The 288,358-nt window shown below is 35.8% G+C and overlaps 3 protein-coding genes and 1 long non-coding RNA gene across 4 annotated transcripts in view; 3 read left to right on the top strand and 1 right to left on the bottom strand.

The window, feature by feature from the left end:
• Positions 1–64,520: 64,520 nt before the first annotated feature.
• On the top strand, positions 64,521–193,273 carry LOC137401157 (potassium channel subfamily T member 2-like). The gene is made up of 31 exons (XM_068087537.1): positions 64,521–64,590; positions 83,096–83,266; positions 123,118–123,197; positions 127,245–127,341; positions 128,643–128,723; positions 130,656–130,839; positions 133,442–133,528; positions 134,846–134,940; positions 136,626–136,809; positions 138,175–138,339; positions 140,748–140,847; positions 142,420–142,520; positions 146,080–146,188; positions 148,317–148,425; positions 149,279–149,428; positions 152,511–152,661; positions 155,098–155,146; positions 157,639–157,662; positions 163,392–163,503; positions 166,878–167,075; positions 168,882–169,017; positions 169,656–169,804; positions 170,579–170,650; positions 176,152–176,286; positions 177,816–177,927; positions 179,113–179,298; positions 180,466–180,594; positions 181,988–182,108; positions 184,632–184,722; positions 187,600–187,681; positions 192,577–193,273. Exons 2-31 carry the CDS (start codon positions 83,157–83,159, stop codon positions 192,715–192,717), a joined length of 3,540 nt encoding a protein of 1,179 aa, XP_067943638.1. The 5' UTR covers positions 64,521–64,590; positions 83,096–83,156; the 3' UTR covers positions 192,718–193,273.
• A 2,960-nt stretch (positions 193,274–196,233) lies between these two features.
• Positions 196,234–197,316, top strand: LOC137400396 (uncharacterized). The gene has a single exon (XM_068086724.1). It carries the CDS (start codon positions 196,234–196,236, stop codon positions 197,314–197,316), a length of 1,083 nt encoding a protein of 360 aa, XP_067942825.1.
• A 44,801-nt stretch (positions 197,317–242,117) lies between these two features.
• On the top strand, positions 242,118–242,687 carry LOC137399447 (uncharacterized). The gene is made up of 3 exons (XR_010979162.1): positions 242,118–242,152; positions 242,303–242,371; positions 242,636–242,687. It is a non-coding gene; the product is annotated as an uncharacterized lncRNA (long non-coding RNA).
• A 30,053-nt stretch (positions 242,688–272,740) lies between these two features.
• Positions 272,741–288,358, bottom strand: part of LOC137400086 (uncharacterized) — a 23,548-nt gene continuing 7,930 nt past the window's right edge. The window contains exons 4-17 of the mRNA XM_068086394.1: positions 283,154–283,347; positions 282,524–282,621; positions 282,204–282,408; positions 281,675–281,781; positions 281,172–281,343; positions 280,892–280,989; positions 280,599–280,794; positions 279,104–279,207; positions 277,241–277,430; positions 276,382–276,490; positions 275,995–276,211; positions 275,495–275,543; positions 274,089–274,295; positions 272,741–273,193 (exon numbers count right to left, since the gene is read on the bottom strand). Coding sequence (XP_067942495.1) covers positions 272,907–273,193; positions 274,089–274,295; positions 275,495–275,543; positions 275,995–276,211; positions 276,382–276,490; positions 277,241–277,430; positions 279,104–279,207; positions 280,599–280,794; positions 280,892–280,989; positions 281,172–281,343; positions 281,675–281,781; positions 282,204–282,408; positions 282,524–282,621; positions 283,154–283,347 — 2,233 coding nt within the window. The 3' untranslated portion in view covers positions 272,741–272,906. The remainder of the gene's footprint in view (positions 273,194–274,088; positions 274,296–275,494; positions 275,544–275,994; positions 276,212–276,381; positions 276,491–277,240; positions 277,431–279,103; positions 279,208–280,598; positions 280,795–280,891; positions 280,990–281,171; positions 281,344–281,674; positions 281,782–282,203; positions 282,409–282,523; positions 282,622–283,153; positions 283,348–288,358) is intronic.

The following is a 288,358-nucleotide window of genomic DNA, read 5'->3' as shown; positions in this document are numbered from 1 at the left end:
TCAGCTGACTAGCGGTTTGACCCTGGATTACTGCAGACCATCCTTCGGAGACTTCCTTCAAAGTTTGATCACCCTCTGCTAAATGGCCTTCAGGCCTTTCCTTTTAAAGAGTTATATCCCATTTTGGACGTTCTTTTTTTAGTGTGGCTTTTAGCAGTGCAGTAGACGCTTCTCTAAGCTGGCTCTGTTTACAAAGCTGCAAAACGGTTCGTTAGACATTTCTACACTGTAGGCTGCAAGCAAATTCTTTTATGCCCTCCAGACTGAAAAATTTATGTGACATGTGTTCCCTGATTAGTTCTGGCTGTGACTCGCTTAAAAATATTCAGTTTACACCAAGTTTCTTTGAAACAAAAACCAACACTTGTTTGAAGACCATCAAATATGGTTTTTACGCAGTCAGCCTGTCAGCAAATATCTGCCTGTTCTTGCTGAGAATCTTGAAGGTATAGCAAACTGGCACTGTCAGTACAGCCGTTTGTCTTTGACACTTCTTGAAATCTGTGGTTAAAGTACTCAAAGTCCGTTGAACTCGAATACTGGAGTGATTTAAACTGGTTACTTGGGCCAGAGCCCGGGGTACTAGTATCCTTATTTCTAGCTTTTTTGCAAAACAGTCAGTGCCTCGGTCGAAGCTCCTAGCGTGTCTAGCGTTCATCCTAATTGTTCTTGTGCTCAGCAATTGTTAAGGGGAGGCATTGTCTTAGGCATTACAACCTGCCGAGATCAGAGATGACACTCTTTTTAGCTACTCGCAAGAATGCTTGTTGGTTGTCAGGAAGTGGAGTTGCCAAAAGGCAATGAAGCTGCCGAGATCAGGCGACTCTCTCCCAGGCTACCTGTGTGAGCGCTTGCCGATCATCAAGTGCAGTGTTGCTCAAAAGCAAAACAGCCCACTGAGATCAAGGATGACTCTGGTTTTTTGGGTTTTTTAGTTTTTGTCGTTGTATTTTTACCATTAATAGGATAGCTTCTACTCGAGCATCAAGAATTCGACCACTTTTCGTAGAATCGGGATCCACAATTCTATTGCTGATACTAGTGTAAAGAAAACTGTCGGTCCCCTTTACTCTCTACAATGATATGTTTGCTGCAAAAATCACGACTGCAAAAATATGTTTGAGTAATACATGCATATAAGTGCTGTAACAGGCAGTCAATGCATGTGCATCCAAGTAGCCACTTGCAAAATGACCACCTCAAAATTGGCTCAATTTTTCTTTTTTGGACTCCTTATGTAGCCGGTTGATATTAGCTTAGCCCTCTTTGTCAGGCTTGGTTTGTTGGTCCATTTTTAAACAAGCTCAACATACCATACTGGCTCATCAATGACCGAATCTTTTATTGTATTGAGATATGGTGCATTAGTGCCTTAGATTGTAAGGTGAACTTAGTAGCCAGCCCTGATTTCGGTACTCTGCCGTTACAAAAGCAAAAACTATTATGAATTAGGTGCATTGAAACAGATCATGTGATAGAAGCTAGACAAGCAATACAATATTGGTAAGCAGGTATGGTTTATTGCTCCGAGGAGATTGTAAATTAAAAGACAAAGAACAGAAAAGTGTGAAGAACTATCAGAAGTAGAAAAATAGTTGTGAAAAGGTCTTGAAGACATATGTGAAGATCGTTTCCTTTTGGATTAGGATGGTATGTACAGTACCTGATCTGAAAGAAGAGCTGATCAAACTGAATGTTTGAAAAGAAATGAAATTTTAAAATTGCAATTTGCTGCACTGCTTGAATAGGCTAAAATAGTCAGGAAAGTTTTGGATCTCTCCGGTTAGTTGTGCTTGCCCAAATTTCCAAAATACCGGTTTGACATTATGTTGTGCTATTTACCAACAATAATACTACTGAGTGGAATGCTGAGTTTGTTTCTGACAATGCTTAGATTACCATTTTGCAATAACCCAACTGTATTTTCTGCTGAAAATAATACCCATTGTGCAAAAGTAATGAAGATGAAGCTTAAAAAATTATTTTGCAGGGATGGATACTTTAGGTCTATGCGAAAAGCAATGGCTCACAAAAAAACTAGCTTTGATTTGCATAAAAACTAACATAATAGCAATACAATAAAATAAATAATACTGACTCTATAGAATGCTTTACACAGTGTTAGACATTTTTTAAATGAGTAAGACTTACAAGAATGTCAATCAACCTCTCAATGACTCATCATTTTATGAGTAGATGTTGGCTTTATTAGAACAAAAAGCTTCTAGAGCATATAAAAAACTAGTAGGAGTTACAATAACCTATTATACAAAACACAGTACTGCCGACCACTTTCAGTATGAGCAAACTATATTTGGCTTTTATACTTATCCTAAATCTAATATTGCAAAAACAAAAATCTTATGATTTAGTTTTCCAAAAAGACTTCAATGCCACTCTTCTTTTGATATACATCTTACAGTAGTACAATTATATTTACATGCACCTTTTAATAGCCTATTGAGACAATGAAAACCAATAAAAGTGGATCTGCAACTAAATTTGGTGAAAGCATCTTTTATAAATTAAATCAAAAATAAATTTGTCTTCTCTTGGTTGTGTTAAAAGACATGTGCGGACAACTTCTGTTCATAGTTTGAACCAAGCTAAAAATATTTCAATTCATTTTGGTAATGAAAAATTTGTTAAAAAATTTCAAGTTGATAATACCTTCAAATAAAAAGGGATGCCTATGAAATTCAACTGCCATTTTAATGTTAAATACTTGTTGAAGATTGAGATGCTTCAATGTTAATTAATACAATTACAAAATTATCTTTTTGTGGCAAACTAATTTTTGTATCCTATTAGTATACAGCGTTTAAGTATATTTAAAGCTGCTTGTAATGCTAAAAAATCTTTTTTATCCTGTTAGCTTAAATAAAATTCTTTGGCAGTCTTTGCTACAAACCGTAGCAGTTGAACATTCTACAGCATTTGAATTTAAATAAAAACCAAACTCCCAATAAAAAATAAAACTGATTGAATGAAAATCAGTGATATAAACTTTAATCAAGTAATTAATACTGGTTGAAAATAATGGAAAAATTGTCATCAAGAGTTTGCATATGCCGATGACTGTGAAGCATCATTTATCAAATTAATTTGAGTGTCAATATGCAGAGCAACACTTACAGTTATAGTAACTCTGATCACCACTGAACTATTACAAGTGAGTTGAGTACCACTTCCTGAGATAGACACTGTTGGCTCAAAACCTGTTAATAAAACAAGGAGAAGCAAAACGCTTGTAGAAACAAAAGTATCCAAAACTAGTTACTCATCAAGAAAAATGAAGTATTTTCATCTTTTTCTTCAAATGTGAGTAACTCTGAGTTAAGACATTTAATATTTTGATTGTCAAAATAAAGGTTTTATTCAATCTGCATGTATCTTGTGACAAAATTAAATCTAACCCATTGTTCATGCATCTAGCAAAAGCAACATTAATTAAAATAGCCTTAACTTACACAGCTCTGCAAGGAACATCTCAATTGCTAACACCAACGCATACAATGTGAGGTTAATTAAAATTCCAGAGACTCTAGTTACAAAAATGATATTGAAAACAGATCTTACCTTTACCCAACTTTGAATACAACTGACTTTAAATGTTTTGTAGTCACAAGAAAGTAGCACGATCGTTGTGCAAGAACTGATAGCCATGAAGACTGGGCTGATTGAGCCAACTAAATATTTGAATATCAAATGTGTACTACTAACATGTACACTACTAGTACACGTGCTAGTAGTGTACATGCTAATAGTACACATGCTAGTATAATATATATGTTAGTAGTATACATGCTAGCAGTATACATGCTAGTAGTATGCGTGCAAGTAGTATACATGCTAGTAATATACATGCTAGTAGTATACATGCTAGTAGTATACATGCTAGTAGTATACATGCCAGTAGTATACATGCCAGTAGTCTACATGCTAGTAGTACACATGCTAATAATATACATGTTAGTAATAAAATGCTAGTAGTACACATGCTAGTAGTATACATGCAAGTAGTATTAATGCTAGCAGTACATATGCTAGTAGTACACATGCTCGTAGTATACAAGCTACTTTTATTGAATACTATATGGATATAATTTCATAACGTTACGCTATCTTCAATTGTTTTTTTACAGCTAGTTTATGATTATAGTTATAGTAGATTATGGTTATATTAGGTACCTTATCGTTGTAGTTTTGGTAGTTTATAACTATAGTTATAGTAGTTTTTGGTTATACTTAGGATAGTTTAGTTATAATACTAACTATAGTAGTTTTAATAACCGCTGGTTTACCTGCACATCCTGTAAAAGCTGAGGCTTGAACAGACTCATCTCCAGGTTGTTTAGCATCATTGATAGCCCAGACTGTACAGTTCACATTTGTATATGCAAGTTTATTGCATACAATTGCGTTTAGTAAGTTCACCTCAAATATATCTTCCCAGTTTGCATCATTACACTTGTACTACAATCCCCAGGATATGTAAATATAAAGTTTAAGGTCACTCTCTGACAAATGTGAGGGTCACTCTTTTTCAAAATAATTTTGTACTCACGCACTCTGTCACTTCAACTAGTTGGTGTAATTTGTATTGACCACAAAGATTTCTTTCCATCTCTCTACTTTTTCTGTTCAATCCTTATCACAACTAGCAATCAACCAGAGAGTTGCTTATGTAAATATACCATTGGATTTAGTTAAAATAGCATCATTTTGCATTTTCAACTACTTTACCTGATACTTAGTAATATTTCCATTACTATATCGCGGCTTCTCCCAGGTCAGAGAGACACAACTCCTGTTAACAGTCTGCATCATTAAATTGAGAGGAGGTCCTGGTGCTAGTGAATACATTATAACATGAGTGAGGGATAAGTTTATGTTAATAAACTGGACAAACAGGATTCTAGCACAAAGGTGCACCTTAATTTAAACCATAATCAATATCCAACACAATTTGCACACAATTCCACATTTCTTGTAAAATGAAACAAATAATAATTTATCATTCAAGATAAAGCAAGAACTATATCATTACAAATTGTAATTGCATCTGTAAATCTGTATAATAGCTAATATGATTATTCTTACCAGCTGAAGAGCTGTTTATCTTTATGACAGTAGCCTTAGAAATAAGGTTGACTGCATTCTGTGCTTGGATTTCAAATGTTGTCTCTGTTCCAGCAGCCACAGGAATAGAAACTTGAGTTATGTTAGTGTACATCTCAGGTTCATTGTTGATCTTGTAAATGTATGGTTGTGTAGAGTGAAGAGAATCACAATTAGTCTCAGGTTTCTGAAAACAATATAATTCTTTTTTCATATTCACTTATTCAGAAATAATGGCATTGCATCTATAACAACTTTTTGCTATAAAGTTAAGCTTAGAAAGTTCTTTTATGAGTGCAAATCCTTCACTATCATTATTAAAATAAGCTAAAAAGTTAATAAGTTTTGGAAACAGTCAAAAATATATTATTCATTATTTGCTATTACAGCTCAGTTTATGTTATGAAAAAGGATTTGACCTAAAGAGGTGAGCTTTCATAGCTATACCACATTTTTATTCACACAAAAATAGTAAAACATACAATTCTAAAGTATGCCAAAAGCTGAAATTGGTAACTAAATATTCTATTAAATATTTTACGATGTTACCATGAGTCAATTTATTGTTAACTCAATGCATTTACCTTCCAACTAATAGTATAGTAGTACACTTTTCTTCCACTCCCTGCATCTTTAGGGCCTGATGTTGTAGTATTAGGTAGTAATTCAATTTTTTCCGGAGCTAAAATTTATAGAACATGAACAGACGCATTCATTAAAACATCAAAGATGAATGCTCGTAAATATATTCCAAATTCTGTTTAACCATACAACTCAAAGTGGTAATTTTATAATAAAGCTACCTGAATGCTTAGTGCTGCCCAGGTACTCTTTTTGCGCATAAAATTTACTTTTAAGCAACATATATACACATTTACCATTGTAACTTTTAAATAAAGATGTTTTTATTACTGTGTTTGGTACAAGCTTTATTAAATTAATGCTAAATATATACATGCATATACATTTGTAGCATTTCGGAAAAGTCTGGGCACACATATTTTAGTGAATTGCAAACTAATTTAATCATGATTGAAGATGCTAATTCCTATTGACAGATGTAATAGGCATGTGCACAATTATCCAAGTGTGCACATGACTATGACATGTGCATTTATCATTCCGTTGTACGAAATAATAGATAGATGTCTGCCTGCGTACTTGGAGGTTCTGTGTTCAAAGTCACTGCAATGCAGATTGTTTGTACTTAAAACATTATCACTTTACCTGGACACGCTAGACCCACTAAGATATATATATATATATATATATATATATATATATATATATATATATATATATATATATATATATATACTAGCTAAACCACCAAACCTAGCTTCCAAGTAGTTGGATTACAAGAGTGCACCACCACTCTTGTAATCTTGTAATCTTCACCAGACATATATGTGGCTGAACAAAGGAAACCTAACGGCCAATACAGAGTCGCTAATCATGGCAGCCCAGGAGCAAGTGCTCCCAACAAGGCAACTCCAAACAAAAATCTATCACACTAGAGACGATCCTAGATGCAGACTGTGCAAAGATGCCCCTGAGACCATCCAACACATCATCAGTGGATGCAGGCAGCTAGCAGGGAACGCATACACTGAGCGGCATAATCATGTCGCAGGTATTGTGTATAGAAGTCTATGTGATGAGTATGGCCTTAATAAACCACAACACTGGTGGGAAGCTCCTGGTAAGGTTAACGAAAATGACCGCGCTAAGATCCTCTGGGACTTCTACATCCAAACTGACAAGCATGTCCTAGCAAACCAACCAGGTATAGTGGTGGTAGACAAGGAGAACAAGAGGGCTACTATAATAGATATAGCAGTACCCAATGACTACAATATAGCCATCAAAGAAAAAGAAAAGGTAGAGAAATATCTCGCTCTTGGAGAAGAAATTGAAAAATGCTGGAATGTAAGAACAACTGTAATTCCAGTAGTCATTGGGGCACTGGGCGCAATAACACCGGCGCATAAAATGTGGTTATCCCAAATACCAACAACAATCAACTCAGGTGAGTTGCAGAAAAGCGCGCTATTGGGAACAGCTAAGATCTTGAGGCGAGTGCTCAAACTCCCAGGTCTCTGGTAGGAGACCCGAGTTAGAGCAGAGTTTACCACCCATACGGGGTATCCGGGGTGAGGAAACAATTTTTTTAATTTTATATTTATATTTATATATGCATATATATAACTAGTCACAATAGATACACCTAATTTGTATATATAATTATATATATAGATACACTAGTAACTGACTAGTAATTGCTAAGGAATAGTTATTAAAAGCATTTCTTTTTTGAACTAAAAGTATGTTGAATTAAACTGAATCAGTGTTTTGATATTAATCGGTTGCTCACAAACCAAATGACTTATCCTACATGTTTAGTAACTATTAGTTGAGCAAGCAACTACATGGTAAGTTAAGTTAATCAGTTAATGCAGTATTTCGTTGTATAAAAAGATTCAAGTAAGACAATTTGGGGAAAAACTGAAAAATATTACATTTTCAACAATCTACTTTATACTAACTTGAGTATTAAACTTTTAAATAACACATATAATGGAATTGTTGCAGGTGCTGCAGATATCACTTTTATGGTAGTATATGGGTATAGTTATATTAGTTTATGGTTATAGCTGTGGTAGTTAATGGCTATAGTTATGGGAATTTATTGCTATAGTTATACTAGTTCATGGTTATAATTATGGTTGTTTAATTATGGTAGTAACTATGGTAGTTCTGATTAACTGCTGATTTACCTCCACATCCTGTAAAGGCTGAGGCTTGAACAGACTCATCTCCAGGTTGTTTAGCATCATTGACAGCTCTGACTGTACACCTCACATTAGTATATGCCGGTTTATCGCATATAGTTGCTTTTAATATGTTCACTTCAAATGTATCCTCCCAATTTGCATCATTACACTTGTACTGTAACCACACAGCACTTGATGCAAATTATTTATTAAAACTCATTTATTTTAAAACCAACAAGAAATGCAAATACATCAATGCTGATTTTTCCTAACAAAGGTCACTATTTTTCTTAAAACTATTTTGTACTCACTCCCTCTATTGCTCCACCGAGATGATGTAAATCGTATTGATTACAAAGATTTGTTCCTATTTCTCTCATTTATATCTCCACTTTCTATAACAGCTATGCAATCACCCAGATAGTTACTTATGCAAATCTGTGATTGAATTTGATTACAATAGTATTACAATAGCCTAACTTTGAATCTTCTACTACTGTACCTGATACTTAGTAATTTCCCCATTACTATGTACTGGCTCTTCCCAGGTTAGAGAGACACAACTCCTGTTAACAGTCCGCATCTTTAGGTTGAGGGGAGGACCTGGTGCTAGTAAATAAATTATAACATGAGGGAGCAATAGGTTTATGTTAATAAACTTGACAAACAGTGGTCTAGCCTAAATGAGCACCCTATCTAAAAGCAATTTAGTTACTAATAAAGCCAGGGTTTGCATACAATTTATCATTTATGTAAAACAAAAAGAATATTCATTTTTGATTGAACAAAAAGGAAGCATTTATATCATTGCACACAAGCAATTTTGGATAATAACAAATATGATAATACTTGCCTGCCGAAAGACTTTTTATTTTTATGACAGTAGCCTCAGAGATCAAGTTGACTATATTCTGTGCTTTGATTTCAAATGTTGTCTCTGTTCCAGCAGCTACTTGAATAGAAACTTGAGTTTTGTTAGTGTATATCTCAGGTCCATTGTTGATCTTGTAAATGTATGGTTGTGTGGAGTGGAGAGAATCACAATTACTCACAGGTTCCTGAAAATATTATAATGCTTTTTTAGAGCCACTCATTTAGATATAATGGCAATGCACCCATAAAAGCCTTTTAGTAAAAACCTTAAAGGTATGCCTTTATTGCCATACTACATTCTAGTTTGCTAAAAATAGTAAAACATACAACTTTATAAAATGCCGAAATTCCTAGAATTGGTAAGTAACTCAATATTCCTTCATAACCTTTCATCATGGTGTTGCCATGAATAAACTTATATTTAAGTAAATGAATTTACCTTCCAACTAATAGTATAATAGTACACTTTCTTTCCATTCTCTGAATTTTCAGGGCCAGAGGTTTTAGTATTGGCTAGTATTTCAACCTTTTCCGGAGCTAAAATATAACATAGCTACATATATATAATGTACGGCATAAAGTGTTGGTAGAATAAATGTGTTGTACCTGTAAAGAGAGCAGTAGAAATGAAAGAAATGAAACTGTCTAAGTATTATTTGTTGTTGTATATAACTAAGCATCAATTTATAACCAGTAACATATAAACATGATTATGTATTTTACGCTCATCATCAGTCATGCTTGACTAGAAGTTTACCAGTGTTTATCAAGGAGTTAGTAAATGTGATGTATGTTGTTTGTATTTCCCCATAGAGATAATATGGGAATACTTGGCAGAGCAAGCAAAGTTTAGTGCAGACAATATTAGTACTAAGAGTTTTGGGCAGACACACAATTATTACACATTCAAAAAAGGAGATTGTTAGTTTCAATGAAATACTTGCATCTCTACACTTCTGATGAATATACATATACAAATTCTTACCTGTGCATGGTTCACCTTTATCAACTCTCCCAAATGTAACAGGCCCTGGACACACACCCGCATCTGTCCAACATGATACTTCAAACTTGCCAAATCTACCAGCTATCTGTTTTTTTGGCAATTTAAAAGTAACAAGGTCACTAGTATCTGATGAAGAGTTGATAGGGCTATGTCCATCTATGCTGAGAGTATATCTATAATAAAGGTATTATAAGTGTTTGAATTTTAAGGATACAGGTTTGTAGCTTTCTGATGTGCAGAGAGGTCGGAACAACATTTAACTTCCGTCCTTGCAGATCTGCGTACATGTATTAGTTAGAAATAGCCAAGTAAATTTACATTATATACCTCATCAGACCAATGAAATCAACTATTTTAGAATTCATCAACTTGAGCAAATAAAATGTTCTTTACCTCAATCTGTTCAAAGAGTGTGGAAGAGTATTATATATCCAAGGCTTTCTCTCCTTGATGTAGGTCCACTTTGGAAACTGAATCTTAACATATCGGGAGCGAGAGTTATCAATGTGGACACCTTCTTGTTTCACCAAAGGATGATCTATAAACATATTGTAAAGTAGCAGCTACTAATACATTGAAAAAGAACTTACACAAAACTGTTGTTAGATTTTACCAGAAAGTATTGATAACTTTTCTATCATTTGCAATTGTTTTTGACTTTTGAGGTGATGTGACGGCAAGAATGTTTCTAGATTAAAATGGATAAAGCTTGATTAACATTAAAACGTTCAAAAGGAAATAGGTATAAAATGACATCATTAGTTAGTATCGGTGCGATAGTTGATACCAGCTTTTGTGTTAATGTTTAAATAATGCGCATTTCTATTCTACTGTTCTCTTTATAATTATAAATGTTATTACCACACTTTTGATTGATCTAAGTGTTTTAATCACCATCAAGATTTATCTATTTAAATTTTTAAATATCCTGACAATTAGTTTTCCACAAATATCAAACACAATCACAAGTTATGGAAAATACAGTACACTAATCTTTAATTGCAAGAAGTCTCGCAGAATCGTCTTTTTGAATAGCTAGTGAGAGGTGTAATCACCTACACAAATTCAGGTGTAAAGTCCAAAATGTTTTAATCATTCAGTGATTAAATTTAATGGGACTGTGTTGAACAAGTTTCCAAAAAAACTACTATCTACTTAATGAAAAAATTTGTTTTGCAACAATAGCCACATCTGTCTTTCTGTTATAGTAAAAAAACCATAAGGAATCTATCTCAGACACTCATGCTTGACATCTTATTTCTAGCAGGCTCCCACAACACGACTCCACCATCTATTCACATTTATGAATAATGTGAAAAGGTCATAAAAAAGGTGAATAATGTGCATCTATGATGACATACACATATGCAACTTACTACCCATGACAAACTCTCACACTGGCTGCCAACTTACCTGTTGATATTATTTTTCTTTGGATACTCTTTATTCTATTTATAAATATAACTAACAAATACATGTACTCAGTGTGAATAAGATGTATATCACATTAATGGTAGGCTATGAGTTCAACAATAAACTGTTTAACACTCAAACTGTCAAAGAAGTAAATGAGCCCACAGTTATTTTTTAAGGTAAGTTGCAATATTATACCATTATTATACTAATTGCTATAAATATGATAGTACCCTATTCAGGAATCACAAGAGCAACTAAAACAGTCTAATAAATAGACTCACTGTATCCATAGACTTGAACCTCTCTGAGTGCCACTCCTTTATCATGTCCAACATAAATAGCAAACTGTCTAGTGTAAGGAGTTCTACCATTTTTACATGTGATGGTAAATTCAGCGCCTAGTGATTCATCAAAGTGCATGCATTCTTTCCATCCAGCTGAACCATCACTTGGTGGCTGACCAGTCTTTTTGTGGTTGGTGAGGTATGTCACATCTGACAATCTATCCTCTGAATAAAGCAGAAGAATATTAGCAATAAAAGAGAGCCAGATACTAAACCGATCTGTTTCAGTCAAATTTATATCATTCATTTATCAGCAAGTTCTAAATAGTTATACTTATCTATGGTATTTGGTAGCTATGAATTCCCTAATAAAAATTCATAACATGTTTTAGATATCTCCTAAAACAATAGGCTGTTTTTTTCACATGCACTAGTAACTGCTGAATAATTGCTCAGGAATATTTATGAGCAGTTTTTCTTTGTTGAACTAAGAGTAATCTAATTTAAAATACCTATGTTTTTCAATAATAACCAGATGCATGAAAAACAAATATTTTATATTAACATCTATTTGAGCAAAAATATTTGCATGTAAAAGTAAGTGAATTATCTATTGCAACATTTGGTGAATTATAAATATTCCAGCAAGTCTATTTTGTGAAAAACTGATAAATTTTACATTTTCAACCAACCTACTTTATATTAGGTTGGGTATTTAGCATTTAAATGTTTTATGTGATTGATATTTCATAGGTTCTGCAGTTGTCCCTGGTTATATTTATCTGTTCAATGTGTATTATTGTGTTAAACATCACAACACATTATCTTAGCTGCCAACGTTATTACTTGGCAGATTCAGCTGACAATTTTAGCCCATTTATTTTAAAAACAAAGGCTCTTACCAAGATGTTACTTTGAGAAATAATATATGTATTTATATAAAAACAAAGGAATAAACATGCCAACACTACTTTAATGCCTGGCACTTTTTATTGGCTAGTAATGTAAGCTGTTCTAGCAAAAACCTATTGCTTGATAAAGAAGTTAAAATGTAAAGCATAACAAGATAAAAGTTTATATTTTGTGTCAAAATAAGTATTCCAGTTGATCAGAACTTTTCAATGTAATGCAAAAACAGGATAAAAAACTATAAAATAATTAAACCTAATAAATAGCAACAAATAAAAACCATTGCCAAGAGTTTGACAAACTTTTAAATTTAGTAGATTAGCAGAAAACTGCATGTTGCGCTACTGCTTAAGCAAATCTTTATATAGAGTCAACACTCCTATTTATGTGCCAATAAAATATCAATTCTATCAATAATGCAATTTACTTGAGTTATATAAGGAACTGTAAAATCTAACAGAATTAAATGCATGAAACAGAATTTATTTTTATAAATCATATACTAATCAAAAGAGGCCATGATCTTCTCTAACTGATAGACTGAGAGCAAGTGTAACTATTTCACATAGATATAGTCTTATACTTGACATTAACTAATGGAATAATAGATAGAATGTGTGACAGCAGCTAACCTCTGTCACAGGTGGACATGAAAAATTATATATTTTCCCTCACCAACAAAGATTGAGCAACATTAAGTGCCATACATACAAAAACTGCAAACTGGCATAAAATATTTGTTAAATTTAAAATTGAAATATTTCTTTTCAAACTTGATTAAATACTTTGTAAAAAAACTAGCTTAATGCAGCATTTTAATATTCAAGATGAGACTTGAAATTATACTATACTCACCACATTTTTCATTTGCATCACAACTCCCAGTTCGTGAATATATCTTTGCATATTGGAAAATGATGTTTTTAGCCAAGTCTACCTTCCACCATCTGTTGCTGGACAATTGTGTATGAGAAAATGCAGCATTGCCGAGATTCCCATCAACAGCAAGGGCAGATCCGTACAGACTTTCATTGTTTTCATATGTACTATCTTGATCTGTTTCCTTTACTAGTGCATAGTTATGTCCTACAAATGATTTATACGTAAATAGAACCTAGCAAGTCAAATATGAAAACCAAATTTATTCATATTGTAAGTTTACAGTACAAAATAAGTTTTAGCTCTTTACACTAAAATATGCTGCATTTTTTCACAGAACTAATGTTGAAAATAAAATATATTATTATGACTTTGAAAAAATGCAGAAGCATGATGAAAAGTTAAACAATATTATTATTATTTATGTTAGTGTACATATTTTTGAAAATAAAGCAACAAACGGCCCTCTAAGTTTTGCATTTTACCGATTGTCAATTGCTTGACTTATAAAGAGGGAGTTTACTCACTTGGGTACGCAAAGACTTGAACTTCTTTTAAAGTTATGATGTTCTTGTTTTGCCCTGTAGTCACTCCAAAGTGTCTGATGGAAATGCTTGGGTTCATGTTAAACACTGCTACAGGATTATATTTACCAGTTCCAGAAAAAGTCAAAATGGTGTCCCACTTCTCAGGTGTGGTTTTGGCGTCTTCTGATTTGGGAGTCAAAATATTCATCTGCTTGAACCTATCAACTACAAATAATACGTGATTTACAGTATTTAACAAATAACATGGTAGTATTTTTGCAGGCAAGTTTTATGTAATACCTGCAGGAATGGGAAAGCCATGACCTATGATTAGTTTATATATTTTATATACTTTATATAAGACGAAAACTAAAGAACACAATAATTTGTATCACATAGCACCAACAACTTAACATTGTCTCTACAATAACACGTAGCATGAATATTACTCACACTCTGAATCTGTCCTGCTGTAGAGTTCCACAACTGTCACCGCTTTTTCCTTTCCCAAATCCACTTTCCACCAATTCTTAGCTATAATGTTTTCTTTAGTGTAAGAAAAAGCATACATTCCAAAGAGAATTCCGTCTACAGCTCGAGAAGCATTGTAGCTTTGTTCAGTCGTAGATTGGTCAGCTTGGCACTTGTAAGCAATGTTATCTATTAAATAAAGAGACAGGTATCTATAATTTGTAATGAGACAGATATACCTACTTTTAATTACCTCTAGAGCATACTACATAAACATAAACTTTATAGTAAACATATGATGAAAGTACTTTGGCTAAAAGCATGATAGCCCTTTGGCCTGATTAATTTACTTAGTGTAAATATTGTTTTGATATATATTTGGAAGTTTTCCTTTTAAACTTTAAATATTTCATAATTGTTTTACATGCAGTCTTTTGACCAAATCTTACAAATTGTTTTGGTGAAACAAGATGTGAACAGACTGCCTTCATTTATAAAGGTTGTCTAACAGCTTTGATCAATGTAAGCTTTTGTTTTAAAGCAGTGATTTAGGGACCAAAGTGTTACCTGCTGACACTTGAAAAGGGCAATATAAAAAATTAAAAACCACAATGTGAAACAACAATATTCTCAGCTTGTAATAACCGGTTTAAACAGCAGTCTATCTATGATAGGCCTCCACTTTTACTAAATATTTAATACTTTTGTGTGCACATCAAATTTGACATTTACGTGCCAACTGCTAAAAATAAGTAAGTATTTTGCGAGTAATTTACTACGGCTGTGTGTGTCCCTTCGATATTTCAGGATGCAAAAAAAACTGTTTTCAACTCGGTTTATAGTTTTTGGATATCAGTAAAGGCTGCAGTACAGTGGAGTACTCTAGTAAGTCAAGGGAATCCCTATCTGCGAGTATGAAATATTTGTTATAGAAACTATGAAGAAAAAAGTCTGAAAAAGCTACGAAAAGTTCACGCATGACTTTACAGTAATATAACACCGCTGTAAAAAAGAAGTAAAACATAATTATGAGAACCTATCAAAATATAATATAACTAGCAACTTACGGTATGAGTAGACCTTGACCTCAGCTAATGTGACTCCTTTATCATGAGTACTGAACACTGCCACATGCCTTACAAAGACTCCTTCTTCTAATATGATGTTACCAATAGCTCCATATGGTGGATCATGGTAGTACCTAACTGTCCATTTATCTGAGTTCAGATCAGGATCGGAAGGTGAGGAATCGTTTGATGTAAGGATGTAGATTTTTTGTAGACGATCCCTATCTGAAGAGATAGCGTAGATTCAAGTAGCCATAGCCTATCATATAACTATAAAAAGTTGTATAATGAGTTCAGAAATGTTAAACCTTAAAAACTTTGATAACAAATATATTAATGAGGATCACACGCTCACATGTATTTCTGTTGTAGAGTTCGATGTTGGTGATTTCATACTGCTCGCCTAAATCTACCATCCACCATTGGTTGGCCTTTACTTCAGTGATAGAAAAGTCAGATCCAATTGTGTTTCCATCAACAGCTTTTTGGGCATGGTAGCTACTGTCAGAATAGTTGCTACTTTGTCGTGCAGACTTTTTTAATGCTAAGTTTCCTGCAGACAAAATAAAAGTTATAACACATGAATATAATCGTTAGATCATGGAATTGTATAGTGTGAATTTTTTAACAAAATATTTAGTCTGTTAAGCTAATAGTTTGGCAGAATACCAAGTGTAAGTATAAATCAAATATTTTTAGCTGCTGAGTCACTTAACATTTATAGTTAAGTAATAGTTTGAGAATGTATCTTGATTACTTTTAGCCATTTGAGTTGTAAAATATGTTTCGTTTTCAACACAATAAAACATATAGAAAAAAAGATAATAGCGCAAAAACTACGAATACCTCTTTATGATGACATAACCATGCAATGTATGTGCATACACTAAGTTTAGTACAATGTTGTCTACTGTATGTAGACTGCCATCCAAAGGGAGAGATGTAGTATAACTTCCAATTACAGAAAAGGCAACTGATGATGGTAGGATAGATATGAGACATTGAAGTACTTCTACTTAGCCAACAATGCAAGCAAGCTCACTGTGACAGCACAAAATAAAAATTTGTCCAAAAAGATTAAACTTTACTTTTTCCAAAATAAAACTTGATTAGATTTTGTTACATATTTTAGTCACTTCACTTGCACATAATAATTGATAAAATAACTTTAATGAAAGCTTTGGTAGAAAATTTGCAAGCTTTATTATTTATACTACTAAAGGTTGAGTGCTTACCATCAGTCATAGGCTGGGCTCCAACAAATATAAGTAAAGCAACTAGAAAAAACAATTTTAACTCAGCCATCACTTCAACTACATATTCTATTACGAGGCATAAAATGAGCAGCAGTTGAGCAAGAAGGAAACTATTTTTATATCTAGTATTATCTACAAGTAAAAGTGATAAGGTTTCTATGCTCTCTACTACTCAGCCTAAACAAACAGTAGATAACACTAGCTATGAGTGGTAGTCTACTGCTAAGCTGCTAGTTTTTGTCCCAATGGCTACAGAAGGAATAACTCTATGATTGAATTTACTCAAGAAACAATGAAGGTTGTTCAAAATTCAGAGCTTTATTAGGTTAAGAATATATATATTTGAGCTGCAACAGATTGACTGAAGTCTTGACCTATTGTCAGAAGTGGAAATTTAAGAATTATAGAAGCAGCCAAGTACATGAGCAGCTAAATGAGATCAAACAAAGCAGACAGTACAATAATATTGATGAGCATAAAAAGCTTTGACAAATTGGTACTAACCAGTGTTGAATAACTGTTTTAAAATTAAAATCTTGTCAGCGCAATTAAAATTTAGCAACATGTTGACAGTGGCCACAGAAGTTATGCTGATTACATAATGTGTTTATTTATTAACATTGACCTGCTTCATTTACTTGAAGGTGTTCCATGAGGGTTGAAGAGAGACCAATAATATTTACAGCTGTGATGTTGATGTTTACTGTACTGCCTGCATCCAATGTTAATATAATTGAACTATTAGAAACAGTCTGTTGGCTGTTTGGAGTTGCAGTGAAATGTAGTGATCTATATATTTACAGTTTATATGAATAGGTGGCTAGAAAAGTCAGATCACAATCCAAATCAAGAGAGGACATCCAGTGGAAACCAGTTTAAATTATTTATGTATATTACTTTAGTCACAATAATAATTACATAAACAAGTTAATGTGAAAATAGCATATTATATTAAAAATAAAGAAAAATGTTTCAATGTCAGTTACCCTTTTATATAGAAAAACTAGCACAAACTTTCCTTGAGATAGTATATTTCCATATCTTAAGTCTATTGGCTTCCTTGATAGCAGCACCAATTTTTGTGGCTGTAAAATCAACTGTTGAAGAAGGCTCTGAAAAGTTCAACTAATAACTTGAAGTTTTTTTTTCAATTTGGGTATGGTTGTGGATGTTTAGGGTTGTAGTTATGGTAGTTTATGATTATAGTTATGGTAGTTTATAGTTATAGTTATGGTAGTTTATGGTTATAGTTATGGTAGTTTATGGTTATAATTATGGTAGTTTATGGTTATAGTTATGGTAGTTTATGGTTATAGTTATAGTAGTTTATGGTTATAGTTATGGTAGTTTATGGTTATAGTTATGGTAGTTTATGGTTATAGTTATGATAGTTGATGGTTATAGTTATAGTAGTTTATAGTAATAGTTATGGTAGTTTATGGTTATAGTTATGGTAGTTTATGGTTATAGTTATGATAGTTGATGGTTATAGTTGTGATAGTTTATGGTTATAGTTATGATAGTTGATGGTTATAGTTATGGTAGCTTATGGTTAGAGTTATGGTAGTTTATGGTTATAATTATGGTAGTTTATGGTTATAGTTATGGTAGTTTATGGTTATAATTATGGTAGTTTATGGTTATAGTTATGGTAGCTTATGGTTATAGTTATGGTATTTTATGGTTATAATTATGGTAGTTTATGGTTATATTTATGGTAGTTTATGGTTATAATTATGGTAGTTTATGGTTATAGTTATGGTAGTTTATGGTTATAGTTATGATAGTTTATGGTTATAGTTATAGTAATTTATGGTTATAGTTATGATAGTTTATGGTTATAGTTATGGTAGTTTATGGTTATAATTATGGTAGTTTATGGTTATAGTTATAGTAGTTTATGGTTATAGTTAAGGTAGTTTATGGTTATAATTATGGTAGTTTATGGTTATAGTTATGATAGTTTATGGTTATAGTTATAGTAATTTATGGTTATAGTTATGATAGTTTATGGTTATAGTTGTGGTAGTTTATGGTTATAGTTATAGTAGTTTATGGTTATAGTTATGGTAGTTAATAGTTATAGTTATGGTAGTTTATGGTTATAGTTATAGTAGTTTATGGTTATAGTTATGGTAGTTTATGGTTATAGTTATGGTAGTTTATGGTTATAGTAGTTTATGGTTATAGTTATGGTGGTTTATAGTTATAGTTATGGTAGTTTATGGTTATAGTTATGGTAGCTTATGGTTATAGTTATGGTAGTTTATGGTTATAATTATGGTAGTTTATGGTTATAGTTATGGTAGTTTATGGTTATAATTATGGTAGTTTATAGTTATAGTTATGGTAGTTTATGTTTATAGTTATGATAGTTTATAGTTATAGTTATGGTAGTTTATGGTTATAGTTATGGTAGTTTATGGTTATAGTTGGAATAGTTTATGGTTATAGGGTTGTTAGTTTATGTTTACAGTTATGGTAGTTTAGTTATGGTTATGTTATAGTTATAGTCATGATAGTAACTACGATAGTTCTGATTAACTGCTAGTTTACCTGTGCATTCTGTAAAGGCTGAGACTTGAACAGACTCATATCCCACCTGTTTAAAGTGATTGACAGCTCTGACTGCACAAATCACACCAGTATATGCAGACTTATTGCCTACCGTTACTTTTAATTTGTCCGCCTCAAAAATGTCTGTCTAGCTTGCATCATTACATTTGTACTGCAACCATAAGGAAATAAAATACAAAAAAACAAAGTTTTGTTACAGAATGAAGGTCACACTTTTTTTTCTCAAAACCATGTTGAACTTGCTCACTATCGCTGCAACTACATAGTTTTAATTTTATTGACTGCAAACCTTTTTCTCCATCTCGCTCATTTCTATGTTTAATCCTTTTCACAGCTAGCAATCCTTCAGAGAGTCGCTTACGCAAATATATGATTGAATTTGATTCAAATAGCATCATTTTGCACTTTTTGCAACTGTACCTGATACTTAGTATTCTCTCAATTACTATACTGTGGCTTCTCCCTGATTAAAGAGACACGACTCCTGTTAATAGTCTGCATCCTTAAGTTGAGAGGAAGACCTGGTGCTGGTAGATACAATATAACATGGGCGAGCAATAAGTTTATGCTGATATATTTGAGAAACATGGGTCTAGCACAAATGATCACCCTATCTAAAAGTAATTTAAATATCCATAGAGCAAGGGTTTGCATAATATTCAATGTTTATTAAAAACAAAACAAAAATTTTTTGTATTAAACGAAAAGCTATCACATGATCATTGCGAGTAGGTAATTTTGTATAATAGCAAATAAGATTATTCTTACTAGCTGAAGGACTTATTATCATTATGAAAGTAGCCTCAGAAGTTAGGTTGGCAAAATTCTGTGCTTTAATTTCAAATGTGTTTCCTTTCCAGCAGTCACTTGAATAGAAACTTGATTTTTTTAGCGTACATCTCAGGATCATTGTTGATCTTGTAAATGTATGGATGTGTGGAGTGGAGAGAATCACAATTAGTCATAGGTTTCTGAAAATATTATAATGCTGCTGGCATGGATACTCATTTATAAATAATGCATTTACATTTATGAAAACCTTTTGAAGAAAGCTTAAATCAAGCAAGTGCTTTAATGGTACAAATCCTTTACTAGCATTACTAAAATACTAGCATCACTAAAATAAACTAAACGGCTGACAAGTCCTTGAAACAATCAAAAGTACATTATTTACTCTTTGTTATTGTAGCAGTTATAACAGTAAGCAGTAGCTATGAAAATTGATTTTGCCAAAATTGGTGTTTCTTTATAACTATAACACACATTTATTTACGCAGGTAAAAAATATGTAATTAAATGAAATGTCAGAAAAACTTGACTTGGTAAATGACTAAACAGTGTATCACACCTCCAACAGATTTTGTCACAAATCCACGACTTTTAAGCAAACGCACTCACCTTCCAACTGATAGCGTAGTTGTACACTTTCTTTCTGTTTCCTACATTTTTAGAGCTGGATACTCTTTTTTTGGCTAGTATTTCAACCTTTCCTGGAGCTAAAATATTTTATTCTAATATATAAACTATGACTAAAAAATTAATAGACTAAGATTTTTGCGGATTTAAACAAAGTAGAAAAAATAGAGCCCATAAACCTGTTTTAATGAACTATTGTTGTATATAACTAGACTTCATTCTATGAACAGTTTTAGACAAACATATCTATGTATTTCAGGCTCATCAGAAAACATGAAATACTAAAGTTTACCAATATTTATTAAGAAGTTGCTACAAGTGGCGCGTGTTACTTATTGTTGCTCAATAGGACAATACAGAACATTTTGGCAGAGCAAGCAAAAACTAATGTTGCCAATATTAGTATTAAAATCTGTAGGTATAGGCGAGCACAAAATTATCACAAATTTGAAAAATGATATTTTTAGTTTAAATATAGTACTTGCATTTTTACATCTCTGATAGTGATATACATGTACATATAGAAATTCCCACCTGCGCATGTTTCTCCTTTTTCAACTCTCCCAAAGGTGACAGGCTCTAGACACATGCCTGCATCTGTCTATCATGGTATCTCAAACCTGCCAAATATACCTGCTGTCTGTTTTTTTGGCCAGAGAAAAGTAACTTAACTGTAGTATTTTCTGATGAAGAGTTGATAGGATTATGTCCATCTATTCTGAGGGTATATCTACAAAAGAACGATGGTCACTGGTAAACGGTCACAAGTGTTTGCTGTTTAGAGAGACTAGTTTATGGTTTGCTTACATGCAGAAAGGTTGAAACAAACTCATTCTGCGCAAAACTGCATACAAGTGTCAGTAAATAAACTGCATACAAGTGTCACTAAAGAATAGGCAAATAGAATTATATTATATATGATGGAGGGCCATTGAAACTAATTATCTTAAAACCTACCAGGTTGAGCTGGTAAAATCTTCTTCACCTCAATATTTTCAAAGAGTTTGGAAGATTGTTGTATATCCAAAGGTTTTCTTCCTTGATTTTAAAAATAGCAGAGTTGAATTAAGTTATTGTTCTAATTGGACCAGAAAAACTAATTATCTTAACATTTGTTACCTTGAGCTAATAAAATGTTTTTACCTCCAGCTGTCCAAAGAGTCTGGGAGACTGTTGTATATCCAAGGCTTTTCTTTTTTGATGTTTGTCCACTTTGGAAACTGAATCTTAACATATCTGGAGCACGCGTTATCAATGCTAACACCTTCTTGTTTTACCAAAGGATGATCTAGAAGTAGAGTATGGTTATGAGTTACTATAGCACCGAGTGCTACAAGTCTTATAGATTTTTATGCATATATAGTGAGTGACAACCATGAGCGTCCCAAAACTATTAGACATTAAGTCAACAATGTTTTAATTATTCAATGGTTTACTTGAGATGGATTGTGTTACACAATTTTTCAAAAAAACTACAAGCTATTTAACAAATAGATATGCAGGACAAGAAGAACTGTGTCTGCCCTCTTATTTTATTAAAAAAGGACAAAAGATTTCATAATAAACCGTCCAACTCTTAAATTTTTGGCAAAATATTGCAATAACTTATATGAGATGCCGCAGAACTTTGGAAATCACATTTTTTTAGAGTTGACTAAAGTTTAAAAATAATGTGAAAAAAACCAGAAGAATGTTACTACAAAATTATATGAGGCCACAGTAATTATCTGAGTTCAACTTGATGATTATATTGTGATGATTCTAATTCCTATGATTATGATTGTACTAAATTCTGGAACCATGAGAATAACTAAGACATCGTAATAAATATACTCACTGTATTCATAGACTTGAATCTCTCTGAATGTGACCTAGTTTTATCGATTTTAATCCTGAAACATCTTGGCAGTCAGATGACTTAAACCAACAAACTCAAATAATAGAGAAATATTTACGTTTGGATCTATACATAACTACACAAAGTTTGACGCGAGCAACCTTTAAAAAAAACTGTTTGTACAAAATGCATTATCATTGGAGTTGTCTGTTTTCTATAGATCCACAGGCGCTACAGAGTTTGCAGAGCAGACTCAAGTTTGTTAATGGAAAACTTATAGAGAGGAACTATGAGTTGAACAGTCCCCGAGACCACTTGCAGCAAGCTCAAACTGAGAACGAACAGGAAAAGCATGTGTGAATATACTCTGTGCTCTCCTTGTTGACGAAGAGGTCAATTAATTGCTTGCCAACTCAATTAATTGCTAATATGTGTTGGAACACTTTGGGAATCTGATAGGTGTCAGAAAGAGTAGTAGTAGAATCACTAGTAGGCCACCTAATCACTACGCGTCTATTATGTGGATGATTTGGACTTGTGCGCACTTGGGGTTACCATGTGACAAATGTTACAACAGATAAGGATATCTGCAGCAAAAGTCGTAAGTCATAACTAAGCAGTGGCGCATTCAGAACTGCTCAAATTGAAACAAGACCGAGTGAAGTGTGGAAAATGTATAAAATGGAATAGCTTGCGCGGCATTCACTTGCGCATCACTCGTAAGTACCGTTTCCACCTTTCAACAAGCATGAACCATTCGATGACAGTTTGAGCGTAACAAAACCCGCTTGAATTGCGGGTTTTGCAGCTTCCATTTTATGGATGATTTAAACTTGTTGATTGACCGTGGGATGGAAACATGGAGTATAAGAGAAAGATTAAATAGTTTAGGCTTTTGGTCATTACAAAGCTGTTTCGTCGCTATCGAACTGTTCGATGTTGATAGCCAATCACAATTGATGAGCATCATTTCAGTAGCTGACACTTCTCGCGCAGTACTCAACGTGCGCACAACTACAAAGTCGCTGCTATAGTTATTAGTTTAATTAATTAAATTAATCAGTTCAATTTGAATAATTAAATATAAGTTGAGTATTGTAATGTCTGACTACATGCTCTGGTGAAATGCATAACTTACCCAAAGTGCAGATATTTGCTGTGACTACACGCCATACGCTAATAAATGATACACTCCATTGACAAATACATTAACCAATGAGAATTGGCATCAGTCCTTGAAGGCTATGACATAATTTCCATACTGCTATTGGAGAATAGACAACATACCGCTGATGAGTGGTCAATAGTAACCTTTCTAACATTTGGGCTTTTGGTTGCGATCATATATTTTTGCCTATAAAAGTCTCGTTCTTATTAATGATGAAATTCAGCCAAATATAAAAATTATTCGGCTTCCTGAAATCAATAAAACTAGAGAAACAATGGAGGTCTGAATTCATATAAATATCTACTAAATTTTTTACGCAGTTCCAATTTTTACCAGTGGCTATGAAGTGGCTAGGAGTATATCTTTGTTCCCATATAAATAGTTGTCAAAGTAAGGGCTTGTCATCCTATATAAATAGTTGTCTAAGTGAGGGCGTGTCTAAGTGAGAGCGTGTCTAAGTGAGGGCCTGTCTAGGTGAGGGCCTGTATAAGTGAGGGCCTGTCTAAGTGAGGGCCTGTGTAAGTGAGGGCCTGTGTAAGTGAGGGCTGGTCTAAGTGAGGGCCTGTCTAAGTGAGGCCCTGTCTAAGTAAGGGCGTGCCTAACTGAGGGTGTGTCTAAGTGAGGGCCAAAGCGATTTCCAAATGAAATCAGCTCATGCTGGCAGCTGATGAAACTTACTTGAGAAATATATATATTGGCAGTTGTCTGTTTTTGGTGACATTGGTTGCGTTGGAAAAGCGAATTGGGTATTTCAGGCGTGTAATTTGTGTGCACAGTCATTCCTTTACGACCTGCCAATCATGTCTGACACCTGTTAAGCATGTATCATGCATGATAGGTGTCAGGCTGCATGCTAAAGTGTCAGGTATTTCTATAGATTCTTCGTCATTTTTCCAGTGGACAACAAATAGAAAAATAGAAAAGATGCCTGAAAGTAATTGTCAAGAGTAAACAATATATAGTAATATAATACAAAATAATACAATGTAGCACTCCCAAAGTTTGTTTTAATTGTGCGTGTTCCTGAGTCTTGTTGTTTCATAGTTAGAAGTACAAGTTCCTGGAAGCGCTACCAGCATCCAATTGTTGATTTATATGTAATTTCATTTGATTTCCTTCTGTTTTTCATTTAAAGAGTTTTCCGGAAGGCTCCAATACATACTACTGTTACAGTAGACGTAATACTTAGGAGAGAGGACATGACCCTGTCTCATTCCACTAGTAACTAACCTTGTCAGTGCCTCTGCTTACAGACATGAGAGTGATCCCATACATAACATTAACTCTTCTCAAGCAATAGACTTAGTTCCTAACCTCTTCACACTGATGCCCCATCTACAAAAGGATCATCGGGCTCTGATGCCTCACAGAAGCCTAGGCCATTTTTAAGCACAATGGTTTTTAACCTTTTTACTCTTTAGGACAAATGATGGTAAACTCTATTTCCTCTGTGGGATGGTCTACTACACCGCTTATTTGCATTTTGCAAATTCTACCGCACTTGGGTGACTCGTGATATCTTGTTGGGTAGGGGGTAGGATATAAGCCTGTCATCTTACTTTGTTGAGTTCAAGGTCAGTTGGCTAATCAGTCAGTTTAGCCAATGGCAACTAACCACTGTTTCTAAGCCATTTTTATGTCCCATGCAATGCCGGGAATTCACCTAGTTATCCTTTATATAACAACTAAATACAAATTAATCTTCATCCAGCCTAGGAATAAACATCTAAACATAGAATATTACATGGGAATAACATGTTTCAACTGTTTTATAAACAATTAGAATGTAGTGTAGGATAGCCGCCTATCCTCACAAAGTAACAAATATCCATCTAGCGGTTATGATCTGCAATGTAGCATTATTATGTACTGTACAGTCTGAAGGTCTTACCTTTGAGACTGACGGTAGTGGCTAACGGCGGTGTGAGTGAGACTTGACAGCAATGCGTACGGTGCGCTACTCTGTTGCCACACTATATAACATGATAAACTTTAAATTTAATTTAAATGAACTTAGCTTAGTATATACACACTTGAAATAAATTTTAATCTTACGTTTCACTACATTTAATTATTATTATTACATTATAAGTTTCATTCTCATGTTTGTTACTTTTCTTCCTGCTTTTTGACTCACATTCACTTTCACTTCCAGCTGACTGCAGCTCTTTTTAACTCACTTTCACTTCTAGCTGACTGCAGCTCTTTTTAACTCACTTTCACTTCCAGCTGACTGCAGCTCTTTTTAACTCACTTTCACTTCCAGCTGACTGCAGCTCTTTTTAACTCACTTTCACTTCCAGCTGACTGCAGCTCTTTTTAACTCACTTTCACTTCTAGCTGACTGCAGCTCTTTTTAACTCACTTTCACTTCCAGCTGACTGCAGCTCTTTTTAACTCACTTTCACTTCTAGCTGACTGCAGCTCTTTTTAACTCACTTTCACTTCCAGCTGACTGCAGCTCTTTTTAACTCACTTTCACTTCCAGCTGACTGCAGCTCTTTTTAACTCACTTTCACTTCTAGCTGACTGCAGCTCTTTTTAACTCACTTTCACTTCCAGCTGACTGCAGCTCTTTTTAACTCACTTTCACTTCTAGCTGACTGCAGCTCTTTTTAACTCACTTTCACTTCCAGCTGACTGCAGCTCTTTTTAACTCACTTTCACTTCTAGCTGACTGCAGCTCTTTTTAACTCACTTTCACTTCTAGCTGACTGCAGCTCTTTTTAACTCACTTTCACTTCCAGCTGACTGCAGCTCTTTTTAACTCACTTTCACTTCTAGCTGACTGCAGCTCTTTTTAACTCACTTTCACTTCCAGCTGACTGCAGCTCTTTTTAACTCACTTTCACTTCTAGCTGACTGCAGCTCTTTTTAACTCACTTTCACTTCCAGCTGACTGCAGCTCTTTTTAACTCACTTTCACTTCCAGCTGACTGCAGCTCTTTTTAACTCACTTTCACTTCTAGCTGACTGCAGCTCTTTTTAACTCACTTTCACTTCCAGCTGACTGCAGCTCTTTTTAACTCACTTTCACTTCTAGCTGACTGCAGCTCTTTTTAACTCACTTTCACTTCCAGCTGACTGCAGCTCTTTTTAACTCACTTTCACTTCTAGCTGACTGCAGCTCTTTTTAACTCACTTTCACTTCTAGCTGACTGCAGCTCTTTTTAACTCACTTTCACTTCCAGCTGACTGCAGCTCTTTTTAACTCACTTTCACTTCTAGCTCACTGCAGCTCTTTTTAACTCACTTTCACTTCTAGCTCACTGCAGCTCTTTGGAATAAATGGAATAAATGATGCAATCAGTTCACAATTATAGAATAGACAGTCATAGTCGCCTGACTCACTGCCTGAGAAATAAACATGTGAACAAATATACAGTCTTTCTCTATTACTATCTCTATCTTCGTCAGTTTAGTCCGTGTTACAGCCAGTTAGAGCTTTACAATATGGCGAATTAATTGATTCGTGAGGATTTTTAAGATAGAAGGTTGGAAAAGCGCATAATTTAAAGAGATATCACCAATCGTATGAACGATATAATCATGTAATGGCTTTATGTGCTTTCACGTAATGATTTATCTCATACCTGACGATTTTCAGAGTAATCTGAAACTAAAACACATGGGCTTTCTAGTCTTATAATAAACTCATCCAATGACCTTCCACACACACAAACATTCATTATATAAATGTTTTTAATTATCAAGCAAACAAAACAAAACAGTTACTCTATAAATTAAAACGTACAAAAAGTATTATTAAAAATTTACAAGTTTTTTTTTACAAAATCATAGCATTATCGCATTGTATCACGAACCATCTACTTGCACTATTGAATCGTCCGGTTACTTTTGGAAATTGTGAAGCTCTAGTTATATACCGGCTATAAACCCGGTATGTAAAAGTATAGTGTGTATGGCTGTCCAGGAAATAATACAGTAAAGTGAACTGCAGTGAACTTGATAGAGGCAATACGCCAATACCTTATCATATGTTGCAGCTGACACAGTGTTAGCAGTACCTTATCATGTGTTGCAGCTGACATGGTGTTAGCAGTACCTTATCATGTGTTGCAGCTGACATGGTGTTAACAGTACCTTATCATGTGTTGCAGCTGACATGTTGTTAGCAGTACTTTATCATGGGTTGCGGCTGACATGGTGTTAGCAGTACCTTATCATGTGTTGCAGCTGACATGATGTTAGCAGTTCCCCATGTGTTGCAGCTGACATGATGTTAGCAGTACCCCATGTGTTGCAGCTGATATGATGTTAGCAGTACCTTGTCATATGTTGCAGCTGACACGGTGTTAGCAGTACCTTATCATGTGTTGCAGTTGACATGGTGTTAGCAGTACCTTATCATGTGTTGCAGCTGACACGGTGTTAGCAGTACCTTATCATGTGTTGCAGCTGACATGGTGTTAGCAGTACCTTATTATGTGTTGCAGCTGACATGGTGTTAGCAGTACATTATCACGTGTTGCAGCTGACATGGTGTTAGCAGTACCTTATCATATATTGCGGCTGACATGGTGTTAGCAGTACCTTATCATGTGTTGCAGCTAACATGGTGTTAGCAGTACCTTATCATGTGTTGCAGCTGACATGGTGTTAGCAGTACATTATCATGTGTTGCAGCTGAGATGGTGTTAGCAGTACCTTATCATATGTTGCAGCTGACATGGTGTTAGCAGTACCTTATCATGTGTTGCAGCTGACATGGTGTTAGCAGTACCTTATCATGTATTGCAACTGACATGGTGTTAGCAGTACCTTATCATGTGTTGCAGCTGACATGGTGTTAGCAGTAACTTATCATATGTTGCAGCTGACATGGTGTTAACAGTACCTTATCATATATTGCAGCTGACATGGTGTTAGCATTACCTTATCATGTGTTGCAGCTGACATGGTGTTAGCAGTACCTTATCATGTGTTGCAGCTGACATGGTGTTAGCAGTAACTTATCATATGTTGCAGCTGACATGGTGTTAACAGTACCTTATCATATGTTGCAGCTGACATGGTGTTAGCAGTACCTTATCATGTGTTGCAGCTGACATGGTGTTAGCAGTAACTTATCATATGTTGCAGCTGACATGGTGTTAACAGTACCTTATCATATGTTGCAGCTGACATGGTGTTAGCAGTACCTTAACATGTGTTGCAGCTGACATGATGTTAGCAGTTCCCCAGGTGTTGCAGCTGACATGATGTTAGCAGTACCCCATGCGTTGCAGCTGATATGATGTAAGCAGTACCTTGTCATATGTTGCAGCTGACACGGTGTTAGCAGTACCTTATCATGTGTTGCAGCTGACACGGTGTTAGCAGTACCTTATCATGTGTTGCAGCTGACATGGTGTTAGCAGTACCTTATTATGTGTTGCAGCTGACATGGTGTTAGCAGTACATTATCACGTGTTGCAGCTGACATGGTGTTAGCAGTACCTTATCATATATTGCGGCTGACATGGTGTTAGCAGTACCTTATCATGTGTTGCAGCTGACATGATGTTAGCAGTTCTCCGTGTGTTGAAGCTGACATGATGTTAGCAGTACCCCATGCGTTGCAGCTGATATGATGTTAGCAGTACCTTGTCATATGTTGCAGCTGACACGGTGTTAGCAGTACCTTATCATGTGTTGCAGCTGACAGGGTGTTAGCAGTACCTTATCATGTGTTGCAGCTGACACGGTGTTAGCAGTACCTTATCATGTGTTGCAGCTGACATGGTGTTAGCAGTACCTTATTATGTGTTGCAGCTGACATGGTGTTAGCAGTACATTATCACGTGTTGCAGCTGACATGGTGTTAGCAGTACCTTATCATATATTGCGGCTGACATGGTTTTAGCAGTACCTTATCATGTGTTGCAGCTGACATGGTGTTAGCAGTACCTTATCATGTGTTGCAGCTGACATGGTGTTAGCAGTACATTATCATGTGTTGCAGCTGACATGGTGTTAGCAGTACCTTATCATATGTTGCAGCTGACATGGTGTTAGCAGTACCTTATCATGTGTTGCAGCTGACATGGTGTTAGCAGTACCTTATCATGTGTTGCAACTGACATGGTGTTAGCAGTACTTTATCATGTGTTGCAGCTGACATGGTGTTAGCAGTAACTTATCATATGTTGCAGCTGACATGGTGTTAACAGTACCTTATCATATGTTGCAGCTGACATGGTGTTAGCAGTACCTTATCATGTGTTGCAGCTGAGATGGTGTTAGCAGTAACTTATCATATGTTGCAGCTGACATGGTGTTAACAGTACCTTATCATATGTTGCAGCTGACATGGTGTTAGCAGTACCTTATCATGTGTTGCAGCTGACATGGTGTTAGCAGTAACTTATCATATGTTGCAGCTGACATGGTGTTAACAGTACCTTATCATATGTTGCAGCTGACATGGTGTTAGCAGTAACTTATCATATGTTGCACCTGACATGGTGTTAACAGTACCTTATCATATGTTGCAGCTGACATGGTGTTAGCAGTACCTTATCATGTGTTGCAGCTGACATGGTGCTAGTAGTACCTTATCATGTGTTTCAGCTGACATGGTGTTAGCAGTACCTTATCATGTGTTGCAGCTGACATGGTGTTAGCAGTACCTTAACATGTGTTGCAGCTGACATGATGTTAGCAGTTCCCCATGTGTTGCAGCTGACATGATGTGAGCAGTACCCCATGCGTTGCAGCTGATATGATGTTAGCAGTACCTTGTCATATGTTGCAGCTGACATGGTGTTAACAGTACCTTATCATATGTTGCAGCTGACATGGTGTTAGCAGTACCTTATCATGTGTTGCAGCTGACATGGTGTTAACAGTACCTTATCATGTGTTGCAGCTGACATGTTGTTAGCAGTACTTTATCGTGGGTTGTGGCTGACATGGTGTTAGCAGTACCTTATCATTTGTTGCAGCTGACATGATGTTAGCAGTTCCCCATGCGTTGCAGCTGATATGATGTTAGCAGTATCTTGTCATATGTTGCAGCTGAGACGGTGTTAGCAGTACCTTATCATGTGTTGCAGCTGACATGGTGTTATCAGTACCTAATCATGTGTTGCAGCTGACATGGTGTTAGCAGTACCTTATCATGTGTTGCAGCTGACATGATGTTAGCAGTTCCCCATGTGTTGCAGCTGACATGATGTGAGCAGTACCCCATGCGTTGCAGCTGATATGATGTTAGCAGTACCTTGTCATATGTTGCAGCTGACATGGTGTTAACAGTACCTTATCATATGTTGCAGCTGACATGGTGTTAGCAGTACCTTATCATGTGTTGCAGCTGACATGGTGTTAACAGTACCTTATCATGTGTTGCAGCTGACATGTTGTTAGCAGTACTTTATCGTGGGTTGTGGCTGACATGGTGTTAGCAGTACCTTATCATTTGTTGCAGCTGACATGATGTTAGCAGTACCCCATGCATTGCAGCTGATATGATGTTAGCAGTATCTTGTCATATGTTGCAGCTGAGACGGTGTTAGCAGTACCTTATCATGTGTTGCAGCTGACATGGTGTTATCAGTACCTAATCATGTGTTGCAGCTGACATGGTGTTAGCAGTACCTTATCATGTGTTGCAGCTGACATGGTGTTAGCAGTAACTTATCATATGTTGCAGCTAACATGATGTTAGCAGTACCCCATGTGTTGCAGCTGACATGATGTTAGCAGTACCCAATGCGTTGCAGCTGACATGATGTTAGCAGTACCTTATCATATGTTGCAGTTGACATGGTGTTAGCAGTACCTTATCATGTGTTGCAGCTGACATGGTGTTAGCAGTACCTTATCATGTGTTGCAGCTGACATGGTGTTAGCAGTACCTTATCATGTGTTGCAGCTGACATGGTGTTAGCAGTACCTTATCATGTGTTGCAGCTGACATGGTGTTATCAGTACCTAATCATGTGTTGCAGCTGACATGGTGTTAGCAGTACCTTATCATGTGTTTCAGCTGACATGGTGTTAGCAGTATCTTATCATGTTTTGCAGCTGACATGATGTTAGCAGTACCTAATCATGTGTTGCAGCTGACATGGTGTTAGCAGTACCTTATCATGTGTTGCAGCTGACATGTTGTTAGCAGTACCCCATGCGTTGCAGCTGATATGATGTTAGCAGTACCTTGTCATATGTTGCAGCTGAAACGGTGTTAGCAGTACCTTATCATGTGTTGCAGCTGACATGGTGTTAGCAGTACCTTATCATGTGTTGCAGCTGACACAGTGTTAGCAGTACATTATCATGTGTTGCAGCTGATATGGTGTTAGCAGTACCTTATCATATATTGCGGCTGACATGGTGTTAGCGTTACCTTATCATGTGTTGCAGCTGACATGGTGTTAGCAGTACCTTATCATGTGTTGCAGCTGACATGGTGTTAGCAGTACCTTATCATGTGTTGCAGCTGACATGGTGTTAGCAGTACCTTATCATGTGTTGCAGCTGACATGGTGTTAGCAGTAACTTATCATATGTTGCAGCTGACATGGTGGTAACAGTACCTTATCATATGTTGCAGCTGACATGGTGTTAGCAGTACCCCATGCGTTGCAGCTGATATGATGTTAGCAGTACCTTGTCATATGTTGCAGCTGACACGGTGTTAGCAGTACCTTATCATGTGTTGCAGCTGACACGGTGTTAGCAGTACCTTATCATGTGTTGCAGCTGACATGGTGTTAGCAGTACCTTATTATGTGTTGCAGCTGACATGGTGTTAGCAGTACATTATCACGCGTTGCAGCTGACATGGTGTTAGCAGTACCTTATCATGTGTTGCAGCTGACATGGTGTTAGCAGTACCTTATCATGTGTTGCAGCTGACATGGTGTTAGCAGTACCTTATCATGTGTTGCAGCTGAGATGGTATTAGCAGTACCTTATCATATGTTGCAGTTGACATGGTATTAGCAGTACCTTATCATGTGGTGCAGCTGACATGGTGTTAGCAGTACCTTATCATGTGTTGCAGCTGACATGGTGTTAGCAGTACCCCATGCGTTGCAGCTGATATGATGTTAGCAGTACCCCATGCGTTGCAGCTGATATGATGTTAGCAGTACCTTGTCATATGTTGCAGCTGACACGGTGTTAGCAGTACCTTATCATGTGTTGCAGCTGACACGGTGTTAGCAGTACCTTATCATGTGTTGCAGCTGACATGGTGTTCGCAGTACCTTATTATGTGCTGCAGCTGACATGGTGTTAGCAGTACATTATCACGCGTTGCAGCTGACATGGTGTTAGCAGTACCTTATCATATATTGCGGCTGACATGGTGTTAGCAGTACCTTATCATGTGTTGCAGCTGACATGGTGTTAGCAGTACCTTATCATGTGTTGCAGCTGACATGGTGTTAGCAGTACCTTATCATGTGTTGCAGCTGAGATGGTATTAGCAGTACCTTATCATATGTTGCAGTTGACATGGTATTAGCAGTACCTTATCATGTGGTGCAGCTGACATGGTGTTAGCAGTACCTTATCATGTGTTGCAGCTGACATGGTGTTAGCAGTACCTTATCATGTGTTGCAGCTGACATGGTGTTAGCAGTAACTTATCATATGTTGCAGCTGACATGGTGTTAACAGTACCTTATCATATGTTGCAGCTGACATGGTGTTAGCAGTTCCCCATGTGTTGCAGCTGACAAAATGTTAGCAATACCCCATGTGTTGCAGCTGATATGATGTTAGCAGTACCTTATCATATGTTGCAGCTGACACGGTGTTAGCAGTACCTTATCATGTGTTGCAGCTGACATGGTGTTAGCAGTACCTTATCATGTGTTGCAGCTGACATGGTGTTAACAGTACCTTATCATGTGTTGCAGCTGACATGTTGTTAGCAGTACTTTATCATGGGTTGTGGCTGACATGGTGTTAGCAGTACCTTATCATGTGTTGCAGCTGACATGATGTTAGCAGTTCCCCATGTGTTGCAGCTGACATGATGTTAGCAGTACCCCATGCGTTGCAGCTGATATGATGTTAGCAGTACCTTGTCATATGTTGCAGCTGAGACGGTGTTAGCAGTACCTTATCATGTGTTGCAGCTGACATGGTGTTAGCAGTACCTTATCATGTGTTGCAGCTGACACGGTGTTAGCAGTACCTTATCATGTGTTGCAGCTGACATGATGTTAGCAGTACCTTGTCATATGTTGCAGCTGAGACGGTGTTAGCAGTACCTTATCATGTGTTGCAGCTGACATGGTGTTAGCAGTACCTTATCATGTGTTGCAGCTGACATGGTGTTAGCAGTACCTTATCATGTGTTGCAGCTGACATGTTGTTAGCAGTACCTTATCATATGTTGCAGCTGACATGGTTTTAGCAGTACCTTATCATTTTTTGCAGCTGACATGGTGTTAGCAGTACCTTATCATGTGTTGCAGCTGACATGGCGTTAGCAGTACCTTATCAAGTTTTGCAGCTGACATGGTGTTAGCAGTACCTTATCATGTGTTGCAGCTGACATGATGTTAGCAGTACCCCATGCGTTGCAGCTGATATGATGTTAGCAGTACCTTGTCATATGTTGCAGCTGAGACGGTGTTAGCAGTACCTTATCATGTGTTGCAGCTGACATGGTGTTAGCAGTACCTTATCATGTGTTGCAGCTGACATGGTGTTAGCAGTACCTTATCATGTGTTGCAGCTGACATGTTGTTAGCAGTACCTTATCATGTGTTGTGGCTGACATGGTGTTAGCAGTACTTTATCATGTGTTGCAGCTGACATGGTGTTAGCAGTACCCCATGTGTTGCACCTGACATCATGTTAGCAGTACCCCATGCGTTGCAGCTGACATGATGTTAGCAGTACCTTATCATATGTTGCAGCTGACATGGTTTTAGCAGTACCTTATCATTTTTTGCAGCTGACATGGTGTTAGCAGTACCTTATCATGTGTTGCAGCTGACATGGCGTTAGCAGTACCTTATCAAGTTTTGCAGCTGACATGGTGTTAGCAGTACCTTATCATGTGTTGCAGCTGACATGTTGTTAGCAGTACCCCATGTGTTGCAGCTGACATGATGTTAGCAGTACCCCATGTGTTGCAGCTGACATGATGTTAGCAGTACCCCATGTGTTGCAGCTGACATGATGTTAGCAGTACCCCATGCGTTGCAGCTGACATGATGTTAGCAGTACCTTATCATATGTTGCAGCTAACATGGTGTTAGCAGTACCTTATCATTTTTTGCAGCTGACATGGTGTTAGCAGTACAATATCATGTGTTACAGCTGACATGGCGTTAGCAGTACCTTATCATGTGTTGCAGCTGACATGGTGTTAGCAGTACCTTATCATGTGTTGCAGCTGACATGTTGTTAGCAGTACCCCATGTGTTGCAGCTGACATGATGTTAGCAGTACCCCATGTGTTGCAGCTGGTATGATGTTAGCAGTACCCCATGTGTTGCAGCTGACATGATGTTAGCAGTACCCCATGCGTTGCAGCTGACATGATGTTAGCAGTACCTTATCATATGTTGCAGCTGACATGGTGTTAGCAGTACCTTATCATGTGTTGCAGCTGACATGGTGTTTGTTGATTTGCGGGATTTGTCAGGCTCAGGCTATATTGGTGTCTGAGCTCAAGGCAGTACAGGTGGTCTTGGTAATTACGGTGAGTGCATAAAGCTGGATAAAGCTAGTGGGTAAAGCTAGTAGATAAGCTAGTGTAAGGCAGTATAGGGGAGGATATAAGGAAGTGTAACGAAAGACCGAGGCTCTTCTTCATCTTCACATCAGTACAGGTGAGTACATCGATTTATACAACATGGCGCAGTTGACAGGATTCTAATTTCTTTCTTTCTGTGTTAACGTTAGCGATAATTTTTCTGGTTGCGGGGTAAGATTAGACGGTTGATTAGACCCTTTCACGGGCGTGCAGGCGAGGTGACGTGAGGTAGGGTAGTGTTGTGAGGCGTTGTAGCGGTGAAGTAGCGGTGTTGTTGAGGTGTAAATGTTTTTTACGTATTCGGAGGTGGGAATTACACTAATTTCATACGAGTGGGGTAGAGTGAATTTGTGGCGGGAGAGATATTGTGTTGGGTAGATATGGAGAGTGGGTTTCCGAAGCTGGTGTTTGGAGAGCACGGTGATGGGTCGTGGGAGAGATTCATAGAGGAGATGAATTTATGTATTGAGAGTGCTGTTGAGAGAAGAGGTTACGACGGTGAAGGTGGCGATAGACGCCTTATTATGAGAGGTAGAGGTAGGTTAGTGCCACTATTGAGAGCTATTGGGCACAGTGGACGAGAAGTATTGAGGGGTGCAGGGTTTGACGTAGATGGCGTAAATTCTACTTATGAAGGGGCAGTGGAGGTTTTACAGGATTATTATGGTAGACAGGAGAGTATGTTCGTAAAGGGGCATAAGTTCCTTACAGCTAGGCAGACACTTGGGGAAAGTGATAGAGAATATTTACAATGGGTAGAGAGCTTGAGCAGATATGCAGAGGTGACTAACGATAATGATAGGGTAAGGTTTGCCCTTATTGTGGTGGTTAACGGGTTGAGAGATAGAGAAGTAAGCAGAGAGTTAATGAAGAATGCCAATCTTACTTGGGCCTTATTGCAGGAGGCATTGAGGGCTCGTGAAATGGCCAACAACTCTGATAGATTTTTGAGAAATGAGGGTAGAAGTGCCGAGTTAAAGAGTGAGGTTAAGAGAGAAGTAGCAAAGGTATCAGAGTTTGATAGCCGAGCGCAGTACAAGATTAATGATAGAGATAGAAGTTATGATTCAGCAGGTAGATCTTCCCCTAGGGGTAGCCCTAGGAGTAGTAGAGAGTATTATGGTAGTGAAGAGCAAGATACTAGTAGATATGGGACAAGAGGCAGGGAGTATAACAAGGACAGTGACAGTAGAAAATATAGAGATAATAGCAGGGAGAGGCATGTCTCTAGATATAGAGCAGGCAGTAGAGAAGGCAGTGAAGGTAGAGTATGCTACAATTGCAAACGTAGTGGACATGAGATGAGGAGTTGTCCCTCCATTAAATGTTTTTGTTGTGGACAGCGAGGACATGTATCCCGTTATTGTAGGGATAGGAGAGAAGTAGGTTATGACAAGAGAGATAGTAGCAGGAGGTCAGGAGGTAGCCAAGATAATAGCTATAAGCGATATGGTAGCAGGGACAGTAGTAGGGAGAGCTACAGGGGCCGAGAAAGCCCCCGGGAGATGAGAGACAAGTCTAGTAGGTACAGGGACAAAAGTATGGATAGGTTTGAGGGGGAGAAGTATAAGGAGAGGCGCGAAACGAGCCGGTAGGATGAAGGGTACCGGGATAATAGTAAGGGCAGAAGTGTTAGATTCTCTGGTTATAGAGATAAATATGGTGAAGATCAATGACTAAGCCAGGGAATTGTGCAGTATTTAGAAGTTAATGGAGTAAATGTAGAGTTTACATTTGATACTGGGGCTGAGGTGTCTATGGTAACCGAGGCAACAGCCAATAAGTTGGACCTATGGTTAAAGAAACCGTCGACAGTTTTAGAAACTGATGATGGTAGTGAGTTAAAAGTGGTTGGAAGTGTAATAGTTCATTTGGAAAGTAAAGACAGGCATATGGATGCTGAAGTTCATGTGGTGAAAGGATTAAGAACGAACTTCTTGGGCATAACTGAGTTGAGGCAGCTTAAATTATTTGCTGTTGTAAATGCGTTATGCGAAAGTAAGTTTGAGGTTGTTAAGGAGTGTAAAAGTATTAAGCCAGTTAAGCCATTTTTGTCGAGAACCATTATTGCTGGGTCAAGTTATGTTTCAGATGATGTCGAGTTGCAAAACCTGACAAATAAGTCTGACAAAGAGAGCGAAGTTAAGAAAGGTCACACAGGTCAAGATTGGTGGACTTGCAAAACCAAGAGAGTGAAGAGTAGCGAATACGTGGAAATTGGTATTCAACGGGGGACAGCCCAAGGCACCAGAGATGTGCAAGTGTCTGTGGGGTGTGATAGAGAACAGAGTCACGATGAGGTAAGGGAAGGTGCTGAGAAAGTAGCTGAACCAGTGTCTGTAATGGAAAAAGTTTGCTCTTTTTTAGCAGAGGTATCCAGCAATAGAATGTTAGACAGAGAAGGTCATGAGAAAAAGGTAGCAGAGATTGAAAGAGAGGAAAGGGAGGTGCGGAGGAAGCCGAAGGAGAAATTGGCTAAGCTGAAAGCCAAACGGGAGGCAACAGTCATGGAGTTGAAAAATGTCAAGGCATTCAGGGTAGTGGTGCAGGAGTTAGCCGAGGTGCAGAGGAGAATTGCTGGTAGCAGACCTGCACTGGTTGCAGGTGAGGTCGAGCTAGATAGGTCTGGGCCTATACCAACTCCCAGCTCTGTGGTGCCATTCCCTGTGCAGCCGATTACGGCCCAGGTGGAGACCTCCCACAGGAAGCCTGTCGAGCCTGCCTCTTAATGGGGAGAGCGAGGTAAAGACGGAAGAGACGGAGATGAGGTTGAGGAGTCATTACTGACCCAACTAAAAGACTCCGGGCTAGTCAGGGTTGGTGGAAGTAGTGTTGGAGATGTTGATTGAAGGAGTGTTGGTAGTGACAGTGGTCACAGTGAAAGTATTGGTAGCGGCGGAGTTAAGGGTGATGGAAAAGCCGGTGCAGACTGGCAATGGAGCTGGCAGTAGCGAGAAGAGTACTTTAGATGGTGGCACAGGGTCAGAGAAGCCAGAGGCATAGCCTATGGAGACTGCCCTAATGGAGTCAGGTAACGAGCAACACAAGTAAGGTAAGTTACTACGTCTGCTTGTTGGTAGTGATGGAGTGGCCCAAAACAAAAAGAAAAAAAGAAAGGGCATGTTGTATTATGAAATTTGTTAGGCTCAGGCTATATTGGTGTCTGAGCTCAAGGCAGTACAGGTGGTCTTGGTAATTACGGTGAGTGCATAAAGCTGGTAAAAGCTAGTGGGTAAAGCTAGGAGATAAGCTAGTGTAAGGCAGTATAGGGGAGGATATAAGGAAGTGTAACGAAAGACCGAGGCTCTTCTTCATTTTCACATCAGTACATGTGAGTACATCGATTTATACAACAGTGTTAACAGTACCTTATCATGTGTTGCAGCTGACATGGTGTTAGCAGTACCTTATCATATGTTGCGGCTGACATGGTGTTAGCAGTACCTGATCATATGTTGCAGCTGCCATGGTGTTAGGAGTACCTTATCATGTGTTGCAGCTGACATTGTGTTAGCAGTACCTTATCATGTGTTGCGGCTGACTTGGTGTTAGCAGTACCTTCTCATGTGTTGCGGCTGACGTGGTGTTAGCAGTACCTTATCATGTGTTGCGGCTGACATGGTGTTAGGAGTACCTTATCATGTGTTGCAGCTGACATTGTGTTAGCAGTACCTTATCATGTGTTGCAGCTGACATGGTGTTAGCAGTACCTTATCATGTGTTGCAGCTGACATGGTGTTAGCAGTACCTTATCATGTGTTGCAGCTGACATGGTGTTTGCAGTACCTTATCACATGTTGCAGCTGACATGGTATTAGCAGTACCTTATCATGTGTTGCAAAAGACATGTTCTTAGCAGTACCTTATCATGTGTTGCGGCTGACATGGTGTTAGCAGTACCTTATCCTGGGTTGCAGCTGACATTGTGTTAGCAGTACCTTATCATGTGTTGCAGCTGACATGGTGTTAGCAGTACCTTATCATATGTTGCAGCTGACATGGTGTTAGCAGTACCTTATCATGCGTTGCGGCTGACATGGTGTTAGCAGTACCTTATCCTGGGTTGCAGCTGACATTGTGTTAGCAGTACATTATCATGTGATGCAGCTGAAATGGTGTTAGCAGTACCTTATCATATGTTGCAGCTGACATGGTGTTAGCAGTACCTTATCATGCGTTGCGGCTGACATGGTGTTAGCAGTACCTTATCATGTGTTGCGGCTTACATGGTGTTAGCAGTACCTTATCATGTGTTGTGGCTGACATGGTGTTAGCAGTACCTTATCATGTGTTGCAGCTGACATGGTCTTAGCAGTACCTTATCATGTGTTGCAGCTGACATGGTGTTAGCAGTACCTTATCATGTGTTGCAGCTGACATGGTGTTAGCAGTACCTTATCATGTGTTGCAGCTGACATGGTGTTAGTAGTACCTTATCATGTGTTGCAGCTGACATGGTGTTAGCAGTACCCCATGTGTTGCAGCTGACATGGTGTTAGCAGTACCTTATCATGTGTTGCAGCTGACATGATGTCAGCAGTACCCCATGTGTTGTAGCTGACATGGTGTTAGCAGTACCTTATCAAGTGTTGCGGCTGACATGGTATTAGCAGTACCTTATCATGTGTTGCGGCTGACATGGTGTTAGCAGTACCTTATCATGTGTTGCAGCTGACATGGGGTTAGCAGTACCTTATCATATGTTGCAGCTGACATGGTGTTAGCAGTACCTTATCACATGTTGCAGCTGACATGGTGTTAGCAGTACCTTATCATATGTTGCAGCTTACATGGTGTTAGCAGTACCTCATCATGTGTTGCAGCTTACATGGTGTTAGCAGTACCTTATCATGTGTTGCAGCTGACATGGTGTTAGCAGTACCCCATGCATTGCAGCTGACATGATGTTAGCAGTACCCCATGCGTTGCAGCTGACATGATGTTAGCAGTACCCCATGCATTGCAGCTGACATGATGTTAGCAGTACCCCATGTGTTGCAGCTGTCATGATGTTAGCAGTACCTTATCATGTGTTGCAGCTGACATGATGTTAGCAGTACCTTATCATATGTTGCAGCTGACATGATGTTAGCAGTACCCCATGCGTTGCAGCTGACATGATATTAGCAGTACCCCATGCATTGCAGCTGACATGATGTTAGCAGTACCCCATGTGTTGCAGCTGACATGATGTTAGCAGTACCTTATCATGTGTTGCAGCTGACATGATGTTAGCAGTACCTTATCATGTGTTGCAGCTGACATGGTGTTAGAAGTACATTATCATGTGTTGCGGCTGACATGGTGTTAGCAGTACCCCATGTGTTGCAGCTGACATGATGTTAGCAGTACCCCATGCGTTGCAGCTGACATGATGTTAGCAGTACCCCATGCATTGCAGCTGACATGATGTTAGCAGTACCCCATGTGTTGCAGCTGACATGATGTTAGCAGTACCTTATCATGTGTTTCAGCTGACATGATGTTAGCAGTACCTTATCATGTGTCGCAGCTGACATTGTGCTAGCAGTACCTTATCATGTGTTGCAGCTGACATGGCGTTAGCAGTACCTTATCATGTGTTACGGGTGACATGGTGTTAGCAGTACCTTATCATGTGTTGCAGCTGACATGGTGTTAGCAGTACCTTATCATGTGTTGCAGCTGACATGGTGTTAGCAGTACCTTATCATGTGTTGCAGCTGACATGGTGTTAGCAGTACCTTATCATGTGTTGCAGCTGACATGGTGTTAGCAGTACATTATCATGTGTTGCAGCTGGCATGGTGTTAGCAGTACCTTATCATGTGTTTCAGCTGACATGGTGTTAGCAGTACCTTATCATGTGTTGTGGATGTTTGGATGTTTGGTCTCTGCAGGACTGTAGCTGATCCAGTCCTGCAGAGAGTCCCACAGCTGCCAACCCATCAGCAGCTAGGAGAAGAGCCAACACTAGTCGAGACAAAATCCGCCATTCGAGCAATGAAGAGTGGGAAGGCTGCTGGCGCTGATGGAATACCTGCAGAAGTTTTTAAGCATGGTGGAACTAAACTTACCAAGAAACTGCACTGCCTTTTTACACTTGTGTGGACAACTGAGAAAATACCTGATGAATTATGTGATGCACTGATTGTTACCATCTTCAAAAAAGGAGATAGGACGATGTGTGGGAACTACAGGGGGATATCCCTCTTGTCAATAACGGGGAAGATTCTAGCTAGAATTCTGTCCTATAGACTCTCCAGTGTTGCGGAAAAAATTCTTCCAGAGACGCAGTGTGGTTTTAGGCCTGGCAGGGGTACAGTAGATATGATATTTGCTGCTAGACAGATCCAGGAAAAATGCCGAGAACAGAACAAGGACCTTTACATGGCCTTCATAGACCTTACCAAGGCTTTCGACACTGTTGACAGACAATCTCTCTACAAAGTACTTGAGAAAATCGGCTGCCCTCCCAAATTTGTGGCTATTGTGCAGCTTCTGCATGATGAGATGAACGCATCAGTTTTGGTGGATGGCCAACAAACGGATCCTTTTGGAGTAAAAACTGGGGTGAAACAAGGCTGCGTGATTGCGCCAACGCTGTTTTCTATCTACTTATATGCTGTACTACAACTTGTGAAACAAGAACTCTTTGAAGGTATCACATTGAACTACCGAATAGGCGATCTGTTCAACCTGCAGAGACTTCGGGCTAAAACTCTAACTTCGAAACAAAGTGTTCTTGAGCTCCAATATGCTGATGACATTGCTCTCGTGGCTCATACAGAAGAACATCTTCAAGAAGTCATGACAGCTTTTGAAAATGCTTACAGGGCTCTTGGACTCCAGCTGAATGCAAAGAAAACTCAAGTTTTGTACCAACCGAAACCTGGAAAAAACATAGTCACTCCACGCATAGTTGCCGGAGGCGAACCACTTTGCCCTGTAGATGACTTTGTATACCTAGGTAGTAATCTCTCCTCCAAAGCCGACCTAGGGAAGGAGATAGAGAGAAGACTGCAGGGAGCTAGCATAGCATACAGCAAACTGAGACAAAGAGTGTTTGAAAATCCAGTCTTGCAAGTCAACACCAAGCTAAAAGTGTACAAGGCAGTAATTGTCCCCACACTACTGTATGCCTCAGAAACATGGGCTACTTACAGCACTGACGTCAAGGTTCTGGAGAACTATCACATGAGGAAAATGAGAGAACTGCTAATGATCCAATGGTCTGACAAACGCACTAACAATAGTGTGTATCAACAAGCTAAGATGTCCAGCCTCGAAAGTATGATCGTTAAGAACAGACTTCGTTGGGCTGGACACTTGGTTAGAATGCCAAACTACAGACTACCAAAACAGATTCTGTATGCCGAACTAGAAAATGGGAAGAGGTCACAGGGGGGACAGAGAAAGCGCTATAAAGACTGTCTCAAAGATAGCTTGCAGCGTTGTCACATCAGATGTGAAACCTGGGAATGGAATGCCACGAGAAGAACTGGATGGAGAACTCTAACTCATAAAGGGGTGAAGATACTTGAAAATGAAAAAATGCGTCACAGAGAGGAGCTCAAAGCAGCACGAAAAGTGCAGCGTAGCTCATCTGATACTTTGATGAATGATGACTACCAATGTCCACATTGCAATCGTCAATGCAGAGCAATGATCGGACTACGGAGCCATCTTAAAACACACCTAACACATCAATAAAGCAAGCAGACATCTTACTCTAAAGAGAGGGATTGCATAGAGAGAGAGAGAGATCATGTGTTGCAGCTGACATGGTGTTAGCAGTACCTTATCATGTGTTGCAGCTGGCATGGTGTTAGCAGTACCTTATCATGTGTTGCAGCTGACATGGTGTTAGCAGTACCTTATCATGTGTTGCAGCTGACATGGTGTTAGCAGTACCCCATGTGTTGCAGCTGACATGGTGTTAGCAGTACCTTATCATGTGTTGCGGCTGACATGGCGTTAGCAGTACCTTATCATGTGTTGCGGCTGACATGGTGTTAGCAGTACCTTATCATGTGTTGCAGCTGACATGGTGTTAACAGTACCTTATCATATGTTGCAGCTGACATGATGTTAGCAGTACCCCATGCATTGCAGCTGACATGATGTTAGCAGCACCCCATGTGTTGCAGCTGACATGATGTTAGCAGTACCTTATCATGTGTTGCAGCTGACATGGTGTTAGCAGTACCTTATCATGTGTTGCAGCTGACATGGTGTTAGCAGTACCTTATCATGTGTTGCAGCTGGCATGGTGTTAGCAGTACCTTATCATGTGTTTCAGCTGACATGGTGTTAGCAGTACCTTATCATGTGTTGCAGCTGACATGGTGTTAGCAGTACCTTATCATGTGTTGCGGCTGACATGGTGTTAGCAGTATCTTATCATGTGTTGCGGCTGACATGGTGTTAGCAGTACCTTATCATATGTTGCAGCTGACATGGTGTTAGCAGTACCTTATCATGTGTTGCAGCTGACATGGTGTTAGCAGTACCTTATCATGTGTTGCGGCTGACATGGTGTTAGCAGTACCATCTCATGTGTTGCGGCTGACATGGTGTTAGCAGTACCTTATCATATGTTGCAGCTGACATGGTGTTAGCAGTACCATATCATGTGTTGCAGCTGACATGGTGTTAGCAGTACCTTATCATGTGTTGCAGCTGGCATGGTCTTAGCAGTACCTTATCATGTGTTGCAGCTGACATGGTGTTAGCAGTACCTTTTCATGTGTTGCAGCTGACATGGTGTTAGCAGTACCTTATCATGTGTTGCAGCTGACATGATGTTAGCAGTACCTTATCATGTGTTGCAGCTGACATGGTGTTAGCAGTACCTTATCATGTGTTGCAACTGACATGGTATTAGCAGTACCTTATCATGTGTTGAAGCTGACATGATGTTGGCAGTACCTTATCATGTGTTGCGGCTGACATGGTGTTAGCAGTACCTTATCATGTGTTGCAGCTGACATGATGTTAGCAGTACCTCATGTGTTGTAGCTGACATGATGTTAGCAGTACCTCATGCGTTGCAGCTGACATGATGTTTGCAGTACCCCATGCGTTGCAGCTGACATGATGTTAGCAGTACCTTATCATGTGTTGCAGCTGACATGGTGTTAGCAGTACCTTATCATGTGTTGCAACTGACATGGTATTAGCAGTACCTTATCATGTGTTGAAGCTGACATGATGTTGGCAGTACCTTATCATGTGTTGCGGCTGACATGGTGTTAGCAGTACCTTATCATGTGTTGCAGCTGACATGATGTTAGCAGTACCCCATGTGTTGTAGCTGACATGATGTTAGCAGTACCTCATGCGTTGCAGCTGACATGATGTTTGCAGTACCCCATGCGTTGCAGCTGACATGATGTTAGCAGTACCCCATGCGTTGCAGCTGACATGATGTTAGCAGTACCCCATGTGTTTCAGCTGACATGATGTTAGCAGTACCCCATGTGCATAGGGAGAAGGAAGACTACCTTATCAGCACACTCACTTCTCTTTTCACTCAGAAGTCCAAGGATGGTCCAAGGAGGTTAGCATGAGAACTACATGTACATGTAAGTGTGTAATTTTGAGATGCATCGTCAGACAGAACCTCTTGTAGGGTTTAAGTAGATGTATAGATTGATACAATTGGATTTGATAGGTAGTTGACAATATCATCTTCAACAAGCCATATTCAGAGCCTATTTAACAATAGGAATTCTCAAGGGGTGCTAAACATTAATAGCATCACTGTATGTATAAGTGGTCGATTCATGATAATAATGTTAAATTAAGTATTATGATAAAATGTCCATGAGTTTGCCAGTAATTCATTATTGAACCAACTCAATACCAAAGAGCAGATAAATATCTTGGAGCCGCTAGTTAATATCTTTATATCGAAAAGGGTCATGAGGTGAAGTTGATAACGGGGCGTTCTTTCATCCTTAAGAACAGTTGTATCCTACCATTAGCCAATCAATGTGGCTTAATGCGCTGATGTAGGAGTTATGGTTCCTTTAGAGCTTTGCTGGTAGCTAATTTCCTTAAAGTAACTGAAGACCTTATACATCTAAAATCATTGTTGGATCACAGGCTAATGTACTGGCAAGTACATTATACACATTTGTTTACCTGTTCTAGTTGTCTATTGTGCAAGTTGAGCGTTCAGCAAACTTGATTTATTATATATCAATATTTATTCATATTATATATAATTAATATACCATATATACAAAAAATGACTAACGTATTTCCGTTTTATTATTCTTTATTTATCTCCAAGTAATTTTACATTAGATTCTCATCACAAATAAAAGAGGGAGACTTGGAAGTTATCCTCCCACCCGCCAAGTGGTACCCCAATCTTGACCATTTGCCTGAGAAATGGGGAGATGATGCTACCCATGCAAAGTAGGTTTTTGACTGCTTGTTGGCTGCATATGTTTTTGTTAATATATATCATTACCATGGGCAATGCTGTCAGGCAGCATTAGATTTCCATGCACACCAAGCATTATTTAGCTTTGTTCTTTAACAAGAACACCGGAATCATCCGATACATAAACTATTATGATGCCTTTGATGTTACATAGCAACTCGAACAGAACTCGATATCAAATGGTGGTCTATTTTTTAGTTCAAGTAATCTGTCAAAAAGCCGTTACCAAGTTCCATTCCAGATATTTGCATTCAGGAGTCATTATTCACTTATCTGATTGTTGCAGTATTTTTCGGAGCTGTTCTCTTTTTTTGTTCTGATTGAGTTTAGTTGGCAATTCCGGTTATTCCACTGAGTAACAATGTCAGGATTTTTTTCAATTCAATTCAAGTAGAAGCCTGCCATTTTGTATAGTGCCATTATAATGTATTATGTATTATTATATTCTATTTTACTAGAGAATATGTCAACCTTTCAAATTAAACTAAATTAGTATTGCAAATGATCTTCAAAGCCTCAACTATTAATTTTTAAAATTGAGGTACAAATTAAAGACATGTCACCAATGAACAGATCACATTTAGTCTCACTGAATAACATTTGGGATCCTAACGTTTACCTGTCAGCTGCTAGTTCAACTACTTGGTTACGGAAATTTTTTATAATGGCCTTAGTACTTACATAAGAACATTGTTAATAGAGTTAACAATGAAATAACAAGAGTTAGTAACAAGTGAATGAACAATTGTTAACTCTCTTAACAATGAACAATGTTAACAGAGTTAACAATTGAGTTATCATTTTGCCAAACAAAAACTAATCAGTTTGCTTTTTGCTCAGAATATACTCGGAATAAAATCCCAGATTCCAATTTTCTTTGCTTCCAGTTCAGAATTGATGAAAAGGAAAGTTGTAAAACAGTGATCTAATCACATTTCTGCTAGTAAAACTTTTCAACATTTGGACTCAAAGGTTTTTAATAACTATATTGTTACATTACATTACTCTATATCCTTTTCACTATACTGTATATACGTATACTCTATATCCTTTTCACCCTACTGTACATGTATATACGTACAATCTATATCCTTTTCACCGTACTGTATATACGTACAATCTATATCCTTTTCACCATACTCTATATACGTACACTCTATATCCTTTTCACCATACTATATATCTTTACACTCTATATCCTTTTCACCCTACTGTATATACGTATACTCTATATCCTTTTCACCATCTACTATATAAACGGCAATCGTTGTCTGTCTGTCTATCTATCTATCTGTGTATCTGTCTGTCCGCTTTATAGAGTACCGTACTTTTCGGACTATTAGCCGCTACTTTTATATAAGGCCGTGTCTATTCTGTGGTTTTTTTCACCGCTAGGGCGCATTAACGGGAATCTCCGGTTAGTACACGCCTCCATTATAATACGTAACCTGCTATTCATCGTAGGGATGGACGATATATACTGATATGCTAATAGTATGAGTTGTCTTCTCGATATATTGAGTCACCGATAACTCCCAAATATGAACAGTATAAATAAATTATATGGCGGTCTTTTTTTTTATTCGATCGTACGAAGCAAACTTAAATAATATGAGTAAATAGTAAAATTAAATTAGTAGTAAATATTAGTAGTGAATTAAATAAATTTTACTACTCTTTAAATAAATTAATGAGTAGTAAATTACATCTAATTAATATTTACTGTTGAAGTAAACGCTCATAGCCAGATGAACAACACTCTTGTACAAGGTGGTGGCCCTGAAAAGGGCCCTTTGGGAGAAAATCAGCTCGGAACTATAGGCTATAGTCCGAGTCAATCACGAGGGTCAGGTCAGATCGCGAAGACTACTCGCTTTGGAGGAGCATTAGAATTAGCATGTTAGAACTAGCTTACGGTATTTATGGGTAATAAGCGGGCGTATCGGAGAGAGGACTTGTAAAGCGGAGGTAATAGACACTCGTTTTGTTTGTTTTGCGCTAACTTTTGTGGTAAGATTTGACTGGATCTTATCGTTTTGCTGTCTTATCCATGCGTGTAACCAATTACAGTCAGTAAAATTGACCTATATTATTTTAACCAATTATCTTAGTTTTTGCCATTTTTGTGTGTATATAAGAACATGCAATCGTGTTGTTAGAGCGTTCTGCTCGTGTTGTGCTTTGTGCTGATATTTGTGAATAAACTTCGACGCATTTCTCAAGGTGTTATTGATTGATTTATAGCAGACTATCTAGTAGGGAGCACTAGCTTTATTTGTTTTGTCTTCTCCTCATAAGCCGTGGCTTAAGACTGCGTTTCATAGCTGCAGCCACACAAGGCTTCGAGGGACGACAGACAGATTTGGCGAGTCTGTAATGCTGTGCGTAGGCACGTGGTATTAGACAGCGAACCACAGCTGCATCCACGCTAGTGCACCACCTCAGCCAGACAAGTGTTCTGCTAACTAATAGAAACTAGACATTTAATGATAGTTGGATAATTTCATGCCTGAAGCCGAGTAACTCTAACTTCCAAGAGTTTTGTTCAGGAGTTACAGTGTTGGGGTATACCGGCAACCAGGTTACGAGGCCAGTATTCGGTCTGATCCTGCGAGGCCAGTATTCGGTCTGATCCTACGAGGCCAGTATTCGGTCTGATCCTACGAGGCCAGTATTCGGTCTGATCCTACGAGGCCAGTATTCGGTCTGATCCTATGAGGCCAGTATTCGGTCTGATCCTACGAGGCCAGTATTCGGTCTGATCCTACGAGGCCAGTATTTGGTCTGATCCTACGAGGCCAGTATTCGGTCTGATCCTACGAGGCCAGTATTCGGTCTGATCCTACGAGGCCAGTATTCGGTCTGATTCTACGGGCCTGTGTTCGGTCCAAATTCGTCAGGGCCAGTCTTCGGTCCAGCTTAGTCAGACTTAGGGTAGCTCCCGTATAATCTTGACGGTCGGGTGTGGCATCATTAGCGAGTATTACTTTATTGGTGGCAGCAGTGGGATCTTGCTGAAGAAAGATCAGAGAACCCACATAAAACAGGAGGATGTCGACACCCCAAGCCTCACCAATATCATCGCGAACCAGGGCAGCTATTGGAAATAGCTCGATTACAAGACAGATGGGAGCCATAGCAGCTGATGTGAATCATATGGCGGAAGAAACTGTACACCTAATGAAGGCATCAAAAAGGGCAAATCTACCTACACCTACGTTTGATGGGACCTCCGATGTCGATACATTTATACACCAGTTCACGCGAGTTGCACAGTTAATGCAGTGGGAGGAGCCAGAAGCTGCTATTAGATTTCAGATGGCGATATCGGGGCCTGCTAAAAGGGACTAACAGCAACATCCTTCGAGGGGATGTGTACTCAGTTAACCTCCCGCTACCGTTTGAGTGAAGATAGCGCAGTGAAGCTATTGAAATCATTGAAGTGGAAGGCGAATGACAATGTTCATGAATTTGCTGCTTATGTGCGCAAATTGGTAGAAAAAGCTTTTCCGGAGCTGGATGATACACAGCAAGAGAAAAGAGCCATTAAGGAACTTACCAATGCGTTGCCATCGGGATGTCAGCCGCTTTCATGGGAGCTGCGCCATCGTACTCCTGATAGTTATGAAGAGGTGGTTGAGCTTGTACAGCCGTTTGGGGAGCTAAATTTTGGAGGACCCAATCGCATAAACCAGGTCGAGACAGATGAAGTGAGTTGCCTGCGGAAGGAAGTTGCAGCTCAGGCCGCCTTAATTGAGCAAGTGGTAGCTTCGCAGGCGCAAATGCAAAAGCAGCTGAGCGCTGCCTTAACACAGATACAGCCCAGGCGTACACCAATTACATGCTACCGTTGCCAAAAGACTGGGCATATGGCCAGGAGTTGTCCGACCATGCCTAGACCGGCCCCAAAGCTGCAAGCGGAAAATGGCAATGTTCAGCAGGGTCAAGCCTGAGCCCTGCTGAACAGGACCCTATCCGGCAAACCATTGTATTTAACATTGGAGGGCACACATCTGCTCTATTTGTTCCTACCAGGTTTGAGAACAAAACTATGCCCATGCTACTCGACAGTGGTTGTACACAATTCGTCATTCCAACCGCGGTGCTGGAGACCTTGCCACGAAGTTGTTACACACCGGTATCGCCCACCCGAGGTCGCGGGGTGCTCGCTAATGGGGAGGAGATCCGGTTAGATGGGGTCACAACACTAACCTTTAAGCTGGGTCGTCTACAAGTAAGTGCACCATTCTGGGTGGCGGACATCAACAACCACGCCTTATTGGGGCTCAACTTTTTCCAGGAGCATGACAGCTCAATCGACTTTAAAACTTGCCAGTTCCAATGCGATGGTATCAAAGTCAGCTGTTGCTCAAAAGAGGGAGAACCCTTACAGGTCGGGGTGCAAGCCAGACACGCAAGCAGGATTCCTCCGCAAACAGAATTGGTCATACAGGCCCGACTAAATCGTGTCTGGGTACATGGGGCTGGGTGTATTGAAACCACTCAAGCAGCCCCAGAAGTGGTAGTGGCTAGCTCGTTGCACCGCCCTAATGGGCAGCTCTTACCCATACGGGTGATGAACTATAGCGATCATCCAGTGACCATTCCTGCGGGCAAACGGATTGCGGTTTGTACAGCAGTACAAGCAATAGAAAGCCTAGACATGGCCACCCCAGCCATACCAGACAAAAACTGGGAGGATATCGTCTGCAGATGGTGTGAAGGTCTGGATCAAGAAGGATCCGTAAAAGCAAGGAATCTGCTCAGCAAACATCACGCAGTATTTAGCAGAGAGAAATTTGATCTGGGTCGAACAGATGTTGTACAACATGACATAAATCTCAACACTGGAGCTAGGCCTATCAAACAAAGACCTTATAGACATGGGCCTGTGCAAGAGGAAGAGATTGAAAAGCAAGTCGAAGAACTAAAAGCACATGGCCTGGTCAAGGAAGGTCATGGTGCATGGAGCTCTCCAGTGGTGCTGGTAAAAAAAAGAGATGGCAGTTGGCGTTTTTGCGTCGACTATCGTAAGCTAAATGAGGTCACACAAAAAGATGCTTACCCCCTCCCGCGCATAGACGACAGTCTGGATGCTCTTGGCGGGAGCCGCTTGTTTAGCACCTTGGACTTGACATCCGGATATTGGCAGGTGGGGCTAGCTAAGGGAGCTCGAGAGAAGGCAGCCTTCGCCACACGTTCTGGTTTGTGGGAATGGCAAGTCCTCCCCTTTGGTCTAACCTCAGCTCCATCGACATTTGAAAGACTAATGGAACGAGTACTGCGAGGGCTACACTGGCGAACTCTGCTTATATATCTGGATGATATAATCGTGTTTTCCAAAGATTTGGACAGCCATCTCAGTAGGTTGGAAGAAGTATTCACCCGACTGAAGGCTGCGGGGCTGAAATTGAAGCCGAGCAAATGTACGCTTTTTGCAAAACAAGTAAACTGCCTGGGACATGTTGTCAGTGCAGATGGGGTGGCAACAGACCAAGAGAAGGTTGCAGCTGTTAGAAATTGGCCAGTACCGCAGCACAAGACTGATGTGCGGGCTTTTCTGGGAACTTGCGGGTACTATCGTCGGTTTATTGCCGGGTTCTCCGAACTCCAAAGGCCACTCAGTCAACTTTGTAAATGGGAGGCAAAGTTCCGTTGGGATGAAAATTGTCAAAGAGCATTTGATATACTCAAAGAGAAGCTGACATCAGCTCCTATTTTAGCTTACCCAGATTACACTTTACCCTTCATTTTGGACACAGATGCCAGTCAGGTGGGAACTGGAGCTGTTCTCTCCCAAAAACAAAAGGAAGGTGAGAAGGTTGTCGCCTACTACTCCAAAATGTTTTCCCCGGAAGAAATGAACTATTGTGTCACCCGCAAGGAGCTTCTGGCCATAGTCAAGGCAGTAAACCATTTCCGGCCACAACTATATGGCAGGAAGTTTGAGATACGGACGGACCATGCCTCACTTCTCTGGCTTTTACGAACCTCTGTTCCAACTGGTCAACTTGCACGTTGGATGGAAACACTGTCAGAATTCGACTTTTCCTTGGCTCATCGTTCCGGTCGCAAGCACAACAACGCTGATGGATTGAGTCGCCAAGAGTGTCAGGACTGCAAGCAATGTGCTAGGTTGACAGGGGAGATTAAGTTGAGTGCCTTAGACAACCCAGAGATTCAAGAGTCAAAAATAACCTCCGAACAATTGGCTGACCCACACATTGGACCAGTCCTACAGGCCGTGAAATCAGCAGGTGCTATTGATGAAAAACATGCATCGGCAGAAACTCTCAAATTGTGGTCAAGAAAAGAATTTTTGGAGATAGGCCCAAACGGGGCTCTCCGGATCCAATTGCCAGATGGGCGCCATAGAAGTTACCAAACTGTGTGCCCTCAGGAACGGCGGTTGCCAATCATGACTGAAAATCATAACCAGGCACACCTGGGAGTCAACAAAACCCTACTAGCTATTCGCCGACAATGGTACTGGCCTGGTATGACTGGAGACATCCGAAGATTCGTGCCGTCATGTACAGCGTGTCAACAAGCCAAGGTAGCTCGCCATCGCCACTTCCACCCCAAGAATCATCTAACGGCAGGCCGGCCTTGGCAAGTGGTTGCTGTAGATTTGTGCGGACCGCTCCCTGAGACAGAAGCGGGAAATACGCAAATATTAGTGCTGGCAGACCATTTTACCAGATGGTATGATGCCATTCCGATTAAAGATGGCAAAGCTTCCACCGTGGCTAAAATACTGGATGAACGGGTGTTCTCATATTTCGGCATTCCTGAAACATTACACAGCGACCAGGGGGCGCAATTTCAGTCCCAGCTGCTAGCGGAATGCTGCAAGCTCTGGAACTGTAAGAAGACCAAGACGGCACCTTATCACCCACAAGGGAACTCGGTGGTAGAAAGATTAAACCGAACGGTAGGGAATTCCCTGCGTGCCCTATTGCGTGATTCAGAGCATCGAGAATGGGATGAGCTTTTGCCACAAATTATGAGAACCCTACGTGCCACGCCCCACCGGATGACAGAAGAAACACCGAATTATTTGATGCTCGGAAGAGAAACGCGACTACCACCTGATCTACTCCATGAAGGACGGGAGGAATCCGTGCTGCAAGAAGATTATGCCCAGCAAATCCAGGAGCGTTTACAAATAGCTTGAGAAAAACTTCGAAGGGAACAGCTAATGCCTCGAGTCTCAGATAGTGAAGAACCATCAAAATATATGGTTGGGGATAAGGTGTGGTTGAAATCCTTCTATAAACCTACTGGGAGGGGCCAAAAACTTCAGCCCAAATACATTGGTCCATACCACATTACGGCAGTGCTTCCATATCAGAGTTACGAGATGAGCCGAAATGGCAAGCTATCCGTTCAACATGAAGGACGTATCCGGCTATGGCAGGGAGGGGAACAATCGCAAATGGAGGAAACTCCAGCTCAATCAGATACAAATGAAGACACCCAAGAAAGCCATGACATAGGCCGCCAGGTCGCAAGTGCCGTTCAGAAACAGCAGGTGTGGAAGTCACCCCGAGGAAAGAGGAAGTCTCGTCGACCCAGATACCTAGATGAGTTCCACTTGGACCTGTGTAAGGCTCAGGAGATGTTTCCAGTTGACAAAGAAGTAGCTATTCTGGGACAGAATTCAGTTCTTGTCGGGGGTAGTGAAGTAAACGCTCATAGCCAGATGAACAACACTCTTGTACAAGGTGGTGGCCCTGAAAAGGCCCTTTGGGAGAAAATCAGCTCGGAACTATAGGCTATAGTCCGAGTCAATCACGAGGGTCAGGTCAGATCGCGAAGACTACTCGCTTTGGAGGAGCATTAGAATTAGCATGTTAGAACTAGCTTACGGTATTTATGGGTAATAAGCGGGCGTATCGGAGAGAGGACTTGTAAAGCGGAGGTAATAGACACTCGTTTTGTTTGTTTTGCGCTAACTTTTGTGGTAAGATTTGATTGGATCTTATCGTTTTGCTGTCTTATCCATGCGTGTAACCAATTACAGTCAGTAAAATTGACCTATATTATTTTAACCAATTATCTTAGTTTTTGCCATTTTTGTGTGTATATAAGAACATGCAATCGTGTTGTTAGAGCGTTCTGCTCGTGTTGTGCTTTGTGCTGATATTTGTGAATAAACTTCGACGCATTTCTCAAGGTGTTATTAATTGATTTATAGCAGACTATCTAGTAGGGAGCACTAGCTTTATTTGTTTTGTCTTCTCCTCATAAGCCGTGGCTTAAGACTGCGTTTCATAGCTGCAGCCACACAAGGCTTCGAGGGACGACAGACAGATTTGGCGAGTCTGTAATGCTGTGCGTAGGCACGTGGTATTAGACAGCGAACCACAGCTGCATCCACGCTAGTGCACCACCTCAGCCAGACAAGTGTTCTGCCAACTAATAGGAACTAGACATTAAATGATAGTCGGTCTGATCCTACGAGGCCAGTATTCGGTCTGATCCTACGAGGCCAGTATTCGGTCTGATCCTACGAGGCCAGTATTCGGTCTGATCCTACGAGGCCAGTATTCGGTCTGATCCTACGAGGCCAGTATTCGGTCTGATTCTACGAGACCAGTATTCGGTCTGATCCTACGAGGCCAGTGTTCGGTCTGATTCTACGGGCCTGTGTTCGGTCCAAATTCGTCAGGGCCAGTCTTCGGTCCAGCTTAGTCAGACTTAGGGTAGCTCCCGTATAATCTTGACGGTCGGGTGTGGCATCATTAGCGAGTATTACTTTACTGTCAACGTGTACCGAGAAGGTCATGTGAACATTTGTTTCTTGCAACCACTAGAAAAACGCTGTTCTCTATCTACTATACAAACGGCAATCGTTGTCTGTCTGTTTGATTGAGTGTCCGCCTTATAGAGCGGTCTTTCCTTTTATCGTCGTACGAATTTCGGTCGTACGAAGCGAACTGAATTAATATGTGTAGTAACAGTAAATAAATTATAGAGCGGTCTTTCTTTTTCCATTCGGTCAAATGAAGCCAACCGAACTAATATGAATACTAAATATCGTAATTTCGTAATAAGGACTATTAGCCGCTACTTTTCTCTGACGATTTGAGCCAAGCGGCTTATATAAAGGTGTGGCGATTCTGTTGTTTTTCTTTCACCGCTCGGGCGCATTAACCGAAATCCCCGGTTAGCACGCTTTTTAAACAGCAAATTTTCTGCCGTGTTAAAAAGCGCCTTCCTGAGTTCTGCGGCCTATACAAAGGTGTCTATACAGCTATACAAATGTACTATTTATTAAATAAAATAGATTAACGAGTAGTTATTTACATGCAATTAATATTTACTGCCAACGTGTACCGAGAAGGTCACGTTAACGTATGTTTCTTGGAGCCACTGGAAAAACGCATTTCTCACCTACTAAATTTCCACATCAAAAAGGTAAGTGTTTCTTATACGATGTTGTATTGTATATGAATTGCCACATCTCCACTACTTAATAACGTTGGATTTGCCGCTGTTCGTGATAGTGGGTCATGTTCATTTCCTTCAGCAGCCGAGTTACTAATTTTTTTTCAGCTACGAGTAGGCCTACTGTAACTTACTATTACAGAACTTTCACGAGTACTCCGAGGGTTGCGATACGCTATTGTGAAAAGAAAGAGAGCAGCTGCTATCGACTTACTGTCACCCTGCATCAGCCATGACCAGCTATACGTCGCCTGCTCAAAAGTAGGCACACGCCGAAAACTGTTTATTCATACGCCCGACAGAAAAACCAAAAATGTTGTCTATCCGCAAGTGTTGCGTTGAACTAAGGGAGAGAGAGGGAGAGAGAGGGAGAGAAAGGGAGAGAGAGGGGGGAGAAAGGGAGAGAGAGGGAGAGAGAGGGAGAGGGAGAGAGAGGGAGAGAAGGGAAGAGAGAGGGAGAGCGAGGAGGAGAGGGGGGAGAGAGAGAGGGAGAGAAAGGGAGAGAGAGTGAGAGGGGGGAGAGAGGGAGAGAGAGGGGGTGAGGGAGAGAGAGAGAGGGAGGGAGAGAAGGGGAGAGAGAGGGAGAGCAAGGAGGAGAGAGAGAGGGAGAGAAAGAGGGAGAAAAAGAGGGAGAGAGAAGGGGAGAGAGGGGGAGAGGGAGAGAGAGAGGGAGAGGGGGAAGAGGGAGGGGGAGAGAGGAGAGAGAGGAGAGAGAGGGAGAGGGGAGAGAGAAAGAGAGAGGAGAGACAGAGAGAGGGGAAGAGGGAGAGATGGAGAGAGGGAGATGTAACTGCATATTTGGAGTTGTTTTACAGTATGAAAGCCAACTCTCAATAAACCTTATGCTGCCCGTGAATCTGTTACTGTAGGCGGGTAATGCAGCTAGTACTGTATATATGTACACTCTATATCCTTTTCACCCTAAATGTGCACTTTTTATTTATTAATATTACCTTTTGTGCTTGACATTTTTTAAAGCTAATTTTTTACGTATTTGTAATTTTCAAATGTGCCATTTCAATTTCAAATGTGTTGTTACACTGCTATTTTTGGTTATTCCTAAGGTTCGATCGCTAAATTTGTAAAGGCCAATACTTTTCACATGGACAATTGTATTTTCTTCAGTAGGAATTGCTTCTGTGTTTTTTCTCTACATATTCGTTGTTTTTGTTAATTCAACATTTTTACGATTTTATTTTGTTTTCTCAGTTTGTATTAATTGTGTCAGTATCAAATCATTGTAACCATTGCGGTAGAATAGACCATCTAGCCTTCGTATTAATTGTATCGGTATCAAATCATTGTAACCATTGTGGTAGAATAGACCATCTAGTCGTTGCTTGCTGATATTTCACATTTATACACCTCTGCAGTTGTTACATTTATACACCTCTACAGTTGTTACATTTATACACCTCTACAGTTGTCCCATTTATACACCTCTACAGTTGTCACATGTATACACCTCTACAGTTGTCCCATTTATACACCTCTACAATTGTTACATTTATACACCTCTACAGTTATTACATTTATACACATCTACAGTTGTCACATTTATACACCTCTACAGTTGTTACATTTTTACACCTCTACAGTTGTTACATTTATACAACTCTACAGTTGTTTCATTTTTTATTAATTTATTTGAACTGCACAAAAACCTTTTTCTCATGGTATGAAGTTTAAAAGTTAGAATAGTAAATGTTGCATATGTTATATAAAAATAAGCTGTCTTCACAAAGACTTTTTTATTGCCCAAATAACGCCAGACAATCAGCCAGTATATATAATATGTATGTGTAACTAATAATAATATTAATGGTTTATAATTTATGGCATTGAAAATAGAAGTTTGCTGTGAAGTGGGGAAAACGTCACTTCCTCCTAGCTGACCAATCACAAAGCTCCAAGTAAAATTCATTAAATGTTATTTGTGGACAGTATTTGCTTTATTTTGTGTTGCTTACAAAGCATTCCAAAACTGAAATTTGATTGGTTTCGAATTGATGCTTTGGGAAAAATAAAAAAGATGCCTCCCCAGACTTTTCCAAAAATATACGTTAGTAGTCATGCATATTATTTATAAGTGATAAATATTCAATCTGATCGGCATTGGATATATGTTTGTACAGCATTTAGAGGAAAACAGTGGAACAATTTCTAATTAACCTCTCTTTATTTATCTGAGATTTTTATGATGGGCTATATTATTAGTTTGATTCCAACAATAATGAATAACAATAACAATAATTAACTGATAATGTATTCTAGAAGTGATGAGAAAATACAAAGTAAAGTATATGTAAATAGAGACGTTTAATATTGCAACTTGAATGCATTAGCCTTTAGAGAAGTACAAACAGGAAGTGCCACTAGTGACATCATTTTTAGAAAAGTCCATTTCTTCTGAACATTTTTATCACGATGAAGTTTTATCAATTTTAATTTTGAAACATCCTGGTATTCAGTCATGTGAAAACAACAAAAAACCTCAAATGATAGAAAAATGCTTATACTTTCTGAAAAAATCTTAAATTTTAACACAAATGACTCTTTAAGGTCAGCGGTAAGTTAGATTGGTCTGAAATAATTTTAAACAAGCTAACAAACGCAAAATATGTGATACGTTTTACTGTACAATTCAGTCAAACACCTGAGCAACATGATATCTCTTAAACACCTTCTGTAGATGTCATAAGTTATTACCTCCTTTAACCGAGAGTAACCACTCATAGATAGAACTTAAACATCATATGTTGAGACAGTTGTTTGTTATTTGATAGAATACTTCAAAACGAATGGGAAGAGGGAAGCCGATGATGATGTCATCAGTGCTGCACAATAACACGATATAATTCGATAAGACGATATATAGCGGATAATGTCTGTGGATGATTTTATATTTGGTCAGTTTTAAAGTCGATATGAATATCGAAGCCGATATTTTATGGAAATAGTGGCTTATTTCATTTAGCAAAAATGGAGTTGTCTATTACTTTTATTGTAACGAGGTGACAACTCCTGTTTTTCAACAGATATTAACCAATATCCTCTCATATCGTTCATATTAAAGCCTAACACTATATACCATGAGAAGACAACTCTAATGTTCGATATTTTTCGATATTCGATATATTTTGAGACCAAATAATCGAATTTACATGCAAAGATGTCGTGCAGCACTAGATGTCATATATACTATAATAATAGCAGAGGGAGGGATTCCCTCTAACTTTGGGCTCATCACAGCAGCTCGCATAATGAACCATGTAGAGAGCCAGAACTGGCATATAATAGGTGGGGTGAGTGGCTATTGATGCCAAGCAAAGTAATTACGGTATCTTCTTGTCAATCTTCCATAGCGTAGTGGTGAATTTTAACAGAACATGGTAAGGATGTATACATATCCAAAAGATGTAATGGCTCTCCTCAAATCTCTAACTTAAGAACTCAAGCTAATTGTTCAAAACCATAAGATTGATTTACAATCCTATGATTGACCTACAAGTAGGTTCACATGTGTAATTCAATAGAAGAGTATTTCGTCAGTGTAAGACCTTTGGTCAAATCTCGGACGTAATGTACTACGTCGTTATGAGCATGGTTTTTATGGAGTAGAAAATATTCCAACAATCGTTTTGTTTCACTGCCTGATAGTGTTGGTCCAAGGGATGCTGGCCATTGGAAACTTACGGCCTCATTAACTGAGTTCAGTCAAATCTCAGTTCTTAATCATGTTTGACCTCGAATAAGTCACAGTTTGAACAAATGATTGTAGACCTTTTTGTTTCAGATGCTGAACAACAGTTTGAATCTATAAACTCCGAGATTAGAGGAGGAAATCTGACAATGCCGCCAGTTACCAACCTTAGTTTTCTACTGTTGGTTGTGTGAAATACTAAATATATTTTTTGGCACAGTGCATTAAGTAAGCTACTTTTGTATTTTTATATTCTGCTGTAATAAAACACGCAAAATATTTCTATACCAGAAATCTAAAGAAACAAGGCTTAGGTGCGAATTGCTACAGAAGCAGTACATTCGCCAGCCTAGCCTCTCCTAGATTGTTTACAAAATCATCAATGTACTTTATATATTATCTGCTCCTCAATATACACTTTGTAATATATATCTTTGTAAAAATGCTAGAAGTTATGGAACAAATCATGATTATTTTATTATTTATACTGAAATCGTAACAATCAAAATCGTAACAATCAGAATTGTAACAATCAGAATCGTAACAATCAGAATCGTATCAATTTATCTTTTGAACTTTAGCTTCTAGAGGTAGTGGTTTCTGGTACAGAGGTTGAACTGCTTGTAACTAGCTACCTTCAGGCTCCGCTGCCTTCAGGCTCCGCTGTTTTCAGGCTAAGCTGCCTTCAGGCTCCGCTGCCTTCAGGCTCCGCTGCCTTCAGGCTCCGCTGCCTTCAGGCTCCGCTGCCTTCAGGCTCCGCTGCCTTCAGGCTCCGCTGCCTTCAGGCTCCGCTGCCTTCAGGCTCCGCTGCCTTCAGGCTCCGCTGCCTTCAGGCTCCGCTGCCTTTAGGCTGCGCTGTTTCCAGGATGCTCTCTCATGTAATAAAACTGCTTCTCTTTTTCAAACCTAAACAGCATCAGTAGAAATTGTCTGTTCGCTGCTGTGCGCATCGAGTTCTTCAGTCCAACTGCCCGTAGCGATCAGCTTTTGTCTCAAATTTACTCATGACTTATTGGTTGTAGCTGTGGTTCGCCAAGTGACATGGCAGCTGGGTCTCTGCCCATTCATCTCATCTATTCAAGAAAGGATTTCTATTCTCTCCCAACCTCTTTCTCCTCTGCATTACCTTCTCTACGCTTCAGTTCTCTGATTACACCTACATACGACGTGGGCAGCTCTTTTAACTGTTATATTTCTATATATCGGAGTTCACAGCCGAAATACTTGGGAGTTACGATCACTTGCCGATGCATTTTGTTGAGAGTTGAAAGTTAATATTAGTTTTCATATGTTGTTGTTACACATGAATGGCCCTGAGGGGACTGTTATCCGCGAGAGTCAATATTTATATTTTTATGTTAGGTGGGAATGACTCCAATTCATTCCAGTCATTTGCCAGGTAATTTGGCCCATTCAAAGTGAGTGAGGTGTCGCAGGTAATGCAATTCACTGTATATTCCTGACACATAAAGTATTGAATACTAGCAATACATATTTTTATTAGGGCTTCGCTATGCCGTATATCATCTGATTTCAATAGTCATATTGCATTTTTCGTATCAATTGATAATCATTGATGACCATAACCAGTGATAAAAGAAAAGAATAGCCAAACACAACCAAAATGATGTAACGGTAAAACTATGTGACTCAATCTTCCTAACTTAGCGCCACCACACAGCTTATTCATCCGCTGTGTACTATCAACTAGTTTGCAATTGGTTACGTTTCTCACGATGCTAGACAGTGCAAGACGGAAATGCGTTTCAATTTATTTTATATATTTTCATGAGGTGCGTGGTAACCATGGAAAGTCGTAAATTGCAACCGTCGTAAAATCAAGGATCTACTGTACATGTACCAAGGATCTACTGTACATATACCGATGATCTACTGTAAATGTACCGAAGATCTACTGTACATGTACCGAGGATCTACTGTACATGTACCAAGGATCTACTGTACATGTACCGAGGATCTACTGTACATGTACTAATGATCTACTGTACATGTACCAAGGAAGTACTGTACATAATTACATATACTGAGGATCTACTGTACATGTACCGAGGATCTACTGTATATGTACCAAAGATCTACTGTACATATACCGATTATCTACTGTACATGTACCAAAGATCTACTGAACATGTACCAAGGATCTACTGTACATGTACCAAGGATCTACTGTACATGTACTAAGGATCTACTGTACATGTACCAAGGATCTACTGTACATGTACCAATGATCTACTGTACATGTACTGAGGATCTACTGTACATACCGAGGACCTACTGTACATGTACCAAGGATCTACAGTATATGTACCGAAGATCTACTGTACATGTACCAAGGATCTACTGTATATGTACCGAAGATCTACTGTACATGTACCAAGGATCTACTGTGTCTTCCTTAGTTTACATTTCTGAAGTATGGTACAATCAAAGCTCTGTATGCAGAGTTACAGTCAAACCTCTACGTGCAGAGTTACAGTTAACCTCTGCGTGCAGAGTTACAGTCAAACCTCTGCGTGCAGAGTTACAGTCAAACCTCTGTATGCAGAGTTACAGTCAAACCTTTGCATGCAGAGTCACAGTCAAACCTCTAAATGCAGAGTTACAGTCAAACCTCTGTATGCAGAGTTACAGTGAAACCTCTGCATGCGGAGTTACAGTCAAACCTCTGCATGCAGAGTTACAGTCAAACCTCTGAATGCAGAGTTACAGTCAAACCTCTGCATGCAGAGTTACAGTCAAACCTCTGTATGCAGAGTTACAGTCAAACATCTGCATGCAGAGGTACAGTCAAACCTCTGAATGCAAAACTTCAGTCAAAAAAGTCATATATAGTTTTGCTAGCTGTAGTACCCGGCGTTGCCCGAGTAATAAAAAAGTCTGGACAAAAAATTGATTTGTATTTCACATATAACAACATTTGCCATTCTAACTTTCCAACTACATATCATGAGAGAAGTGTGTCGTGTAGTTGAACTAAATTAAGACAGAAATAAAAACAACTGTAAAGGTTTTAAAACTTTGTCAAACAACTGTACCTTTCAAGCTAGTAGCCTGGCATATTGCCAATGGAAACTCCACTAAGCTTGTTAATAAGGTTAGGCTTCCAATGACAGTAAGCCATGAATTTGAGTTTTTATTGTTGTCAAGCTCAGCTGTTCTAATAATAGCTAGAGCCGGATTTCCAACAGACAGACGGAAATCCAACACACGGACTTTGAGAAATATATATATAGAAGATATATAAATAGATTGAGAAGTTCATTATCTACTTTATAGAAAAAAAAATTTACATACATGTACGGTACCAGAAAAAATAAATAACTACAAGCGGATTGTCATGTCATAAAAAAAATTATAGCTGCTAAAGTTATAAATTTGAAAAATATTCCACAATCTCTAAATTTAGGCCTACATCTTATTTTTTTTGTCAAAAGATTAAAATAATCAGCAATAAAATTATTGAGTACATCCTTCTGGTAAGTCCAAAATTAAACCTTTTGTTGTAGATATATGTTACTTGAGTACTGAAACCTATCAGTAATGTATGATGAGGTTTAAACCATTCAGTGTTTTGAATCGAACAATCTTAGTAAAATGAGTTAATATATCTGGCAGTGGGAGACAAATCCAAACAAAAACGTAAATGGTAACAAACAAGGTGATACAAAAAAGCTTAAACACTTTGGAATAATGGTATTTTTGCATTTTGCTAAGTTTTTAATTACATCTTCTCTTTCACTTTTCAGAGCTGTAAATAAAAGTATAAATTTGATAGAATTTCATGCAAAAATATGGAAGTATCAGCATGGGCAATCATAAGAGGTTTAATTTCAGTAAAAAGATAGCCCGTCCTAAAAATATAGCCTGTGCTAAAAAGCTAGCTTACATTAAAAGCAGAGTTATACGTAGCATACAAAATACATGTATAAGTATGGTGAGTAATATACTTGTATGACTTGAAATAAGCTAATAAAAATGTTTGTAGTGTAATCATAGCTGTACAGATTGTTATCTTCAACTATTAAAAATCGAAATTTTCAGACTTTGACCTACATATTTATTCAAACACGTTTTTACAGCCGTTTGGTTTGCATATTTGAAATCAGAACAAAACAAAGATTATTTTAATAAGTAATTCATAACAATGATATACAGCCCAAAAGGATAGCCAACGGCTATCATATGGGCGGGGTTTAATGATGGAGCTCTATTAGGATTGTGCTAGCCTGGGTTTCAAAGCAAACACAACTCTCGCGGGGCGGTCGCGTTGCCTTGTTAGGTTTTAGAAAACACGAATCGCTGTTATCGTTTCATTAGCTTATTCAGCCAGTAGACCCCGCGGGTCACAATAGCAAACATTGAATTTCTGCAATGTAGGGGTAATACCTAACCAAAATAATGTATCTATTCAAAATAAAACATTTCAAATTACCTACTTTTAGTAATTTTAAAATTAGTAAAGGTCGTAGTATATGCCTAAAGTTGAATATAATTACCCGAACAACGGTATTTTTTTATAGTTTTTGATTAATATTTTGCCACCCTTAATATAAAATGACAGTCTTTCATCGGTTTCACATTGTTTTACCTTGCCAATAAGATGGGACAGCAGGCAAAGCTGTGCAGTGTAGTTTTCATACTCAAAATCTAAATGCAAAACCGAATTTGAGCTATTTTACGATGGTGACTATTAATATCACGAATGCTTGTGAATGGCAACTGACTGATCATAACGGTGACAATATTGGGATACTATATTTATTTGACAACAAAATGAATTCAACAGATAAGTAAAATAACCACTATAGTTCATAATATTCGTAAATTTACAAGGTGCTTTATTCAGCATATTTGTTTGTTCGGGTGCCGTGTTCGGGTTAATCCCAACAGAGCTTCATCATTAAACCCCGCCCATATGAGCGCCGTCGGCTATCCTTTGGGCTGTATATCATTGTTCATAATAAATAATTTATGGCTATTGGTTAAGTTCACAATGAGCAACAATGTTGTAAGCGAGAAATTTATTTTTCAAACAAAGATGTATCTTCCAGCTACATAGGTTACATAGTTACCTAATCCTGCTGTTATCACAGTAGGTAGTGGGACTAGCGTCATTTGGAGCGTGATTTGTTAGTTAACTAACAGAAAACTGGTGAAGCGGGCACTTCATGTTATTGTCCCCTTGTCTCAGCGCATCGATTAGTTACTCATATATGCTTTCGTAGTTATGAGCCTGTCAAGCGTTACATAACGAACCATTATCGATTTTATGTATCAACTGACCTCCTATTCTGCAATGGAGATTGGAGAACGAACTCTCAAGTACCCAAGACGTAGCGTCAGTACCCTAGTGTATTATCAAAAGTTTGCATGCAACGTGATTTCCTTCTGTAGTAGTGTTTACGCGCTAAAAGACTGAGGGCTCAGCAAGTAGGGTTGGCCGCTTATCCACTCTTACGGTATCAGTTGAGTATAATTGAAGCCAGCGCATAGAGACGCTATTGCATGATAGGGCTAGGCATTCACCTCTGTATAGAATGAGTGAACGCTATAGAAGCGAATTGCCTTTTGATTTTCTCCTCAGCCGTCGCTACTTGTGTGTAGCATGAATAGGGGGTGTTTGGATAGACTACTACAGCTGTGAACTGTCGGTAGGCATAGTAGTGGTAAGTACATGTTTGATAGTAACTTCTATGTCTGGATTAGACCTTGAATCTAAAGCAATCAACTAGTGTTATCTCTTCCTTGACTTGTATGGATGTGGATTCTGGGAGCTCACACTCGTCTCTTTGCTGATCCATATAGTGGTCTTTCGAACCTCATGAAGAGTGTCGATTGCCGGCTGCAAATACGGGCTGCAATCAGGCTCTTCATACCTCTAAACTTGGAGTTATGTAATTTTCAATGATATCCAGTCGGCATTGGGAATATGTCATCGCTCAGATGACAAACTACAAACGAATGCAATAAAATGATTTTTAGAAGCGGAAGAACTTTTGATCAGTTATTGTAGCATACAAACATTAAGTATTGACGAAATGAAATCCGCAGACCATGATATTAATGATACTTCATAGAGGTACAGTGATGAGGCCTCTATGGTTTGAGTCCCACAGCTATAGCAAAAGCTTATGTACTTATTTCTCTGTTAGTTGTAAGATATTTACATGATATGAATGTCGTATACGTACTCCAAGAATATGCTCAGAATCTAGGACCTCCCATAGCTATAACAGCTGGAAAGTCACGTTCACTTTTGCTTTTGTAACATGCCATAAACATTGACCTTCATGTTATATGTTTAGCCTTTGTACTCTTGCTGTCATTAGCTTGCTGTTACCAAGCGATTGCAGTTGCTACTTGTCAAACCTGGTTAGCTTTACATTGTGCTGCGTAGCTGGCTAGGACACACACTGTGAGATTAAAAAAGTGCAGCTCTTTAATTTATGATGCAGGTTTGTTGATGACCACATAAACTCTCATAGCGTTTTCCTTCATATCGACAACCAAACTTAATGTGAATTCAATGTTTGCACAGAAAAAGAACCCCTCAATATTGAAGATTTGAAACAAGCCTGACTCTATGCTATAAAGATTTTTAGTGCCTCTCTCCTTGTAGGATGTTTTTATTAATGGTCTCCTAATTATGACCGACCTTGACCCTGTGCCTTGAACTACAATAATTGTTAGTTCATACTTTTATCAAAGTAAGACCGTCTAAATTTAATCAGATTTAAAGATGAACGCACAAAGTTTTAATAGGTTCTATCAGAAAATATCAATATTTTTTTATTACTTGCGATGGTTTTGGATGTTTGAGGCGAACTGATTGCCAGGATGTTTCAGCACTAAAATCAATGAAAACTTGGTGGCGATTATGACATGTGTAGTTATGAAAATACCAACAGAATAGAGATGTGTAACACTGCAACTTGTGATGTCAATTTCAGCACATATTTTTATGTTTTGTTGATTTTAATCTTGAAACATCCTGGCAGTCAGATTACTTGAAGCATCAAAAACAATCTCAAATGATATAAAAATATTCAAACTTTTGATAAAATAAACTAAAATTTTGTGTAAGTTCATCTTTAGAAGTCATAGTTGTGTCCTCTTGAAGTTGTGTCCTCTTGAAGTTCCAAAAATCTTGCTCATCCACTGCATATGACAATAGGTGAAGTGTGGCCTTGACCTGTAAGTGACCTTGACACAACTGTTAGAGGCCCTATCTAGGCCGGCAGGTAATCGTTATATGTATAAGCGGTAATTGTTAAACTTTTAAAACTGAACTTTCCACTTGTCAACATGGATTTTCCAACATGCGATGTGAAATTCATGCAACAATCTGACTATGTAATTTCGAGCTTACAGTTTGTGAAGCTTCTAGAACAAAAGTTTCTAACTCCGATGGATACACTGAACCCCACCAGTTTTATATATGCGCTTTCAGTGAACCCTTCTTTAAAGGTTGACTTGCAACAAACTTTGCATTACAGTTATTTGATATTAACAGATTCACCATGTCTTACTCTGCTGTGTGGTAGGTGCAAAATATGTGTAAATGAGATTACAAGCTCTAAAAAGCCCAAAATCGAACAGTTAATTGCAGCCATCACGAAAATGCCGTAGATTGTAGTAGTTGTGTTCAAAGAACAGAAGTAGTATGTAGAGAGCAGATCTACACACGTTTGCACTTAAAGTGAGATTTTGGGTACATTTTAGCCCGAGAACCTCGGAGAATGGTGTTGTCTGATGGAAAGTTTGGGGGGGTAGGTGTGTGAGTGTTGGGAGCTAAGGTTATGAAGTTTGAGAGGAATTGTGGGAAGGATGCGGTGCTGGTCGAGAGGAATTGTGGGAAGGATGAGGTGAAGAGGGCGATGGTTTCGGGTTTCGATGCGATGGGTTTGGGGTTCGGGTGTCGACGAGTTGAGCGATCGATCGTCGAATGGTTGGGGTTGGGTTGGCGACCGGTGGGGTGAACGGTGTTATGTCGTTTCGGTTGAATGAACGCTGATGTTAGACGAGTTCGGGCGTGTCTATTCGTGGAATCGGTTAAGTCTCCCTTCGTTATAAAACTCTTTAAAGATGAGTAATAAGAAAGGGGAAAGTCGAATGATTTATTCATTATGAAAAATTTCGTTCAACTAGAAGGAATATAAAAATATATAAAATTATGGAAACTATTCATAAGGATAATTCTAAAGTTTACAAATCTTGTGAAGAAGAAAAAGATAATACAGATGGATTAGTTGAAGATGCTGTATTATTACATAAACATTTTGATAACATCACTAAATCTACATCAAAACCGCTTCGACAAAGTTTGCTTCAATTTTTTGGAGTGGTTTTAATATTACTTGCAATAACTGTAGCTTCATCTTTGATTCAATATTTTTTTATTCGGATTACAGGAGAAAAGATGAATGCTACTGTGAACTATGTATAGAAGTATTTTTTCAAAATCTTATGAATAATGAAAGTGTGATTTTTGAAAACATCTCCTCATCATTATAATTAGTTGAAATGAAAACTTCAATGTTAGTAATTATCAAAACATGGAGAAAGACGGACTACAATCAATTGATGTGAGGTTACATTCTCCTTTCACATCTATGATAACAGGACCAACAGGATCAGGAAAAACTCAACTCGTTAAACGGTTGATTGAACAATCTCAATTAATATCTACCCCTTCTCCAATCGAAATTATATATTGCTATGGAATATGGCAGGAAGCTTTTGAGGATATGAAAGGAGTGGAATTTCATGAAGGATTGAAAGATCCGAGTACTTTTCCCAAAGATGGAAAAATAGATGGATGATCATTGATGATCTAATGGAGGAATTATCATCAAATATCAAGATGGCTAACAATTTGTATACTCGAGAAAGTCACCATGTAAATATTAGTATTTTTACTATTACACAAAACTTATTCTTTGGTAAACTTAGAACAATTTCGTTGAATAGTCACTATTTTTTATAGGAAAAAACCCCAGGGATTCTACATCAATCACATTTTTAGGAAAACAAGTTTTTCCTGGCCAAGTTAAATATTTTCAGGAATCCTACCGAGATGCAACATCTTCACCATATTCCTTCATGAGACTGGACCTCCGACAAGAAACCGATGATACAATGAGAATTATGGGAAATTTCCCTCCTGTTGACTCTACACCTATGATTATTTATAAGCCTAATTAAGCAATCGATTTTGATTGGAATTCCATAATTAAATAAAACAAGTATATATTCCAAGTTCTCTTTAAATATTCACCATACTACTTCTGTATCTTCCTCTGAGTGATTACTATAGCATCACTAAAATTATCACATAGATATGGCTGAAACAAAAAGAATTCAACGAAATTTACTAACTTTATTAACTCTAGTTGGTGATTCTATTTCTTCTCAACATTCAATTATTAAAAATGCTAAAACGGATTTAATTTTAGCAATTATTGATTGTGTGAAATTACTCATTAAAAGAAAAGAACGACTAACTGATGCTCAGTATAAAGCTTTGAATCGACAAAGTACGAACATCGCTCGACTGATTAGTCCTAAAACATCGAATTTGGAAAAGAAACAACTTTTGCAAAAAGGAGGGTTTTTATCGGCTTTACTAGGTCCGATCGCGGGTGCTATACTCCCAGGATTAGTTGAACCATTGCTCGGAGGATTGTTTAAACAACGAAAAAGAAGATAATTAAGTTATCATGGATAATTCTCCACTTTCTAAGAGAATGAAAAAAAACAGAGTAATTCTACAAATACTGAACAGTCTTACAGATGAACTTGCAAGTTCTGCTTTACCTCATATGAAAGAAGAAGTAATTAGAACATTACTTGAAATTGTTAAAAATATTATATATGGGAATGTACCTTTAACGAAAAATCAATACCATTCTCTGAGTCAACATAAAAAGGAGTTGATGAATATTATCGATGAAAACAAACCTCTTAAATATAAACGAAAGATTTTGCAAAACGGAAGAGGATTATTGAAACGGATTATAAAGCCATCCCTCAACTTGTATTAATCATTCAGCAGGAAGATGAGCTTTCCTAAGTACACAAAAAAATTTTTTTTGGTTTCTGAAGACGACTACAAAAGAAACCAATTTAAAAGTCAACAGGATTCAAAAATTATCAATGATGGCTATAGTTCGTCACTTCGTTTTAATCCAATAGAAAATCCAAGAGTAAGTAAGGTTAAGGAGACCAGAGATAGGATGCGTCAAATTAATAACGATAACACTATTTCAGACTATAACAAAGTTAATTTGTATGCAGCTGAACTTCAAAATTTTTTAGATGAAATGAAATCAATTCGGAGTTATCCAATTCAACAGTCTCCGACAATTTGAAAACCGATTTCAATGATGTCACAAACACCTTCAGCACCTCAAAATTCAAAAGAAACTCTAAAGAAAGACACACCTGAATTACCCGAAGATAATTCGTCTCAAGACTCTACAGTTTTAAAAGAATCGCCAAAAAAAGACGACACATTATCACCACCGAAGTTAAACGAAGAAGAACCATCGTCAAAATCTTCTAGATCTTATTCCATTTCTTCAATAGTTGAAGACTTCGGTTCGAAACAAGATCAAACTAAAGCGAAAAAACTTCTGGAAAAATTGGAAAAGTCTGGAAATTATGATTCTTTAACCGGGAAAATAACAGGATCTACAGGAGAGATTAAACCTGAGAACTTACGAAATCTTCTTGAAAGAAAGTTTCGTGATAAAGATAGATCAATTGTATCTTCTCCCTTTTCTCCAAGTTCATTTGAGAAACAATTTAACCTATTTGAAAAAATTATCAAGGAGTCGAACTCGAATTTATCAAATAAATCAAAATCCAATTCGAATAGATCGTCTTCACGAAAACCTTATGTAGGAACAAGAGGAAAATGGACGACTTACTAAATGAATTCTATTATACCCCGGATCTAACATCTTCATTAGGTGGAGCACGAAAACTGATTGAAGCACTTCGGAGAAAAAAAAGCGAACAAGAAGTTAGAGAATGGTTAAGTGGTGAAGATGCTTATACGTTACACAAACAAATAAAAACGAAATTTAGAAGAAGACCTACAATTGTTGCAGGAGTTGGTGAACAATTACAGGCTGATTTAATGGATGTTAGATCTCATCGAGCTGAAAATGATGGAATTACATTTTTACTTACATTGATTGATGTTTTTTCAAGAAAAGCATGGGTAGAACCTCTTGTTAACAAATCAGGTATATTGGTAGCAAAAGCCTTAAAAAAAGTATTGGATGGAACTAATTACAGACGGTTCCCAACCTACGAACGAGTTACGTTCCGAACGATTGTTCGTAAGGTGAATTTGTTCGTAAGTTGCTTCAGTGCTATATTAGTAGGGTAACCAATAAAGTGAAGGCCGGCAAATTCCTTTACAATACGTACAGTAAAAATAAAAAAGTTCTTTGCGCACTGGAGATACGTTCACGCACTTATGCGCTGCAACGAACTGGGCAGAGAAAGGTGGATGCTGGATTGGGCTTCTGAGTAGTGCCTATTTCCGCCGCTAATACGTCGGTAATACCGTCGGTATTAGCGGCGGACATACGCGCAGACCTGTTCGTATGTACGGGTTGTTCGTAACTCGAATGTTCGTAAGTAGGGAACCGTCTGTATAGAGTTTTTCAAACAGACAAAGGAAAAGAGTTTAATAATAGAGATGTCAAAAAAGTTTTGAAAGAAAATAAAGTAAAATGGTTTACATCTGAGAATGAGACAATTAAAGCTTCCATCATAGAACGATTCAACAAAACATTACGGATGAAGATGTATAGATTCATGACATATTCGGATGAACGAAGATATATTGATGTTTTACCACAAATGGTAAAAGCATATAACAATACTATTCACACAACATTAGAAATAAAACCGAATGATGTAAATTATGAAAATCAAGAAAGAATCTGGAATAGGATTTATGAAAATGGAGAATATAGTTCTGACAGTACTCCCAAATTCAATATTGATGATTACGTTCGTATTAGTAAAGCTAGAACAGCTTTCGAAAGAGGTTTCACAATAAATTGGACGGTTGAAGTTTTTCAAATTACAGAAGTACTTGATTTTGAAAGACCGATTATCTATAAATTACGTGATTTGGCAAACGAACCGGTTGATGGAACTTTTTATGAAGATGAACTACAGAAAGTAAAAAAACCCACATTTTTTCGAATCGAGAAAATTCTCAAATCTCGGAATCGAGGAAGAACAAAGGAAATACTCGTTAAATGGATGGGATATCCTGATTCATTCAATAGCTGGGTCAATGAAAGAGATTTTGTTAAATAAAAGAGGATGATAAGGAATTGAACATCATTGAAAGAATTGAAAATGTCGGAGTTCGTAACTCTTCCTTCTGATGCTAGTTTTAGTGACTTTCCTAAAAATACTAATTCAAACTTTACAGTTAGACTAGCCAGATATGTAGATTTTACAGAAGGACAATGGGAAGTTGCTCTAAAAGATATATCGTTTTTAAATAATTGGCCAAATGTAGTAGAAGGGATAATAAGCATCACAAAAGCGGAACTTAATGGGAGATTTCGTCGTTTCGACATAAAAATTGGAAATGGAAGATACGAAGATATAGATGAAGTAATTCAACGAGCTCATGATGTTCTAAAATCCTTCAATTTCCATCCAACTATAGAATTCGAATATGACAAAATATCCAACAAATCTATGTTGTATGTAAGAGATTCGAGTGTTCAGGTTTCGTTTTCACAAGATTTCGCAAATATCTTAGGATTAGATCCGAAGATAACTTATAATGTGGGAAAACACGGAAACATCACATCTCCGGATATCAACTATGGATTTACATCATTATACGTATATTCATCAATTGTAAGTAACAGACTCGTTGGAGATGCAAATGTACGATTGTTACGAGTTGTCCCAGTAAGTGGAAAGAAGTTCTCTCGAGTTTATACAGAATTCAGTCAAGCGCATTACGTTGAAGTAGATAAAATTTCTACTGATGTGATAGAGACCCTTATAACAAGTGATGATGGAGAAAAAGTACCATTTGATGGAGGGAAGGTTATACTAACGGTTCATTTCAGAAAGAAACAATGAATTCCATATTAATTCCATACACTCCAGAAGACTCAAAAAACTTTTACATTCAATATTACACGTCTAATCAAACAGGAAATGGCGGATTGACACCATATAAAGGAAAAAGAGTGATGGGAAATGGACGACTATCAGGAATATTTAAAAAATTAGCAAAAGCTGTTGCGCCTCTAGCAAAAAAAACGGCTATCTCATTAGGGAAAAAAGGGTTAGATGCTGCATCCAATTATCTTAATAACATGGTAGAGAGACCAAAGAAGAAGAAGAAGAAGAAACAGATGAAGTAGTAATTCCAAGAGTTAGAAAACCTGGGAAAAGAAAATTAAATAACCGTAGCAAACCTGCAAAACGACGGAGAAAAGCCACTCCAAATATTTTTTAAAATTTGAAATGTTTTATATATTATTATCTCAATATTTTTAGTTCATTTCATTGACATACATCTATAGTGAAAGATGAGTTCTGGAGAGATTGGTTCAACAGGTTTAAAAATAACGGATTCTCCTTTTACGATAAACGAAAGTTTGGGTATATTTGATGTTCCGGGCACACATAGTTTGGTGGAGCACGGATATTATAGCGAATTAGGTCCGTCACGACTCAGTGAATATGGACCAATTGAAATTGAAATACCTGGAGATGTAGATCACTATATCGATTTAAGTAATTCATATTTGCAAATCGAAGGAAAAGTAGTCAAGGACGATGGTTCCAATTTAGACAATACTGTTGGTAACGTAAATGTTGTACCAGGGGATGCGTTTTTTCATTCGCTAATCAAAACAGCAACATTCAAAATTAATGGATCCGTTGTTGAACATTCAAGTGATTATCCTATGAGATCGTTCATAGAAACCCTTCTCAATAATAGCAGAGAAGCAAAACAATGCCAATTAAAAGCAGAAGGATGGTTTCAAGATGATAATCTTGCAAAAGATGGTGCGGATTTCGATAATACTGCGACTACAGCAAGAAAGAATCTTATTAGAGGATCAAACACATTTGAGTTTTTTGGACGACTCCATCTTAGCATTTTTCAACAGGAAAGATATCTCATTCCAGGATTGAACTGTAAATTAGAACTAGACCGAAGTAAACCAAGTTATTGTTTGATGGCAGCAGCAGCTGCTCCTGGAGGAGGGGGAAAAGTAAAGTTGACGAAATGTGTACTTCATCTTCGAAAATTAAAAATCAACCAAACAATTCAGCTTTTACATAACGAAAAACTACTTAATGGTGTTAATGCAAAGTATCCTCTTTCTCGGGTATACACCAGATCTTATAATGTGAATACTGGATTAACCCATACTCAAATAAAAATTGCTGATAACACACTTAGACCAAATTTAATACTTGTTTCACTTTCATCACACGATGGAGAAAATGGATCATACAATCGTAATCCTTTCAAATTTGGTCATTACGATGTGAGTCATGTAGAACTACAAATTGATGGACTACCTTTTGGAAAACGATATACTCCAAATTTTGAAAATAGAATGTATACTCGACCATATGTACAACTTCTAAATGCAATGGGAAAAGATCTTTCTTCTGAAGGAAGTGGAATTGGACTGAGTGAATATGAAACTGGACTTGCAATATACGCTTTCGATTTGACAGGAGATCTCTCATCCGAAGGTTTTCATTTAATGAGACATGTTTCACTAACAATCGATATCGGTTTTCGGACTGCAACACCAGAAAATGTCTATCTTAATACATATATACAAAAAGATGGAATGATGGAAATCGCTTCTGACTTTAGCGTTCGACTCAGTGGTGGAAGCATATTCTAAGGATGAATACAGCAAATATTTTCGATGTTCTTTCCCAAGATCACATGACTAATAATCATTTTTTTGCTGTCTGTGCAAGAAATGAATTTAAAGAACAATTTTTATCGAATGAAGGAATATATATTTTTAACACACACTATTCTTATCAACCAGGAGAACACTGGATAGGAGTTATTCGAACAAAATCCGAAATTAATTATTTCGATTCAACAGGACGAGATCCTTCAACATATCCAGATGTCGCTCAAATCTTAAAACTTTCTGGAATAAAGTTAATTAAATGGAATGATGTTCTACTCCAAGGATTTCTTTCAACAACATGTGGAGATTACTGTCTTCTCTTTGCAATATTTTGGAGCAGAGGATTTTCAATAGAAGATTTTCTAACAGTTATGCTAAAAATTTCTGAAACAGATACACGAGATCATGTAGTTCGAAAAACTATACTAGATAGATATGATTGGAATGGAAAAATTAGTAAAAGTCTTAATAACGAAGAAAATGAAGGTGTTGACAATGTACATATTCAAGGAACTTCCCAAATTGTTAAATTACTAGAAGAACTGACATAAATTTTTTCTATATTTTACAATTGAATATACATATATACTTTATATCGAAATAAACTTGGTGACAAATACAACCGAATATTATTTACTTTTTTGATATAAGTTTTATATATTGATATACTCACGCTGAGGTGGAGCTATCCTCAAAATAATCCACATATTAATCCATGTATGCCCCTTTACTAGTTCATCATCTTCATCTATTTACTGGTCGAGAGACTGTTATGGAATGGTTAAGCCAAACCAAACAGGAGAATTCCATAGGTAAACCTAGGAAAACAATCAGGTCAAATGCCAAGGCGCTTGTCCACACAACAGCCTGAACACAGCGACACTCAACGAACTTAATCGCGAGTAGTCGGCTAACAGAATTCTAGCTGAAGCATACAAGCCTTATGGTATCAACGATCGATCGACCCAAATTCTCAAGTCTGTATATAAGTAGGCATCAAGAGATGGTTAAGGAGGCAGAATATTCCACCAGTTCATGCAACGCTTATATAATGAATTGAAGAATGATGGGTGTGTCCAAAGGAATTAATGAGGTGAAAATAGTAAACAGATTTTCGCGAAATTGAATTTCGCGAAAGTTGACTATATAATATATAATGTGAAATTTCGCGAAATCCAATTTCGCGAAATTCACTTTCGCGAAATTCATTTTCGCGAAAGTTGACTATATAATATATATGATGTAAAATTTCGCTAAATCCATTTTCGCGAAATTCACTTTCGCGAAATTCAATTTCGCGAAAGTTGACTATATAATATATATGATGTGAAATTTCGCGAAATCCAATTTCGCGAAAGTTGACTATATAACATATATGATGTAAAATTTCGCTAAATCCATTTTCGCGAAATTCACTTTCGCGAAATTCAATTTCGCGAAAGTTGACTATATAATATATATGATGTGAAATTTCGCGAAATCCAATTTCGCGAAATTCACTTTCGCGAAATCCAATTTCGCGAAAATGTAAGCATAGAGGAATGTTTTGTAATCTATTTATAAATTTTCATTAAACTCACTCAAGCGTTTTACAGACGTTCAACTATATAAAGCAATCGAGAACAAAACACTATTATCATAACACTCTTCATAAGCTAACAGAATTCTGAGAAGGGTAAAATGTCAGAATGGAAATGTACAGATAGTTGTCTTCAAATTTGGGCTACACCATGGGAATATTGTACACACGGACTACTTTCCTGTACATGTGGATATGTATATGATGGATTAGCACAATGTGTACATTGGTAAGTACATTTTGAAATTTTAAATTCTAAAGTTTTATATGAATATATAATTATTCATTTTATATACATCATCTTTTCTCAATTTTCAATGGATTTTCAAAAATATTAAACAGGTATCAAGAAGATGGTAAGGAAACTGATGAAAAAAACGACTCGAAAGAAACAAACTCTCAAAATAGTGAAACGGAGTTGCAATTGGATTTACCATTGGATTATCCTATAGATGGATTACCTTCCTGTAAATGTGGACAAGACGTATACGATGGCTTAGCTCAATGTATATTTTGGTAAGTAGATTTTGAGAATTTTAAATCCAAAGATATATAGTTATCCATTTATTTCATCCTTTCTCAATCCTCAATGTTTTATATATTTAAACAGTGATGATGCAAAACAAAAAGAAGTTGATGAGAAAAGCGAGTCAAGCATCACATACTTCTATCTCGATAAGAAAGAATTACAATATTCTGAAGTGACAAGCTCTTCAACTCCACAGAAAACTGGCAATTAGTATTTATAAGAAAGAATTTTTTTTTTTTTTTGAATGAATATATATATGCAAATCAATAGAACCTTTAGAAATAAAATCTTCATCTCCAAAGATGGAGAATTTATATTTTATTGTATATTTTAAGATACTATTCTTAAAATAAAATCAATACAATATTCACATATCATTTTCATTGTGGAATAAAAATTTAGAAAAGCATGAAAATTAGATTACAACTTTAGCAGCAGCATGTGATTATGATAAAAAATTTCGACATCCTGTAATTTGTCTACAAAAAAACTTTCATTTCCATACTCTCTTTCTTTATTACTTGGATTATATAATCTTAAGGCTCTTGGTATGAATAAGATATCAGTTATATTTTCCTTAAGATTTTCAGATGATGTCTGAGTTGTCATTCTGCTCACTGGAATAGTGGTAACGTCCGTAGTTGCAATGTTGGTAGGAATTGTGGAGATGTGTGTAGTTCTGATGGTGGATCTTTCTACAGAAAAACTTTCATTTCCATATTCTCTTTCTACATTATTCGGATTATATAATCTTGAGGTTGTTGGTACAAATGGGATATTAGTTATATTTTCCTTAAGATTTTCAGATGATGGAAGAGTTGTGATTCCACTTGCTAGAATGATGGTATCGAGTGTAGTTGTGGTGGTAGTAGGAATTGTACTAGCGAGTGTAGTTGTGGTGGTGGTAGGAATTCTTGATGTGTGTGTAGTTCTGATGGTGGATCGAGTAGTGGAAGTATTAATTGGTGCTGTAAATCTACCATTATTTTCTTCGAAAAGTGGATGATGACAAACAAACTTAATAGGCAATGCTCTCCTTCCACAAAACCTTGAACGAGCTGAGTTGCCTACACAATATCTCGCTAACCGTGAAGATGGATTAGCCCATTGAACAAGTCGTTTAGTAATTCCCAACCTTTGAATAATTTCATAACTAGCTATACCATAAGTACAATCCGAGGGGTTATGTTCTAATTGAATTATATTTCGTAAAAATTCACCGTTAACCGAAAAAAATCCAAAACTAATAAATAGTATTGGAGAAATTTGAATTATATCATCTAGTTTTCTATAAAGACTCTTCATGTCTTCTCAAAAGAATTTTTTCATAATGAATAAATCATTCGACTTTCCCCTTTCTTATTACTCATCTTTAAAGAGTTTTATAACGAAGGGAGACTTAACCGATTCCACGAATAGACACGCCCGAACTCGTCCAACATCAGCATTCATTCAACCGAAACGACATAACACCGTTCACCCCACCGGTCGCCAACCCAACCCCAACCATTCGACGATCGATCGCTCAACTCGTCGACACCCGAACCCCAAACCCATCGCATCGAAACCCGAAACCATCGCCCTCTTCACCTCATCCTTCCCACAATTCCTCTCGACCAGCACCGCATCCTTCCCACAATTCCTCTCAAACTTCATAACCTTAGTTCCCAACACTCACACACCTACCCCCCCAAACTTTCCATCAGACAACACCATTCTCCGAGGTTCTCGGGCTAAAACGTACCCAAAATCTCACTTTAAGTGCAAACGTGTGTAGATCTGCTCTCTACATACTACTAACAGAACCAACATGATGCATTAACTCATTACAAATTACATATCTTTTCGTAAATACATGACCCTGCATATTAATGTGATTTTTTCTGTTGCCTTTGAGAGACCTTCACCGACCTCTGTGACTGACTCTACAAAACCCTAGGGCTAAGAACCACTGAGCTAATCCTTCTAAAATTTGCCAAAAACACAACACATGGAATTCCCAAAGTGACATGACTTGAAAAGAATCCAATCTACTAAGGATCCACAGAAAGTTCCGATATAACTAATGCTAGGGACAAGATAGAGCAGTGGCTCTGAACCTAGATTACTAACTGACTTGCAGGGATTTACAGACCTAACGAACTTTCTGTTGAGCAGATTTGATTCTTTTAAAGTCGAGTCAGTTTTACAATTCTTTTACTAGTCTTTAAAAAGGATATGTAATTTATTCGGAGTTCATGCTTTTTATTGGTTTTATTATTTACACACAGTGATGTTAATGCACAGTTCATTTTGTCTACCAGTAAAACAGATAGACCTACGTATGTCTTAAATGTCAAAAAAATCATATTTTGTTTTACAAAATTAGATGTTCTACAAACATCGCAGTTTCGTTACAGACCATAAAGTTATAATTTGAAAAGGTAAATTCACTTACAAACTAATTCAGTTTATAATTCATCATGTGTTCATCTGCATACTTCATCTAGTTACGAATAAGTTAGTTTACATTTAGCATATTTTTATTGTTCGAATAATGATGGTTTGGAGTTGTGCGCACGCTGAGTCACCATGTGATAAGTGTTTCAACGGACATTCACATGTTGCGGATTCATGTGGGCTTTGTTAAAAAAGGTAAGGAGTTCTACGAGTTCTACATCATAGCAGCGCACTCTTGCATCTTACTCGCGAGTACTGTTTCCATCTTTTGCAAGTGAACCATTCGATAAACATTGGCAAGTAACAAAACTCGCTTGGCTCCCGAATTTTCATCTTGAGGATAGCATGCTGATTGATGTAAACTTGTGAATTAACCTGTCATGGAAACATAATTATTATAGTAAGTTGTACCGCATTTCACTGTAGTAAAGTACTTATGCATCAGCCAATCTTAATGCTGATACTGCCACCTTTAATGCTGCCAATCTTATTGCTGATTGGTTGAAATAAAGCGCTTGAAGATCATGATTGCGTAAGAGATTATGACGCAACAGCTTTTTCTAACGCTGACTTCAAAGGGACAGACACGGTTCTTATTATAGTAAAGATTTAGTTACTGAAATTCATAGAGTTACGAAACTTCGCCATATAAAAATAGATTTTCTATGCAAAAACTTTTTTATTAAGCCGTACAATGCCGATCATTCATCTAGATCTTCTATAATTGCAAAGGATGCGTGCGCATACTTTGCAACGCTTACACACGCATGTGATTCCTTCATGCTTGCAAAAAATGGACATGGCAGTCGAAAATGATGCGCAAAAAATTCTGCCCAAGCTATTCCATTTAAGATAATTTCCATAGTTTAATCGGTCCATTTATAATGTGCTGTTAAGCCAGACAGAAATGTGCTGCTAAAATTCCTTGTCTTTTTTAACGAAGCATGTGTGCTAATCCGTAATGTGTTAATCTATGTTGTGTTAATCTGTGTTCTGTTAATCCATAATGTGTTAATCTGTAACGTGTTAATCCGTAATGTGTTAATCCGTAATGTGTTAATCCGTAATGTGTTAATCCGTAATATGCAAATATCCATTGAAAAACTTGGTATCACACGGTAAATCAATGTACGCACAATTCCAAATCTATATAATCCATGTAATGCAAACATAATGATTAGCTATAAGCAGTGTGTCAGGGTCTTATAGGCCGGACGTGTCGGAAATAGAAGCAGACAATTACAAAGGTTGGTGTAATTATAAGCAACTCATCCATGAATCTGTAGAGAGCTGGTCATCTGTCTTCTTCTGAAAAATCAATAACTTTTCTATACGAAGTTGAATGAAGAATAAACATATCAAAAGCCGCGGACTAGTGTAAAGCCGCGGATAATATTACAAAAAGTACTTGTAGAGTTCAAGGTTACTCGCCAAGCATTTTTGCATTGAAGATATGCGCTCTCATTTACGTAAAATTATTGTAACCATGAACTCTAAACCAAATGACAAAGGTAAATACGGCAAAAAGTTGTCGACATAAAACTAACAATAGTTATTTTATAGTCATTAGATTAAGAGTTAAGTTTAGTTTTTCTTATTTAAAAGGTCAACAGGGTGAGATTGGGAAAATCTTGGAACGGATTAGGCAATTTACATGAATTTGACTGTTTTTATAACGTAAATTGCTATAACGTAAACGTTACTGGAGCGGTTTATTTACGTTGTAGGAGAGTCTACTGTAAAACTTGAATTCGTTGGCCATGGGTTCTAACATTGCTAATGACATTACATGAAGAAGTAAGAAAATGATTTCTATGGGAACAAAGCTAGAGTTACTAGGTTAACTATAAGTTAACTATAGTTACTGAGATCAAAATACTTTTTGTAACTAATTCACAAAATGTATATAAAATTTTGATGTTTTTTATCAAGGGCTGCTTACATTAGATAATTACTATGGGTTTCTGTACAACATTTTCGCCTTACGATGCCAACACCGGAATGAATTAATGTCATATAGAGGGGCTGCACTGCATTTTTTATCATTTGCCATTGTTTTTTATGCTTGAGATCATCTGACTGCCAGGATGTTTCAAGATTAAAATCAACAAAACTTGCAAGAGTGTGATTATGACGTCTATAATTGCTAAGAGACAGGCAGAATAAGGACGTGCAATAAATAAATGAATAAATAAAGGAATAAATGTTGCAACTTGACCGCAATAGCCGATATCAGCTAATGACATCATTTCACATGTATTTGTCTCATTAACCATGATCCTGGCTATCAGTTCACATAAAACAACAAACAGAATCTCAAATGATTGAAATGTATTTGTACTTTTTGATAAATTTTACTAGAGGTTAAAGAGATCACACCTTCAAGCTGTGGAACCAATTGAACAAAGTACAATGTATTATCATGAGAATATGCGCTCCATTATAAGATGGCTTGATGGTTTTAACGTATGAAGTGCATCATGGAATAAATCAATTTCAGATGTGGGAATTCATTGCAACTTGATTTAGTTTAGGCATTTACAGGAACTATATCACTGGGGAATTACTATAGACTGATCAGTCTCTCATATGTAGTGTTATGACGCCACGTGTTGTATATGTATGTATTTGTTAATAGAGACTTCGCAGGAGGCTGTGAGATGTCAGTTCACACGGTCTCCATATGTGAGCGGTTGACTACAAAAGGAAAACGTTATATCATTGGAAACATTTTTAGCTCAGTATCTACTGCTTTAGTAGATCACAATAATGAGGATTACTTCTGACCTTTTTAAAGTCAGGTTAACATTAATTGGCATTTATAAGCAAAACATGTATGGTGCAAACCTAAATGTTGGTCTCAACTAACATTTTAGTCTGTAGTTGGCACCTAACTGCTATACTGTGGAGCGGTGGCCATTGCTGAGGGGCTGACTGAAGAAGGTCATATAGCAAGACCCTCCAGTAGTGTAATATATGACTTTGAAGTGAAAATGATGTGTCAACATAAATGAATGTAATATGTGAAACCTGTAAACATGTGAATATGTGAAGCCTTTAAAAGGTACAATAAGAGAGCATGAAGGAATGCTTAAAAAGGTTTGCTTGCAACAAAATTCACCTTACAGTTATTTAGTATCATAAGATTCACCATGTCTTACTCTGTTGTGTTGTAGGTGCAAAATATGTGGAAATGTGATTACAAGCTTTTAAAAGCTCAAAAAAGAACAGGCAATCGCAACCATCACGAAAACGCCATAGATTGGAATTCATTTTCAAAACGGCTCAAATGGGACGTAATTGAACAAGATGGCTTCTATTCACACTTTCATGCACCCTCATTCGTTGAAATATTTTCAGAAATTTATACTTCAAGCGTTCAATAAAACCATGTCTATTGTCCTTACGCGGCTATTTCATCATCATTGTAACGCTGTCACTTTAAGCACTGATATCTCAAAAACTACCCTGAAAGTTTGTTTAGTTTTTTTACCCTAGCTCGAAGGAATGCGTATCATCCTCTAATAAACATGATGAGCCTGTTGGTCACATGTGATAGTCAAAAAATGCTGCAGAAAATGTTCGCGCTATTTCGCAAGATGTATGGGTCACATGATCAGATTACGACTAGATGATTAGACCAAGCCGAAACAAAACTGTAACATAGTGAGCTTTTACATCTGATACGGGCTTTCAGTAGAACCTGAAATGTTTGCCATAGACTAATGCTGCGAAACGTTTTATAATGAACTTTTATTGGCCTTTCAATTCACGGGATAACACTACGTGTCGAAATAATAACCAAGTTGGCTCGAGTATGTCAACAAAATAAAAAGATTTTAGCCTGCGGCGCTTTCGTGATGGCTGCGATTAATCGTTCGCTTTCTAGCTTTTAAGAGCTTGTAATCACATTTCCACATATTTTGCATCTACAACACAGCAGAGTAAGACATGGTGAATATTTTGATACCAAATAACTGTAATGTGAATTTTGTTGCAAGTCAACCTTTAAGGCATGCCATCTGTAATCAACCTTTAACACATTGAAGTCTAACCTTGTATATACAACTAGTCCCCTGATCAATATTAATAACTTTCCATCGACTGAAAGCTTTTTGCTAGGATCAACTTAGGATACAGCAACGCGGTTTGAACTGAGTATCATATTGTAGATAAAACCTTGTTGAAAACAATGAAAGAAGTAGGAATCAAATAATGTGAATAATTTTTATATCACAGCTGTTATGTGAACGCAAGCCAACGAGCCTCATGTGTCACAGAGCTCTTATGTGAACACAAGTCACCGAGCCTCATGTGTCACACAGTTCTTATGTGAACACAAGCCACTGAGCCTCATGCGTCACACAAATCATATGTAAACACAAGCCACTGAGCCTCATGTGTCACACAGCCCTTATGTGAACACAAGCCACTGAGCCTCATGTGTCACACAGCTCTTATGTGAACCCCAGCCACTGAGCCTCATGTGTCACACAGCTCTTATGTGAACACAAGCCACTGAGCCACATGTGTCTCACAGCTCTTACGTGAACACAAGCCACCGAGCCTCATGTGTCACAGCTGATAGAGGCTTGAGTCCTATGTTTAGATTATCAGAAATATTGCATTTTAACAAAAGAATTTACGTTTTCTTTAATAATCCTTTTTAGCTCAAGTTTCCAGGTCAAGTAAAGGTCACTTTTCTCTTGGGATAGAATTAGTTTCTACGACATGTCTGACGAATATCTTGATGAGACGACTCTAGGGCCTCTACCACCTAGGTTTAGACTGAGGGACCTCATTCTTGGAGACTACGCAACATCCAGTGATGGAGATAGCAGGTAGGTATCGTAATATGCAAATGCAGCAAAAGGAACAAATTTTGTTCATGACATTCCGATGGCAGAGGTGGCAGGTTGCAGCAAGGGAATCATTTGTCAAATAGGTTAGATCCAGCACCCTATGGGCATTTATCTATAAAGCTGTCCGTGTACGAGATGATAATATGATAATATATTTACTAAGTATCCATATAACCATAGCGTAGCGACACACCCCATGTGCCTTTACAATGCCATCAGAGAAACATGCTGTTTGAAACACGCTCAAATGAACCCGTGCGATGCGTCATCGTTGTGCCAAGGAAATGGCAATAGGACTTGCTCTCATGTTGCTTCCTATATGCAGAAACTTTGGTTATTGAAATGCTCTATTCTGATCATGCATGGTTTGTTTTGTCCTTCACCTCTTGAAGATAATACCTTGACATTAAACCTGATTTCCATATGACAGCGCAATGATCATACGAGGCCCAGTGATCGTACGCAGTGCATTTCTTGGACTGCGATGCAAAGTTTACATACCGCGCTTAGGGGCCATGCTTGCTTTGGACAAGGTGGGTAATTTCTTTACTTTTTTCATAAGAGAGACCGATTTCTTCGGAAAAACAGCCCTCCATTGCGATAATGCGCTCTCATATGAAAACCAGGCTTACTCTTTCGTACGGGAGACCGATTTCTTCGGAAAACAGCCCTCGGTTTGAATTGTGCGATAGGTTGAAGAAGTCGAGCGGTGTATTGTGGGATACGTCATCGCGCGCACTCGTCACAAGGATCCATTTGGTTGGATCCTTGCGATCAGCGTGCGCACATCGCGCGATCGTCGTGCATTGACGTTTTCATATCACAGCCGGCCTAAGCACGACGTCGTGCGCCTTGTTGCGCGCCTTGCGCTGTCATATGGAAACCAGGGTTTAGGCGTCACACAACCATCGTTCAACTTGTTAGCCTATCATATTGCTTTGGCACCAGATCATCCGTATGTCATCACTATATGTCACTATCACTATATGGATAATTGGTAATTCTATACTAACCAGCTTTTAATATAAGAAAGAATTTTGTCCAATACCAAAGATACGCTTTCAACATGCAATTGTGTCCCTCCTTTTTATTGGCTATTATAGCACTCAAATGTGACCCTCCTTTTTATTGGCTATTTTAGCGCTCAAATGTGTCCTTTTTTATTGGCTATCATAGCGTTCAAATGTGTCCCTCCTTTTTTTGGCTATAATAGCGCTCAAATGTGTCCCTCCTTTTCATTGGCTATTATAGCGCTCAAATGTGTCCCTCATTTTTTTTGGCTATTATAACACACACAATACTAATTTCCGTCCAATTCAAAGTCTTGGAAGTACAGTTTTACTTGGACCCTGTTTGGCAGTATTGCTACTGATAGAACAATGAAACCCTTCTAAGATATTTGCTGGTCGAAAATCATCAAATTTTGAAATTCCTAATAAATATTTGCCAAAATTTTTTGGCGGTAAACAATTATAAGCTATTCATGGATTTCTCAAATATTATGAGATCTTATGCCCTGGCAGCCATTATATATATACATATATTTATTTACAATTTTGATATATATATATATATAAATTTTGTAATGAAAACTGGCAACCATTTTCCGTTACAAAATTTAGACCACAATATACATTTATATTTAATACCTGTGTACTTGAAACTTTGGAAGGAGTGATGGTTACTTGTTGTTCAACGAACCAATCAACTGTAACGGTTAAGCAACTTCAGCGATCCAGCGTAGAGACTTTCTAGATACTTTCATCCGAACAAAATTATTTTGCTTAAAGGTAGACTTGCAACAAAATTCACATTACAGTTATTTGGTATCAAAAGATTCACCATGTCTTACTCTGCTGTGTTGTAGGTGCGAAATGTGTGGAAATGTGATTACAAGCTCTTAAAAGCTCAAAAACGAAAAGCCGCCATAGACTGGAATCTCTTTATTTCTCTGACGTAGTCATGAAATTTGGTTATTGTCTTGTCACGTGATGTTCTCACGTGAATTGAAAGGCCAATAAAAAGCTCAATATAAAACTTATCGTAGCACTATATTATGACAAACACTTCGGATTTTACCGAAGACCCCGTATCAAATATAGATGCTCGCTACTTTACAGTTTTGTTTCGGTTTGGTCTAATCGGCAAGTCGTAATCTGACCAGGTGAACCAATACTTCACAAATAAATTCTGCAGCACTTTTTGATTATTACAAGTGACCAACAGGCTCGTCATGATTATCAGACAATGATACGTACTCCTTCAAGCTAAGGCTAAAAAAATAAACAAAGTTTTACGGTAAGTTATAAAAATATCACTGCTAAAAGTGACAGCATTACAATGACAATAAAACAGACGCGTAAGAACAATAGACATGGTTTTATTGAATGAGTGAAGTATATTTGTGAAAATATTTTGATGAACAAGGTTGCATGAAGGTGTAAACAGAAACCATCTACCATAACTGTGTCCCATTTGAGCCGTTTCGGAAAAAGAATCCAAACTACGGCGGTCTCGTGTGGCTGCGATTAACTGTTCGTTTTTGAGCTTTTAAGAGCTTTTAATCCCATTTTCACATTTTGCACCTTCAACACAAAAAAGTTAGATATGGTAAATCTTTTCATATCAAATAACTGTAATGTGAATTTTGTTGCAAGTCAACTTTTAAGATGAACGTCTGGACGTCTGCACAAGCACTACGAAAGATTTGCTGAAGCTTTCAGGTGATATCAACACAATGAGCTCCATCCCGTTTGTGTTGTGAAGCATAGTTTAATTGAACAAATTGGAACAAAAAGTTTCATGGGCATTCTTCAGGTAGGGTACATGCGGCCATCGATCAATAGTTAAGGTGATAAGCTTGCATTTTTCGTCAGGTTGCATCCTATTGGTCGAACCGGAATACGCAAAGCTGTAATTATTGGCGATCGCACTTTTGCGTAACATGAATTATTCTCATCACAAATTTTGCTCTCGAAATTTTCTCTCGCTTGTCTGTACACATACTTAGAACCAAAGTGTTTTAAAAATTGGAGTCACAGGGTTTGTTTTGTGTACATATTTCTAGTCACTTCTTTGATACTTTGTACGCGGAGACAAGATTTTTTTTTTAGTTGGTTATTTATCTACTATTAATGTGCCAACGATAAGCTAGTCGGCACCGAGAGCACTACATGCGGTTATATACTCTCAACTGACATAACAATCTCATACAATGATGAACAAAAATCGTTTACACACTGGAAAGCAACTTTTCCAAGGCATACCTCCTTTCCAGATGCTGTGGCGCTGTTCTCTGCCAGACACAATGAGTTATGTTTCTGAGCTTCTCTTATTATTGCCATACCAACTTTACTTTCCAGCAAATCCATTTCACAAAAGGGAAGACAATTTCACAAAAGGGAAAACAATTTTGAAAGCGATCGCAACACGAGAGCTCTTGTGCCTATTAGTCATTAGCTAGACACAGTCTCATTTTCCATTTTGTTTTTCTCTTTTCTATTTGAGATTCTGGATCTATAATAAGTATGAATTAAAAAGCAGCATAAATTTTTCATTTTTGAGTAAAACTACACTGTACTGAACTTCACCTTAGTGGTTGATAAATTGAAGATTACTTTTAAAAATGCAGATTTAGCCATCTTGAAAAGAAATACATATATTACATCAAGATCGACTCCACAATATAAGACAATAGTCCATGGCTTCACCAATTGAGTAGCATACTGAAAGACCTAAATGTTTTACAACGAACAATAAATATTTTTCACAAGTTTTCGAACTTTAGAACTCAACAATTAGTCGCTGGAGTTTCCCTAGTAGCCTTGCCTTAGGTAGCGCAAGATTCTCGCACGCAGATAGACTGTAATCTCCACATGTATCTCTTGTCAATTTGAAATGAATAAAATAATTTAGGATACCTTAAATGCATAAGCATGCACAGGAATGGCAGAGTTTCAAATGGCATATATCGGAATAACACAAAATATGTTTAAATATAATGCACTTGGTATAAATTATATAAACAGATACATTTACATAATTAATTTACCTAAGGCTGTTGTACTTACCCATACTATGGAGTTACATTAAATAATAAAATAAATGGTTCTGCAGGAAAGACAAATCCAAATATTGCAAAGCCGGCTGTTAATATTTTAGAACCTTACATTAGTAGAAGGCCTTTATTAGTAGGACTATATGATCTGTCTAGCCAATCTATGATATTCAATGGTCTGATCGAGCTGCCATTCCTGATTAACTGTTCCATTAAAATATCACATTCTTTTATGTTTGACATAATTGAAAAGTGTTGTCATACTTCCCATGTCTGTGCTAATACTTCTCATGTCTGTGCTAATACTTCCCATGTCTGTACTAATACTTCTCATGTCTGTACTAATACTTCCCATGTCTGTACTAATACTTCCCATGTCTGTACTAATACTTCTCATGTCTGTACTAATACTTCTCATGTCTGTACTAATACTTCCCATGTCTGTACTAATACTTCCCATGTCTGTACTAATACTTCTCATGTCTGTACTAATACTTCCCATGTCTGTACTAATACTTCCTATGTCTGTACTAATACTTCCCATGTCTGTACTAATACTTCCCATGTCTGTACTAATACTTCCCATGTCTGTACTAATACTTCCTATGTCTGTACTAATACTTCCCATGTCTGTACTAATACTTCCCATGTCTGTGCTAGTACTTCCCATGTCTGTACTAATGTCTTCAAACAAACCCCTTTGTCTACGCCATGTCATTGACTCATTTTTGTTTATTTTTCTATGAGAAAGTCCAAAGTTTCGGGCAATTCTATCAGCACTAGAAATCTCTCAACAGTTGCCTCTTGTTAAAATCTAGTTGTTCTGTAAACAGTTACAAGTAAACGGATGAAGTATTCTAAAATTGCGACCATCCTAGCTTTGGCAGCATCGCTGGGCATCAGTTCGTTTCAACTCTCCTCTCATCATCTGCAGCAATAGCAGGATGTTGTCTTAAGGTCTGCTGTTCATTAATTTCAATTTCAATTGCAAATGAGATTGATTCTATTGATCGATTGAATTAAATTAGTAACATGAGCTTTGACTGTATAGTTTTTAATGTTTAGATTCTCTTTAATGTTCCTTACAAAGTTTTGCATTTTGCGAAACTTTAAACATTACATGTTGATGTTGAGCCAGGACAAATATTTGCTAATAGTTTATATTGTGTGTTGACAATTTCATAAGCCAGGGTTTGACTATGGATTACCACTCAGAATACACTGACTATGTTAGAATCTGAACTTTTGATATGTGCAGTAAAATCCCTATAACATAAACGTTCCTGGAGACGGATGATTTACATTGCAGGAGCGTCTACTGCGCTCATCTTTGTTGTCTGGTATTAGATTACATTGTATTACGTTGTTTATACTATATAGTATTATGCGATATGTAAGAATATCTGGACGAGCCATGATAATCCAACTTGTAACCTTTGAGCCTGGGCTCCTGATTTGTTTTTGTTAAATATTAGATATTTAAGAATGATACTACCTGCATATATACGTACATGTATGTATAGAACATAGGCCTTGATCAGTATAATGTCTACAGTTTATTAGATAGCGGGGTGGATAAGAGGCTATGCTCAAATATATGTTAAATCTGGTAGTTAACCCTTTGGCTGGAGAAACGACAAAAATTTTGTTCATCAGTTGCGTGGGGAAATGACATTTATGTCACTTTCGGTAAACATTTATAAAGCTGTCGCCTAGTACCATTAAATCATAGACCCAACAAAGGATATGAACACTAGTAAGTTTTAAATATCGTCAACAAGATATTAGTCGATGATTTACAATATGAAACTATTATCTGGCAGGCGATGCTTTGTGCTAAAAGCTAAAGAAATCGCGCCTCTTTGGAAAAGAACAAAAGTTGGAAAAACCAATCAACATTGGCTCGACGTTCAAAATGGTAAAATAAAAATTTATTGGATCTTGCGATCGTTAGTGACCTTTTGTCTGATCAGAATAAAAATAATTCAGATGATAGAAGTGATTTAAACTTTTTGGACTTATGATATATGTAGAATATACAGAGAAACACGATTGTTATGGTAGCTCACACGGATACGCTATAGCAATGCACTCTACCGAAATAAATGCTTCCAAGCATTTCATACAGGGACAATTGGACATGGTTGAAGTATTTTTGTAGTAGTAGATATGTAAATGAATGCTTGTGTACAAAAGATTTTGTTCATGGAAATAAATTTAAGTTTGAGCTATGCATGTTCATAAAATACCGATTTTATTGAATTTTCAAAAATAAATTACACGGCTTTCAGGTGTTTTTTCGGGGCTTTAACCCAGCCTAAGAGTTAAGACAACTCCCGTCAAATCATGTTAGAAGCTTCAAATTATTCAACTTTTTATGAGATTCATAGAGTTAACTTATAGCTCTGTCACAGCTGCCAGACATGCAGCAGCTGGGGTCTGCGACATCTGTTACAATTAAGGTAGGTGAATATAAGAAGGTGGAGACAAATCTTTCAACAGTAATTTTAATAGTTCGATTTCATGGAAAAAAAACGAATAAATTGAAAATCAAAATGATGCCACACCAATGACCACAGCTTGTTGTATCCTATCAAAGTATAGTTCAGCTTAGATTTCTTATCACAAGGGCTTCAAGAATGTAATATGCTACCGAAGTTTGACTCCCAAACTCTATTGATCACTCTATGGACCATGGTTATTGTATCGACTTGAGCGAACCTAAAGCATGTTCTGGCAGCAGGCCAACTTCTTCAGCAGCCGGACTTGCATTTTAGGAAAATCGATTGATTTGATGACAACGTGCATGTAAACACTACAGGCAGCCTTTATTGTTTACACACACTAACCTGTTCAACACAACTGTTTAGCTGCACACCAACCTTTCTATATAAAGGTCATATTACAAAACATTCTAAAGTATTCATTCACTTGAAATGCAAATATGAGTTGATCTATCTTTGTGGTTGTTGTAGTCTAATAAAGTTGTATACATGTATGAAGGGTGCTTTTGGATTTTCAACCGCAATTCATTTAGATACATGGGAAAACAATCATGAGCGATAATTTACATCTATGTATAAAATTATCTTCATATCATTTTCAATAATATATGATCAAAAGTTGACAACCATTTCTGACATTCTTTCACATTGTATGTCAAAGTAAGTACTTTTATATGAATACATTCTAGTTTGCCAAATTCGTTCGGTAGTCCAGACTGAAAAATAAATACCTCAAGTAATTGTACACAACATGAAAATTATATTCAGACGTACCCAAACATTAGCTAAACATTTGCCAGTTTTCTACAAAATAGTCGAGGCCTTTGGCTCTGTTCTCCGCAGTCCCTGATTATTGACTTAGGCTAACCCTGCTACTTTTTCTATTAAGAATTCAACGACAATGTTTCGGAGTTATATTTTTTTGGTCTATCCTTTGATCTTGCAACTTATGTGTGCAATTGTAAAAGAATTATTGCATAAGACTAAATAACCTAAAAAACCTAATTGAAATAATCTTTACTATAATAAGAGCCGCCCGTCGGTCTGTCCGAAACCATTTCAAGACATTAGATAAAAATGCATCGCACAGTCGAACTCAGATATTGGCTTCACAGCGAGGGACAACTCCCAACTGCGCCATCCAACCACCGTCTCCAGCCGTAGACGGCTTCTTGAAACTGGACTCCAACCCGTCCAGCCAAGATCACAGAGCCAGTATTCAAGCAATAATAAAACCACACACAGCATCTGTTTCACTCTTAGTCGCACTCGTAATAAGCAGATGTCATACTCGTACTTACTCGTAATAAGCAGACGTCATACTCGTACTTACTCGTAATAAGCAGATGTCATACTCGTACTTACTTGTAATATGCAGACGTCATACTCGTACTTACTCGTAATAAGCAGACGTCATGCTCGTACTTACTCGTAATAAGCAGACGTCATACTCGTACTTACTCGTAATAAGCAGACGTCATGGTCGTACTTACTCGTAATAGGCAGACGTCATACTCGTACTTACTCGTAATTCATACTTGTACTTACTCGTAATAAGCAGACGTCATACTTGCACTTACTCGTAATAAGCAGACGTCATACTCGTACTTACTCGTAATACATACTTGTACTTACTCATAATAAGCAGACGTCATACTCGTATTTACTCGTAATAAGCAGACGTCATACTCGTACTTACTTGTAATATGCAGACGTCATACTCGTACTTACTCGTAATAAGCAGATGTCATGCTTGTACTTACTCGTAATAAGCAGACGTCATACTCGTACTTACTCGTAATAAGCAGACGTCATGCTCGTACTTACTCGTAATAAGCAGACGTCATACTCGTACTTACTCGTAATACATACTTGTACTTACTCGTAATAAGCAGACGTCATACTCGTACTTACTCGTAATAAGCAGACGTCATGCTCGTACTTACTCGTAATAAGCAGACGTCATACTCGTACTTACTCGTAATACATACTTGTACTTACTCATAATAAGCAGACGTCATGCTCATACTTACTCGTAATAAGCAGACGTCATACTCGTACTTACTCGTAATACATACTTGTACTTACTCGTAATAAGCAGACGTCATACTCGTACTTACTCGTAATAAGCAGACGTCATGGTCGTACTTACTCGTAATAGGCAGACGTCATACTCGTACTTACTCGTAATACATACTTGTACTTACTCGTAATAAGCAGACATCATACTTGCACTTACTCATAATAAGCAGACGTCATACTCGTACTTACTCGTAATACATACTTGTACTTACTCATAATAAGCAGACGTCATACTCGTATTTACTTGTAATAAGCAGACGTCATACTCATACTTGCTCATAATAAGCAGGCGTCATACTCGTACTTACTCGTAATAGGCAGACATCATACTCGATCTTTATGGGATAACTCACAGCTAGTCCATGTGAACTTTAAATTAACATAGCTCAGGTATATTTTTTATATTTTATTGTTTTTACATTGGATGTTTTTTGTGCGTTTTTTATAGTTACTATGTTCGGTCTTTCAACTTTGACCCCTCTCATGCATTATTTTCTTCTGATCACTTCATTCCCTTCTTCATGGTAAGACAACTTTGGGTGTCTCTAAAATATTGATCTTAAGTTGTCTGCTATTGTTTTTAATATTAGATAGTATGGTTAAATAAAAAAAAATTAAGTACCAATTATTTTTTTACGTTAGTTATCAGGCCCAATAGTATTTGGGAAATCTATAATACAGTCACCCCCAAGTTACAAAGTCCATGTTTTACAATTTTTTCGCCTTACAGTATGGGACACGTTCTTTCATCCTTTCCATTTGACATTTTTTGCCATACGACATCAACAAAAGTGTTTCTCAAAATTCAAATGTGGTGGTTGGTGTGCTGAATATGTCACGATAACAAAGATATTAATATGCTATTCACCGAAATACCTCCCACAACGCCTCAGTTCTCTCAGGCGTTGTGGGAGGTATGTTCTCTCTCAGTTCAGCATTATTCGTTATAAGTAATATTGAAAATGAAACCAGAAACAGGTAATAAACATTAAGACGATTACAACATTAAAGTTCAGTTTAATAAAATACATACTGAAACTTAGCTTAAGTGTATGTGTTAGTAAGTTAAATTCAAAGCTTATGTTGTATGTCTGTCTCAAAGGTAAGAGCTCTGTACGGTACGTACTAGTGTTGGGCCGGTATATAATTTAGTGCCGGATAGGATATCCTTGCACTTTTTTATCGGTTTTTCAGGTGTCGGTATCCTCGGTATTTACCATCTTCGGTATCCTTTGCCAACTAAGAAATTTTGGTATTGTAATTCAGTATATGGTTTTCAGTGTGTGTTTAACTTCAACTTACCTACTGCCCATTTTTATATAACGCAGATGGGGGTTTAATCAAATATAAAACGTATAAATATATTAAACGTATCAAATATTAAACGGGGGTTTTATCAAATATAAAACGTAATATACGTTTTATATTTGATAAAATATAAAACGTATATTATGTTTTATATTTTATCAATGTAAGACGTAATATAATACTAGATGCCTATTATAGGCAAGCATGGAAATGTTCGTTGAAGAAAGAGTTCTAATATAATTCGCGTGGGTTGTGTTTTCAGAATGTCTGAGAAAAAAGTTGTGATTGCCAATGAACGCTGAGAGACTCTTTTTGCGTTGTGTGTTTGTCAAAGAGGCGTTTTTTTCAATTAACCATAACATCAATGGATACGCAATTGTAATCTCATTCCGTTACATGGTGATTGTGCGTGAGACCTCAAATGAGCTTTTTCTTAAGCAGCTCATTATGCGTGAGACTCTCCCGCTCGTCGCTGGAATGCTGTAGCCTGTCAAATACAAAATTTTTTCTGGATAACCAATTACCGATAGGCTTTCACAGATAAATACCGATCATATCAAACCGGCCGCGGATAATTAGCTGTCACCGAAAATAATTGGTTTTCCAGATACCGATAATCACTAGGTGTCTGTAAAAGCGGATAACTCCTTACCAGCCAAACACTATTACATACTGCACATAGTACATTGTAACGTTAAATTTTATTGCAGATCATAACCACTAAATATACCAAAGTTGTTGGAGGTAACTATAGTTATTAAAGTTAACATATATTATTTTGTTATTAAATTTTAATATGTACAAGGCGTATATAAAATTTCGATATTTTTTACCAGGCGGTGTTCACATTATATAATTGCTATGGGTTTCTATACTCCTCTAGATGACATCATCGCCTTTTGATGACAACGCCGGGAATAATTAATGGTTTATGGTGTACTGTATTGAAACTATCTAGAAGGATATGAAACACTTCAATATTTATTTAGAACCAAATCATATCAAAGAGCCTCGTGTATGCAAACGCTGATTTAGAAAACAACAATGTTTAAAAAACCTCAGACGTCGCATGGTGAAAGTTACTTGTGATGTTGACTCAGGTATAGTATGTCCAAACTTGACGTGATGGGTTAAAATTCGCATAGTAAGGTGAAAGAGTATGAATGTGCTTTGAGTAGGCACCCTTATAAAGTACATCTGCCGCAGCCATTGCTTGATATCCTCTACATAATTTTAGACCGATGCGTATCCAGATAAGTTCATATATTTATCATTATTCAAGTTTAAGGAGTACAGGCTATGATATGTAATACATTCCGAGTTTAAGTTTAAGGGGTAGGAGTGCAGGCTATGAAATGTAATACAGCCCGAGTTTAAGTTTAAGGGGGTAGGAGTGCAGGGTATGATATGTAATACAGCCCGAGTTTAAGTTTAAAGGGTAGGAGTGCAGGCTATGATATGTAATACAGCCCAGTTCCAACAATAGTGAATCAATCATAATGGGTCAATAGTAAATTATGAATTGCTGCCGCAGGAAGAAATTCTACCCTCCGGTCATTGTGAAACCCTTTCCTGCTCAGCAAGTAGGAATTATTAATTAACATTTTCCTTGATGAGCTGCATGTTATTGATTCTGTCATATAGTAAACGCCCGTTCACACTATACCGCCGTATGTTAGCGTTTTCTTTTGGGTGATCATCGTAGATTATGTGAAACGTAAACCAAAAGCATCGACGAAGCAACGCGCCCGCGTCGGGAAAGTTTATAGATGTCAAACTTTTCCAATATTTCGCTAAGCACCAACGACCGCCTTTACAATGTCAACCATTTAGGCGATGGTAATTCACGGTCGCAGATAGCGTGATTTATTTATTTCCGTTTATGATAGTTGCTGCAGGCCTAGTATTTGATTCCAACATGCAAAAACAAAGAGGTTTCTTCGCAAAAATTCAAAAAGAAAAATGTACTAGTAAACTACGGATGGGTTTGTGATAGTGTGAACATTGTTATCATCGATGATTACCGAAGTGTTGTGGTTTCAACCTTAAAGGTTGACTTGCAACAACATTCATATTACAGTTATCTGGTACCAAAAGATTCACCATGTTTTACTCCACTGTGTTGTAAGTACAAAATATGTGGAAATGGGATTACAAGCTCTTAAAAGCTCAAAAACGAACAGTTAATCGCAGTCATCACGAAATCGCACTGCGATCAATTAATGTAGTGGTTAAAAATCGCAGTAACCTGGTATTTTTTAAACAGTATATATAGCAGTAAAAGTAAAGTAACAATTCTCATTGCAGAATTTTGAAACCTGTGTTACTATAGCGATGCAGTTGCTATAGCGATGCAGTTGCTATAGCGATCCAGTTGCTATAGCGATGCAGTTGCTATAGCGATGCAGTTGCTATAGCTATGCAGTTGTAACATAGCCACTGCAATTGCAGAGAATAAAATCGCAAGTTAGAAATCGTCTATATTGTTGAGTGCTATAAACCAACCGATAAATGTTATTGTACATGTTAACCAAGTCGATCATGTAAACTATCGACCTCGTTCTAGCGAAGATATTCTGCTGGCTCACTACTGAGCTGTATGTTTGCCTTGATTTGACCTGTTGGCTATACTTGACATCTGTGGAATGGCATATGCAGGACCAACTACCAGCATGCTAGATTATTAAGAGACAGGCAGAAGAGCAAAGGATTGGAGGCTATTAACTGACTGCAATAAAGTTTTGTTGATTTTAATCTTGAAACATCCTGGAAGTCAGATCATTTAAAAAAAAAAATTACAAATGACAGGCAGGCAGGTGATAGCAGGTGCTTCTAAGTTTCTGATCTATATAGTTAGTAGCTATCAATGAGTAAGTTACAGCTCAATTTATTACAAGTTATTGTAGGACATAAACTTGTGTGTATGAACTTATGCTTTTGTGAACAACATGTCTTTGCTGGATCAAACGTACGGGTGCATGTTTTTAAGAGCATTTTTGCACAAACAAAGGATCTATAATCTTGGCTGGTCATGTTCGAGTCCAGCGCCAGGGGAACCGCAGCAACTGGAAACATGCCCAGTTGCTGAGAGCAATTGAAAGTTGGATTCCATTCCTGTCGCCACCAGTGGTTTTTTTAAAGAATGGAATCCCACCTGTTGTTTCTAAGTCAAGTATTCTAGACCGCTGGTCCACATCTGGTCTACGGCTGCTCTCATAAAATGGGTAGTATTATAGAATAGACAAGAGGCCTTCTATAGTATCTGTAAAAAGGTTTATTGATTCTATTACACAGTAGTTTACGTGTTTTACGGCAAAGCGCCTTGACCAGGGCCGGCGAGGCCGACCCTACGAGCGCCGGCATTGCCAAACGAGTCTCCTTATTACGGCATGAGACTCAGCTACCGATGAACCGACTGGGTAAGCCGTGAGAAACAAAGAAGAGATCGCGGGAAGAGATAGAGAAAGAGCCTGTCAAGATCGCAACAGCAAGTTATTGCTGTATATGCACTCTCTGCTTATTTGCTTGCGTGTCTATTACATTGAACTTCAGGTATACATATATATATTTATCATTAAATATATATCTTATTGTTGATGAATACTTAGTGTGTTTATTTGCGTCCTCGCTGTCTTGTTGAGAGTAAAGGAACGGGCGGCAGTTTCCTTCATACATGAAAAGGTTTTATCCTGATATCATTGTTAGATTGTACTAATCAATAGAAGCTATGACCATTATCATAATACAGTACAAGCCCTCATTTTCCAGTCTGTCTGAATTCTTGTGGTCAATCCTTTTTGCTTCAAAGTTGCAACAACTTTCAAAAAACAAACTTTCATGTGAATGATTTATCTATTCTGGTAATCTAGTGTAAAAATTACATATGAACAACTTCAATCGAGACCAAAAGCTGGATTTTTCGTGACGCATTTTGACCACGACTTTTAGAAAAATGGAAAAATCGAAAATGGCCGGTAGCCTTGTTAGAATTGAGAAACGTCAGTGCATATAGAGTCCCTAGTAATGATCTTGTGATATTACAGGAATTGAATTCAAACTTTTCTATACATTAGAAATATATACTTTAACGTCACCAGTCCTACAAATGATCTGCATTTAAATTACCCACAAGGAACCAGATTTCAATCAAATAATAACATATGAAAGGCAGAATAACATACAGTGAGTTGTTTCTATAAGCTGCCATGTGAAAACATTAGACTCTACTTAGAATAACCTCCAATCACATATTGTTTTTATATGTTCCAAATATGCCTTTTTTATTGTTTTGAGCCTTCTTTGTTCCATTAAAAATAAGGGATGGGGTGAGATAGCCCCCCCCCCACCCCCCCCCCCCCCCCCCCCCGTCACCTGTAGATGGTTTGGCAATGTAAACTAAGCTTTGTGGTAATAAACAATGAAAATTGTCCTCACTCATGTGAAAGCTATGATGTCTTTGCCGAAGCTCAATTGTATGCGATTGTATGTTGTTGTACATTAGTGATGTGCTGCCAGTATATTCATGGTCTGATATGAATTATCAAATATTTGTAATAACAATAGCATTTGTCCAGCTATTTGTATTTATATATTTTGCTAAAGGTAACAACGATACATGGTAACAATGGAAACAGACAAACAGACAAATTCAAAAATAATTTGGTCTTAAGAAATGAACCAAACTATGGACACAACTAGGTTTCTACAGAGTTTGTTACTATGTTTCCATGGTGCAGATGATGTGGATTTGGATTTGTGCACACATTGAGTTATCGTGTGGAAAGCGTTTCAATGGATAATCTCATTTTGCGGATTGGTGCTTTGTTAAAAACGATAGAGTATTCTTAAACTTCTATGCCATGCGGCACACTCTTATCAAAATTCTTATTCAAATGGAAATAGGAATAACTGAAGTGTAAAAAATGTTTAAATTGGAATAGCTTGTGTGGCATTTTTTTGCGAATCATCTGCAAGAGGTCTTTCTATCTTTTGCAAGCATTAAAACATTCGATAAAAATCTGTGAGTAACCAAACTTACTTGACTCGCTAGTTTTTACTTTCTCTATATCGTGGATGCAAACTTGCTGATCTAACGCATCATCGTAGAAGACACTGAAGCCCGCATTACGTGAAGAACTATCTGGAATATAGTGTACACAACTCCAAATTATACTAGTAGCTTACATATAGTGTACACAACTCCAATTTATACTAGTAGCTTTCATATATACATGTATGATACGAGTGAAAATATAAATAATATATTTTATGTTTATTGTGTCCATATATAAATAATAGTTCACATTAATTCCTGTTGTTATCATTTGAAAGCAATTTTGGAATCAACTAGCATACATTGGAAATGAATAAAAGTGAACTGAGATTTTAATAATAGACTATTTTAGTCAACCACGCATTGGTCAGTTTCATCCATTTCCAAAGTAGACCAAACTGTTGGTTTAAACACAACGTTTCGATCGAGTATTGCTGAAGTAACACCAACGTTTCGGCTTTCAAAACGGCGCATTTCGTCGGTATGTGGAGCCACTGCTTATATGCGTATTATAACTTCTCATGTTTTGCACTATGCATAGGGAGTTCGGCGTAAGGACTATACATAAGGGGTACACATGAGAAGTTATGCATACAGGGTACACATGGGATTACATGCTCTTTTACTCGTAGTTTTAAGAAGCCACTAAAATAGGTCAATTAATACATAAACAAATCGCTCTGAATTATTCTTGAGGAGTTGTGACTACATGCTGGTTTTTATTTATTCACCTTATCATTTACTCAATGCTCTCCAATATACCTTCAGAATCAAAAAGGCTCCTATACTTCTGCAATGCCACACCTATGTTTACTCAACAACAGATGAGTGGCACTAAGTCTGAGCCAGTATGGCAGCGAAATCTTGTTAGTATCGCATTATAAGTCATTGAGGCTGACCAACCTATTGTAGAACTCTCCCTAGAAGGGACCAGCTTGTCCTGCTAGTTTGAGTTGAAAATGAGCATCTACCAGCTATGTGTGTAACGGCTTTAAGGGTTGACTTGCAACAAAACTCACATTACAGTTATTTGGCATCAAAAGACTCACCATGTCTTACTTTGCTGTGTTGTAGGTGCAAAATATGTGGCAATGTGATTAAAAGCTCTTGAAAGCTCAAAAATGAACAGTTAAAAAAATGGCAGTAGGTTGGAATCCCTTTATTTTGATGACATACTTAACTCGACGTGGTTATTGTTTTGACACTTGATGTTATCATGTGAAATGAAAGGCCAATAAAAGGCTCCATGTAAAATGTCTCGTAGCACTAGTTTATGACAAAGACTTCGGGTTCTACCGGAAAGCCCTTATCAATTATAGATGCTTGCTACTTTATAGTTTCCTTTCGGCTTGGTCTAATCGTGTAGTCGTAATCTGATCATGTGACCCATACCGACTGCCAAATGGCGGGAACAATTTCTGCAGGATTTTCGATTATCACAGGTGACGAACAGGCTCCTCATGTTTATCAGAGGATGATATGCACTCTCCCGAGCTAAGATTAAAAAGTTAATTGAATTTTTATGGTAGGTTTTGAGATATCAGTGCTGAAAGTGACAGCTATACAATTATGATGAAATAGAAGCATAAGGACAATAGACATGGCTTTATTGAATGCATGAAGTATATTTGCGAAAATATTTCGACAAAGTAAGTTGCATGAAAGTGTAAACAGAAGCCATCTTGTTTAGTTTCGTCCCATTTGAGCCATTTTGAAAGGGATTCTAATCAACGGCAGTTTTGTGATGGCTGCGATTAACTGTTTGTTTTTGAGCTTTCAAGACCTTAAATGTAAAATATTTATTTTTATTTTTGTTTTGGAACACTTTAAACAAAATGCAAAACATTTTTATGAGCTTATTTGCTCCAATATGGTTTCTGCATAAGATGCAATTATCAAAAGAGATTAATTTTATGAGAAGGGGTTGACTATATACTGCTTAGGGGTTGACTGTATACTCCTAGTTCAAATTTGTTGATTACAGAACAACGACTAGATACAGTAGGTGCCGTCAAGCTGCTGGGATATATCAAATAGTAATAGTAATATATATTTACATGAATGCCAAGCAGTAAAGCATAAGTATATGTATATTATATATACATGTATTATTATATTATATATGTATGTTATGTATTATTATATAATAAATATATTATATATGAATTATTATATTATCTATGTAATATTATATTATATATGTATGTTATATGTGTATTATTATATAATATATATATCTATATTATTATATTATATATGTATTATTATATAATATATATATTATTATATTATATATGTATTATTATCTTATATATGTTATTGAATTAAAAAATATAACTCCATTAATAGCATATTTTTATAGAAAAACATACGGTAAGAATAGATCTGAATTTTTCTTGAGGAGTCGTCAGTACATGCTGGTTTTTATTTATTCACCTTATCATCTACTCAATGCCCCCAATATACCTTCAGAATCAAAGAGGCTTCTATACTCCTGCATTGCAAAATTTATGTTTATTCAAAAACGAATGAGTAGCACTAATTCAGAGCCAGTATGGCAGCGAAAACTTGTTAGCGATATAGCCAAAACGAAAACCTCACTTGAATTTATTAGCTTATGTCCGAATCTGTTTTATACTCCGTGGCAATAGTAAAATCACGGAAACTTTTATAGACTCCAGCTGTTTCTTGACGTAATTAGGTATATTTTCCTATCCATAACATATCCGCTAGTACTTATCAGTTACCGTCTCAACTAGCAATGCAAGTACCTGTTGGCAGGTGTCTCTAGTAGTAATGCAAGTACCTGTTGGCATATGTCTGTAGAAGCATTGTGAGTACCTGTATCTAGCTGTCTCTACTATAGCAATGTAAGTACCGGTTGGCAGTATTGCTAGAGGCAATGTGAGTACTTGTATGTAGCCATCCCTATTGGCAATGCGAGCAAATTTAGGTAGCTGCTTTTTTGCTGTCTAGTACTTGTATTTCTAGCAGCTACATGTATATATATTTTATGTACATAAAGGAAATATTGCCTGTATAAATAATATAATAATAATAATAAATAATAAGAGGTAAGTGCAAGGAGGAGCTGACCTTTACGTACTGTTTAGCTAGAATCAAACATGTCAACTTATAACATCAAGTAATCAATGAAGCCCACCCCGTGTGTAGACAAAAAAATTTCAGCGCTTTAAAAGCGAAATAAAAAAACCAACCTAAAATCATTGGCTCTTCGATATATATATTAACAGCTTGAGGCTATAAAACTATGTAAGGCTTAATAATGGAACTGAGGCTATATGGAAATTGAAAATAAACCTATAGTTTCATAGTGGTATGGGATAAGGCATACGCACCATTGGCACTATAGGCATATTCTAGCACAGGTTCCCAACCAGGGAGGAATTCCTCCTGGGGGGAAATGTTGAATATACAAGGGGGGAACAGAAAGGTTTCTGATTTTTTAAATTTTTAATTTATGTCCTGCCGCGTGAGTTTGGATTTCATCATTTAACATTTTAGTTTTATCTATAACAGTAGTGGCTAGTACTCAGCTACTAGTCAGAACTCAGATATATGTGAAGACATCCATCCAGATTTTGATTGGATATAGTAAGTTAACCTAGTCATAAACTAATTCACTACCGTGCTGAAGGTCATGAACTGTTGTGTGTTGTATGCGTGCTGTATAAAAAGTATTAATATGTTGTCATATGTTTAGATATGTGCAATAAAATAGGATTATAATTTGTATCGGTTGTTTTTATTCATGTGTGGGGGAGGAGGATCAAGTTAATGAAAAGGCATAAGGGGTTGGGGGAACGGAATAAAAAAGGTCGGGACCTCCTGTCATAACAGGTTGATAACTATTTGACACCTTATGGGAGGTGCTCATACCATTCTAGACTTGAAATTGAAATTGCTGCTGATTTATTTAAATAGTTTTATTACGTTATCGACATCACTGTGAAATCTACAAAGCATAGAGTAGACAACTACAAAAATCATAAGGCTGGTTGTCTTTAAAATATTGATGTATAACAGTAAAATACAACAAAACATGCTACCTACAAGAATTGAATATAATAATGGAATATAAGAAATGTAAAATTAGTCACCTTGTCGTTCTCTAAGAATTGGATAAATTCAGTAGCAGGTAACAGACTTAAAATAAGTTCAGTAGTAGCAAATGAACTTGTGTGTAGTGCAACTCAGTAAGAGGCTAAACTGGCAACTGAACAGAATTGACAGGTTGGACTCAAACAGTAAAACCCAAGAAAAGGGTTCTCCTCCCATTGGCCATTACTGGTAGCACCACGCCCTGCCGCCCAATCAGGGGATGACAGCCCAAAGTGAGCGCAATATCTGTACGTATACAGAATGAACTATACTGGGTGTGTGAGCCAGAGTGCACAGCTCAGGGAGATTTCTGTTATATTTATTATACATATACTAGCTGTGCTATCTGGCAATGCCCGGGTAATAAAAAAGCCTATGAACAGAAAATTTATTTGTATTTAACATATAATAATGTTTACCATTCTAACTTTCAAACTTCATATCATGAGAGAAGTGTTATGTGTAGTTGAAATGAATTAAAAGAGAGAAAATAGAAGCAGCTGTAAAGGTTTTCAAACTTTGTCAAACCCTTGTAACTTCATATCATGAGGAAAAGGTTTTGTGCAGGACAACTAAATTAAAAATAAATAAAACAACTGTAAAGGTTTTCAAACAAATGTAAATTTAAAATTTCATAATGTGAAAGAAGTGTTTCGTTGAAATAAATTAGAAAGAAAAATAAAAATGTAAATGTGTTTAAATGTAAATGTGCAATCATCAGAGAGTAATGGCTAAATATAGTCTATTTCGCTACGATTATACAATGAACTTGGTATACAATTATATGATTTCAGTTCGTTTCAGTGTTGACATGCAAAAATTGGCATGCGAAAATATCGTAGGCTATAATAGACATAGATAGAGTGGTATAGAAACTAATAGTCATTATCTAATGCAATCACCTTCTGGTGAAAACCATCATTATTAAAAATAGTATACCAAAACAATCTTTTAACCTTAGTAACTATAGGTACCTACAATGACTTTAGTGTATTTTGTGGTTAGGATCTCCAAGATAATATAATGCTACAAGATGCTATGTGGAGAGTTCTTACCTTTGAGACAAACGTGTAACCTAAACACTGAATTTAACTTAAATGATTTTAGTTTACTAAACACATATTTGAAGGAAGTTTTAGTATGTATTTTAGTAAACTTCAAACCGAAATTTTATCATTTACCTAGCGAATCGCGCTTATTAAACGGATACAAGATACACCGAATGACAGATATGTGTAACGGATATGTGATGGCAAGTTCAGTGTCGTGTATCTTCTAATAACGTATATAATCAGTACACTAATCGCCAAATTTCAAGTTCGAGATAAATTATTGTTGACTTCATGGGCCGAACAAATTTGTTCTAACAAAAAAAGACAAAGAAGTGCCGTGTTGCATATATTTGAGTCCCAAAATATTTCGATATACTTGTCCGCGTGAGAAGGATTGGCCTTGACCCCAGATATAGTAATTGAACCTTACGAAAATCCTTACAAAACCTTACGGGGAGGGTCTACTGTACTGTGGTTTGCGCTTTTCCTATTATATGAAATTGCTGGAAAGCTTATTCCAAGCCTTGTCGAGAGTCATTTGCTCTTTCGAATGAAGATAAGGTGCTTGTAGAATTATAGAGGCGTAGAACACTCACATATAATTACAGCAACCTTTGAGGGCCAAGCTAGCTGTAGGAATTACATTTTGCTCTACAGTGTAATTAGCAAATCTTGAGTTATTGTCAGATACGCATGGCAAAGCCGATGTAACTAAGGAACAAGGATTAGTAACATAGCTATACTCTCCCTGTCACTCGCCTGCCTCCTCAGTCACTGCAGCGGTCTGATGAGTGTCGCAGGTGCCTGCCAGCACATGCCAGCAGGTAACCAAAGCATGACAGACAGATATAGGGATATAAATTACATTAACAATGTCGACACCTGAAGGAGATGACAATACAAGGTACGCAAGTTTCAGACAACTCTGTGTAGTTGATCGGGTTATACTTTTAAACCTGTTGCTGCCGCTGTTGCTGCCGCTTTTTCTGCCACTGTTGCTGCCGTTGTTGCCGCTGCTGTTGCCGCCGCTGTTGCCGACGCTGTTGCTGCCGCTGTTGCTGCCGCTGTTGCTGCCGATAGACCGAGTTACTCAATCCGTAGGCTTAGAGATGCAATAACTTTCCATCGGTTCATTCAGGTGTGCATTAGTAGAGCAGGAGGGCATCAAAAAGCTGTCAAAAAAAGTGATTTATTCCTTTTGGAGGTGGGCTATGTGATAAGAGTGGCATCTAGATCAGAATTTTGAGCTGATTTCAAATATCTGGTTTCTACACCTCTCAGATTGTTCATTTTTGAGCAATATAATTATTATAGTATTTTAATTAAATAAATGTCTGTAATGTTTCATGTGCTTCTACCAACAATGTAATAATGAAAATGACATATAAATACTAAATAGTTAGCAATAACCTAAGTTGGAATCAATTCTGATAACATTCAAATATTTATTCTTTAAATATTATAATATTAGAAGTGTATTATATAATATTATGTATTCCCAGTTTGGTTGATATTGTGGCAGCTTTACAGTTTGTCCTTGTTATTCCGCAACTCATATATCATTACAGATCTGCAAAACAAAATGAAAAGTATTTTTAAAGACTCAGACCATGTATATATAACATATTAATATACATATATTCATCATTAATGCTTATTATGTTGAACCGTTTACTTTATTATGCAAGTGAAATCGCAATTAGTCAGTCTTTTTTACAGTGTGACACATATGTATTCTAATCAAACATGAAGTGCGCCTTTGGTTACAATACCACTCGAATACTAACCTTCTAATTCACAGTCATCTGAGTCTTCTGCATCACTACTTTCATCTCCATCCTCTTTATTTCTATTGCTACAGCAGCTGCTTCTGCACATGTCCGTACACTTGAGATCTGTATTGTAGCACTGACAGCGACGACACTGACACCCAGTTTTGCATCAACAAAACATGTCCACGAGCACATCAGGAGGTGCTGGTTATTGTGTCATCTATCTAGCTTTAAGCTCTCCATCTTCCATAAACCATCCATGTTGCTGGGGGATGGGGCATCGATGATGATTTGCTTGGCTCTTCTCCATATTGCGGCCTGATATGCAGCCTTAGATATATGGAGATTTAACTCATCTAGTGTGGGTGGTAGGTTTGGTTGTGATGTGCGAGACAGTGAGCAGAAGATCTTACACTGTGCTTCATTGATGGAATTTGTCTCTTTACCACCTGCTTCACAGTTGACTTCCTCCATGTATCCTTTAAAAATTTCACTAAAGCAGTCTTGTTTGAGCCATCTGCTAAAAATTCAGACCTGTTTGGCACTAATTAGTTCGGACTAAACACCGCAACCTTCTGCCTTCCTTTCACACTTCTACGACTTCTCTCACCTCCTTTAATGCTGATATCAGGGTATGTGTCACAAACAAAATCCACACGAAATGTGTGATATACGTTTGTAATACTAACTATCCGTTGCAAAAGCTGACTTGCAACCATGCCAAAAGTTGGAGGAGCTTTTAGGGTCTGAATTTCGGCCATAGCATCAACCACAACAGATCAAAGACTGGTAGCTGATCCTGGTTAACATAGATTGATAGTTGATCATCAACATCTTCCTCAACAGCCGCCATCAGAGCCGACTTGGCAGTCTTCAATATAGAGCCATCAGAGTTAGCCAAGGACCAGCTGATGTTGCCAAGAGAGAATGATAACACTTTTCTCAAATCCAAGTTACGCTGTTGGCTGATCACTAACAAATTCTCAAACAGTCTGTGCGAACACTCTGGGACTTTTTCTTCTGATTTTTTCTTAGCTGATAGTAATGTGGTGAAGGTTTTGAGCTTGTTTGACTTGATGGATGCATTGAAATCAATCTCTTGGGTACTTAATCTCTTCTGGACCAATTCTGAAAGCTGTTTCTCTCCTATCACATTTGCCATTTCAAGATCCTGCTTCACTTCAATGGAGGCTTTTGCACCACTGGTAATATGTAATAGCTTGGTGGTTTGAAACGCAAACGGATTTATTCTCGCTGTTATGAGTCTTTCATGACTTCCCTCATTTCCTCATCAGCCTTCCAAGCCTTTTCACTCATCTCATAACTTGCGGCATCCGAATCACCAGGCACTAGCATCTTCTTCGTGTCTGTATGTACAGCTGTTCATTCTGGGTGAGATAGAGTCCAGCATTGAGAGGCCGATGATTCTTGGTAAACCCTATGATTCCAACGTGAGACTTTGAGTCTCTTTTAACTGTTTGCTCAATAGATTGATCACAAGCGATAGAGCTGAATGGACAGTGATGTCGTGATTGATAAGTAAAATACCCCTTCTTCATAAGAGCCTCATACACCTTGCTACGCTATACTTTCAGATTAGTCATCTCCGCATAGTATAGTTTGTTGCCATATCTAGCAAATTTTGTGTGGTCATATGCAAAAAACCAAGGAAGGATCATACATGTAATTTATCTATAAATTTATGTCCAAATTGTAGGCCATAACACGTCATGTAAACTGCAAAGAGTTAGTTTTGCTGCTCACAAAATATGCAGACAAAAATGAAAATGTTTTCTTTTTCTCCCACCAAAGTACCATCATCATGGAGTAATCATCATGAATTTGTAAAGTTATAAATATCTAATTTCACCTCTTCCGCTGTATCACATTCTTTCTGTCTCTTCTCATGTCTTTTCTCAGCTCTTCCCATAACGAGTTTGTTACAATACTTTTTATAACAGGCATAATGACAACAAGTCTGAACTCTCATCAAAGTTCTCAATGCTTAGCACTTTTTGAGCAATTTCACATTGAATGCTCTCTTCTTCTAATATTAACCATCTGTTTGAATACTGTTTGGCTGTCTCATATTGAAGTTTAGTAACTCTGACTAGGGCTTCATTCACAGACTAAGCGAGACAGTGAAACAAGCGGTCTTGCTGCATCCTTGGCATGGGTTAAGGAATGCTGAGAATTGACTCACTTAATCTCAAATAAAAACATTTATTAATTTTTGAGATTATAAAATAGTTTTCTTTGTCTGATATATAAGGTTTTCCAACCAAACTTGGAGTTGCCCCCTCCCATTTCAAAAGTGCTCTTTAGCTCAAAAATGTGCAAACACATAGGTGTAGAAACGTTATAAATGAATTCAGCATAAATTTCTGACCATAAAACATTATTGTTTGAGTAGCCCACCCTCCGAAGGAAAAGGCTGAAAGATAAGTTTATGTTCCTGCTCTACTACATTGCTTGATGTTCAAGAGAAGAAAAAATACTCTTCTGCGATTTTCGTTAAAGCAAACTTAAATTTAAAATGGATAATCGTTGTCTGTAATAATACTATTATTAGTTATGCGTTTTGGGTTTTTACAATGTCTTTAGCGCTAGATATACTTTTATAGATTTAGATTTTATTCTATAGATTTATATTTAACACAAGGAGGAATAACTACTACCCAATTGAAAACTAGCCGTTAAGCACTGTTATTAAACGTAGCTGAGTTCCGAACTCATTTAAAATCATCGTCGGGGCTTTGAGTTAAGCCCATTGCCAATTCATCACACTTCTTGACAAAATTATGCATGGTTGTCAAGTTATTTGGAATTTGACACAGCATCATCATCGCAAAAATATCTTCTGCAGTTATTTACGTTGAAATGATCGACAAATTTCCCAGCTGAATAGAAACCTAAACACGCGGTATAAATATGTGAAGGTTTTACTCTATTGCTAGCTGCTTTCACGGATTAATTTATTCGCGAGTGTGTTCATTCGCGAATATGCATGAAAAGATAATTTTCGTGAAATTCATCTCTGCAAATAGTTTCATCCTGTAGGGTATAAGATCAAATACAGAACAATCAGCATAATTATACACAATAACTTAGTTACCTGACTGAGGTTTTGATACTCTCAACCTAGTCTAGTGAAAAGGGGCTAGTCCCCTGATCCTGAACCATATTAATAACATTCCATTAACTGACAGCACTGAAAATAGCACAACTCCTTTTCAACTGAATACAGTCAGAGCTTAATGTGTTCTGAGACTGAGCTCGTATACCAATTTACTCGTATGCTAGTGCAATTTATTTATATATAGAACAATTAAATATATATTGATTGGTTTCCATACTCTAAAAATGTAAATAAAACACTCAAAACAAGATGTTGTAACATAAAGAACATTTTGTTTATTGTCCTAACTTACCACATGCGTTCAAAAAGCAACAAATAAAAAATAATGCAAGGAAATGTGATTAATTGAACTGCAAAATTTAATACATACAATAGCAGCTAACGCTAGCATTTGCCAGGGAGGAAGAGATAAGTTATCCTTAATTACAACAGTTGACTTTGATAAATTTGGATTTTATTAAAGTCTTACAAGAGAAACTTAGAAGCAAACCTAAAAACAAACTTTCATTTGTAACTTAACGTAATTAAAATTTCTTCAGCGTTGATAGTTTCAAGTTTCTCGCTGGTTAGCTAATTTCTTTTTTGTTTCGCTCTCACGACCGTTTTAAGATAAACCTATCTAAGGACGTTTGCCTGAATGCTCTAAATGCCTGAATGATCTGAATGCCCTAAATATAATCCTTGTGTTTGATAATTGTGGATGTATTTCTGTCATATTGCTGAGCTAGCTCAATCATGCATACACATTTTGCATATTTTTCGATAATTTTCCGTTTAATATCAATTGTTATCATTCGCTTTTTCTTTGCATGATCTTTTATTTTACTGGCAAACTTTCGGTCTACGCACAGCACTTTTAATTCACATAAATCTGCGCTGAAAATCGCGCACAAAAACCATGGTACAAAAGTATAACCGTAGCAGTTGAAAAATACAGAGTGATGTTGTTCTCATAAAACACCTCCGGCATACTTGGCAACTGACTCACGTGCTCGTACCTCAAACATGGCTTGCATGTTAGTGCTCAAACTTGCTTAAAAGCAGGCTCGTATCTCAAGTTTTCGTGCGTTAGGGCACTCGTAAGTTGAAGTCTTCCTGTATCACCTTGAAGCTTCAAGTTTGTAGAGTACAAAGATAAAACAGAAATCAAATATAGTGAATAGTTTTTTCACTCTTTCAAAGAAGTGATGGTTAGAGATAACTGAGATAACATAGTAATTGCAGTACACTGAGTCTGATAGAGTCTGTATATTTATTATTAATAGAAAAACTAATAGTGTTAGTCTAAAGCTCTTGTTTCTGAGAAAAATTTCATTCAGTGTGTTATTAGAAACAACTGTGCTGTCGGCAGCCATTTTGCAATTCTCGGTTCGTAAGAAGCGCCTTCAGTATTCAGTAATCGACTTGAAGCTTTGGAATTAGGCTTGAAACGTATTACAGCCAGGGCGGCCAAAATTTCTGTGTAAACCAGAAGTGCGGACAAACACAGCCAAAACATCTGCCCGAGTTTACTCGGATGTTGAATCAGGTGGGAAACCAGTTCCCCAAATTATCACTGGACCAGGCTTTAAAGTCTTAACAAGATTGAGGAACTGATAGCTCATTACTACAAGACTACCGTAAAACCTCTAATTGAACGCCATGGCGTGCTATTTTTCAACCTTTCCTTTATAGTGGCTGTCAAATGGAGGCAGCGTTCAATTAGAGGTTTTACGGTAGTTTAAAGATGGATTTGATCTGTACACTTGGTTTGTTGCCAATTTATTTCTCATAGACATAACGTCACGCCATGTTTTGGAGGCTTCTTGAGTTTCGTGAACTAACCTTGGTCCCTAGGGTACTAGGTAAAGAGAATAAGCCGTGCTGGTTAGTAGCTATAGCAGGCTGTTTGCAAACCGCAAGTCTTGAATGTATATTAAGTTTGTGTAAATACCAGGGTAGACGACGATAGCGCCTGAGGTTTGTATGATATAAACTTGATATGATAATGACTAAGGTAAAAAAATGCTGACACTGTCGATCATCATGGACTAGCTTACTAGAGCTTCACGATATGGCAATTTAATTTGGTCACATTTTTTAAGGTAGACGATTTGAAAATGGTCACTATTTAAAGAGATATCGCCAATCGTATAAATGATATAATCAAGAAATGGCGATTTATCTCATACCTGATGGACAATTTTCAGTGTGAGCGACACTGGAACTAAAACCCAAGGGCCTTCTAGTCTTAAAACAGCTCATTCTATGGCTTTGCACGCACCTGACATTCATGAAATTAATCTTTTTAATTATCATGAACATGAATTTTTTATAATTTTCCAGTAAAATTATACAAAAATATATTAACAAAAAATTCCAGATATTTTACACAATAATATATCATGAATCATCTATTTGCATTATTGAATTGAATCATCTGGGGATTTTTGGAAATCCTGAGGATCTGTTGCAAACTTTATGTCCTGGTGCACTAACACTGAGAGGAGACTACATACACTTTGGTTCAGTTTGTCAAGGCCTTATTAGAAGTAGACTCTTTGAACTACTTTATTGAAACCTTTTTAAGACTAGACTCTTTGAACTATTTTACTGAGGCTTTTTGAGGATTACATACTCCAAACTATTTCATTGAGGAATTTTTGGGAGTAGGCACTGAACTATTTTATTGAGGCCTTTTTAGGAGAAAACACTTTGAACTATTTTTTGAGGCCTTTTGAGGAGTGGACACTTTGAACTATTTTATTGAGGCCTTTTTAAAGGTATACATGTAGACACAGAGCTGAGCAGACGCAGCTAAAAAGCTTCAAATGAAAGTTTTGGTCATTTTAAGTTTGTTTAGTCTAGTCCATCTAGAGCAAGCATTGGATTAGACAATGATTCATCCATCTCTTCTAGAGAAAATTATAATAGATTTTTGGAGACATCTTTTTCTTCCGAGCATTTTAATCACGATCAATTTTTACCTATTTTAATCTTGAAACATTCTGGCTGCCGGATCACCTAAAACAAACAAATTCTCAAATGATAGGAAAATATCTACACTTTCCGATAAAATCTTTTAAAATTTGACATGAGTTATCGTTTAATCAGTATCACTTTCTATTTATCTCGATAAATCTACTACGACATATTGAAATAGAACGACAAACGGATGTGAAGGCGATCGCTGTGGAGATCGCAGCAACGAACACTCTATTTATTATTAACAAACAATTTATTATTTATGCACTAAAAGTTTATAAATTAAAAACACACGAACACAAGCCTAAGTAACTTTCACTAGGCACGTCACACCCTATTTACCAATATTCATAGACTTATTAGCATTATCAACGTTCATGCTGTTTTTACTCAGATAAATATTCTTGCACGGACGCAGATGAGAGCTGTAGAAAATTTGTTTTTAACCATGATAACGTATGATATCAATATAACCATGATAACATATGATATCAATATAACCATGATAATGTATGATATTAATATAACCATGATAACGTATGATATCAATATAACCATGATAACGTATAATGTCAATATAACCATGATAACATATGATATCAAATATAACCATGATAACATATGATATCAAATATAACCATGATAATGTATAGGATATCAATATAGCCATGATAACGTATGATATCAATATAACCATAATAACGTATGATGTCAATATAACCATGATAACGTATGATATCAATATAACCATGATAATGTATGATATCAATATAACCATGATAACGTATAATGTCAATATAACCATGATAACATATGATATCAAATATAACCATGATAACATATGATATCAAATATAACCATGATAATGTATAGGATATCAATATAGCCATGATAACGTATGATATCAATATAACCGTGATAACGTATGATATCAATATAACCATGATGACGTATGATATCAATTTAACCATGATAACGTATGATATTAATATAACCATGATAACGTATGATATCAATTTAACCATGATAACATATGATATCAATTTAACTATGATAACGCATGATATCAATATAACCATGATAATGTATGATATCAATATAACCATGATAACGTATGATATCAATATAACCATGATAACGCATGATATCAATATAACCATGATAACGTATGATATCAATATTGACATTATTTGCTGCTGTTTAACATCGAGTTTACCACCTATTATCATGGATTATTACAATTTTTTGCTATATGCGAGTGACGGCTCATACTGCTGGTGAAATAATAATATAATTCTCTCGTTCTTCCAATCACTGACTACACTTGATCGCTAACTTTAGTGGCCTAACACATTCCATCCAATATCTGTTGTATCAATGAAATTGTGATGTCTGGCTAAAATGAAGAACCAACTTTTGAATTTGCTGATGACTATGAAGTTAGAGTGTTGTCATATTTAATTGTTTACATGTGTAATAAAGTTTCAAATCAATTATGTGATAAATAATCAATAAATTGAAAGACAGCAGGGCAATGCCAGGCAGCGAATTATGATGTCTATTGAAATATTCTCTTCAGCAACACTTCTGCAATTGTTACACACGGCTTCGAGAGCTGCCAGTCTCATAACATCATTTCAGAGTTCCACGAGTTTATACTATGCTGGTCAGAGTCTGGTGAACCTGTATTGTAACAGAAAGCATAAGAGGTAGATCTGAACTACATTATCACCAGTAAAGGCCCTTCAAAGCAAATTAGATGCAAGAAAAGCAGGAATTTAATGAGTGGTCAGGCAGATTGGAGATGCCTGACCACCCAGTATTTTAGACAACAAATATCTCAAGCGTGGTTCTCATATCAGCTGCGAGACCCCGCCCCTCGCAATAATCTCTCTCAGCAAAACAATTGCGGTTCGGTGGCGTATGTTCGCACAAACTGCATCACTGATTTTCGCATAAAATTAACCGCTCGCCGTTTAGAAAGTGCTGACCTTCACCTGTATAGAGCATTTCGAGAAGGTTTTATTTGCGGCTCTTTACCAAAGTTAAACAGCCCTGAACCCTTGTGTCGACCTATTTGTATCGAGTTTTACTAAAAACTGCCAGAACCAGACCTAACCAAATTTTGTAATCGCTGGTATCTATAGGAAAGTTCAATGACCTCTACTCACTTGACAGAATCAATGAGATTAGTCTGGTTGTAGACTGTTTGAGAAGAGATCATTGTAGCGTGGCACATAAAGCTGTAATTATTAAACTTTCACTGGTTCATAGACTAAGGTATACAAAAAATGTAAATTGAGGCTCTGTTCATATGAACTTACATTTTTCACATAAGAACACAGTCTACAGAAGGTTTTTAATTTATGTTGTCAAGGAAAACTTAGTAAGTGATCAGGATTCTTGTGATGACACGCAATAGTCAGGAGGTGGCTAAACATGGAATAATATTGATTATTTTAATGCAACAGATTACTCATTTGGCATTGTCAAAATGAATAAATTTCATAAACAGAATTCAAAAAATTCCAGAGTAAAATTAATTAATGCTGGAAACAACAAAATGTCAAAAATAGGCCAAGTTTTCACAGGCAGCATTCCATTTTGTCAGTTTTCTGTGTACACCAGAGAATCTGTCTTAGTTCTTATACAGTATTATAGAGTTCTCATAGAGTTATCAATTCATCTCAGCTATTTTTTATTTACCATAGACATCTCAGATAATTATTGTTCTGGCAAATTTAGTTTTGGTACAAACATGGCATTCTGTGCACTTTTTTTAAATTTAAAGAGATAGCTTCTATTCACAAAACTTTTCATTTTGAAATAGATTTGCCACATCAGTTCTTCAATGTTGATGTAACAGGTAGCAATAATAGCAGATAAAAAGCTTAATTCAAATGATCGCTCTAATATGACGTCTATAGTTGCTAAGAGACTGACAGAATAGAGACGTGCAACACTGCAACTTGACGTAATACCCGATATCAGCTATGTCAATGATAGCAACTAGTGACAGCTTTTTGGCACGGATTTTCCTACTGAGTTTGTTAACTGCCATCAAGTTTAGTCGATTTCAATCATGAAACATCTTGGCAGTCGAACCACCTCAAACATCAAAAACAATCCTTTATAATGCAACATTCTATCTGCATGTTGCTTGTGAAAGATAGAAACAACGTTTGCGAAGGATGCCCCAAAAATGTCGCGTATGCTTTTCCATTTTAGACATTTTCCGCCCATTAGTGGTTCTTATTTCGATTTGAGCAGTTCCAAATGCGCCGCTATGACCTCTGGCGAAGAAATCCTTATTTTCTTTAACAAAGTACCCACCTTAACTCGCAGATTCGTTCATTGAAACGCTTACCACCGTTAACCATACCAGTTGTATATTCTAAGAAAAAAAACAAGTTTTATTGCTAAAGATAAAATTACACAAATTTAGTGGATTGAATCAGAAAGTATCGATATTTCGCTATCATTTGCAATTGTTTTTGATGTTTGAGACGATCTGACTGCAAGAATGTTTCGTCAATAGTAAAATGGACGAAACTTGATCATGGTTAAATGCTCAGAAAAGACCAATACACCGAAATGATATCACTAGTTGCTATCGCTGATATCAGCCATGGTGTTGATGTCATTTATTGCAGCTATGTCGCAGTGCAACATTTTTCTAATCTGTCGGTCTCTTTGCAACTGTAGATATCATAATCACACTTTCTCTCTATCTGAATGCTTTAATCACGATCATGTTTTGTTGATTTTAATCTTGAAACATCCTGGCAGTCAGATCACCTCAAACATCAACAACCATCACAAATGATAGAAAAATACTGATTCATACTTATTAATAAAATCAACTAAAATTTTGTGCAAGGTCATCTACAACCATCACAAATGATAGAAAAATACTGATTCATACTTATTAATAAAATCAACTAAATTTTTGTGCAAGGTCATCTTTAACTCTACGTGTGCACAACTCCAAATCTGCGTCATCGCGCAAAGAAAACATTGCATGTACGTATACTCACCAGAAGCATTTGTCAATAGGATTTGCCTTGGGAACAAATTAAGAGAAATTCAGAGAGACTAACTTTACGCTGACGGTAAAAGTGGTTTTTATTGATTATTAATTTAGTTTCTTGCATGCAATTTACATTTTTTACTTTTAGCTGTTTAAAAGGTTTTCTATAACAAATTTATTTTAATGTTGTTTGTATCTATAGCTAAGCTTTTGACCTGAAGAGTTCATTAAATGAAATACAATGTATTCATATAAGAGTATTTGATTCAACATAGATAGTTTTGAGTAAGGAAGAAAAACTTGGAACGGATCTACAATTTTCATATACATATTATATTTTGATATACATATTATTATATAAAGCTTCTCATACATACATATATATATACATATGTACATATATACATATAAATATATATATATTATATATATATACATATATATATATATATATATATATATATATACATATATATATGTACATATATATATATATATGTACATATATATATACCATCAAGCAATAAACTAACCCATTGAGCTGCGTGAAATGCAATTGATTTATTTGCCGATATAAGTCGCTATATAGGTTACTATATAGGTTAAAATACTCATAACACTCTGCGTTATGGCACTATGTCACTTTATTAGTAGCTTTAAGTTTAGGTTACTAGCTTACTCAAATTAGCCATTGGCGATTTACCACGCTAATGGCAAGTGGCAGGCAACTACATTACTTGCAACTGTTTATAAGCTGTTTTTTAATACCCTAGCAACGTCGGGATTTCGGCTAGTACCTTTATGAAATGCATCTTCGATTATTAAACCCGATGATAATCAGTATTTCTTTCATATACAGCTCGTTGAAACATTTGTCTTTAAGCGTGGGTTAAAGACGGATTGTTGAGTTTTTAATCAGATAGATTGGAAGGCATTACAAGGCATATTTATACCGAAAACAAAAGTTTTTCAGCCGATTGAGCCTGACATTGCTTGAAGTCACATTAAATAAGCTGTAGTGAGTATGAAGGTCACTTGATCGAGACCTTTATAAAACTTTCTTTTAACAAGCATTTATATGTCTTTTATCGTTTTTTATTGATTTGTTACTAAACTTCACTTCAGCTAAAACTTCACTTTACTTTTGCCAAATTTCAGCTTCACCAAACAGTAGTTGTCCTCTCTCTCTATTGCACAAGCTGTGACAACTCCTCTTAGAGTCGTGTCAACTCAGGAATGTTGTATCCCCAAGAGCAATTGGTGCCTAATGTAAAGTGGATTATAACCTGTGCTAATGTATATTGTATAGCCAGAAGGTCTCTACTTATTGATGAGACATTAGAAAGTACTTCAGATCACTAGTCACTTGTCTCTACTGGTCACTTGTCTCTACTAGTCACTTGTCTCTACTACTCACTATGTCTGACTCTATCTACCGTGGTAATGTTACTCTGCCCTACTCTGTGAGGGTTGCTATACAGCGAAGTGCCTCTAGATTATCTGAAAGGTAAGCAATAGATTATTTTGGTCACACAGCTTTCATTTAACTCGTTTGCAACCGACTAATTTCCATGCGATTTACTCCAGATACCTGTGACTCACTCATTAGAGAGTGCATTTTCTATTAGAACATGACAATTCAAATCAGTAGAATTAAATATTAGTAGTAACTTTAAGAAAAAACAAATGATTTTTTGAATATCATTTCGGAAGTCCTTCATTCACATCTTTTTTCCAGTTTAGGATGATGCTATCGTAGGTTTAATGTTTTGCTTATAACTACTGCAGAAGATAACATTGAGACAAATTTTTGATTCTTTTGTTTAGTCAGATTTCATTTTACACAATCAACTAAAATTGTTCTTTTATACTATAGAAATCCCAATACTTAGAATGGATAACGTTCAAAGGCAGGATAACTCGTATTGACAGCCTAACAACTATTAAAATATATTAATATATTTTAATAGTTGTTAATATACTCACGATGGCGGCAGATGAGTTAAATATGTGGTCGCCGGTAAAATATGTGGTCGCCGGTGCTTGAATTTTTTTAATAACACTTAGTAACAACTAACATTATTGTTAACGTTAAGTTAATGTTTTAATGTTTTTTAAGCTTTATGTCGCTATAGAACTGGCCTCACAGCAATGAGTTCAAAAGTTTTCAAGATATCCTGATCTCTTCTTAAACCACCAAGGTCTATCATGAACTTTCATCCGGATCGGACTTTAATGCAAAAATAGCATTCAAACTATTTTCTTTTTGATGGCCGCACGATTCATTTGCTGTGTTCTGAAGCCTGGCTATATTGATTTTATATTGATTGGATGGATTGATTGTGTATTGTTCTTCTGAGCGTTGTAACCTGATCAAATTTTGTCAATTTTAATCTCAAACAATTAAAAACAATTTCCAATGATAAAAAATACCAATACTTTTTGATAGAATCTACTAAATATTGTATTAGTTAATCTTTAATAACCAACAGCGTGTGTCAGATGACTTTATGACATGACACTCTACATTAGCCTCTACAATACAGTTGTCACCTTTAACCATGTAGAATATAATCAGCTCTCTTTCAACACAGAGTTGAGGAGTTAGCTTTCATCGTGGATGAACCGTACGGACTTCTTTTAGAATTTGTCCTTGCTGAGAATAGCTGCCATACACTGATGCACTGAAAACTTCTTACGTATGGTTGGTTAAGGATGTCTAGAAAAACTAAATTTTATTCAGAATTTTTTTAAATGATTTGAGAAGGTAAATAGTCTGCTACAGTAGAAACCCTAAATCACCTGCCACTTCCTCATGCAGCAATATTAAAGGGTCTCTTGAATATTCAAACTTTTCTTTCTATTTTTTGCCTTTCAGCTAAATCGTGCTACATTTTATTATAGGAAAATAATATAATTGACTATGTAAGAAATTAAAATGTAAGACTTGTTAAAAAACTTGACATTTCTTGCTAAAGTATCAAACCGTTTTTGCTTGTATTTTATGGAAGTTGTGTTCTTTTTGAAGCAACCAGTCTTTTGAATAGCTTTGTGCAATCTTTGTAGTTTAGTGTACTTTTACCAGGATTGTGAGCATTATGGAAAAATCATAACTGCGTATAGATAAGTATAATTTGACAATTACTCACTGATGCCCTAATGTAAAATGCATTACAGTTGCAGTACATTGTTACCTGAATATCTGTAGTTGCATTAGCAGTAGCAGCAGTAGTAGTCGTAAGCATTTCACAGACATGCAGTATAATAGCATTGAGTACCTTTGCTACTGCACTTTACACAGTATATACGCGGTAAGCAGTATTGGTGAATTGGCAGAATTAACTACTGTGCAGTCTTGGATGCAGTGGGAGTGTTACTAGTAAACATTTCCTAGCGCTAGTTGCAGTAGGAACATTTGCATTACACTCTACATACATGTGCAGCAAATTTTCATGGAAACTCATCACATAATCAAGTGTTGAGTTGACTTTGACGCAATCACAACTTGCAGTAAGACCAGTAAATGTCTATTGCACGTTAGATAGTTGTAATGTACTGAACAGTTACTGTGTACTGCACAGCAATAATGCAGGGCAGTGAAAAAGGGAACTACCCTTGAAGCCTAAAAAGGCAACAGTTATTACTGATAAGTCTACAAAGTGGGCCAAGAACATCTATTCTATGATTTACCTTATGATTTCCGAGATTTGTAGAACGTACTATACAAAATCTCAGCTTTGCAACTATTCGTGCTAAAACTGCAGGAAGATGACATGCTAGATTTTCTGTGCCTCAAAACAAGTCAGGTCATCCAAGATCATCCCAAACTCACACCTTTGGCCCTTCACATAGCAAAAACTAAATGGTTTATTTAAATTTAATGACTGTACAAGTTATAGTTGTGGTGTTATTGGTGTGCTTGGACAAGTTGACTTTATGTTATAAGAGCGTTTACAGTACTGCTAGCCATTTTTGTAAAATAATTTTATTAAAATTAATTTAAGCACGCAGTAAGTCAACACATTTTTTACACTTACACATTTAAAATAGTAGAACTACAACAATGAATTCAAACTTATGAACTGGTACATACTGTTTGGGTATGGAGTTGTATGGAGTAAGAGTGCCAGCAATTTTGCTGATGTGAGCTGACAGCAGCTGACATCAGCTGACATTAGTGTGACAGTCCAGTGTGCTGTGAGAGATCATCATGTGTGCCAATGCAGCGCAGAGAATAACTATGTGCACAACTACTCACCTGAAGGCGAATGATTGGTGCAGGTTGTAGCCTTACACTGCGAGTTCGAATCCCGTTGAAGGCAATTTTTTTCTCATCAAGCGTGGACAGACAGACATGGCTTTTATTATTATTTAACAAGTTTTTTAAATAACTTTTAAAATTATGCATCAAAATTGAACTTCCGAGATGAGATTATCCGCTAACGTTTTAAATTATTCTAAAATTAAAACACTCTAAAACCTTTAATAGAACGCCATGGCGCTCTATTTTTCAATCCTTACTTTTTAGTGGCGGTCAATTGGAGGCAGCATTGTATTTTTCAAATGGCTACTCAGAATTTTGGGAAGATAACTTTAGCCCTTTTACGGGAGAAGCAAATGTCACCTATATTTACCCTCTTTTTCTAGTGAAGCGATATTCAACCTTTTGGATGCAATATATCTGATAACTTACCTCTAACATGTCAAAGATCTCTTAATAGATATGCATTGAGAAACCGAGAAATATTTATACCAGTTGATCTCTATTGCTTGCAATTAACCTGTGACTATGTTATAGATGTTATTATGTTAAATAAACCACACTGTATTACATGCAGAAACAAAAATTAACCTTTTTACAACAAAAATACTAGCATCGTTTGCTCGGATAGCAGCATTCTGAATGTTGCTTCAGATGGTACCAACAGCTTCTGGTTGTCCAATACCTTCCACAATATCGTCTGACCTTAACTCTTTTTGCCCTTACTGCTGAGCTAGTCGATATTAGCATTCAAACAATTTTTGGCAGAGCGAAACCTTGACGCGTTGCATTTAGCACAAATACAACGCGTAAAGGTTTTCTTGCTAAACGTACGTTCGGCCAAAACGTGCAAACCGTTTTATATACATGTACATTGAAGTATGTAGACTGTGTTAAAAAAAGAAAGTTCTCCTATCAGCCTGAGACGGTTATTGATTATTTCTATAGTGTTGCTTTCAAAGTTTAAACGAAATAAGCGAAAAGCTTTGGTGTTAAACAACGAGAAAATTGATTGTTATTGACGTAAACGATTCATTATTAATACGATTTTATGGCCACTTGTCTACTGATCACTTAATATTATGGGTTCATCAAGAGCAAAGATAATCAAAGTGGCGGTCAAATTGAGGTGGTTTCTAAGTAGAGGGTGGCGCTCTATTAGAGGTTTCACGGTACCTTTTAGCCTTTATCGACATGGCATAGTTATTTTTCATGCTATTGTGAAAATGGCTGGTCAAAAGATTGTAAACACACTTGACATGCCCATCAGGTAATCGATAAGAAATAACATTCCCATTGTCTTGTTAGGACAAGGGGAAACCTGGAACAGTTTGTGAATGTGACAATGCAATGCAAACAGGCATCAATCACTATTTGTATAAACCCCAGGGCTAGCGACATAGACAGGTGCAATTCAAACAACGTTTGTTTACACTAAGTTCCTCTTGAGAAAACTTGTGAGAATGTGGGAGTTAATAAAAACAGTGGGTTTCATATGTCATACAGTACAACTACCGATCTTATGTTAGGCCCTGACGTGGTAAAGCGCTTGACTAACCGGGCAAGAGCCACTCGTAAAGTTTAATCATGCTGTGTGAATGATAAAGCTATTTTTATTGTAAATGCTGCACACGCGATTCGATACACCTTTCCTTGATTTCTTTCCCAATAACGTAGTTTCCTTGAATATTTGAGGTCTAATAAAAGTGCTTCTTTTCCAGAAAATTCAATACACCTTATACCAGATACCTTATACCAGACACCTGATACCATACACCAAAACCTTGCCAATCCATTTTATAGAACAGCATTATGCAAAGAGAGCTTTTTCTTCTGAATGATTGCAATGATTGTAAAATCAAAAAGCTTATCACTTTTAGACCAGAATCTTATACCGTCTATTTTGTCATACGCTGCTCCAAACTGGTATCCCTCTGGATCAAAGGGTGATACAGAAAAATTAGAGCTATTTTAAAAACTATGTTTTATAAATATGTTACCTGATATAGACAGTTATGTTACCTGATATAGACAGTTATGTTACCTGATATAGACAATTATGTTACCTGATATAGACAGTTATGTTACCTGATATAGACAGTTATGTTACCTTATATAGACAGTCATGTTACCTGATATAGACAGTTATGTTACCTGATATAGACAGTTATGTTACCTGATATAGACAGTTATGTTACCTGATATAGACAGTTATGTTACCTGATATAGACAGTTATGTTACCTGATATAGACAGTTATGTTACCTGATATAGACAGTTATGTTACCTGATATAGACAGTTATGTTACCTGATATAGACAGTTATGTTACCTGATTTAGACAGTTATGATCAGCATCTTAATGCCCTTAATGCTGATGAGTCAGCTGTGTTATTAGATGTTGCCTAAAATACTTCGATCACATCTCCAATTTGCATGACAATCCATTATCTTCCTACTTCCCCAAAAGATCTGCTACACTTTACACCAGACACCAAAACTTTGCCAGTACACTTTATAGAATGGTGGTATGCAAACAGAGATTTCCTCCAATAATCTACTTAACTATTCTTTATTTCATTTTTTGTTTCAGGGTTTAACTCGCTTTGAACGGCCTTGACCAGTGATAATAAAGTTCTTTAATATTATTTATTAAATATAAGATTATTTAATAATAAAAAAGGCATTTGGGTAGAAAACTTAAAACTAAAATAACAGGTATAAACAGCTTCTCTTTTTTACAAAAGAATCGAGTTATGCGATTACGGGTTTTTCACAATTGCTGTTTCCATAATACGGTTAATTCACAAGTTTGCATCATCTGCCAGTTGAAACCCGCACGTCAAGAAAGTTTTCTTACAAAGTTTTATCGAATGTTTCACTGTTGTGAAATATGGAAAAGAAAGAAAATTCCACAAAAGCTACTCCATTTTAAACATTTTCCACGCTTGTCAATGTAATTTCAATTTGAGCAGTTCCGAATGCGCCGCTATGACCTCTGACCTCGGGCACAGAATTCCTTATCTTTTTTAACAGAGCACCCACCTTAATTCGCAACATTTGAATATCCATTGAAACACTGATTGCCCGGTAACTCAGCGTGCGCACAATTCCAAATCTACATCATGAAAACATAGTGAGTGATGCTACTGGAGGTGCATGTAACAACCATAGACATATCAGCAGCATTAAGAGCACAATTGTTTGCTTCTCTTGTGTCTAATTGAACTGCATATCTTGTTAATAGTAATTAGTATGACATCAACTAAACAGATGCTGTTGGCATTCAAGCATTGAGCTGCGTATCGAATATCAATAACTATAAATGTCTATGAGTATTAACCGTGGTTATTGTGCTCTGCGTGTTTATAGTGCAGGTAGTCTGGTCTCATCTCCTTTGCTTTTACGAAAAGAGCAGCCATGAGTAATTTTGGTTCTTTTCACTTGTTTGATGTCCGAATACCCGAGTTTTCTCCTCTTTATGAAAGGTTTCAAGTGGAATTCTTCACCAATGAGAGATCTCTAAAGGAGAGACTGCAGCTGTACTTCATAAAGAACAGAAGGTCAAGTAAGTTTAAAGTCAAACCTCTGCATATTACAATACAACTTCTGCATACTACAGTTAAATCCAAATATAATACAGTGAAGTATATATAATGTGCTAGTCTTGTATATTTGAAAGCTAAAAAGCGACTGACTTACTGCATAATTGAGACAAGAGAGTAAAAGGATTATTACATAACAATTACATAACATATGAGTGAGTCAATATGAACAAAGAGTATGACAACGGCTATATACAAATACAAGATAATGGCAGTGGTCAGTGTCAAAAACTAGTACATATTCAACACTCCCACATAGTTTTGACATGCAAACTTATTAATCTGTTAGCCCCATGTTCTGCCGATATACTACAAAACAGTCTCTGCATAGGAGTTTAGTTAAGATATCGGCGGTCATATTAGCAGATGGACAGTATTTATAAAGAATGTGTCCATTTGCAACAGCTTCTTTCAGAAAGTTATATTTGATGACAATATATTTTGTTCGGGATTTTGTTGCAGTGTTCTTAGCTATAGCGATTGCTGCTTGATTGTCAACCATGCATGTTGTAGGCATATGAGCATCCTTGCCATCAATGTCATTGAGTAAATTATGTAACCACATTGCTTCTGGTGTTGCATGAAATGACGACAGGTATTCAGCTTCTGCCGCTGAGACGGCTACAGTATTTTGGCGTTTGCTTTGCCAGCTTACAGCTCTACCTGACATTACGAACACATTACCTGAAGTAGAACATCGATTATTTAAGTCTCCAGCCCAGTTTGCATCAGAATAACCGATGACTTTAGCTTCATCTGACTTGTTGTAGCAAAGTTTAGTTGTCAGTGTTCCTTTGATATAGCAAATGATTTGATTTGCTTTACAGCGGTAAGATGAGCTTCTGTGAGAAATCCAATCTACGGCGGTCTCGTGATGGCGGCGATTAACTGTTCGTTTTTGAGCTTTTAAGAGCTTGTAATCACATTTCCACATATTTTGCACCTACAACACAGCAGAGTAAGACATGTGAATTTTTTGATACCAAATAACTGTATTGGGAATTTTGTTGCGAGTCAACATTTAGCTAATGTTAAAGGAGTGCGAAAACTGCTGTTAGGGCAACAAAGCCAGCTTTCCATTGTTGATGTTGCAGGAAACAATCTTTTTTAAGGTAATTCTAGAGATTGATGAGCGTGATAGTTCGTATTACTTACTCATTAGCACGGCGGCGAGTCACAAAGTCACGTCAACAAAGCTGCTGCAAAAAAGTAAACACAAGGCATCACTACGCGTGAAAATATTTTTATTGGAATTCTTATTATTTATTTAATATTTAATTATTACTTATTAATTATTTTAATTGGTTGATAAATACAGATGTTCTGCAGACAGATGCTATCTGCAGACAAGTACCATAATTGTGTTTTATCAGGAACAAACAATAAGTTATATTTGCGATGATCTGTGGGTATGCTCGACCTTGACCTACTGATGCAACTGCTATCTAACTAATTAGAATAAGCTTTTTTAGGAACCACTTCATTCTTTTCATTTGTCTTAAGTGCTCAGGATGTGTACAATGTCACACCAGTTCATGCAGCAGATGTGGGCCAGGGGTCTAAAATGTTTAACATGCAAACAACAGGTTGGGGTTGATATTCCGAAAAAGACAAGTTGAGGTTCAAATCCTAGAAAACGGCTTCTAGTGGTAAGAGGAATGACACCCAACCTTAATTCTTCTCTGCAACTGGTCATGTATCCAGTGCTAAGGTTTCCTTGCCTCTAAACTTCAGACATGGTGTGTCCAAGATCACAGAGACATTGTTTGTGTAACACAGGCTCTCAAAAACATGCGCAGCCTCTGCTTACAGTGAGCTAAGCAGACACCATACTCCATGACGGGTATGTTGTCATGAGTATGATTCCATATTTTTGAACAATGTTGAATCTCAAAACAGAACATCAACAGAACAAATATTCAAACTACAGATAAATGCTAACCATGCAAAATTTACTCTCTATATGTAAATAACTTTAGACTTTAAAAGGATCAGCCACTGATATAGAAATAGTTTTCCTAAGCAATGGCAAAAGGTGAGCATACTATTTACAAGTTAATAGACATTTAAACAGTTTAAAAAGGCACGCTTGCTGTTTACTCATCTGAATAATATCTCTAATTCTATTCTATCTAATTCGATGTCTGGGTGATGAGAAATAAGCGAGCTGCTTTTATAACCGGCAATCATTTTGTAATTGCTCAAGAATTGCTGTCTTTTTCAATTATATTTACGGAGTCAGTAAATGCAGCTGTCGGTAGGTTGGTCTACCTGTGACCTCTGACCTGTTTGCATGCTCTGTGACCTGTTGGCATGCATAGATGTCGTGATCATAACAGAGTTAATATGAGTGGGCTGCTGTCAGTTTTGTGCTAAATAATCCTTAATTAAAGTTTAAATTTATAACAGGAATTACCTGCTGCCAATCAGATGTTGTTCATGATGTTCAAAGGCCCAAAATTGTTCATTTGTTTGGACTAGAACAACTGCAATGGCGATTCAGCTTTGTCAAAAACTGCCTGTAACTGGTTTAGGTCACCAGTAATAATTTATGGTGTATTATAATATATTGTATTCATATATTATAATATATTACTATAGGTATATAATAAAAGTAATATTAAACAAGTATTCGTTTTAACTTTTAGTAAACTTTGATTTGTGGATAATCTGACTGATCAAGGATTACCAGATTAAGGTAATCTGGTAATGTAAAATAAAGTACATTTGGGAAACAACGAATTTACTTGCAGCTTTTATAAACTGTTATCAACATTTTCTCAAATACCTCGTCTTTCTGGTGTCACTCACTTCCTGTGTTCGTAAAAGTGCATAATTGATTAGCATTTAGACAAACATCAAGGGGGTGGGGCAACATCTTTTTATGCTGCCATATATTAAAATGAGTTTTATATAAGTTGTCTATTTCTGATAAAAGGGAGTGAAATTCATCCAAATGCATTCAGCTGCCCTTCAGCAAATATTATAAGTCTATGGAATTAATACAAGATCTGTTGAAACTTGCTATATGTTGGCCTTGAACTGGCCGTAGTGTCAAAACTAAGTTTTGCCATTTCGCTCTCTTACTGGGAAGTTTAGACACCCAATATATTTGTATGTGAGGACAACTCCTCAACTATTTGGTGACACCTTGTCTTATTTGTGTTACCTGGCAGTGAGAAAGGATTAAATGACTTAAATGGTTAAATACTGAATATTTTTTGGATGACAGAAAGACATATAATATATATAATATATATTAAAACATTAATATAAGCACATTTTATATGTTCCTGCTGCGTGAAAACTTAGACTCTTTTTAGAATGACCTTTCATTTTTTCAAAAACATATTGTTTTTATATATTCGGAATATGTCTGTTTTTCACTATGTTTCAAGTCTTTTTTTGTTTCATTCAAAGCAAGGATGTGTGAGATTTTCCTCATCAGTGGTAGGGTGTTGGGCGATAAAAATGAATTCGGAAGCAACTGGTTTAGAACTACTTTGTGGTATAGCACTGTGAATTCTACATTGGTGGTTTTGGCGCTAACAATGCCTAATGATCATTCTTGAAAAAAACTGGCTGAACAGTCAGCAGTAGGCTGACCTTGGCAACAGTGAGGTTAGACACTGAAGGCACTGATGCCGCACCAATTGTACTATTTAATTCACTGTTAAAAATATCATTAACAATTATCATTCACTGTACAATGTCATTGACAATGACAAATTAAACTTTGTTTAGAACGCTCTGAGGACTATTCCATGGCAATTGTTCAATCCAACCATGATCATGTTAAAAGAAATCACAATTATAATTCATTTTTTTTTCTAAATTTTAACAGTATTTGCATTGTTGCAACTGTTCCTTTCGAAAAGACGTATAGCTTTGTCTTAAAAATTTCTTCAATATTTCAAACTGTTTTTGACTACTTGTTGCTGCCATTGTTATATAAAAGTCATCTTTTGTCGTAAAATATTTCATGAGTAAATTGCTTATTGTGTGTTTAGGTCTTCGTATTCGACTGTTCAACTTCTTTCTCAAGTTCCTAACATGCCTCCTCTACGTGGCGAGGGTGGAGATGGACTCAGATATTGACACTAAATGGTAAGCTTGTTCCTTGACATCTTTACACCATTGTTCTGTAATAGATATTGTTGTGTCAAACCATTGTTCTGTAATAGATATTGTTGTGTCCAACGCTGTGTGCGTGCATGTATGTGTGCGTGCGTGTGTGTGTATGCGTGTGTGCATGTATGTGTGTGCACGTGTGCATGCATGTGTGTGTGTGCGTGCGTGCGTGCGTGCGTGTGTGTGTGTGCAAATGTGTGTGCATGTTTTTGCACACATTGTGCATTGCAAGGTTCAACCGGACTTGTGATTGTGTTGCACAAATCTAAAATGTTGCATTTAAGTTTTCTGTAAATGTAAGAGAATGGTTGTGGTTTTCTTTCGTGTAGATTAGAAGTTATGTGTCATACTCATCCTGATGAAGAATTGTTGACTGATTTATTTATGTAAAACCACACCACTATGATAAAGACTGTTTTTGCTTGTTAGGTACTCAGCATAGAAAAACATTTGTATGTTAACCAAAAATATAATTTTGGTGATGGGAAAGGTTGGCAAAATCTTTGTATCGAGTGATTTATTTTGAGCAGCTGAACGATCTTCTGATAAATCTGCTGCCTAATTATAATTAATAATTGTTTCTCAAAGTTTTTCGTTTACATTAGAAATATTTAGCTCAAATACATAAAAACTACCAATGAATCAGTGTCCTGTCTCCATGCGTATGGTATCTGGGAAGTGAAGTGACTTCGGATGTCGTGTGACATATGGCTTAGCTGAACCGAAGTAAAACAACCTCCGAACCAAACCAAACCTAAGTCGGTTCGGCCATCGTGTGACCACGGCTTAATTGTACCTTGAATGAAAAAGTGGTTGTATGCACAGTGTGAAGTTGTCTTACCCTTGTGACAGTGCAATTACTGATATGCGTAAAAATACTTGAAAACATTTATGGAACACTTTCATTGATTTTTATATTAATTGAAATAATCTTTTCATTTTGACAAATTTTTTAAAGGGCAGAGTCACTATATTAAAAGTTTTAATTTAAAACATAGTTTTTTTTATCAAATTATTGATATGATTTACTATTATTATAATATTATATACTATATTTTATTTATTACTTATATGATTTACTAATGCTGACACAGTAATAGACAACTCAACGAGATACTGTTGGCCGGTAAGGCTAAAGGTACACTTTGATATTCTGCATCGGGAAGACGACTCTTGATCATATGTAGCCAGCCAGCAAAGCTTTCATGCTGTTTACTAAACCTTGACATTGTAAGACATATTTCTACGCATTTTCTGGCTAATCATGTCTTTTTCAGTTTTGATAACAAGTGTTGTTGGAAACAATGCAACTTTACTGATGAATCCGTCCATGATGAACAACTACACGGAATTCACTGGTGAGTAGCCAACCAGCCTCAATAGACTCTGGCTGCCGTTCTTATGATTTTACTAGTACGCCGGCGTCTTGAGAGATCATCATGTATAATAACTATCTGTACAATTTTTCTTGGAGATGTAGTGGCGTAGACGGCAAGCATATGTGTGAGCGCAGGCCTATGTGTGAGGGCAAGCCTATCTACTAGCAGCATTACAGGTCAATAATAAACACAAGTTGTTTTTATAGTTACACAGCTAACTATCAACTTGGTTAAAGTGATTTATGCTTTGAGCGTTGTATTATTATTGCATCATCTTTTTCATCCCGAGCATTTTTGCAGGACATGTTTAGCCTAATGTGTTGCAAATTTACATATTTTTACCAGTATGAGTGTGGGTGGATAACTTTGGTCTATAAGTTCATTAAATACCCATGGCTGAAGAATATAAGTCTATTGAATACAGACTTTAGAATATAGAAGTCTAATATCAAAAGAGGGATTGGTTCATTGGCTGTCAGGCAGCATTAGATTTTATAAAACCTTTAGTCGAGAGATATGATTGGCTAGTTATACAACCTCCCTTTGAATAAAACCAGATTTACTCTTGTAGTCAAAAAAGGGAAAATAAGATATTTTCTGACATTTTTAGCTTATCATACTATTGTTGAAGCGAATAAAAAAATCTTCACCCTCTGTTAATAGATCTTTAACGAATAATACAGTGAAACTCAGATAACTCGAACTTCACATGACGGAGCGAAAGTGTTCGAGTTATCAGAGCGTTCAAGTTATTAGAGCACTGTCACAAGTGCATGTATTTATCAGTAGATACATGTACATATACAAACTATATATTAATCAAAAGCATAGATGGCTTGCTGCAAATTAAAAGGCTTCGCATGTAAAGTAAAAAGTTTTTTTATTAGAAAGTATAGATATTTTTATCACTTGAAATTTGTTTGTTGTTTCAGGTGATGCGACTGCCAAAACGTTTTCAGATTAAAACTGTAGCGGACCACAAATTTATTTCAGACATTTTATCCTTATATATCCGCATATAATCACTCTTATAATATGTATTTTGCGTGTTGTGTTTATCTTTATTATATTTTTATCGCTAATACTTCCTAACCTTTATAGTTTGGCCGTAACTAAGCCAATGTGTCACCGACCCTATTAATCATTTTTTTATACGATTCCTATTCGGTTCCATTTTACAGTATGGGCAAAATATATGTACACTATATACGTATAGGGAGCGCTCTTGCTAGGAGAGCAGAGTAGTCGCAGCTCCGCCATTAATGGAAATTCCTTCGGAATAAAACGAACATAAGCCATGTTTTTTTTCCTTCGGCAAAAAACTGTTCGAGTTATCTAAAGCAATTTATCATTGCTTGAGAACGCACTAAACAGTTCCGATCAAGTTAACAATGTGTTCGAGCTATCCGTGTTTGACTGTATATTTCGTTATTACAATAATAATAATAACAATATACTCTTGATCATATGTAGCCAGACGGCAAAGCTTTTATGCTGTTAACTAAATCTTCACATAATAACACACAATGTTTTAATAAAAAGTAGGAGTCGTATTCATCTGTCTGTCTGTTTGTCTGTCTGAAGCCACGTCTGGAAAAAGATTGCTCTGTACTAGATTTGAACTCTCACCACTGAACTTTCTCTACATACGCCCTGACACCTATGCCGGTCAACTACCTTGTCACGCTACGAAATAACTATGCGCATCGTTATTACAAATGACGAACTCCAGAGTAATAGTATGGATAAATTAGTATGAATAATTGATATTTGGAAATCTATGCAAATTCTAATCTGAACTACTGCAAAATAATAAATACAGGAAGCTCATGTGGTAATTACTGTTGTATATTCAACCATGGTTTCAGTTACTAGTTATATATGAGATCTTAGCCTAAGATTCTGTTGCAGGGATTTAATACTGTGGGTGGAGAGGACGCCCGCCATATACTACATGCATGTAGTAATAGCTTTCATTAGTTTCCTGCAGACTATTCTGATGATATTACTAAGTTACAAGGGAAACATACTCCAACAGTTACTCTCCAGAGCTTTTATACTGGAGATAATAACCACCGTCCCATTTATATGCACAGTAAGCGTTACTAACAACTCACCTGACTTGATCTCTGCATGAAGTCGTTATCCATATCCTGTTCTAATGGCACAAGGTTTCCTCATGCTCTAACATTTACATGAACATTTGGTGGACCACAGGCTAAATGCAACATTTTGATTTTATTGCTTTGTGGTTTAACTGATTGCATACCACAAGTACTTTAGCAGGCTCTACAAAACATTTTTGATTAGGGACTGGTTAATTGATTAGCCTGTTGCATCTGTACTTAAACCATAACTGCCACGAACAACTTTTATCGTATTTACTAGGTAAATCAGACATGCTGATTCCGATTTTGTAATCAAAATAAAGATTAGGTCACTAACTTTCAGAGTAATAAAGCATTTTTTATAGCGTTTTAATATCGGTCTCGAAAACAACACGATCCGGCAAAACAAGCTCCGCCCATAAATACTTGACGTAACCTAGCTTTTTAGGAACAGAAGTTACGTAGAGATGTTTAGACCGATTTAGAATAATAGAGATGGGTGTTTTAAAATCTATTAATATCTAAATCCAGCTTTAAAAATAATATCAGTCTTTTCTGAAAGGTAGATAAGCTATTTAGCATTGCATATTTAAAAAGCGCGATAACAACGCTAGCTCGTGATAAAACCGCGCTTTTTGAGCTCATTTTTCTCGGCGTCCAGCCCATTTAAACGTCATGTAACAAGCTGCGAGCAATTTTAAATAGTTTATATCCTTTTCATAAAAAACTGAAATTATTTTACAGGCTGGATTTAGATAATAATGGGTTTTAAGACACCCATCTCTATTATTCTAAATCGGACTAAACTTTCCTAACTTCCGATTCTGAAAAAGCTAGGTTTCGTCACATATTTATGGGCGGAGCTTGTAATGCCGATTGTGTTGTTTTCGAAACGGATATTGAAACGCTTTAAAAAAGCCTAAATGACTTTGAAGGTTAGTGGACTAATCTTTATTTTGAGTACAAAATCGGAATTAGCGTGTCTGATTTACCTAGTAAATACAATAAAAGTTGTTCGTGACAGTTATGGTTTAAATGAGAGGAAACAATCATATGCTTGTTTTTAGACAATCAAAACTTGTTTGAAGCTCATCCTGAGTGTAGTTTCACATCAGAAAAACTATTTTTCATCACAATTCCTGTTTCGCGATGACCAGCTGTGTCAGACGCATGACAGCTCCAACATCACTACAATATCTGTAGTGATATTGTAGATTTCCCAAATTGTAGATTGATTGACTTCTGATAATTATCTATTGAGCAATAGTACTGGCAACAGCAACAGTGATTATTTTATTTTTAACAATAGTAATAATAATAATAATAATAATAATAATAATGCTATAGTAATAGTGATAACTCGTCTGACTCGAAACATGTTCTGCTTCTTACTTTCCATAGAAGGGCTGGAAAAGAATCGAGGCTCTTTCTACAACAGATTTTTTTTGCATCGTGATGTAAAATTCTATGCTGATTAATTTGGTATCAAACTCCTTTTCATAAAAGTTGTGATGACTTATACAGACCTGTCAGAATTACCAGACTTGTCAAATATTAGGTTTTACTGAATATTTAAGCATGTTGTAATAATTAATTATGGACAATTAATAATTATTAATAATTATTTAACTCACTACTACTAATATTAATTAATAGTTTTCAACTATTAAGATTAGTGAATATTATCTAATTAATATTATTCAATTAATAGTAATAAACAGTATTTAATTATTATACACAACATACTCAAATGTGCAGAGGAAGAGGTTAATCCCCTTTCCATTTTAACAACCAGTTATTTTAAAGAAGGTCAAATAACATTGATGATGTTTTACCGTAAAATTATCCAATCACTGAAGGAGTCACAGGGAGTCAAACTGTTCAATTTTTACCAAAATCTTTTCATCAACAAATCAACTAGCAGCTTTGAATGAAAATAATATAAAATGTACAAATAAATTTTAACAGAGAAATCTATTCACACAGTTCACTGATTACTTACAGCATTTTTACTTGAAAAATAAATTAAGAAGTGTAAACAAATCAACTGCTGTTTTAAGGATCGACCTAGATTGACCTTGATAAATATATAGTTGTGTTATTTGTCAACTAGATTGACCTTGATAAATATATAGTTGTGTTATTTGTCAACTAGATTGACCTTGATAAATATATAGTTGTGTTATTTGTCAACTAGATTGACCTTGATAAATATATAGTTGTGTTATTTGTCAACTAGATTGACCTTGATAAACATATATTTGTGTTATTTGTCAACATTTCACAAAATCAACGTTTGCTAATCAGCTTCTTGCCATCTCCTCTACAGATGCATGCATAGTCATAGAGACATCTCCTCTATGGATGCATGCATAGTCATAGAGACAGCGCGGCATAAATTACACGATTACCAATTGGTGTTTATATTTTTTATCTTTTCCAGACATGATATACTGCGAGAGATTTGTAGTCATCACATTTAGGTTCCCTGGCTATCAGCTCATTCTATTTAGAATTGTTTAGCTCTGCAGTGAATTAAAATTTTATGATTTTTTCAAATGATATTCTGATGTATGTCCTCTCTTTCAGCTCGCCTCCCCTAGATGGCTCCAGTCTTTATTTATTCCTGTTTTTTTGAACATGTGGCTGGCCAAGTCTATTCTAGAGAAGATATTAGTAAGTATTAGAATTATCACTGACAATTAGCTGGGCGGTGTCATGATGCCCTCCCTGTTACATCAAGAACTCAGTTTAGCTCAACTGACATAGTTAAGAGTGAAATGAGCCCCTTTGAGTGACAGCGGAAAAACCTTTTCTTTTAAAAAAGAGAAAAAACAGTTTTTCAAAAAAAATTAAAAAAAATTTTCAAAGTTCAAAAAACAATTTAGTTTCAAGTTTGAAAAAGGAAAAAGGTATCTTCTTTGAACTTTCAATGTTAATTTGATTGTAACCATAAAACTACAGCAAACCCACCATGAATTCATTCTGGCATAAGGGAAAATTTTGTATGAAGGGGTATTATTAATAGGAACTTATAGTACCTCTGGGGAAAACCCTATTTTTACCAGCGGTAAAAAAATTGAAATTTCATATACGTACATATTACAAATTAGTAAAAAAATAGTATTCTAACCTTTGTTTCCTATTTAATGGTTATGATCTGCAATAAAACATAAAGTTAATAATTACAGTACTGCATGCCAATTACGCAGCTCCTAGGTTTGAGCAAAACATGATAGCTAATGGTGGTGTGAGTGAGAATTGATGGCAACGCGTTCGCTCTGCTATGTATATTTTAGCTGTGCAATGAATTAGACAAAATAAGCATATTCCTATAAGAATATTTGCAGCAGAAGATAGTTTTGACAAAGTTTGACTGCCGAGGTTCGACTGTAACAAAAATGACAAGCTATTTAACCAGAATAACTTGAGAAACTGTGTGGCTAGTTTAACCTACAAACTAAATACGAGCATTAATGAGGATGCCAGATAGCAAAGCAATAAGTTAGATAGATCCCCGGTCAAGGTCAACAAAAGCAAGTTAGACTATGGGACCAAAAGAATAGTGTAAAAGAACCAACTGAGTTCCTCTACTTGTTCCACATGGAAACGAACCATGCGAGTGCAAGGCGATAAATGTATATTTCACAGATATATCACAAAGGAATACAGCTGAACCTTTTTCTAGAATATGTTAGCTATGTATATGACAAAATGATACAGTTGAACGCTTTTCTAGAATATGTTAGCTATGTATATCAAAAATTAATACAGTTGACCTCTTTTCTAGCATATGTTAGCTATGTATATCACAAAGCGATACATCTGAACCCTTTTCTAGAGTATGTTAGTTATGTATATCACAAAGTAATACAGCTGAACCCTTTTTAGAATATGTTAGTTATGTATATCACAAAGTAATACAGCTGAACCCTTTTCTAGAATATGTTAGCTATGTATATCACAAAGTGATGCAGTTGACCTTTTTTCTAGAATGATGTACACCGAGTTATTAACAGAACCCAGTCACCTCTATCTCACCAGTTGACTGTACTCATATCAACTATAGTTACACTTATATTTGTCAGGTAGGTACAGGTTTCCCATCTTTTAGACCTGCTCTAAAAATGTTTGAGGTCTTTTGTTTAAATAGATTTGTTAGTCGGTCGGTAGCTGGACTGAAAGCTGAAGTCTGGAAAAATCTCAAGCAAATCTCCTCATCCGTGGACATGGCTGCCACTGCTCATGGATTCACTCGTGTTTAGAATTCTTTTTATTCACGCTTTGATTTGATTGGCTCGCTGACATTCAGTAAGAATTTTTTGAAACGAAACTCAAAATACACCGAAAAAACAGATTTGATTTGAATGAGAATCAGGTCACTCTGAAATAGTATAACAACATTCAAAATAAAAATACTTTTAAAACGATTTCACTGTACAAAATAGAGACTAATATTAAATTGGTCTTATGGATGTTATAAAATAATGCCAAGGATGAACAATTAAAGGTGTTGCAAGACCGCAGTGCTTTAGCCTTGACTTCTCAAAATAGAAGATTTTTAAAAACCTTCCGCTAAATGCTTGACCTGAGACTTTTAGCTAGTATTTGAGTGGTCTCAGCAGTGGCCTTTCTGTAATAACATACACTAACATGGACTGCTAACCAGGGTGGGGGCGATTGCAAAAACTGCAAATAAATTAAATTAATGATTAAATGTTACTTTAAATATTGCATTACTAATTAAATTAATTTCAAGTGTGTGAACTTGCATTGAATTAACAAAGTTTTTCCGTTTAAATTCAATTGAGCATTGAAGTACCAAATTAGTTTGAAAATCCAAATAATTGAATAATTAAATCAGCAAATGTAAAAGGAATTAAATTGCATTATGGATTAAATTACCAAGTTAGTTTGTCAATTGAACAATTAATAATTGAATGAAAGAACCAAGTTTCTCAAAAGCTGAATTATTCTCTAAAATATTAAATAAGCATTTGAAAGCAGAACATTAATTGAATCAACAAATTATTTGCTTGGAAAACCACATCTTTGAATTTTGAGTTGATATACCTGAGAATTTTGCATTAAATAAAATAGCTAATTAGTAATTTAATGCAAAATGTCAACTGTACCAAGTTATGTTCTAACTTACCGCGTGAGGTTTGTGAATAGAAGTGGTCGTGTACAGGATTCAGTCACGTGAAGTCTGTTGGCATGTGAGATCCTTACAGAAAGTCCTTGACATTTACAGCTGGCATAGAAACAGTTTTGACTTAACCGCAAGCTGTAACTTTGCCTTGAAGCCAAATCCTCTGGATAGGGCTATCCAACAGAGAAACTTAATGGAATTATTAATTGATGACAGTTTTGCTTGTAACGCAAGCTACATGAAGTTGTGTGGAATGTTACAGTGCATGTAAAATATTACAGTGTGTGTGGAATGTTACAGTTCAGGTGGAATGTTACAGTTCATGTGGAATGTTACAGTGCGTGTGAAATATTACAGTGCGTGTGGAATGTTACAGTTCATGTGGAATGTTACAGTGCATGTGGAATGTTAGTGTGTGAGGATTAGTATAGTGCGTCTGGATTATTACAGTGCGTGTGGATTATTACAGTGTGTGTGGGTTATTACAGTGTGTGTGGATTATTACAGTACATGTGAAATATTACAGTGAGTGTGGAATATTACAGTGTGTGTGGAATGTTACAGTGCATGTGGAGTTTTACAGTGCATATGGAATGTTACAGTACATGTGGAATGTTACAGTGCATGTGGAATACAACATCTCCAAAGAGGAAGTGGTAAGAGGCTGAATCTGTTCGAGTCACTCTGGTTTGTCGTGGTCACATTCTCAACCGTTGGTTACGGAGATATCAGCCCTGATATATGGCCCAGTAGGCTTTTCATGATGATCATGATTTGCCTTTCACTCACAATGCTTCCAATGCAGGTACACAGACTATTTACAGCTTCCTATGTAGGTACACAGGCTATTTACAGCTTCCTATGTAGGTACACAGGCTATTTACGGCTTCGTATGTAGGTACACCGGCTATTTAGAGCTTCGTATGTAGGTAAACAGGCTACTTACAGCTCTATATACATGTAGGTACACAAGCTATTTACAGCTTGTCCGCGTGTAAGAGTGCTCTTGACGCAAGTACGCAAGACGCTCCTGACCGGCTGCTCATATCTAAAAGTAGTTTTGACGCAAGCGCTTGATCACTTTTAACCTGTTTGTCTCTAAAAGTACATTTGATGGGCAAATGATAACCAGAATGTCTGTGAAATCATTCCTATTGCAAATCCTCTCATGATGTTTTTTACCTTTGAAGCGCATTTATTGTTGAGTTTCCACGTGATCATTCCATGATGCGGCTAATCCAGAAGTTTGTCTGCGAGAGAGAAACATTTGCAAAAACCCGCAAGTCAAATGAGTTTTGTTACTCAGAAATCTTTAGGTTCTTTTTTTAGAAATTTTCACCAGTCTTTATTGATTGTTTAATGTTTGCGAAAAATGGAAACTTGCAAAGCTATTCCATTTTAAACATTTTCCACACTTCAGTTGTTCCCATTTTGAAAGCATGCCGCTAAGGTAGACAAGAGTGTGTGACTATGACCTCTGACCTCTGGTGTAGAATTCCTTATCTTTTTTAACAATGTGCCAGCATTAATTAGCAACATGCGAATGATCGTTGAAACACCACATGATAACTCAATGTGCACACAACTCCAAGTCCGGATCATTCACACGATGGAAACATAGTGATGGTACATTGAAGGCGGAGTCTGCCGAGATGAGTAAATAGTCGATCTCTGACATGTTTGCGACTGATTCGTGCTGAAAAACTAGTTTAATAAATGTATCCTTACTTTGTTTGAAAAATCACATCGCTGTCGACATTTGACAAACCCTCACTGATTAAAAGGGCAAAATTGATGCTGTTTTGGTAATACTAAAACCATTCAGAATGTTAAGGTTCAGTTTCTGAGACAAAATGTACTGAACTGTAAAATTAATTTTCTACACCAAAGCTATTGCACAATCGATCTTTGACCTTAATTTGACCTTGCACGGATAAAAATTGATGTATGAGAATTTGCTGCATCGACCAAGGTCAAATTGTCGATGTACATCAAAACCCGGTGTCCATTCGAACACAATCTTCTTTCAATAATACATCCATTTAGTCAACTGCATCGGCTAAGGTCACATTTTCTACACATGTTAGAACTGAGTGTTCAATAGAATGCAACTTTACGCCTCTGTCTACATCTTTCCAACATCTATTAAGAATGCTCCTCTATGTTGTAGCTTGAAAAACTGGCCTTCACCTGGCAGGAGCGGAAGAAAAAAGGAAGCAGCTACAGCAAACATCGAGCTCGTACCGAGAAGCATGTGGTTGTTTGCGCGACTCACCTTCAGACCGATGCAATCATGGACTTCCTCAATGAATTCTATGCACACTCTACATTAGAGGTAGGATCCAAGGCTAAAGTCTTGTTTATGTTAGATAGCTGAGCACTTTGATAAGTTGTGTGATTTAAAGATTAACTTGTGCAATATTTCAATAGATTTTATCAGAATTTATCGGTATTTTTTTATAATCTGTAGTTGTTTTTGATGTTTAAGGTGATCTGACTGCCAGGATGTTTCAAGATTAAAATTAACAAAAACTTGATTGCAGTTGAAACGCTCAGAAGAAAAATGAACGGGAATGACATCACTAGTTGCCGTCGTTGCTATACTTCATATCAGCTCTCTATTCTGTCAGTCTCTTTGCAACTAAATACGTCATAATCTATTTTAGCACAATCTGAGCGTTTTAATCACGATTAAGTTTTATCCATTTTAACATTGAAACATCCTGACAGTGGGATCACCTCAAACATCAAAAACAACCACAGATAACAAAATACCGAATGTTTCTGATTAAACTTGATGAACCTTTGTGCAAGTTTATACTTTTACACAACAAACACACGCTTTGTGTAACAGGATATGATGCGATGCCCTCTAAGATCATGTAACAGGATATGATGCAATGCCCTCTAAGATCATGTAACAGGATATGATGCAATGTCCCCTAAGACCATGTAGTAGGCTACGAAATTGCATCAAGTATATAAAACCTACGTGTTAACAAGCTGCAACCTCCCTCGATATATTGTGACACAACTATTGCCCGGTGAGAGTTGTCCACCCATTGAGTACTGACTAACAATCCTATCATCATACAAAATGATTATTTTAGCAGTCAGCCAATTGCTTGATATGAAAACTACTGCGTCTCTGCCTTCTTCTATTGCGCAATATAATAGTCTAAGACAACATAACATTTTGTATACTAGAAATTCCCCTGTCATACAGCCCCCGACCAAAGTGATATTGGAAAAAAGAAAGGTTACTGATGGTTGAGACGTGCAATATTAGCAGTCAAATGGCACTGCAGTGCAATAGGATAACTGCATTGGTAGTTGTAATGTACCGGGTGTTATTATGTACACCAAACAGCAATAATGAAAGGAAAAGATTATATGTTTATATCTCTCCCCTGCAATAAGAGAAATGCAGTATTAGAAGTAAAATCCACTGATATTATTAGAATAACCAATATTATTAATACAGTAATAATGCAGTAATAATAGAAAACCAATGCACATATTTGTTTACATTTCGAAACGTCATAGCAACCAATATCAAGAGATTGTGATATTTATCTAGATTTTTAGAAAATCTATTTAACAAAATTAATTAGAAAAAATAATAACAGTAACATATTGCCCAACATAGGTCACTATATACTTCGATATTGTAAATTCGAATGATTATTCTTATAACTAAATCTTATAAAATCGAATGATTATTCTTATAATTGAATATTGTAATAATCTGATAAGAGTCATTAGAAAAAGATCATCGTCATTTTCTTTACTTTCACTACTTTAGATATCAGTTGGAATACCAAAGTACTCACTATATCTGTCCACAATGTCAGTTCCTTTGAAATCGGCCAAAAAAGAAACGATTACTTTTCAGTACTTCTACGTTAATTACAGAAACCTTCGGCAATTGCACAATGCCAAAAACTGGTAAAATGTGCGCGCTTTTATCATAAAATGCGCGCGCTTTTATCATAAAATGCGCACGACTTAATAGTTCTACTCTTTGTCGCACGGCCTTATCGGCGTTTCGTTGGCCGGTCTTTATGTTGATTAAAAGAGGCTTATTAAAGTTTCAAAGACGATTTTAGGCTAAATTAGTCGTGTTTTGTATCGTTATTATACTTAAACGACTCTATTGAAAAGTGATTAAATTTGTTGATGAGAATTCGGTACAAGGGTTTGCGATGGCCGTTTATGAATAACTTTTGTGAGTTGTGTGCACATACGCATTTATCATAAGGCGCTCAAACAATCGCTTCACTCCTGTTTAGTCGTGGGAAAAGCCTGAGACAATATAATTCAGCATACTTTAAAATATGTTATATTTTTTTGTAATATTATAATATCATGTAATATAATAATATAATAGAGTGTAATTTAATACAGGATAATGTAATTTGTTGTAATGTACAGTAATATAACATAAATATACTGCAATGTAACTGCAGTGTTTTGTAATGTAATATATTATATATAATGTAATATAATTACTAAATAAAACATAGTTTTTATGGTATAATAGTTTGAGAATATATAATAATTAATATAATTCATATAATATTATGAAAATAAGTTTGAAGTAAAAATTAATACTCTAACAAATGATTCTTGATACATAAAAAATCATTAGAATTAGACGAGACTGTAATTACTACTGTAATTTTAACTGATGACTGTTGATGACAATTAGACGAGGACACAACCCCTACTTTGTTTTGGCAGGGATATTATGTGGTGCTGTTATCTCCATCGGAAATGGAAGAGTCTCTCAAGATAATTCTCCAGATTCCGATCTGGTCACAAAGGGTGATCTATATCAAAGGTTGGTGTCTAGTAACATGGCAATAGTTGCTTTCAGAACCAAACACCAGAAGTTCCAAGAAGTTTTTATTACAAATGTCTAAACAATTGTAAAGCTCTTACTTTATTAGATTTACAGGATTTTCCGTTTGTGTGATCTAAGGCTAAATGCAAGAGCGCAAAAAAGAAGGGTATTGAAGTAAAGTTTTTACTCACTAGAACGTCTGCTGGATGTTCTAGATCATATCTATATCTAGATCATATCTATATACGTCTGCTAGATCATATCTATATATGTCGGCTAGATCATATCTATATACGTCTGCTAGATCATATCTATATACATCTGCTAGATCATATCTTTATACGTCTGCTAGATCACATCTATATACGTCTGCTAGATCGTATCTATATACGTCTGCTAGATCAAATCTTTATACGTCTGCTAGATCATATCTATATCTAGAACATATCTATATACGTCTGCTAGATCATATCTATATACGTCTGCTAGATCATATCTATATACGTCTGCTAGATCATATTTATATACGTCTGCTAGATCATATCTATATACGTCTGCTAGATCATATTTATATCTGACACTAAAACAATAACTAGTCGTCACTTAAAAAATCTCCTAAACATTTTTTACTTTGCGTTTCCATGTTTTCAATGTGCTGGGAGTTGCCCGCTGCCAACGACTTTGCACTATTTCAATGATTCAGAGTTGCACAGTAGATCTTTCCAAGATTTGCGATGTATTCCTCAAAACAAAACTTGCTAAGGTACATATGCTTTCAGGTCACGGTCACTTTCAATTCATGCATAGTCAATTACCAGATCAACTGACCCACATGTTTGCGCTCTGACATTTTTTCCCTCCATTGGAGAAAGCTTATATGAATATTATTGATTTGGATCCATCAGCAGTGAGTGTTTCTATGATGTCGAATAGTACTCTCACAGCGAATCTCTTTTACAAAAATTTAGTTAAGAGAAATGGCGTCAAATGTATTTGGCTTTTACAGTTTCTATTTTTTCCAGTTGCAGTTTTTCTGAGCATTTTAACCGTGATCAAGTTTTGCCAATTTTAATCTTGAAACATCATGCCAGTCAGATCATCCAAAACAACAAACAAAACCTCAAACGACAAAAAATATCTGTGCTTTTTAATTAAGTGTTTTAAAATTTGACATGAGCAACACTTCAACACCTGACAGTTGTTCAGATGAATGCTGTATTTTTGTAAAAATCTTTAAAAGATTGGTCACACCGCTATCAGATCAAAGTTGCAGAAGTGGATATGTCTTAACTGGATCTATCGCTTATGCGGGATCCTTTAACTCCATCAAAGCTTTTGAGTGCGCTTTACTTGGCGGGAAATGCTCTGTAAAATTTTTTTTGTCAGCATGCGTGAGGCTGCTACAGACAGTGTAACCTATATTGAGGGTCACACAAAAATTTGTGGAATTCGTGAGCTAAAATATTAAAAGCGATAAGACTGGATAAAATTCAATGCACTTTGACTGTTACAGTTTGTAGAAAGAAATATTAACTTTTACTGATCAAACACTGATAATTATATTTGTAGGCTCAGCTCTAAAGGACTCAGACCTTCAACGGTGTAGAATGCAAAACGCAGAAGGCTGTTTCATCCTCGCTGCCCGATCTCATACTGACCGGACTGCTGCCGTATGTTAAAATTTTAAAGTCTACTCTAGTCTGACAAGGAAAGACAACTCAAAGTTAGCTAGTATTAGTAAATTGCATGCTTTGCTAAACACATTTAACCTCCCCTGTATATACAATCTGTTCCCCTGATACTAGACTGTATTAATAACCTCCCCTGTATATACAAGCTGATCCCCTGATACTAGACTGTATTAATAACCTCCTCCGTATATACAATCTGTTCCCCTGATACTATACTGTATTAATAACCTCCCCTGTATATACAAGCTGGTCCCCTGATACTAGACTGTATTAATAACCTCCCCTGTATATACAAGCTGGTCCCCTGATACTAGACTGTATTAAAAACCTTCCCTGTATGTACAAGCTGGTCCCCTGATACTAGACTGTATTAATAACCTCCCCTGTATATACAAGCTGGTCCCCTGATACTAGACTGTATTAATAACCTCCCCTCTATATACAAGCTGGTCTCCTGATACTAGACTGTATTAATAACCTCCCCCGTATATACAAGCTGGTCCCCTGATACTATACTGTATTAATAACCTCCCCTGTATATACAAGCTGGTCTCCTGATACTAGACTGTATTAATAACCTCCCCCGTATATACAATCTGTTCCCCTGATACTATACTGTATTAATAACCCCCCTGTATATACAAGCTGGTCCCCTGATACTAGACTGTATTAATAACCTCCCCTGTATATACAAGCTGGTCCCCTGATACTAGACTGTATTAATAACCTCCCCTGTATATACAAGCTGGTCTCCTGATACTAGACTGTATTAATAACCTCCCCTGTATATACAAGCTGGTCCCCTGATACTAGACTGTATTAATAACCTCCCCTGTATATACAAGCTGGTCTCCTGATACTAGACTGTATTAATAACCTCCCCCGTATATACAAGCTGGTCCCCTGATACTATACTGTATTAATAACCTCTCCTGTATATACAAGCTGGTCTCCTGATACTAGACTGTATTAATAACCTCCCCTGTATATACAAGATGGTCCCCTGATACAAGACTGCATTAATAACCTCCCCTGTATATACAAGCTGGTCCCCTGATACTAGACTGTATTAATAACCTCCCCTGTATATACAAGATGGTGCCCTGATACAAGACTGCATTAATAACCTCCCCTGTATATACAAGCTGGTCCGCTGATACTAGACTGTATTAATAACCTCCCCTGTATATACAAGCTGGTCCCCTGATACTAGACTGTATTAATAACCTCCCCTCTATATACAAGCTGGTCCCCTGATACTAGCCTGTATTAATAACATTCCATCAACTCTGAAAACATTTAGAATAGCATAATTATGTAATTTGCAATAATTATAATAATTTGTACTGTAATAATTTGAATTAAACAATTTTTTGATGCTTTAAGCTTTTAGAAAACACAGTAAATAGTACAGATCTTATTTCACACTCTTTCAAAGAAGTGATGGTTAGAGATAACTGAAGTAACATAATGACTGCAGTACACTGAGTCTGATAGAGTCTGTATATTTATTATGAACAGAAAAACTAATAGTGTTAGTCTAAAGCTCTTGTTGCTGAGGAGAAGCTTTATAGCTTTGTCTATTTTGATGAGGAGAGAAACTTTATAGCTTTGTCTAGTTCTGATACTTCATTACCAAGAATTTCAGTCTCATTGTCATTAGAAGCTAGTGTTCAGTCTGAAGCCATTGTTTGACCTGTTAGAAGTGCTCTCAGTATTAGTGTTCAGTCTGAAGCCATTGTTTGACCTGTTAGAAGTGCCCTCAGTATTAGTGTTCAGTCTGAAGCCATTGGTTGACCTGTTAGAAGTGCCCTCAGTATTAGTGTTCAGTCTGAGGCCATTGGTTGACCTGTTAGAAGTGCCCTCAGTATTAGTGTTCAGTCTGAAGCCATTGTTTGACCTGTTAGAAGTGCCCTCAGTATTAGTGTTCAGTCTGAAGCCATTGTTTGACCTGTTAGAAGTGCTCTCAGTATTAGTGTTCAGTCTGAAGCCATTGTTTGACCTGTTAGAAGTGCTTTCAGTATTTTAAAGGATATCTTTGAGAATTAAAGTCAAATCAACTGGGAACTTAGAGCTATACTTAAACATGACAGACAACGTGGCCAGTTTCATAATTCTACCAGAAGTGAGAGAAAAGGGAAACTACGCAGCTGAGTTTTTTTGCCCGCAAAATCTGATGATAAAGCAACTCCCTGAAATTATCTCAGGTCCAGCTTCAAGATGTTTAACCATAGAATTTAATATTGAACCACAGGATATAATATTTAACCACAAAATATAATATTTAACCATAGAATATAATATTTAAGACATTGTTGCATACTAATGTTATATTATTGGAAATAAGATGATATTATAGGTGGGTTTGAAAAATCAATTTTTCTATCGAAAAAAGAACCAAACTTTCTGCGGCGCCATATTACTTAGAAATCTGGACATTTACTTTAGCTACCCATTGTAACTCAATTGCATCACAATATCAATAGCTATGTCTTTATAAAGGCTGTTTTGATCCACATGTAGTCGGAAGGTTTCTAGACTTTGTAAATTGTCTGCTCGTCAAAGAAGCGCAGTGGACACGGCAAAAATGTAAACCTTGTTTAATGTAAGTTCCTCTGAATGTAAAGAATTTACGTAAGGTGTTTGCTTTGTATTTGCATAAAGACTTGCATATTACATAAAGGGTCAAGGGTCAGGGTCAAGTCGGTGCAAATTCTCTAATTTGATTTGACCATCGAGAATCCCATAGTTAGCCTTAAAAATATCGGTTTCTCTCTTGCTGCTCTAGGAGAGAAAACAACAGATAGGGCTATTTGCAGTATCTACTAAATATAGATATATATACAATGTATATAAAGTCATATAAGTTGACATGGAAGGTGAGCGCTCCCCTTAACGTAAAGTAGAATTATTGTAATCATGAATCATAAACCGAGTGAAAGTGATAAAAAACAGGTGAAAAGTTGTTGATACAAACCAATACAACTACAGTTACTGTACAGTCCATTAAATTAAAAAGTCAAGTTTAATTTTTTTAATTTTTAAAGGCCACAAGGGGGAAATTGAGAAAATTTTGGAACGGACTAGGCAATTTACATTTATTTTTCTGTTGTAACGTAAAGTCCCTATAATGTAGGCATTCCTGGAATGGATTGGAATAGGAGCGTCTACTGTATATATAATACAAGTGTGAATGGAATAGGAGCGTCTACTGTATATATAATACATGTGTGATTGGAATAGGAGTGTCTACTGTATATATAATACATGTGTGATTGGAATAGGAGTGTCTACTGTATATATAATACATGTGTGATTGGAATAGGAGTGTCCTCTGTATATATAATACATGTGTGATTGGAATAGGAGTGTCTACTGTATATATAATACATGTTTGATTGGAATGGTAAGACACTTGTGATGAGGATAGAGAGTAGTTCAAGTATAAAATCAAAATAGCTGTTATTACAGCTTTTTGAATATCTAACAAGAAAAAACTAGAAGTTTGTTTATACGAATGTATTTGACTTTGACACAGGATGAGCACACGATTCTAAGGTCATGGGCTGTGAGAGACCACTCGCCGTCTGTCCGTCAGTATGTCCAACTGTTTCGCCCAGACAACAAGTTCCATGTCAGTTTTGCAAGTAAGTTAGTTCAGCAGATATTCCGCTTTTAAATTATATATTGTGAGTAAAGACTGATTCAATTAAAAGTAGTAGAAATAATTAAACACTTGATTAACACTTTCAAGACTGACATCGAATTATTTCGATTGGAGTTGCCCTCTCCGACTGGCTGACATCGAAATAATTCGACCGCGGTTATGTGTGTTCATGGTACTAGTTTTTGACCTTTTGATCGGCTAATATTGCCGATATTCTGATAGTCGTGAGTTTTAGCTTTGTGAACAAAAAAAAATTTTGCCACTAGCTTAAATAAAACTGGAAATATTAGCAAAAACCTCAGGCTATGTCAGAATTGTAACTTTCTCAAGTTTTTTTAAAAGTTTGAGAAAACTGCTAGGATTTTTTCTACATCAAAGAAATAGCTGCAAATGTTGATGAGTTGGTACATGAAAGTGATAGTGAAGTAGATGTAGATGACTGTGATGATGAGAAAGGTGAGTAAATTTGAAAAGACTTTCAGAATTACAGTAGATGAAAATCACAGCTTTAGTGAGTAAAAGATGTCAGTGCAGTTTCACTTTATTTAGTGTGTCAAGAAATGGCTTGACTAATGGATGATTTAGAGACACTCATTGATAGACTCCTGATGGTTGTAACTCATCTTGTTAGTCCAATCTTTGGTCACACTCACTTCTCATATGATTAGTTGCTTTGGCCAAACTATTATTAGATATGTAAGTGACTACTGGCTAATAGTAGTAGATTAATTACTAGACTAGTTCTAAACTGCTTCTATAGGGTATACTGCTGCAAAGTAGGATATTTTACATTCTACATGCAAATATTTCCCACCCTTCCTCTCTGTTGGGGAGAGGAAGTCTGGGGTATGGAGGGATAGGAAAAGTGGGGTGTGGGGGGATTGAAGGGGTGGGATGTGAGGGGATATTCCTCCTTTTCCAATCCACCTCTGCCCCAACCGACCGATTTTGGAAGCAAGCTGTGGGCTATTCATACATTTATAAATAATAGCTACAAAGCCATTATAATTGTATTAGATTACTGATGAAGCGGATAGGAGAATTGGTGGTTGATCCAATTCAGATAGTGATATGCCTATGGATATGAATGATGATGATCACCACGAACTGGGAATAAGCGAGAGCAATTTTGAAACAGACTATTATGTGTTGACTGTTTTTTGTCTTATCATAGGCTTAATGTGAAATAATAATATGTCATGTCAGACATAAATAAAAGTAAACATAATACAATCAAAGTAGTTACTGCAATGAGCATTACCTTGTACTCTGTTTACGAAAAATATCATTTTTGCTTTGAAAAGGCATTATTTGTCTTGAAGTTACATAGATTAGATTTATCAGAATAAACTCATATTTAGTATGGTATGAAAGCTCATGTTTTCAGCTCCACAATGGTGTGCTCATACCTAGCTTCACTAGCATTATGGTTGACATATTATATAAATAGAAAACCTTAAAAGCGGCCAGCCACTGGGAGAGGAATGTACTAAAGCGGCCAGACTTCAAAGTGTTAAAAATAATGAGACTGTTGGATATTTATTATGCAGTTGTGCGTAGATGATACAAATTGTATGTTTTATTTGTATATGGAGTTGTCGCCTCCTGTTTATATAGAGTTATTGCTCTCTCTCCATGTATTGCGAGTTCTTGCTTCCTACAAGCACAAATTTTACTGCTTACATGTATGTACATATAGTAACAACTCCCAATATATTTGGAGTTATTGCCTCCTACATATAGTTCTTCTGCTAAAATGTACACATAGTGTTTGTTAACTATATATATATGGAGTTACTGCCTCTTACATATATTTTTCTGTCAACTTGTACATAGAGTAATCGCTCCCTATATGTATTGGGAATTATTGCCTCAAATATGAACACTACGTCAAATAATCGCTCTCTGTATGAATTGGAAGTTACTACCTCCTGCAAGTGCGTATAGTTTTTTGCCTACATGTACATATAGTAGTTGCTAACTATATTTATTTGGAGTTACGGCCTTTTGCAAATGCATATAGTTGTTGTTTCCATCTATATATTTGTGAAGTTATTATCTACTACGCCTACAAGAAGTTGTTGTCTCTTACTAAGTATTGTTTTTAGAGCATGTGGTCTGTGAAGATGAGTTTAAATATGCTTTATTGGCCTACAATTGTCTGTGTCCTGGAGTTTCCTCCCTGGTCACTCTGCTTTTACACACCTCCAGGGGAGAGTAAGTACTAACAACAGATCAATTGTTGCTATTCTCTTAGACATTTTTTAAAGAGAAAGAGTTAATAGACTGTGGTCCAACCACCAGACAGACACACTACATACACTACTTGCGCTGATGAATTTGGTCAAAAAGAGACTAATTTAGGTATTAGTAACATTTCTCTTTACTAGAATGTCAATTTTGATCATTTGCATTTTGTTGTATTATATATTAAATAATATATATAACATATTCAATATACTAACTGAATGTCCAGCGTTACCTGGGCAATAAAACGTTTTCGCACAGAAAAGTATTTTTTATTTAACATTTTAACATCTAACTTTTAAACTTCATATCATGAGAAAAGTGTGTTGTGCAATTCAAATAAATCAAAAAAAGAAAATAAAACAACTGTAAAAGTGTTCAAGTGCAAAATAATTAGCAAATAATTGGCTAGATCAGGGGTGTCCAAACTTTTTGCAAAGGGGCCAGATCGAGTGTGTTAGAAATTTAGGAGGCCAATTTAGAGGGCCAACCTTATCGGACATTTTTTACATATAGCAGCAAATAACTTAAATAAATTTTACCGAGCCAATCTGTGTTTCATATTTGCTTTTTTATTTTAATTTCAGCTATCTTAAGCATGTGCTTTGGTTAGTTTGAAACATGCATATCAGAATTTCATTGACAGTTTGAAGGTGATTTTACTTTACTAAAACATTATCGTTATAACTGAACAGACAAATGACGACAGACAAACTTTGAACTTTATATATATTATATACACAGGTATATGTGTTATATACACATGTATATGTATTATATACACATGCATATGTATTATATACACATGCATATGTGCCTTCAGTGAAGGAAGATGCGGGAATGACAATTGGCAGAAGTTGTATGGAAAGTGCAGCGGTAATGAGATATATGAGATAAAGCAGTGTGACAGCACATTCTTCAAAGAGTTCAGAGACACCAGCTTCAGCTATGCATCGTTCAACGCTCATAAGAAGTATGTGCGTGCGGATGATTTTTTACCCGTGAGAAACACGTGTGTGCTGAGCGTGAAGAAACCTATAGGAGGCGACCAATCACATGAGTTCATATAAACTTCTCTCTCTCTCTCTCTCTCTCTCTCTCTTGCAGTCAGTCGTTTCGCGAATGGTTGTTTTATGGTTTAGGTTTCATCGCAGACTTTTATGTAGCTCTGTTTGTTGCCTTCTCTTGCCATTTGTTTGTCTCTAACATTTCCGTAAAATTGAATGCTAAGCGTATTAAGGAAAACAAAATTTTGCATTACAGTCATACTTCGACTTATGAGCTTACATAATGCGTTCTGAGACTGAGCTCATATGTCAATTTACTCGCATTTTGGTGCAATTTATTTATATATAAAACAATTAAATATATATTGATTGGTTTCCATAATTTAAAAATGCAAATAAAACACTCAAAACAAAATATTGTAACAGAAAGAACATGTTGGTTATTGTCCTAATTTACCACATGCTTTCAAAAAGCAACAAATAAAAAATAATGCAAGGAAATGTGACTAATTAAAATGTAAAATTAAATACATACAATAGCAGCTAACGCTAGCATTTGCCAGGGAGAGATATATAAGTTATCCTTCATTACAACAGTTGACTGTGATAAATTTAGAGTTTATTTAAGTCTTAAAAAAAAAAAAACTTACAAGCAAACCTAAAAACAAACTTTTATTTTTAACTTAACGTAATTGAAATTTATTCGGCGTTGATAGTTTAAAGTTTCTCGCTGGTTAGCTAATTTTTCTTTTGTTTCGCTCTCATGACTAGCCGGCCATTTTAAGATAAACCTATCTAAGGACGTTTGCTTTTGTCGCCCTTTCAACGTGTTGCTATTAGGATGAACTCAGGTGTCGTCACAAAAGGTATATGCACGACCACTAGCCAACTTGTCCGAATGTCTATTTTTATAGTTTTGATAGGCAGAACCGGCCTTTTCACATAGCATCGTTTCAGTTACGCTGTCATCGGCCAATTGTTTATATTTTCTTCCATGCCTGAGCAGTCTCTCCATCAGCGGTTGTGAAGATCGCTGCGCCGTTTAGAAACTATGGTTAGTTCTTTTGCGAACTGAATGCCCTGAATATAATCCTTCTGTTTGTTAATTGTGGATGTATTTCTGTCAAATTGCTGAGCTAGCTCAATCATGCATACATATTTTGCATGCTTGGCATACAAAACACATCTTGAATACTTGGCAACTGACTCACGTGCTTATATCTTAAACATGGCTCGTATGTTAGTGCTAAAACTTGCTTAAAAGCTTGCTCGTATCTCAAGTTTCTCGAACGTTGGTACACTCGTAAGTTGAAGTATTACTGTACTAGGATCTCTCCATCAGCAGTACAGGGATGTAATCCAGTGGGCAGGAACAACTCCAGACATGCTGGCATGTTTGGACATGTTTGGTCTGCTTCAGTGGCTAGCCGAAGATTGAGTTTATTCATCTACACCTTGGAGTGTGGCCACGGCACACCCGCTGGTGCTATTATAAATTTGAATATCCGAAAATAACTGGGTTCATTAAAACGCACCAATCGGTTATAAGGTTTTCTTGCCATAAAAGTCTTTTAACATGCTACAGTAATCACTAAGTATTATCACGCCAGAGCAGCTCACCTTTGGTATGTTGTCTCTCACTATTGACTTCGTTAAAATAAACTTTCACAAAATTGTATTAGATTTTATGAGAAAGTATCGGTATTTTTCTATTATTTGCAATTTTTTTTTATGTTTGAGGTGATCTGACTGTCAGGATGTTTCAAGATTAAAATTGATAAAACTTGATCGCGGTTCAAATGCTCAGATCAAGATAAACTGTGATTATGACATATATAGTTGCAAACATAACGACAGAATAGAAGCATGTAATGCTGCAATTTGAACACATTAGCCGATATCAATTAGTGACAGCATTTCGTATGTTTTTTTAAACATTTGCGATGAAGTTTTGTGGATTTTAATTATGAAACATCCTGGTAGTCAGATCATCTCAAACATCACAAACAACCGCAAATGGTAGAAAAATACGGATACTTTCTGATAAAATTGACTAAAACTTTTTGTAATTTTATTTTCAATGTGCAAATTATTCTACTTCTATGCCGTTTTTCATGTTTTTGTTTTTTTTTTACATTTATTGAGTGTTTAAATTTTTCGTTTTAAGGTTTGGCAAATTTTTATTCAGAATTAAAATGTAGGCGTTGGCAATGTTTTTCCTTGATGGTAGCCAAGAACAAATATATAATGGTAACTAACCACATAGATTACTGTGCCCAATATCATTATTATAGTCACAAGCTAAAAACAGGTTCAATCGATTTTACTAATTCCTGTTGTGTGTGCAAACCTTCCAATATCAAGTATGATGTCTGCTCAGTTCACCGCAAGCGGAGGCTGTGCATGTTTTTAAAAGCATTTTTACACAAACAATGTCTCTGTGTTCTTGGCTGGACATGTCTGAGGCAACCTACAAGGGAACCTCAACGGCTGAAGACATGCCCAGTTGCAGACAGCAATTGAAGGTTGTATATCACCACCACTGTCTATCACCACTAGTAACCTTTTTGGGATTTTGAACCCCAACTTGTTGTTTGCAGGTCATCTTTCTAGACTCGGCCATCGCTGCTTACAGCAATAAAACAGTTCCAACACTGCTCAAGCCTGGTTCCCATATGCGCTGCAATCGCCGGCGACAGCACCGCAGGGATATCAGCGGTGAAATGTGAACCCATACGCCGAGTACCACCGGTAGCTGCCGGTAATCAACGCAGGAGTTCAGCGCTCTTTAACTTTCGCGCCGAGCCACAGGCAAAACCTCTCCTAAATTCACTGTGCAGGTGAAGGTCAGCATTTTCGAGACGGCATGGCTAGCGGCCATTTTTACGCAATCACCAATGACACAGCTTTATGTGAACATTAGCCGCTGAGCCTACAGGAGTTTTGCATTTGATATGGGAAGCAGGCTTAGCCTCTACATTGCCTCTACAGCCTTACATTGCAGCCTTCACTATGATGTCATCAAATCTGGTCTAATGCTGCTTTCAGGTATGGAGTTTGTCTCATAGGCGTTCAGTCCTCTGGAGTCAATTCCAAACTGCTGCTCAACCCTGGCCCTAAGTACCTCCTGCAAGAGAGCGACACACTTTTCTACCTTTCCATCACCAAAGAAGAACATTCCAAATCCAGACAAAAAAAGGTAAAAATATTGTGATGCCATAAGTTTTCAGCATATTTTAGCATAAACTTATGTTTGTTGTATGTACTTATGTATGTTTGTTGTATGTACTTATGTATGTTTGTTGTATGTACTTATGTATGTTTGTTGTATGTACTTATGTATGTTTGCTGTATGTACTTATGTATGTACTTATGTATGTACTTATGTATGTTTGTTGTATGTACTTATGTATGTACTTATGTATGTACTTATATATATGTGACATTATATTGAAATTAGTAATCATCAAAAAAGCCATGTTTTTCATTACATGGCTTTCGTTACATGCCGATATAAATATAAAAAGAGAGAAATCAGGAATTACTGAGTGAATTGAACAGACGTGTTTTAAAAGTTGATAGTCTAGTAGTATTACGGAGGAGTCGTGATAGTTAATTGAAAGTTGTATTAACAGACAGTTCATAGTCTGAAAAATTTGATGGTGGATGTAGTATGTTTGTGTCACGAAATAGAAAACATTGTCTGTCATTTGTGTGGAAGGATAAATATCATGATCAATCTAAGCCAACAAATGATTTCCTCCAAGCTGTTTTCTACTCGTCATATTTTTTGTTGGCCCTGCTTCAGTAGCTTCAGTAGCTCCAGTATCACCGGTAGTGCTCCAGTGATGCACTCTCGCATCCTCCATTCAGTCCTCAATACAATACAACACAGTACAAATATGATCACACATTGATCCAAACATATTGATCATGTTTTCAACAACCTCCCATCACACATCTTTCTTTCGAGGCTAGGCAGATATTTCATAAACAGAAAAACATTGTTGTTGTTACCATTTCTCTTGATACAGAGTTGTTTCTCTTTGTAAAGTTTCAATAGAAGTCAACCATGCAGCATGAAGTAGCCATTGACCAGTGTTCAGTAAATGTTGATCAGTATTCAGTAACCGTTGACCAGTGTTCAGTAAATGTTGACCAGCGTTCAGTAACTATTGACCAGTGTTCAGTAACCGCTCACCAGTGTTCAGTAACCGTTGACCAGTGTTTAGTAACCATTGACTTGTGTTCAGTAACCGTTGACCATCGTTCAGTAACCATTGACCAGTGTTTAGTAACCGTTGACCAGTGTTTAGTAACCATTGACCAGTGTTTAGTAACCGTTGACCAGTGTTCAGTTACTCTTGATCAGTGTTCAGTAACCATTGACCAGTGTTCAGTAACCGTTGACCAGTGTTTAGTAACCGATGACCAGTGTTCAGTAACAGTTGACCAGTGTTCAGTAACCGTTGACCATCGTTCATTAACCATTGACCAGTGTTTAGTAATCGTTGACCAGCGTTCAGTGACCCTTGACCAGTGTTTAGTAACCGTTGACCAGTGTTCAGTTACTCTTGATCAGTGTTCAGTAACCATTGACCAGTGTTTAGTAACCGTTGACCAGCGTTCAGTAACCATTAACCAGGGTTTAGTAACCGTTGACCAGCGTTCAGTGACCATTGACCAGTGTTTAGTAACCATTGACCAGTGTTCAGTTACTCTTGATCAGTGTTCAGTAACCATTGACCAGTGTTCAGTAACCGTTGACCAGTGTTTAGTAACCGATGACCAGTGTTCTGTAACAGTTGGCCAGTGTTCAGTAACCGTTGACCAGTGTTTAGTAACCATTGACCATAGTTCAGTAACCATTGACCAGTGTTTAGTAACCGTTGACCAGCGTTCAGTGACCATTGACCAGTGTTTAGTAACCGTTGACCAGTGTTCAGTTACTCTTGATCAGTGTTCAGTAACCATTGACCAGTGTTTAGTAACCGTTGACCAGCGTTCAGTAACCATTGACCAGTGTTCAGTAACCATTGACCAGTGTTTAGTAACCGTTGACCAGCGTTCAGTAACCATTGACCAGTGTTTAGTAACCGTTGACCAGCGTTCAGTAACCATTGACCAGTGTTCAGTAACCATTGACCAGTGTTTAGTAACCATTGACTTGTGTTCAGTAACCATTGACCAGTCTTTAGTAACTGTTGACCAGTGTTTATTTTCAGTGATTTTATCAGAAGGTATGGTTCTTTCATTTGCGATTGTTCTTGATGTTTGAGGTGATCTGATTGCCAGGATGTTTCACTTAAAATTGTGTCTCAATTTGAAATCGACAAAACTTCCTCGTGATTGATACGCTCAAAATAAAATTAGGTACGAAATGACACCATTGCGTTGCAATGGCGTTATTTCAACAGCAATAAGCGTAGCAATTCTGATGGTCTCTTTGCAATTATAGACGTCATGATTGCGCTTTCGCTCGATCTGAGCATTTTAATCGTTAGACATACTGGCAATCAGATCACCTCAAACATAAAAATCGATTGCAAATGACAGAAAAATGCCGACACTGATAAAATCTATTAAATTTTGTTTAATTTTACCTTTGTTTAATTGTCAAGCAATTTATATTTAGCAGGAACCTACTGCTGAAGAAGGCATCGCATCAGTTGTGGCAGGAGTAGGTATGTTATATAAATCATATTATATTTATTATTTTATTATATTGTCTAACTACATATTATTTGTCTAGTGAAACCTTTTTATTAGATATCATCTTTTTGTTAAACAATAATTTTAACAAATTTGAAGTTTAATTTTTTTTTACTCAGTGAATTCTTGAAACTTCACTAAAAAAATCATTTCAGAAATTGAAACATAAAAGAAAGAACACATTTGCCGCAATAAACCCGTACGTGTTTGATGTACATGATATCAGCAGTCGGTATATCTTACTCTGTAATGCAGTCTTTAAAATTATGTGAAAGTTAAAAATTTCTTTAATTATTTTTTGCTGTCATAAGCGCATGATCATGATTTATTTCTAAAAATTAAAAATCTAGGTTATAAATTTATTCACCACTTCATCTCAACTCAATCACGGTTTTGGTTGTGCTGATGATGCAGATCTGGAATTGTGCGCATATGTAGTTATGTGCAATAAGGGTTTAAATTGACATTCAATTGAAGCACGATGTTAATCCGAAACATTCACATGTTATGAATCAACGCTTGTGCTTTGGGAAGAAAGATAAGGAGTTCCATACCAATGGTCATATCCACGCACCGCTGTCTTATCAAATTGAACTAGGAGCGACTGAAGTGTGGAAAGTGTTTACCCTAGGACACTTATATTTCGCTAGTATTTAGTTTCGTGAGTAGCACACAGAGTAAAATTTCGCTGCAACTTAATTTCGCAGCTCTGATGAGTGCGAAAATATAGTGATGTGAAAATAAATACAGTGGAACAAACAAATTAGATTCCTCAGGTCCGGTCGTCTAGTAAAAAAGTTGTTATATTTGCGACTAGTTTGTATTTGTAACCCGCAGGTATAAATGTATGGCAGAAATCGATAATTCAACGTGATCGCTTGCTGCCATTTGTTTCTTGGACTATCAATGACGTCTCGGTCCTTTCCGTCGTGACCGATATGGTACCAATATTAGTTCTCAAGTATTTATAGCAAGCGATGGCCATGGCACGTTTTGAGTTCACAATATTTCAAATTTAAAAAAAATCAAATACAGTACATGTCTCATAAAAAAGAAAATAGATAACAACCAACATCACAACCAGAACTGTATAACATGGTTAGACCTGGTGAGGGTTGTTATCGTTTTTGGTTGGCAGTAAAATTCATCACTACAATAAGTATTATTTAATTGTATGACTTCACCTACCAGACTTTCATCCTCATCAGTTACAAATTCGGTGACTAAACTGATATCATCATCTTCTTCGTTTGTCTTGGCTTTTCCAAAAAAACTTGTTATCTTAATTTGCTTTGCCATGCTGCTCATTCGGTGTATTAACGAATTTACTAGAAATTTCCCAATGAGCTCAATCACACACAAAATTATCTGCATTTCTAATATCACGATTTTGTTGTGGATATCAATGAACTACAGGGCCGTATTCCCTTGGACAGCTGGCCGGCTAAGACGCCCCAACTTTTTAGGAATTTCATAGTCCAACGGCTATAGAAAGGTTTTTATCGCTGTAGAATATCACTTTATTCGAAGCCATAGATACAAACATCAACTTTTAGTAGTTCTTAGGCGTCATTATTATCTTCATCAGCGGCAAAATATTCTTGTTAACGACTTTTATAAAGGTTTGCAAAATATCAAGTTTTAGCAAACATCTGCTTGCCCATATCCTACTTAATGAACTTGAAATAAAATCGGCAAAAATGATCTTTGTTAAAACGCTTAAAAAAAGATGTCTTCTTTCTGAGCTTTTTAACTGCATACAAGTTTTGCCTGTTTTAATTTTAAAACGTTTTGTCAGTCACATCAGCTAAAACAAAGCAAATCTCAAAAAATAGAAAAATGTTGATACTTGCCAATAAAATTTTTTAAAACTTCACGTGAGAGGCCCGGCTGAGGCCCTACATAAGAGAAACCTGTTGGGAGCTTACAGCACCCCCCCCCCCTTCTCCACACCCCAGATGTTCATAACTAGTCGTCTAACATTAGCCCCCCAACTTGCAACCAGTGAATACAGGCCTGCGTAGAACATAGCTATTTAATTTCGAATTTTCGCTAGTTCGTTATGATAGTTTAGTTTCGCGCATGAATTTTTCGCGTGATGATGACTCCGCGAAAACGCGAAAGTTAGATGCCGCGAATACTTAAGTGTCCTAGGGTAATATGATTTAGCTTACGCAACATTTTTGTGCATGATTCACAAGGTTTTCATCTTTCTCAAACATGAAACATTCAGTAGAAATTTGTAAGTAGCACAACTCACTTGACATGCGGATTTAAGTTGTTGCATTTTATGGATGACGCAAACCTTTGGATTAGGAATTATGAAAGATATAGGGGATCAAGTTGTAGATGCACTGATAGGTAGGTTGCACTGATGTTATATCATTAGCTCTTTTATATTGCTGCATGTTCCTATAGCTATAGCTTATTTCCCAATTATGTTGATTCTTATTTTTTGTTCAAGGTATGGTTGCCTCTGGTGTAGCAGGTATGCTCTCCTTGTTTTTTTATTGCACGGAGTTATTTTTCCTTCACCTTTATGAAGCATCTTTTGTATTATCAAGTAGCACCTTGCTTCTATGAGCCTTTTCCACTGCTTCTTTAACCATTTCTATTTCACAAGCACCGTGACAACAGCTATTCATTTTAATGATGTAATATAGCCCTTTAAAATAGCTCTACAGTTATGCTTTGTAGCCAATTATCATACTGGTCAGTGCGTTAGCTGGTCAGCGCGTTAGCTGGTCAGCCGTTAGCTGGTCAGCGCGTTAGCTGGTCAGCGCGTTAGCTGGTCAGCGCGTTAGCTGGTCAGCGCGTTAGCTGGTCAGCGCGTTAGCTGGTCAGCGCGTTAGCTGGTCAGCGCGTTAGCTGGTCAGCGCGTTAGCTGGTCAGCGCGTTAGCTGGTCAGCGCGTTAGCTGGTCAGCGCGTTAGCTGGTCAGCGCGTTAGCTGGTCAGCGCGTTAGCTGGTCAGCGCGTTAGCTGGTCAGCGCGTTAGCTGGTCAGCGCGTTAGCTGGTCAGCGCGTTAGCTGGTCAGCGCGTTAGCTGGTCAGCGCGTTAGCTGGTCAGCGCGTTAGCTGGTCAGCGCGTTAGCTGGTCAGCGCGTTAGCTGGTCAGCGCGTTAGCTGGTCAGCGCGTTAGCTGGTCAGCGCGTTAGCTGGTCAGCGCGTTAGCTGGTCGGTCTAGTAGCTGGTCGAGTAGCTGGTCGGTCTACTAGCTGGTCGGTCTACTAGCTGGTCGGTCTACTAGCTGGTCGGTCTACTAGCTGGTCGGTCCAATAGTTTGTCGGTCTACTGGCTTGTCGGTCTACTAGCCGGTCGGTCTACTAGCCGGTCGGCCTACTAGCCGTGTTGGTTTACTAGCCGGTTGGTCTACTTGCCGGTTGGTCTTCTGGCCGGTTGGTCTACTGGCCGGTCGGTCCACTAGCCGGTTGGTCTACTAGCCGGTTGGTCTACTAGCCGGTAGGTCTACTAGCCGGTAGGTCTACTAGCCGGTTGGTCTACTAGCCGGTTAGTCTACTAGCTGTGTGGTCTACTAGCTGTGCAGTCTACTAGTTGAGCGACCTTTGAGCTGTCACGCCCACTTGTCAAGGTATTTATCAAAGCAGACACTCTCAGTATTTGAGTTCAAGACCTATCGATGAGTTACAAATCTGCTCATTTTGCCAAAAGTTTGTATTAATAACAACTTAATATGCTAACAGTAATACCAGTCTATGAATGTATAAACACTTTCGCTTGCTTAAAGCATTTTAGTGGATTGCATCACAAGGATGGGTGTAAGCAATTATTACCAAATCTAACAATAAGTTTGTGATGCTGTATGTTTGGCTTTGCAACAATAGATTTCGAGTTGTATGCATGTTTTGTGCTACTTTTTAAGCCTGCAAAAAGTAAATGCCATTTTTTCTATTTTTTTCTTGATGCAAGTATCTTGTATGGCTCGAAGAATTTGGGTGATTGTCAGAGATTGGTTGTTGTTGGAGTAAACGTGTTTTTTCAATCACTCACCTCTAGTTTCTTCGACGCGAACATGTTATTGCTCAGCCAAAGGTGCTTGCTAATAGCAAACATGCTGACATAAACTCGCTAGTGTGTTTACAGAGTTTAAAAGTTGAGTTAACAGCTTGCTAGGGACAGCGACCTAAACTCTTTTGAATGTGACAACCAAAGCGTTGAAATTAGTTACAAATAGGCAACACAAACCAATATTTTTACTGGTACAAGTTTTTCAGTGTCGCAAGCTGAACACTTGGAAATAGTGTTAATAAACATTGTGTTTATATTGTAATCATATTAAATATGATTGGTTGTAGAGCTATTTACAGTTGTATTTGTATTGTATAATCACAATTTATATTGTGGTATATATCAAAGAGTATTTTCCATTTTTGTGCAACATCATTTACAAGTTACTAAAATGTTAAAGTTGGTTTTAACACTTTCAAGTTGACTTCATATAAAAAGTCTATGAGTTTTGTTAAACTCTTTCTAACATAGTGCAAGCAACAATAACACATTTGTGTGTGTCTGAACGCTACATCCTCAGGTTTTTAATGATATATGCTTTATATATATATATATATATGCTTTATATATATATATATATATATATATATATATATATATATATACATGTATATATATATATATATATATATATATATATATATATATATATATATATATATATATATATATATATATATATATATATATATATATATACTAGCCTGCTTATGTATGCTTGTAATTGTTAATTCAAAACCCAAAGTTTAATTCAAACTGTCTGGGAAGGAAAAAGTTAAAGGACCTTTAGATATTAAATACAAGTGTTTATATACAGTTCGAACGACCTTCAAACTTTTTAAATTGTTTACGTAATGTTGTGGATAAGTACATAGCGATGAATTGCTTTTAAACTACATTATGTGTCATTTAAATGGAGAAGAAAACTTCTAAATTAGCTCACAGACAGGTGGAAGTTTAAGCAAACTTTTACATACAAACTCACTTCAAGCTCTGCTTTGTAAATTAAAATCTTTGCATGTTGGAACACAAAATCCTATACTATACCATATATTTCATTTTAATTAAAACCTTAGTTTTTAGGTTTATTTTATTTATATAGTTAGTACTATGGTGTATAGTTTTTTTTAACTTTTTCATCTTCAGTTACAAAACTGCGATGTTTTCAAAAACACCAAATCTCGTTTAGTAAACTTTGAATTTTGAGCCACATATTTTTTTAATTTTTGCAACAAGTGTTGAAAAAATTGCGTGTTGAGGTGATTGTAAGTAGAGGTTTATCTGTATGTTGAGGAGATTGTAAGTAGAGGTTTATCTGTATGTAGAGGTGATTGTAAGTAGAGGTTTATCTGTATGTTGAGGAGATTGTAAGTAGAGGTTTATCTGTATGTAGAGGTGATTGTAAGTAGAGGTTTATCTGTATGTAGAGGTGATTGTAAGTAGAGGTTTATCTGTATGTTGAGGAGATTGTAAGTAGAGGTTTGAATGTATGTAGAGGTGATTGTAAATAGAGGTTTGATTATCATTTCCTTTCTCTAATTACAAACTCTTCAACCTTTGGCTTGTTGAGTTCTTAGTTTTGGCAAAAACATACTAGCTTCACTTAAATATGAGCTGATCAAGCCTTGATAACTTTTGCTGAAAGCTTCATACATTATTATAGTAATCTATGCACTAAGTTGATTTACTAGGAATGTATATGAAACATACAGTGTGACGTTACGACTCTGTTATGAAATGCAAGTGAGACCGATGTTCTTGCTCTTTTCAACTCTTTCGCTACGGAAGGTCTTTATAGCGGCCCACCTAATAACAGTTAGCCTCAGTACCTATACAAAAGCATTGATTACGGATCACAGGGTTAACAGATCTACCCAACATTACCCCAATAAAATTAGGATATTGGGTTATCATTTGGGTTTCAGTTTAGTTTTGCTAATAATTCACAGCAAATATATATTATATTTGCTGTTTATGTATATACTATTATATATATTGTTTATACGAGTATTATATTTCACAGCACATATATATATACATGTACATATATATATATATATATATATATATATATATATATATATAAATTTGGTAAGAAATTTATTAAAATTTGACTAAGCAAAAAATTACTAAAAGTTTCGTATTACACAAAAGGTGTGTAACACTCATCAGATAAAATGCTTAGTCCTAAGCATTTTATCTGATGAGTGTATATAAAATAAAGATATATATATATAAAGTGTATATATAAAGATGTATATATATATATATATATATATATATATATATATATATATATATATATATATATATATATATATATATATATATATATATATATATATGCTGTGAATATACACATATACACATATGTATGTGTATACATATGTATATATATATAATAAAGAATATATATACATATTGTTTATTTTCGATTTGAGATGGATAAAAATAAAAATTGCAAACAGTGACCTAAAAGTATTTGTGCTGGTGAACTTCTTCATCCGTGGGCCTCAAATACTTGTCTTAACTGTATTTTGATATTAGCAAAGTAATAACTCTTTTAATCAGTATAATATTTAAGCAAGTGTTGAACCTGCTGCCCTTTCAGAATCATCCAGCAAACCTGTACCACCGCTGGTTCAAGAAGGTAAATGCTAGTTTATATGCTTGCCATGTTTGCTGTTGTATAGCCACTCTTCTAAATCATCTCAAGACTATGAGTGGACAACTCCCAGTATAAGCTAGCTACTGAGCATGACTGTATTCCACTGCTATCTAGTTCAGAGGTTCAAGTATATCTCTTTACTAATGTGTGCTTTACTATGGCTCTTATTAAAGATGAACTTGCACAAAATCTTTTTGTTAGACTTAATCAGAAAGTGTCGGTATTTTTCTATCATTCGCAATCGTTTTCGATGTTATAGATGATCTGATGGCCAATATGTTTCAAGACTGAAATTGGCAAAGCTTCATTGCAGTTAAAACCCTCAAATCAAGCGAAAGTGAGATTAGGATGTTTATAATTGCAATGAGAACAACAGAATAGGGACGCGTAACGCTGCAATTTAAATGCAATAGCCAATATCAACTATAACAATGATAGGAACTAGGAACCCGTTTTAACTGCGATTAAGTTGTTAAATAATGTGCAAGTACCTACCTGGTTACAGCTCTCTAGAATAAGAGTGTCCGTGAGGTCCTGTATAGCTTATATACCAATAGTCCAGAGAAACCACTAAAGCCGTTAATCTTATTCTGTCGTAATCTTTAAGCTTTAACACATTGCGATATCATCATTGACCTTGACTTGTAGAATGGTAAACATTCTCCAAATTAACTTGTTACTGAAAAGTATCATGAAGTGTCAAAAGTGAAATCTTTATCCATATATATGGCAGTGTAATCTGTATAAAAGTAAGTTTTGTTTAAGCAGGTACTTTTACTTCTCTGTCATGTCTAAGCAGGTACTTGTACTTCTCTGTCATGTCTAAGCAGGTACTTGTACTTCTCTGTCTCACATCTTTATACTATGGTATATCTGACTTTGCTCTCTTCTGCTTCGTATGTTGCCTGGTAGTAGGAAGACCGAGCTCATGCTTAGCCTTGACCTATTGCGCGATTTACCTCTTGCTACATAGACCTTATGAGATTGACCTCTTTGAAGGTTAGCTTCTAGCAAGATTGACTTCTTACAAGATTGACTTCTTGCAAGATTGACTTCTTGCAAGATTGAACTCTGTCAATATAGATAACCTTGCTAGAGCAGGCTGGGCATGTTAGAGCAGGTTGTTGTAGTTAGTAGTTATCATATCAGCTTTCACTAACAGCAACTATCAACGCTGAAACTAAAACTTTTGCTAAACTAAAAAAGCTAAACCTGCCTTTCAACTTGTATTCTCTCTCTAATGAACTTTAGTTTTTAAAATTAAAACAAACTTGGCGTAACTTATATTTCAATTTCTAGTAACACTTATTAATTAGCAAGAAAGGTCAAAACTTTATTAAATAAAACCAGATGATACCTGCACCATTTGCAAATTGTACAGAGTGAACTCATGATAGAAATTGTCTAATATAATTGTAATCTCAAACATTTGAAACAGAAAACCAGCATTTTGCCATAATTTTGTGATAAAATTCTGTCAACCGAGGTCTTTGAGCATATTAGAGTCATTTTATGTCTGTAGGAACGGCTACAGTGAACCTCTCAAAGGAAAACGCAGTCAATATTGAGATGTCCAGCAGTGCAGTTACAGCGAGTGCCTCAACGAGCTCTGATATGAAGAGCCTCTTGCTAAGGTAAATGTATTACTGCTTTGGGAGTTAGCTTTCTTTGAAACCTATAAACAAACACTAATTTACTGAAATATTATAAAAAATTTCATGCAGATTTTACCATTTTTTGTCTAGAAATATGAAATGGTGTCATTTTCACTCCTTAAGTTTTGATCGATTATTGGTTGTCATATTATGTGAAATTATCACCCCTTGGATGTGCTTCGCTTATACCAAAGGAAACAAATTTAAACTTTTATACACTTCAAATTATGAGAAACCTCTCTCTGTATAAAGTATAGACTCACAGGTAACGTTTGAAGTAGGAGGTTGCCAGCGGTGTTCATATGTACCGTTACATGATAGACAGTCTAACGGAGGCAGTTCTAAAACCCAGAGTTGATACGACCCCCCAAAAGGCTCATTAGGCTCGGCAAAAAATCATGTTTTATGGAGGTTTCAGGCCATGGGGCGCTCTCGGTGAATTTGCTACTTTAGGGGGGGTTTTCCACAGCCAAGCCAGTGAAAGGGGCCATCCTGAAAGTTTTTCTGAACAATTTCATTCATTGATTGGCCTGATTAGGTGTTCCCCTAGATACATAGGGGATACATATGCTATAGGCTTTGTGGAAATTATTTTTATAGCTTCTGAATCATATTGGATGCTTAACAGGGCGTGGAACCTGGGCGTCCCCTAGGGAACTCCCAGTGGTTTAGGGGTGTATTTTAAATTGACCAACCAGGTAATTGGGGGTACAATATCAAAGTTTGGGCGTAGCCAGGTGGGTGTTACGTTCAGAGTATCAACCCTGGGTTCTAAAATTGCTCCTGACATTAAATCCTCGTGGGAAAAAGTCACGTATCCTTTAAATTCAGACTGTGATGCTCAGCCATGGCGGTCTAGAGCATCTGACCTTTGTCTGACCTCCAAACAACTTGAGGTTCAATTCCCATCAAAGGCTACTAGTGGTAACAGGAATCACATCCAAACATAAATTGCTCTCGACGACTGGACATGTCTCCAGCTGTCGAGGTTCCCATGCCACCAGACTCAGACATGTCCAGTCAAGATCATAGAGCCTTAAAAAGCCTTTAAAGATAGTAAAAGAGAAAGCAAAGCACACAGCCTTTGCTGTCAGTCAGGTAAGGAGACGTCATACTTTTTGAATGGTTGCTCATAATGTTAGCTGCTGATGGTAAACCCTTCCTGCAAACAGAAACCGTACGCGTGAGTACAGCCACAAAAACCATAACCGTCAGTTCCTGGCTCGCAAGCATTACCACCTTATGCAATTTATGGTCAAGAGCTATTTTATATCTGTCAGCAAACTTTTCTGGATTTCAACCCCAACATGATGTTCTCATATTCGACACTTTGGACCAGGTGGCCACGGCTGATCTCTTGTCATTTTAGTCGTTCTGATTGAGTTTACAGAGAGATTTTAGTGGTTTTAGTGCATCAATATATCGGTTTTAAACCTGAGAATTTCTTTCTGAAAATTAATGAAAGTTTATAAAATTAATTTAAAATGCAGCACAGTGCTGATCTTTGACGTGTTAAAAGTGATCAAAGTACTTCTTTTTTCGGTAAAAGTTTAACAGCGGCTATTGGTTCACCTGTGAACTATCATTCGAAGATGGAGTAGTGTAATGTCTGCTTAGCTCACTGTAAGCAGAGGCTGCACATGTTTTGAACGCCAGTGTTATACAAACAATGTTTGTATAACAAAATTTGTATAATATTGTTTTTGTGATATTGGTTAGACATGTTTAAGTCTAGTGACAAGAAAGCCTTGGCGACTGAAGACCCAGTTGCAGAGAGCAATACAGGTTGGTAATTATTATTGTCACCATTAACAGCCTTTGTTGGGATTTGAACCACCATCCTGTTGTTTGCAGATCAAGCACCCTAGACCACCAGGCCATTAGTGCTACACATTTTATGACAACCAATACATCATTTAAATGTAAGGAGAGAAAATGACAAGTTTTTATATATCTCAGCAAGAAATGAAATATATTAATTGTTTTTATAATATTTCAGCAGATATTAATTATAGCAGAGCATAATAGATGACTTCTCTCTTTGCTATTAACAGCCAAAACCTCATCAAATATGCCGCTAGGATTATTGGCTACAGGTACAAGATCTCCATGATGTATCCCTCCCGCAGTGACCACTTTCTGTAATATACTATGTTTCCATACAGTGATAGCGTAGAACACCTGGGCGCATCAGGGCCAAAGCGCTACGCTGGGCCGATAACCAGATCATGTCTCTGTATGGCGGTGGAGTAGAGCGATGGTCATGTGACACCTTACATTGTATGTCAATGCGTATGTCTTCATATGAAGCAAGGGGAAAACAAGACTTATACGCATGCACAAGTGTGACGCCGTTGGTCACACAGGCTGTTTTCTGGTTAAACGGGTATTTCGCTTCCAAACAGTGACACCGAATCCCGACTTAATGAGAGAGAGATATGCTTGTTTCCATGATGGCATTGCAGCACCATTTAGGGGGTGTGTCGCTACAGCATCACCGTATGGAAACATAGTATAAGAGTGTTTGTGTCTAACTGATTACAAGCTGTGCATATAAACTTTAATCCGACATTTTTGCTGTCGAATTATTTCCTGTTAACCATTTTTGTGATACTCCCTGAGTTGTGAAAACGTTGGTAGAATTTCAGTATTCTGAAAACCAGAGTTTTTTTTATAAAATTAGCATTCATGCTTGGGCTCAGAAAGACAACTAAAATTGCACTAATACATTAAAATATTGCTATAGTTCAGTATGTTTAAAACCCTATTTCCAGTTAATCGTTTAAAAAGAGAGAAAAGTACAACAATGCGTGATATTGTAATAGAATTCCGAATATTGTGTTATTCTAAAGCATTTCTGAAGTTTTTCCATTTCACTTACGAGACTTCAGTGTTCAGAGCAAAATTCAACATCGTATATCAGAGATTCCTTTGGTCTAGAGTTAAATATTCGCTAACATCAGATATTGGAGATAGTGTAGGTTGAGATGAACGTAAGTAGAGAGTTGTCTGTACTTGTCAGTCATCTATTAGTCATGATATTTATAGCATCAACTTTGATGGGTTAGTTTAGCGTCAACTAAATGATGTGTTGTTAGCATATATAGTGAACATGTAGAGTGAAGACATACTGTAAATATATCCAGTGAACATGTACAGTTAACATATACCGTGAACATGTACAGTAAACATGTACAGTGAACATGTACAGTGAACATGTAAAGTGAACATATACAGTGAACATAAACAGTAAACATGTACAGTTAACATATGGCTTGCTTATCTGCAAACTTCTAAAATACACTTGACTTCTGTTGCACTCAAATTTAATGCACTGAATGCTTTATGCATAGCCCCAGTTCTGATAATATGGGTATGCGGAGGCCCTCTATAGGCCCAGTGGAAGAAAAGGTAGATGATGCTTTAAAGATTGAGCTAACACCACTTGACCTATCACGAAGGTCGACTGTTAAGAGGGTTGCTGAAATAGTTGATTCTCCATCCCCAACAGATGAACATCTGGGTCCTCTATGGAGTTCCCACAACTCCGGGTTAGTACTTTTAATCTGGGTTCTCTATGGAGTTCCCACAACTCCGGTTTAGTACTTTTAATATCTATATACTGTAAAACTTCTAATTGAACGCAATGGCACTCTATTTTCAACCTTTTTTATAGTGGCTGTCAATTGGAGGCGGCGTTCAAATAGAGGCTGGCGGCGTATTTTTCAAATACCTCGTCAGAGTATTTGGAAGATAAATTTAGCCCTAACATGGGTAAAGCGAATGTCGTCTATATTTTGCTCTCTCTTTTTTGGTGGAGCGATATTAAACCTTTTGGATGCAATAAATCTGCTAATTTACCTCTGACTAGTCAAAGATCTCTCTCTTACGAAATATGCATCGAGAAACCGAGAAAAATTTCTACCAGTTGATATTTATTGCTTGCAATTGACCTGCGATGATATTATAGCCTGTGTCCTTCTTTGCATTTTGTTTGCATTTTAAATTTTTATTTTATTTTAAATTTGAAGACATATTTTTATTTTATATTTATATTAAACATTGTTGAATTAAAGATCATTGCACTCACTGATATGTTTGCTACAGTTTACAGCCAAAACTAGCTTTTATGCGCAATAGAAGAGAAGTTATGAGCATCAATCCATTATAAGCCGTGTTAACATAGCCTCAATGATGCTATTAATTAACATGCTATAAATCTGCATATTTATAAGTCTATTTATAAATCTGCACAATAATAATGTACACGTATTAAATAGTCAATATACATTTATGAACATGACATAAACGAATCATACTTAGATTACATGCAGAAACAAAAATTAATCCTTTTAAAACAAAAATATTTCCATTGTTTGCTCGAATAGCTCTCCTGATGGTTGCTTTCAATAGAACGAACACCTTCTAGTTGTCCAATAAATTCCACAAAATCTTTTGGCCTCGACACTTCTTCTGAAATGCTAAATTAGTCGATATTAGTGTCCAAACAATTTTTCGCAAAGCAAAACCTTTACACGCTGCATTTAGAACAATAAAAGTATGCTCGGGAAGCTTTACCTTTGGTTCAAAACTTGCGAACCAGTTTTTCTATGCATGTCCTTCGAAGTATTAGGACCATGTTAAACAAGGAACTACTATTAGCTGGAGACAGCTAGTAGTTATTTTTATGGCGTTGCTTTCAAAGTTCCATCTATCATCGTAAACTTAGCCGTCTTTTATATATGTACATGTACTTTGAAATGTCAAGACCACGTTAAACGAGGAACAATTATTAGCCTGAGACAGTAATTACTTTCATACCGTTGCTTTAAAAGTTTATCCACGATCATAAATTTAAGTCGTTTTTTATATATGTAGGCTACTTCAAAGTAGAAAAACCACATTTCACAAAGAACTACTACTAGCCCGAGACCATTATTGATTATTTCTATGGTGTTGATTTCAAAGTTTTAACGAAAAAAATGAAAAGCTTTGGAATTGGACAATAAGAGAACTAATTTTTATTGATATAAACGATTCATTATTTATACGATTTTGTGGACACTTTTCTTTACTGGTCAGTTGGTATTATGGGCTCGTAAAGATCAAGTAATGTCAGTGGCGGTCAATTGGAGGTGGCGTTCAATTGGAGAATGGCGTTCAGTTAGAGTTTTTACAGTAGATGATAAAATCTATAGATGACAAAGCAAGAGGAAGTTGGAGTCCTAAACTGCTGTCTCAGTGGTTAGTCACCCTCCTTACAGGGCCGATTGTTGACTCCTACAACAAATCCCTGCATATCAATGATCACCTCTCTGCCTTGTGTCACTACATACAGGACTTTAATCTTTTTTTAGATCTGACATCTACATAGATGTACCACCAGTCGCTCCATATATTGGAAGAGGCCACCATCTTTGTCATCTCCTCCGAAACCCGAGACCTATTTGCTGCCTGCAGCTAGCTAAAGCTTGTAAACACTGTCGCTACCAGGTTTGTATCTCTATTCATATATTCTACACTGACTTTAATATGACTGTATTACACACTGACTATAATATGGCAGGATTATACACTGACTATAATATGACTGTATTATATACTGACTGTAATATGACTGTATTATGCACTGATTGTAATATGATAGTATTATATACTGACTGTAATATGATAGTATTATATACTGACTGTAATATGATAATATTATATACTGATTGTAATATGATAGTATTATATACTGACTGTATTATGATAATATTATATACTGACTGTAATATGATAGTATTATATACTGACTGTAATATGACTGTATTCCACACTGACTGTAATATGACTGTATTATGCACTGATTGTAATATGATAGTATTATATACTGACTGTAATATGATAGTGTTATATACTGATTGTAATATGATAGTATTGTATACTGACTGTAATATGATAGTTTTATTTACTGACTGTAATATGATAGTATTATATACTGACTGTAATATGATAGTGTTATATACTGATTGTAATATGATAGTATTGTATACTGACTGTAATGTGATCTCATATTAACTTATCAATAAAGTTGCCAACAAGTTTTATCTGAAAAGCATGAACATGAGTATTGTATCATATTGTTTTAGCATGCAAAGGAATACAACTGGAGAAACAGAGCAATCATTATAGCCTCAGATCACACAAGCAATGGTATCTACAACTTCGTTTTACCTCTCAGAAGTCACTGTTTGAAACAAAGCCACCTACGACCTATTGTCCTTTTCCTTGAAAATGAGTAAGACATTTGACATGTCTACATGATATATACAAAACATTGGTGTGTATGTAAAAATAAACGCATAAAAGTCAATGAAAATATTGTTACAGAGACAATCGTTTGTAATCAAATCAAACTACTCTACAGATATCAAGGAGCTGTAACTACAGCAAGTCTATTCAGCTCAAAATAAGTAGTTTTATATTTTGAATATCACCAATCTAGGTGGTCACAAATCATTGCTACTACGTTTTAACCATGGTTACAAAACTTTCATTGAAATCTTGAACCATCCTGGTAGCCAGATCACCTCAAATATTAAAAAAAATCACAAATGACAGAAAAGCACCAATACTTTCGGATAAAATCTACTAAAGTTTTGTGCATGTTCATCTTTATCAACTTTCGATTTCATTTAACAACATCTGACTCAACTTAATAACATCTGACTCTATTTAATAACATCTGACTCTATTTAATAACATCTGACTCTATTTATCAACGTGTGACTTCATTTAGTGACACAAATAATGTCTCCTAAAGCTCGTCTCAATATAGGATTTGATCTGGTCTGAGCGTAATTTTACTCGAGCTTCCTTGATTTTAAAGCAACATGTTTACACACTAGTCTTTTCCAATCTAAAATTCATTTTTAGTTATAATACCTTAATTTTTAGTTATAATACTTGCGATTATTAAAATAGTATGAAAAGTTGTATGAACCTTAATCTATACTGTACAGTTGATGCTTTGCATACATTCTCAATATATGAGGTTATGTTCTGTTTGAAGGCCAGAAAGACATTTCAAAGAAACGATTAGAAACTTTCCAATGGTTTACTGGATAACTGGTTCAATAGACAGGTAAAACAGCCTCTCTACCTTCATGTCCACTAGACACTTACTAGTATTGCGTCAAATGTTTAAATTGTGACCAAAACTGCCTTCCCATCAGCCACATATTTTCTTTCAAGCAGCAGTTGAAGATCTTTTCTTTCTAATAACTATTTCATTTGAACAAAATATGTTTCAAAGTGCTCTAATTTTAAATAAAGTCAATCATGGATATCATTTCCAACTTCAATACTTTTTCCATCATAACATTTTTATGAAAATGAAACATTGGTTACACACACCTAATCAATTATTGAAAAATTCAACATTTCCTCTTCATAATATATAACTCTGATAATCTTTACTATAATAAGAGACGCGCTACTCTGCGAGAAGCCATGGTTGGTTGTGGAAAAAATATTGCATTACACAGAATCCAACCTCTTCCATTCTGATTAGCCACCAGACTACCATATGCACCCTTCAACCACCTTGTTGCATTCCGAGTTGCCACCAGACTACCACATGCACCTCTCAACCACCTTGTGGCATTCCGATTAGCCACCAGACCGCCATATGCACCCCTCAACCACTTTGTTACATTCCCATTAGCCACCAGACTACCATATGCACCACTCAACCACCTTGTTGCATTCTGATTAGCCACCAGACTACCATATGTACCCCTCAACCACCTTACTGCATTCCGATTAGCCACCAGACTACCATATGCACCCCTCAACCACCTTGTTGCATTCCGATTAGCCACCAGACTACCATATGCACCCCTCAACCACCTTGTTGCATTCAGAGTAGCCACCACACTACCATATGCACCCCTCAACCACCTTGTTGCATTCCGATTAGCCACCAGACTACCATATGCACCTCTCAACCACCTTGTTGCATTCTGATTAGCCACCAGACTACCATATGTACCCCTCAACCACCTTACTGCATTCCGATTAGCCACCAGACTACCATATGCACCCCTCAACCACCTTGTTGCATTCCGATTAGCCACCAGACTACCATATGCACCCCTCAACCACCTTGTTGCATTCAGAGTAGCCACCAGACTACCATATGCACCCCTCAACCACCTTGTTGCATTCCGATTAGCCACCAGACTACCATATGCACCCCTCAACCACCTTGTTGCATTCAGAGTAGCCACCACACTACCATATGCACCCCTCAACCACCTTGTTGCATTCCGATTAGCCACCAGACCGCCATATGCACCCTTCAACCACCTTGTTGCATTCCGATTAGCCACCAGACTACCATACGCACCGCTCAACCACCTTGTGGCATTCCGATTAGCCATCAGACCGCCATATGCACCCCTCAACCACCTTGTTGCATTCCGATTAGCCACCAGACTACCATATGCACCCCTCAACCACCTTGTTGCATTCCGATTAAGCCATCACACTACCATATGCACCCCTCAACCATCTTGTTGCATTCCGATTAGCCACCAGACCGCCATATGCACCCTTCAACCACCTTGTTGCATTCCGATTAGCCACCAGACTACCATACGCACCGCTCAACCACCTTGTGGCATTCCGATTAGCCATCAGACCGCCATATGCACCCCTCAACCACCTTGTTGCATTCCGATTAGCCACCAGACTACCATATGCACCCCTCAACCACCTTGTTGCATTCCCATTAGCCACCAGACTACCATATGCACCACTCAACCACCTTGTTGCATTCTGATTAGCCACCAGACTACCATATGTACCCCTCAACCACCTTACTGCATTCCGATTAGCCACCAGACTACCATATGCACCCCTCAACCACCTTGTTGCATTCCCATTAGCCACCAGACTACCATATGCACCTCTCAACCACCTTGTGGCATTTCGATTAGCCACCAGACCGCTATATGCACCTCTCAACCACCTTGTGGCATTTCGATTAGCCACCAGACCGCTATATGCACCCCTCAACCACCTTGTTGCATTCCGATTAGCCACCACACTACCATATGCACCTCTCAACCACCTTGTTGCATTCCGATTAGCCACCAGACTACCATATGCACCACTCAAACACCTTGTGGCATTCCGATTAGTCACCAGACCGCCATATGCACCCCTCAACCACTTTGTTACATTCCCATTAGCCACCAGACTACCATATGCACCACTCAACCACCTTATTGCATTCCGATTAGCCACCAGACTACCATACGCACCGCTCAACCACCTTGTGGCATTCCGATTAGCCATCAGACCGCCATATGCACCCCTCAACCACCTTGTTGCATTCCGAGTAGCCACCAGACTACCATATGCACCTCTCAACCACCTTGTGGCATTCCGATTAGTCACCAGACCGCCATATGCACCCCTCAACCACCTTGTTGCATTCCGATTAGCCACCAGACTACCATATGCACCCCTCAACCACCTTGTTGCATTCCGATTAGCCACCAGACTACCATATGCACCCCTCAACCATCTTGTTGCATTCAGAGTAGCCACCACACTACCATATGCACCACTCAACCACCTTGTTGCATTCCGATTAGCCACCAGACTACCATATGCACCTCTCAACCACCTTGTGGCATTCCGATTAGTCACCAGACCGCCATATGCACCCCTCAACCACCTTACTGCATTCTGATTAGCCACCAGACTACCATATGCACCCCTCAACCACCTTGTTGCATTCCGAGTAGCCACCACACTACCATATGCTCCCCTCAACGACCTTGTTGCATTCTGATTAGTCACCAGACTACCATATGCACCCCTCAACCACCTTGTTGCATTCAGAGTAGCCACCACACTACCATATGCACCCCTCAACCACCTTGTTGCATTCAGAGTAGCCACCACACTACCATATGCACCCCTCAACCACCTTGTTGCATTCCGATTAGCCACCAGACTACCATATGCACCCTTCAACCACCTTGTTGCATTCCGATTAGCCACCAGACTACCATATGCACCTCTCAACCACCTTGTGGCATTCCGATTAGTCACCAGACCGCCATATGCACCCCTCAACCACCTTGTTGCATTCCGATTAGCCACCAGACTACCATATGCACCACTCAACCACCTTATTGCATTCCGATTAGCCACCAGACTACCATATGCACCCCTCAACCATCTTGTTGCATTCAGAGTAGCCACCACACTACCATATGCACCCCTCAACCACCTTGTTGCATTCCGATTAGCCACCAGACTACCATATGCACCCTTCAACCACCTTGTTGCATTCCGATTAGCCACCAGACTACCATATGCACCTCTCAACCACCTTGTGGCATTCCGATTAGTCACCAGACCGCCATATGCACCCCTCAACCACCTTGTTGCATTCCGATTAGCCACCAGACTACCATATGCACCACTCAACCACCTTATTGCATTCCGATTAGCCACCAGACTACCATATGCACCACTCAACCACCTTATTGCATTCCGATTAGCCACCAGACTACCATATGCACCTCTCAACCACCTTGTGGCATTCCGATTAGTCACCAGACCGCCATATGCACCCCTCAACCACCTTGTTGCATTCCGATTAGCCACCAGACTACCATATGCACCACTCAACCACCTTATTGCATTCCGATTAGCCACCAGACTACCATATGCACCCCTCAACCACCTTGTTGCATTCCGATTAGCCACCAGACTACCATATGCACCCCTCAACCATCTTGTTGCATTCAGAGTAGCCACCACACTACCATATGCACCACTCAACCACCTTGTTGCATTCCGATTAGCCACCAGACTACCATATGCACCTCTCAACCACCTTGTGGCATTCCGATTAGTCACCAGACCGCCATATGCACCCCTCAACCACCTTGTTGCATTCCGATTAGCCACCAGACTACCATATGCACCCCTCAACCACCTTGTTGCATTCCGATTAGCCACCAGACTACCATATGCACCCCTCAACCATCTTGTTGCATTCAGAGTAGCCACCACACTACCATATGCACCACTCAACCACCTTGTTGCATTCCGATTAGCCACCAGACTACCATATGCACCTCTCAACCACCTTGTGGCATTCCGATTAGTCACCAGACCGCCATATGCACCCCTCAACCACCTTACTGCATTCTGATTAGTCACCAGACCGCCATATGCACCCCTCAACCACCTTATTGCATTCCGATTAGCCACCAGACTACCATATGCACCCCTCAACCACCTTGTTGCATTCCGATTAGCCACCAGACTACCATATGCACCCCTCAACCACCTTGTTGCATTCAGAGTAGCCACCACACTACCATATGCACCCCTCAACCACCTTGTTGCATTCAGAGTAGCCACCACACTACCATATGCACCCCTCAACCACCTTGTTGCATTCCGATTAGCCACCAGACTACCATATGCACCCTTCAACCACCTTGTTGCATTCCGATTAGCCACCAGACTACCATACGCACCGCTCAACCACCTTGTGGCATTCCGATTAGCCATCAGACCGCCATATGCACCCCTCAACCACCTTGTTGCATTCCGATTAAGCCATCACACTACCATATGCACCCCTCAACCATCTTGTTGCATTCCGATTAAGCCATCACACTACCATATGCACCCCTCAACCACCTTTTTGCATTTCAATTAGCCACCAGACTACCATATGCACTCCTCAACCATCTTGTTGCATTTGGAAATAATTATACTTACCAGAGTACTAGTTAAACTGCCAGAGTACTAGTTGATAGTATTAGTTGAACATGAGTTTGTCTTCAACTATAAATATTTTTACATTTCATTATGATTTATCTCCTCTGCTCAACTTACATTCTGATACATCCTTTATTTGTATTAAATCATTTGTATATTTTGTAGCTTTCGAAAGTACAGATAAAAGAGTTAACTTCTTGTGAAGTTTTTGCAAAGAAATTTCTATCAATTTTAAAATTTTACTATTTCGATATGTTGCACTCTTACGCCTTAATAAGCAGACAATACATATTTAGATTAGTGAAAAAAAAAGGAAATGGGCTTGTTTTTTTCACAAAATTAAAAAGGCGAGTGGGTTTATTAGCTGTTGTTCATTTGGAGTGGAATAGTTACATCAGATATATTGTAGGAACCCAAACACCTGCAAGGTGGTTCGGCGACATATGCTTGGCTTGTTGAGGACTTTTTACATAGAGTATTCCAAGTCATTGCTCTAGCTGTTTGTAACCTTGCTAACTTTTCTCACGACAAAAGTTTAAAGATGTTCAATTAGTATGCTTGTCAGTCCCGTGCACCATGAGACACCATCATGAGTAAACAGTATGTGCATAATTATCTCTTGATTAGGTATGGCGGTTGAGCAGTGTAGTGATTAGATTACCGGGCTGTAAAATAAAGGCCTTGAGATCAACTCTTGTGTGAGGTAACCTTTTTTGTCATTGCTTTGGACAGACGGAAAAAACCCTTATTATTGTAAATATTTTAATAAGTTTGATGTTTACCGAGGATATACTACTGCGGCTCATTATTATTGGTTGGTTACAGACTGGATGACTGGCTGAAAGCCGGTATTAATTACGCAGACAACATTGTCGTAGTCAACAAAGAGACATCCAACTCAGCTGAAGACGAGTATCTGTCTGACTGTAATACTATCGTTGCGGTACAGACACTGTTTAGGTTAGTAGTATAGCTTGTTTATAGACACCGACAAGGCTTTTCATAATTTCATAATATAGTACTAGTGGTTTTGTGTAATGCATAATTTTACAGCTAGAAGCTTAAAGTATTTCATCATTGTAAGATGAGGTATAGTGCACTATCGTCTAATGCAGAAGAATGTCTTCAACAATGTCATATAATACAGTTATATCACTGTAATATGTGCTTACTGCATTATCTTATTTCATAATATCTTGTTTATAGATCTTATTAGTAATTTGAGCCTCATCAGTGCAGCTCACAACTGGCAAGATATAAATATATATATATAATATAAATATATATATATGACTCTCCTACTTTCTTGATTATATATGTCTTACTGACTCCCTTGATTATATATGACTCACTGACTCCATTGATTATACATGTATATGACTCACTGACTCCCTTGATTATATATGACTCACTGAGTCCATTGATTATATATGACTCACTGAGTCCCTTGATTATATATGACTCACGGAGTCCCTTGATTATATATGACTCACTGACTCCCTTGATTATATATGACTCACTAACTCCCTTGATTATATATGACTCACTGACTCCATTGATTATACATGTATATGACTCACTGACTCTATTGATTATACATGTATATGACTCACTGACTCCCTTGATTATATATGACTCACTAACTCCCTTGATTATATATGACTCACTGACTCCCTTGATTATATATGACTCACTGACTCCATTGATTATACATGTATATGACTCACTGACTCCCTTGATTATATATGACTCACTGACTCCCTTGATTATATATGACTCACTGAGTCCCTTGATTATATATGACTCACTGACTCCCTTGATTATATATGACTCACTGACTCCCTTGGTTATATATGACTCACTGACTCCATTGATTATACATGTATATGACTCACTGACTCCCTTGATTATATATGACTCACTGACTCCCTTGATTATATATGACTCACTGAGTCCCTTGATTATATATGACTCACTGACTCCCTTGATTATATATGACTCACTGACTCCCTTGATTATATATGACTCACTGACTCCCTTGATTATATATGACTCACTGACTCCATTGATTATACATGTATATGACTCACTGACTCCCTTGATTATATATGACTCACTGAGTCCCTTGATTATATATGACTCACTGAGTCCTTTGATTATATATGACTCACTAATTCCCTTGATTATATATGACTCACAAGCCCCGTTTTTTCGATTCTCTTTTTGTTTTGCGTGATCCCTGTTAGGCAATAATTTGCAAAACATTTTTGGTTGAAGTTAGTTATTGCCCATAAAGTAATCAACTTATTACAAATAAGACAGTTTTCTGAGAATAATTTTGAAAGTATTCAATAATAGCATTAATATATTTGAGTTGTAAAACACGGTCTTCAGTGCAATATAAACATAATCGCAAAACAATGTGTTTCAATGAAATGATAGGGAAAAACGTTTTTGTGTTTTTATTCCTTGCTGCTTGACGCTTGCAGACTGTTTCCTGGAGCAAAAATAATCACAGAGCTATCCCAGTCTTCCAACATGAGATTCATGCAGTTCAGAGCCGATGATGACTATGCACTCCAGCTCTCTCGCCTTGAGAAGGTAAAAATTACACTCCCTTGTTCAAGTGTCATTTGAAATATCCATTGATATTGGTAGCACATCTTGACTATTAAATATTTGTGGGATCTGATTGTCAACACTTGCTTTTCAGTTTGATTCTAACATCAAAAATTAGCAATTTTGTATAGTTGAAAATTATAAAAAAAAAACATTGTACAACATCAAAATACAATTTCAATATTTGTTTGTTGTGGCCAATCAGATATCATAAACTAGCCTTCAATGATCATTTATAAGATCTGATTGGCTTGATTAATAATAGCGACTCTTGCTCTATTGGCTCGGTGACCTTGTGACCTCTGTGACCTCTGTGACCTTAACTCATCAAGTTTGATACTAGGTGAGCTCATCTGCAGAGAGTACTTTCAAGTTGGATGCCATTCCTGTTACCACGGGGACCTTTTAGGGAATTGAACCATGACCTGTTAAACACAGGTCATGAGGTAACTAGACCTTGGCAGCGCTTAATTTGCACTGCATCAGACCAGACTGACTAAAGTTCAAACCGACAGCCTGTGACCCCATCTATCTTCCTTCCCATTATTTCCATCATCATCACTCCATGTTACTGTTCTTCTTCATTATACTCTGATCACCTCATGCTGTTGGGACCAGCCTTCCTATTAGCGCTACTAGTATGTAGTATAGGATGGGTGTCCTCTCTACCCACAGTATCAAATCCCTGCAACAGAATCTTAGGCTAAGATCTCATATATAACTAATAACTGAGACTATTGTTGAATATACAACAGTAATTAACATATGAGCTTCATGTATTCATTATCTTGCAGTAGTTCAGGTTGGAATTTGTGTAAATTTCCAAATTGTTATTAATACTAAATTATTCATCTCCAGTTTTCTGGCAGTCCCGATTGCCGTGTGAGCTCGTCATCTCTAATAACTATGCCTATAATTATTTCATGATGTGACAGGTGACAGAGTGGTGCAGTGGTTAGTGCGCCTGTGTGTAGAATTGAATATCTGAGTTCAATTTCTGTTTGAAGCAGTTTTTTTAACACTCTTAGCATGATTTTGGACAGATGGACTTGATTTATTAGAGTAAAAATTTTATAAATATCTATATATAAAATCTTTATTATAATAAGACATGTACGTACATCATATGATATATGAAATATATAGTGTATATGATATATATTACAGGAGGTAAAACGACAGGGCTCTCACATGTCATACATGTTTAGACTGCCATTCTCAGCTGGTAATGTCTTCAGTGCGTCGATGTTAGACACTTTGCTTTACCAGGCCTTTGTCAAAGAGTACCTGACTACTATTGTCAGACTGATGTGTGGAATAGACCAAGAAAAGGGATCTGGATTCCTGACCTCAGTGAGTATCTGCCTCTGAGAGAGTTGAAGCAAATTAGGCTGGTTCACACTATATCGCTGCGCTGCGTCAGTGTTAATCCCACAACACTTATGTGATCGTCTATAATAACAATTTGCACACTAGCACAAACACATCGCAATTACATGAGTGAATATTTGGTGACATAGTATACTCTTCATACAGTGCAGTTACATGAGTGAATAGTTGGTGACATAGTATACTCTTCATATAGTACAGTTACATGAAAGAATAGTTGGTGACATAGCATACTATTCATACAGTGCAGTTACATGAAAGAATAGTTGGTGACATAGCATACTCTTCATACAGTGCAATTAGCCCTGCAGTAACCGTAATGAAGGAAAATATAGGTTGAGCAACCTGTGACTGCCAATCATCATCGCCGAGGTGGTGTTCAGCACACAAGCTGTCGCGGATGCTCGGAGATTATCAGAAAAGTTTGACATCCGTGATCTTTACCGACGTATCCGAGTTGCCTCGACGATGGCACGTGTACGATGCATATAGTCTACGAATAACTGAAGAGAGGACAACACAGACATACAGCGATATAGTGTTGAGCCTTCATAGATATGTTAGCAGCTTACTGGGCAAGCTCCAACGTTGCTGGAGCTCAAACTGGTGATACTAGAACTTGTTAAGATTTTTTTGACCAATTATCTATGAATCACGAGTTTTTACCAAAATCATGTCTACGGCTTTTTACAATTTTCATTAGAAACTCTGTTAACATTATTAGACCGGTGCATGCACACCGGTGCATTATTAGATACCGTAAACAGTTAACAAGTTTTTAACATGAATAACAAACTATTATGGATCATGGATTTTTTCATATTTTCTATCATTTAAATGTGCTAATACACTGACAGCTTGGTGTGCCATGAGGAACCATCAGATGTAATAACTATACATATAAGTATCATAAAGTTGCTATTAAGAATGTCAAAGCAGTTATTTGAGCATTGGTCTATCATGCTGAGTCTACCCATTTTGAGTTTAAATATTCTGTGATGTAATATTTTCTCCCTAGCGTCAACTATGGCTTTGGATGGATAAACAGACACGGTTCTTATTATAGTAAATAATATATAGTAAATATTATAGTAAATATATCTCCTTATAAATAGTTCTACCATCTTGCAGATAGAATTGGGGGAGGATGAGCAGTGGTTAAACACTTATGGAAGACTCTACCAGAAACTCTGCTCAAGTAGCAACTTTGCTATTCCAATCGGAATATACAGAACTCAGAAATCTACACTCTCTGGATCGGTAAGCCCACCGGTTTGCATGCATGCAGACACACTGGTATGCATGCTTGCATACCCACCGGTTTGCATGCTTGCAGACCCACCGGTATGCATGCTTGCAGACACACCGGTATGCTTGCTTGCAGACACACCGGTATGCATGCTTGTAGACCTACCGGTATGCATACTTGCAGACCCACCAGTATGCATGCTTGCAGACCCACCCGTGTGCATGCTTGCAGACACACCGGTATGCATGCTTGCAGACACACCGGTATGCATGCTTTCAGACCCACCGGTATGCATGCTTTCAGACCCACCAGTATGCATGCTTGCAGATTGTTCTTTGCTTTATGTTATAGCACCTATCTTCATGTACTGTAGCCAATATGGTCTCTCACAATATGGTCTCTCACAATATGGTCTCTCACAATATGGTCTCTCACAATATGGTCTCTCACAATATGGTCTCTCTCACAGTATGGTCTCTCTCACAATATGGTCTCTCTCACAATATGGTCTTTCTCATAATATGGTCTCTCACAATATGGTCTCTCACAATATGGTCTCTCACAATATGATCTCTCACAATATGGTCCCTCACAATATAATGTGAATTTAAAAATCATTTTATAGATGAATTAGCTTATCTGAAAGTATCGATATTTTTCTATCATTTGCAACTGTTGATTTTTGTTGATGTTTAATAATAACTGACTGTCAGAATGTTTCAAGATTAAAATAGATAAAATTTGATCCGGTTAAAACGCTCAGGTATTCTTTGAACATTTGTAGCCATTCCATCCAATCATTACTTCTAGCCTTATGTCCATATAATTGGAGCAAATTGGAGGTACAAGTTTTCTATATTCAAGTTTAATGGTGACAAGACTAGAATAGGTAATAAGTTGTACTCATATACAATGTCAGTGATTCAATGCTAGAGGCTATTTATAGTAAAGTGTCAGTAGTAGTTGGTTTTTGATTATAAACTAAAATCACGTTGAAGTAATTTTTTATTTTAGCAAATTTATTGCAAAAACTACCTTATGTGATCTGTTATACAAATTATCAATGATAACAGCTGTAGCTCGCTAAAATTACTGTTTTAATTCATCCTTGAAAGACATGTAAAAATGTCTTAACAGTGAAATTTCTGTAATTGTATACATCAGCTGATGTCAAATGTCAAAGATGTCAATATGTATGGCATCATCATACTCTACTGGAATGAGGACATCGTTGCTCCTATGGGAATTATTATGTTTTAAAAACATCATTTTTGCTGCATGTTTGTTGCCACAGAAAAGTTATAACTAAATACATAATATGTATTAGTTATGGTATATTATACTAGCTTTTACAAATTCAGCATACGACTTGAGCTATGTTATACACATGTTTTTATGCTTTAGAGTGTACAGATAGAAAGAGATGCTGAGATGCAGAGTTTGGCTTCAAGCACCGACAAGGAAGAGATAGTACAGCTTGTAAAAGGATGCATGCAAAGTCTAAATCTTTCCCCGCATGACTACAGTAAGTGGTGTGTGTGTGTGTGAATGCCTGTGTAATTTTCACACAAACGATAGTTCTGTTACCTTGATTGGACATGATTGAGTCTAGCTGCAAGGGAATCCAGGTTCCCTCCAGCTTCTAGATGCTCCTTGATGATTGAAGTCTAGTCTCCAGTCATCATGGTTCCTTTGCATTGTCTCAAGTCATGCAAGGGAACCTTGATGACTGGAGACAATGCCCCGTTGTGGAGAGCATTTTAAGATTTTCCATCATTTCTTTACCACCATTGTCATCTTTGGGAATCAAACCCTAGCCCTTTTATATGTATGTCAGACATTTTAGACCATTAGGCCACAACTGCTCGCTGTATCTGATAACTATTACATGTTAAATATCACGTAACAATTCTGTTTATTTACACTTCATCTATAGTGAACCAAGTACACAAAAAACAGTAATATTTTAGATGTGTGTGTATGTGTGTATTTTGTTTCATCAATAAGTCGAAATATAACATTAGGCAAAATGAAGATATGGTTATAATATTGATTAAGTTAAACAAAATAAATGAAAGCTTAGTTCTTACTCGTTGAGGCATGATGAGGCCTACAAGCGCAGTAGTTATTAAGCTGGTTTCAAGCACTGCTTTTACTGTAATAAAGATTTAGACTAGCTTAAGTTACCAGCATAAGTTTCTAGCTTAAGTTACCAGCTTAAGTTACTCAAATTCGTAGGGTAATTATTTCATTACTTGTGCAACGCCAGACATTCAACTAGTAACAAATGAACAACTAATAACGAGTAAAACTAAATATAAATTTTTAGCTAATTTGATGTATTTACACAATACAATTATTTTTGTAAAAATGGTTGAAAAATATTACTTTTTTTTCTGTTTGAAGCAAGGAAATAACGTTGTTTTTTTTAAAGATTTCTGTACATCTTTAAACAGCTTTTTAAGGTATTAAGATAGCAGTTGTTTTATTTATAAAAATATTTAAACATGTACTTTGTAATTTAAACAATCTATTTCACATGTAGTTGTCATAGCCCAAAAATGTATAATATGCCATTTGATGTATCAGCTCAACATAAATTGTTCAGAAACATTTGTCAGTATAAAACTGTTATTGCAAGTCTCTTTCCCTCCTGATGTACCATGTACTCCCTCTTGAGGTACCGTGTACTCCCTCTTGAGGTACCATATACTCCCTCTTGAGGTACCATGTACTCACTCTTGAGGTACCATGTGCTCTCTTTTGAGGTACCATATACTCCCTCTTGAGGTACCATGTACTCCCTCTTGAGGTACCATGTGCTCTCTTTTGAGGTACCATGTACATGTACTTCCTCTTGAGGTACCATGTACTCCCTCTTCAAGTACCATGTACTCCTTCTTGAGACACCATGTACTCCCTTCTGAGGTACCATTTACTCCCTCTTGAGGTACCATGAACTCCCTCTTGAGGTACCATGTACTCTCCCCTGTACTCCTTCATGTACTGCGAGGACAAAGGAGATCATGGTTCTCCCCCACTTCTTATAACCATGAATTTTTTGGCAGGTTTAAACAGTGGTTTACCATTACCTTTTAATACAACACACTTGTCATTGTGTTTTTAGTGAAGCACCAGCTGTAGCTAGCTGGTTGTTGGCTCGCAGAGGAGTTCATCTGCCCTTTGTCAGGTTTTGTTTTGGTCCTGCAGGGCTGCTAGCCACCCTCTTTATCAACGCTGGAGCGCAGATGGGAAGCTGGTTTGGTCGTCGATGACCGTATTTGGCGCATGAGCGATTGTAGTAGGATGCCCTTTCTAATACCACCAATGGTCCTTATGTGACTCAATTCACTGACTAAAGCCTGGTTCCCATATCGATTGCTAGGCTCTGGCAGTAACATGCGCAGCAAAACGCTTGCGAGGCTAGGCTCTGCGGGATATGATCACATAAAGCCACATCGTTAATAATATCATAAACATAATTGCGTAATCAAATAAAATGTTCGCTCGCCATGCCGTTCCTATAATGGTGGCCTTTACCCGTAGAGTGCATTTCGGGAATGTTTTGCCTGCGGCCATTTGCAAAAATTGAACAGGGCTAAACTATTGCGATGCCGCCGGCAACCACCGGCGGTCCTTGGCGGCCCTCGGCGCATACGCTCCCATTTCATCGCTGATAGCCTGCGGTGTGTCGCCGGTGCTTTGCGACGTATATGGGAACCCGTCTTTACTGATCATAAGCCGGACACTTTACTACTCAATTACGGCTGCTCCTTTGTGCAATCAACTGCTCAAGAATAGTTGCTTATAATAATTGGGGTAGCTGGGTAACCCAAGGTGGCTGTGCGGTGCACTGGTTAGTGTATTCATCTTCCAAACCAAATGGTGCAGTCCAATTCTTGTGTGACATCCATTTTTTTTACCTTTAAGCATGGCTTCAGATAGACGGACGAACGCTGCTTTTATCATAGCAAAGATTGTGAAAAGATTCGGTTTGTGGGAGTTCATTAGGTGACACAATTGAATAGTGTCAGTCATGTTTTTGTAGACAGTGAAAGCGTGTTGGGAAAACAGAGAGAAGTGTCATATGTGATAATAAACCCAGCGTATGATCTGCCAATAGAGAAAGGAGATATAATGTAAGTTATTCTACCCCTTTGATTTAATTGGTCCCAACTTGTCTGCTAGACCAGATTCGGGGTTCTCCCCAGGAATTGCGATGTAGTAGAGGAAGATTCTAGGCTAGGGAAAACCCTGGTCAGACTATGCCATAGCATATCATTGTATAGACTATAGTTACTATAGTCTATACCACAGGTGTCAAACACACGGCCCGCGGGCCACATGTGGCCCGTCACGTCATTTTATGTGGCCCGCGAGAGCTTAATTACTCATTCGCACAAGACGGAGTTAACTGCCATATTGATAACGTTGCTAGGCACCCAACATGAGTTATCTTGCCTCTGAAATTTATCTATTCCTTGTATCGTTATTTTTAAATTACATAAGAATAATTTTGATTAGTCAGAAATAAAATTTTCTGGCTAATCAAACAAACGTACAAATATGCTTCAATGATTTCTCTGGCAAAAGTTATATCTAAAATACTACACCCATTTTGACATCTAACTAAACCGAAAATCATCGCGGTCACTTTAAAATTTATCATTTGCAATCAATTTTCTTTTAACTCCAGAAGTAAATATGCAGATTCAAAAGGGGTAAGACAGAGAAAGATTGCATAAATCAAATCGAAACATTACTTTTAATGTTTCAAATTTTTACTAACTTTTATTTTTGTCAATTTGAATTGTTATGCTCGAATAACAATGCCCTTTTTAGGCTGTCAGCTGTAGTCAGACTAAAGTTATCATTCAATTTCGATAGGATCATATTGATCCTTAGCGCTGCACCTGAAGTCTGAAAAGTCAAGAACAGAGTTACTGAACATATTTTTATTAGTTGAAACATGTTTATGGCAGTTTATTTGTGTTATATTGGGATGTAGATTTGCTATGCTTTGAAGGAAAGTACTGGCGAGGAAAGATTCGAAATTAGTTTCGTGACTTTCATGTTCATGACTAACTTTATATGTATAAATAATATTCATAACTTTGTATTATATGTAATAAATAAGTAATTTTAGTCAAACACTATATTTTGCTTTTTTTTGTGCAAGTCTAACTTTGTTTCTGCAAATAGCAAATAATAATTTGTTTTTTGCTGCTTACATAGTGATTTTGTGTTGCTGCTGTTGCAATTATTTAGTGTTCGTGGGTATAATGTGTGTATGCAAACAAATTCATGTTCTTAGCAGCTCATAATTTTTGATTTTACAGAAAGTATGCCTATGTTAATGGGTATTGTGTAATTGTTTTGATTTTTTTTCGAAAACAAGTGTTCTGCATGTTTTGCTGTGCAACTGTTCTGTTTGCAACTTTAAGTAGTAAAGTCAGAGTTGTTTAATATCAAAGACTAGTTAAAGCTATTTTACATTATTCGATTACATTTTGTTACAATTATAAGTTACATCTGGCCCTTTGAGGACAGCCATTACGCTGATGTGGCCTTTGGTGATAATGAGTTTAACACCCTCGGTATAGACCAATGAGCGTTGGTAATTATAGTGCATTAACTCTTTCACTACCGCATTCAAATCTTACCGAATGAATATTCTGCCCGAATTAATTAAAACGAATTTTTCGAAAAACCGATCTGCTGCTAGTATTTAAGCAATATCTCGAAAATAAAAGCAGATATTGTTTTACTGTAAAAAGCATCTTATTCAAAATAAAATTCTCTACAAGATAAGTATAAAGTGAATTCCATTCTCGTTCAATTTCCAACATTTTATTTGCGTTGAACAAATTCAGAGTGTTATTCCTTGCCATGGCGATAACCATTTGGTTTTCCCGCTTTGGAAATTATTAGACTTAATAAATAACTTATGTTCGACTATCAGAGCGTTTACTGACTCTGCTTGTTTCAATTATAAACTTGAATCAGCTTTAGGAACATAATAATCCAGTCACCAGCATACCAGTGTACACAGCAGCGTACAGTGTACATACCAGTGTACATACCAGTGTACATAGCAGTGTACAGTGTACATACTAGTGTACATGCCAGTGTGCATAGCATTATACAGTGTACATAACAGTGTACATAACAGTGTACAGTGTACATAGCAGTGTACATAGCAGTGTACAGTGTACATACTAGTGTACATGCCAGTGTGCATAGCATTATACAGTGTACATAACAGTGTACATAACAGTGTACAGTGTACATAGCAGTGTACAGTGTACATAGCAGTGTACATAGTATTATACTAGTGTACATGCCAGTGTGCATAACATTTTACAGTGTAGGCCTACATAGCAGTGTACACAGCAGCGTACAGTGTACATACCAGTGTACATAGTATTATACAGTACATAGCAGTGTACAGTGTACATAGCATTGTACCGTGTATATAGCAGAGTACAGTGTACATAGCAGGGTACAGTGGTCTCTCATTTGTCATGGTTAATCAGGATCAGTGAAAAAACAAAGAAGTGAAAATGTGCAAATGGAAACTAGAAAACTAATAAAGTTTTCAAGCATCCACTTCATTTCCTTAAATTCAAAATCTACTCGAGTGTGTATGAGGCATGATGGAGGGTCTCACAAACCATTTACACTTTTACATTTCACAAAACAGAGTAAGAAAACATGGAACCGTGACAACCGCAGTCACAATGATTCGCATGAAGGGATCTCACTGGAGCGTATGAGGGAGGTTTATGTGTTTTAGTTAAATTTGTTTTAAATTTGTAGAGAGCATTTTTACCCTGTCAGGTTATATAATCGTGAAAGATTTCTTGTAGATTAGCCATGTCATGGAAACAGAGTGTATATAAACCAATGACAATGGTGCGATAAACCAATGACAATGGTGCGATAAACCAATTCTGTACTTATTGCCTTTGTGTATGTAATTATCTGTTGTCTGTAAGATAATATTATTACTGCAGATATGTATTGCGACCGGCATCTAAACGGCAAACAGCAAGATATGATGCTAGAGCCCCAGTCAGATCGCAGTCTGACATCAAAGTAAGCTGAAACTTGCATAATTCTTTCTCTTACATATAATCATACATCAATATATATGTATGTTAGACGTATGATTGTATATATACATATAATCGTATATCAATATATATGTATTGATATACAATCTATATCATACAATGGAATCAAATATGGATTCTAGAGTTGCTATATCACATGTTTACTAAGTTTCCATACAGGAATAGTGTAGAGACATCTGGGTGCGCCAAACCCGTAGCGCTATGCTGGGACCACAAGCAGATCATGTTTTGGTAGGGTGCTATAGTAGAAAAATGGTTGCGTGATGCATTATGTCAAGATTGTACCTTGAAAATGTGGTTCGCTAAGGCTGTTTCCATGGCACAAACTTGGCGCATCGCACGGGTGTTTCGTTTGTAGCTGACGGTTTGTAATAAGTAAAACTGAACTAGCACCAAGGAATTATTAAGTATAATTTAAACAGTTCAGAAGTTAAACTATCGATTTCACATGTTCTTGGGAGTAGATCTCTTGGATGGCTTTGAGAGAGAATTTTAAAATTCACTTATGAACAAATTTCTTAAAGTTGATTTTCTATATATTTGAACCCGCTTGCAAACAAAATTGAGAAAAAAAGATCATGCCTACTAGTATAGATACAGTTACGGCCAAAACTTTATTCAACATAACTTCAATTTTCAAAGTTGAACTTACAGATTTTAGTAGATGTTATCAAAAAGTATCGGTATTTTTCTATCATTTGTGATTGGTTTTGATGTTTGAGGTGATCTGATGGCCAGGATGTTTTAAGATAAAATTGATCAAACTTTATCACTATTAAAACGCTCAGATCAAGCGAAAGTGCAATTACGATTCTTTACACGATACTAAACAGGGTATTTCTATCATCACCTCATTTTTGAACCTACACAATACTGAGCCTACACGATACTGAGCCTACACAATACCGAGCATACACAATACCGAGTCTACACAATACCGAGCCTACACAATACCGAGCCTACACAATACCGAGCCTACACAATACCGAGCCTACACAATACCGAACCTACACAATACCGAGCCTACACGTTACCGAGCCTACACAATACCGAGTCTACAGAATACCGAGCCTACACAATACCGAGCTTACACAATACCAAGCTTTCCCTTATGTTTACGTGTCTCCGAGGCGAAGTAACAACAACAACCTTGGTTTATCAATTTCAATCTTCTGTAATAATGATTTAGTTTTTACGATGTTTTATAAATAGCATTTGATTTAATAGTATGTTTATTGACTCTTTCGCTATGGAAGGCCTTTACAACGGCTAGCCTTAGTACCTATACAAAAACATGGATCATGGATCATAGTGTTAACAGATCATAGAGTTAACAGATGGAGTTGACAGATCATAAAATTAACAGATCATGAAGTTAACAGATCTAATGCACAGTAATTTTAGAATATTGGCTTTTAATTTTGCTAAAAAAACAGACCAGTTAGTTTTCTTTCCACTCAGATATCACAGCATAGCATTATGGTTTCCAAATGTTTTAAATTTCCGGTTCAAAATGTATGTAAAGAAAAATTGTTAACAGTGGCCTAAATTTATTTCTGCTGGTAAAATTCTTCAACATTACGTAAGATACTTCTGACCATTACATTTTTATATTAGTGAATGTCTGTCTGTGTGTCTCTGTTTTGGTCAAACTGCAAGAACAATAACTTTTTTCTTTCAAGCCATTTTTACTAAACTAAAAAATATTAAAGATGGGATTGCGGTAAATTTTAGTTGATTTAACAGTAAGTATTGTCATTTTTCTATTATTTGAGATGATGTTTGTTGTTTTAGGGATCTCATTGTCAAGATATTTGAGTATTAAAATAGACAAAAATTGATTTGTGGTAAAATTGCTCAGAAAAAATATGTGCACAGACTTGCCCATAATGATGTACGGTATAGAGTGAGACTCTATACCGTACATCATCATACCGAGACAATCTCTCGTACTCATATCGGCTATTGCAATAAAAGTCTAGTCCTATGCGCCTCTATTGGCATAAGTATATTTTATTTTTTATTTGCTTATGATTGCTAGAATAAAATATTTAAATCTAGCTACAGATACATTATTATAAATGTCTCAAATAAGGATAATTAAAAATTTGTCATAATAGTTTCCTCTAAATGCTGTGTAAAAATCGGAGTACCGACTACGATTCTGCCGGTCTGCGGTAATTCGGTTGTCGAGTCAACTTATTTCATCGTGACTTTTGTATCAGTTAAGTTCTCAGTTGTTAACCACACTGGAAACTAGCTACTAAATAAGATAAGCAAGCCGCATCTTTAAAAATAATATGTTCGAATATATGGTGAAACCAACTGCACCCCTAAAAGTTTCATGTATAGTCAACATTATCTAGTCCTTATTAGTATTAATTTGTAGAAAAAAAATTACTGGGCACATGTGATTAGTTGATACAAGCACAAAACAAATGGTTTTATGAGTTGACTGAAGTAGTGAATGCAAACGTCAATTTCTTTGAAATCAATCAACCAACCTATTCTGGATTCTGGCAAAGGGTTAATAAAGCCATTTTTGCACCTGGTTGGCGGGTTGGGGACTCATCTGTTTTCGCTTGGTAGCGTGGAGCATAAAATATTTTGATTTGAGCTCTTAATATTTGGTATGTTGCAATGTGTTGAGCTATGCAAAAGTACCTGTCAATACAACTCTGATTACACTTCATAAACCTATCTATATCAGAGAAGATTCCAGCACAGATGGCAACAGAGCTTTGATGTATTCAATTTGTTCTGCAAATCATGTTTTGCATTATCTTCAACATTATTATTTTATTATATAATTTTTACAAACCAAACAATTTTCATCTCAGCAAAAGTTTTTGTTGAAAACATCCATCAAATTCGTGGCCACTCACATAGTTTCAGCTCATATAATAAGACAAATTTCTCTACTGCAGTAAACTCAAACAAAACATATCATGGTTTGTGCAGCACAAATTCCTGTCTCTCTTTAACGTGTATGGCAGTTTCCACAGTGACACAACTGCTCCACTGGTGGCGCCACATAAACATCCTGTAATCAATAAAACAAATGTAATAAATATATGTCATTCATGAACATGTTGTTCTAAGGTGTATCTACAGAAAGCTTTCAATTTGGAAGTTAGCTTGAGCGTGTAAAATTGCAAAATGAACAAATGTTTAACAAAAGCATACGTACGCCAAGCCAACAATTCAACGCTTTATTTTTGGGAACTAAAGATGAGCATTGATCAATCGATTTTTCTCATTTTCTACAAGTGAGAAGTGAACATAAATTCTAATCATAAATCTAATTTACTAGCTAAAACTTCCAAATAAAGTTTAAAGCAAATATTATATCTAGGTGAAATGATAAAAAAGTTATGAAATGATGATTGGTTATAACAAAAAGTTGTAATTTTATTAATTAGTAAAAGTATTCATGAGTAGTAAAATTATTACCTTTAGTTTAGTATATACATAGGAGACTCAAAGTTAAAGATAAATTTACATCCAGCCTCCTATCTTCCTCTGCAGAATAACGCTGCTGACGTCTGTCCACTCTAACCATAAACTGTCTGCCCCAATCTTTAATCATCCGATGCTCAGAGAACTCTGAGTTACCTTCGCTAGAACTGGAAGCATTGTTACAATTCTCTTGTTTGTCAATAAAACGTGTCGCTGCTGTAATGCAGTAAATTCACGATATCAATTAATTCAGTAAATTAAATAACGAGATCACAGGCAACGCGTATTACATGCTTAACATTTATTATGACCTGTATCGAAGGTTCATGCTGATGATTGGCTTACGAAGAGATGGTATATTTTTCACTCACAGACTCTTTTATAAACGCTCACTATACGCGTCACAAATAAAACACCCGCTTCAATCCAAGTGTTTCAAAAATGATCTCATTTTAACGCTTACAGGGCTAGTTTACAAAGACAAAATGATATCAAATTGTAGCTGGCGTCTTAGCTTCATGTTGGTCTTAATTTTATTTGATCGACTTTTTCGGCGCAATTACATCTTTAAACATGGTTTTTCGTTCGGCCAGCCAAGCTTAGCGATGCTCGGAATAGCTTACGTTTTCAACGCAACCTGTTTTACGACAATCCAATTGCTCACTGAGACAGTTGTCCTCAATTTAAGCGAAGGTGGATTCTTGAGTTTTTACTCTGATAGATCGTGGCATACTTACACTGAAAATTGAAATCCTAAGATTGTTAATCGAACTTGGCTGAAGGTTGACCTACTTTTGCTCGTTAGATGAGCCGTAGTGTGTCTGCTCGTGTAAATCTTCCTTCATAGAAGAATTATTAAACATCACAGAATAGTGCGTTTATGATAGTAAAGATTATCTTTCATCTTTGGAATGTTGGCAAATGGCACAAGTGGTAGAGTCAGTATTTATAACTGAAGGCCACCAGCTTGAACCCTGATCACAGGATTTTTTTAAAAAGCGTTGTAAATACCACCTATATCATTTTTTCAATGAAACTGTTTCATGCAAAATTATGAAATCAGAGTCCTGTAATATTGTAGAAATCAAGTCCTGTAATATTGTAGAAATCAGAGTCCTGTAATATTGTAGGAATCAGAGTGCTGTAATACTGTAGAAATCAGAGTCCTGTAATATTGTAGGAATCAGAGTGCTGTAATACTGTAGAAATCAGAGTCCTGTAATATTGTAGAAATCAGAGTTCTGTAATCTTGTAGAAATCAGAGTCCTGTAATATTTTAGATAATTGGAAATTTTCAAAGGAATTAGTGGTCATCTATATTCAATTAACCCAGCTGGAAGTATGGTTTACTACGGAGTTACCACCACAGTCGTTAGAATTTCTATATGGCGCTTGTAGATTACAACCGATAGCCCGGATGAAGGTCATGATACAGATAGTAAATTCTTTCTTCTTGGCACCAACAACAATGGTAACCATAGCAACAAATCTCATCATTATGAAAGGCAGTCTAAACGACGACAGACGACTAAAACATGACTTAGATCACCTATGACAAAGGAATAGATGATAAAATAAGGCCTAATCATAGCTTCGCCATCATGTCCTAACGCTAGCAGTAGGCCTACTACTGTATGTACTGCCACTAGTACCATGCTGGAACCGTGTGCTATTGCTACCAAGTGAATAACAAGTCTCATTGCCAGAGAGACGAGCAGCTTATAGATGTCCTTTATATTAGAGGGGCACTAACCATGACTGAACTGAGCAGCAGATGTTAAATTTTTCCAATAATGACCTTTTGCCCTCTATGATGTTTTGTTTGAGTACAAAGATACAAACAGAACTTAATAAAACTGCACTGCTTATTTCTACCCTTAATATGAATTTGATTGTAGAATTACTGGTTATTATTTTTCAAGAACAGTTTTGAAATATTATTTGAAATTTTGTATTTTTGTATTTGCCTTCAAAAATTTATGCTGAAATATTGTATCAACACTGCTTATTAGAATCAGTTGTTAGTAAAATGAAAGTAAAATATTTATTGTTTTGTTTATTGTATTTATTTATTGGTTAATTGTGATCTCCACAAAAATTATCCAGCGAGCGTAAACAGCATTTATAAGGGCAGCATGTAGATATCTATATCTGTAAGTGTCTGTCTTTCAAATGTTTATTTATAGCCATGAGGTTTTACGAATGAAACAACTGCTTCTCACTGGAATTGAACTGGTGAACCTGGTTCTGCAACCAGGCATGCTATTCACTGCACCACACGAGCTATTTGCCATACTATGGGGTAATTGTCCACATATTTACTAGAGATGCCCCGATTCTAAATTCACCAGCCGATTCAGATACCGATCCGATATACCAATCCTAATTGAAAAATAATCCGATTCAGATACCGATTCAGATCTTTTGTGTTGCATAGATAGTAGCTCATTTTATTATGCAAATACAAACATAATGCAAAGAAAACATGAATATTATTGTATTTATTTGTTTGCATTTATGGAAAAAAATATATACATATTCACATACTGACATACCGTGCATGTAGTAACAAAACAGTCCATGTTTCTTGTAATTTGTAAATAAAGGTAATTACTGTTAGTGGTACAGTTCTATCTGTGATAACGAAGTCCCTCTTCTATTGTTAGATGAACTGCTGTGCCTGTACAAGTTTAGAGCAAATCAATGTTTCTTTTAAAAACCGTTAGTGATTCAATTATCTCAGTAAGACGTCTCTTTTCTTCCATCATTATCAATGTAGCCAAGCGTCCTGAAGGGGGATTCCCTTGCAACAGATGTTGGAGGACAGGCTACATACCGATACGCCACGGGGGTTACCGTTTTTTGTACAATACAAACGATCCATTGTATCGTCAGGATCAAGAGAGTGATAGATAACTTTATGCGTCGAATGTTTAAATTACTTTCGTAATGCTAGTAAATAGAAATATTACACTGTGTTCTTGTTTCCCATTTTTGTTATCTTGTTCGTGATTGCTTGCAATAAAACCTATCGCTGTAATTGGGAAATACCACACTTTTTGTTTACGTTCTGGCTAAAAAGTTTCCTTCGCTGTGTTGATCAGGCTATAGACATGAAATAAATTGTGTGGCAGGCCTGAAATTCATTAAGTAAAAGTAAGCAGCTTACAGCTGATGATTTTTTATTAGTATAGCAGGCTAAAATACAGTTTTCTGCTAAATGGTTGATCTGTAAAAAGTATCGGAAGGTTCAGATTTTTTAAGAAAAGATCGGCCGATACCGATTCAGATACTCGACACTCATATCGGCACCGATACCGATTCCGATACCAAAATCGGGGCAACTCTAATATTTACTATACCAGTTAAAGTTAGAATGGTTGAGTGTCGCAGTCCTCAGGGTTTTGGTCTACAGCACTAAAAGTCTTCAGTTCGAACCTTGCAGGGTGCAACATTTTTTTCCCAACCGCCAACTGCGGCTATAGACAGATAAATAAACACGGTTCTTATTATAGTAAAGACTAGGATTATTACTATTATTATTGTGTTTAGTAAGCAACCAAAATGCTATTCAGCAGCGACTACTTACAAAATTCAGCATTTACAGTAATATGCTGTAAATGCATATTACTGTAAATGCACACAGTAATCTCACAATTAATCAAACATTGTCTCAATGTTTTAACCAAAACTTATGTTTAATGCATAGAGCCATAGACATCAAATATGACAGAGCTTTCAATAGGCAGTATTAGTTCAATATAGTCAGCTATGAGACTTGGCAATGCTGAATTTTCTTTTTAGGCCTTATATGAGCAAGAATAGTTAATGTACAGAAGAATTTTCCACCTTTAGACTGTTCACCTGTTGAAGTCTCTAATACGCTGTCATGATTTGCGATAGTCAAGGGGACAGAAAAATTTGATTACATTAATAAGTATTGAGTGCGATTGTTGAGTGTAAACTGAGTGTAAACTGAAAATAAACTAAGTGTAAGCTGTGTGTAAACTGTGTGTAAACTGAGTGTAAACTGAGTTTAAACTGTGTGTAAACTGAGTGTAAACTGAGTGTAGACTGAGTGTAAACTGTGTGTAAACTGAGTGTAAACTGTGTGTAAACTGAGTGTAAACTGTGTGTAAACTGAGTGTAAACTGAGTGTAAACTGAATGTAAACTGTGTGTAAACTGTGTGTAAACTGAGTGTAAACTGTGTGTAAACTGAGTGTAAACTGTGTGTAAACTGAGTGTAAACTGAATGTAAACTGTGTGTAAACTGAGTGTAAACTGTGTGTAAACTGAGTGTATACTGAGTGTATACTGAGTGTAAACTGTGTGTAAACTGTGTGTAAACTGAGTGTAAACTGTGTGTAAACTGAGTGTATACTGAGTGTATACTGAGTGTAAACTGTGTGTAAACTGAGTGTATACTGAGTGTATACTGAGTGTAAACTGAGTGTATACTGAGTGTAAACTGAGTGTAAACTGAGTGTAAACTGAGTGTAAACTGTCTTTAAAGATGAACGACTGTGTTAAAAATGAGCTTACACAAAATTATATTAGATTTTATCAGAAAGTATCAGCACTTTTGTAATATTTGTGATTGCTTTTGATGTTTGAGGTTATCTGAATGTCAGGATGTTTCAAGAGGGAAATCAACAAAACTTGATTGAGGTTAAAATGCTCTGATCAAGCGAAAGTGTGGTTATGATGTTTAGAGTTGCAGAGAGACTAACAGACCAGAGACGCAAAATGCTTCAACTTGAACACAATAGAGAATAGCAACTAGTGATGTCATTTAGGCACATCTTTTTTAGTGTTTAGACTACGATCAAGTTTTTTTTCATTTCAATCTTGAACATCCTAGAAATCAGACCACCAGGAAAAAGTCCAACCGCCAGTAGGAACCGCAAAACCTTTCCTTGACTCAAACATCAAAAATAATTGCAAATGAAAGAAAAGTGCTGACACTTTCTGATGAAAGCTATTAGAAAGCTAGTAAATATTGATACTTTCTAATAAGATTTTGTGTAAGTTCATCTTTAATACCAGTGCGAGCATGACTAGCAGTATGACTAGCAGTAAGACAAGCAGTATGACTAGCAGTAGGACTAGCAGTATGCCTAGCAGTATGACTAGCAGTATGACTAGCAGCATGACTAGCAGTATGACTAGCAGTATGACTAGCAGCATGACTAGCAGTATGACTAGCAGTATGACAAGCAGTATGACTAGCAGTAGGACTAGCAGTATGCCTAGCAGTATGACTAGCAGTATGACTAGCAGTATGACTAGCAGTATGACAAGCAGTATGACTAGCAGTAGGACTAGCAGCATGACTAGCAGCATGACTAGCTTAATGACTAGCAGTATGACTAGCAGCGTGAATAGCAGTATGACTAGCAGTATGACTAGGAAAATGACTAGCAGTATGACGAGCAGCATGAATAGCAGCATGACTAGCAGCATGACTAGCAGTATGACTAGCAGTATGAATAGGAGAATGACTAGCGGTATGACTAGCAGCATGAATAGCAGCATGACTAGCAGTATGACTAGCAGCATGAATAGCAGCATGAATAGCAGCATGACTAGCAGCATGACTAGCAGTATGACTAAGAGAATGACTAGCAGCATGAATAGCAGCATGACTAGCAGTATGACTAGCAGCATGACTAGCAGCATGACTAGCAGTATGACTAGCAGTACGACTAGCAGCATGACTAGCAGTATGACTAGCAGCATGACTGGCAGTATGACTAGCAGTATGACTAACATTATGACTAGCAGTATGACTAGCATTATGCCTAGCAGTGTGACTAGCGGCATGACTAGCAGCATGACTAGCAGCATGACTAGCAACATGACTAGCAGCATGACTAGCAGCATGACTAGCAGTATGACTAGCAGCATTAATAGCAGTATGACTAGTGGCATGACTAGCAGTATGACTAGCAGTGTGACTAGCAGCATGACTAGCAGCATGACTAGCAGCATGACTAGCAGTATGACTAGCAGTGTGACTAGCAGCATGATTAGCAGTGAAAACTACAAGCCAAAATACCCAGTTTTACTCATAATTATATTGGGCTACAATACAGTGTTACCCATACAAACAGGCCAGAATACATTGAACACATAAATACATGTATAATGAACGTTTATCAATATAAACGGTCAGCATCAGCTTCCTATGCTGTAATTATAGGCCATGATCACCATTGGTTAGCTAGAGACACGCTAGTAGAAGCTGGTCATCGGGTATGTACGGTGAAATCACCCTTCATAGTGCAAGCCAGGAACGAGTCAGTCATTGACAACCACAGTGTACATTGACATAGATGACTAGAGCAATGCTGTAAAGATAACAGGCTTGCCAGTTTTTACCAACATAAATTTATTTGGGAAGTTTCATACTATACTGGTATGCCACATAAGCCTTGAGCCATACTTAAAAGACAACTGAAAGTAAAACAGTCAATAAAAAGCTATTCATAATTAAATAGTTACTATTATGAAAGTGTATTTAGTCACCACACAAAAAGTCTGTTGAGCTAAAAAAAGAAAGCCCCACTGCTTATTAATTCAATATATTTGTAACACTTTTCACTAGCTATCAAAATGTATTTAGTCAAAAAACCAATAGTATACATGTAGGCGAAACCAAGCTGATCTGAGAAATTGTGACAGTAGGTCCAGGAATGCCTTTTCTATGTATCAGTATGAAAATTTCTACAGAAAGTGAGAAAAAACCTAGCGGCTTCTTGTACATATAAACATATATATATATATATATATGTATATATATAAAAATATAAATAAATTTCACTGTTTGTCTGTTGTCTGTCTTTTGTCCGTCTAGTTATAGCATTAAAGTACTAGCAACAAAATATCACTTCCGTATTGGATTTGATCTCACAACATTTAAATCATTAGGTCTACTAACAAGCTCCCACACCCTTAAAGCTCTCACACCCTTAAGGCTCCCACACCCTTAAGGCTCCCACACCCTTAAGGCTCCCACACCCTTAAGGCTCCCACACCCTTAAGGCTCCCACACCCTTAAGGCTCCCACACCCTTAAGGCTCCCACACCCTTAAGGCTCCCACACCCTTAAGGCTCCCACACCCTTAAGGCTAAGCCGTTCTTATCGCTCCCAAAGCTTTTACTTTTTACAATTTGCTCTTTTTTAATAGCGCACAGCAAATGATCAGTTTTTATTTAAAATAATATTACCCTTTTGTTGTCTATTTTATTTTTACCACTACCTATTTTTTAATTTTTAATTTTCCAATGTGATGTTTCAATTTAAATGTGCCGTTACACTCATATTTCAGGTTTTGACGAATCTGTAAAAACTAGATACTGTTCACATAGACAATTGTATTATCCAGAGTACAAATGGTCTGTACATTCTATTCTCTTGGCCAGAGTATCCAGGAAAGACACCAGGGAAGTACAAGTATCGCCCATAAAAACTTTGAATAAAATGAGCTTCTTCTGCAACAGTAACGTTTTTTATGCACAAACCTCTATAAACTCATTGGGTTTTTCATATTGTTCAAACTGCTCAAAAGCCCTTTTTCATGATATGACTTTTTATAGTGAAAATGATAAATATTGTATATGGTAAACAAAAATAAGTTTTCTTCAAAAATACTTTTTTATTACTAAGGCAATGCCGGGATTTTACTTAGTAGACCAGTAAAACAAGTATGTCAAAAACGACTGAGCATGAAAAATGTTGCAAAAATAACAATCAATTCTTTTAATAGTTCTAAAAACTGTGCTTCATCAAAATGGTGACTAATCAATATTAATTACCAAAATATTAAAGTTTCACTGTTGATTGGTTTTTCTAACAAGATTTAGTAAAGGCAAAGGTAGTAATGCGTTGGAAGCTGTTGATCTATCAATCAGTTTTTTATCAACCAAATTTCATTGGCTGAAACAAAGTGTCAGAGTTAAACTGAATGCGAAACACTGCAGCTCTACCTTAATAAAAAAGGTTAATATTACAGCGGTTTTTGAATTTAACTAAAAAAGCAGTGAAAACTCACCAAAGTTGCTAAACAAAAATATCCAAATTTGTCTCACAATATGGCAAGTTTTAGCTCATTGAAAAAATCACATATTGATTGCTAAGCAATTATGAGTTTTTGCTACTAAGTTTAAATTATAAACCTTTCACATAAGTTAAACCTATTAAATTATACAAATTAAACTTCATAAAGCATGGAAGGCAGTGTACTTGATATTCAGTGATAACCCCATTAGAATGATTTGGTTTGTTGATATGAAGATAAGGACATGTTGAGGAGGAGTTTATAGTGACCTCAGGTCCATCTGTAAGGGCTAAAAGATCAAACAAAGTAATAATTGACAGAAACAATATATGTAATAATTATGAAATAAACTAATAAAGTGCTTGCATTTATCTAGTATTAACAGACCTTACCCAATATCATTACTATGTAATTTACCTACCCCCAACAGATAACTATATATCTGTCTTGAAGTTGAGCCCATTTGCATTATGGGCACCTAATCCTGTACCTTTTATGTGTAAGAAGTCCCAAAGTGCTGTTGAAGGAGACTTACTTATTGCAGCTAGTGCAAATATGGCAAGGACCATAAAAGTTATCATCTTTACAAAAATACTGGTTAAATGTTCGGCGTTGCCTGAGTAATAAAAGTCTTTGCACAAAAGATTTATTTTTATTCAACATATAACAACAGTTACTACTGTAACTTTCAAAATTCATACGAAAAGAACAGTTTTTTGTGCAGGTCAAATGAATTGAGAAACCAAGTATAAAAGTGTTTAAATGTAAAAGTGAAACAATTACCAAGTAGTAGCTAAACTAAATCAGTTTTGCCTGGATTACCATATACAATGATTTGGTAATGTTACAATAATAACAAAGTAAAAAAATTCTCGATACTGGTACAAATATAAAAAAGAGATATCGGACTGGCTTTGTCTAATACTTTGTCTGCCCGAGCAGAGAGAGAATGTAAACGCTGTTCCTACTCAAGATAATACAACTGTTTGCGTAAAAAGTAATAGCTTTCACCAAATTAACAATCGAGTTTTACAAAAACTGGGAATAGAACTGTACTTTTACATTTGAAATGGAAATGGCATCTTTGAAAGTTACAAATTAAAAATTGGTAATGGTAGCAAAAAGTTAGTTTTTAAACAATTAACAAAAATAAACTACAACAATCAAATTCATTTAATCTGACCTGCGGAAGGAGCCAGTAATATCATGCTAATTTCGAAAAGCCCATGTTTCTTGATAAATCTGACATTTTCATTAGTCCATTTTATCTATTTGCACTTAAACTCATTCAGTCAGCAACTCTGTTTTTCATGTTTTGGTTACTTACCAAGTGGCAGCGTTGTAACGTGTATTGTCTGATTTGTGGTTTGACCTTTGTTGTTCTCAATCTTGACATAAAATTTATAGTTAGTCCCAGCATCGAGGTCTTCAAACTCACATCCATCATGGAATGGCTTATCTGATTTTTTACATCGGATAGTGGAGTTGTAGCAGTTGAGTTGTATTTTCTGGAACATAAAACTTTCAACATTCTTTTTATACATAGATGTGTAGCTCAGTTGGCTCGTGAGTGTTGTCATACAAGTTTACACACAAATAAAGAAAAATCGGCTAAAGGTGAAGTCAATAAAAATCAAATTATTTCATGTAGCAATAAGAGTAAGAGAAAATCACTAGCCACAATTAAATATTTTAATTTTGAAAATCTTAAAATTCAAAAATCAAATTTTATCAAAAAAATTCTTTTACTTGAATAAAATATGTAATATAACCTTCAATAACTATAGTTACTGCTAATTGCTCATATTATATTAACGGAAATTAAATCAAGAAAATAAACTTGAGATTAACTTGCACAACATTTTACCAGATTTTATTATAAAATATCGATACTTTTCTTGAATTCGCATATGTTTTTTTATATTTGAGGTGACCGGACTGCCAGGATGCTTAATAGCCAATATCAATTATAGCAATAATATCGACTAGTTTTTTTTAGTATTCTAATAGCAATGCAGTTTTGTTTGCCCAAACCAAGATGATATGAAAGCCAGTTTTAAAACATACCGGTAGTCAGATCGTCTCAAGCATAAAAAACAAATGCAAATAAATATAGTAACTAAAATAATAAATTATTTGTGATGAAATCTACAAAAACTTAGTGCAAGTTCCTTTTCAAATGATAAAATTTTGCCTCGTAAATAAGTTTTCATTTAACTTGCTGGACAAACTTAGACATTTGCTTATTAGTATTTTGAAATAATTGTTAAACATTAGTATAACTCATGGAACAATACCCTGTTTAAAGCTAGCTAATTGTGATTTATTTATGAATCTCATATTTTTGAGGAAAAGCCCAATAAGCTAAATAAGCTTTATATAATAACAAAAACTGTTAAACATCTTTTTTAAACCAATTCTAATGATTGCACCATATAATCTAATTACAAAGTCTGGTTGATATTTTGGTAGTTACTTTTACACCCTAACTTTAGCTATTTATCTCCCTAAAAGGTACTTATATATATATTTTGTTCAATAGTTAATAGTTAATTAGTAATCAAGGAGAATTGTTAAATACACAAAACAGTGAAACATTTTATTGATGCTTAGAATTGTAATATGAAGTGAAAATCAAGTTTGGAAAAAATTTAAATAAAAAATCAGGTAACATTTGTGGGACAGCAGTTAATCAAAAATTAACTACTTCAAGGTAAATTAATGACATGGTTTAAAAGAAAATATGTTTTAAACACATATGAAAACAAAACTGAAAAAAAATGATTAGACAAAAAATAAAAATATAAAAATATTCTTCTGGGAAAATGGTAGACATAAAAATCTATTGCTTATTTTCAGGCAATGAAATAGAAAATGTGAGTGAAAAGGTACATCAATCTAAATAGAATCACGCTTTCATCCACAACAATTGGAACTTTTCCTCTTAGTGATCCATCAATAAGTGTAGTCGTGTCATTAGCGTAATAATAATCACCTTTCTCAACTTCTGGTACTAAAATATTGCAAATGAAGGAGTTAAACAAACTGATGTTCAACATTTGTAAAAACATAAACTGCACAAAATCAAGAACCATATTTTGAGAAAGGCTTTTAAATGCATGGCGCCATTCTTGGGTAAATTCCGTAAGTTATTAAAGCAACAAATGATTTCTTTTGTAAGAGATGCAAGGTTGCCCTACAACTTCTAGTGTAGTATGCTTACAATTGTAAGCCAACTTTGCTCTAGCCAGCACAATACAATGTTTAACTAGGCCTATACACTGCCCTTGTTCAACAATGATTAAACAGCAGTCCTAATAATTGCTGTTGAAATTCAACTACTATTCACATACTGTACTTTTAATTTTTTAAGCTCTCTTTTATTTAAAAATATATTTCTACTTGTTATTGTGCTGCAGTTATCATTTTCTTTACGACGGTGTAAAAGGAAATTGAAAAAAATGCCTATTATAACATATTCAACGTCCTCTAACTCCGCAACAGACTGCATCGCACTCCCATCAAGCCATTCCTCTGCAATAGAAATGTTCAACATGGTTACATATCTAGACTTATGCTATTGTTGCACCACTCTTAGCCCAGACTATTATAGTGAAACAAGTTGTCAGGCCAATCCTTGTGTCAAAATAAAACATTCAAGTGCATAAACATGGTAAAAGCAATGTAAGCAGACAATGTTTGAGCTCTAAATATTTGTTCATTAATGTACTGAAAAATTTAAGATAAATAGCCTACCTTCACAGTTAGTATGCATAGAATTTGAAGCTGCTGCATCTCCCTCGTCAGATACTTTAGTATCAGCTTTCACACTACAGTTTACTAATGTATAAGCTGAATATCCACATACATGTATCTCTTTTGAGGTGCTGCTACTAGGCAAGCTCCATGTAGAGTCATCAGTACACTTTGTCTGTAATCAAATGTAAATATATGGAAATAAGTGTGATAGCAAGTGATTAACAGATCAACAAAATTCTAGCAAAACTGTTACTTGATAGCCTGTTATTCTCCCGTTGGAATGTAATGGTTTTTTCCAGCTTATAGCTACACAACTATTCTTAGTTGAGGTTTTTAGTAGAACATTTAGTGGCTGGCTTGAGGCTAAAAAATGACAATCATAAACCGATTTTCATTAGTATGCCAAGCGAGTAGAATAGAAACAAAAAATATGACGAAAATGCTTTCAGATTTCCTACATCAGTGACAAAATTTAGAGAAGGAAATTATTGCTGAATAAGTAACGCAATACAAATTAGTCTGATTCAACTCACATTTACGAGCTCAGAGTTATACTTTTCCTTATACTTCAACGACATTTGACCAGCACAGTACTCTAGGCTGCTTTAAAAATATCTTTTTAAACTATCATCAAGTAGCCATATTTTTAAAAAACTCGCATACTTTTTGAAGTTATGTGCCATGGCCTTAGCTGATACAAGACTATGCTTGCATTTATATAGTTTTAATTACTGTGTAAGTCATACACCCCAAACAAATATATATATATATATATATATATATATATATATATATATATATATATATGTATATGTATATATCTATATATATATCCTACAAGATGAATTTATTCGCGGCTGAAAACTGCTACTCTCTATGAAGAGTTAACTCTATTACGTCTACCAATAGAGTTAACCCTACGCATGTGCGTATTGCGTGTTTCGTTTTCTATTTAACTTACAACTACGGGTGGATCGTGCTAAAGTGGGACAACTAAGCTATAAATTTTTTGCTGCGTTCCGAGGTTTTTACGAATATTCATAGATTTGGAGGCCTCTGATGAACCAAAAACTTGTGGTAAGTAATGAGTTTTTTGAAAAACCATTTACTAAATTAGTTGAATTTTACTTTGGTTCATTGGTAAAACGCAATATTTATTTTTTCCATCCCTACCGCTTCATTATTTGTTTTAGTGTGAGAGAGAGATTTTTCATCATACACGCAAGCACAATACTGCAAGGGTGGTATATGTCAATCTTAGAAGATCACGAATCCTTCAGGAAAGTCTGGAAATTGAGGTAGAAGTGACCGCAGCTACTTACGAGGAGAATATATGTGTTTTAAAAAAGGAACAAAAACGCCTTTACGAACACAAATCTCTGGCCAACCGGCAGAACTTTTCAATAGTAAGCCACAAGGAGAGTTCTGATGATAACTTCCTTAACAGCCATGTAGTTGCGAGAGAATTGCCTTTAACATCTACCCAAGACAGTGACAGCGATATAGAGCTGCTATTACCAGAATAACTAGTCAGAGAGCACCATTACACGCTAGTATTCACAAATCAAGAGTATCAGTTTAATTTTATTGCTCTAAACAACCGCCATATAGACTAAACTGTTTATATTTACTCCATTCATCGTTTGTAAAATTTTATTTGTATTTGAAATATTTTATTTGTACTCTCAAGTTTGTAATAAATTATAGTATATCTATACATGAAATAAAATATATAATTTAATCATGTTTGCTGCAGCGATATCAAGGAGTTGTTGTCGATGAAGGGTTTAGGTTGACTGGTTGCTTCTCTGCCAATATTCCTGCCTTGATGAATATTACTACTTGTCTCTAGTTTTTGTAATCAAAGTAGGTTGTTTCATTTTCAATCTGCAGTAAATACAAAAAAGAAAAAATATTAATAAGTGTTAAGGAAGTACAAAAACAATAGCTGAAGTATTTAATGAAAGCGATCAGTTTTTAAACAAAAGAATTAACTAATGCAGTTAATTATGGAAAAACGTATCTGCACTGCAAATCAAATACATATCATAATGTCCAGATCAGAATCATGATTGCCCTCAACTTCAGTATTAGAGATTGATGGGGTTGATTTCAATGTAAAAAGACTAGGAGATATTTTTTTGCGATGACGAAGCCATGGCGAATAACTTGTGAAAACCTTGAATAATTTGGTAAAGTTTGATGCAATGGCAATAAAACTCGAAGCCCGGCGATGATTTTAAAGAAGCTTTGGAACTCGGCTTCGTTTAGTACTTCTGCCTAGCGGCTATTTTTGCAATGACGCCATTCTGCATATTTTGTGACAACCTTGAATAATTTTGTAAAGAAATGTGATGCATTAGCAATGGGGTAAAATCAAAGCCCAAGCAATGATTTTAAAAAAGTTTGGGAACTCAACTACGTTTAGTATTTATGCCTAGCGGGTAGTTTTTAATTTTGAGGCAGTAGTTATTCTCCCTTGTGATTAAAAATAAAACTAATTATTCACAGAATTTAATAATTCGCGGAATTGACTGTTCGCGCAATCGCGAATTTTTACAACCAACTTAGAGTTAGAGCCAAAATGCCTCTCGAGCAGGTAATCCTGTATCCTTTATGCATAAGAAGTCCCAAAGTGCTTTCGAAGTATTACTATGTAGTGACTTCTGCAAGCTGAGACTGACGCAACTACTGTTAACTGTCCACATCGTTAGGCTGTGAGTAGGTCCTGGTGCTGGTAAATACAATATAATAATAATTTAAAATGCAGAAGTTTTGTATTGATGCCTACTATGGTTTTATCTAAAAGCAACTATAAAACATTTCACAAGTTGTGGACAATATAGAACTACTCCTACAGAGCAAAAATAGAATATTTCATGTGGCAAAAAATAACTGATTGGTTCAATAAATATACACTAGTAATATGAACGCAAATAAATTTTCATTTATTCTAACCTGCTGAAGGGCCAGTAATGTTATGATGGCAACATTAAAAATCAGGTTGTCTACATTCTGTGCTTTAATCTCAAAACTTGCATTTGTTCCAGCATCTACTTGAACAACAGCCTCAGTATTGATGGTAAACATCTCTGGCCCAATGTTCAATGTGTAGATATATGATTGAGTAGACTGTAGGTGGTCACAGTTGATAACTGGCTCCTAATAATGCAAATATGAAGTAAAAATAAGTTTTTGAGAAAATCCAAAAAGTATCATCATTTTTAGCATCAAGCTTCAGCGTATACATGTACAATTTGTAAATGATTTTACCTCCCAACTGATGGTGTACTCATACAATCTTTTTCCATCTTCTTTCTTTAAAGGTCCTGGGATAATTTCATTAGTTAGTGGTTCAACTTTACTAGGAGCTAAAATATACTATGTTTTTATTAAATTAACATACTAATAATTTTATCAATTTTTATGTCGGTACATAAAGCTTGTTTTAAGCAAATAAAACTGTACAACTTTTGTAAGAATGCACTGCTTGTATGACTCATATACACACATACATGTATGTAGAAACATCGTAGCTTTAAAAATAGATTTAGACACTTCGATTTTTACTCTTTTAGTTCTAGCTGTGAAACTTCTTATGTGGTGTTACCTGTGCATACTCTGCCTTTTTTAACTATTCCGTATGTAGTCGGCCCAGGACATACTACTTCATCTGTTAAACAAGATATCTCAAACCTGCCTGATGTCCTTGCAATATTGTTTTTGACCAGCTGAAACTAACTGAGGTACCAGTGTCATCTGTAGGAGCGATTGGGTTATGGCCATCTACACTCAGAGTATATCTACAAAAAGGCACTTAAAATGGCTAAGGTATAAAATTCAGTCATGATACGACATTTAATGCTTGGCTATTGGGAGTTATTGGTGAACAAAAAAATTAAAAAAAATTGATAAAATTTACAATAACTCCTTACTTCAATTTTTGGAAAAAATTTGAAAGAGTATTGTGGATCCATGGTTTTTCTTTGACAATTTTTGTCCATTTAGGAAAAGTGATGACAACACTTCTGTATCCTGATTGGTTTATTTGGACGCCTTCTTGCTTTACTAGCGGTTGATTGGAAAACAGATTTGAGAGTAACATCATATTTCACAGTAAGCAGTGAGTACCAGGCAAAAGTTTTACAGACCATAATCAGCATAATGACGTCGTGAAGTGATTAAATGATTTAAGACTAAAAACATGACATGGCAGTGGTGAATCAAATAGAATTTCACCTTTAAATGAACTAATTTAATTGAATAATCTCAGCTAGTTAGCAGATAAGTTAACCTAAGAAAGGATTGGAGGTCATATTTAAGTGCAGTTTTTGAGTTTTTGCATTAGTGTTACTACAATGTGTTGCAAGTCCAATAATAACAACATTAGAGGAGTTTTTCATGATAAATCAATCTGCAACTTTATTATTCGTACAGCACAATGCTAAGTTATTGTAACCTTTTCGGTATTGTATGATGAACTTCATGTTTAAGAATAATTAATAAAATATGACAATAAGCTCATGTAAAACAGATATCAACAATATAGCTCAAGATAAGTTTAGCGTAATTTGGCACCAATCTTCGTAGAAAAATTATGTTTAGCTTCTGAAAATATATTTTTAATAGCTGATTGCTATAATTTTTGTTGGTATAGAGAGACTGTCTAATTTGGTAGTTGCTAATTTGTAGCAAATAAATTTGGTAAACATTTTCTACATCGCAGGTCAATTTAAAAATAATTGAACTGAAGAAATTTATTGTACAAAATTTTAAGTGAACTCTGAATAAACTTTTTAAAGGCTCTTCATGGCCCATGCTCCCAGTATTCCAGTAATGAAAATATAGTTCAGTGCTGGACTCTAGAGAGAAGCATTACTACAAATTAGTTTTGTAAATTAGTCTATCACCTTTCCTATTAACCTGCTAAAAACTATTGCTTAGATAATAAAGGTATAGTGATAGTATCATGCCACTGTTGTGTTGACTATGATGTTATCCTACAAACTTAAAACATAGAAGAAAAATTGTATAACAATTATAAAAATTGCATAAATACATATTCAGAACAGACACCGGTTCATTGATATGCGTATCTTCCAAAAGCGATAATAATATGAATTGAGGCATTTTCAAAAAATTATGAAGTATTTTTATATGTAAAATATTCAAAAAGCGAACTATAACAGAACCCGTATAGTTACTGTCACATCTAAAAAACTAATTTAACAATTACAATATATGGCTAACAATTTATAAAAATGTTAGCCAAAGCAAAAGAAAATGCTTACAATATTAATAGTGTAATATAAATAAAAAGAATCAGTGGAAAAACAGTTTAAAAAATGTAAAACAAACTCACTATATCCATAGACTTGAACCTCTCTTAATGCCACTCCAAGACCCTGCCCAACATAAATAGCAAACTGTCTAGTGTAAGGAGTTCTACCATCTTGACAAGTAATCGTGAAATTAGCTCCTAGAGGATCATGCAAGTACGTGCATGCTTTCCATCCATCTCTGTCATTATTTGGTGGCTGACTAGAGTCTTTGTGGTTAGAGAAATATGTTACCATTTTCATTCTGTTAGCTGAAACAGTAATTAATTATAAGAAAAAAGTTATAACTGTAGATACAATGGCTGCTACTGAGTATTTAAAATCATTGAGTAGTTAAAATCGTGAGTAGCAGAAGTCACAAGGTTACAGAATTAGGATTCAACTCATACTGGTGCCTTGAAGCGTACAAAAAGGTCAATTTAAGGATTTGAGATTTAATGGTAATGAACTTGTGTTTGCTTGTGAGGATAAATTACTTTGTTTATTAAAAATACTAAAAATGCGCTGATAGAAAAATGTGTTTGGAAATTTGAAAAAATAAGTCAAACAGCACAGATGTAACTGCAAGGAAGGCCTGAAGAGTAGTATAGTGTTACTTAAGTGCAAAAATAAAGTGCTGATTAGAGAAGGGAATTTTTTCTCAAAATGAAATGCCAACCATAATGAATTATGCATTGCAACAAAGTGCTAAATTATACATTGTGAAGGTTTTGAAGAGATAAATTAACATTGGCTAATCTCAGAAGTAAAGAATAATTTTTAAGGACTAAGTTATTTTTATAATATGCCTTAGCTAAAGTTTTATGAAGTTAATGTAGACAAGTAGCTATTAAAAAAACATCAGACTAAACAACATATTTATAAAACTTACCACATTCTTTTCTAATGCATTCCCTCCCTGATCTCACATATATTTTAGCATACTGAAAGATGATGTTTTTACTAAGATCTACTTTCTACCATTTGTCGGTACCTTCTAATGTGTGGCTAAACTTTCCTGTTGAGGTTCCATCAACAGCAAAACCGGACCAGTGCGCAGTCTCATCATTTGCGCATATGTCAGTCTGAGCTGTTTTCTTACCCAAAGCTTGATTGTACCCTAAAGTGATATATATAAAAAGTAAAAAATCTTTACAGTCGTTTTATTTTCTCTCTTAATTTATTTCAACTACACAAAGCACTTCTCTCTTTATATTTAGTGTGAAAGTTAAAATGGCAAATGTTAAATACAAATCAATTTTCTGTCCAAAGACTTTTTTATTACATATTTTTCATGCCAATGCCAAAACGAACTGAAATCATATAGTAGTATATCAAATAAGTTTTGTTTTTAATCGTAGCGAAATAAACTATATTTAGCCATTACTTGCTAATGATTTCGCATTTACGTTTAAACGCCTTTACATGTTTATCTTTCCTTCCAATTTATTTCAACAAAGCACTTTTTTCAAGTTATGAAATTTTAAGTTTACAGTTGTTTGAAAACCTTTACAGTTGTGTTATTTATTTTAGTTTAGCTGTCCTGCACAAAAAACTTTCCCCGTAATATAAAGTCTGAAAGTTACACTTGTTTGACAAAACTTGAAGACCTCAACAGTTAATTTATTTTAACTAGACAAAATACTTCTCTCATGATATGTGGTTTGAAAGTAAAACGGCAAATGTTGTTTTAGAATAAAAACAAATCAATTTTCTGTCCAAAGACTTTTTTATTACTCGGGCAACGCCAGGTAGTACAGCTAGTCTCTATATAAACGCTAGTTAGCAGAGAGCATTTTGAAAAGTTTAAGCTATTTCTAATGGCAGTTAGTTAGTAACATGGTCACTTACTAGCATACTGGAAGACTTGCACTTCTTTCAAAGCTATGGTATCATCCTTATACCCTGTACTCACTCCAAGGTGTCTGATGGCTGTGTTAGGATCAAAACTGAACACTGCTTCTGGGTTGTATTCACCAGTACCAGGGAATGTCGATAAGTAATTCCATCCTGTAGGTATGGTTTCAGGAGCCCTCTCAGTTGAACTGAGCAGATTCGTTTGCTGAAACCTTTCTACTGCAAAAAATAGTAAGGCTATCTTGCGTACTCCTAATTTTTATTAACAATATTTATTTTATCCAAATAGTTTAAAAACTCTAGTTAGTTCAGTTTATAGTATAAGTTCAACAAACAAATACAAAGTGATTGACATGGCTGTCAAGCACTATTAAAAATATAATTTTGAGATCCATTACAGGGAAAATATTGTTATGAGCTAAGTATTTGGACTAAATCAATCATTAGCACAAGATTGACTAATATGGATAGTTTTTTCTAAAATGTGCAAACAAAAATGCTCTTAACTTTTATGACTGTAAAGTTATTGCCAGCGAAAGCCCTAAACATGGAAGTAATTAGAAAAAATATGTAACATGATGTTATACAGCAATTCAGAAAAATGAATAATAAATTTCAGTTGATCAATATGAACATGTCACAAATTTTAAAAAACAAGAGAATATATCACTTTCAGCTTTTTTTTACGTTTTGCCTAAAAATAAAGCTACTATATAGAATTAGAATCATAAATATTATCTCTGTGAATAAATTTAGTAATTTATAAGTAGCTCAAATTCACAAGATGGTTGTAGTTTCTAACGCTTCTAGTTTTTTCATAAGCAGTATTCATATATTCATATTAACAAAATTGTTGCAAGTTTCAATTAGCTCAGTTTGGAGTAGACTGTTAACAGTTTAATATGAATGTGAATTGTTGAAAGACCTGATACACCAACCAATTTCTATGGCCATTACTACACGAGTGTAATCGAGTGTACAGCAGATTATTATAAAAAGCTGGTATGTCAACGTACGTACATATTGGTTACGAAATTGGTTGACCTGCCACCGTTTGTAGTGAGTAGGTTGTTTAACAGACAATTTTTTATACTGATGTTTTTCAACTGTTTAAATGATGAAAAACCTATAAAAATGCAAGAAAGTTCTTGATCAAGCCAATAGGCAAAGTCTGACTGGCTCAAAAATTTTAAAATTTACTTTTAATAGGCTGTTGAATATATTATATGTATGATATTTATTATCTTACTGATTGTATGCTTAGTTCTTCTATGTAACTTAACTTAAACAATAGAAACCTTGTCTTTAAGTTGTATTTATTATTACGTAAGTTTTTACTAGTGAGTTCTATTATGTAAGGACATCCTGTAGACATACAGGTAGAAATTCACGGTTTGAAAACTATTAATTTTTTATGATAACACTTTTGTGAGTGCTGTTGTTCAAGATTATCCGTTTTATTGAACATCATTAATGTTTATAAATATTTATACTATACAGCTTATACTATTTATCAAAATGATAATTAGTTGCCCCTTTTGTTATCTTCAGAAAACATAACATTATTAAACACAACATCTTGCGTACTCTTTTAAACAAGACTACAGCTGATTTAGTTCTGTAATTCTTTAACATAACTCTCACTAACGCCTTTGAAACAAAATTGATTTTTAGAAACAAAGGCATTAGTGTGAATTCCAATGCCTTTGCAGTTTGGTTGATAAAACCCTGTTACCCGAACTAAGTTGACTTACAACATGTGAAAAAGTAAGATAATTTGAAATATACTTTTGTAACTCAGCAAACTTGTAGATTAAAATGGCTTCAATGTTTATATGACATTAAAGACAATAGAAACTACAATGAAAGGGAAACATTATGTACAGTTAATTTGAAAATTACATAATAAAATAGAAAGACCAAACAAGAACATGTCATGATAGCCATAGGTAAGTAATCAACTTGAAGTGACAAATGCCTATAATTCTCATCTTACCTCTGAAATTGGTCTAAACATGAAGGCTACTATACAGAGTTACAAATTTAAACACCTACTTGATTAATTTAGCCAAGTGCTAATCTAAACTAAAGTCTAACATTTCTTTTACAGCCAAACAAGAACTGTCAGGTAATATATAATTGTTTTTTTGCCAATTGTATCACTAATGTCTGTGGTAACCATTTATATTCAAATTTGTAGGTACACTCACATAATTTATGAGCTCTGCTATAGAGTACTCCTTGTGCCACTGATTTATCTTCTCCAAGATCAACCTTCCACCAGCTGTTTATTCCATTTGTGAGACTAAAGTTAAACTTTCCATATAGGATACCATCCACAGCGTTTCCTGGAGCAAATTTATCATATGTGGTGGACTGAAAAGCTTGTAGGCTAGGTTCCCTGTAGCGAAGCAATTAATTACTCTAAAATCTAGAGTGACGCTTTTTAAAAAGCATGATGTAAGCAATTGTTGTATTAACTGATCAAGGCCTGAGACAGTTACTATTATAAGACAAGAAAGTTAGTCGCAAGAAATGAAGATTTCTGCTATATAAACATTACGTTCTGCTGATATTGGAAGTTGACAAATTAACATCATTTTATTGTTAACTAGAAATTTATGAATAAAAATTAACAATAAAATAAACGTTCAGCAAAGTTTACACAAACTTCACCTTTGAACAGTAAAAATAAATTAGTAGGCTTTTGAAAACTTTGTAGAAAATAATGTCAGAGCTAATATTGATATTTTAAATGCTCCGATGCTGCTTTGGAACATGTTTGCAGTTTGCTTGGTGTAACTCTATAATCACATAAAATTAAATCATAGACACATCAGAATTTAAAAGATGAAAATAAAAAATAAATATTGTGAAACAGTTTTCAAGACTAATCTATTTAGAATGGTTCGCTTGCTAGGATTATTGAGAGAGCTTCAAATAAAGAATAAATTATGAGTTATTATACAAACTGAACATGTAATACAAAAAAGTCTTGAAACTTTGTTTAGCTGTAGTCCAAACATCCTAGAGTTTGCTGCTTTTAAGTTGAAACTTGTAGAGCAATTGATATTCGCTGCCAAATTTACAACAATACTAATCCTTGTTTCTCAAGCTAGTGTTATGCCGAAAGCGGTTTATGTTGGTACATTTTATCATATAGCATGAATTTTTTAATAAGACTATTTTTAAAATACTGTTTAACCCTACTCATAGAGTCCATAGTATTTTAGTTACCAAGGTACCTCAGTATCTTCATTTCAACACTATAATACTTGGTGAGGTGTATCTTAGTCTTACACACAATACTGGTGTGGATCTGAAGGCGAGCGCTGAGTTACACATAGCCTTTTGTCTTCATAATATTTACCTATTGACAAATATTCTCTAAATATTGTGATAAAAATAATTTCTGAGATAAAGAGTATTTGTTGTAAGTAAAAAAATTACAGCTCGTAACATGTAAATGTGTGCTGTTGGTGATAGTTATTCAATTGCAACTAGTCTAATACAAAAGCCTGATGTTAGTTTATTTTGCATAAACATTTTCTAATCAGCATTTTGCTTAGAGATAAACCCCATTTTGAAAGTTGCTTTATGAAAAGGTCATGGATTAAAAACAGAGTTTAGATTTTAATAACAATCTCATGGATACAAATCTGTAAGTGTTTTCATTGCCCTTTTAATTAAGTTAATCTAATTTTTTCTGAAGCTATTATCGAAGGTACGTATGTAGCAGAAAATTGGTGAAGCAACGGCCAGTCTCCTGACAATAATAAGGGCCGATGTCACGCTCAAGCCAAATCACAGCTCGGAACAACACCTCGGAATTAGACTTCCAACTGGCCGAGGGCGGGCTGTCAATACCAACGTGTTACTATCTATCAAAGAAACAGAGCCAAACAAGAACAAAAGAGTATATTAGAAGCTCCAATAAATCAAAGATTGCAGAGTTCTCTGGCAGTTTTTTGCATACTGCCCATTGTGTGCACACATATTAAATTGCTTATGTGCTTATATGTATTATCTAGTATGCATTTCTAATTGGAATGCACTCAGTGGTTTTGATTCTTGTGGAGTAGTAAAGAAAACACAGCGATTGCCTTGCACTTGTGACAGTAGTTGTACCGAATATCGCGGTTCCACAAAAAGAATGTTTTAACAGAAGCTATCTTAGCAATAGTAAGACGAGAGCTGGTTGAACCCAGGTCATTTCAGTAATAGGAAAAAGGGAGCATCACAAAAAGAGTGCTTCGAAGCCAGACCTCTTTCTGATAACGAGGATCTTTGGTCAACCAAAGGGAAGCTCAAGTTTCTCGTGACCAAGTAGAGGCTGGCCAAGTGGAAGACATCTTTGACACGCTGTGAGCTCAGTGTGGCCTCTTTTCTAAGCAAGTTTTGTGCGAACTGAGCACCACGAGCTGAGCCAAAGCAACTATCTTTCAGGTAGTTTGAAATCACTCGACTTGAGTGGAGCGATTAGTCTGAGTGACTTTCAAAGATTTGCTTACCTTCTTAGGGTAGGTAGACATGGTCAATGGGTTATTTTGAATCACTGGGAACCACTTTGAACTACATGTAAATGTAAATCGCCATCTTTTGGCAGTATTGACGCAGATAGGTCATACTCCTTAGATGCTCCCACATGCTCTACCTCACAGGTGTGTACCACATATCCTGGGAGATGTTGGATTAGGATACTAAATACATGCAAGTATTTAAATAGTCCAGATAATCCATTTTAAATTATTCTTTAGAAATAAAGTAAAATTATGAGTTAAACTTATTATTTATTAATATGTTTATTTTAATCGAACCAACCCCAATATAGCTGACTACTTACTATAAGCAAAGACCTTGACTTTCGCTAGAGTCACTCATTTATTATGAGAACTGAACACAGCCACATGCCATACAAAGACTCCTTCCTCTAATATGACGTTACCAATGGCTCCATATGGTGGATCATGGTAGTACCTAACTGTCCATTTATCCGAGGTAGGATTAGGATCTGGAGGTGCGGTAAACTCATTTGATGTGAGGATGAAAACATTTCTGTAGACAGGACCTCTCTAAAGACATAGCAAAGAGTCAAGTACCTTTAGCCTATCGTACAATTATAAAAAAGTTAGCTTATGAACTCAATTATGTCAAGCCTTGAAAACTTGAATGAAAAGGGATGTTCATAAAAATCTAACCCTGATTTTTGTTGTAGAGTTCAATATTAGTAACTTCATACTGCTTGCCTAAATCCCCCATCCACCACTGGTTGGCCTTTACCTTAGTGTGAGATAAGTCGGATCCATCTGTGTTTCCATCAACAGCTTTTTGGGCAAAGTAATCACTATCAGAATAGTTGCTACTTTGCCTTGCAGGTTTGTTTAGTGCTAAGATACATGCGAATAGTGTAAAGCTATCAACACAAGCACTTACTTCTTTAAACCAAGAAATTGTCAAAATACCATTGTAAGGTAAAAGTAAATGTAATCTATAGTGGTTGAGTTGTTTAACACTAAAGTTAAAATGAAATGCTATATTTCTGAGAATGAATCTTGTTTTGCCTTCAGCTATGTAAGTAATAAAATGAGTTTCATTTCCAACACTATAAATCCACATCTAGGATAACAAAAGAGTAGCACAACGGCTAGGAATGTCTTGTTATATTAAAAGAATACTAAACAAACACAATGAACATTTACATGCAATTGGTAGTTGTATAAGTGTAAAACCATGTGACAATATCATATGCTATAGACTACAGGTTTTTATGACATCTTCACCGCAACTTCACCAATATGCAGGCTGAACTTACAGTTACATACTTATACACCTGGATACCAATTAATTATAAGATAAGATTTTGCTACATCTAAAACCAATAATTGACCCAATACTTTTAATGGGGAGTTTTGTACATAATATATATGATATATGCATAGGTTAGGTTTTTAAAAAGTTGTCTCCTGTACGTAAATTGTCAGTTGAGAGAGAGCGGAGCCATGGCATGGCATGCAATTATGGGAAAGGCAACTAATGGTGGTAATAAAGATGCAATACCTTCTGTATCGTATCTTTATAACCTTAAATTACTACCTCTGTCTAGCCAGAAATATAGACAAGCTTTCTAGGAAAACACAAAATAAAATTTTGCTAAATACATAAGACATCACCTGTTTCAAAATAATAATTGATAAGCCTTTTGATAAATATCTTAGGGGTTTGCATAGAATCAGAAACGAAACTACTTTAATGTAACCTTGGACAAAAAAAGTTAAAATTTGCTTCTGTACTTGTGAACAGCAAGTACTTACCATCAGTCATAGCCTGCGTTCCAACAAATATAATTGAAGCCTCTAGAAAAACCAGTTTTAGCTCAGCCATCATTTCATCAACTAGATTTTCTACTATGAAGCATAAAATGAGCAGCAGTTGAGCAAGGAGAAAACTAATTTCTTATCTACAAGTAAAAGTGATAAGGTTTCTATGCTCTCTACTACTCAGCCCAAACAAACAGTAGATAACACTAGCTATAAATGACAGGCTGGGATTATGCTCCTGGTTTTAGTCTCAATGGCTCCAAAATAAATGACTGCTTGAGAAATTATGTCAGTTAGGTGGTTCTTATAGCCTTGTTTTGGCAACAGTTTACTAATTGTACCTTGTAATTGACAAGTGATTGATTAGTGAAATAAATGATTTTTACTACGGCACAAGTGAAATACTGAACAATGTGTTGCATAAAGCGTCAGTTATGGGTGAAAAAGTGGTAACGTGAAACAATGACTGATGTACATACTATGGGTGCAATAAAAAAATTGGTCACAAAATTATGAAAAACTTCAAAAATTTGGCCTGCTCTGTGCATAATACAATAAGGAAAAAGTCCGTAATAATTTTAACATTTAGAATGTACATGTTGCAATAACAAAAATAGATACGTTCATGCAGCTCACAATTGTTAGTGTGTGTAACTACAATAGAAAGGAGGAAATTTGGTAGCATAATAGAGAACATACTGCAGTGCTGCCTATAGTTGAGTGGGTTTAGTGCCCAGAACCTAACTCTATAAATTTTAAATTTTGACCATGAAGTGTGCTCATATAACTGATGATAGTACATGTATAGATAAGAATTTTCTAGTGTGAAATAGTATTTACATCCACGGCTGGAATTTGATAATTTTATACAACGTGCAGACATAACTCTTAGACGCTAACAGATTAGTGGCCACTGTGCTGCGGAAAAGCTATGACAATTAGGAAGAACATATTGAAATAAAAAATAGAAAGTAGCAAGTAGCAAGTAGCAAGTAAGGAGAAGCTATCTTCAAACTCACCAAAAATAATGCTTATAAATAATTGTTTAGAGCTGTTTGAGAAACATATACTAAGTTCCTAATTAACACCATTTAAGAAGAGAGTTAGTTATCAAGACATGTAGACTAACTTACAAAGACCAAGTAAAGTTTAAACTAACTTACTATAATTGTACTTTATTATTTCATTTGTTTTGTTGATTTCTGTTAAATTTGGTCAGCTTTTCTCTTGTATAAAGTTTTAGGCGGTTTACTAAAATAGTTGTTGTGTCCAGATCTTCATATTGTGGTGGACGCCGGGCCAATACTTTACACTTCTTGTAAATATTTTATCATATGTTTGTATATATTTTATATGTCAGTAAATATTTTATTATATGTTTTGTCCTTTTTTATTATAGCCTTGTTACTAGTTATGATATCAATTGTCGTCGTTTATGTTGTCATATCAACGCACTAGCGGGCCTAATTATTCACATTGTTAGCCAGTGTTTTTACTTGATCCCATTATCCGAAACGGGTAATTTGATTGTATATAAGGGAGCAATACTCACTTAGGAGACAGAGAAAATGGTCGTACGCTCCTCAGATAGTGAATTTACTTCGCTAATAATACATTGAACAAAATCACACGCGATTTATTTCTGTATGAAATAATCTAGATCGTGTCAACTAAAGGCCGGTAAATTCCTTTATAATAAACATAAACTTGTCTGTAGACAATTGATACACCAGACAAAACGTTACGTACATGAAATGAAAACGTGTAGAACCTACAGTGACTAGGAAAAGCTACTAGTAACTAGGAAGAGCTACTAGTAACTAGGAAGAGCTACTAGTAACTAGGAAGAGTTACTAGTAACTAGGAAGAATTAATAGTAACTAGGAAGAGCTACTAGTAACTAGGAAGAGCTACTAGTAACTAGGAAGAGTTAATAGTAACTAGGAAGAGCTACTAGTAACTAGGAAGAACTACTAGTAACTAGGAAGAGCTACTAGTAACTAGGAAGAGCTACTAGTAACTAGGAAGAGCTACTAGTAACTAGGAAGAGTTAATAGTAACTAGGAAGAGCTACTAGTAACTAGGAAGAACTACTAGTAACTAGGAAGAGCTACTAGTAACTAGGAAGAGCTACTAGTAACTAGGAAGAGCTACTAGTAACTAGGAAGAGCTACTAGTAACTAGGAAGAGCTACTAGTAACTAGGAAGAGCTATTAGTAACTAGGAAGAGCTAAAACTGATTAAGCTATCAGAAACAAAATTACTAGACTACAAAAAGCTTACTGTTAGCTTTACCAGCTTAGAATGTTAGTTTGTATACATATCTCAAAGTCTGTCTGCCTGTTATTTGTCTGTCCGGTTATAGCAAGCAATTTTTAGCAACGAAACATCACCTTTGTACTAGATTTAAACTTGTGACATTTCCAACATTTACTATTTCTCTCTGAAATTACTAATAAGCTGCTCACAGAAATGCCTCCTGCCATGCCTGAAAAGATTCCATGCTCGCTATTACAGTTCAGCATTATTCATAATAATTTATAGTAAAAACGAAAACGAAAACTGATGTTTAATCAAATTTTAGCTCCTGACCAAGTTGAAGTTTAGTAAATTACATACTAAAACTTTGCTGCAAGTATTTGTTTAGTAATTTAAATTCCTTTAACCTAATTTCAATGTTTTGTTATACATACTGCATGTCTCAAAGGTAAAAACTCTCTACGGTACGTACTGCACGTAGTACATAGTAATGTTGCATTTTTTGCAGATCATAACCACTAAACACACTAAAGTTACTGTAGCTACTATAACTATTAACTAGAAACTATATAACTATATTAACTATAACTATTAACTGTAAAACTATAACTACTAAAGTTAACATATTATTTTGTTACTAATTTTTAATGTGTGCGGCATGTTTATAAAATTTTGATGATTTTTACAAGTGGGTATCTGCATTAAATAATTACTAGGGTTTTCTTTACCATTCTATACAGCATTTTTGTCTTTTGATGTCAACATTGAAGTGACTTACGACGGAACCTTGTTTTTCGAACGATTTGGTTTTTGACCAATTCAGTTTTTAACAAAAAAACTTGAGATTCGTTCGTTTCGGATTTGTAACATAACTCCAGTTCTTGACCAAACCGGAGCATGCGCATTGCAATTAAACGTTCGGAACAGCTGCGAAAACATCATGCAACCATTGTTAATAATGGGAGAAGCAAATTACATTTCATAGAATCTTTACAAAAAAGAAGAATCCCGCTGCGATGACGTCTCCTCTACCGAAGAGACTTGCAAGGGAGACAACCTCTCCAGTCAAATTACCCAAAATCTTTTCGGAAAAGGATTCTTTTTCAAAAATGTGAAGTAAACATCTGTTGTTTATATTTTATTTTTCAAACAATTTTCGATGTAACTGATCTGTTGCATTTTTTGCTGTTTCATTATCAGTTTCTGCCATTTTTATATTTTATTTTAACCTTTAATGTTTTCGATATTTTAAGAGCAAAACATACAAAATGTGTACTTTTTATTTTTTCTTTTCATTATTATAGATAAAAAATCTTCTATTCAAAATAACCACGATCTAAATCTACCAGTTTTTATTTATAGTATTGTTGTATGGAAATACTGCGAAAACAAGGTACCAATGTAGCCAAACCACAGGATAAGCATATAATTCGTACAAGCAGCAAGACATCCAAAGACATTAATGGATTCAATAACTAGAAAATATCAAAAGCAAATTAGAAACTTCAAATTTGGAAGAAATCAATCATAGAAATTGCGTCAACACCAGATGGAGAATATGCCAAAGAGAAGTCGAAGCAATTAAACTTACAAACAACCATCATCAACAAGCCACCAAAGAAACATTAGAAACGAATCAAATGAGTCACATAGAGGTCTGCCATTCTTGCTAAACATGACCTAGACACCAGGAGTAAGTCACGGGCTCCACCCTACATGTCAACATCACGTGCACCAGCTGAAGACTTACGCAAACAAGATATCTTTGCACGCCTGACAGAAAGCATCAAACCTTAACACTCAACCTACACCCACAGGCTAACCATCCCACATGACAGACTTCTATAAAAGAGAACAGCTCCAATGACTCAATATCTCTATCACCATCTCTATCTCCGGCTCTAACTTGAGCTCTAGCTCTCTCTCTTCCCAAGGGCCTCCTTGGACACTTTCCCATCTGCCTGCTGAGGAGCCTCTCTCTTCTCTACTGATGGAGCCTCCTTCTCCTCCACCAGCTGAGCCTCCTCTACGCCACTATCTCAACTGCTGGCACTCTCTACCTATGACCGCTCACGACTCGTGTTTGACTGTCGAAACTAACAGCTGTGCAGGACTGATCAACAAGCATAGACGACCGTTCGAGTAAGGATGTAACTTTCATTAGCTATTCTAATTGTTTTGTCATTAAGTATTATTGTTTTAGAATTTTGTTAGTTGTGTATTTTAATTGTTTGACTTATAGAATAAAGAAGTAACTTTTACTGGTAAATATCAGCATTGCTTACAATAGCTTAACACCTTCACTATACTTGAACCAGTAATAATTAAATTAGTTCCCACAAGCTAAGTAAAAGTGCACAAACTAAACATAGTCAAAATAGCATAATATGACAAGCAAATTCAACACTGATGCTATGTGTGGTCTCGGATTAGTTATGCATAACATAATTTCTCCACAACCACACATAACAGTATGCAGTATACAGTACAGTTTATGGGGTAAAACGTTAAAAACAAGCCTTTACAGAAGTTTTTTTCTCGACTTGGATTGAATTAAATTTTACATACACTATTTCTAATGGAAAAAATTGTTTTGGATCTCGAGCAACTCGGTTCTCAAACAACCTTTTGGAATGGATTATGTTTGAGAACCGAGGTTCTACCGTAAAATCATATAAATATATACTAATTCATTTTTCATTGTAATTGTTGCAAAACAGATTTTATTTAGCTATTGCCTGCTAATTATTTTACATTTACATTTGAACAACTTTAAGGTTGTTTTATTTAGTTTTCTTAATTTATTTAGACTACACAAAACAATTATCTCATGATATGAAGTTTAAAAGTGAAAACAATAACTGCTGTTATAAGTTAAATAAAAATAGATTTCCTGTGCAAATGCTAGTTGTATTACCCAAGCAACACCAAGCTTTCATTTAGTATAGCAATATAATCTAAACAGTTTTAGCAATGAAACATTTTGAGCCAGCTTGACACACAGAGTATAAAATGTATACGGAATATATAGAATAGCAGCGAGATATTAAGGGTTTACAATCTGACTCATAAAAGGATGAAAAAGCAAGATAATTGTTTTTAGCTAGCAATCCTTCTACTTAGCTTTTGTTAGTAAGCTGCTCTCTTTAAGTGAAGAGGAAAGCTATTTTGTGATATTCATACAAGAGAATATGACATGTTAAAGTTTATACGCACAAAACTGTCATTGTAACACTTCAAACAAACTCAAATGTGTCTACTAATCAAAACGATCATTATGCACATTACAAAATAAAAATTTGTTCATTTTAAAATAAGCTCTAATGATTGTAAAACTATTATCTTCAAGACAGCATAAAGGTTTGATAGTGACCCTCTGCCTCTCCACTAGAACCAGTTGTTTGTTTGCAAAATAAATTAGTGTGTTTATGTATAAGTACATGTATATGAGATACATTTGAACTCTTCAATAGAAAAGATGGCTCCCTTTGATTGCTTTTCTTGAACTGCCTTTCCCCAGCTTTAAACGTATATATAAATGCCACAAAATACAAAAATATACAAAAGTATATATAAATATACTTGGATATATACATATCCAAGTATGCATGTGAATACACACACATTTACGTGCGTTACGTACATGTACAGTTACGTACATTTACATATATGTATGTATTTATATATATATAAATCGTATCATTTGTTTGTTCTTTTTTCTAACATCTAATATCTAATTATAGCAATTAAAAATAGCAATAACACTTTTAATGCGTTTGCAGCTTGGCCTGCAGCTTGCTCAGCTTGGCTTGTATACAAAACACAACAACTTAAATTTCATGAAACTGTTAGAGGCAGTATTAAGCTGTGAGAATATTTATTATCCCACGACCAAACAAGAGTGAAACGATTGATTGGGAGAATAATAATAAATGCACATGTGCACACAACTCCCGAAAAATTATCCGTTAACGGCCGTCACCAAACCCTTGCAACGAAATCCTTTCGAAAAATTTAACTATTTTTCAGTAAAGTCGTTTAAGTATAATAATGATACAAAACGCATATAAACCTATCTAAATATGTTACCAAGCCTTTGAAAAGTTACCGTGAATTCCTAAAACTAATCCATCTGATCGGATTATCCACAAATAGACAGATTTTTTTGGACGAAAGTCGCCACAAAAACGCTTGAAAAGCTTGGAATTATAATAGTTAAGACTGGAAATTTAAACGCCGGGCGACAGAGAATAGAACGATAAAGTCTTGCGCATTTCACGAAAAAAAAAACGTGCACTTTTTACCAGTCTATAGCATTGTCGAATTGCCGAAGGTTTCGGCAATTAACATAGGAGTACAGATATCGTTTCAATTCTTGCCGATTTCAATTTTTTCATTTTCAATTTCATTTGCTGACACATTTGAATAGTTTCGTATTCAAACTGATGTCCAACGCAGTATAAGCAAAGGAAATGATGATGATATTTTTTAACGGTTCTTATGAGATTATTACAATAATTTTTTATAAGTTTGAATGACTACAGAACAATAACTACGTAGTACAGATTTTCTAAAAATCTAACGCAGTGTAAGTAAAAGGATATTCAATGATTTTTTTCTAACGGTTCTAATGAGATTATTACAATAATTAATTATAAGTTTGGATGACTACAGAACAATGACTACGTAGTACAGCTTTTTTAAAAATCTATATAAGGATCACAACTTCGTGATATTGTTAGCTATGACGTTTTGAAATGGAACAAAATTGTGCATTGGTTTGCTATTATTACTATATTAATAATACTGGTTATTCTAATAATATCAGTGCATTTTACTTCTAATATTGGCAACATTGCTTTTCTCCTATTGCAGGAGAGATATAAACACATAATATTTTCCATTCATTACTGCTATTTGTTGTATATAATAACACCCAGTACATTACAGCTACCTTTGCAGTTATCCTATTTGACTGCTAATATTGCATTTCTCAACCATCAGTACCCTTTCTTTTTCCCAATACCACTTTGGTCGTGGGCTGTATGACAGTAGAATTTCTAGTTTATTATACATGTATTTACAACCTCTTTTGATCCGAACAGCATTGAAAATGAGTAGTTACAAAAGTTGGTGATATCCAGGTAATAACTCTTTGGCACCTTTTACGGTTAACTTGTGGATGGATTACCAATTAATTATAGACATATAGACTATCGGATTAATTCTTTATAAATGATCTTTAGCTAAACATCTGCTTAAATATGGTTTTTTCATAGCTTTCTTTAATTCGCAAAAAAGCTTATGAAGATTAGCTTTTTGGCAGTTTGCTAAACTTATCAAAACATACTATGATTGACACCTAAGGTTAGACCTAGTTCTGCCCTAATAGTAGATTTTTTCTTTAAATACCTATTAGAAATATAACTTTGTTAACTAAACTCTAAGGCTAATTCATTTGCCTGTTTCATAATTTAACAAAAGATTAACTAATCGTAAAACTTCTCATTGAACCCCACATTTATTGTATGCCACCTCTACTTTACCGCAACCCTGAGAAAAGAATTCAATGTTAAAGCTCCACCTTCTAATTTAACGCCACCTCCATTTCACCGCCACTTTGACAATCTGATTTTCATGAACCAATAATATGAAGTGACCAGTAGAAAAGCATCCACAAAATCTTATTAATAATGAATTGTTTGCATTAATAAGAATCAATTATCTTGCTGTAAAGCTCCAAAGCTTTTTGCTTTTGCTGTTAAAACTTTGAAAACAACAACATAAAAATAATAAATACCGGTGTCAGGCTAATAGTAGTCCCTCATTTATTGCCGTCATTCTACTTTAAAAAAGTCTACAAATACATGTACAAAAAATGGTTTAAACTTACGACGGTAGATGAACTCTGAACGCAACACCATAAAAAATATTTAATTACTGTCTCAGGGTAATAGTAGTGCCTTTTTTAACGTGGCCTTAAAAATTCGAACAAAACATGCATATAAAAATTGTTTCAAGTTTTGGGCCAAAGGTTACATTTAGCGAACAAATTTTTACTTGCTGCATTTGTGCTAAATGCAGCTTGTGAAGGTTTTGCTTCACCAAAAATTGTTTGGACGCTAATATCGACTATAGTTCAGCAGTGCAGAAGAAGAGTTAAAGCAAAAAGATATTGTAGAAGTTATCTTACAACTAAAAGATGTTTTCTCCATGGAAAGCAATGATCAGATTGCAGCTATTCGAACAAATGGTGGAATGAATATAACTATAGTTTGTTTATGTTACTTTTTCATGAATATATATTTGTAGCATTTGGTAGATTAACCTTATATAACTTTAAAATTTGCAAATTTGTAACATATTATTTGATTGCATCATTGAAGTAATCTGATCTTACAACGGATCGACGCTCGTAACTCGTCTTCTATTGCATGTAAAAAACTAGTTTTTGTTGCAAACTGTAGCAAAAATATTATAGAGTTTAATAAACTTTTATGCAACATTGGTAAATATAGATATAAAATAAAAATAGGTTTTCAAATTTAGAATGAAATAAAAATTGAAAGGGCCAAAAATTTGCAAAGAAAGACACAGGCTATAATATCATCAAAGGTCAATCGCAAGTAATAGATAGTAGCTGGTAGAGATATTTCTCTGTTTTTCAATGCAGATTTAATAAGAGATATTCGACAAGCGGGTAGCAAGTTCTAAAATTCTGACGAGCCATTTGAAGAACACACAGCCAACCTATATTTGAATGAAAAACCTTTAATTAATTGCCCTTATAGGGAAAGGGTCGAAGAATAGAGTGCCACAGCATTCAATTAGAGGTTTTATCATATGCAGTGTTTTACTGTAGTTCTGTTTAGCTGTGATAAATTCTAGTTCTGAGTTATCAGTTCATAATATGCTTTAATGTTCTTTGGATCTTTGAGAGCAATAACAGAGGTATGCATCTTATTCTTTGAAAGTCAATTAGCCAGAGCACAAACTTTCTTTAATAGCAAGTGCTTCTTCTACCATAGTAGTAGGACAACTTCAACATGGTAGAGAGTTGCTTTTTTGTACTTACCGCCGAGCGTAACTCAATGCAGCTACAGTTTTGGAATATTTCAATAGCTAAAATAATTTTCTACTTAAGTGACCTCATACAAGGTGTACGTGTAAATAAAACTTAAAAAGGAAGCCACCTAACAGTCAGGGCACTACAACATGAGTTTTTAGTTAATTCATAACTTCTGTATTTAGATATTAATTTGAATAGCTAAATATAGTATTCTTTTTTTACTACAGTAATTATTGATCTTATACCGAGCTTTATCATCTATCTATATATATATTTCTCAAAGTTGGTGTTTGTATTCGTCGTTTTGATTGTCCAGCTATAGCTATTATTAGAATAGCGTAGCTGGATCACAATGCTGATGCAATGTCATAGCCTACCAACATTAAAAGCTTACGGTATTAACTAGCTTGGTGGAAGTTTCCATTGGCAATGTGCCAGGGCATTTTTCCACAGCCTGCCACTTGCTGGAAAGTTTCCAGCCAGCAAATGGCAGACAACTTTCATTCCATCTCACTGTTTGTAAGTTGATTTTAGTACCAACTTCCATTGGCAATGTGCCAGGCTAATAGCAAGTGGTAGGCAACTCCCATCACTTTTCATTGTTTATAAGCTGACTTTTAATACCCCAGCAATGCCGGGAGGCACAGCTGATTGTTGGTCTGTCAGCTTTGTTGGTCTGTCGTTTGTGTGTCCAGTTATAACGACCAAATTTTAGGAACAAAAAATTTGCTTCACGGTGGATTTGACCTCTCAAATCCTTCAAGTTTCAGACAAGTTTGCTAGCATACTAGGCCAAATGGTACATTTTTACACAAAGAAATAAATGGAGTTATCCTCATCACATCAATTAAATGCTTTCCCTTAAAGCTCTTGGTTAAATGCTGTTGCCTATTAATAGCACACTCATTAACATTACACATAACATAATGATTTTTAAGCTGGCTTTTACTATAGTAAATATTTTACTAGCTTAAGTTACTAGCTTGAGTCACCCAAGTCATTGTGTAACTATTTTATTACTGGTGCAATGTCCGACCTTCTACTAGCCATTAGTAAATAATGTTGCCCAATAGGTGAGAAATTCTACATAACTGGTGCACAATTAGTTACCGCTATTCACGTCTGGGCTCCTACATCATTTCCATTTTATCTCTCACGCAGGCCATAAACTAATTGATCTCAAACTACTTCTACTAGGATTTATAGCGATTTCATTGTTTAAACACATGCTTAGTTAAAAACATAATTTCTAATATACAAGCCGAATCCTTCAACCTAAAATTTTGTTGAACAGTTTTGGGTGTCGCTTGAACACACCTCTAAAATTATACTTTCAATCTTCTCACTATGTTTACGAGTAGAGTATCATTACGTGAGAAATCTAATGTTACATATGATAAAAAAATATAAACATAATTCTAAAAAAATGTATAAAATAAGGTAAAATAATATGATTGTATATTAATACTTTTTATTACAATTTGAGTTACCTGTGCAAATGCGCTGATGCTACACGTAATTTATTCAAAAATAAGAGGCTATGAAATATTCATTACTTGTACTGAAGTAATGATGTCACTAGTCGTGGTCACTCTTACTTGACATCCCTAGCATTAGATTCAATTTGCTAGGTTGCTTTGCGTTAATTCAGAAACTGGGATAGCATTTCGATGTGCTGTTTTCGGAGTTGTGTTTGCCACTTTAAATTTAAACCCCGCGTTGAATCTTCACCTACTACACTAACTTGTGTTACAAAATGTTCTCATTGCTTTAGTACTTGTTTATTGTAAAGTAACCACACTTGGTGGTATCAGGCACCCCCAGAGTCATGGCCTATCTTCCAGTAAAATTGAGAACACTCATTGTTTGATTGCCATAACCTCAGTCAATAGGTGTGTGTAACAAAAGACATAGACCGTAGATTTAGACAATCCCTCACATGGCTAGGTTATTAAATTAAATGTGTTGAATAAATTGACAATTGGTACATGTAGGTGCGGCTTAAACACGCTGTATTAGCTGCACCTACCATTTGTTCTACTTTTTTCTGGCAGAAAACCAGAATTTCAAAAAGGTGACACCGTTTTTTTAATAGTTTTTTAATATCACACCATATTGGTAAAGATGTTAACAACAAAAGGAGTAATAATATATTATAGTAAGAAGGACATAAAAATTTAGAGTGAGAGTACTTTCAGGAAAATTGGAGAGTAAATTACAAATTTGTATAAAAGGGAAACAAATCTGGCAAACACTATTGCAATTTAAATCTTGAAACAATTCAATATCAAAAATAACTAAGTTGTTTATTTGTTCTCAATATAGTAAATTTGTTTTGAAGAATGTGGAGTGATGAGTTGTTGAAAAATGCTAATATTTTTTATGGAAAGTTTCTTATAAGTTTAAACAGTTCAAACATTTACTGAGGTAGTTTTAGTTGGTAACCCATGATATTTTGTTACAACAGAGCGGTGTGACCAGGGCCATCATGTTCAACTTCCTACTCTCCAAAACCCTAAGGGCTGAGCCTCCAAAACACCAAAAAAGGCCCAGCCACCAACTGGGTACTCGGACTACCAAGAAGAAACCGAAAGATCGAAACGAAATTGAAAACACCGTGAAAGAGAAACTGAGTAAAGATCAAAGGAAAAAAAGCGGAGTCTAAATGAAAAGTAAAACAGTGAAAAAAAGAAGATTGTATCATTTTGGCAGAGTAGTATCCATACTCTTTTTGCACGCTTTGAATGCGGTTTATTATCTGTCATGCATGTAAACTTATGTATTTATTTAATAAATATGTATTCCACTGGCACTTAACACTCGGTGTTGCTGTTTGACTGCCTTGTGCAGAGTAAAAGAAACCAATAGTTTATTTTACATATTTTTTCTGACATATCCTGTCTAATTAGAAATTTATGAAGTCATCTAAAACACGATTTAAAAAAAGCAAACCTCAAAAATACATAAAATTGGAAAAGCTTGGTAAAAATAGCAGCTCATTAATTTTAACAAAGTTTAAAAGTAAAATATTTTTGCCTGGAACCAACCAGTTTTTGTTTATAACTCACACCAAGAAAAAATGTATAGGTTAACAAGTTTTAATTTTCAGTTGATATTGCTGATTTGAATCTAAATGATGTATCAATTAACATTATTTTGTGCACAGCTTTTACCAGGAGTCAACACGGAGACACTGTTTCATATTCTCCATCCTGTGTATTGTTGTCAACACTAGCATACTGGTTATGCTCAGATAGCACAGCTTTATCAGCAACAGCAAGTTTGGTGTAATTGGAGGGCTCTTGAGGAGTCATTTGCATGTAGTCTTTATTTGCATCAACTTCAGCAGTATCACTCGGGGTGTTACCAGCTCGCCTTCTTATTGTAGTTACTCGAGCTATAGCAGCAATGATAGCAATAATCAAGAGAGTGCCTCCAACTCCTACTCCCACTCCAATGTAGATTCCTTCTGTGCGTTTATTCCCTTGGCTGTTCGTTTTAGTGTCGCTGGCTGAAGCAAAAAAAATGTATATTTTGTCAACAAAATATTATTTTGATATATCTTTTTAGCCAAAGTATTTCTGTAAAAAATATGTTTTGGGATAATTAATCTTTGGTAAGTACTATATATATGCGGTAGGGGGATTTTATAAAGATGCGTATTAAGTTCCCTACAGAATATTAAAAGAATCACACTGTTTTAAAAATGAACGGAATATAGAATTGCCCTTGACACATTTACGCTATTAGAAGTAGCATCAAATGCATGACTAAGAATCTTTTTACCAAAAGCTTTTATTTGATATTTGGTAGGCTAAGACATTAAAATGTTAATTATGTGAGTCGAGTTCAGTGATAGATGAAAAATATTTTATTTGATTGAATGCAACCCTTTCTCTAGTTGATAGGCCATCTTTTTTGCTGATGGAAAGTTGCTGAAAGCGGTATCTTGACAATAATGTTTAGTCATGTGGCTTGTATAAAGTGCATACAGGGATGCAACATGGTTGTTTGATTTCTAAGAGATGCTGGTGATGGTGCCAGGACCCAAAAGAAAAAACCTGCCAATTCAAGGCTTTACAATATTCAGAAACCCTGGTTGTAGAATAGTTTAATAGCTGATTCCAAAAGGTTATCAAAGAAATCGGTAGACTGACTGCATGTGCACCTGTAAGAAGCTCTGAACTTGGATTAGGTTGACCAGGTAGAAGCCTTTTTTGACACTCTACAAGTTGCATTGAAGAAAGACACCATGCATCTCTTTGAAAGCTTAGTGTAAAAGTGTAGCAGTTGCCTCGAATGGTGGGTGGTGATTCCCAAAAAACGAATATGGTTAAAGAGGTGTTTTGCAATATGTTAAAAACTCTCTTTTAAAATGGCACTTGTTAACAGTGACCACATACACACTGACCATGTGATGCTTACAATTTAAGATAGAAAAAGGCCAGCAACCTTTGATCAGTATCATAGAAGAACACTACCATAACATGTACAGGTTGCAGTCGACAAGGTCATAGGCCGGTTCTCTGTTCTATTGCAACAACTGGCAAAATAGATCAAGCAACTGTAGGAAAAATTTGACATTTCCTTTGACTCTAGCCTGATCAAGATAATTTTCTGCAGCGGATATTGGAACTGGCAAACTGGTTCAGGGAAAAAGAACTAGATCCATGAAGGGAGCAAAGTCGCAGTGGTACAGTTTACTGCTGGTTGCACAAAGGCACCTAAAACTTGAAAGATTCGCAGAAACTAAAATGGCTGGAGAAAAAAATCAGACTCACTTCAAGAAGACTGCAAAAAGGGTCACAAAAAAGACCTCAAATTAATACCCCAAATTACTACCAAAACCGTAAGCAGTTAGAATTCAACAATGCCGCTGCAACTTGTTTTTAACAAACTAGAAATGGTCAGCTGGATGTTTTAAACCTGTACCAAATGCAAAATCTAGCAGCTGACATGACCAGATGATGGAACCAATAACCCCACGACCTAAAAATAGATTTTGAACCCATCCAACCAGAACAGAAGACTTCAAAAAGTGTGTACCAGATACTTGTCCTAAATCTGCTGAGTATACAAGACCAACGCAGACCCAGCCAGGTTGATCTTGAGGACAAACAAACCAGACGCTGCTTTGAAAGCGGCAGAGACAAGATTGTCTAGGCTAGATATAATGTTCCTAAAATAACATAGAAAGCAGGGCTAATCAAACTACAGGTTAAAGATGGCTCAATCTATTTCCTTGGTAACCATTGCAATAAGTTACCGAAAGCAAGCATAAATTGCTGACCAGTGGAGAAATGCACGTCTGGCCTCATCCAGCAAAGCAAGGAAAATAAAAGCTCCACATAGAAGTTCCTATCAGACCTGTAGGACCACACACATTGAAGGCTTTCACAGCAATTGATATGCCCCATCAGCCAACTTCAATGCTGCCTACTTTGCCAGAGACAGCAATAGTGAGCACGACAAGCAATTAAAGGCAAGGACCTATGAGCCGACAATACTGAATCCATCCTAGATGTAGCAGCTGACCCAGTCTCCAGCTCCACAGAGCAAGCTATCTTACAGAGGGAATGGCTCATTTGGGATTCAGGAATAACAGCACTCATTAAGGGTTCAAATCAATTTAACCAGATGGCCATTATCAAAGTCCGAAGGTCTTCAAAGAGAAGAAGTTGGTAGAGAAGACCAGTTGACCAAAAACAAGTTACCTAAATGTCAGAAATTACCAAACATGATCCAGTTGGCTTGATAAGGATCAGCCAGCCAATAAGATCAAAAGCTGGAACAGAGATCTATAAAAGACAGCTGCATCTTTGCTTAGGGTGACAGTTGGAAAGACAAGAGCATAAGAGAAAAACAACGGAAAACTAAATACAAGACTTATTCACCTTGTTTATATTAATAGTATTTACTGTGACATTTCCCGTTTTGATAAGAAATATAATTCTAATTATGCTCAGAGATGCTGGTAATTCCGGTGTAGATAAGCGAAGAGTTACACCGGATCATTTAATGTTGATCATACAGATATTATAAATAAACTACTACAACCAGTAGTCTAGACCCTCATACACCGTTGACTGATGCTTTCCTAGGACTTAATATTTTTATGCCTGGTAAACTAAACGATTAATCTATATATGGCCAATGACGTTATTGTATTTGACATTACAGTACAATAAACTAAGCAAAGGTTACTCCCATAGACTGATACCTTCAATGTCATACTAAAATCTGATAAATGATCACAAGATCTCACTTTTTACAGCCCCTCAATCGCAATAGTTTTTAGTTCTATCAGTGACCTATTTTACAGTTACAGCTACAGAGTTACAGCTAACTGACTAAGTTCTCTAGTAATAAGCTTATGGCTAAACATTTATTGTTTAGTATGTGCTAAATTGTGATTACTTTTACTATCAGCGGTTTTTTACTAACCAAAACACTGATCAACCAACCTAATACTTTGGTACAGATTATAATGGTCCCTGTCCAAGTGGTATTGTAATCTTTAGATAAAGAACATGTAAGAATTGCGTCTCCTCCAGTCTTGAAGTAGCCATCCATGCAAGCATATAAGATTGTCTCTCCTATTCTCTTTCTGCTGTTACTATCATGAATAGTATTCTCAATAGCCTGAGCAGGCTCACAATACTTCAAGGGCGCTATAAACAAAATTGAACGTCAGTGCCTGAATGCAGCTTATTTTAGGAAAGTTAATTATTAATCGTGCATTGCAAATTTACACATTATAACATCGCCCTAAAAGAATTCTAAATGATTTTGAATAAAAACCAGTAAAAATATATTTACTGGCTTAATTTGGTCACATATATAGTGTTTATCAATTAGATAGTTAGATAGTTTTACTACAACACAGAAAAATTAGTAAGTTTTGAGTGTACTGCCAGTCTTTAAGAATACTACCACCTTTTAAGAGTGCTACCAGCTTTCAAGGGTACTGCCCGTTTTAAGAGAACTGCCATTTTTTTGATATTATTTTATAGTTTTATTATTGAGATATCTCTTTGGAGTGCATGAAATAAAAAGCAAGTTTTGCTAATGATATAACAATAAACGGTTGAGCAAAAAATGCTAAAATATAATAAGAATTCCTTAATTAATAGAAGCAAATTTAATCAATGTAAAGGTGTTCTTAGTAATTAGGGAGCAATTCTTAAGTGTTTGTTTTATTATCATAATTATTTGTTGTTGTTATGAAAATAGCGTATGAAATATGAGACCTTTTGTCTTTGATTTAGGTTTAGGAGTTATACTCTTCTGCAAAGTAAGTGATGGTAGAATGGCTGATGTGGAATATGGGTGTAGACTAGAATAAGTTGTTACATACAGTTAAAAGCTACAACTTCTAATATGAACTTGTACTTTTACTTTTTAAAGTATATTTGGAGGTTACTGTATTTTAATTATCTGTACAATAGATCTTACCGGTAAAATCTGTCATTTGATTAATTTCCTGATAAATACTTGTGTTCGCCTACAACAAAAAATTAAAAAAGAATTATTACGCTTTTTTTTAGTGGTAACTATAAATGCGCAAACCAACTCTAATAACTAGTAACATAAATGTGCAGCTTTTATTGAAACTATAATAGTGACCTAAAAATAAAAGAAGCATGTCTAAACAGCTTTTTCTTAGGATTTCCTGTAATTTTCTGGATTGGGTAGACTAGAGTGGCAGCTGATTCCAAGCCTCGCTATTTAATTCAGTAAATCTAACAGATGTTTCTAAACAATAAAGCAAGTTTTTTAAAGCGGTATGTTCCCTATAAGACTATTATTATGTATTTATACTTATTATTAACTCAGAACTTGCATACTCGGAACATACCAAGCTAACATACTCTACAGTCAAGTTGTTAAACAGCTACGTATGGTATATTGCAATCATTTTAAATCGGTTGTCGACAAACAGCGTTTACTAGAAGGCACTAGTCACTTATTACTTGTATTAGGTATGTCAAAAGTAATAAAAAATATTGGTAAATAAACTGATAAAAAGGTGCAACACAGTTCTACTGTCATTATTTACACTAACATAGGTAATGAGTACACTATATCGAGTGTATTTTCAGAAACAGATGTGGAATATAAAACTCTCTGTGATACTGACTACAATTCGCATAGTCACTTTCAATGTACTAACATTTAAGTAAACTTAGTTTACCTCTAATAGTTGAATAATCATAGCAATCTTTACTGAGTAAGATGTTCCAGGATCCAGAGGATGGTTTACATATCCTTCGTAATTTTTACCATCTCCGATGTAAAATGTGTACCCATCATCTGTTATCAAGTTGCTCGCTAGTTTGGCAACCGCTGTCCAACTATCTTTTGCAGAATCATTGGAGTCGTGGCTACTTGTTTGTTTAGTCACAAGTACTAGGTAAGAGCTACAATGTGTAAAGTGATTTAGATGAAAACCTTTGCTAACTTTTACACTGCATACGTGTTACAAGTATATAAGTACTGCAAAAGAAACTTTTAATATAATCAATTGAATTTATCAATCAAATACTCGGTTGAAAACTTATTAGGTCTTTGGTTGTAACCAAATAAGTGAATCATAAGGCATGCAAATATAAGTTTGTAAAGGCAAGCAATGTTTCTCTAAAAAGAGCAAGTATCAAAAGTAATAAGATAAAGTTTTGATAAGCCAAGCTTAACAGACAAATTTCTTCACCTATACAGAGCGCTAGTATGTTCAAAAAAGGTTTTTAACTATGATCATATGTATAAATACATGGTGTTTCAATAATAGAAAAAGGTGTTTTTGCATACAGCTACAGAAGCATAAAAACACAATTATATGCCCTATAAAAGAATATACAAACTCGACAACACCTACCTTATAACTGAAGTTGAATCATATAATCCGACTGGGAAAATCTCAATCAAAACTGAGCCAGGTGCTTTATCATCAGCTGGTAATATTTCTATTGCTTGATTGAGTGACACTTTAATAAAGGATGAAAACATTATAAAATGACACTTGTATTAGACCGTCAAGATTAGTTGATTAGTAGTCCTTAAAAAGAAAAGCATAAATATTGCAAACTGAATTATTTACACGTTCACATGACATAAAATTTCTATTTGGTTTCTAGTCAAAAACCAAATAGATATTTTATGAATAAATATTAAAAACTGCTGCTGATATGGTAAATGTGACTCATTTAACCAAAATTCTTTTACTCAGGATATGATTTTTACAGTGTATCTTTTTACAAAATTGTAGAACCTAGGCATAATAAAGTCTTTGTATAGATTTAAGATATTTTGTTACACCTGGTCAAGACATTGTTGGCCTAAATAAATGCTGCTAGTCTTTTTATATACATGTAGATGAGAAAAAAATAGTAATAGTAGTATGTAGAGAGCAGATCTACACAAAAAAGTGACGGATCCAGCGGGGGGATAGAAAAAGGGGGTTGCGAATTAAATTGGCTAGGGGTGTAGATTGAATTGGGTGGAGTTGAATGAGATGTTGGGGTTTGGGGGGAAATTGTGGTGTAGAGTAGGGGGTTGAATTCGAGGGGGTATGGATCCGCTCCCGGCGTAATCGGCGGATTATCTGTGGATGAGTCATCCGATTAATGGGGGATGAGTCATCCGATTAAACGTGGATTATCGCGGGATTAGTCGGGGGAATCGTTGCGGATTAGTCGGCCGAATCGTCGCGGATTATCGGTGGATTAGTGGGGGTGAATATCTGGGACATCGAGGGCTGGTTGGTTTTCCGGAGTGGATCTTGCGGATTATCGAGGAGAGCGAGAGATTACCGGATGAGTGAGGGGGTTAATATCTGGGACACCGAGGGGTTGATTTTCCTGAGATTGTTATATATTTGAAACATTGAATATATATGAGAAAGTGTTTATGTACAAAAGTTATTTTTTTGAAGATTTGATGTTTTTGTAATGTTGAAGCTCTTGAATGGTTAAGAATTTTAAGGATTTTATTTTCGTTTTTTTTGTATATATGTAAGATTGAAATTTGTTGGAGAAATTAATATGTTGAATGAAAGATCAGTTTTATTACAAAATTATTCACTTTAAAATTGAGAATTATTCCATGAAGTGGTAAAGCACCCATAGATCCTTTAATTAGATTAAACTAGTAGACTTGCTAGTTCCATGCACTGTGAGAGATCATCATGAGTAATCAGTATATTGAGAACTATTCAATGAAATGGTAAAGAACCCATGGATTCATTAATTAGATTAAACTAGTAGACTTGCTAGTTCCATGCACCGTGAGAGATCATCATGAGTAATCAGTATATTGAGAACTATTCCATGAAGTGGTAAAGCACCCATAGATCCTTTAATTAGATTAAACTAGTAGACTTGCTAGTTCCATGCACCGTGAGAGATCATCATGAGTAATCAGTATATTGAGAATTATTCCATGAAGTGGTAAAGCACCCATAGATTCTTTAATTAGATTAAACTAGTACACTTGCTAGTTCCATACACTGTGAGAGATCATCATGAGTAATCAGTATATTGAGAATTATTCCATGAAGTGGTATAGCACCCATGGATCCTTTAATTAGGAACGTGCAAGAACTATGGAAATGGGTTGATCTAAAAGAGTTGGATATTCCAGACTCTTTAGAAGTAATACAAGCAAATAAGACTGATGAAAATAACAATAATGAGATCGCTTTGCAATTCGTTATCGAGTGCAAGGGGGAGCGTGTGACATTATGTTCAATCATCAATCCTCAAATGTATAACATTTCCTCATCGTTTCAATGGAACGTACCAGCTCTCATGATCTTGGATCGAAATGAGATTTATAAGGAGTCTAGGTCTTCTTCAGAATTGAAACTATTTAAGATTGATGGAGCCTGCAATCTGAAGGAATTTAGAGAGAAAATAAGCAAGGATTACAATCTCTGTATATCAAGACATTGATTACTTGAGGAAACTGTTCGGTGATATAATTTTGGTGAAGGAATTGTTAATATGATTGAATTTTATAGTGATTATATGTTGTTATATCGTACAGGATTGAATTTACTATTAACGGATGATTTACCGAATATAAGTTTTGTATAACTTACAATATTTTGCAATTTCGCATGAGATGAATCTAAGAAAGATTCGGTTGAATGTACAATTCTCAATGTTTTAAAATGTTGATTGGAATAAATTTACAAAAGATTCAGTTACTCTCACTACGAAGTCTATATACAACACAATTTTTTTTTTGATTTTCGAAGTGGATGTCTATCGTCCAATAATTCTAGTAGTTGTAGATTTTCCGTATTCTTAGTTCGAAAAATTCACTTTCGTAAGGAACGAATTACGATAACATGTGGATTTCAGTTATAGTTGCCAACTCATTCGATGAAGTACTAAACATTATTATACAAGTGTTATCGATAAATTAAGTTTTGATAACTCCACTTCGGGAAAATTTTTCAAGTCGAGCATATATCCGGTGTTAGGGTACACAAACTACGTCATATCTTGGTTTCATCTGTATAGATCATTCTCGAACAATTTATCCCTGCGTAATTCCGGTTACACATGCGCAACTGCATAGGTTGCCGGTAAGATTGATGGATGGGAGAAGAATTTGAGAATAGAGACCGAGTGAATCAAAAAAATTAGGTTCAATCGTGCAGAATATTTTACGTAAGTTGTATTCAGATATTCGTATTGGTGAAAATTAATTGAAACTTCTTTATATTCATATGTTTTATTCCATCGATGTAGAATGTAACTGTATTTATGTTAAAATACAATGAGACAAATGAAGCTGTGTAGGGATGCTAATGTCATTATATTTCCATATAAGTATACATGTTACAAAAAATATCGTGAGGAATGTATATCACAAGATTGTCGTCTGTTGATAAAGTCATGATGGATATATCACAGTAACAGATAAATTCAAGTTCCATTCGTACAGCATTCTTTTACTAAAAACTCATTCAGGCTTTCACTCATCCATTCTTTTGGAATAATATCAATCAGTTATGTTGTCGCCAATCAATATAGATAAAGTATCAATCTGACGTTCAGTCGATCTTTTGTCTTGAATAATTCGATTTCTTATAATTTTTAATTCATTTTTCATAGTTTCTGGGATTTTTGAAGATAAAGATAATACTTCTTCGGTATAACATCTCCGAAGAGAATAAATGGGAAAGGTATGATTTTGATCTAAAAATCTTTTTTGGTATATCATTGCAGTTGACATGGATGGAGAAATTTTTGGGGAGTTTGATGCTGGATGATTGTCTATCGGTGAAAGTGATGTGGTATGAATGTCTAATGCTAAAAGATTAGAAGCGCTATCCTGATTTTTCGAATTTTTGGAAATGGGGGTGGAAAATGATAGCTCTTTTCTTAATGGAAGTTTAAATTTTTCAAAACTGCGTTCAACTGAATATTTTGGATTTGAAACGAACTTATATTTCTTTAAACTCTGAGTTAACATTTTTTGTGGAAAATTTTGATTAGATTTTATGTTAAAATAGTTTCCAAAATGTGAAGATATAAAATCCATGTAATCGTGAAAACCAATTTTATCCACAATAAAAAACTTATAAGAGGATCTAGCCAAAACTGTGGTTGCAGCACATTTGTATTTTCCTTTTGATTTTTCTTTCAAATGTTTTTGGAGTGAATCCTTTGAATTAAATAAATTTGAACAAATACATCCATATAAAACTAAGTGTTTAAAGAAGTGTACTGCAACCCTTCGATGTTTCTCTGTGGCTGAAGAATGACAACACTGTTTCAAACACATACAACATTCTATTGAACTAACACCTCCATCATGTTTCAATTTATCCACTCTCTGTGCTATATCCATCATGACTATAAGCGTGCTCAGCCGCACCATTAAGAGAGCTTTGTTTTCTACATCTACAAAAGAAAGAAAACATTTTTTGTTATTTAAATCTACATTGAAATGAAGATGATAATAATTGTGTGGTTTATTGTGTTATGTATATTTTAGACTTACAATATCTGCTCTTTCCGTGGAGTTGAACAACTTCCATGTCTCCAAGGACTCTTGGGAGTGGGAAGTTGTGCCAGTCCTCTTCATCAGATGATTCATTCGAAATAGGAGCTACAAAGTACAAGATGAAGAAAGATGAATGTAATGTTTTATCTGGTAGGAAGAAATTGAATGTTAGTAACTTTACTTAAAAGAAAAAATTAAATTTACTTACGTCTAGAAGAAGATGATGACTTTCGAGTTCTTTTTTCTACAATTTAAAAAAAAACCAACAATGAAAACAGTTTTTTTTTGTATTTCCATTGAGAGGATGAATAGCATGAAATAGTAACTAAAAAGAGGATCAAAGTTGTATAGGATGAATATCAATATAATGTTATAACTTTGACTTACTTAGCAAAGCTTTTCCTTTCTTTTGTCTGGATGGTGTAGACATTTCAGCATCATCCCCTTTTTCTACAATTCGAATATTAGCGATGAGACTGCCAGTTTTACATTTTCCTGTACAATCTATACATCATCCAAAACTACTTGATTAGATGGTATAAATTGGGAGATATTGGTTCCTAAAATCGTATTAATATAAGTTTGACTTACAAATTAAAAAAATTAGTGGTGAGACTTCTAGTTTTACATTTCCTTGTACAATATATTTCCTTTCCAAGATCAGTTGACTAGATGGAGTTATTGATGACTACATAAAGTAACCCATTTAAACTTACCTATGATTTTGTTCTCTGTTTCAGGTTCGAAGAACTTTTCTGGAGAATTAACTCTCTCCAGCTCCACGAAAGAATCGAATATCGATCTTGGATGCGATGTCACTTTGGAAATGGACGGAGTGGACAAGTCTTGGACTTCTCGAAAGCCATTAGCACTCTCGTCCCTTCCATGTATAGCGCTTAGCATGTTCTCAGTGGAAATCTCTCTAAATCAAAATTATGTAATTTTTGAGAATATAATTAATAGAACAATGTAAAATATGAATATATGATATCGATATGTGAATTTATAAAGTGTACTTACAGCAAAGATCGTTGTTGTTTATCCATTTTCTTTCTTTTGGAAATGTGATCTCAAAATCAAGATTTCGACGATAGTAGAATTATGAATATCACGAACTGAAGAATACCTTTTATAGTGAACCCAAAAAGATTAGTGGCTTATCTGAGTCATAATCCTACATGCGATGAATTCTTAATTTGTTTCCTCTGCACTTACTTCGGATTCAGGAATTATTCATCTCCACATAGAACTCCTATATCTGAGTCAGTTCTTCTAATTATGTTATTCATAACTTGTGGTCAATTCTTTCAAATCCTCTATTACTCATGAAATATTCAATATTAGAAAAGCTAGGTAACTCAATTTTTGTAATTATTACAGCCATATTATGGTAAGAAGTTGGTTCTTTAATTTTCCTATGAGGTTTTGGAGAAACAATAAAATTTGTCATTTCCTTTCCTTGTGATTATCTGAATCATTTTTGAAGATTACACTTGTTGACTCATTGAAGCTGGAATATTAACTATAATAATTGTACATATACTTATTCTCTGTACTTTATTAACACTCTTGATGATCTCTTACAGCACTTTATAATAATTGTACACATACTTATTCTCAGTACTTTATTAACACTCCTGATGATCTCTTACTACACTTTATAATAATTGTACACATACTTATTCTCTGTACTTTATTAACACACCTGATGATCTCTTACTACACTTTATAATAATTGTACATATACTTATTCTCAGTACTTTATTAACACTCCTGATTGCACTGTGAGAGATCATCATGAGTAATCAGTATATTGAGAATTATTCCATGAAGCGATAAAGCACCCATGGATCCTTTAATTAAATTAAACTAGTAGACTTGCTAGCATCACATTCTAACTGATATCTTCAAAATATGGAAAAGACTGTGAAGTGATATATAATACACAATCTTTCGATAAAATCATGACAAAATACTTTTGGAAAAGAGAACCCTGTTATCATTCATCAATCTTTGAGAGAATAAATGATACATACTACATTTATTCAAAACAATACATATATTCATTTTCTTTATATTCTCTTCAAAACGAATACTTACCTATACCTACCTTAGTACAATTCCTCCATCTGTCCATTGGGCCTTCTTTTTTTTTGCTCATCCCTCTATTTACTGGGCAAGAGACTGTTATGGAATGGTTAAGCCAAACCAAACAGGAGAATTCCATAGGCAAGCCTAGGAAAACACTCAGGTCGATTGCCAAGGCGCTTGTCCACACGACAGCCTGAACACAGCGACACTCAACGAACTTAATCGCGAGTAGCCGGCTAACAGAATTCTAGCTGAAGCATACAAGCCTTATGGTATCAACGCTCGATTGCCCCAAAATCTCAATCTGTATATAAGTAGGCATCAGGAGCAGGACTAAGTGATGAAAAGGAAAATTACACTGAGCAAGCTTCTTATACAGAGTATTGAAGAATAGTGGCGTATCCAACAGAATCAATGAAGCGAAAATAGTAAACAGATTTTCGCGAAATTGAATTTCGCGAAAGTGAATTTCGCGAAATTACACATTATATATATATTATATAGTCATCTTTCGCGAAATTGAATTTCGCGAAAGTGAATTTCGCGAAATTACACATTATATATATTATATAGTCAACTTTCGCGAAATTGAATTTCGCGAAAGTGAATTTCGCGAAATTGGATTTCGCGAAATTACACATTATATATATTATATAGTCAACTTTCGCGAAATTGAATTTCGCGAAATTGGATTTCGCGAAATTACATATTATATATATATTATATAGTCAACTTTCGCGAAATTGAATTTCGCGAAAGTGAATTTCGCGAAATTACACATTATATATATTATATAGTCAACTTTCGCGAAATTGAATTTCGCGAAAGTGAATTTCGCGAAATTGGATTTCGCGAAATTGGATTTCGCGAAATTACACATATATATTATATAGTCAACTTTCGCGAAATTGAATTTCGCGAAAGTGAATTTCGCGAAAACTGTTTAGCTGATTTTACAATTTCGTGAACATAAATTACACAAATTTAATGAACCATAACATTGCTTCTACTTACTATATAAGCAACGAGAAAGAATAAGTTTTTCATCTCATTTTATTTATAATAGTTTACAATGTGTGCTCGAGACAAAAACGTGGATAGACTCCTAACTCAGACAAATTGCATCGACACGTGTGTGGAGATATGGGGCTACTGCCTTTGGGGTAGAGAGGTAGATCCTGAAAAACAAAAGGCTTTTCGAAACAAGATCAAGCTTCAAAAGAAAGTAAGTATTACATTATAATATTTTACTAAATTATATTTTTGATTAAAGGAAACTTGAGAATATAAACTACATATTAAATATATTTCGAATTATAGGGTTTGCTTAAATGAAACAATTAAATTATACAAAGTAATTTGGAAATTATTGTAGAAATCATTGGTCATGCAGCGACAAAGAGAAGAATTATTTTGTAACTTCGATGTTACATTGACTTTAAAAGTAAGTATTACATTATATTTATTTCGTCTAATATCGTTGTATAATGAAAAAACATGTAACTAAAGATCAAATACATTCAACAAAATTCACTCCAATTGGTATGTAGGAATGTTAAAATGAGTAACAGTCTGTGAAAACAGTAATTAATATTTGTATAACTTCACTTTAAAACAAAAGGTGTTGGAATTGAAATTCAAAGTAAGACCTGACTGTGTTTTAATTTGTCTGCGTATTCTACTCTGACTATAATCATAGCAATTGTAGGATCCTGGGTATCAGCGAACTAAATATAGACCTTTTCGGAGAAGGGTTTATATATTTGAATCTTCAGTAAGTAGCACATTATATTTATTTCTTTGTTTTAACTGAATATCCTCCTCTGTCTGTGTGTCCTAGTCTGACTATGTGATGTAACATATTTGTTTTTCTTATTGTCTGTATGTCCTACTCTAGCTGATTGCATATCCTATTCTGTCTGCATTACATCTTGCATATCATTCTATGATTCGATGAGTAATGCAATTGAAATTTACAATTTAAGTTGGAGTCCATTGTGAATGTAGAGTCTACTATCTCAACAAGGTTATAGTAAACCATCCTGACTGTAATCATTGCAATTGCAGGCTCCCGTATCTCAACAGGAAGATTCCATTCAGAAAAAGGATGGATCTTCTTCTTCAGTAAGTATTACATTATATTTGTTTTTTAGTTTGAATGAATGATCTAATCTGTCTGTACGTCTTACTTTTACTATATCTCACTAAAAATAATGTATGTTTTGATTGTAGACAGTTCATTCTCTTTCGTCAATGAAAGAAGAAGAAAATTGGGGTTGAATGATATTCAATATTCAATAGTCTTTTTTTATATTATGTTTTAGCATTTTTATATACAAAACTTTTATTCAATAATATATCCATTGATAGTAAGTTTAAATTCCTATGATATATCATCAAATAAACTATATAAAATTTAATCATAATAACATTTCCTTAACTAATTACTGTCTTGATATACAGAGTTTATAATCTTTGTTTAATTTCTCTCTGAATTCCTTCAGATTGCACGCTCCGTCAATCGTGAAAAGTTTTAATCCTGATGAAGACTTAGAGTTCATGTAAATCTCACTTCGATCCAATATCATGAGAGCTGGTGTCAACCATTGAAATGATGAGGGAATGTTATACTTTTGAGGTTCGATGATCGAACATAATGCCACACGCTCTCCCTTACGTTCAACGAAGAATTGCAACGCAATCTCACAATTGTCATTTTCTTCAGACTTATTTGCTTGTATTACTTCTAACGAAGCTGGAATATCCAAAACTTTTAGATCAATCCATTTCCATGGTTCTTGCATTTCCTCGGATTTAAAAACTGTTGCAATAGGTGACGTAATTTTCTCATCTCCTTCCATATAATTTTCCTTGGATTCGAATAACCGCTTTACTACCGAACTTTTTCTTGATGATCTTCGTAATGACGTAGTTCTGTTCAATCTAGACTTGGTTGGTCTTCTACACTGTCTTTGTTTCATATTCAATTGGGGAGTTCTTTCAGAAATATTGTCGATATTCATACTATTGGAAGTTGACTCCTCAGAAGCTTCAGTAACAATCAACACTAACTAATAATACTTCATCAATTTATACATTATCTTTAAAAAAGTAGTGGATCCATAACAGTGATGGATAATTTCAGAATTTATGAAGACGATGCCTTCGAGATATGCCCTTTCGTTGAAAGAGAATTATCCGGGTATCATTATATACAAGGGGCTAGTAACATCTCACAATACTCGCGAATACTACGATGTAGTATAAATATATCTTTTAAAGTGAATAATTTTGTAATAAAACTGATCTTTCATTCAACATATTAATTTCTCCAACAAATTTCAATCTTACATACAAAAAAATACAAAAAAATTCGAAAAAATAAAATTCCTTAAAATTCTTAACCATTCAAGAGCTTCAACATTACAAAATCATCAATTCTTCAAAAAATAACTTTGTACATAAACACTTTCTCATATATATTCAATGTTTCAAATATATAACAATCTCAGGAAAATCAACCCCTCGGTGTCCCAGATATTCACCCCCACTAATCCACCGATAATCCGCGACGATTCGGCCGACTAATCCGCAACGATTCCCCCGACTAATCCCGTGATAATCCACGTTTAATCGGATGACTCATCCCCCACTAATCGGATGACTCATCCACAGATAATCCGCCGATTACGCCGGGAGCGGATCCATACCCCCTCGAATTCAACCCCCTACTCTACACCACAATTTCCCCCCAAACCCCAACATCTCATTCAACTCCACCCAATTCAATCTACACCCCTAGCCAATTTAATTCGCAACCCCCTTTTTCTATCCCCCCCCCCCCCCCCCCCCCGCTGGATCCGTCACTTTTTTGTGTAGATCTGCTCTCTACATACTACTAGCAATTGATTAAAAATCTCAGAGCCTTTTGAGTGTAACTTTCAAAATACTGCTGTGTAAACCTAAAGAATTCAAATTGCTTAACAATTACCTCAAATCTGAGCGTATTACATTACAACTAAGCTATAGGTCTTCCTGTGCACGATGCACTGGATTTATGTCAAGGTTGTTAGACAATTCTACAGTAAAGGTAAAAAATTGCATAATTTTTTTATATAATCTAATGGGAATACAAAACTTTTGAAAGTAAGTTAATTTATATTATTGCACTTGATTTATCAAATTTACGTGTCCTGGTATTTACACAAGCAAAAATTAACCAAGTTTCGGGAGTTTTTATTTGTGTGTACAAAATACAAGAAGCAAAAGTAGGGAAAGAAGGACAACCACCTTGCATTCTTTTTTCAATGGTAACTATTCAATGGTATTCAAAACTTTAAAATCAAAATATACATGTACATGTCTAAATTTTTATATGTACACAATTCTGCTCATATTTTGGAGTGTTTATATAGACACAGGTGTTCATATGCATGAATGAATATACATGTATATAGGCTAAGAGTTGGTAGAAGATTATGGAAGCTAAGGGTAGTACAGTTATTAGTATACATGCTAGTGATATACACGCGAGTATTATAAATGCTAGTATAGTACACATGTTAATAGTACACATGCTAGTGGTATACACGCTTGTATTATACATTCTACTAGTATACATGCTAGTAGTACACATGCTAGTAGTATACATGTTAGTAGTATACATGATAGTAGTATACATGCTAGTAGTATACATGTTAGTAGTATACAAGCTAGTTGTATACATGGTAGTTGTACAAAAGCTGATTCACACAGCTACTTGTACACGTTCTAGTAGTATACATTTTGGTAGTATATATCCTAGTAATATACATGCTAATAGACTACATTCTGTTCTGACAAATTACCATTTCGACATTACGTCGTAATGTTATGTTAAATCCAATTATTTTTTACTGAGTTGGAATGAAATATGTAGCCATAACAATATCAGCTCAAAAGTATTTTGCTATAATCACAGTAAAAGGAAAGTAAACAGAAATTACCTTCACAAAGAGTACGAGCAGTTTGGAAACTAGTTTCATCTCCATCGCTAGATGCCTTAGTATTGGCTCTCGCACTGCAGCTTACCAGCACATATCCTGGATATCCACATATTTCTTTTGAGGTTCTTTTACTAGGTAAGCTCCATGTAAGGTCACCTGTACAGTTTGTCTGTAAGAAGGAAGTATATTATAGTTCAAATTAGAAAATTCATAGCTGTCATTCTAATCTTATTAATGCTTCTTACCTGATAACCTGTTAATTTTCCATTTGAATGTGCTGGTTCCTTCCAAGTGAAAGTCACACAGCCTTCTGTTGTTGAAGTTTCTAGCTTGGCATTCTTTGGCTGACTCGGAGCTAAAACACATTAGTACCAATAAAATCAGGCATCACTTTTCAAAATAACATAAATCAAAATTGTTCACTTTGAAAAATTTTAAAATACATTTAGTTAGGACTGTTATAATAAAATAGCTTTGCTATTATTACAATATGTTAATAGCATTATTAATAGTTTTGCAGACTGCATGCAGTACTAACGTTTTACTCAGATGACACAGCAAACACCACTAAGTACATTATATGTAAAGAATACTCCAGGTTTCGTGTCTTTTCTCTTATCTTGGGCAATAGTTGAGCACGAAGGCGTTTCAGGGTTAAATTTTTGAACACATAAAACTTGTTTGAGCAATTAACAACTATTACAAGACAAAACAGGTTTTTGAACTTGTGAAAACTATCAGCATTTCAGTCTAAAGCAACTAACTTTGATTGAACAAAATATGCTAGAAAAAAACATAAAAAGTAGCTTTAATTGACAGAGTCTCTTTATTAAAAATAAGTTTTATGCATAAACAATAAATTGGTTAGATACAGCAACGCGGCAATACCTGTTATTTAAAAACAACGACTATCTTTTTCAAAAAATGAATTTTTTGAAACTGATTGCTGTTATGTGATGCAATTTATACGCCTATCAGTATGGAATCAGCTGCATGTTAAAATTGACAACAAAAGCTCTTTTCTTGTGGTAAAATGCTGCTTCAAATAAGTTCAAATATGTAGCAGCACTCTATCAACTGCATATTAACAGTGACCACAGAAGATATGCTGATTACGTATAGTGCTTATTTATCAACACTGACCTGCTTCATCTACTTGTAGTTGTTTTATGAGGGTTGAAGAGAGACCTTTATTGTTTACAGCTGTGATGCTGATTTCTGCTGCAGTGCCTGCATCCAAGGTTAATATAACTGGACTATTAGAGACACTCTGCTGGCTGTTTGAGGTTCCAGTGACAATGTAGTGATCTATATCTTTACAGTTTATATGAACAGGTTTCTAGAAAAACCAGATCACAGTTAAAATCAAGAGAGGACATTCAGTGAAAACCAGTTGAAATTATAAACGAATATTACTTCAGCCGCAATGATACTAATATTAACAAATTAATATGCTCACAGCATAGTAAATTAAAAATGAAGAAAAATGATTTAATATGAGTTACCGCTTTATTTACAAAATCCAGCACAAACCTGCCATGAGATTGTATAATTCCATTTCCTAAGTCCACTCGCCTCTTTAAGAGCAACACCAATGTTTGTAGCTGTCAAGCCAACTGATGAAGAAGGTTCTAAAAGTTCAAATAACAATTTGAAGTTTTCTCAATCTGGGTGCTGTAGTTACAGCAGTTTAAAGTAATAGTTATGGTATTTAGTGGCTATAGTTATGGCAGTTTATAGTTATGGTAGTTTATAGTTATAGTTATGGCAGTTTATAGTTAAAGTTATGGCAGTTTATGGTTATAGCTATGGTAGTTTATGGTTATAGTTATGGTAGTTTATGGTTATAGTTATGGTAGTTTATGGTTATAGTTATGGTTGTTTTGTTATAATTATAACAGTTAATCGATATAGTTTAGATAGTTCTAAGTTACAATTATAATAGATAACATTTACAGTTACATTGTTAATTTATGGTTACGCTTATGATAGTTTAGTTATGGTAGTAACTATAGTAGTTCTAATTAAACGCTGGTTTACCTGCACATCCTGTAAAGGCTGAGGCGTGAACAGACTCATCTCCAGACTGTTTAGCATTATTGATAGCTCTGACTGTACAGTTCACATTTGTATATGCAAGTTTATCACATACAGTTGTTTTTAGCATGTTCACCTCAACTATATCTTCCCAGTTTGCATCATTACACTTGTACTGTAACCACAAGGAAATGCAAATACAAAAATGCTAATTTTTCTTTACCAAACAAAGGTCAATCCTTTTCTCAAAACATTTTGGTGCATGATCTTTCTTTTGCTCCCCCTAGTTGGTCTAATTTTTATTGATTACAACGATCTGTTCCCTTTTCTCTGATTTCTTTTTCCAATTCCTAACACAGCTCCACAATCATTCAGAGAGTTACTTATGCAATTTTGTGATTGATGTTGATTAAAATAGCATCACTTTGCATTCTCTACTACTGTACCTGATAGTTAGTAATTTCTCCATTACTATGTACTGGCTTCCCCCAGGTTAGAGAGACACAACTCCTGTTAACAGTCTGCATCATTAAGTAGAGAGGAGGTCCTGGTGCTAGTAAATAAATTATAACATGGGTGAGCAATAATTTTATGCAGAGATACGCAATTCTAGCGCAAAGGATCACCTTATGTGAAAGCCATTAAAATATTCATTAGGCAAGGGTTTGCATACATATAAATTTTTATGTAAAACAAAAAGAATAATAGTGTTTAACTCATGAAAAACCTATCGCACATATTATTGCAATTTGTAATTGCTATTGTATATTTTATAATAGTTAAATAGGATTATTCTTACCAGCTGAAGGGCTTTTTATCTCTATGACTGTAGGCTTAGAAGAAAGGTTGATTACATTTTGTGCTCTAATTTCAAATGTTGTCATCGTACCAGCAGCCACCCGAACATAGACTTGAGTTTTGTTAGCGTACATCTGAGGTCCATTGTTGATCTTGTAAATGTAGGGATGTGTAGAGTGGAGAGAATCACAATTAATCACAGGCTTCTGAAAATAATATAATGCTGTTGCCATGTATACTCATTAAAGAATAATGACATTGCACTCATAACAACATTTTATCATGAACATAAGTTTATCAAGCTCTGTTATGGGAGAAAATTATTTACTAGCATTATTACAATGAACTAAAAGATTGATAAGTCATTTAAGTCAAAAATATATTATTCAGTTTTTGCTATTACAGCTCTGTTAATGTTATACAAATTTGTTTGATCCAAAGAGGTGAGCTTTTGTAGTTATACTACATTTTTATTCACTTAAGTAATAAAACATACATTTCTATAAAACGCCGAAAAAAAAATTTATTACCTAAATATTATATCATATATTTCACAACGTTGCCATGAATCCACTTGTTTTTAAGTAAATTCATTTACCTTCCAACTAATAGTGTAGCTGTAAACTTTCTTTCCACTTTCTGCATTTTCAGGGCCAGAGGGTCTTATGTCGGTTAGTTTTTCAATTTTTTCTGGAGCTAAAATAAATCATAGTTATATATATATATATATGTATAAATATGTATATATATAATTGTTTCTTTACCCAGGTTAACCCAGATGGGTGGTAATTTCTGTCCTAATTCTGATCTCCTACTACAGACCTGGGAGCTTGAGCACTTGACTCAAAATCCCAGGTTTCCCAGCATCAACCTTGTTTGCTCGACACCCGGTCAAACAAGGTCTGCGCTGCCTGTAGCTGAACCAGGAAGAGGCAGTAAAAATGGGTTACTAGTCCAAAACAAATAAAATTGACTCGGACTGATAACACAGACCTCATGCAGTGCTACTTTATGAGTGAACCTCAAAAGTAGGGCTAAATGAGAAGGATGCATCAACTGTGGATAAAAATGCAACCTAAATTGCCACTAACTGCTAAAGAATTTGTAGCTCAGAGGAGTAACATAATCAAGCGGCACCTCACATCGGAACTTGAGGTAGATGAAGTTAGCAACAGTTCGCCAAAGTAACCTCGACTAACGAAAATTGCATATCAACACAAACAGTCACACATACACAATCTTGTGTTGACTCACTGATCGAAAAAGACATGCACTTTTAACTTGATCCAAGTATGAAGGAGCTTGGGGAAAATATCATCAACAAGATGTCAGCTGTTAATGATTATGAAAGCAGGGTATCACTACAGAAAGTTAGCAAAGCCATACCTAAGAAGCTGTTAGAAGACATTAACTTGGCACTGGGGTCGGTCTCAATGGTATCGATCAGTGACATTAGTGCTTAAATCTAGAGTACTGAAATCTTTGTCTTAGAGGATATCGGTATTAAACCACTGTCAACAAAGATTCAAGCCAATCCGTCAATGCAGATGTGGCTAAAAACAAGATCAAAGATTTGCACAAGAAAGTTGGTAGGCTCAGTAAAAGATCTAACCACAGTTTGGAGCGTCCAAAAAAAGAAGCCACAATGTAAGCTCTATTTTTTACCAAACAACAGTTAGTAGCACTCTCAGCATGACTGAAATGGCACACCAAAAAGTGGGATAGCAAGAGAATGAACAAACTGTTTACAAATAATTCATCTAGACTCTAGAGTGTATTCCCAGTTCAAAAGTGAACTGCGGAGGCCGATTCCAGATCTCTCAAAATCCAGCACTTCAAAGTTCTGGAAGGACATCTGAAAAAAGAGGCTACTCATAACACCACTGCAAATTAGCTGAAGAGGCTCAAAGAGAGTCACCAACACACTGTGGCGCAGCAAGGACTCACCATCAGCAAAGTAGAAATCAAGTGCATAGTAAAGCGTGTTAAGAACTGGGCAGCACCTGGCTATGACATGATTCAAGCCTTCTGGTTTAAAATATTGACTTCACTTCATACTAGAATCGCAAAGCAAATGGAGTGCTTAATAGAAAAGTTGACCACTCGAAATGGCTTATCAAAGAATGAACTGTACTTCTTATAAAAGACCAGAAGCAGGGATCGATACCTAATAACTATCGAGCAATAACATGCTTGCCCACCACTTGGAAACCGCTTTCAGGAATAGTGGCAGACAAACTGGAAGAGCACATGAGTCACTATAAGACCAGTGCTCAGGAAGGAAATGGACGCAACGCCCAAGGAGCCAAACATCAGTTGCTGGTGGATCGGATGGTCTGTCAAGACAGCAGAAGAAGGCATATCAATCTTTCCATCGCTTGAAATGACTACGAAAATGCCTATAACTCAATTCCCCATATTGGGATACTTGAATGCTTAAGGTTGTACATTGTTTACCTTGCTCTTGTGGCGTTCATCAAGATTTCAATGACCAAATTGAGAACGGAACTGGAGGCTAATGGCAAAAAGCTGGTGAGTGTCAAAATTAAGCAAGGCATCTATAAAGGCCACTTCTTATTGTCGTTGTTCTTCTGCATTTGCAGAGGCCATCTAAGCAATATACTGGCGAAGACTAAATATGGGTACCTGCTTAAAAGTGGCACCAAGATAAACTATCTCTTCTAAATGAATGGTATCAAGCTGTACGCGAATGGCGAAAGGGACAATTATTCCCTAATACACCCTACTCAGGTATACAGCGAGGACATAGGGATGACCTTTGGTATTGAGAAATGTGGAAGGCTAATTCTCAAGAAACACTATTCTGTGCTCACATATGGCATAAAAATGTCAAATGGTACTATTGTAGATATAGAAGAAAAGAACAAGTACTGAAGGACTATGCAAAGCAACATTAACCATGAAGCCGAAGTATGTCACAAAGCCATCACCGATTACAAAAAGCGTGTCAGGCAGGTCTTACGAAGCCAGGCAAATGCCAAGGAATCAGGTCATGGCAATAAATATCTACGCTCTGTCAGTATTACGACTGTCAGCAGGCATAGTAAAGTGGACTGAGGAAGCCATTAAGGAAACAGATATAGCAACCTGTAAACTGCTGACCATACATGGAGCACTCCAGCCCAAATCTGATACTACTAGATTATATATTGATAGAAAAGATAGTAGTAGGAGACTCAAAGTGTACAGCAGAAAGTTAAAGAGGAAAAACGAAGCGTTAAAGCTTATGCAGTTTCCATGGCCACCTGAGATAAGTTGCTAGCAGAATTTCAATCAGCTATACTCTTACAATGGAGCTTTGCAGTGATGATGAGAAATTAGACTGGCACATGAAACCTCTTCATTGTGCTTACCACCAACTAATATCTAAAGTTGGCGATCTCCACCAGACATATATGTGGCTTAAGAAAGGAAACTTAATGGTCAATAGAGAGCGCTACTCATGGCAGCCCAGGAGCAAATGCTTTCAACAAGGCAACTCCAAACAAAAGCCTATCGCAATAGAAAAGATCTTAGATGCAAACTGTGCAAAGATGCACCTGACACTATCCAATACACAATCAGTGGATGCAGGCAGCTAGCAGGAAACACATACAGTGAGCAGCATAATCATGTTGCAGGTGTTGTGTACAGAAGTCTATTTGATGAGTATGACCTTAATAAACCACAACACTGATGGGAAGCTCCTGGTAAGGTCATCGAAAAGGACCGTGCTAAGATTTTCCGAGAATTCTACATCCGGACTGACAAGCATGTCCTAGCAAACTATCCAGATGTATGGGGGGGGTGGACAAGAAGGACAAGACGGCTACTATAATAGATATAGCAGTACCCAATGACTACAATATAGCTAGCAAAGAAAAAGAAGAAGTAGAGAAATATCGCCTTCTTGGAGAAGATATTGAAAAATGCTGGGATGTAAGAACAACTGTAATTCTATTAGTCATTGGGGCTATAAACGTAATTTCACCTGCCCAAAAAATGGGGCTTGCCCAGATACCACCAGCAATCTACTCAATTATTTCGCCGAAAAGTGTGCTATTGAGAACAGTTAAGATCTTGAGGCGAGTGCTCAAACTCCCAGGTCTCTGGTAGGAGAACTGAGTAAGACCAAAAATTACCACCCATATGGGTTAACCGGGGTGAGGATACAATTTTATATATACATGTATATATACATATAAGTCTACATACATGTATATATATATATATATATATATATATATATATATATATATATATATATACAATTTATGGCTTGAAATGTTGGTAGATGAAAGTTAGGTATGTGTGAAAAAAACAGTAGAAATAAAACCAATGAAACTGTTTTAAAAACTACTCGCTGTTGTATATAATTGGACATCAATCTTTAATCAGTAGTATAAAAACACAACTATGTATTTTAGGCTCATCATCAGTTTTGAACTGCTTGAAGTTCACCAGTGTTTATCAGGGAGTTACTTAAAGGTGTATATGCTGTTTGCAATTCACCGTGTAGAAAACACATGAAAAACTGACAGAGCAAGCAAAACTTAGCACAGCCAGTATTACAATAAAGGGCTCTGAGTATGCCCAGGGAAAAATATTACACATTCAGAAAAAGGGAGTTCTTAATTTCAATGAAATACCTAAATTTTACAACCTTTCCTTAAAAATATGTATACAAATTCTCACCTGTGCATAGTTCACCTTTTTCAACTCTCCCAAATGTGACTGGCCCAGAACGCAGGCCTGCATCTGTAAAACACGATACCTCAAACTTGCCAAATTTACCTGCTATCTGTTCTTTTGGCCAGTAAAAAGTAACTGAGCTAGTATTCTCTGAAGAAGAGTTGATGGGGCTATGTCCATCTATGCTGAGAGTATATCTATAATAAAATGATAACAATTAGTATACGTATTTGAGTGTTTGATATTTGGAGTCACTAGTTTCTTGTTTTCTCAAGTGCAGTCAAATTTCAATGACATTTAGGTTCATTCCTCCCAGTTCTGCATAGACATACTAATTAGAAAATGCCAAATGAAATTATATATTATATTGCATCATTAAAACCAATCACCTTAAAACTCATCAACTTGAGCTAATAGAAACTTAATTACCTCAACCTGAGCCAAGAGTTTGCAAGAGTGTTGTATAGCGAAGGCATTTCCTTTTTGATGTTTGTCCATTTTGGAAACTGAATCTTAACATATCTGGAGCGAGGGTTATCAATGATGACACTTTTTTGTTTCACCAAAGGTTGATCTACAAGCAGACTGTAGGGTAACAGCTACTAGTACATTAACTATGGACTTACACAACAATTTTAGTAGGTTTTATTAGAAAGTATCAGTATTTTTCTAACTTTTGAGGTGTTCTGATTGCCAAATGTTTATAGATTAAAATATATTAAACATGATTGCAATTAAAGCATTTAAATGAAAATATGTATGAAATGGCATCATTTGTTATTATCGTTGCGATGGTTGGAACTGGATTTTGTGTTCATTTTAAGCTTTACGCGTCTCTATTCTATTGATCTCATTGCAATTAAAAATGCCACAAACACAGTGTTGATTGAATCAAGTGTTTAATCACCACAAAGTGTAATCGAATTAAATTTTTAAACATCTTGACAATTAGTTCCTCTCAGACACCAAACAACAATTGCAAATGATAGAAAAATACACTAGGCTCATCATCAAGTGCTAGAAGTTTTGTCGATTCATATGTTTGCATCCGTCAGGGCAAATGTAAGCAGCTGTACAAATTCAGATGTGAAGTCCACAATGTTTTAAATATTCAGTGTTTAAATTTTGTCTAACTGTGTTAAACAAGTTTTCAAAGAAACTGCTAAGTAATTTTATGTCTTTTTGTTATAGTAAAAAAGGACAGACAGACAAGTGCGCCATAAAATCTATTTGCTGCAAACTATGCTAAGAGTGTTAATTTAAAACTTTGTACTGCACAGAAATCGAATCCAAATATTCCTGTTTGACATCTAGCAGGTTAACATAGGTTAACCACCTATTCACATTTATGAATAATGTGAAAATGTGAAAATGAAGTCGTGGAAAGATGAATAACGTGCACATATCATGACTTATACATATACAGTTTATTACATATGGCAAACTCTCACAGTGACTACCAACTTACCCATTGATATAATTTTATTTTAAAGTTTTTTATTGTAACTATCAATAGAGCTAGTGTATACATGTACACAGTGTGAATAAGGCTCATATTGCAATAATAGCAGACCATGAGATCATAATAAACCCTTCAACTCTCAAATTGTCAACAAACATTGCAATAACTTAGATGAGTCACTGTAAAAACTTAAAACTTGTTTTTATTTGGAGATGACAGTGAATTTTAAACAAAACAATAGCAAAAGCCACAAGACAGATGCTAAGGAATTGAATAAATCCACAGTAATTTTCAGTGATAAAACTCTAAGACTATATTATCATGATACTAACTGCTATGATTATGATAATATCCTATTCAGAAATCACAAGAGCAACTAAGACATTTTAATAAATAAACTTACTGTATCCAAAGACTTGAACCTCTCTGAGTGCCACTCCTTTATTATGTCCAACATAAATAGCAAACTGTCTGGTGTAAGGAGTTCTACCGCGTTGACATGTAACTGTGAAATTAGCTCCTAGTGGGTCCCTCAAGTACATACAAATTTTCCATCCATTTGTACCATCATTTGGTGGCTGTTTAGACTCTTTGTGGTTGGTGAGATATGTCACATCTGACAATCTATCCTCTGAATAAACAGAAGAATATTAGCAACAACAAAGGGTCAGATACTTAACCAATCTGTTCCAGTTCTATCATTTACTTATTGAAAATTGTAAACAGTTAGAACTAAATCTTACTATGCTATTTAGTAGCCATGAATTTACTAAAAAATCCATGACATATTTTAAATATCTACTGAAACAATATGCTGGTTTTTATTTCATAAATGTGATAAATAACTTACATTGTTATGGCTTTTTACAAAAATTAACTAGTTTGTGTAAATGTTTTAATCTGAAAATTTAAAATGTATAGGTCATTTTGTGTATACTGTTATAGTTCCAATTTATATATCATGAAAAAATGCATCAATTCAACCAACCAAGATGGATGCCCGTACTAAGTTTCTAAGCTCTGGTATCTAAAACATTGCAAAAGTGCGCATTTATAATACAACTATTTAAATCTTTGCCCTCGCACAGGTACTTTTTGCACAAAAGATTCATGTTTAATCAACATATGCACCTTCAATCTAACTTTTAAATAAAGAGGTTTTTATCACTGTGTTTGCTAGAAGGTATATTAAGTTCATGCTAAATATATACATATCTTTATAGCATTTTGCAAAAGTGTGGGCGCACATCTTTTAGTGAATCAATTTAATCACAATTAAAGATGCCAATTTTGATTGGCATCTGTATTAAGTATGTGCACAACTATTCCGTAGTATAGAATGATGGGTCTGCCTGAAGACCTGGAGGTTCTGAGTTCAGAGTCACTGTAATGCAGGTTGTTTGTATTTAAAGCTATATCACTATAACTAAACACATTAGGCACACTGAGATTTATGTATAATTATAGACACCCTAGTAACTGACTAGTAATTGCTCAGGAATAGCTATTAACAGTTTTTCTTTGTTGAACTAAGGGTAAGCTAAATTAAATTACTTTTGTTTTTCAACGTTAACCAGTTACTCAAAAACCAAATATTTAATGTTAACATTTACATCTATTTGAACAGCAGTATCTGCATTTAAAACTAAGTGAATTAACTGTTGCAACATTTTGTGGAATATAAAGATTCAAGCAAAACAGCTTACAGAATAATTGATAAATTTTACATTGTAAATAACCTACTTTTTAGGTTCAGTAGTAAACATATAAATAATTCATACAATGAAGATGTCATAGTTGTTGCAGGTGTCACTAGTTATTATTTTATGTTTAATATATATTCATTTAATATCATAGAACATTATTTTAGCTGCCACCTTATTACTTCATCAATTCAGCTGACAACTTTAGCTCATTTATGTTAAAAACAAAGGCTCTTACTAAGACACTGATTTGCGACATATTCTATGTGTTTATTAAAATATAAAGGAATAAATGGACATGGACTACTTTTATGTTTAGCACTTTGTATTGGCTAAAGATGTAAGCTGTTCAAACAGAAACCTATCACTTTGCAAAGAAATTGAATTGTAAAGCATAAAAAAGATAAAAGTTTGGATTTGGTGTCAAAAGAAGTCTTCTAGTGGATCAAATTATTTCAGTTTAATGCAAAAACAGTTGAGGACTTGTCGAGACAGCTATAAATAATTGGTTCAAAAATAACTAATAAAATTACATCATTGCAAAGCTAAAAAACAAACTCGATTAAAATTAATTAATAGCAACAAATAAAAACCATTGCCTAGAGTTTTACAAATTTTTATTAATAGTAGATTAGTACGAAACTGCATGTCAGGCTGATGCAATAATTAATAATGTATTAATTATAGTACTAGTATTTTTATATTATAGTACTAGTATTTTTATATTATAGTGCTAGTATTTTTATATTATAGTACTAGTATTTTTATGTTATAGTAGGCTACTAGTATTTTATATTATAGTACTAGTATTTTTATATTATAGTGCTAGTATTTTTATATTATAGTACTAGTATTTTTATGTTATAGTAGGCTACTAGTATTTTATATTATATTACTAGTATTTTTATATTACACTGCTAGTATTTTTATATTATAGTACTAGTACAAAACTAATACAAAGCTGTGTGTCATGTTATTGCCTTAACAAGTTTGTATGTAGGGTCAACAATTCTATTCAAGTGTCAAGAAAATATAAAACCTATCACTAATGATAATTACTTTAGTTATATCAGCTACAGTAAAATCTAACAGAATTAAAAGCATACAACATAGTTTATTTTCACAAATCATATACTAATCAAAAGAGGCCGTGATCTTCTCAAATTAATAGACTTAGAGCAAGTATAACTATTTCATATAAAAATAGTTTTATAATTGGCAAGAACTACAGAGATAATAGATAGCATGTGTGTCAGCAGCCAACCTCTTTCACATGTGAATCTGGAAAAACTATATATTTTTCCTGTTTTACTAACAAAAATATAGCAACCTTAAGTGTCATAAATACAAAAACCTGCAAGCTGGCACAAAATGTTTGCTAAATTTAAAGTTGAAACATTTCTTTTCAAAATTGATTAAATACTTTGTAAAAAATATATCTTGATGCAGCATCTCAATATTCAAGATGAAACTTGAAATTATACTATACTCACCATATTTTTCATTTTTTGTATAACTCCCATACCGTGAATATATCTTTGCATACTGGAAAATGATGTTTTTAGCAAGGTCTACCTTCCACCACCTGTTGCTAGACAAATATGTCTGAGAAAATGCGGTATTAGCGAGATTCCCATCAACAGCAAGGGCAGAGCCATACCGACTTGTATTATTGTCATATGTACTATCTTGATCCGCTTCCTTCCGTAATGCATGGTTATGTCCTACAAATGATTTGTCTGTATGTATAAACTGTTCAGTCTATCATGAAAACCAAAATCATTGATATAATAAGGTTGCTGTACAAAATAAGTTTTAGGGCTATACACTAAAATATGCTGCATTAACTCAAAGAACTATTGTGTTGAAAATTAAATATATATTTTAATAACAGTAAAGAAACGCAGAAGCATAATAAAAAGTTAAACAGTATAATTATTATTCATATTGATATACATATTGTTAAAATCGCAGAAACAAACAGCTTCTAAATCATACATTTTACTGATTGTCAAATGCTGGCCTTATGATAGGAATGTTCACTTACTTGGATATGCAAAGACTTGAACTTCCTTTAAAGTTATAATATTCTGTTTTTGCTCTGTAGTCACTCCAAGGTGTCTGGTGAGAATGCTTGTGTTTAAGTTAAACACTGCTACAGGATTGTATTTACCAGTTCCAGAATAAGTCGATATGGTATCCCACTTCTCAGGTGTGGTTTTGTCATCTTTTGATTTAGGAGTCAAAATATTCATTTGCTGAAACCTATAAACTAGAAATGCACGTTGTGTGTAACACTTGTAGGTATGAGGAGTCATTATCTATGATGCATTGAAGCGTTTACATGTAATTTTGTAAAAGAATAAAATAGGTAGTTACAAGTAATTATCTTGCCATAGCTTTAAACTTAGTGAATGATTTACTGCTCTAAGGTTAGTGTATAAATAGGATCAAAAATCTACTGAATTCAGATCAAATTATATTCTTTATTTGAGATTATTATTAAAAAAACATGATATTTTGTTATGCAGCAACAATAAATAAACATTGTCTAAACAATAACATGTAGCATAAGTTTTACTCACAATCTGAATCTGTTCTACTGTAGAGTTCTACAAGTGCTACTGATGTTTCTTTACCCAAGTCTACTTTCCACCAGTTCTTAGTTGTAGTCATTCCTTGAGTGTGAGAAAAAGCATATGTTCCAAAGAGAACTCCGTCTACTGCTTGACAAGCAGTGTAGCCTGTAGCTTGTAAAGCATAAAAGCCTCTTTCAGTTGTAGATTGGTCTGCTCGGCACTTGTATGCAATGTTACCTATTAAATGAAGATTTGCTGGTCTAGTTTTTAGTTTAGTTTAGGCCTGCTAACTTTATTTAGTCTAAACAATTTTTTGCTAGTATGTAATTATTAATTAGTAATTTAGTAATTTTTTTTCAAACTTCAAAAAATTAATCGCTGATATACATGCAGTTTGTTGGCTAGATCTTACAAAAGTGTTTTTGTGAAGCAAAAGGTTCATAGGCGGCCATTGTTTACAAAGGTAATCTGACAGCTATGTGGTGGGTGCTAGGCAATGACTTTCTTATTCTTAAAAAAATTCCTTAATGTATATATCTTGCATGATGTGTTTGCTATTGTTATTGTATCATTAATTATTTGTTTGCTATATTATATTGCTACTATGTTTTGCATTTGTTTATGTTTTATCACTATTGTAATGTTAGTGTATTATAACTATGTCAACGCATTAGCAATTCCATTTTAAGTAAGTTGCGTAAGTAGCAAATGGGTTGCCACAAACTCAGCCAAAGTGGAGGTGGTTGAGCGGTGGATCATCCCATGTGGAGTCCGGGAACTGCAAGGTTTCCTGGGCACTTTAGCATACTACTGGCAGTACTCAAGGGGGTTGAAACCATTGCGAAGCTCCTCCACCAGTTGTTGGGAAGGAAGAGCCCTAGTGATGGACGATCAAGAAGCAGGCAGGGTTTGACACCCTGCTTCACAGCATCACCACAGTGCCCGTGCAGGTGTAGCCGGATTCAGGGAATACCTATATTCTAGATACTTATGCGAGTGGGTGCGGCGTGGGAGCTGTGCTGTCACAGCAGAAGAGTGACCAGGAATGAGTGATTGCTTACTTCACAAAACACTCACTCCCTCAAAGCAAAATTACTGCGTGAAATGCAGAGATCTGTTGGTGGTGGTCATAGCGGTAAAACGCTTGCGCCCGTACTTATACGGACAGGAGTTTTGACTATGCACGGGCCATGCCTCTCTGCAATTGCTTTGTCGTAGGAAGTAGCTTTCCCACCAGGTGGCACGTTTACTGGAGGTGCTAGCCGAGTTCAAATACATGCTGGAACATTGCGCAAGATTGAAGCAGCAACGCAGATGGCTCAAGCAGACAGGCTTGAGAAGACTGTCGACAGTGTGTCTAAATATAGTACCATGATGGGGCCCTACTCAGCAAAAGTTGGATTGGGAAGATCAGGAGGAAGCTACAGTGACTGCGAGAAACGATGTTCTGTCAGGGTTTGCCAGCCCCGCGTGCAAGGTGGCCGGTCAACGGGTGTGACCCCTTGTCCCAACTGGGACATACAAGGTTAACCCGGGATGGTTCGAGGCCATCCTTGGATTCCCTGACATCGAGAGGGTGATGACCTGAGGCACTACTAGTTGCTACTAGAAACTAAGCGGGAGCTGAGTGGAGGTCGCTAAGACAGTGCGCAAGATGACTGGCCAGATGGGCTGGCGCCCTGCCCATGCAAAGGCACGGGCTGTCTTAAGGTCGGTTGAGGCTACCCTGGAACTCGAAGCATTGGTTCAGCTAACCAACCAGTTGGCTCGGCTGCACAGCAAAGGCAAGAGTGCCATGGTCATTATGTAGTGAGCGATTCGGAGCCACACCAAAGTGCCTTTGGAACAATTGGGGTTGGGCAGCTAGAAACTCAGGGTTTTGCATGGCAGGAAGGAATCTCTGAGAATCAGGCAGAAAGTCATGATGGAAGCCAGAATGGCCCTTTATGGTCAAGTCCGGTGATGTACCGTATCTCCTCCAGCTATGAGGGTGCCAGTTACTTGGCAGACACACATCATGACCCAATATTGAATGGGGAGGACTGCAGGGCGCCTCCAGCTCACACGGCACTGGCTTCGACTGACAGATGCTGTTCGCAGGTTAGTACCTAGCTGTGAAGTGCGCCAGGCCACCGAGCATGGAAGGACTAAACCTTCAAATCCGGCAGAATTATATGCTGTCCGACCCTGGCAGAAGCTTGCCGTTGACTTGGTGGGCCCCCCTTTTTACCACTCTGAGCGGCCTTAAGTGGATCTTAGTACTCTTGGACCATTTTACCCGATGGCAGGATTCAATTGCCATCCCGGAGGTCACAGCTCCAGTGGTGACCAGTGTCCTATATGAAAGACTGCTCTGCTACCTGAAGCTTTCAGAGCCAATCCATACAGACTGAGGTGTTCAATTTGAAAGCCAACTGATGTAGAAGCTCTGTCAGCTCTGAAAGGTGAGCAAAACATGAACCACTCCCTAACATCTCCAGGCAAATAGGATTGTGGAGAGAAACAATTGAGGCCTGGGTGAATTTTGAGAATCATGTAGTTGGCACGAGGACATGAAGAATAGAATGAATTCCTACCCAAGCTCATGCGGGTGCACCGAGGCACTCCCCCTACACCGTGACAGACAAGACGGTAAACTTCATGATGTGTCATGAAGTTTGCCGTCTGTCTCCATTGTTGTTGCAGTTTCTATGTCATGATGTGGCAGGGAGTTGCAACTGCCTGATCTGTTGGAGTGCCACCCCTCCTAAGGAGACCCAATATACCAGTGAATGCGTGCCGCAAATACAGCAGAGGCTGGAAGAAGCGCACAAAGCTCTCAGGGAATTGCAGATGTAGACTAGACAAGCAGACTAACAAGAGCTACCGCTGCTTGCACATGGTGATTGAGTGTGGTTGATGAACAGGCGGCAGCAAAGGAGGGCAAGCGCTAAGCTACATGCTAAGTTTGCGGGACAATACCAAGCCAGACCCGCCTGACCCAACTATTCCTATGAGGTGGAAAAACAGGACCAAACCTCAACTCAACACGAGTCTCTGTTAAAACCTTATCATGCTTGGCCGGGAAACCTTGGATGTGCTCTAGCAATGCTCGAGCATCAAAGAGGGTCAAATATGAAAAGGGCCAGGAGGGCTTAGCATTATTGAAGAGGCCACACACAAACGGATAAAGAATTAATGGAGTGCCTTTCCAAATGAGTCTAACTAATAAGCTCGATGAAATGGGAAAGGCAACTTCGAAGTCCAATGTCAAAAATGAAAACTCGCAAAAACTTGCACGATTGTTTGAACTCCGAACCTCCTGCAGCGCACCCCCAAAGCAAAACTAGAGAGGGAATAAACTTCTCTCTTCTAGAAAGCCCTGGTGAATTGAATATAGACCTGGACTATGGACACCTAGCAATGTCCCCCTAGACGGAGGAAAACCCCATCCCTAATACAGTAGAGCCCAATCATGTTCTATCCTGTACTAGACAAAAGCCGGAACGGTACGGTGATTGGATCTATCTGACAACAAGATATTAGGAAGACCTACCCACAAACCAGACAACCCGGAAGCCCAGTATAGACCGTCTGACCACTTTACAAGGACAGCCTCCAGTTGGTCACCCATATCCAAGCCATGCAGCAGCAAATTCAGAAAAAAGGGAGACAGTGCAAAGAGGCGGCTCGCAGTACCAGAACCTGGATACACCAGCTACTGACGACAAACAATTAACTAGTAGAGGAGTAACTCACCTTCAATGTTGTGCTGAACTACATGAGCCATGAGCCCGGTTGGTTGCTCGGCCAGTTTTTAGTTTATTTAGACACAGTTTTTAATGAAAGGGAGTGTGTAGTGGTCGCCAGGCCATGACTTTCTTAATCTTGTGAATATTTCTATATGTATGTATATTGCATGTTGTGTTTGCTCTTTTTATTGTATCATTAATAGCTTGTTCGTTATATTATATCACTATTATGTTTTACATTTGTTTATGTTTTATCGCTATCGTAATGTTAGTGTATTATAACAATGCCAACGCATTATTGATTCCATTTCTTTCCATTGTTAGTCGGTTTTCTTTACTCGATTCCACTATCTGGAATGGGTAAATAATTGTATATAAAAGGAATATAAAAATAAGATAAGAAAAGAAAAGAAAAGAGAGCAGTAGCCAATAAGCTCCTCAACTAATGGATTTTCCTTCATAGATGAAACGGAAAAAAGCCATACCTAATCTCTGTTCTTCATGCAACATTCTAGGTTGTGCCAAAGTAAAGAACAGCAAATTGCTTTACACTATGATCAATATAATATCTGGTTTTGAAGCAGAGATTTAGTGACCGAAGTGTTACCTGCTGACACATTAAAGAACTGAACAGGGTAAATAGTTAAAAACACTATTGTAAAACAACAATATTGTAAAACAACAATATTCTCATCTTGTAATAACCAGTTTATACAGCAGCTAAGCCATGATTAGTCTTCAGTTTTACTGAATCTTTAATATTTTTTGTACACATTAAATCTGCCATTCACCTGCCATATGCTAAAACTAGGTAGGTATTTAGTGTTTCATGTTTTTACTGTATTTTACATACACTCATGCATATATATGAGTAACTTTTTATAGATGTGCGTGTGTCTGCTCAATCTTTCAGGATCCAAAACAAAAACCTGTTTGAACTCAGTTTGGAGTATGTGGATCTCAGTAATGGCTGCAGCATAAAAGAGTACTTTAGTAAGTCTAAGAATTGCATATCAACATTTTTAGTATTTGTCATGAAAATTATTTGGAAAAAATTTGAAAAAATTACAAGAAATTAATTTACACTTTTACATTAATATAATATGACTGTAAAACGGCAGCAAAACATAATTAAGAGAACCACTCATATTGTATTATAATTAGTTACTTACGGTAAGAGTAGACCTTGACCTCAGCTAGTGTGACACCTTCATTATGAGTACTGAACACAGCCACATGCTTTACAAAGACTCCTTCTTCTAGTATGATGTTACCAATTGCTCCATATGGTGGATCATGGTAGTATCTAACTGTCCATTTATCTGAGTCCAGATCGGGGTCTGAAGGTGAGGAACTATTTGATGTGAGAATGTAGACTTTCTGTAGACGATCCCTGTCTAAAGACATAATATAGAGTCAGTCACTGACAGTCTATCATAGAATCATGAAAGTTTAGCTTATCAGCTCAATAATGTTAAAACTTGAAGACTTTAATAAAAAGAGTCTATTTATAAGTATCTCACTCTGATTTCTGTTGTAGAGCTCAATGTTGGTAACTTCATACTGCTCGCTTAAATCTACCATCCACCATTGGTTAGCCCTAAGTTCAGTGTGAGAGAAATCAGACCCATCTATGTTTCCATCAACAGCTTTTTTGGCAAAGTACGCATTATCAGAGTAGTTACTGCTTTGTCTCGCAGGCTTGTTGAGTGCTAAGTTTCCTGCAGACAGAGTAAAAGTGGTAACACATAAATATAATTATTGGATTGAAGAAATATATAGAGCAAACGTTTTAACAAAAGATACCATTTATAAGCTAGAGGTACATGTAGTAGTTGGCCAAAATATCATTGTAAGGATGAAGTGAAAATTATTTTTGTAGTTGTTGAGTCTTTTAACATTTATAGTAAAATTAAATGCTAGTATTTTGGTAGTAGACCTTGTTTCATTCTCAGCCATTTGAGTCATAAAATGGGTTTCAATACCAGCACTATAAATGATCATGTAGGATAACAAGAGCGTAGCACAAAGACTAGGAATACCCTGTTATGATGATACAGCGTACACAAATGCAATGTACATGCATACAGTAGGCCTGTTACAGTGTTGCCTACTGTATGTAGACTGTCACTCAAGAAGGGAGCAACGCAACGGTAAAGCCTTCATTTACGAAAAAACTGATGATGGTTGGTAAGCTGCCAGAATTTAAACTATTTCTGCTCAGTCAACAATTCAAACAGTTTTACTAGGATGACACTAAATAGAAATTTTGTCAAAACAATAAGATTTTACCTGTTCTTAAAACAAAATTGATACTATTTTTGCTAAATATTTTAGCGGCTTGCGCGTAGTTAGGGATAAAACTAATTTATTTTAAACTTTGATAGAAGTTTAGATTGAAGTCAAGTGTCCAGCTTTATTCAGCACTAGTGAATGTTACGTACTTACCATCAGTCATAGGCTGGGCTCCAACAAAAACAAATAAAGCAGCTAAAAAGACCAATATTAGCTCAGTCATCATTTCATCAACTAGATCTTCTACTACAAAGTCAAAAAATAGCCAACAGTTAAGCAAGAAGGAAGCTATTTTCTTATCTACAAGCAAAATGTGATAAGGTTTCTAAGCTACATTTCTAATACTCAGTCGAGGCAAACAGTAGATAACACTGGCTATAAGTGATAGCTAGTAATTACATTGTTAGATTTAGTCTCAATGACGACAGAACGCGCTACTTGATATTTGAATTTCCGCAAGAAGCAATGAAAGTTTATGAAATTTCCGAATTGTAAAAAACTAACAATATGAATTCGGACTGATATAAGAGACACTCTAGTATCAACGTACCATTGAAAGTTTTAAATATAATAATTGTATGAGTAGAAGCAGCAATGTGCACTAGCAACCAACTAGATTCAAACAAAGCAGTTGGTATAAAAGTTCCTCATAAACATAAAATGCTTAGAAAAGCTGGTACGGACTAGTAATAAGTCTAATTTTTAACATTAGATTTTGTGGAAAATTTTAAAATTAGGCCAAAGTTTGATGAGGTCCTTTGCTAGAGAGTCAAAAAACTCTTTGTTTAGATTTGTTTGAAAAATGCCTATTCCACCTATTATTTGAGATCTTTTGAAAGTATAGTTGATGATCAAGACATGTGGAATAAACTGCTGAAACTTAAAAAAAGTTTTAAATAGCTTACCATTATTATACTGTATAATTTTCATTATTGTATTGTAGCTTATTTAATTTTATCAGCTCCTTCCCTTCTTGGTCAATAATTTTGGGGGTGTGCTAAATAAGTGTCTGTTTTTGACCACCTTATACAAAAAATGACTATACTCACTTGATACAACTGACTGATAATACACAAAACATGAAACTAGTACAGTGACTTGAAAGAGCGCTTTCTAAGAAAAATTCATCAGAAGCTGGAAGCTGGTATAATCTAGAGCATGTTATCATAGTGATATAATAATAACAGTTTCAGCAATGAAACAATTAAAGCCAGCTTGGCACACTATGTACACAGTGTATACATAATTTCTAGAATATTTCAAAAATATTAACGGCGTAGAATTTGAGATGTAGACTAAAGACACTACAGGACAATAACTTTAAGTTAATGTTATTTCTACATAGGTATCATTATTATGTTATTCACATTAAGTAGAGAACAATATTATCTCAAAATATTCAAACACTATTATTTGATATCTTAACATTTATTATGACATACACTTAGATTTCTATGCCTTCAGTCATTGCGACACATTAATAAAGTCCAGAGGGGTCACTTGAAATAGTAAATAAAACACTGTAGGTTTCTGAATTATTAACAAAGTTAAAATCAATAAAAATAAAATAAACATTGCAAAGTAGAGAATTTGCTTACTTTAGAATAAGTTGTAAGAAATGTAAAACTGTCTGTATCATCTTTACCAGAGTGTAAATTATCTGTAGTTATCCTTTGTCTCTGCACCAGAGCCGACAATTTATTTGAACAATTAATGACTATTTTTATGTCTGAATACTGTATATTAAGTACTGTTGACACATTCAATTAAAAATATAGTTATTTTTTTGAACGGCATTTTTCCGGTTTGGCTTTATCCTCATGTAGCATTCCTACTTATGTAGCCAGCCAGGAGGTTGTGTGGTTTTTCTGAGACCAGCTGGTGAATATAGATATTGCTCGCATTTTATTATTGAGCTTTAAATTAATACGTATTACACTGCTGTATTGGATGTATGGCTATAATGACTAGAAGTTTGGAGTTATTGTCAGTTCAATTGGGTCAAATATCATGAAGATAGTCATATAAATATAATACCAGTTTAAATAGATTAGTGTGCTCCAGGTTTGTTACCCTAGGACACTTATATTTCGCTAGTATTTAGTTTCATGAGTAAAATACAGAGTAAAATTTTGCTGCAACTTAGTTTCGCAGCTCTGATGAGTGCGAAAATATAGTGATGTGAAAATGAATGCAGTGGAACAAACATAATTAGATTCCTCAGGTTCGGTTCACTGGTAAGAAATTTTTTTTAATTGGGACTAGTTTGTAATTGTAAACCGCAGGTAGAATTGTGTGGCCAAGATCGATAATGCAATTTGATCGTTTGCTGCCTTTGTTTCTTAAACTATCAATAAACAAAGCTATTTAATTCTGCGTTTTCGCTCGTTCGTTATGACAGTTTAGTTTCGCTAATGAAATTTTCGCGAGAGGATGACTCCGCGAAAACGCGAAAGTTAGATGAGGCGAATACATAAGTGTCCTAGGGTAGTTAATAATAGAACATGAACTTTTGGTGACTTATTATGTATTACCACTGGTCATAGATGGTTCTGAGAATATGGATGTTTTCGGTTTCAGTATAGATCTTTAGTTTTATTCTGATTCTGATTCTTAAGATCAGATGGTAGATGGAAATCGGAGATAAAATATCAGAATTCTAAAAACAAAATGAGGAAAAAGAATGTACACTATTATCTTCTCTAATAACTGGAAATGGGCTACAGTTGCTTGTTGAAATGTGTACATGTTGCTTATATTATGTTGTTATTTCAGCCAAGCTTAAAGAATTAAATAGCCACCCTCTATAATTGTTTAGTCATTTCAGCAAGGCTAAAACAGTGGGTATTCCAGAGTCTGATCTTAAACCAGTAAATCTATATACAATAGCAAATAAAATCGACATAGGTAGATTTTACTAGCGCTATTATAATCAAGTTCATTTTGATCCTGTTTGTCAGACTGCTAGAGACCTTAGAATACTTGCCATACCTTTGCAAAAATCATAGTTTTTCTTTTTACTTATTGTGTACTTTGGTCATTAGGTTATAGCTTAGTTTAATTGAGATTTCCTGATAGTGACTAGCGATGTGCAATAGACAACCAAAATGTTTGTAAGACAGGTTAATAAAAAATTAACTGTACAATCATAATGAGGACTTGTCTACTCTCACTGCAATAATAGAGACTGAGTAAGCAACTCCCATCTAAAAATTATTTTTGGTGCCAAATAGAATAGTATACTTATATATATAATATATATATATATAAATATAAATATATATATTTATATATATATTTAGATATATATATGGAATAATTTAAAAGAAGATTAGAGTTTTGACTATTATATTTACACTACTAATAGTTTTGTGTTAAAAAACACTCAAACACAAAACTAGAAACGTCTTTTAATAAGAAACTATTAGTAGTGTAAATATAATAGTCAAAGTTCTTATCTCCTTTTAAATTATTTTATATGCACTGCCTTTACGGCATCGAGCACTTTTTTAGTCAGAAGATTTCCACTAGATATATTTGTCTAGATATAAATATATATATAAATATATATAAAATCAATAAAACAGACTATAACTTTAGATAAAACACTTTATTACTATTAGTTTCATGCTTGGTAAGAGCAATCTTCAGATAAAATGTTAGCACCAGTTTTGGTTACTTATATACAGCTGGAACTATTAAAATTACTAAAACTTCATAGCTGGAAGATTATGGATTCATAGAAGCATTAGGCTTTAAAATTGGACAGTAGAAACTTGCTAGCATGTCTGCAGGCGCTGACGAGTTCAGTACGTTTGATCAATGAACCAAGGTGTTGCCTGTATATAATATAAAATTTTTCTTGTAGACACTAGGTACAGGTTTTAGAGCGATTGACCAGCGGTATGGACTGCTCCAGTATTCTCCAGTTGATGGAATAATTAGTGTTTGAATCCTATGTGTGAGCTTGTAGGAAACTTTATACTAAGCAAATTAGCAGCAAAATATGGCAATTCATTTGGACTGTACAAAGATGACGGACTGGGAATAATAAAAGACACTTCACGGCAAATAGAAAAAATTAAAAAGGACCTCTGCGAGATATTCAAAGACCATGGACTGCGAATCACTATTGATGCAAATAGAAAGTCAGTGAACTACATGTACCTCGACATTACCCTGGATTTGAACAACGGCAATTACAAGCCTTTCAACAAGCCAAATAACTTGCCAATCTATGTGAGCTCAAAATCCACCCACTCTAGAAACATCATCAAAAATCTACCAGCAGGTATAAACAGCAGGCTTTGCGCGCTTTCCTCTGGCCGCAATACATTCGAGTCATTGACCAAAATCTACCAAACAGTCTTAAAGAATAGTGGGTACAACCAAAAACTCCAATACCCTTCTATAGCAAGAACCCCTCAAACTAAAAGGAAAAACCGAGTGCGTAACAATACTTGGTATAACCCCCCATTCAGCAAACATGTCGCAACCAGCACCAGCAGACAATTCTTAAGAGTCGTCAGAGAAGAATTTCCTGAAAACCATCCACTGCACACCATATTCAACAAGAACACTAAAAATCAGCTACAGCTGTATGAAAAACGTAAAAAAACATCATCGACTTGCACAACCTAAAACTCTTGAAGGGCGAAGAATCTACTAGGAAAAATTCACCAGCAAATGCTTGCAACTGTCGCGTAAAAGCCAACTACCCACTATAGGAGAAATGTTTACAATCTGCTATAATTTACCAAGCCACTGTCACCTCCTCCGATGGTGAAGCTAACTACATTGGCTTAACAGAAACTTCATTTAAAACCCGCTATAACAATCACAAAGCGTCATTTACACAACAAAATAAAAGAACTGCCACTGAACTCAGCAAGGACATATGGCGGTTGAAGGATTCAAACACTAACTATTTCATCAACTGGAGGATACTAGAGCAGTCCATACCGCTGGCCAATGGCTCTAAAAACTGTACCTTGTGTCTACAAGAAAAAATTTATATTATATACAGGCAACACCTTGGTTCATTGAACAAACGTACTGAACTCGTCAGCGCCTGCAGACACGCTAGCAAGTTTCTACTGTCCAATTTTAAAGCCTAATGCTTCTATGAATCCATAATCTTCCAGCTATGAAGTTTTAGTAATTTTAGTAGCTCTAGCTGTATATAAGTAACCAAAACTGGTGCCAAGACTTTATCTGAAGATTGCTCTTACCAAGCATGATACTAATAATAATAAAGTGTTTTATCTAAAGTTATAGTCTGTTTTATTGATTTTAACTTGCTCTGATTTTATCATTGAGCACACTGCTAAGATCTTACGCTTTTACTTATGTGAACTATGATCAACAAAGTTTTCAGACACCACATATCCTGTGTGCATGCTAATTATTCTAGCAATGAGCCCACGCATTATGATACCCCTGTTAAAAAGTATTTCCATAAGGTTCAATTACTATATCTTGGGTCAAGGCCAATTCTTCTCAAGCGTACAATTGCTTCGTTTCCGTATGGTCGCATTCAAAGTTTTGATGGATGGCTTCTGGTGGGAGAGTAACCTTTTTTATACACACACTTCTATGCAAGAATTGTAATTATTAATTCTACATATTCGAGATGTTTATTTTGTTTTCTCAGTTTGTATTAATTGTATCATTACTAAACAATCTTCCATGGTAATCGTAGCGTAACCGACTTAATTCAGCTACTACTTGCTTATAATTTCACATTTACATCTAAACCCTTTTATAGTCTTTTATTTTTTAATTTATTTGACCTGCACAAAAAATTTCCCTTATTGTATGAGGAAATATGAGTTTAAAAGTTGTTTGACAAAGCTTGAAAACCTTTACAGCTGTTTCCATTTTCTCTCTTACAGGTAATTTATTTCAATTATACAAAATACTTTTCTCATGATATGTAGTTTGAAAGTTAGAGTAGCAAATTTTGTTACATGTTAAATACATATCAATTTCCTGTGCAAAGACTTTTTTATTATCCTGGCAATGCCGCTGGATGGCAAATCTAGTAAATATATATAAATGATAAAAATAATTTTATGTTTTGATATATATATGTAGATTGAAACAATTAAAAAGTAAAAATTTCAACTTGCATATTAATATATATATTTATATATAAAGTTGTTTCCTCACCCCGGTTAACCCGTAGGGGTGGTAATTTCTGCTCTAACTCGGGTCTCCTACCAGAGACCTAGGAGTTTGAGCACTCACCTCAAAATCTTAGCTGAGATATATATATCTAAGCTATATATATATACATATACATATATATATATATAATAGATAAGTTGTCAGGCCTACTGCTAACAGCACTCTACGCTCTAAAAAGTGCGGAGTGTTATAACTAACTAGAGTGTGGAATAGGTTAATTTTACTTATCTTTATTCCAGATTGATGTTTTATTCTGGAGTCACGACAGGTCTGTTTCGTGCTGGTGCACTCTTCAGGTGACTTGTGTTGAATCAACACAAGTCACCTGAAGAGTGCACCAGCACGAAACAGACCTGTCGTGACTCCAGAATAAAACATCAATCTGGAATAAAGATAAGTAAAATTAACCTATTCCACACTCTAGTTAGTTATATATATATATATATATATATATATATATATCTCAGCTAAGATCTTTAGGTGAGTGCTCAAACTCCCAGGTCTCTGGTGTTTGAGCACTTCTTCTTCGTATGTCTGACAAAACTTCTGATAAGTTTGCAACACTAGATGAAGTAATATTCTGATTTTAAAGAAACATTATTCATCTGATTGATTTATTCAATCAAAGTTTCTTTGCTCATCCATAAAATAGTGCTTTTAAAAACTTGAAACAATGAGTCAAAATATTGACTATTCGGGCAAAAATGCATCAAAGTAGGATGTAGAGAGAATCACTGAATTATAACACATGTTGGACGGCTTACAAAGAGAAGCGCGGCTTTTCATAAGCATTAAATGTATATACTACATATGTATATTTATATACACATATATGTATTTTTATATACACATATATGTATGTTTATATACACATATATGTATATTTATATACACATATATGTATATTTATATACACATATATGTATATTTATATACATATATGTATATTTATATACACATATATGTATATTTATATACAGATATATGTATATTTATATACAGATATATGTATATTTATATACACATATATGTATATTTATATACACATATATGTATATTTATATACACATATATGTATATTTATATACAGATATATGTATATTTATGTTTTTATGTATATTTATTTATATATTCATATACATATATTTATTTGTATATTTATTCGTAAATGTATGTGTCAGGCAACTGGGTAATATTTTTGCAATCTTTTGGCTGTTGAAGTCTGGTTAGGGTGTGTTTTTTATGGTCAGTAAACTGTTGAATATACACGTTTTCTTTTCAGCAGCTGTAAAAGGGGTTATTCAGCCATCCACAAAAAAACAATTTTATTTGTTTAGCAAGCAGAATGAGGGAAAAATAAAATTGGACAAGGCCAACTTGATCTAAAGTAAGTTTTAAAGTTAGTTAAGTGTAAGTCAAACTAAACAAACCACGCCTTGCTCTAGTTCACACAAACGCAAAAAAATCATTAAATTTACTCAACAGGTGTCTATCAGCATTTAGAATGGTTACAGTGTTTCGTATTCTCCATCTTGAGAATCGTTAGCCAAATTTCCATAATGGTTACTCTCAGAAGCAACAATAACATCTGTAGCATCAATTTTAGCATAATTGGAAGGTTCTTGAGAAGACATCTCCGTGTATTCTCTATTTGCATCAGTTTCTGCTTCAGCCCTCTGGTTATCTACTGCCTTTTTCCTTTTTTTAATGATAACTACTGCTACTGCAGTAGCAATAGAAACCAGCAAGACACCACCTCCAACTCCTGCTCCAATGTAAACTCCTTTGTTTTCAGCTAAAATTAAGATGATTCTGTTATGAAAGTTATCTAGTTTCTTTAAGAGAATAAGGTTATTGCACAAATGAATTTAATTTCCTGCTTGTAAGCATATGATTCTAATGAATCATTAACATTACAGGTTGATGCTGCTACAAACAGCTTGTGTCTATAAGGTACAATAACTGACTGATTGTTTTGCGGAAGAAGTGTAAGTAAATGCTAATTTGTTTTACTGAAACCGTCTTCATGTTCACCTCCAACCGATAAAGTAATGAACCTGTCAATACATTTCATAAATTGCAACTTTGCATTTGGCAAGTTTGTGGATACATATGATCACATAGTGAGTACCTAATCAATAATCTATACAGATATAAATTTCAGTGATTGTCTTTTTGTTTTTTTCAAACCCGCGAGCAGTTATAGCAATAAAATCTATCGATGAAAAAACTACACCACACCAGATTTGATCTCAGGACCTCCAGATCTGGTGGTAGCAAACCTAATCATTAGGCTACATGGAATACAATGGATTATTCGGGCAAATAGTCATTATATTGGTTAAGATACTCACGTTCCGCACTTGGTTCGAGTTAATAACTAGCACTGTTGCAGGTTACGAGTAATCATAGTTAAGCTGGCCCAAAATGTTTTGGTATTAGCTATTGGTATCGGTTACTGTTTTAGTAAAGATTTAGCTTTCCAGGTAAGTGACTCAAATCATTAGGTAATTATTTTATTAAACGTGCAGAGCAATGCAAAGCATTGGGAAAGTAAGTAAATATTTACAAGCTCCTCAACCAAATGTCAACTTCCACCAAATGTTTTTTTTCAAATACTAATAATTAATAAATAACAATACATCAGATTTTTTATCTGTGTAAGCAAGTTCAAACAACAGTCAACAAACCTGGTATTTTGGTGCAAACTATAGTAGATCCTTTCCAATAAGGTTCGTAGTCTTTAGATAAAGAACACACCAATATTGCGTCACCCCCAGACTTGACGTAGCCATCTATACAAGCATATAAGACTTTCTCGCCTACTCTCTGTGAGCTGTTGCCATCATGAATGCTGTTTTCAATTAATTTGGCAGACTGACAGTAATGGGAAGGAGCTGAAATTAGTAAAAAAAATATTTCGAGCTAGTATGCTGTTCATATTTTAAAGAACCAAAGTCTTCAACTGAAAAAAATTATAGCCAGTGCATTGTATACTTTGGTAGTTTAGATGACCCATCTTAATATCCTGATAAAAAAGCAGATAAACCAGCAGCAAATAGAAGACTTTAATTTGATACATCGATAACTTACGATTGATAACTTACATAAGTTATTCTGTCATCGTTCGCTCTTTGAATATTTAATCTAGTTTGTCTCTAAGTCTTTACTCAGAAATCAACGTCACTCAAATTAAAAGACTTAACAATAATAATTCTGAGCTGATTGGCTCAATCTGAATTTGTAACAAAGGCGCTTGCCAAAATAAACTAGACAAGAATAAAGTTCCTGAAAATTGCAAACATGTTTTCCCAAGCTAAGATCAAAACTATCAAAAGATGTGTGAAGACAATCACTGTGAAGTCACATCATTTGGAATATGCCCACAAAGTGTAAATATTTGGCAAGAAAATTAAGGTAGACCACAAAAGAATGACGTATAACTTAAAATCTATAAATAAATTGAATGCAGCATTTAAATTTAAGCACCCAACCCTGAACGAAACATTTCGATTGGGAGATAATTTCAAATTGTCACTTATGCTAACAGAGGTCAGGTGATCAAAAATGATCAAATAACATCAGTCAAAAGTGTTTCTGCTGAACAAACATTTCACACACATAAATTGTGTAGACAACTCTAAAAGTTTAAGGTGGCTGCATTTAAATTTATAACCAAAGCCTTTTAATGTTGTTTGATGCATGATTGCTCAGGAATAAGGAACTCTTTTTGACAATAGTTTGTGTTGCCAACACAGATTCTGACGATTTCAATTTCCCTCTGACATTTGCATAATAAACCAAAAAAAGTTATTCACCCATCTAACATCAAATCATTTTGTCTAACTTTAGCATAAAAAGAAGGCAGCTCTGAACCTCATTTATTAATTTCTTCTAGCTTGAAACTCATATTTCAACATCTTGTTATATAAAATGTGAATGTAGAATATTCTATATGTAATACTAGCATGCATGAGTACTGAAGGCTATACTTGTAGGCATTAGCAAGAATAAAGGTATACCCGACGACCAGTTGTCCCAATATCAAAGCAAACACACAAACATAAGTTGGGGCAAACGCAGATGGGTATTTTACCTTGAAAGCCAGTCTGTTGATCCATGTCTTGGTAAATTGTGATGTTCTCCTACAAAGAGTCTTTAAAAAATTAATATTGCAGCTTAAATTATCAACAATCACAACAGAGTCTCCTGATTGCCTAATGATGGTTCAGCAACTAAACTCAAACAACTCAATCAGATTTTACAAGAGATGCAAATGAGTTGAGTAAACCTGCAGAAGACATCAAATAACTGCAGTATATTGTGGAATTATTTATCAACACTACAGGAAATGGAAAATTTAATATGATATAACATTGATAAATTTACTAGAGTTGAAAAATTATCCAGTATATTCACTGCAAAACAATGTAAAGTTGGCAGATTGAATCTTGACAATTTTTGTAAATACCACTTTTAAATTACCCATATACCAAAGTATGGAATTAAAAGCCCAGACATTGTAATCCATCAGACTCTTTTTATGAAAGTTTTGTGGTTTCTGCAATCACCCCCAAATATCCTGAATTTATTTACCTGCTGCAATTGAACTGAGATAGCAACTTTAACTAGGTAAGAAGCCCCAGGCTCTAAGGGGCTGTTAGTGCATTCACCATATTGCTTTCCATCTCCAATGTAAAGTGTGTATCCATCATCTGTCACCAAAGCACTGGCTAAGTTGGCAATCTTAGTCCAATTTTCACTGGAATGTTCCTGTTCACCTGCTTGCTTTGTGAGTAGAACCAGATAAGAGCTACAAAATATAAAATAGGTAACCATGGTTATAGAATTTAACTAGTTTTACTCTATTTAGAATTACGTTCACGTAAAGGCTAACAAAAGACTGCAAAGAAATTGTTAGAAAACTATGGGCCAGAAGTATTGCATTTATAAATATAATATAGTAAGCTAACTACCACCCACCTTAGAACCAAGGCTGAATCATCTAATTTGACTGGGTAAACCTTAATAATGACTGAATGAGGCTGTCTTTCATCAGCTGGTAATATTTCTATCTGACGGTCGATCGACACTTTAAATGAATTGAAACAATGTGTAAAGAATTGATGTTGTACCCTTGCAAGAAATTCACATAAATAACTAGGGCATGACAATAGTTATTTCAGCTGCTGTGGACATTTTCAAAATAACTTGTACAGAATTCTTTTTCAAAACCTAAATATGTATGTATCATTTTACAAAAAAATTAAACTATCGATTGGCGTATGCAAAGTGCAGGAAGTTTTCATAAAACTGGGAAAAGAAAGCTGTGTTGCAATCATTCCTGTTGATAATCTGTTTTTGATGCATATGCAAATTATATGCAAATTCTACTGCTGATGATTATAACAGCTAATATCTACTCTAAAATATTTCATAGCAGATAAGCTCTAAGTGCAATGCTTTAGTTAAGTTTTCAACTCTTATTGTATGTTTACTTAAATTGTCTACTACTTTGTTATATTAGGTCAATTATTTTATTATCTATGCTTTCAAATCTGATTGAATTTGCTAAACTTGCAGAAGCTGCTTGTTTTGTAAGACCTCATCAATAGAGCAGATAACAGAAGGATTTCAGCAAACTTGAGTTATCAGCTGGGTATAAAGGCTCCCATCTTTAATAACTCTGTTATTGTGCAATAAAAATGTAAATGTCAATGTAAATAAAACAAATAATCATTAATTATGCATTTAAACAATGTTATGCTTTTGTCTAGCACAAAATAAATCTATGACACAGTGTGATTTTTTGAGTACTTGCTTGCTAAATACTTCCACCTACCTGAGGCTTTAGTGTATCCTTCCATAACAGTAGGAGGGCTGGTTCCCGCTTTGTTGAGTGCTTTTACATTACAGGTTATTTTATGTGTTGGAGGTAGATCACAAACTTTCGGAATTAATCCTTCATTTATATCAAGACTCTTCACTGGAATAGCACCTTGAAGTTCTGATTCAACTTTTGAACACCAGTACTGAAAAGATAATTTGTTTATATTATCAAATGACAGTTAACTATAAATAGAATTAATTATTATTTTAAGGTTAGCCGCTGAGCTCCATAAGAGAAGTTTCTAATTTAAAACTAGTAGGTTGGAAATAAATCTGCATTTATATAAATTTTGTAACGAAAAACATTGCAAAAATTATTAGCAATATTTTTTTTAACTTAGTTCTGAAACAGAACCAGCAGTTACATTAACAATTTATAAAATTCAAAGAGCCATGTTGAATCCAAAAGCTAGAAAGCATTGTTCATGGTAGTTGACATGTTTATGAGTTTCACTCAGTATTTTGTAAGTAAAGGCTCAAAAGCTTTTAGCTTCGGCTATTTTTAGAGTTGCGCTGAGAATTCCAGCAACTCATACAATGCTTGAAAACATAAATTATAGCAATATCAAAAAACTGTTTTGAAGTCATGTTAATCATGGAAATATTATACAATGCATTAAAACTCTCAACAAACCATAAATGCATTGTTAGTTTAAACTTGATGGATTTATAAAAGCCATAAAATCTGTAGTTAGTCTTTTTTAAGATAATTATTACTATAAAGTTTATTTTTTAGACATGCTTGTGGTAATTAGAATGTTGTGTGTATAGTATGTACATGTATACTGTTCAGATTCTAAAATCACATTTGATGAGATATCAGAAAGTGAAATTATTTCATATTCAAGAGAAATCAACATATTCAGCATATTCAACAAATAGTTCAACAGATTTTTACATGAGTAATATAATAATGTTAATAGAATATAATAGCATTTCAGTATTTAATATAAAACTTAGTTGCATTCAAAAAACTGAAATCTAGAGCATAAACAAAAATTTGGGTTACAGTAACTTTGCACATGTATTGTATTGTATCGTACTGTATTGTATAGTATTGTATTGTATTAGAGAGGAGTAAAGAGCTGCCAATCAAGTATGCTACTGCTCCTTCAGTTGGAAAACCGAAATGCTTCATTACAACAAAAAAGGATAAACTTATTTAACAAATCAGCTAAAATACTGGCATAGAGTTCAACATTTTTTGCAAAAAAGAACCTAGTTCTTTCGATTCTTAGAATAGGACTCAAATGTACAGAAGGCTTGAAAAAACTGAGCTAACAGAACATTGCGGTAGTTCAATGAAAGGATTCTTCACATGCATCAGTACCCAAAGTTTGAAAAAAGTAAAAACACATGAACGACCTTTTACATATGAGCTGATATAAAGTGTGATGCGACGAAGGACAGAGACTCAAAAATCTCTGATAAAGAAAGATAATGATTTTGGAGGTTCTACAAAAGTTATGGCTTATCAGTTGCCGTGCCTGAACAAATTTAGTCATTTTGTCACAATTAAAGGGCACGTGACAGGTTTTTCTAAGAAGATTTTGAAACAGCAGAAAGAGTGATGCAATAACAACTTTTGACCTACAGTATATATTAACTTGGCAGGAACAATTTTTTCAAAAAGATTTTTCAAAGGCAGGCCAATGAAAAATGTTCATGCGAAAGTGTACGGTAAATACTGCTTTTTTGCTTTAATATAAATGTGCTTTGTATCGCCAACAGGTTTAGTTTATAAATATCTGAAGCAATAAAAGGTGCATTGTTCATCTATACAACAAGTAACTTATCAGGCATAATAAATGTTTACCTGGTACGCAATGATAACACCATTGGGATGTTTTGGTTTGTTGATATAAAGATTCACACACGTTGAAGAGAACTTCAGAGTAATCTCAGGTCCATCAGTTGGAACTAATAAATAACACAACAGAACAACGGATAGAAGTGTTATTCTGTGGTGGAGACTAGCCTGGCCATGCTATATATAGGAGTGTTATACTGTAGTGGAGACTAGCCTGGCCATGCTAGAGCAAGAGCCTAGACTGAACCAGATAGATTGAGCGAGCCAAATTGAGCCAGCTGGACTGAGGCAACCCGACCAAAGCAACCCGACTGAGGCAGCCAATCTGAGCGAGCTAGATAAACTGCATATGGCTAGAGAACTAGTCAAGAGAAGTGATTGGAAGAAAAGTAATATACAAAAAAAGCTATTCCACCGAAAGAGCAACTTAGCTAACCTACGAAACATGCTATTTCTTGAGTTTCTATTGTGACATATATTTCTGTACAAATATATTCTGGTATCACAAGCTCTGTTTATTGTTAAAGAATAATCATATTTAGTAATGTTAGTAAAGTTTCTAGGTTCCAGTGGAGTCTAGTGGGTAGACGAGCCATTTTTTTTAATTCTTTTGACAATATTCAAGTATTATGGAAAAAACTAAAATAGGTACTTTGCATTTGTTACTATTGTTATTATTTTGTTTGAGGACAGCAAGAAGCTAGATATGATTACTATGAACTATACCAACAGACATAAAGGTTAAGCACTTTGAAAATAATGTGACATGTTTGAAGTGTGATGATTTTGATACTTTTGAAATTTTTGGGACAACTACAAAGTTATTTAAGAACACGTAATTATTAAAGTTATTAGCATTGCATTATTGCACAGCTTTAGTAAATTTTGCACTATATTTTGTTCAAAACTACTTAATCTAAACAAAATACATATTTTATCATATATGCCACATTTAACAGAAGTGTTTTTGTATGTCTACCCAATTCACCAGCCTGAAATCACTCTAAAATCCGCCTGAAATCTTGTCCTTCAAGTTTTTTGACAATATTTTAATATAAATAGAACCACCGCCATAAGTACCATTTAGAATCTGTTGTCCTATACTGTACCGGTGAGCATCTTAAAATATTGGTGTTTCATTATCATTTTCATTTTGTTTTATTGAATTCTGAATTCACATATCTCAGCTCTATATCTATGATCATTACAATTCCCAGAATAAAACTAGCATACAATTTGTACTTTCCAAGTCACTGCCCCGCTAATTTACTAGTTGAAGTATTGGCAGAACACTTGGGCTCACACTTATTCTCTGACAGCAGGTTCTACCTGACACTTCCATTGTGTACATCATGTACGGTCAACCAAAAGAGAACTAAGTTATAGTACTTTCACCCATGAAGCAAATAGACCAACAGTATTTGCTAACTCACTCTTCGCTAATTAAGCAAATAAAGCTCTGCTGCTTCGTTAAGATGTTTATCTATCTATTAACACTGACCTGCTTCATCTACTAGTAGATGTTCTATAAGTGAAGAAGAGAGGCCTTTATTATTTACAGCTGTAATGTTGATCTCTGCTGTACTGCCTGCATCCAATGTTAATACAACTGAACTATTAGAGACAATCTGCATAGTGTTGAGGGTCTTGAAAACTACGTAGTGATCTATATTATTGCAGTTTATCTCAGCAGGTTTCTGAAATAGTTGTATTAGACACAAATTCAACATGTAAGCCTTTATAAAATACAATTAACTGTAAGTCACTAATTATTGATTAAAGTGTAATACAAACCTGCCATGAAACAGTATAATTCCATTTCTTTTGACCGCTTCTGTCTTTGATAACGCTACCAATTTTTGTTGCATTAAAATCTTGTGGTACTGAAGGATCTAAAATGTTTACAGTTCATTTTTTAAAAATCTGCGGAGGCAAAGTAAAACAAGTAGATTTAATTATAATTTTTATATACTGCTTGAGTATCTTTCCTACCATAAACTTATATAAACTTGCAACCAACCAACTTTCACAGTCCTACATATAATTTCATAGTCCAATACATCATCTGGTTTACCTGCGCATCCTGCTAAAGCAGAAGCTGAAACAGACTCATCCCCAGCTTCCTTGTGATCATTGATAGCTCTCACTTTGCAGCTCACATTAGTATTTGCAGGCATGTCGCAAACAGTCGATTTGAGTGATTCCGGTTCAACCACGTCTTCCCACGTTGTATCATAGCACTTGTACTGTAACCAAATTAAACTACATACAGATATCAAATAAATCAATATTTTTTGTAAAAATAATTTTTCTTCATCACATAATTTAAATGTACTCACATAACTCTGTTTGCATAAATTTTTGGTTTTCGTGATGAGTTTAAAAAGGTTTGTGGAAATTTCTTTTCCCTTCATTTCTTTTAATCAACCAAGTTGAAATTATTAATATGTATGAATGAAATATTTGTGGCTGGTACACTTTCTTAGTCTTAGCTGCAGGCTGACTGAATAACATCTTTGTATACTTGACACTTACTATTGCATAATATTAGTTAAACACAGGTAAAGGATATTATACCTGATAATTGGTAATCTTTCCATTGCTATATAATGGGTTCTCCCAGGTTAGAGAGACACAGCTATTTTTAACAGTCTGCATCATTAGGTTAAGAGGAGGTCCTGGTGCTAGTAAAAGGTATAATATAACTTTAATTAGCAGAAGTGTCATTTTGATGAGTACAAAAATTCTTTCTTAAAGGCATAAAACACGTATGTGCTTCGTATGCACAAACATTTGATTTGGATGGCATAAAACTACTGCAAAAGTGAAAAAACTTTTTGATGTTAGAAAAGGTGATGCAATTGATCAGTTAATGTAATAATAAGAACAAATCAATTTAAAAGTATAATAATATTTCAAAACGGGGACCGTTATATTGACGGGTATTACAATTGTAACTAGAAGCACTTATAACATTTTCACAAGGTGTGTATAACATAGAACTATTCCTACAGAGCTACAATAGACTATTTTATGTGACGGAAAGCAACTCTATATTTAATAAGTATAGAAATTTAAGTGCAAATAAGTTTTTGTTTATTCTGACCTGCTGGAGGGGCCTGTAATCTTATGATAGTAACATCAGAAGTCAGGTTGTCTGCATTTTGTGCTTTGACCTTAAAACTTGCATTTGTTCCAGCATCTGCTTGAACAACAACCTTAGTATCCATGGTAAACATCTCTGGCCCATTGTTCAGTTTGTAGATATATGGGTGAATTGAGTGTAGGTAATCGCAGTTGATAACTGGCTCCTAGAAATGTAGTGATGCAGATACAAGAAGAATCATGGAGATCAATTTTACTCAAATAGTCTAATTGTTTATGATGTTATTAAATTTTAACATATTTTATGATAAATTATTTTACCTTCCAGTTGATTGTATACTTATACAGTTTTTGCCCATTTCTTTTTACTTCAGGACCCGAGATTAACTGAGCAGTTAGTTGTTCAACTTGACCAGGGGCTAAAAAATATTATACATTTCTTATATTATATGTTAGACACTAAGCAATCTTAATATTAAACTATGAACTTAGAAACAGTGTATTATCAAATCGAAACTACCTAAAAATATTAGCTGTGTTCATGAAAAAAGAAGTTTTAAAAACTAGAGACACTCTTTGATTGCTTTGTCAGGCACCGACCGGCCCTCCATTAAAACCAGTACCACATAAGCCGGTCAATTCTTGACTCGATCTAACCAAACTATGAGAAGAACCAACTGTCCAAAGACCTGTCAAAGGCCCTGTACAAGCCAGAGGAGCTTATTTAAAAATTTTGCAGAAGCTTTGTCAGTGCTCAATTTGGGAAACGCTCGAACAAGTCTTATATCACCTATAGTGTCATATTCTATGTTATACTTTATTTTTAAACTGGTTAAATATGTTATTCGTCACAACTCAAAAGTTCCTAGTTTTATTACTGTAAAAAAGACTCACACAGAGTCCTTTCTAACCCAATAAACTTTTGTTGTAGAAATTCTCAACTGTTCTCACCTGTACATACTCTGCCTTTTTCAAATGTTCCATATGTAACTGGTCCTGGGCATACACCTTCATCTGTCCAACAAGATACCTCAAACTTGCCTGATGTTCTTGCGATCTTAATTTTTGGCCAGTAGAATGTAACTGAGAGGCCAGTTTCAAACTGATGACCAATAGGGTTATGCCCATCTACACTCAAAGTGTATCTACAAAAGAAGACTCACAAATGAAAAATGGAAATTAGTGATGTTTGAGTTTTAACAAGTACTAACATTGGTACCCATCATTGCTCCCGGTATGTATGTACGTAATTAAAATCATATATTACAACGCATTACATAATCTAGTACCTTTATTTGAGCACCACCTTTATTCAAATTTCACATCTAATAGAAATGCCACTATAAAGGAAGTGATGAAGAATACAAGGCCAAATACGGATTGTATGCAACTTCTACTATTTATTAGTAATAATAATAATACTAATTATAATAATTAGAAGAAAGAACTGGGATTTGCGTTTTGTTGGCTGCAAAATTTTTAACCAAAAATTATACTTATAGTGACTGAAGAACTTAAGAAAATATCCAGCCAGCTTATGTCATATCTTACTGAGGTCGACACTGAACTGTATTTTGAAACAATTCAGAAAACAGTGCTACTAGGAACTGCTAAAATTCTAAAGAAGACTCTTTAATGGCAAGATTCATTAAAGTTATAACCTTTTAGCTTTAAGCTAAGGCCTCGACTCACTATCAACTATTTGGTTGTGAAGGCAGTTTCAATAATAATGATAATAGTTAATGATAAACCAAGCTTTAGAAAAAGATAAATTACTGGTAAAAAAGTATAAGTGAACTCAGTAGCATAACTAGAGATTAACCAAAGCTAAGAAGCCTTGGACATATTGCTAGAGGCAAGATTATTCAAAAAGTAATACATGTTGACATGGAACTGGCTTGTGTTGAAATCAATAGTTTCATGGAACTAGGTGATACCATCTTGGTTTGTTCAAAAATGATAAAGAAGGGTTTAAGTGAGAATAGGGAATAGAAGCACGACAGAGTCCTAACAGAGAAGGCTGCAACAAAAATTTAAGAATATAAGATCAGGTTTGAGTAGAGTAGTGGAGCGTAAAAGAAGATCTCAGGATGACTCAAAGAGAATGAGGTTTGAGAAGAATTATAGGATCAGCAACAAAAGATTTGACGTGATAAATGAAAAATTAAAACAAGATCTTAGAGCATTAAGTCAGAAAATTAGAGATATACAGAACAAGTTGAAGAATATACCCAAAAATGGATGTTTGTTAACAACCAGAAACGCTTTCACTATGACCTACAAAAAAAACTGGAAACTCCAAGGATAAAACACAACCAGATAAGGAAGAATCTAAAATATTTTGGCATAGAATATGGAGTGAAGGGTCAAGGCACGATACAAATGCAGAAGGGATAAACAGAGTAACAGGCAGACAAAAGCATGCGAAAAGGCAAAAAGATATTTGTGGTAATGTAAATGATGTCAGTGAGATGGCAGGTAAAGTATTTAACTAAAGATCACCAAGTCCAAAAGGACTACAATAATTTTTGATTAAGCACTTTAAGTTTGAATTAACTAGTGACAGTCCATCTACAGAAATGCTTAAAAAAAGAAAATGGACAAATTGGATGACATCAACAAGAACAGCCCCCTTCAAGAAATATGTAGCTAAATGAAGACAGCCTGAAAACTACCAACCTATCAAATGTTTACCACTCATGTGGAAAATTTTGACAGGTATTTTAGCTGAGAAACAAAATGGTATTGGAGAAGAACAGAAGAGCTGTATTATGAACACAAAAAGCACCAAAGACTGACAAATAGTAGTTAAAGGAATTCTATGCAATTCAAAAAAAGAAATACTATCCTAGCACTATACTGGATTGACTATCAGAAGGTATGTAACATGCTATTTCATTCATGGATTTTGAAGAAAATGGATTTAACTTGAGTAGCAAAAAGCCGTTATTGAATTAATAAGAAACAGCTTGGGAACTTGGAACATTGAGCTAAAATACTTTGGTGAAAATATTGCAGTGGCGTACCTCAAAAAAAAATTATTTCCAAAAGAATCACTATCTCTCCTACTTTCTGTGAATACCCTTATCTTGCTTTCAATTCTATTGATGGGAATTACTCTGGGGTGCAAGCTTTGACAAAACAAAAAAATCAGCAACTTCTTATACATGGATGGTCTGAAGCTTTAGAGAAAATCTAAAGCAAAGCTAAACGCCCTAGTAAATACAGTCAGAGCATTTAAAAATGATATATGCATGAAGTTTGGACGGGAAAGGTAGATAATTCCTCTTTACCCCACCACATGGGTGATGTAGAGAGGAAGAAAGATAGAGAATTAAGGTATCAGTATGTCAGAAGGACAGGTGGTACAAGACTTGAGAAACAGATCTCATAATTACCTAGGAATACGTTAGGCAGATCAACTTAAGATGGAAAGCATAAGGAAAAGGTTAGAAAAGACTATTACTAAAGAATAAGAATAATTCTTAAGTCGAAAACAAGTGGAGGGAATATAGTTATAACAATGAACGCATGGTCAGTGGCAGCAGTGCGTTACACAGCAGGAATAATTAATAGGACTGTTGTTGGGTTGAAAGAGATGGATAGAAAGACAAGAAAACTGATGATGATAATTGTACATAGACTATACATTGGTCAAGATATAGAAGGTAGTAGAACGGTTTTAATTGAGAAACGTGTGAAATTGGAAGAATGCAGTTTGTCAAATAAAATAATGGATTGTTGATGTAGACTAAGAAACTAAATTTATATAGACGAAGAGATGGGAGAGCTAGAGACAAAAAACAGGAAAAAAGTGTAGAACTATTAGTATTTGGCAAGAGAGTTGAGCAATGTCTAGAAAACATTTGTGATGCTTTTTCTTATCATGTTCTGAGTGTTAGGTGCAGTCAAGAATCTAGAAGAGGAGCAGATCAAACTGATTTTTCACCAGAAGAAAATCTCAAATGTGAAATTTGCCGCACTATTGGGATTGGCTAGAATATTTAGAAAGGTTCTCGATTGCCCAGGTTAGTTGTTTTGACCCAAGTTTTAAAGATACCAGAACCAGCTTAACATCATGCTGGGCTAACTGCCAGCAATAATAATGGATAGATTAGATTGTTATCAATTAATCATTTTGTTTTATTTGTCATCGTTGCCATGGTTGTAGCTGAGAAGATCGATCGGTAGAATCAGCGGAACTACACGTTTATTCAAAGTCATTAAGGTCTAGGTCTGACCAATTGTCTTTAAATCTGTCTCAGTAGTTTACAGTCAATTCTGAAAATTTAAAACTTTTAGATGAATGATTATAATACTCTTCAGGAACAGTGCATGACCTAATAGTATAAGGAGTCGCTACGGTCACAGTGTATTGAAATCATTTTTTCTCAATCAGAAAGATTTCAGTTCTTTACCTCAAAACTTTAAAGTCATTACAGCTGAGTTATCAAGTAATTGTATAAGTCTAAAATGCTTTAATCAGAGTAGGTCTTTGTTCAACTCAGCTTGATACGTCAAGTTACATGTATATACATGTAAAAACCACTCAACAATGCCACCTGCAACATTAATGTTGCTCTGCCAAAAATGATAGGGCACATAAGGCATATAGGTGACGTGAATATCAAATCGCATGTTAAAATGATAAATTTACCTTTCCAAAATTCAGACCAGCTAGTAAAAAAATTGGGCACCACTTATATGACTGCCACCTTTAATAGAGCATCATAATAGAGAAACAATATGCCACCAATATATAAAAATGCCACCATAGCGCTCAGTTAATGGTTGTATACTTTATTATAACCATATACATATACTGCAATAATGCATATTTACAAACCAAAATTGGACAAATTTGACAAATTTAGCCAGTGGTTTAACAAAAAATAAAATTCAAGAGAATAAAAAAAGGAAAAATTCACTCATTGATAATAATTCAAAATTATTTTGTCACAAAAAATTATCTTGCATTATTTTCAAAGATTTTTTATAAACAAGATTTTTTGTTTTATTTCGGTGTACATATTTAAAAATAATTTTGTTTTTTACACTTGATGCTTCTACATAAACTTGGCCTTGAACATAGAATAGTTCTTCAATTTGCAATCCAGCAACTTAGTGCCCATCAGTATAATCGTAAAATAATTTATATCTGCTATAAAGATATGTAAGTAATACATCTTTTATTTGGAAAATGTATGCAATATTTTATATTGCAGTAGAAGCCAGCTGGTTCATAGCCGAACCAACTCAAATGGGCAGCACAAATGAAGAATGAGCCAGCAAAGACACCGACCGAACCACCAACCTTCTGACTCCAGCTTGAAAGCAAAGCTTATCAAGCTATCAATTATATAAAGGAAAAGGCTCACCAAAGAGGAAAAGCAGTATCTTTTTACCTTCTATATACAGTGAGTGTTCTGAACTAAACTATTTTATATAAAGGCATGTTTTTAAAGCTTTCCTACCTGAGCCCATGAAACATTGCTTTGGCTATGTAAAAGAGTTGTATTAACTTTTTTACATTGACACCAGCTTAGAGGTCTATTTAATTCCTGTTCCTTTGCCGATCTGGTTAGAGATAAACCACTAAGTATTAAAGGTAGCTGTAAAGTACCTCCAGTACCTTAAAATTTGCAGAGAAAATAAACCCTGAAAGACCTGAATCGGTTCTGCCAAAAAAACTGCCACATGAAACTTGGGAGGATGCAAGAACTGCTTGCATGGAAAGTGGTACTCTTAGAAGATGATTGGATACTAGTCATAGAAAATAACTAAGAGAACATATAGTTTACAGAAATGCCAGAAGTGCAAGAAGTTAACTTTTTTCTTACTGCGCTGAAATCGCCATTGTGACCAAATTAATTCAAACAGACATTCGAAAACTCGATGTAGTATGTACCGCTAGTTTTTATGTAATATCTCAAGAATCAAGGCAGATATTGTTTTACTGTAAAATGGATCTTATTTAACACAAAGATTTTCACAAAAAAAGTATAAAACTGTTTAGTGAATCTCACTCTCGCAAAATTCTGACGCTTCCTTTGCATTGAACAAACGCGGTGAATTTCTTATTGCCATGAGGTTAGCAATCTGGTTTCTCCGTTTTTAAAAATAATTAGAAATGGAATTGCTTAGAAAAAAGGTTTC

The sequence above is a fragment of the Watersipora subatra genome, chromosome 7, assembly GCF_963576615.1.
Source record: "Watersipora subatra chromosome 7, tzWatSuba1.1, whole genome shotgun sequence".
Lineage (NCBI taxonomy): Eukaryota > Metazoa > Bryozoa > Gymnolaemata > Cheilostomatida > Watersiporidae > Watersipora > Watersipora subatra.
This window is presented reverse-complemented; position numbering and strand designations above follow the sequence as displayed.

Bases quoted from the DNA above. Each gene is read 5' to 3' on its own strand.
- LOC137401157 (XM_068087537.1), top strand. From the start codon at position 83,157: ATGTCTGACGAATATCTTGATGAGACGACTCTAGGGCCTCTACCACCT. The intron at 152,662-155,097 runs GTAAAAATATTG...ATTTATATTTAG, and splicing joins CCAAATCCAGACAAAAAAAG to CAGGAACCTACTGCTGAAGA. The intron at 176,287-177,815 runs GTTAGTAGTATA...TGACGCTTGCAG, and splicing joins GCGGTACAGACACTGTTTAG to ACTGTTTCCTGGAGCAAAAA.
- LOC137400396 (XM_068086724.1), top strand. From the start codon at position 196,234: ATGACTAGCAGTATGACTAGCAGTAAGACAAGCAGTATGACTAGCAGT.